The sequence below is a fragment of the Geotrypetes seraphini genome, chromosome 1, assembly GCF_902459505.1.
Source record: "Geotrypetes seraphini chromosome 1, aGeoSer1.1, whole genome shotgun sequence".
Classification (NCBI taxonomy): domain Eukaryota; kingdom Metazoa; phylum Chordata; class Amphibia; order Gymnophiona; family Dermophiidae; genus Geotrypetes; species Geotrypetes seraphini.
The window spans coordinates 113,993,037-114,246,229 of NC_047084.1; the positions used below are offsets into that span (position 1 = coordinate 113,993,037).

Here is a 253,193-nt window from a genome sequence, read left to right on the forward strand (position 1 = left end):
GAGCAGTTACTGCCGCTGCAGGCACTAAAACCCGCGCTATGCGTTCGTAAAAGAGGGGTTTAGTTAGGGATCGCTAAGCATCCTCAATAAGGGCACCTATTGGCGTCTAACTTAGACACTATTTATAGAATTACATTACATAGTAACATAGTAACATAGTAGATGACGGCAGATAAAGACCCGAATGGTCCATCCAGTCTGCCCAACCTGATTCAATTTAATTTTTTTTTTTTAATTTTAATTTTTTCTTCTTAGCTATTTCTGGGCAAGAATCCAAAGCTTTACCCGGTACTGTGCTTGGGTTCCAACTGCCAAAATCTCTGTTAAGACTTACTCCAGCCCATCTACACCCTCCCAGCCATTGAAGCCCTCCCCTGCCCATCCTCCACCAAACGGCCATACACAGACACACACCGTGCAAGTCTGCCCAGTAACTGGCCTAGTTCAATATTTAATATTATTTTCTGATTCTAAATCTTCTGTGTTCATCCCACGCTTCTTTGAACTCAGTCACAGTTTTACTCTCCACCACCTCTCTCGGGAGCACATTCCAGGCATCCACCACCCTCTCCGTAAAGTAGAATTTCCTAACATTGCCCCTGAATCTACCACCCCTCAACCTCAAATTATGTCCTCTGGTTTTACCATTTTCCTTTCTCTGGAAAAGATTTTGTTCTACGTTAATACCCTTCAAGTATTTGAACGTCTGAATCATATCTCCCCTGTCTCTCCTTTCCTCTAGGGTATACATATTCAGGGCTTCCAGTCTCTCCTCATACGTCTTCTGGCGCAAGCCTCCTATCATTTTCGTCGCCCTCCTCTGGACCGCCTCAAGTCTTCTTACGTCTTTCGCCAGATAAGGTCTCCAAAACTGAACACAATACTCCAAGTGGGGCCTCACCAATGACCTGTACAGGGGCATCAACACCTTCTTCCTTCTACTGACTACGCCTCTCTTTATACAGCCCAGAATCCTTCTGGCAGCAGCCACTGCCTTGTCACACTGTTTTTTCGCCTTTAGATCTTCGGACACTATCACCCCAAGGTCCCTCTCCCCGTCCGTGCATATCAGCTTCTCTCCTCCCAGCATATACGCTTCCTTCCTATTATTAATCCCCAAATGCATTACTCTGCATTTCTTTGCATTTAATTTTAGTTGCCAGGCATTAGACCATTCCTCTAACTTTTGCAGATCCTTTTTCATATTTTCCACTCCCTCTTCGGTGTCTACTCTGTTACAAATCATGATATCATCTGCAAAAAGGCACACTTTTCCTTCTAACCCTTCAGCAATGTCACTCACATACATATTGAACAGGATTGGCCCCAGCACCGAACCCTGAGGGACTTCACTAGTCACCTTTCCTTCCTTCGAGCGACTTCCATTAACCACCACCCTCTGGCGTCTGTCCGACAGCCAGTTTCTGACCCAGTTCACCACTTTGGGTCCTAACTTCAGCCCTTCAAGTTTGTTCAACAGCCTCCTATGAGGAACTGTATCAAAGGCTTTGCTGAAATCCAAGTAAATTACATCTAGCATATATCCTCGATCCAGCTCTCTGGTCACCCAATCAAAAAATTCAATCAGGTTCGTTTGGCACGATTTACCTTTTGTAAAGCCATGTTGCCTCGGATCCTGTAACCCATTAGATTCAAGGAAGTACACTATCCTTTCTTTTAGCAACACTTCCATTATTTTTCCAACAACTGAAGTGAGGCTCACCGGCCTGTAGTTTCCTGCTTCATCCCTGTGACCACTTTTATGAATAGGGACCACATCCGCTCTCCTCCAATCCCCAGGAATCACTCCCGTCTCCAGAGATTTGTTGAACAAGTCTTTAATAGGACTCGCCAGAACCTCTCTGAGCTCCCTTAGTATCCTGGGATGGATCCCGTCTGGTCCCATCGCTTTGTCCACCTTCAGTTTTTCAAGTTGCTCATAAACACCCTCCTCCGTGAACGGCACAGAATCTACTCCATTTTCCCGTGTAACTTTGCCAGACAATCTCGGTCCTTCTCCAGGATTTTCTTCTGTGAACACAGAACAGAAGTATTTGTTTAGCACATTTGCTTTCTCCTCATCACTCTCCACATATTTGTTCCCAGCATCTTTTAGCCTAGCAATTCCATTTTTTATCTTCCTCCTTTCACTAATATATCTGAAAAAATTTTTATCTCCCTTTTTTACATTTTTAGCCATTTGTTCTTCCGCCTGTGCCTTCGCCAAATGTATTACATTACATTAGTGATTTCTATTCCGCCAATACCTTGTAGTTCAAGGCGGATTACAAAAGAAGTTATCTGGTCATTTCCAAAGGAATTGAATAGTAGAGCAGTTTGTTACAGAGAATTGGGATGAGTCTTGCGGTGTTAGTTTGTCTTAAAGGATGTCTTGAATAGAATGGTTTTTATTTCTTTTCTGAATGATTTGTAGTCTGGGGTCGTTATCAGTAAATTGGAGAGTTGGTAGTCTAGTTTTGCTGCTTGAGTGGCTAGAAGGCCGTCGTACAGTTTTTTTCGCTTGACGTCTCTGAATGGGGGATGAGTGAACGGTTTGTGCGTTCTCCTATGTCTGGTTGAGGTAGTTTGGATTAGGCGGTTGTTTAGATAGACTGGGCTGTCTCCGTTTATGGTTTTAAATAGTAGAATCAGGCCTTTTTATTGAAAGGATTTTTTAAGACTAGAATTTGGGTTTAGGAGGAGATATGCAAAAATGGTTAGAAACATAGAAACATAGAAATTGACGGCAGAAAAGGGCCATAGCCCATCGAGTCTGCCCATACCAATGACCCACTCCCTGATTCTTACTCCCCTATAGATCCCACATGAATATCCCATTTTCTCTTAAAATCTGACACGCTGTTGGCCTCAATCACCTGCCGAGGCAGCTCGTTCCAATGATCGACCACCCTTTCGGTGAAGAAGTACTTCCTAGCATCACCTTGAAATTTCCCTCCCCTGATTTTCAGCGAGTGCCTTCTGGTTACCGTGGGCCCTGTAAGACTGAAGATATCATCTTTCACCTCTATACGCCCCATGATATATTTAAAGGTCTCAATCATGTCCCCCCTCTCTCTTCGCTGTTCCAGTGAGTACATCCGCAGTTTTTTTAACCTTTCTTCATACGTGAGATTCCTGAGCCCCAAGACCATCCTGGTAGCCATTCGCTGAACCGACTCAATTCTCAACACATCTTTCCGGTAGTGTGGTCTCCAGAATTGAACACAATACTCGAGATGAGGTCTCACCATGGATCTGTACAGTGGCATTATAACTTCAGGTTTTCTGCTGACAAAACCCCTACGGATGATTTGTTGTGTTGTTGAGATCTTTTCCTTCATAAGCTTCTGAATGACAGGTCCTTTCGGAAACATGGGTGAAAATAAGTCTCATACACTTTCTGATTTCTCTTTTGACTTAGCATAATGAACCTCAAATATTATTTACAGAATGTGAACAATGCTAGGGATTAGGTGATTATCACTTGGCATTTGATGATTACACGCCTGCTGTGGAGGAGCCTGCCTAGCAACATTTCCGTACGCATCGGTGCAACTATTACGAGTTATTTTTGGGCTTGCTTCATTTATACTGAATTTGAAGGTTCATTTCTCATGCTTAGCTTCTACTGTGATATTGTGTTAGCCACTAAGAATTAGAAAATTGATGGTATAAAAAGATTTAATAAAATAATTGTTAGTCTAATGAAAGCTGCTGTGGGAACAATTCTATAACCAAGGGCTATACAGCGTTGGCATGTGCTAAATGCTAAAAATGCCTATTATATTCCTAAAGGTGTCTTTAGCTAATTGTTAGCATGCACTAACATGGTAGCACCCTTTGATGAATTCCTCCCCCCCTTTTCTGTTTAGGCCCCTGAGCCTGTGCAGTAAGGGGGAAATTCTGTATGGGACGCCAGTCTCCGCTGCTGCCTAAGTCAGTTGACATTCCATTGTCCCAGGTACAAAAATTGTAGCTTGTGATCCCACTAGTTTACAGAGATCGCATTGGAAATTGTTTTTGAAGATATTACCCCTGTTGGCTATTCATGTTATAATAAACATTTCACAATTTCAAGCAGCCTAACTGTGTGAACTTCTTTATTGACAGATAGAAGCGTGGAGAATGAGTGATTTCTATGCCAGCTGGCCTTCCAGTGTTGCTAGGCCCAGCTCCGCCCTTAAGCAATCCAAATAAAAATATATTTGTGTAGTCCAACTGATGCTGATAACCTGCCTCGAGGGCTCCACTGAGAAAATGAGAGGGTTTAACATTTTTAAAAGCACCTTGAATTGAGCCACGTTTGTTGTTACAAATCTGGGTGAATTGTGGTGCTTCTCTGCTGATTCATGGCAAAAGTTCCAAACAGGGTGTTGTATGCCAATATTCAGGACCCCAGTTCAATACTGGGCTATGGTGACTTTCCCCAAATCAACAGAAGAGTGTAATTCTTGATAATAGCAACACTCTCCTGCTTCATTTCATTCATCTAGCACAGTGGTTCCCAAAGAGGAAATACGGGATAGGGGAGATATGATAGAAACATTTAAATACCTACGTGGCGTAAATGCGTATATATAACTTTATAACTTTATTCTTATATACCGCCAACAATCTTGCGACTTCTAGGCGGTTTACAGCAAAGAATATTGCAATGTACATCTGATAGTAACAGCATTAATGATAATAACAACAGTTATGTATTGTAGGGTCGTGAAGTACCTTGCGGTTTGCACAGGGTTGGAAGTTAGTGATTGGGGTTATCAGTTTACAAGAACAGATTTGGGGAGTGATTACGAGGGGGGTTATTGTCCTTGTTCGTTGCCTAGGTATTTTGTGAACAGGTATGTTTTCAGGTGTTTCCTGAATTCTCTTTTGAAAGAAAGCTCTGGAATGAGAGGGCATAGGATGAAGTTAAGAGGTGATAGGCTCTGGAGTAATCTAAGGATTTACAGAAAGGCTGGTAGATGCGTAGAAAAGTCTCCCAGAAGAAGTGGTGGCGACTGAGACTGTGTCTGAATTCAAGAGGGCCTGGGATAGGCACGTGGGATCTCTTAGAGTGGGATCTCTTATCTGCCATCATGTTTCTATGTTTCTAAACTAAATCTGTCCTTGGGGCCCTCAGCCATTCAGGTTTTCAGGGCATCCACAATGAATATTCATGCAAGAGATTTGCATGCCCCAGGACAGGTTTGGGAACCACTGGTCTAGCACATACCTCTCTTGAGTCCATTCTGCGCAGGAGACTTCAGGGGCCTTTGAGTGAACATAAGAACATAAGAATTGACGCTGCTGGGTCAGACCAGTGGTCCATCGTGCCCAGCAGTCCGCTCACAGGACGGCCCTCTGGTCAAAGACCAGCGCCCTAACTGAGACTAGCCCTACCTGCATACGTTCTGGTTCAGCAGGAACTTGTCTAACTTTGTCTTGAATCCCTGGAGGGTGTTTTCCCCTATAACAGCCTCCAGAAGAGCGTTCCAGTTTTCCCCCACTCTCTGGGTGAAGAAAAATTTCCTTATGTTTGCACGGAATCTATCCCCTTTCAACTTTAGAGAATGCCCTCTCGTTCTCCCTACCTTGAAAAGAGTGAACAACCTGTCCTTATCTACTAAGTCTATCCCCTTCAGTACCTTGAATGTTTCAATCATGTCCCCTCTCAGTCTCCTTTGTTTGAGGGAGAAAAGGCCCAGTTTCTCTAATCTCTCACTGTACGGCAACTCCTCCAGCCCCTTAACCATTTTAGTTGCTCTTCTCTGGACCCTTTCGAGTAGTACCGTGTCCTTCTTCATGTACGGCGACCAGTGCTGGATGCAGTATTCCAGGTGAGGGCGCACCATGGCCCAGTACAGCGGCATGATAACCTTCTACGATCTATTCGTGATCCCTTTATCATTCTTAGCATTCTGTTCGCCTTTTTTGCCGCCGCCGCACATTGTGTGCACGGCTTCTTCGACTTGTCGATCATAATTCCCAAGTGGATCTCAAATCACAGGATAAAATGTCTACTCAAAACCTATTCCTTTCATATACCCTACAAGTCTAACTAGGTCTGCTCAGATGTTTTTACTAAACCAGCTGAACCTCTTTTCCACAGTTCACTGGCATCAGCTCTCGAAGCTCATCCAAATCAATTACATATGGTTGCATTGCAGTATTTTGTCTATTGCATTACCCAATCATATTTGAATAAACATTGGTGCTAGTGAAGAAAACATATAAGAATACTCCGGACTTGTCATTTGTAACTGACGCAGACATCCTTTCACACCGATCAACCTAAGGAGCTTAATTGTGGCTGACATATCAGGTTTCCATCTGCCATTCTTTATTCTTCAGCTGACAGCTTTTTCCTTTGAAAGGCTGGACAGGAATGTACATCTTTCATAGGAATGCCTTAGAAACCTTTTCTCAAGCTTGCTAGTTAAGGCTAGTATGCTTTCTGACAAAGTGAGTCCATGTCTCTTTTCCCATTTTTACTCTCCATGCTGGGATCATAATTCAAAGTTCAAATGTACGCAGTTGAGCCTCGCTGTGTGGTGAAAGCAGCCTCGAACCGCACAACAAAGTCATCTGTATTAGCAAAGCCATATAACTACAGAAACTGGTTTAGCACTGGGATTCAGCCCAAAACAACAGTGACATGATTCACCCTGCTCCCCAAAACGCCTGGGGAAGATCCTGCATGGACCAAAAGTTACGGCTGTAAACAGAATGGAACAGGGGGTGGGAGATCACCTGCGCAAAGAGGCAGGTACAAACCGAAACAGGTGACCTGCATGGAGTGCCAGCTACAACCATATACAGACTAGCAGAGGTAGGCACACGAGAGTAAATAAGCTGAATCCCACCCACTGGCACTTCATTTTTGCTCTTCTCCTTACTGCCAATTTTTAATTGCCTCCGGCCTGCAGTCACCTAATCCCCAGTCGCTCTGCCAATGTCATCGTTTGGAGCCTGGAATGTTCACCTTTAATGTCATGTGAATTGAAGGTGTTTGTTGAGGGCTTACGATGATGATGCCAACAGAGCATCATGAGGAACGCTGGTTTGCTCCTGCCTCGTCTCTCCTGTCAGCAATGGGGAACCACCGGCAATGAGTGTACAGTAGTTTAGGCAAGCTTTATGAAAGCCCCTGAACCAAAAGCTTCCACTAGTATTGAGGGTTCAGCACTCATTGTAATTCTGCAGCACACCTTCTGCATTTCGGTGATGATTTCATGGTGAAAACATATTTAAAATACAGGCATATAAAAGTCACTCTTCAAGAAAGTGACGGTTGAGCTGCAGGCACAGTGGGAACAGGCTCAGACGGAGTCAATCGGGGTCTGCGAAGTCTCCTCGATGTAGGCGGCCAGGAGCTCAGGATTGGAGAAGTCCTTCATTTGATTGAGGTACGTGACCCGCATCCGCGCAGGGTAGAAAAGGCCGAAGCGGGCACCCATCTTTTTCAATTGAGGCCGGAAGGTAAGTAGTTGCTGTCGGGCTTTTACAGTGTTTTTGTGAAGATCAGGAAGGAAAAGGATCTTGTTTCCTTCGTGGGTCACAGGCGTGATGGATCTTGCTTTTTGTTGTATTTCAATTACTTGAGGGTAACGAAGGATCCGAAGCACCATGGGTAGTGGTCGGCGATCACGTGGCAGTCAGGAAGATGGCAAACGGTGAGCATGCTCAATCTCAAAGTCGTGTTTAAAGTGCAGGTCCAGTAGAAACGCCACCATATTATTCCCTTCTTGACCCTCCGGGACCCCCAGCAGACGCAGGTTGTTCCTCCATCTCCCTCTCCAGGGCCAACATGCGTTTCACGTGGCCCTGAAGTGCCTTAATATTAGCATCTGCGGTCGCCATTTTTATCTCCAAATCAGCAATTTTAAATTTGAAAGTGACCAAGTCAGTATGGATGGTAGCCAGGTCCTCTTTGAGTTCAGAGATGGCACTTTTGGTATCAGTCATCAGATTCTGAACCTCTTTGATTGCATTCCAAAGATCAGACATGGAGGGAGCCTCAGGTTTATCAGATGACTCCAATGTTGAGGTTTTCGCTGGAGAAGGAGGGTCTGGCTTGTGTCTTTTGCCCTTTGTGGCTGTAGCCATTGTTAATCTTGCAGATGGAGCTGGATTGAAAGATGTACTTCCAGAGTAGTGCAGCCAGAGAGAAAAAAGATGGTAAGGGTTGCTGGAGCTGATTGTTCAACAGCGCCCTCTCTCGGTGATGATTTCAAGTACATGACAGAAAATGCTGTGGCCAGGTTAACTTTCAGTGTCGATAGGATGACACGTATGACACCAATTTCAAAGAAATTACACTGGTTACCAGTTTTCTTTTGAGTACAACACAAGGTTATTTCTGTGATCATCAAACACCGTGGTGTTTTCAACAAGTCACTGCGAACATTAAACCAGACAGATCTGTACTATCTGAAAATAAAAATCTATTAACCTCAAGGAAGCAAGGTTGCTACACAGACACTAGAGCAATGACATTCTGCATAGCTGGTGTTAAGATGTGGAATGCATTGGTAGGTCAGTTGTGAAAATGTATCGATCGGTTTCAATTCAAGAAGCAGCTAAAAATCGCCTTCTTATGATGTAATAGTTCTTTGGAAAAGAAAAGATAGTTCTCCCCTGTTGATTTTAAGATTTTACTTTGTCAGAATTATTATGTTTGTTTTAACTCATGTGAACCATTTAGTTCTTAAAAAGTATAGAAAAATTTTAAATAAATGATATTTGAACTCTTGTCTCCCTGAATCTCAAACCACCAATCTAAACGTAGACCAGTAAAATATTGTATGTAACCCCACCTCCTATCTTCTTCGATGTATGCAGTTCAGTCTTTTTTTTATAAATCTTTATTCATTTTCAAACTTACAATAAGTGTGTCAACATGTTAAAACAGATTAACAATAAATATATCACTTAATAATCATCAATAATACAAATGATATGCTCCTATCTCCCACCCTTCCCATCCTTTCCTATTACATTACATTACAGATTTCTATTCCGCCATTACCTTTCGGTTCAAAGCGGATTACAAAAAGAGTTATGGATGAGGGTTACAACGTTAGCTCAGAGAAGGTTTCCACGAGAGGGAAAAGTAGGATCTAGGGTTAGGGAGGGGATGGTAAGAGGGGGGTTAAGCTTTATCATGGTATTAAGCTTTATCCTGGTATTCATGGTATTTAGCTTTATTAAGGGATTTCTTGAAGAGTATAGTTTTTATTTCCTTTCTGAACATCTTGTAGTCTGGGGTTGCTGTCAATAGGTTGGAGACTTGGTTGTCTTTCTTCGCTGCCTGAGTGGCCAGTAGGCCATCATATAGTTTTTTCCGTTTTACTTCTTTGATTGGAGGGTAAGTGAATGGGGGGTGTGTTTTTCTATGCCTGGTAGAGGTGGTTTGGATGAGGCGGTCGTTTAGGTAGATTGGGCTGTCTCCATTTATAGTTTTAAATAGTATACAGTAGAATTTAAATTGTATTCTTTTCTGGATTGGAAGCCAATGAGAATTAATGAATGCCTCAGTAATGTGATCATGTTTTTTCAATGAGTAGACGAGTCTCAGAGCTGTATTCTGAATTGTCTGTAGTTGTTTAATCATTATTGCAGGGCAGGGGAGGTAGAGGATGTTGCAATAGTCTAGGATACTTAGGACTAGAGATTGTACTAGGAGCTGAAATTGTGTTTTTTCGAAGAATTTTCGGACTTGTCTAAGGTTTCTCATAACTGCGAAAGATTTCTGTATTGTTTTGTTAATTTGTGGTTGCATGGTGCAGCCTTTGTCAATAGTCATACCTAGAAGTTTTAAGGTGGTTTGCAAAGGGTAGTTGATAGAGTTGATTTCTAAGTTGGTTATGGTTGGGATTTTGTTATTTTCTAGAAGGATGAATTTAGTTATGTCTGGGTTGAGTTTCAGTTTGTGGTCTTCCATCCAAGTCGTAACTGTAGCTAAAGTTCTGTGTAGTGTGTCTGTCATTAAGAGCATTGGTTGGTTTAAAGGAATGAGGATGGTGATGTCATCAGCATAGCTATAAGAGGTTAGGCCTTGTTTGTTCAGGTAAACGCCGAGAGAGGCCGAATATAGGTTGAAGAGAGTAGGGGACAGAGGGGACCCTTGTGGAACGCCGCAGGGGTTGGACCAAGGTTTGGATTTTTCTTTGTCTGATTTTACTTTGTATGTTCTGGATTTTAAGAAACCTTCAAACCATGAGTATACTTTGTCTGAGATGCCTATTGAGTCCAAGATTTGCAGTAGAATGTTATGGTCTACCAGGTCAAATGCCGCCGTCAGGTCCAACTGAATGAGCAGCATTTTTTTTCCAATGCTGAGGTGTTGTCTTGCTATGTCGATAAGGGAGCCTAGTAGTGTCTTTGTGCTGAAGTTAGTTCTGAAGCCGGATTGCGTGGAATGGAGTAAGTTATGGTCCTCGAGATAGTTGGTGAGGAATTTGGCTACTAATCCTTCTGTTAGTTTGATATATAGAGGTATTGAAGCTATTGGTCTGTAGTTGGATGAGAGGTCTGTTGGTCCTTTTGGGTCTTTTAAGATTGGGGTGATGATGATTTGCATATACAATGGTAATAATAAAATTACCCCCCTCCCCCCTCATAATTGAACCTGTAAATTTAAGGGAAAAAATGTCATCTAATCAGTACAATATTTTGATAATGGCTCTCACACAATTTGAAATTTCCTAAAACATCCTAGCTGTATTGCAATAAATTTTTCCATTTTATAAATATGACATAAGGAATTTCACCAGAAATTATAATTTAATCTTCTCCAGTTTTTCCAATTATAGGTAATTTGTTGAATGGCAACCCCAGTCATTATAAGTAGTAATTTGTTATTATTTGTAGAGATCTGACTTTTTGCTCTCATTGCCATACCAAACAGTACAGTATCATATGATAATGCCACTGGATTGTCTAATAAACAATTAATTTGGTCCCAAATTGATTTCCAAAAAGTCATAATAAATGGACAATAGAATAATAAATGATCCAAAGTTCCAGCTTCGAGATTACAGTGCCAACATCTATCAGACTTAGAGCTATCTAATTTATGTAAATGAACAGGGGTCCAAAATGCTCTATGTAACAGAAAAAACCAAGTTTGTCTCATAGATGTAGACATTGTACATCTCATCCTCCAAGACCAAATTTGTGGCCATTGAGACGCTGTAATTTGATGCTTGATCTCAATGCTCCAAATGTCCCAAAGACCATTATTTGGTTTTTTATTTATAAATCCAGATATTAATTTGTACCACTGTGCGGCTTGATGTCCCAGGAAGTCTACCTGAAAGCATAAGAACTCTAAACTATATTGATTAGTGAGATTTTTCCATTCAGGAAACCCTACCTGAATAGCCTGCTTCAGTTGCAACCATCTATACCTTTGTGAATTATTAAGACCATATTTATGTTGCAACTGTGAAAACTCAAGCAGTGTACCATTAGAAATAACTTCTTCTAATACACGTATTCCTGCCATCATTCAATGCTTCCAGATGACTTTATATCTTCCAATTTGAATCTTGGAGTCCATCCCAGGGCTGTGGAGTCGGTAGATAAATGTTCCGACTCCGACTCTGACTCTGACTCTGACTCCTCAGTTTTTTGTACTTCAGACTCCGACTCCGACTCCAGTACCCGAAATTTCCTCCGACTCCAACTCCACAGCACTGGTTAATTTTCAGATCGTTAAAATGGAATGTCAAGTTAAGAGAAATGAGCATTTTCGACACCACCTTCTTTTTGCTTTTAATCAAGGTACTAAGGCCGCAGAAGCTGCTCGCAACATTTGTGCTGTGTATATAGTGGGTACTATAGCTGAAAGAATCGCTCGTGATTGGTATGCCAAGTTCTAAAATGGAGTCGGTAGATAAATGTTCCGACTCCGACTCCTCAGTTTTTTGTACTTCTGACTCCAACTCCGACTCCAGGTACCCGAATTTTCCTCCGACTCTGACTCCTCGACTCCGACTTCACAGCCCTGGTTCAGCCATATAGTTTGATTTGTTGATTTATTAATTGGAATAGGTGTTAGATTGCTCACATATCTTATTGTTTTCCATGTGTCAATAAGTAATCTATTTCCTTTATATAGTCTAGGCATTTTGATACTAAGTACATGGCATAATCGCAAAGAAAACATGAGGCGCTATTCCAATCAAAACCAATCGGGGATATTATCAACAGGCTCTGGGAGGATCCAATACATACCTTGGTGCATAATATAGGATTGATGATACCTATAGAAGTTGGGAAAATTTACCCCTCCCTCTGTAATCGGTTTTTGTAGAGATACTAAAGCAATTCTAGCCTTTTTACCCAGCCAAATAAATTTTGTTAGAATACAATTTAACTTTTTATAAAAAGACCCCTGAAAAAAAAAACAGTATCATACCCATTTGATAACAAACCACAGGTAAAATCATCATTTATTAGTTTGGACTCTCACCCACCAAGATAGATATAAAGGATTCCATTGCTCACACATTTCTGTTACTTTCTGTAATAAAAAATTTTCATTCACTTTCACTGTTTCTTCCAACGTGTTTTTTATCCAAATGCCTAAATATTTTATTCCGTCCTCTTTCCATAGAAAGGGGAATGTTTCAAATAATCCTTTTGTACAATGGACATTAAGTGGAAGAACTTCTGATTTACTCCAATTTATCTTGTACCCTGAAAATTTTCCAAATTTCTCTATCAATTCTAATAAGCTTGGAATGGTTGTTTCCGGATTTCTCAAATGAAGCAATATATCATCCGCATAAGCGGAAACTTTATATTCCCGATCTGAATAAGGAATACCTTGTATCTCCTTCGCTTGTTGAATAGCTAATAACAAGGGTTCTAATACAATATAAAAAAGCAAAGGAGACAAAGAACAGCCTTGTTGAGGACCAGTTTTCCAACGTAAGCAGATCCTGCGTCATACTATCCAGCAGATTGCTTTCACTTATTATATTACATAGTTTGGCGTCATCAGCGAATAGTGTTACTTTACCCTGAAGCCCTCGGGTCAAGTCCCTTATGAATATGTTAAAAAGGAGTGGACCCAGGACTGAGCCCTGTGGCACTCCGCTGGTCACCTCTGATGTTTCAGAGAGGGTGCCGTTGACCACCATCCTCTGACGTCTTCCACTCAGCCAATCATTGACCCATGCAATTGGTGTCTCACCTACTTGTTGAACTAATTTATTTGAAACAAATATATAATCTATTCTTGAAAAAGATTTATGAACATGGGAGCAAAATGAAAATTCCTGATCATTAAAATGAAATATTCGCCATATATCTTTCAAATCACAATTTTGTACCAAATTATCTAATCCCAATGATTTCATAATTTTGCTAGGTTTTTTGTCCATTATAGGATCTATAACAGCATTAAAATCCCCTGCCACAACTAAATTAGAAGCAGCCAGTGGTAATAACAATTGTTGTAGAGTTTTAAAAAATTCAATTTGGTTCAAATTAGGTGCATATACATTGAAAAGTGCCATTGTAGTATTTCCCAGATTCATGTCCACATGTATCCACCTTCCTGAAGGATGGACAGCAATTAACTCGAACGTAGCATTACCTCTTTTATTCACCAATATTGCAACACCTGCTTTTTTCTTTACAGCTGGGGCATAAAAACAATGTTTTACCCAATTTCCTTCTAGTTTTTGAGACTTTAGGGTTGATAAATGAGTCTCTTGGATATAGCATATATCTATATTCTGTTGTTTTAAAAACAAAAGTGTTTTCTTCCTTTTTATTGGATGGTTTAGGCCATTAACATTTAGCAAAAGTATTTTAAGCTCCATTAATATATTTATTCCTAGCACATATGAACTTCAGCAAATACTTCAACCTATTATAATTTTCCTATGCATAACTCATTTCCCTTAATTTACTATAAGTTACATCCCTCCCTTCCCTTAATTTCTTAAATATTATATTTCTAATATCTCAAAAACCCTTCCCTATTCCCTCCTATAACCCTCCCCTTCTTATATTACGATAACTTGAAGACATTAAGCTCAGACCAGCAACCCTACCCCTCTCCCAAGCATTTTCACTATTTCTTCTATATTATAGAAATTGATCCATCCATATGTTTAAAATCCCTTAATTTCCTCTTTAAATATATCCCAAGCATATTACTTAAACATCTACAGTACCTAAATTCATTTCAATAAAGAACTGTATAATTTAATATTTCATTATGTTAATTATTTCAATCTAAATGTCAAAAATACATTAGAGTTTTCTTTACCATTCCCCTTAACAGTATTAAATTGGTTTTAAACTATAAGTGCTTTATAATATTTCAATACATCAACTCCAATTGAAATAAGAAATCAATTTAAATTATTTATAAAATACTCAATTTTAAAACTTTCTAAATTAAAATATCTGCATGTCTAAACATCCGTTACTTTTTATTCATAAATTAGAATTAATCATTCCAAAATATTGCTTATTTCACAATATTTAGCTTCAACAATTTATCTAATAAAAATATGTTTATGGTAAAGTATAGTATCCTCCTGAAATGTTAAATAAGTTACATAAACAAGTTTATTTAGTTAATAAAGCTTTCTTTATAACTTAACTAATGTATTGTTAAACATCCATTGCTGCATAACAAGAACCAAGCATCCTTCCCTTTTTTTAATCTTATTCTACTTCTCTCTATTCTATTATTGTATCCAGATAACTTCAGTTAGCTTTCCCATCCATCCAATCAACACACTTTAGAACCCATGACTATTAATCATTATTCTTCCCTTTATGCAAGGCCTTTAATTAAACAATCTCAAAGACACATCTTTTAGTACAAATAAACCATCCTCTACTGTGCCCATAATGTTTAAAAATATCATGCTGTATTTTGTTTAAAGCACCAATTCAGGAGGTACTTCCTACATACTGAAAGCCTGCAGTTTCTGTACTAATCTTTCCTATATTGGGCTTCAATTGTGTCCATTGCTATCACTCTTAAATACGGCTGAAATTAGCTGCTTCTCCGTCCATAAGTCCCAGGGCTCTCCCAGTATAGCTAATGATAAAAAGCTTCGGTCGGCCCCAGCTAAAAGGCACTCGTATTGCTAATTGAGCTCTGAGAAGGAGTCTGACCTGCTTCTGTATTATATATCAGTCATTCCAAAGTCACCTCCATCTCCACATTCTGTGCAACCAAGCTCAGCAACCCACATAATCTTCACCCTCTCAGGCTCATCCATTTCATCTTGTACCGTCATGAAGATTGTGTGTAAGAGCGCAGCCGCTTAGCCCTTGCTGGCTCACACAATCGCTGTTAATCCCTTGAAGAGGAAAACAGCTGAGCACAGCCGCTTGGTCCCTTCCGGCTTCCACAGTTGCCGTTGATCTCCGGAAGAGGAAGACATCTGAGCGGAAACGCTTGTACTCTCCCGGCTCCCACAGTCACCAATGATCTCCGGAAGAGGAAAATAGCTGAGCACGTCGTTGCAGCCTCCTATACTTCGAGGCGCCTCAGGAGTAACCAAAGTACACGCAGTCGTCTCACCCCTCGGCACCCGAGATGAACCTTCCATGCCTCCATCGGAAACACCAGGGAGTAGGCGAACCGCGGCCCCTTGAGGGGTGCATTTCATCCCATGCAGCAGCTCACCTGGGATCCGTCCATCTCTTGCATTTAATAACATGCAGGTTTGTCTCTCAGTGGCAACCCTTCTCACTTTTACTTTCCAGGGGATTACCACCAGGAAACTTCCTGGCTGTGTATCAGAAGGAAATCTTCTCAAGGCCTCATTCGATACTCCTCCCCTTTTTTCTTTACATTCCTTTTGATGTCAGGTAAGTATGAATATATGAATATTTATCTTCTTATTTGCTTTCTCCATTCTCTTGTACAATCTTCTTCATTTTAATTTGAAACTACTGTATTCTAATCATTCCAATACAGTTAATAAATCAGTTGCAGCAGCCATCTTTGTATCCATTAAAGTATATGGAAAAATATTAAAATTCCTCTATTTTCCTTCGAATTCAAACTTTCTCATTCAATTAAAACATATGAAAACAAAATTTCAAACACACTTTCCATCCATCCAAAGTTTTGATTCCACAAATAAATTAAACACTAATTCATAGGTGTTTCTTGAGACGACAAAAATTCCTTAAGTTTTTCTGGATCATCAAACTGATGAAATTTTTCTTTGTATGTAATTCTCATTAGTGCAGGGTAATATAATCCATACTTAGCTCCTATCTCTTTCAGAGGTTGTCTAAGTTGTAAAAACTTCTTTCTGATTTGGACAGTCTCTTTTGCAAAATCCTGGAGAAAAATCAACTTGGAATCTTTGTATGTTAGATTTTTGTCTCTTTTGCGGCTTTTAAAATATCCAGTACCTGTTGGAATCTTAGTAATCTGAATATTACAGTTCTTGGTTTTTCTTTGTTTTGAACTTTTCTCATTCCAATCCTATGTGCTTTTTCAATTTCTAGTGGACCTATTTTAATTGGAAGAATTTTTGGTATTACATTTTCTAAAAAAGAGATCATATTTTTCCCCTCAACTCCTTCCTTTAATCCAATTATTCTTATATTCTGACTTCTAGACCTAATTTCCAATTCTTTTATTAGCTTCCATTAACATATTATGATCTTCTTTGTAATTTTGTTGTATGTGTTCCATTTTTTCCATTCTATTTTCTATCTTGTCCATTCTGTTATTTAATATATCGAATGTGCTGTTCATAAGATTCATCTCTTGTTTCATTTCCATTAGATTTAAATTGATTTTCCTTAATTCTTCCATTACCTCAATTATATCTAAGGCATCCATAGGCAAAGCAACCTTGCTGGAAGTCTGTGGATCTTCTTTTAATCTTTTGGTCTTTCCTGTTGATTTAGTAGGAGCTTCTTGTAACTTTTGTTTAGTTGAGGTCATTTCCACGGATTTTAAATTGAATCAGAAGAAAAATTGTTATTTTAATTCAAATAAATAATGCACATAGGAGGGAGCTCAGCCGTTAGCCAGCCATCACATCTACCAAATGTCCTCGATCCAGCTCTCTGGTCACCCAATCAAAAAATTCAAATTTTTTGAATTTAATTTTTTGATTGGGTGACCAGAGAGCTGGACTGAGGACATATGCTAGATGTAATTTACTTGGATTTCAGCAAAGCCTTTGATACAGTTCATCTTAGGAGGCTGTTGAACAAACTTGAAGGGCTGAAGTTAGGACCCAAAATGGTGAACTGGGTCAGAAACTGGCTGTCGGACAGACGCCAGAGGGTGGTGGTTAATGGAAGTCGCTCGAAGGAAGGAAAGGTAACTAGTGGAGTCCCTCAGGGTTCGGTGCTGGGGCCAATCCTGTTAAATATGTTTGTGAGTGACATTGCTGAAGGGTTAGAAGGAAAAGTGCCTTTATGCAGATGATACCAAGATTTGTAACAGAGTAGACACCGAAGAGGGAGTGGAAAATATGAAAAAGGATCTGCAAAAGTTACAGGAATGGTCTAATGCCTGGCAACTAAAATTCAATGCAAAGAAATGCAGAGTAATGCATTTGGGATTAATAATAGGAAGGAATCGTATATGCTGGGAGGAGAGAAGCTGATATGCACGGATGGGGAGAGGGACCTTGGGGTAATAGTGTCTGAAGATCTAAAGGCGAAAAAACAGTGTGACAAGGCAGTGGCTGCTGCCAGAAGGATGCTGGGCTGTATAAAGAGAGGCGTAGTCAGTAGAAGGAAGAAGGTGTTGATGCCCCTGTACAGGTCATTGGTAAGGCCCCACTTGGAGTATTGTGTTCAGTTTTGGAGACCGTATTTGGCGAAGGACATAAGAAGACTTGAGGAAAGGAGAGACAGGGGAGATATGATTCAGATGTTCAAATACTTGAAGAGTATTAACATAGAACAAAATATTTTCCAGAGAAAGGAAAATGGTAAAACCAGAGGACATAATTTGAGGTTGAGGGGTGGTAGATTCAGGGGCAATGTTAGGAAATTCTACTTTACGGAGAGGGTGGTGGATGCCTGGAATGTGCTCCCGAGAGAGGTGGTGGAGAGTAAAACTGTGACTGAGTTCAAAGAAGCGTGGGATGAACACAGAGGATTTAGAATCAGAAAATAATATTAAATATTGAACTAAGGCCAGTACTGGGCAGACTTGCACGGTCTGTGTCTGTATATGGCTGTTTGGTGGAGGATGAGCTGGGGAGAGCTTCAATGGCTGGGAGAGTGAAGATGGGCTGGAGTAAGTCTGAACAGAGATTTCGGCAGTTGGAACCCAAGCACAGTACCGGTTAAAGCTTTGGATTCTTGCCCAGAAATAGCTAAGAAGAAAAAATTTAAAAAAATTTAAATTAAATCAGGTTGGGCAGACTGGATGGACCATTCGGGACTTTATCTGTCGTCATCTACTATGTTACTATGTATCCACCCAGGCTCCAAGTTCCGGAATCATGCAGTTCAGTCTAAGGGAGGAAATGAAATTCAAATGCACAAATTGGATAGGCTTATCAACAAAGCATTGGAAACTTAGGTATTTTAAAGTAGGAGAGAAAATACAGAATTTTCACCAACTTCCTGTTTATCCCAAACATGCTTTCCGGCTTCCCAAAATCCCTCTTTTTAAGTTCAACATAAAGGCAATGGACACAAAAAATCCCACTAAATATTTTACTAGAAATGTTAGAAACATGATGGCAGATAAAGGCCAAATGGCCCATCAACTCTGTCCATCCGCAGTAACCATTATCCCTTCCTCTCTCTGAGAGATCCTACGTGTCTATCCCAGGCCCTTTTGAATTCAGACACAGTCTCTGTCTCCACCACTTCTTCCGGGAGACCTTTCTATGCATCTGCTACCCTTTCTGTAAAAAGTATTTCCTTAGATTACTCCTGAGCCTATCACCTCTTAACTTCATCCTATGCCCTCTCATTCCAGAACTTCCTTTCAAATAAAAGATGCTAGACTCATGTACATTTACATCACGTAGGTATTTTTTTGTTTGTTTAAAATATATTTTTATTGAAAGTTTTCAATAAAAAATGCAAAAATCCAATATTAAGCAAATTCTAAACCCTAATTGGGCTATTTGAACCAACATGATACATCAACAAATTCTTTCTCAAAATAATAATCTCATATTATGCCCTCATTCCCTCCCCCCTTCCTAAACCCCAGGTTCCTACCCCTAACTCAGTTGGTCTCTAAATCGTCTTTCTAATAGAACCATATCATTAAGACATCTCTTAAGTTATCATTTTCTTATCTTTACACATAGATAAAGATTTCAATAATTTTGATTGGAAACATGTAAAATCAGACCCAGTTGTATCCATAAATCATTTGTGGGATCATAATGACCATGATGTCTATCTGTTAATTGTTCCAATACTTTCAATGCAATCAGTTTCATACGCCAATCTTGTATATTAGGGCCTATTGACTGTTTCCGCATAGGCTTTTAATTCGTCTCTGCCATTGCGATCAAATTGTTCTAGACCAAATTTCTCAACCAATTCTCCTCCTGTCCTAAGCCTGTTGATCCAGAAATCAACTGGTACCCTCTCTGAGACTACCTACCACTCCTTCGCCCCACTAACTACTAAAACTGTCTCCTACTCCTGTAAGGCCCCTTGGTATCTTCCATATCACAGAGCACTGAAGTAGAAATGTCGAGTACTGGAGCGTAAATGGAAAAAAAATCTAAATCCCCTGCGGATACAGTCCTGGAGGGTCAATATTAAGTTCTACAATACAGTACTAAAAAAAGCAAGGAAGAACTTCTACGGTGATAAAATCTCCAGATCCAACAACCAGAGTAGTGCATTGTTTAACATCTGGCGTTCCTTAACCTCTAAAAATGACTCCACCATTCTCCCCTCCTCTCCATCAGCCAACGATCTAGCAAAATTCTTCAATGAAAAGGTCACTACTTAAGATGCTCTTCCCACCAGAAGTCTCTTACAACTCTCTGGTGCTCACTGACTCCAACCCTACCCTAGCTGACTCCAACCCTATCCCAGATGACAGATCCTGGACTGTCTTTGAGCACGTATCCGAATCCCAGGTCTCTAAACTCTGCCTCAAACTGAAATCCTGCAACTGTACCTTGGGCCCATTCCCCTCTTACCTATACGAGAAAATTCCTGCACAGGCCATCTCATCACCAAACTTATAAACTCTGCCTTACTATCGGGCCTATTTTCTGCAGAAATGGGACATATTGCCTTGACCCCTCTACTGAAAAAAGCTGATCTAGACCCTTCCACACCATCCAGCTATCGCCCAATAGCAAATATTCCTCTCCTGACCAAGATGCTACCCAACTCTCATTCTATTTAGAGAGATTCTCCATTCTCCTACCTTATCAATAAGGCTTTAGACCCAACTTCAGCATCGAATCCCTATTGGCCTCATTAATCTCAAAGGTTCAACAACTACATTCTCGTAATAAGTTCACTGTTCTACTACAATTCGACCTTTCTGCAGCTTTTGATGTTGTCCATCATGATATTCTAATTTTCCAACTTTCTGAGATAGGCATTAACTCCACAGTCTTAGACTGGTTCTCGAAATTCTTACGTTCCCACTCTTACACTGTTAACGTAAATGACACCATGTCCTCTCCTTGGAAATCGATATGTGGAGTCCCACAGGGTTCACCTCTATCCCCTATTCTTTTCAACATCTATATGTCCTCCCTGAAACTCTTCCACCTATCCCCCCTGGAAACACTTTACACTTATGCTGATGACTTCCTTGGCCTCCTCATGACCGACTCGAACCTCACTAACCTCTCTGAAAACATAACAGCATGTATAACAAACCTCCAATCCTGGGCCCTCACTGTACAAATGAAATTGAACGAGTCCTAAACAAAACTACTTTGGCTCAGCTCAAAATTAGATCAGCTACCCACCCTCATCTCATTGTCCTCTGGCACCACACTGCAGCTTGAGTTCTCAAGCAAAGTTCTGGGCATCATCATTGACTCTACACTGTCCTTCAACAACCACCTCAACTCCTTGGTAAAAAAAAATGCTTTTTTAGCCTTCACATGCTGAGGAAAATGAGATCCTGTTTCCACCAACATTTTGCTGTCCTTGTACAATCCATCATTCTTTTCAGATTGGACTACTGTAACTCCATCTACTTAAGTCTAACCAAGAAAAGCCTTCAAAGACTTCAGCGGATTCAGAATTCCGCAGCTAAGCTAATCTTTGCAAAAAGTAAATTTGACCATGTCTCCCAGCTTCTGTCCAAACTTCACTGGCTTCCAGTAATCTCCAGGGTTCACTTTAAATGCACCTGCCTAACTTGTAAGATTCTACACGGCATCCTTCCTCCCCTTATTCCACTATCTTGGAATTCCTTGAATCCTGATACCACCAGATCCATCCAAAAATTCAAACTATCCTTCCCCTCGTTAAAAGGCATATTCCATGCAGGAAAACTAGGGACATCCCTCTCCTTCAGAATCACAGAGCTCTGGAATAGTTTAGTTAGTTGCTATAGAGACCTAGTAAACAAGCTTTTGGATCTCAATGTATAGAAAAGCCCAAGCTCTTAGACATATATTTGATAACAGAAAACCAAAAACATGGTATAAGATTACAAGACCACCAAATATGATAATATGTTCCCTTAGCAGCCATTCATCTCCAACAGACATCTGTTGCAACCTAAGGGTACATGGCATAGATTCGATCAGCCCATATTATCGTTTGTTGCACTGGTTAGCGTTGGAAGCAAGAGTTCTATTTAAATTTTCTTGCATTTGCTTTAAGTTGATATCAGGAGAGTCTCCAATTTACTTGTCTCCTCATTTTGAGTTATATAGACCATCAAGGAGTACAAGAAGTTCTTATTTGCCTATCCTAAGCTAAATGGTGTCAGATATAAGATCTTTTTTGATAAGACCTTAGCATTTCAGGCAGGTAAATTACAATTCTGGCTTGGTGAATGTATTCATCAAGCTATATCTTATGTTCTTTTCAAAAATTAGTTTAAGTCTTCTTTGTTTGACAAATTTATTACTTAGTTGGGCATTTTTAAGATTGCAATTCATTTTTAACTTTTCATAATGATTTTATTTTTATGGTATGAATATATTTCGCTGATTGCTCAGTTTCTTATGGTGTAAACTGCCTAGAACTTTTGGTAATGGTATGAAAGAATAAATTTATTATTATAATTATTATTACCACTAGCGAGTAAGAACTTTATATGCATTTTCCTTAATCAGCACACATCCAGAAGATTTAGATACCTCTATAAATATTCTTCTCCATTCAGATTTGGTTAATTGAAGCCCTATATCAGCTTCCCAAGATATCATAAATTTGTGTCTACTAAATTTGCTATTATTAAAAAACTCTATAGAACACTGTAATTGATCTCCGTGTTATTTGGAACTCCAAGTACAGTTTTCTAAGTTCTTAGATTCCATTTGACTGTTCCCCAACCACTCTTGATTTTGAATGAAATGTTTTACCTGTAAATATGGGAATATATCTCCTGAAAATAATTGATCAATATTCTGTAATTCTGCAAAGGGTATTATTTCCCCGTTATCAATAAACTGCCCAAACCTTATTAACCCCTGACACTCCCATCTTATAAACCCTCCCCCTTCTTTACCTGCTAAAAAAGCTGGTTCAAATCTAATGCCTGAAGAAGAAAAGGTTACATTATTTCCACAAAAAGATCTTCGTATCTTATACCAAAGCTCCAACAAATGGGTGACAAATCGGTTTTTAATACATCTCGTTTGTAATAAGGTTTTCAAATGGGATGCCCAAATTAAATAACATAAAGGGAAAGTATTCCCAATCAAATATTTGTTTAATTTGAGCTGCCCAATAGTACCAGGTTATATTAGGCATTCCTCTTCCCCCCCCCCCCCATTCAGGTCCCTGCCACAGTAAGGATCTAGGCAATCTTGGAGATCCGTTGCCCCACACAAATCTAGATAACTCTTGTTGAAATAGCTGAAGAATCTTTTTTGGAATCAATAAAGGTAAAGCTTGAAAAAGAAAAAGCATGGAGCTGCAGTAGGTTTTGACGGAGATTTTGGCAGTTGGAACCCAAGCACAGTACCGGGTAGAGCTTTGGATTCTTGCCCAGAAATAGCTAAGAAGAAAAAATTTAAAACATTTAAATTGGATCAGGTTGGGCAGACTGGATGGACCATTTGGGTCTTTATCTGCCGTCATCTACTATGTTACTATGTTACATGCGGGGTAATAGATTCATTTTAAGTACTGCGATCTTGCCCCACAATGATAGCCATAGTGTGCTCCATTTACTTAAATCATGTCTAATATTATTCCATAAAACTTCATAGTTACTTGAATATAACAATGACAAATCTCTAGTAACAGCAAGATATCTTATTTGGGTGGGGACATCACGTCGGTATTTAAACGTCTCTGTCATATCTCCCCTCTCCTGCCTTTCCTCCAAAGTATACAGGTTGAGATCTTTAAGTCTATCCCCATACGCCTTAAGACGAAGACCACATACCATTTTAGTAGCCTTCCTCTGGACTGACTCCATCCTTTTTATATCTTTTTGAAGTTATGGCCTCCAGAATTGTAAAAATTGGAATTTATACATCCAAGTAGGAACCAGTAATATATTATTAAGTATATTTATTGTTTATTATAATTTAAAAGTCTTTCCTCGGGAAATAACAAAGCAGTGAACAATAAATCTAAATCTGAGAGGAAAGCATGCTAATTATCGAAGGAAAAGGTATGAAACTTATTTTACCAGTAATACATTACTTTTAAATGTAACAAGTGTCCAGTGTTGTGTAAGTTACTTTCCATAAGAACATAAGAATAGCCTTACTGAGTCAAACCAATGGTTCATCAAGCCCAGTAGCCATTTCTCATGGTGGCCAATCCAGGTCCCCGGTACCTGGCCAAAACCCAAGGACTAGCAACATTCCATTCAGAATCCTAAAGAATAGCAAGATTCTGGAATTCTAAAGAGTAACAAAAGATTCCGGAATCCCAAAAAATAGCAACATTCCATACAGAATCTCAAAGAATAGCAAGATTCCAGAATCCCAGAGATTAACAAGATTCTAGAATCCCAAAGAGTAGCAACATTCCATGCTACCGATCCAGGGCAAGCAGTGGTTTCCCACATGTCTTTCTCAATAACATACCATGGACTTTTCCTCCAGAATCATTAATTCTGGGAGGTGAATGATCTGCTCACCAGTGTAGTCACTGGGATTTGTAGAAAGGAAAGAGAACAAATGCCTCCCACAGTTTCTGGGGTTAGAGACTTCTGCCAAACTACTGAATTGCTGACGGTGTGCTAAGGTTACCATTAGCACGCAGCAATTTTAAAAAATGAATGGGGAACCACTTACCTAGTTTGGTAAAACTCCAATGTTATTCAGTCCAACTGTTAGCTGAATAGTGCTTCCATACATGTTCTTCATCCCTGACATGCCTTCTTCCCAGTGGCATAGTAAGGGGGGATGGAGAACGCCATCTCGGTGGGGGTGCCGGCACCTCTCTGTCCCCCATGCCATGCTCACGTCCTCCCTTCCCTCCGTACTTCTTTAAATCTTTGTCAGCGTGAACAACTCTGGCCTGGCTTCCCTCTGAAATCACTTCCTGGTCGTGGGGCCAGGAAGTGATGTCAAAGGGAAAGTCAGTGCTGGCATGAGCAGCAGGCCGGAGTTGTTCACCCTGGCAAAGATTTAAAGAGGTACCGGGGGGAAGGGAGGACACGGGGGATGGTAAAGGAGTGGGGGGTGGGGGGAAAGGCGCAGGGGGTGCCACCACCCTAGTCACCTCCTACCTTTGCTACACTACTGCTTCTCCTCCCAAAATTTTAAAAATAGCAACACTAATATGGAGCACATTAGCATGCCCTGCATTAGGCCACTTTTGCTGCGTTAGGTATGTGTTAGCACTTAACACAGCTTAGTAAATGCCACTCCCCTCCCCTAGATTGTAAGCCCTCCAGGGACAGGGAAATCCCCAGTGTACCCAAATGCAACTCACCTTGAGAATGCAGCTGGAAAAAAGCATCTGCTAAATCTAATGAAGATAAAACGCATGCTCTGTGAAATAGCTGTTAAGTGCAAGAGGACAGATGTGCAGATTCATTGCAAGAAGGATGCAGAATCAACTCCGCAGAAAGAGAGAAAATGACAGCCGGTGAGGACGTTCCTGATGCAATGCAAATAAATCAATACGACCTCAGACTTTGCCCTCACTTCCTCGTATTCAAGGATCTGCTACAGTTACCACTTATTAGTATTTGTAAAACAGGCGTACACAGTGCTGTACAAACACGAAAAAGCCAGTCCTTGCTCCACAGAGCTTACGATCTAGTCAAGACAAATATACATTACAAACAAGAGAGTGGAGGAGGATACGGAATTGTCAAGATGGTAACAGCAAGCAAAAAAAACATAGAAACATGATGGCAGATAAAGGCCAAATGGCCCATCTAGTCGGCCCATCTCTCCGAGAGATCCCAGGTGAGTGTTTAGTCTGGCTTTGGATATGATCAGAGAGGGTGCATGATGGACCAGCTCAGGAAGGCTGATCTAGGCAAACGGTAGCTTTTAACCACTGCGCCACTCTAGAAATGAAAGGGTAACAAAAGTGAGCCAAGTATAGGACAATGAAGCCATTGTGACATCATTGATGAGGTTGGCTCTTATTGGTGGAATGAGGCATTATGATATCAGGAGTTAGCAATGGAGCACGGGGACAGAAGAGTGATTGGCAAGTTCACAGGGAAGAGTGTGGTACAATAGTTAAAGCTCCAGCCTCAGCACCCTGAGGTTGTGGGTTCTTCAAACCCATGCTGCTCCTTGTGACCCTGGGCAAGTCTCTTAATTCCCCCATTGCCCCAGGTACATTAGATAGATTGTGAGCCCATCAGGACAGATAGGGAAAATGCTTGATGTACTTGTATGTAAACCACTTTCAGTGTGGTTGTAAAACTACAAAAATGTGGTATACAAGTCCTTTTTCCTGATATCATAATGCCTCATTCCACCAATAAGAGCCAACCTCATCAGTGATGTCACAATGGCTTCATTGTCCTATACTTGGCTCACTTTTGTTACCCTTTCATTTCTAGAGTGGCGCAGTGGTTAAAAGCTACAGCCTCAGCACCCTGAGGTTGTGGGTTCAAATCCACGCTGCTCCTTGTGACACCGGGCAAGTCACTTAATCCCATTGCCCCAGGTACATTAGATAGATTGGGAGCCCACCAGGACAGACAAGGAAAAATGCTTGAGTACCTGAATAAATTCATGTAAACCGTTCTGATCTTCCCTGAGAGAACAGTATTGAATAAATAAATAAACAGAGAAGAGTAAGGAGGAGCTGCTGAGTGAGCAATACAGTAGATGTTTGAGCTTTGTGTGCAAGAGAGGTTACTTGTCTGCTTGCTGGCAGAAGGATCCATGCATGAGTTCTTAACAGACATCACAACATCCCTTAGCTGCAGCTGTAGAGTCTACGAGAAGTGCCGTCGATATACCAATGAATGTGGAGAGAAGGGGACATCAGAGCTGGGTTATGAACTAGAGCTCTTTCAAAGTTGTCTCTTCTTAGCAATTCAATACATTTCATTCAGCTGACCTTTCAAAAGCAATCCACCTGATGGCCCCACCTATCTTTGGCTGACCAGCTAAGTTCATGGCGGATGCGGCACTGACATTGAATATCCTGGATCGCTGCTGAGCGCAGGAGATAGCCGGTCTGAATATGGGGCCAAATGTGTACATTAGTGCCTGCCAGTCTATTAACCTTTACAAGAATATGATTAGAGTGTGAAGCAATGGCGTAACCAAGCAGCCAATTTGGGCAGACCCGTTTCCAGCCTGTGCAGCAGGCTCTCCTTCCCTCCCTTCCCCCCAGTCCATGCAATAGATTCTCTCTCTCTCTCGCTTTCCCCCTCCCTTCCCACCCCCCAGCCTGTGTACCATTTCTTTGGTTCCTACTCGCTGCCAGTGGCTGACCCAAAAACCTTCCCTCTGACACAAAATGCAAACACTATGTGAATATATCTTAAGAATGTGATTGGGTGGGGAGAGAGAAAGCAGGGGAAAGGTAGAGTATTTGTCGGTTCTCTTCTCCTTATTTGTCTAGGAGACCTTCTGACATTGTGGAGGATTGGTAATAAGAACATAACATAGTAACATAGTAGATGACAGCAGATAAAGACCCGAATGGTCCAACCAGTCTGCCCAACCTGATTGAATTTAAATTTTTAAATTTTTTTCTTCTTAGCTATTTCTGGGCAAGAATCCAAAGCTTTACCCGGTACTGTGCTTGGGTTTCTACTGCTGAAATCTCCATTAAAACCTACTCCAGCCCATCTACACCCTCCCAGCCATTGAAGCCCTCCCCAGCCCATCCTCCACCAAACGGCCATATACAGACACAGACCGTGCAAGTCTGCCCAGTAACTGGCCTAGTTCAATCTTTAATATTATTTTCTGATTCTAAATCTTTTGTGTTCATCCCACGCTTCTTTGAACTCAGTCACAGTTTTACTCTCCACCACCTCTCTCGGGAGCGCATTCCAGACATCTACTACCCTCTCCGTAAAGTAGAAATTCCTAACATTGCCCCTGAATCTACCACCCCTCAACCTCAAATTATGTCCTCTGGTTTTACCATTTTCCTTTCTCTGGAAAAGATTTTGTTCTACGTTAATACCCTTCAAGTATTTGAACGTCTGAATCAAATCTCCCCTGTCTCTCCTTTCCTCTAGGGTATACATATTCAGGGCTTCCAGTCTCTCCTCTTACGTCTTCTGGCGCAAGCCTCCTATCATTTTCGTCGCCCTCCTTTGGACCGCCTCAAGTCTTCTTACGTCTTTCGCCAGATACGGTCTCCAAAACTGAACACAATACTCCAAGTTTCCAAGTTTATTATACAGTTTGATTAATCGCCTAATCTATATTCTAGGCGATATACAAAATAGTACGAATATTTAAAAACATAGGTAAATTATTACATAGACAAACAATATTTCAAAAACAAACAACTATGAGAAACAACAGGAAAATTCTTTAAAGGTTACAATCTGTATCAAGTTAAATATATAAAGGTAACAACATTAGGAGGGAAGACGAACATAAAAAGAAGGAAATATAAGCTAAAGAGGGATTATAGAATCGTTTATTCACTAAAAGCATCATTAAAAAGGAAACTTTTAAGCTTAGTCTTGAATTTGTCTAAGTTCTTTTCTTCTCTAATATAAAGTGGGAGATCATTCCAAGACTGGGGGTCAGTCACTGAAAAAATAGTAAGACGTCTCGTATTAATGACTCTCAATGAGGGAATGGCCAATAAATGTTGATCCTGAGATCTTAGTGTTCTAGAAGTAGTGTAAGGAATTAAAACTCTGAAAATGAAAGCGGGGGTTTGAAATGTTAATGATTTAAAAGTAAGCAAACATATTTTATATAAAATGCGGTGTGATTCCTTAAGTAAGGGTGTGACGTGGTCGAATTTTTTTGCTTTATGTATTATTTTAATAGAGGCGTTCTGTATAATTTGAAGACGTCTGATTTCTTTTTGTGTCATGCCCTTAAATAAGGCATTACAATAATCAAGTTTGGAGATAACTAAAGAATGTATTAGAATATTCAGAGATTTTGCACATAAGAACTTGGCGACGGAACGAATTTGACGCAGTCTGAAGAAAGTAGATTTAACCACATTGCTTATGTGATCGTGGTATGATAATTTATTGTCAAATATAATTCCTAAGATCTTAATATTTTGGTGTATCTGCAATGGAGTGCCTTTAATGGAAATTGGAATAAGCGGTGTGCTACAGTCCTTCCATGGAAAGAGCATCACATTGGTTTTATGAATATTTAAGGATTTAAGTGGGGGCCTTACCAATACCTGTACAGGGGCATCAACACCTTCTTCCTTCTACTGACTACGCCTCTCTTTATACAGCCCAGAATCCTTCTGGCAGCAGCCACTGCCTTGTCACACTGTTTTTTCGCCTTTAGATCTTCGGACACTATCACCCCGAGGTCCCTCTCCCCGTCCGTGCATATCAGCTTCTCTCCTCCCAGCATATACGGTTCCTTCCTATTATTAATCCCCAAATGCATTACTCTGCATTTCTTTGCATTGAATTTTAGTTGCCAGGCATTAGACCATTCCTCTAACTTTTGCAGATCCTTTTTCATATTTTCCACTCCCTCTTCGGTGTCTACTCTGTTACAAATCTTGGTATCATCTGCAAAAAGGCACACTTTTCCTTCTAACCCTTCAGCAATGTCACTTACATACATATTGAACAGGATTAAGAATAGCCTTATTAGATCAGACAGTGTCAGGTCAAAACCGCAGAAGACAAAGGTGCGCGCCAACAACTGAGCGCAGCGCGGAGGCGCATGCAGAAGAAAATAACTGTTTTTAGGGGCTCTGACGGGGGTGTGTGGGGGGGAACCCCCCACTTTACTTTATAGAGATTGCGCCATGTTGTGGGGGCGTTGTGGGGGGTTTGGGGGGTTGTAACCCCCCACAATTTACTGAAAACTTCACTTTTTCCCTAAAAACAGGGAAAAAGTTAAGTTTACAGTATAATGAGGGGGGTTACAACCCCCCCAAACCACCCACAACGCCGCCGCAATCTGTATTAAGTAAAGTGGGGGGCTCCCCAATAAAAACCCCCGTCGGAGCCCCTAAAAACTGTCATTTTCTTCGGCGCGCACCTCCATCTTGCGCTCAGTTGTCGTCGCGCACCTTTGTCTTCCGCGGTTTTGTCTATGAACCAGATCAGACCAATGGTCCATCCAGCCCAGAATCCTGTCTTCACGGAGTCCAATCCAAGTCACCCAAATAGAGCTGAGATTGTGATGTCATAATGCCTCATTCCACCAATGCCTAAGAGCCAGTCTCATCAGTGATGTCACAATGGTTTGATTAACATAAGAACATAAGAAAAGCTTTACAGGGTCCATCCAGCCCATTATCCCGTCTTCATGGAGACCAATCCAAGCCACAAGTACCTGGCAAAACCCCCAAATAGAAGCAGCATTCCATGCCACCGATCCAGGGCAATAAATTGCTCCAACTGTCCTGTGGAAGAAAGACTCAAGAGCGGAGAGAGGAAGAGAATTGGTTAATATGCAACTTGAATGATTTGTTTTCTGAACTTCATTGGTTCCCCTGTTTTCTTGCCTCTGTCTTATCTATCTGTTTGGCCTATCTTTGCTTACCCATATGCTGCCTATTCAAATGTTTTATTGCACATTGTGTTGACATTGTAATGCCATAGCTTGAATTGCTAATTGGATATTTTTACTGCACCAATTGTCTATTGCCCATGTTTGACTTATTCTTGCTGTAAACCTCCTTGAGTGAATTTCTTCAAAAAGGCATTAACTAATAGTAAATAAAACCTAATAACGAAATATATCAAAATAAATATGGATCATTTGAGAAACAGCCTTTGGTGTTATTTTGTAAATAGGTTCTCTGAGGATTACCGCATTGTTTGTTTGTCTAATTATGGGTTTTTTTAATAATTCTATGTATGTAAATTATATAAACCCTTTAGTTTTAAACAATATAGAAATTTTAAAAAGAAATAAATACGTTTGGAAATGGGATATTCCACAGCAAAAGCCATTTCACCAACAAACATGTTCAAACAGTAGCTTTTCACATGTCTACATGTCAATCCCACATGTGCACATGCTAAATTTCTCAAAATCACACAAAGGAAAGGAATCCATTAAGGAGCCGAGTGAGGCGTTGTTAAATAGTACTGAGTGAAGCCCAAGTCTCTTAAGCAATAATCCCTCCCCAGTTCAATAAAAAACTTCTACAAAAAAAGATGTTTTTAAAAGGTTTTAAAATCTCTTTATATCAGTAACTGTTCTCAGCTGACCAATCAAATTATTCCACAACGTCACCCCTGCTATTGAATCGCCATAGTTCTCATACTTATATCCCATCAGGAGATATCTCAAGGAATGATGTGGATGATATAGTGTCACAACATGCGATAAATACCATGGTATTCCCTCATGAATTGCACACAAAAAAATCAATGTTAACACTTTGAAAATTCTGCGTGATTTGAGAAGTAACCAATGAAGTTTTCGCAGCAATGGTGTTACATGTTCAAATCTGCGACTCCCGCAGGGTATTCTGAATCACCTGCAATGATTTACATCTGGAGGATAACATCCCCAAATATAAAGTATTAAAATAATCCAATCTTTGTAAGACTAATTTCTGTGAAAAAAGCAGATACAGTTTAAGCAGCACATCCCAATCTAAAAGATTATGAATAGAAGATAATTGGCACAAGTTAGCGAAACATGAGCGAAGAACTTAGAAACATAGTAAATGACAGCCGATAAAGACTTGAATGGTCCATTCAGTCTGCTCATTAGTTACACACATTATAAATTCATAGTTAGATTAAATTGTCTTTTTTCTTTGATATTTAAGAACATAAGATGAAGTTACAGAGTAATACTTTTTAAACCAATAGGAGGACATCTTTCTTCACTAGTTAAGCTCTGGAATTCATTGCCAGAGTATGTGGTGGGAGCAGTTAATGTAGCTGGTTTAAAAAAAGGTTTGGACAAATTCCTGGAGGAAAAGTCTACTATTGAGACAGACATGGGGGAAGCCACTTCTTGCCCTGGATCGGTGGCATGGAATGCTGCTATTATTTGGGTTTTGGCCAGGAACTTGTGACTTGGATTGGCCTACTGGGCTAACTGAACCATTGGTCTGACCCAGTAAGGCTATTCTTATGTTCTTATGTTCATTTTGGGACAGACTGAAGGTCCATCAGGCACAGTATCCTTTTTCCAACATTGGCCCACCCTAGTTATAAAACAAAATGTCAAGAATGATTTTCAACAATTTCAATATTTCTACACTTGAACTGATATGTATGCAGTTAACCCAAAAGCATTAGTCTGTGTTTCAGATATCCCAAACTATTAGCTCATAGTCTTTTGAACCTTTACACCTCTTTCAGTTCTTTTTCAGTCTTTTGAATTCAATTGTAAGCTCTTCTGAACAGGAACCATCTATTACATGTTAAATCTACATATACAGTACTGTGTACGTCTGTCAGTGCTATAGAAATAATATATAGCAGTAATAGTTTACACCTCTTTCGGTTCTGCCAGCTGCTCCCAAATTTCTCAGTTTAGTCATCAGATAGTCTTGGCTGGGTGCTGAAATCCCTCCTCTCCTTTCCAATCCACCTTCACTCAGTCCCCAAAATCTCATCCATCTATTGAAGCTCTAAGGGGATAGGTGGCCGCTGTTCTTCCAGGCCGGCGGGCTTGCTCCTACTGTAGTCTCCTGGTGGTTCTACTGCTCTCCCCCTCTGCTGACTGTTTCTAGGGAGCCTTCTCCCTCACTGAACGCTCAACGGTAGCCTGGTTCCTCTATTGGGCTACTAGTGCCAATCGCACCCAGTAACCTGGTTCCTTCATGGGGTTACAAGTGCTGACTGCACCCTCGTAGCATTGAACCCCTTCAAGAGGAGCCTCTGGGTTAGTTCCGACTACCATTCCTAAACAGGGCTCCTTCTGATCTTCCTGGCCTTTAAGCACCGATAGTGCCTCCTTGGTCCCTTTTCTTCTTCTCTGAGCTGCTCCCAAGGGCTGCTTGCCTTGAGCTTAGCTCCCAAGAATGCTGGTCTTCTTTCTTCAGCCTTCAGCTTCTACCTCCTGAGGGCCACTGGCTTTTCTTCTTCTATAACACCTCTACTGGTGCACTTCTGCTACTACTCAGAATATCAGCTCTTATAAAAGCTCTATAGTAACCAGTAACAGGGTCTTCCCCCTAGAGAGCTATCTCCCAAATTAATAATATGCACAGACGTTACTCTGCACGGGGCAAACCTCATGGATTCTAAACTCTCACGCTAACACAGCTGGTAGTTAGTATGCCTCTCCCAAAATTTTCTCCCTACTTTGAACTCATGGAGAGTAGATTTCCACTTTACCTATTATACAAACAAAGAAACATGACAGCAAATAAAGGCCAAATGGCCCATCCAGTCTGCCTATCCACAATAACCATTATCTCTTTCTCTCTCCGAGAGATCCCACATGCCTATCCCAGGCCCTTTTGAATTCAGACACAGTCTCTGTCTCCACCACCTCCTCTGGGAGACTGTTCCACGTATCTACCACCCTTTCTATAAAAAAGTATTTCCTTAGATTACTCCGGAGCCTATCACCTCTTAACTTCATCCTATGCCCTCTCATTGCAGAGTTTCCTTTCAATTAAAAGAGACTAATCATGTGCATTTACACCACGTAGGTATTTAAACGTCTCTCTCATATCGCCCCTCTCTTGCCTTTCCTCCAAAGTATACAGATTGAGATCTTTAAGTCTGTCCCCATAGAATGAAAGAATGGAGGGAGTCAGGGAAAGAGATGCTGAGTTGAGGAGGAAATAGAAAGGGAGAATTGTTGGGCTTGGGAGTCTGAGTGAGAGGGAAAGAGAAATGGTGCACATGGGGAAATGAAGAAAGAGAAGAATTGTTGGACTTAGGGAGGGAGAGGTGGGCATTGTGGTGGGAGAGGTGTGGGGATGAGAGGGAGAAATATTGAATGTGGTGGTGGAGGGGGAACAGAGGGACGGATGAAGAATGAAAGTGTAATCCTATCTTTTCTTTCTCTTTAAACTACAATACTTTATTTTGAGGATTGTTTCTTTCATGTTTACTGTTCTTTAATGTTTTTATAGACTGTGTACTGTAACATAGAAACATAGAAACATAGAAACATAGAAATAGACGGCAGATAAGGGCCCACGGCCCATCTAGTCTGCCCACCTTAATGTCCCTCCCCTACCTTTGCTCTGTGAATAGATCCCATGTGCCTATCCCATTTGGCCTTAAAATCAGGCACGCTGCTGGCCTCAATCACCTGTAGTGGAAGACTATTCCAGCGATCAACCACTCTTTCAGTGAAAAAGAATTTCCTGGTGTCACCTCGTAGTTTCCCGCCCCTGATTTTCAACGGATGCCCTCTTGTTGTCGTGGGACCCTTGAAAAAGAAGATATCTTCCTCCGCCTCAATGCGGCCCGTAAGATACTTGAACGTCTCGATCATGTCCCCCCTCTCTCTGCGCTCCTCGAGCGAGTATAGCTGTAATTTGTCAAGCCGTTTTTCGTATGGTAGATCCTTGAGTCCCGAGATCATCCGGGTGGCCATTCTTTGCACCGACTCCAGTCTCAGCACATCCTTGCGATAATGCGGCCTCCAGAATTGCACACAGTATTCCAGGTGGGGCCTCACCATGGATCTATACAATGGCATAATGACTTCCGCCTTACGACTGACGAAACCCCTTCGTATGCAGCCCATGATTTGTCTTGCCTTGGACGAAGCCTGCTCCACTTGATTGGCAGACTTCATGTCCTCACTGACGATTACCCCCAAGTCTCGTTCTGCTACCGTTTTTGCTAGGATCTCGCCATTAAGGGTATAAGACTTGCATGGATTCTGGCTGCCCAGGTGCATAACTTTGCATTTTTTGGCATTGAAGTTGAGTTGCCATGTCCTAGACCATCGCTCCAGTAGGAGTAGGTCGTGCATCATGTTGTCGGGCACTGAATCTTCGTCTGTTGTGCATTTGCCCACTACATTACTCAGTTTGGCGTCATCGGCGAATAATGTTATTTTACCTCGAAGCCCTTCTGCCAAGTCTCTTATAAAGATGTTGAATAGGATTGGGCCCAAGACTGAGCCCTGTGGTACTCCACTAATCACCTCCGTCATTTCGGAGGGGGTGCCATTCACCACCACCCTTTGGAGCCTACCTCCAAGCCAGCTCCCAACCCATTTCGTCAATGTGTCACCTAATCCTATAGAACTCATCTTGCTCAGTAACCTGCGGTGTGGTACGCTATCGAATGCTTTGCTAAAGTCCAGGTACACGATGTCCAGGGACTCCCCAATATCCAGCTTCCCCGTTACCCAGTCAAAGAAGCTGATCAGGTTGGATTGGCAGGATCTCCCTTTAGTAAATCCATGTTGTCGGGGATCCCGTAGATTCTCCTCATCCAGGATCTTATCTAATTGGTGTTTGATTAGAGTTTCCATTAGTTTGCTCACTATCGATGTTAGACTCACTGGTCTGTAGTTTGCTGTCTCCATCTTTGAGCCTTTCTTGTGGAGTGGAATGACGTTAGCCGTCCTCCAGTCCAACGGGACGCTGCCTGTACTAAGGGAGAGGTTGAAGAGCGTGGACAGTGGCTCCGCCAAGACATCACTCAGCTCCCTAAGCACCCTGGGGTGCAGGTTGTCCGGCCCCATTGCTTTGATAACCTTGAGCTTTGACAGCTCACCGTAGACACTGCTGGGCGTAAACTCAAAGTTACTAAACGGGTCAACTGAGCCAACCCTTGTCTGTAGCTGAGGGCCGAGCCCTGGCGCTTCTCGGGTGAAGACTGAGCAGAAGTATTCATTTAATAGTTGGGCTTTTTCTGAATCCTTTTCCACATAGTCTCCGTCTGGTTTCCTAAGACGTACAATCCCGCCTGAGTTTTTTCTTCTATCACTGATATACCTGAAGAAGGATTTATCTCCCTTCTGGATGTTCTTTGCTAGAGACTCCTCCATGAGGAATTTAGCCTCCCTGACTTCTGTTTTGACGGCTTTTGATTTGGCCAGGTAGTCTGCTCTAGAGTCCTGCTTCCCTGATTGTTTGTAAGAGATGAATGCTTTTTTCTTCTCCTTGATCAGGTCTGAGATCTCCGCAGTAAACCACTGTGGCTTATTGTTCCTTCGCCGTTTACTTACTGATTTTACATAGCGGTTTGTTGCTTCTTGTATGGTTGCTTTCAAAGTCGACCACATGTCTTCCACGTTATCGGTTTCTTCTTGGCTTTGTAGCGCCTGGTGAACGAAGTCTCCCATTTCTTTGAAATTTGTGTCCTTGAATTTGAGGACTTTGGTTAGTGTAGTAGATTTAGAGAAACCTTTCCTGATATTGAACCATACCATGTTGTGGTCACTGGAGGCCAATGTGTCGCCCACCGAGACCTCTGTGACACTTTCTCCATTGGTAAGTATCAGGTCCAGTATTGCCTGATCCCTTGTCGGTTCCAACACCAGTTGCCTGAGGCTTGCTCCTTTCATAGAGTTTAATAGCCTCCTGCTGCTGCCGGAAGCAGAGGTAAGTGTACCCCAATCCACATCAGGCATGTTGAAGTCACCTAGCAATACTGTGTCCCCACGCAAGGTGATATTTTCTATATCTTCGATTATTTCCATATCCAGGTCATCCTGTTGTCTTGGGGGTCTGTAAATTACGCCAAGATACAAGCATTTGTCCTTTCCTCTGGCCAAATTAACCCAAAGGGATTCCCCAGTATACTGGACATCTGAGATTCTCGTGACCTTAATGTCATCTTTAGTATATAATGCTACACCCCCTCCCTTCCTACCCTCTCTGTCCCGGCGAAGCAAGTTGTAACCCGGTATGACCATGTCCCACCCGTGGGAGTCTGTGAGCCAGGTTTCGGATATCGCCACCACATCCAGGTCGGCATTCCTTATTTCTGTTTCCAATTCCAGGATCTTGTTTCCTAAACTGTGTGCGTTGATGTACATAGCCCTCCATGTTATATTTTTGTTATGTCTCAATGGGGATATTCCTGTTTGAGCTATTTGAACACCTTTAGCATTGTTTGTGTTATTTGTGCTTTCCTGAGGCTCAAAACCACAATGTGTACTCCCCATATACCCAGAACTACAGTGTGTACTCCCCCTAGACCCGGAATTACAATGTGACCCATAAATATGATGTGACCCTACTCCCGACTCAAAAGTGTGTGCACTCACCCCTGACCCAGAATTTCGGTGTCTACTTTCCTCAGCCTCATAAATGTATTGGCATTTTAGTTCGCCTGGTATGTTGTTTGTGCCTGTACCCTCCCCCGACTTACCTAGTTTAAAGCCCTGTGGAGTAGGCGGGCTAGGCGGTGTCCAAGGACATTCTTCCCTCTTCTGGTTAGGTGTAGCCCGTCGTGTCCCTGTAGTCCTTGCAATGCTTCTCCATGGTGCAGAAACCCGAAGTTCATCTCCTTGCACCATCCTCGCAGCCAGTCGTTCGCCCTTTGTATTCGATCCTCTCTGGCTCTGCCCTTGCCCCTAACTGTCTCAGTTAGGGCGCTGGTCTTTGACCAGAGGGCCGCCGTGTGAGCGGACTGCTGGGCAAGATGGACCACTGGTCCGACCCAGCAGCGGCAGTTCTTATGTTCTTAGGATCCGAGTTACATACAAATTCAGCTTAAGAATGGTTTAAAAAACGGAGCCCGTTCTTAACCCATTAACTTCCTTTACATAGTGTAAATAATTCAGTTTATTAGCCAATCTTGTTCACAGAAGCTTTTTGGATTTTTCCTGGGGGGAAAAGAGGGCGAAGCCACCCACTAATACTTCTTTTCCCCAAGTGGAGGCACCAAGCACTAATCGAGTGAGGGACTGACAGAGACTGCCTTTGGAGGGACTTCAGCCAGGTTGGACCCCAGACCCAGAGCCACCCTGAAGGGGGTGCAACAAGCAGTTTTTAAGAAAAGGTTTAGACAAGTTCCTGGAGGAAAAGTCCATAGTCTATTATTGAGAAAGACATGGTGGAAGCCACTGCTTGCCCTGGATCGGTAGCATGGAATGTTGCTACTTTTTGGGATTCTGCCAGATACTTGAGAGCTTGAGTGGCCACATTGTTGGAAGCAGGATATTGGGCTAAATGGACCGTGGGCCTGACCCACTATGGCAATTCTTATGTTCTTATCCAGCAACGTGACTTATTGTGCTTACATTGGGAATTATAGGACACTCTGCAAGGAGAAGATAATAATAATTATTATTATTATTATTTATTTATGCCATCATATGGGGGAGGTTCTAAGCGGCTCACAGCATGAAAAAGCAATACATACATTTCAATAAAATTGACCAAAATAGAAGTGCAAACCATGCAGGTAAGAAACGTAGGAATAAAATGCAACATGGTTGAAATGAAAAGAAAAAGACAAAAACATTACGATATCAGATATAAGATGCCCGTGTTCACTGATTTAGAGCCCAGGGTCTAGACAATATGAAAGAGGGACACGCATGTGGTTTAGGGAAAGGGATGATGGGGTGTATGGGTGACTGCTTCCAATGCTGTTGCCTTCGGACACATGTGAACGCCTGCGATGAGAGATCCTTTTCTAACATGTCACTGGAATCGTGTAACACAGATAAAGACCCAAATGGTCCATCCAGTCCACCCAAACATAATTTAATGGATCAGTAGCATGGAATGTTGTTACTCTTTGGGTTTTGGCCAGGGACTAGTGACTTGGATTGGCCACGGTGAGAACGGGCAACTAGGCTTGATGGACCATTGGTCTGACCCTGTACAGCTGTTCTTATATTTTTATTTTAAATATTTCTGGGCCAGAAACCCAGAGCTCTGCCCAGTACCGTGCTTAGAACATAAGAATTGCCGCTGCTGGGTCAGACCAGTGGTCCATCGTGCCCAGCAGTCCGCTCCCGCGGCAGCCCTCTAGTGAAAGACCAGTGCCCTGAGACCAGCCCTACCTGCGTACGTTCCAACTTTGTCCTGAATCCCTGGAGGGTGTTTTCCCCTATAACAGACTCCGGAAGGGCGTTCCAGCTTTCTACCACTCTCTGGGTGAAGAAGAACTTCCTTACATTCGTATGGAATGTATCCCCTTTCAACTTTAGAGAATGTCCTCTCATTCTCCTTACCTCGGAGAGGGTGAACAACCTGTCCTTATCTACCAAGTCTATTACCTTCAGGTTCCATCTACTGGAGTCTTCATCAAAGCTCACTCCGGCCCATCTAAACCATCCCAGCCATTGAAGTCCTCCCCAGCACGTACATCCTGCCCTGGACTTCCTCAATTCTGATCACTATGCTCTATGTAAAATTGGGCTCCATATGTAAAAGAGGGGGGTGGGGAAGATTGTCTTGGCAATTATTTGTAAAAATATTATAAATGTTAAAAAAAATTGACCTAGAGAACTGTTCTGCCCCCACTTTATGTGGGCATTTGCTCAGTTTCTTGTATAAGTGTTTATGCTAAGATGTATGAGTAAAGTGTGCTCTTTGGACTTCAATCCCCAGAGGGCTTTGCTTCTCCCAGAGATCTAGGCTGCAACCACAGAGCTTAAGCCCGCCTCCCCCCCCCCCTCCTTGTTCAGTCTGAGAGCACAGTTGCCATATTTGTAAGACCACATGGCTGTATGAGAGCCTGAGTTTAGCATTGTTCTCCCTAGTGGAATAACAGGAGTAAGCGGCACCCGGGGCAGTGGCACCCCACCCCCCCCCTGCCATGAAGTTGCTGCTCATGTCGGCTTCAGCGCTCTCTCTGATGTCACTTCATAGGTGTGGGTCCTGGAAGTGATGTCAGAGAGAGTGCCGAAGTCGACGTGAGCAACAACTTAGTAGCTGCTCATGCCAAAGTTTAAAAGGTATGGGGGAAGGGAATGGGCGCATGCATGGCAGAGGGAGGAATGGGAACGGGGGGTGGAGAGCAAGAGGAGTGCCAGAGCCCCCCTGTGCCCCCCTTACTATGCCACTGGTTCTCCCACCAGGTTTTCACCCTTTGGGCTACATTCACTAACCTGCCCGAATCGGAACAATCCGTTTCCGATTCGGGCAGGTCCGACTGATTCACAAATCAGTCGTATTCAAATGGAGGCGATTGGAGGAATGCCCCCATTTGCAAGCAGGGATCGTAAATGTGCGATCCCTGCTCATGCGCAGACCCTCCTTTCACTGCTGTCAGGGCTCTGCCCAGATCTCTCCTGCCTGCCCTGCTCTGCCCCGATCTCTCCTGCCTACTCACCCCGACTCTCTTTCTCTTTGCCGCCCTTCCCCCAGTGCAAGCCCGTGGTTTTAAAGTGGGCCTGCACTTCGGGGAACGGCAGCAGAGAGCAGGAGAGTCTACAGTAGCCCACCCACTGGCCCGACACCCCCCGATCAACCCTGACCAGCCCACCGACTCCTCCACCTCACCCACAACCGGCCCACCCTTGGTCGAGCAAGGTGACTGGGCCCGGCCCACCCCCTCAGTATACCTGACAAATTGTTGGGAGCAGGAGGGGTGTCCGGACCCTCCTGCTCCTTAGGCCTCCCTGATCCACATCTTCGGCAGTAGGAGGAAGCGCAAAGTCCTCCTGCTCCTGCTACTGCACTGGCCGCTGCACTATAGCGGCTTTAGGCCATGCTCCAGCACATCATCTGATGCAAGGGGAGGGGCCTAAGGCCCTGATTGACTGAGGTGCCTCGGGGTCCTCCCTTGGGAGGGGCCTGGGATGCCTCAGCCAATCAGGGACTTCCTTAGGGAGGAGTCTAGGGAAGATTCGGGGCAGCAAAGAACAGGGCCGGCAGAGAGCAGGGCTGTGAGCTGGGCTTCTATGGAGCAGGAGAGTAGGAAAGATGTTTGCGACTGGTCCCCAGCAGTCGCTTTTTCCAAGCCCAGTCGGATTTGAAAAAATGGTTAGTGAATTGTGTCCATGCCTATTTTGCATGTGGTTCCCCTTTTACATGTGCGGATTGGAAGTGGGTCGCTACACAGGTTAGTGAATCGTGTTGGGGGGAAATTGGGTTGCAAAAGGCTCACAAACCGATCGGTATACAATTGGTTTGCTTAGTGAATCTAGGCCTTTATTTCTAACAATCTAACACAGCTTAGTTTTATATCTCAAACTAGAGAACAGTGTTATTTCCACAAGGTATGGACACATTCCCAGCTCCCTCTTTGAATAGGAGGGGCTGGTATAGTGAGAATATCCTGTGACAGAGTTGAACTGCCTTGAAGTCATCAGTTGTGAGTGTTTATTCTTTATTTCATGTTATTAAAGAAAATTGCTCAAGAACTATACTGAGATTACAGAAGTAAGTGTTAACTGAATAGGAGCCTCTTAAAGCTTCCAGAAGAACTCAGAGGAGTCTTTGCTTTCAGTACAAAACCTAAGAAAATCCATGGTAAAGACCGTACAGTGAGGCTGTAGCTGGATAGTCAGATGAACAGTGCAAAGACAAAAGAAGCGTAACCATGCATTAGTTTCGTGTTTCTTTTCCTACATGGATTTTACTGTTCATACTTCACAAGAGGTTGTAGGTCCTCGATCACCGAAGGCATAATCTCTTCCTGTGCTTGTGGACTGACTGGCCCCCAGAGTGGAGAAGAATTTTCTAGATCTGTTCGCATCCACCAGAAGCATCAGGGCTCACTGTGACGTTACTAGGCAAGCATTAGTAATCACTTGATATAAGATGAAAAGCTTTCTATATTTAGTATTCTTTTGTACAGCACGCAGCTTCTGAAGGCAGAGTCCATGGAGCCAGCTTCACTCTGGTGGGTTTTTTCCCCACTAACAAAATACTGTACAGTGAGATTTTTTATGCTGTGTGTTTATGAAAAGCTGTATCTTTCCCCAGTGGGCAAGCTGTTCAAGCTTTGCTCTGAGACGGAGGTTTCATTCCAGCTTTGGCTCCGTTTCTGATTTGATAACCTAGCTTTCTAGTGTCAGATGATCCCTGATTACAATCCTTTAATGGCTGATACAAGGCAAAAGCTCTGCCCCACCCTTTTAATGGCCTGCTTCAGCTGAGGAGCAGAATTTGACTCTGATGTGGTATCCCAAACAAGACACAGGGGTCTGAGCTTAGGGCCTTATCACAGCCTGAATTGTCTTTTATGGAGGCAATTTAACCACTGGGCGCCTCTGCTTAAGAGTCTCAAAGACGCAGGGTTGGAGCCAGTGCCGTACAGTCAAGGCTTTCAGGGGATTCACCCCACTTCCTGAGGGCACTACTACTATTTATTATTTTTATAGCATTGAAAGGCGTACACAGCGCTGTACATTTTAACATACAATAGACAGTCCCTGCTCAGAAGAGCTTACAATCAAATTTAGACAGGACATTTCAGGACTGGGTCTAAGTATCTGACAGCAGTGAGGGGGAGTTAAGAGCTGAAGGCAGTTTCAAAAAAGTGGGCTTTTACCTTGGATTTGAAGACTGCCAGGGACGGAGCACGACGCATATATTCAGGCAACCTGTTCCAGGCGAATGGCGCCGCAAGAAAGAAGGGAGGGATTCTGGAGTTGACAGTGGAAGAGAAGGGTACAGATAAGAGGGGCTTCCCGATGAGCGGAGATCACGGGGGGGGGGGGGAAAGCATAGGGGGAGATGAGCAAGGAGAGATATCAGGGGGCTTCAGAGCGAGTGTACTTGTAGGTCAGCAAGAGGAGTTTAAACTGTATTTGGAAACGGACGGGGAGCCAATGAAGCGACTTGAGGAGGGGGTAATGTGAGAATAGCGGTTCTCACGGAATATGAGTCGCGCAACAGCATTTTGAACAGATTGAAGAGATGAGAGACAGACGCGCGGGAGGCCCGAGAGAAGTACGTTACAGTAGTCTAAGGGCAAGGTGAAGAGAGCATGGACAAGGGCTTTGGTCATGTGTTCAGAGAGACGAGGACAGATTTTGGTAATGTTATAGAGGAGGAAGCAACAGGATTTGGCGGTCTGTTGGAACTGAGAAGAGAAGGAGAGACAGGAGTCAAAGATCACCCCAAGGTTTGGAGCCGACGAGACAGGGAGGACGATAGTATTATCCACAGAGATAGAGAATGGCGAGAGGGGGGAGGTGGATTTAGGGGGAAAGATAAGGAGTTCAGATTTAACCATATTCAGTTTGAGATGGTGGTGAGACATCCAAGCAGCAATGGTTGGCTGAGCTCAGCTAATTAAATTCAGATCAATACTGTCAGGGCCTCAAGGGGGTTCAGAGAATTCCCAGCCCAAGAGCCCTGCTTTTTTTAGAACATAAGAATTGCCGCTGCTGGGTCAGACCAGTGGTCCATCGTGCCCAGCAGTCCGCTCACGCGGCAGCCCTTAGGTCAGGGGTGTCCAATGTCGGTCCTCGAGGGCCGCAATCCAGTCGGGTTTTCAGGATTTCCCCAATGAATATGCATGAGATCTATGTGCATGCACTGCTTTCAATGCATATTCATTGGGGAAATCCTGAAAACCCGACTGGATTGCGGCCCTCGAGGACCGACATTGGACACCCCTGCCTTAGGTCAAAGACCAGTGCCCTAACCGGGACTAGCCTTACCTGCGTATGTTCTGGTTCCGCAGGAACTTGTCTAACTTTGTCTTGAATCCCTGGAGGGTGTTTTCCCCTATAACAGCTTCCAGAAGAGCGTTCCAGTGTTTCACCACTCTCTGGGTGAAGAAGAAGTTCCTTACGTTTGTACGGAATCTATCCCCTTTTAACTTTAGAGAGTGCCCTATCGTTCTCTCTACCTTGGAGAGGGTGAACAACCTGTCTTTATCTACTAAGTCTATTCCCTTCAGTATCTTGAATGTTTCGATCATGCCCCTCTCAATCTCCTCTGTTCGAGGGAGAAGAGGCCCAGTTTCTCTAATCTTTTGCTGTATGGCAACTCCTCCAACCCCTTAACCATCTTAGTCGCTCTTCTCTGGACCCTTTCGAGTAGTACCGTGTCCTTCATTTATGGCGAACAGTGCTGGATTCAGTATTATTTGTTTACTTTTTGTTTGACTAGTTGAGCAGGCTGCCTACTCAACAAATCAAACTGTATCAAGCAAAAAGTACACAAAAAAACTTTTTAAAAAAGCATGGCTGTGGAGCTGGGGATTCACTGAATCCCCTGAAAGTCCTCACCGCACATCACTGCTTGGAGCTCAGTGGCGTAGCAAGAGCGGGAGGTGCCTCTCCTCATGCCCTCCTCTCCACCCTCCCACACTCCCGTACCTTTAAATGTCTGCCAGCATAAGCAGCTTCTCCACCTGTTGTTCGTGCTGGCTTTCCCTCTGATGTCACTTCCTGGTCCCATGACCCAGAAGTGATTTCAGAGGGAGCCAGGCCTGCGCAAGCAACAGGTTAGAGTAGTTGCTCCTGCTGGTGAAGATTTTAAAGAGGTACGGGGGGGGGGGGGGGGAGAAAGGAGGGCAAGAGCGTGGCATGGGGGTGGGGGTGGAGAGGTGCTGGTGCCCCTACCGAGATGGCACCCGGAACGGTTCTCCCTCCCCTTACTATGTCATTGTTGGAATCTATTATTTGATGGCATCTGGGTGCCAGAAGGATGCATGGGTACATAGGAAGAGGAATGGCCGTCAGGAAAAGGAGGTGATGATGCCTCTCTTTAAGTCTCTAATAAGGCCTCATTTAGAATATTGTGTACTGTTCTGGAAAGATCACCTTCAAAAAGACATAAGTAGGATAGAGTCGATCCAGTGGGCGGCTACTAAAATGGTCAGTGGTCTTTATCATGTAGCAAATGGGAATAGACATAAAGATCTCATAAGAACATAAGAATAGCCTTACTGGGTCAGACCAATGGTCCATCAAGCCCAGTAGCCCGTTCTCACTGTGGCCATTCCAGGTCCCTAATACCTGGCCAAAACCCAAAGAGTAGCAACATTCCATTCAGAATCCTAAAGAATAGCAAGATTCCGGAATTCCAAAGAGTAACAAAAATTCTGGAACCCCAAAGAGTAGCAACATTTTCATTCAGAATCCTAAAGAATAGCAAGATTCCGGAATCCCAAAGAGTAACAAAAATTCTGGAGGGCTTGGAGCATGTGCGGATGTGTGTGACATCATCTGCACATGCTCAGAGGCCTTCCAGATGCGGCAGGAGCTCGTCAGGGCTTTCCAAAACCTAGACAAACTTCTTTCAATGGAAGTAAAACCCGAATGTCTCAATCTGTCCTCCTTTTTCTGGAGCCATATGGTAATCCTACCAGCATTTCACCCTCTGTCATCTGACCCCCACATGATCTCTCCCCCTCTTTTTCCTCCCATTGGTTCGGTGTCTCTCTTTTTTTTTTCTCTACCCACCCCTACCTTGCAGATATGGAAGGTCTTCCTCCCTCCCTCTCCCCTTCTCCCTGCCCACTCTTGTTCCAACAAACTTGCTATCTTTGCCAGCAGTAATAAAACAGTCTTCCTGGAATTTGTCTTCTGCTATATCCCACCCAGGTGGCAATAGGAAATTACAACTGACTCTTGGGGCTGGCCAGGAGGAAGCTTGGCTTTGTAGCTGTCTTTGAAGACAAGTTTGTATAACCATGGGTCAAGGGGTGGGGAAGGAGGGAAGAAGGAAGAGTAGCTTTTAGATCAGTGGTTCCCAAACCTGTCCTGGAGGACCCCCAGCCAGTCAGGTTTTCAAGATATCCCTAATGAATATGCATGAGAGAGATTTGCATATAATGGAAGTGACAGGTATGCAAATCTCTCTCATGCATATTCATTAGGGATATCTTGAAAACCTGACTGGCTGGGGATCCCCCAGGACAGGTTTGGGAACCACTGGTATAGATCCACAAGGGTAGGGTTACCATATGGCTCCAGGAAAAGGAGAATGGATTGAGACATCCGGGTTTTACTTCCATTGCTTTCAATGTCTCTATCTGTCTCTAAGATAGCTCTATCTGTCCTCCTTAATTCCATTGCTTTCAGTAGAAGTAAAACCCGGATGTCTCAATCCATCTTCCTTTTTCTAGAGCCATATGGTAGCCCTACACAAGGGGCATATGGGATCTGGGGTGGGGTGGCCAGAGAGTGACCAGACTAGGCTGGGAGGGGAGACACTGGACCCAGGTAAAGTTCTTCAATGCAAGGCCCACAGCCTGCATTCAGCCTTCATAAATGTCAGTGAGGGCTGCCAGTGGCCTATGGGCCTTGCATTGAAATACCCTTACCTAGGGGGTCAAAAACCCTTGACCTGGCCCTGGATAGTTAAAAAAAATAGTAGTTGCTATGGATGGGCAGATTGGATAGACCATAAGGTGTTTCTGTTCCATCATTTTCTCTCTTCCTGTGTATTGGCTGGGATCTGAGGCTGGTGGGTTGAAGCCAATGCGATCAGATAGCATTTCTCATAGTCCTCACAGTGATTGCCCCATAATTCAACAGGGCAGATTGTGTAACATCTGGAAAAGGTCACAAAAGCTTATGCTGGTCCAATAAAAGTTACCACAGCCTGCAAAGAATTCATTTATCTTGATCAAACCTTAAGAGTTTGCTGAATTTCACGTCACCTCACAAGATGGAAGGCTGACTGGTATATTTGTGAGCTGTTAGCCTCTAGCACCTCAGTTTAATTTGGTAAAGTACTGACAGATGGTGAGGCCAGTTGGGTTTCTAGGAGATCAGTGGCTTGATTAATGAGATGTCTGGAAGCTAATTTAATTTACTTGTCTGAGTATGTGCGGCCTCATGTTACTTTGCAGCTCTGAACATCATTTGAAAAGACAGGTTATAATTCCAAATTATTGCAATTGCTTTTTTCACCCTCGAGAAGAGTTGGGGGGTTTTGACCCAGCTGCTCCTGGTTTGTGCTAATTTTCTCAGATCTGTTTCCAGGAGATGTTTTGTGTGTTGCACCTTGCCAGGGAAGCCATCTCGTGCTCCTCGATATTTGTATTTCAGGACAAACATGCCAGGGCTGCCGTACGTTTTGGGATGGAGTTTTTAGTTTAGCAAATCGATTTTATATGCATCTTCCTAGAATGTAATGGGGATACTATTAATGATTCTATAGCCTTTCGCTGTAATTCAGGGCTTCTCAAATGGTGGAACACAACCCCAGAACTCGTCAAGGACCAGTCCCGCCTCTTTTGTGGCACTCTGTTTCAGGAGACAGCATGGGTCAGACTGGCAGCCCCTGACTTGTTCAGTCTTTCTTGGGTACAAGCACTCACTCAGCTGCCCCTATGATCCCCCCTCCCCCCCAGTGAGCTCCGCTCAGCTGGTAAGTCCCTCCTATCTGTGCCCTTCTCTTCAACTGCCAACTCCAGACTCCATCCCTTCTGCCTTGCTGCACTATATGCTTGAAACAAGCTGCCCAAATCCCTACGGCAGGTTCCGTTTCTGGCAGAGTTCAAGGCCCATTTAAAAGCCCCACCTCTTTGAGAGTGCTTTCCACTCCTAACTGCATCCCCAACAATGTCATGTCTGTCTCTCCAAGTTAGATTATAAGCTTTTCTGAGCAGGGTCTGTCTATAAATGTCAGCCCACCTCTTTGAGATTGCTTTCACCTCATCTTGGGTTCTGCATCTCCAACCCTATATGTCATGTCTGTCCAAGTTAGATTGTAAGCTCTTCTGAGCAGGGACCGTCTATAAATGTAAAAATGTACAGCGCTGCATACACCTTTCAGCGCTATATAAGTGATAAGTAGCAGTAGTTTCCATCCAATATGCACCAGGGACAGCTGTGGACGCTTGTGTCTTCTTCTCCTTAGCCCCTAGAGCAGGAAGCCAAGACTCCTCTGGCCCCAAAGTGGGGTTGTATGCTCCTTTCTGTGTATAATGTACTTTCTGGGTATATCAACCCATCTTGGGATCTCCCCTGTACTCTCTGAAGAGCAGTGGCCTAGTGGTTACAGCTGCTGCCTCGGCACCCTGAGGTTGTGAGTTCGTTCCCAGCCTGCTCCTTGTGACTCTGGGCAAATCACTTAACTCTCCATTGTCCCAGGCACCACAGTCAAGATTGTGAGCCTGCCAGGACGGATAGGGAAAATATTTAAAGAGTGCCTGATTACTATTCAATGTATTGTAAACCACTTTGGGTGAGTCTCTTCATGAAAAACCAATCAAAGAATCCCAAATAATAGTACTAGGGAGTACTATGGCTGCCCAGTGCTATGAGGTAGGGAGAGTGAGTGAAGAAAAGGAGAAGGGGGCAGTCTATAAAACAGAAACCAAATCATTTTCAAGCAAAAGCAGAAATATGGAAACAGCGGTTAACGTAGATGGATTTATAAAAGGTTTAGAGAAGTTCCTGAAGGAAAAATCCATAGTCTGCTATTGAGATAGGCATGGGGAAGCCACTGCTTGCCCTGGATCGGTAGCATGGAATGTTGCTACTCTTTGGGATTCTAGAATGTTGCTACTGTTTGGGATTCCGGAACCTTGCTACTCTTTGGGGATTCCTCGTGGAATGCTGCTACTATTTGGGTTTTTGCCAGATACATGTGACCTGGATTGACCACTGCTGGAAACAGGAAACTGGGCTAGATGGACCATGGCTAGTCTTATGTTCTTATTGACAACTTTCTATAAGTCCTGGAATGAGGAGCAATTAAGATGAAGCTGGCGTAGAACAGTGACAGAAGGACCAAACTGTATCTCAATGCCAGAAAGGTCAGATCCTGCAGTGCCTCTTGTCATATTCCACGTCTGTATTATGTAGTCTTTCTGGTTAGAGTCTGTGCAGGAATCCAAAGCAGAGCAATCACTGCGGAGTAGATGTTTTGACTCATCCGGCATCATGAACACCCACTCCGTAGGACTTCTCTTCCTTGGTTTCCTGCCTGCATTATCTTACTGCGGATGGGTTGGCTGTCTGTTTTTGTTTGCCGACTACGGCAATCCATGGTACATCCTGCTGTTTCATTATAGAGTCAAGAACAGGTTCAATTTGGAATACTAATTCTAAGGAAGAACCCAAACAGAAATGTTTTGCTCTCTTCCATCTTTAACTGGTGATGGCTCAAAATCAGTCTTGCTGTTTTGCTGACTTTCTTCATGCCTTGGCACAAAGCTCTGATCACTGGCATCGTAAGAGGGGCAAGGGGGGGAGGGGCGGTCCACCCGGGGTGCAGTCTTTTAAAGGTGCCCATCCTGCTCTCCGCCCCTCCTTCCCGATCCCCCTTGCTGCGCAAGTGCTATGCTACCCTTCCCTACCCTCAGTGGCGTACCTAGGGGGGGGTGGGGGGGGGCGGGCCGCCCCGGGTACCAGCCCTGAGGGGGTGTTCCCGGCCTTGCCGCTCAGTCCCCCCCCCACGCCCGAAGGACCGCTCGCCCCACTGACCTTCCAGCACACCTATGAAGCAGCCCGCAGCAGGATCGCGACGTCAGCAATCCCTCAGCTGCTTGGGCGCTGCTTCCTGCGCCGCGGTCCCGTCCCTCCTCTGACGTCAGAGGAGGGGGCGGGACCGCGGCGCAGGAAGCAGCGCCCAAGCAGCTGAGGGATTGCTGACGTCGCGATCCTGCTGCGGGCTGCTTCATAGGTGTGCTGGAAGGTCAGTGGGGCGAGCGGTCCTTCGGGCGTGGGGGGGGCAGTAGCTTAAGGTAGCCCGGCGCAGGAAGCAGCTCCTAAGCAGCGCAAAGATAGCTGACGTCGCGATCCTGCTGCGGCTGCTTCATAGGTAGTGCGGGGAGGCCAGGGGGGCGAATGGTCCTTCGGGGTGGGTCGGGGCATCAGGCCTTCAGGGTGGGGCGGGCGGGCGGGCAGGCAGACTTTCAAGGGGGAGGGGGGTGACAGGCAGGCAGGCAGGCCTTCAAGGGGGGGTGCAGGTCTTCGGGGGGGGGGGGTGCAGACCTTCAAGGGGGGACAGGCCTTCAGGGGGGGTGCATGCCTTCAGGGGGGGTGCCGACCTTCAAGGGGGTGCAGGCCTTCAAGGGGGGGACAGGCAGGCATGCCTTCAAGTGAGGGGACAGGCCTTCGGGGGGGTGCAGGCCTTCGGGGGGGGGGGGCAGACCTTCAAGGGGGTGCAGGCCTTCAAGGGGGGGACAGGCAGGCAGGCCTTCAAGGGGGGGACAGGCCTACAAGGGGGTGGGACAGGCCTTCAAGGGGGTGCAGGCCTTTGGGGGGGTGCCAACCTTCAAGGGGGGGTGCAGGCCTTCGGGGGGGGGGTGCAGACCTTCAAGGGGGTGCAGGCCTTCAAGGGGGGGACAGGCAGGCAGGCCTTCAAGGGGGGGACAGGCCTACAAGGGGGTGGGACAGGCCTTCAAGGGGGTGCAGGCCTTTGGGGGGGTGCCAACCTTCAAGGGGGGGTGCAGGCCTTCAAGGGGGGGGGACAGGCCTTCAAGGGGGGACAAGCAGGCAGGCCTTCAAGGGGGGGACAGGCCTACAAGGGGGTGGGACAGGCCTTCAAGGGGGTGCAGGCCTTCAAGGGGGGACAAGCAGGCAGGCCTTCAAGGGGGGGACAGGCCTACAAGGGGGTGGGACAGGCCTTCAAGGGGGTGCAGGCCTTTGGGGGGGTGCCAACCTTCAAGGGGGGGACAGGCCTTCAAGGGGGGACAAGCAGGCAGGCCTTCAAGGGGGGGGCAGGCCTACAAGGGGGTGGGACAGGCCTTCAAGGGGGTGCAGGCCTTTGGGGGGGTGCCAACCTTCAAGGGGGGGGACAGGCCTTCAAGGGGGGACAAGCAGGCAGGCCTTCAAGGGGGGATCAGGCCTTCAAGGGGGGACAGGCCTACAAGGGGGTGGGACAGGCAGACCTTTAAGGGGGGACAGGCCTACAAGGGGGTGGGACAGGCAGACCTTTAAGGGGGGATAGGCCTTCAAGGGGGGACAAGCAGGCAGGCCTTCAAGGGGGGGTCAGGCCTTCAAGGGGGGGGGACAGGCCTTCGGGGGTGCAGGCCTTCGGGGTGGGTGCAGGCCTTCGGGGTGGGTGCAGGCATTCGGGGTGGGTGCAGGCCTTCGGGATGGGTGCAGGCCTTCAGGGGGGGACAGACCTTCGGGTGGGGGGTACAATCCTTCGGGGAGGGTGCAGGCCTTCAGGGGTGGGGTTTAGGCGTTCAGAGGGGGACAGACCTTCGGGTGGGAGGTAAAGTCCTTCGGGGGGTGCAGGTCTTCAGGGGTGGGGTGTAGCCCTTCTGAGGGGGGACAGACCTTCGGGGGAGGGGGGTCCTGGTGTAAAAGTACACAGAGGGAGAGAGGGAAGGGGGGGTTCAAAGATACGTGCATATGCCAGACTTTGGGGGTTAGAAATAATGGGTCTAAAAACAGAGGAGTGGGAGAGAGATGGTGCATAATGGGATTTAGGGAGGGAAGGAACAGAAAGGGAGAGAACTTGGAAACAGGGGATGGTGTGGAGGGGGGATAGAGATACTGGATAGGAGGATAGTTGGGAACAGAAAGGGAGAGATGGTGGATCCTGGGGTGGTGGGGAGTTGAGAAAAGGTGAATCTGTGGATGGAGACAAAAAAAAGGAAAGATGCCAGATCTCCGGGAGAGGGAAGGGAAACGGAAGGGGAGAACAGAGATGGCAGACGGATGGTTAGCACGGAGAAAGGAGACCCTGGCAAGCAAGACAACAAGAGCCTGGGACCAACAAGATTTGAATATTGATCAGAGAACAAAAGGTAGAAAAAATAATTTTATTTTCTGTTTTGTGATTACAATATGTTAGATTTGAAAAGTGTACATGAGACAGCTTGAAATGGGAACTTTTCTATTTTTGTGAATGGCAAGGCTGAGTTCAGTTAAAATATATGCTTTATAAGAAAATATAATAATGTGTTTTATAAAGTTTATAAGCATTGCTGGCATACTCGGTGAGGTGTTCCTAGTGTTGGTGGTGGTGGTAGCATGTCAGTGTGTTGAGAGGAAGAGGTAGTCTGGGAAATTCTGCTGAACAAACTCTGGGCCCATTTCCACCCCCAGTTAGTCCACTCCACTCAACTGGTTCACACACTGAGTGGGTCTTTGGGTGTTATTTCTGGGTAGTTGTTTTAGAATCTCTTCCAGTGGTTTGTCAGTATCTCCTTCTGGTCCAAGGAAGGAAACTTTGTCAACCTTAGCATTGACCTTCAGAATATGTTTGTAACAGCGCTGCTTGTGTGGCATTAGGCTATGTAGTGATCGAAAGAAAAAAACAGACCTTTGCACATTTTTGCACTATATGGTGGGTGTATGAGGAGATTCATTTCCTGCACAGTTAAGTCCATGTGAAGTTACCTTGTGCTGTATTTGACATCTAGCAAGGTCTCTGTTTGGAAGGAAAGATCTAAGCTTAAAAATGAAGTGGCCAGAAGTTATGTTAAAAGTAGATAGCGTAGCTGGTTTTAAGAAAGGTTTGGACAAATTCCTGGAGGAAAAGTCCATTGTCTGTTATTAAGACATGGGGGAAGCGTCTGCTTGCCCTGGATTGGTGCACTCAGCAGCAACAAATACTAGTTTTGGCTGGCTCTTTCCCCGCATTTCTCCTCTCTTCCCCACGATTTAATATCCAGTTCAGGCAGTAAGTAAATGCATCGGCAGGGGGGGTCTGGTAAGTCTTGGGGGCTGGGGATGGAAGGTGAGAATCAGTTCTGTAGGCTATCAGAAATTTGCTTAATTATCTACTCACACAGAAAAGCAGTAAAGTCAATAGGTTCTCTGAGTGGGAACAACCTGTTTGATCTTGCACTCTTGTGATTGACCAATTGTTTATCACTGTTTAATTTATCACATTGATTAATTTGAGCACACCTGAGGTGTCCTATGATGGTGTGCACTGCAGGCAGAGGAGCCTTATTGTGTAAAGCACTGGAGAATTCTCTCCTCTCGCTTACCTCTCACGCTGAGGACACCCTGCTTCAGTATAATCATTTATATGATTTATCTTATAAACATTATTACGTGGTCTTTTCCTCAAGTGCTGAGACATCAGGTTGTTCCCACTTGGAGAACCTATTGACTTTTACTGCTTTTCTGTGTGGCTTTAACATTTTTGCTATTCAGTATACCTAAACTATTATTCAGTAGAAAAAATATGGTTTGTTCAATCAAATCCTGTGTGGACATTGGACTTCTATGAGTGAATGTTCTGCTTGATTGAACAAACTAAATTTTTTCTACTGAATAATAGTCTAGGTACAATGAAAGTAAATAGCAAAAATGTTTGAGTAGATAATTAAGGAAATCTTTTTCATATTGCTTGCTTATGGACTGGGAAAAAAGACTGTTCAAGCAAATGTCTCCAGAACTGCTTTAATGGAAAAATGTGATTTTTTTTTTTTTTAAGTACTTTGTGAAATTTATTGTTGTTGTGAAATTTATTGTTATACTTTGTTTAAACTTAAAAAGCGGTGTCATTAACAGTGAATCTAATCGAAAAATCGATTCAACAGGGTGAATCAAATCAAATGAAATATTTTTCTCTGAATCGGGCAGCACTATTGGCTACCATGAGAATGGGCTACTGGGCATGATGGACCATTGGTGTGACCCAGTTAGGCTATTCTTATGTTATGTTCTCATCTGTAGGGGCCTTTGTTTTCACTTCTTATTTTAATGTATTTTTTTCCTGGGAACTTATCAGTGTTTTTTTATAATGGGAACAAAAATGGAAGAGAATTAATGTGTGTGGAATGGGGGGTAACTAATTTCTTCAGCTAAATAATTCAATCCACTTCAAACAGACATAGGAGAACTCACGCACCATTCACACACCCTCCAACCAAAAACGTCAAAAGAAAAAAACTGTTCGACAACCTCCTAGCCATTCGAGCTGCAACACTTGACCCCCAACTCTACAACCTATTGACCTCGACCACAAACTACAAAACCTTAAAAAAAGAAATAAAAACCCTTCTATTAAAAAAACACATAAAACCAAACTAACATAATCAGAACTGTCCCAAGCATCACCTGCAACTACTCCATATGTACTTCTGATGTCATGACAATTCAGACATAATTTATGTTATGTTATGTTTGGAATAATGGTTACATAAATGAGGTTCAATAAAAGAAAATTTTCTGTGGGAGCATTTGTTGGAACTTCTGTTATCCTGATTTCTTCTATCTGTGGGCTTTCTTTAGCTAACCTACTTATCTGGGGCTTTCCACTTCTGCAGCTGCCCTTTTCACGGTCCACTTTGCGCTTGCACTCTCTGGGGAGGGGGGGTTGGGTCTGGGCTTGGTGGGGTAGGTGTGTCTGGTAGTTTTGTCTGGGTGGTGGCTGGGTGTTTCTTGGGTGCTTGTTGTGCGGATTGGTGTGTCTGGTGAGCGGTCTGGGTGTTGTTGCTTGTGGGGGTTTTTTTCATTATAAAATATGGCTGAGGGTCTAGTCCGGCTTATTATTCTTGTGGGTTCTGGGGTGGGATTTGTTTGCTTGCCCCAAGTTTTGGCCTTTTGTTGTGTATTGCTATGCCTCTCATTGGCAATTTTCTCTTGGGAGAGGCTTGTTCATGCTTGTTGTTGCTGTTACTCTCATTCTGTGTTCTTTTTGATAATGTATAAGTTTCTGTACAGACCATGGTTGCTTGTCTGGACCTTTTGCCATTCTCAATAAAAATACTTTGAAAAAAAAAAAAAAAAGAAAATTTTCACTGCCTGTTTCTATTCTGACCATTTATTCCATTTCATGGTTATTGCAAAAAAAAAAAAAAAAAAATTTTACATGAGGGGGGGGGGGGGGGTGTCAAAAAATGATGGGCCCCGGGTGCCACATACCCTAGGTACGCCACTGCCTACCCTCTCTTTAATTTTTCCTGCATGAGCAACATTATAAACTTGCTGTCGGCGTCGCCTCTCTCTGACGTTACTTCCGGGCTCCACGCCTCAGGAATGGCGTCAGAGTGGGCAGCAAGTTCATACTGTTTGCTCTCGCCTGGAAAATTTAAAAGGTACGGGGGAAGGGAAGGGGGAAGGAGCAGAGGGTGGTGTGAAGAGGACAGGGGAGGGGCACCACTTACCCGCGCTACACCACCGGCTATAATCTCTCATTGTTCTGAAACAGTAGAACTTGGAAGCCACTGACGAAGCAAATGACTCACCCTCTCAGCATGACAAAACCTGATGAGAGCAAGCCAAGAAGAGCCAGAAATAGAAGCCACTTCCCTGTCTTTTCTGGCAGTGAATGTACAGCACGGTTCACGTTTCTTGAGCAACACGTAAACCTGGCTGTGGCACCACGGAAAAGAAAGGCCAGCTGTGGTTTTTCCCGGTTTTCTGTTTTGATTTCAAATATACTCTGGCACCGACAGATTCTGAGAACTTTAATGACGCTGTGCAAGTGCTGGTCGATATTAAAAAGGATTTGCAAAGCGCCAGATTCAACTCTGGACACGTCGATGAGCAGACTGGATAGGCCGTCATTTACATCGTGTTTAACCAGCCAGAAATGGCTGCTGACCAGTTAAATTGCTTGTTTGGAGCTCTTTGCTCATTTTCAGCAGCACTTATCTAGTTACAGATGCTGAAAATGAGCTGTTAGCACCAAAGTGAAAATCAGCGGTTCGGAGGTGGAGCAACTGCATAATACACAGTCCTATCCAGTGGCATAGTAAGGGGGAGGGGGGAGCGGACCGCTCCAAGTGCCGTCTTGGTAGGGGTGCCGGCACCTCTCCCCTTACACTGGACAACAAAGTTTTTGCTTCTTCAACACTTTCGGGTGTATCTTATAGACTTTTGGCTGCTGATCACAAAAATCACGTTTAAAATTACGCATCGCGTACCGTTTTAACAAAAATGAACATTTTTACTATTTCTTGTTATACTTTCAGGTTAATGCAATTAATAACAGATGCCAAGAATAAGGAAGGCATTTTTGTCGGTCCACAAATGATGAGAGATCTGATGATCTGTTAGTCGGGCCAGAGAAAATCGCCTGGAAAGCATTCAAGGATGCCATTGAGAATTTTCTTGGCAGTTACAGAGCGCCAAACTACATTCAACTCTTTTTAGAGGGTATGTCCAGGCGTCCAGAAGGCTTTTCAAAACCCGACGCTTTGGGTTGTGAAACGCTTCTTCTTTGGGACCGCAGTGGGAGAGCATGCGCGGATGCCCTCCCGACTGATGAGAACAGGTTGAGGGGGAGGGGCGGGGGTGTGATGGTGTGGGCCTGGGGGCGGAGCTATAGGTCTGGATTTTATTTCACTAAAATCTGGTAACCCTATGTTAGGCTCATATTCAGTGCTAACTGGTTAAGTGCTTAGCAGTTGAAATTAGGTCTGCTAATTACGCGGCCTATTTCAACTGCTGAACATGGCCAGTTTGGCGCTGAATACCCAAAAAGTAGCATAAAGGGGCAAATGGACGCTTTTCTTGCCAAATCCTTCCAGTTTGCTATTTTCTTGACGGATTCTATGCTGTTCATCCGCAGTTTGGGGCATGTTAGAGGTGTGGTGTGGGCCGGCTAGGGTAGGTTTTTCTGTCATAATCAAACATTTAAGACTACATCCAGGGCACAGTTTAGACATTTGGGGCTAGATCTGGTTTAATAACAAGTGCCAAAAAGGCGGCCAAGCTGAACAGATGACCACTGGAGGTAAGTCAACAAAATCCCTTCACACTCCCCCTATGATCACTGAAACAGTACATATCTGCCTGTATGACAGCAGCCGATATTATGGCCAGTCCCGAAGTGCCGCCTCTCCCCCTTGCAATCTGTGCACAATTCTGCTGCACGACTCTTCTATCAACCTCGCTACACTCATGTCACCCCTCTCCTTAAATCACTGGCTCCCTATCTGCCTTTGCATACATTTCAAGCTCCTATTGCTGACCTACAAGTTGTTCATTCTGCTGCCCCTCAATATCTCTCCTCGCATCTCTCTCCTTATACACCTCCCAGAAAATTCCGTTCCTCACATCAGCCGCTCTTAGTGTTACTCTTCTCCTCCACTGCCAATTCCAGACTTCGTTCCTTTCATCTAGCTGCCTCTATGCCTGGAATAAATTACCTAAGTTTGTCCGCCAAGTCCCTTCCCTTCCATAAGAACATAAGAAGCGCCATCTCCGGATCAGACCTTCAGTCCATCATCTCACTGGATGTTCCTTCTTCCAGGTCATTGATATAAATATTAAATAGGATCGGCCCAAGTACCGAGCCCTGGGATACACCACTAGTCACTTTCTTCCAGTCGGAGAACTTCCCACTTATGCTCACTCTCTGCTTTCTGTTCTCCAGCCATTTGCCTATCCATCTTAGTATATCTCCCTCTATTCCATGGCTTTGTAGTTTCCTGAGAAGTCTTTTGTTGAACGCTTTCTGGAAGTCTAAGTATATTATGTCCACCGATTCTCCACTATCAATTTGTTCGTTCACGGTCTCAAAAAATTGAAGTAAATTCGTTAAACATGATTTCCCTTTCCTGAAGCCATGTTGACTGCATTTCATCAGGTCGTGTATATCCAAGTGCTGGACTATGCTATCCTTGATCAGTACTTCAACCATCTTTCCATGGACAGACGTAAGGCTCACAGGTCTGTAGTTGACCGGTTCTCCTCTAGAACCTTTTTTGAAAATTGGCATGACGTTTGCTATCTTCCAGTCGTCCGGTATCTGTCCAGTTCTAATTGTCAGGTTGGCAAGTTTTTGCAATAACTCTCCGATTCCAACCTTCAGTTCTTTTAAGATTCTCGGGTGAATTCCATCCGGTCCAGGGGATTTGTCACTTTTAAGTTTGTCGATCTGGTAGTATATCTGGTCCAAGTCCACTTCTACTGTGGTGAGGATGTCTTCTATTACTCCTTTAAACACTTCCACTGCTTCTGGTATTCTTGCCGTGTCCTCCTTTGTAAAGACGGACACAAATAATTTAGCCTATCTGCAATTTGTTTGTCTTCCTTGATGTCCCCTTTTCTTCCCTGGTTGTCCAGGAGTCCCACCACCTCTTTTGCGGGTTTTTTCCCTTTTACGTATCTAAAGAAGGACTTGAAGTTTTTGGCCTCTTGCGCTATTTTCTCCTCATAGTCCTTTTTGGCATCCCTTACCGCCTTGTGACATTTCTTCTGATCATCTTTGTTTGTTCAAGCTTCGGTTGTTTTCATGCGTTTCCATTTTTTTTGAAAGAGTCCTTCTTTTCTTTTATGGCTTCCTTTACCTGTCTGGTAAGCCATGCCGGTTCTCCTTTGCCTTTAGTTCTCCTTTCTTTGGAAATCCGTGGAATGTAGCCTTCAATCCATCACCCTACTCCCTACTGTCCACCAACCCAGCCAGCAGATTAGCCATTTCCCTTAATTGTATCCATGACATCCTGTTTGTCTATCTTGTCTGTTTAGATTGTAATCTCTTTGGAGCAGGGACTGTCTTCTTCTTTGTGACTCTGTACAGCACTGTGTATGTCTGGTAGTGCTATAGAAATAATTCATAGTAATTCGGCTGCAAGCAGGTCTCTGGAGTAGCCTGGTCAGTGCAGTGGACTCCAGAGAAGGGGACACAGGCCTATATCCCATTGTGGTGGAAAGTGTGAACCCATTGAAACCCACCAGAACCCTACTCTATTGATATATATTTGGCATCTGCAGGCATAAGGGCTATTAGAACATAAGAACATAAGAAAAGCCTTACTGGGTTAAACCAATGGTCCATCAAGTCCAGTAGCCTGTTCTCATGGTGGCCAATCCAGGTCACTATCCCTGGCCAAAATACCAAGGAGTATTCCAAGGAGGTTCACTTCAATTCATACTACTGCAAAACAAACTAGAACAATGTGTGTAACTAGAGCAGCACTTAGCTTATAAATCCCAGTTACACATATACTGTATATACACAAGTTGTGCACACATTGTTCTATTTTGTTTTGCAGTACTATGAATTGAAGTGAACCAATAAATGTTATGATTTCTATGGAGGTGTTTTTGCCAATGAAAGAGAACTAGGTGCTTTTTTTCCAAGTGAACAACTGAAATTTAACTGTTTGCACACATATGGACTTCTGAGGCTTTTTCCTCCATTTTTTTGTATGGTGGTTTTGATTACAGAATGACACAGGGACAAATTTTTCTCCTTCTCCACAGGAACTCAATTTCCCTGTCCCGTCCCCATGAGTTTTGTCACTGTTTCTGTCCCTGCCCCATTTCTGTAAGCTCTGCCTTAACCGCACAAACCTTGAACACTTATGATTTTAAAGTGTTTGAGGCTTGCGCAGATGAGGACGGAGCTCAAGCATTGGTGGAATGAGGCATTATGACATCACAATCTGAGCTCTAGAATGTTGCTACTTAGGATTTTAAAGCGTTTGAGGCTTGCGCAGATGAGGACGGAGCTTAGGCATTGGTGGAATAAGGCATTATGACATCACAATCTGAGCTCTAGAATGTTGCTACTTAGGATTTTAAAGCGTTTGAGGCTTGTGCAGATGAGGACGGAGCTTAGGCATTGGTGGAATGAGGCATTATGACATCACAATTGGAGCTCTAGAATGTCGCTTAGGATTTTAAAGTGTTTGAGGCTTGTGCAGATGAGGACAGAGCTTGCAGTAATGGGTCAGGGACAGGAGAAGAACTCATCGGAACGGGAAAATGAGTTCCCGCGGGGACGGAGAAAAATTTGTCCCCATGTCATTCTCTAATTGTGATCTCATCTCTTGTGATTTCATTTTGTGACTTAGTGAGATCTTTGTTTTTTTGTTTTTGTTTATTTTTTTTTGCATTTTAGCTGATGCTTACAGCATGAAATATCTGTGCTGCCTCAGAATGACAGTTGATATGGAAGATTTTTCATTGGCTGTCCAGACCAGCTCAATTGCATTTCAGCACAGATGGACAACTGCAGAAAATTATTATATACTGAAGGATTACACGGGCCAACAACAAAAATTCTTGGTGCCGTGGGGGTTTTGGCCTATTCCTGGGCTTATTTGGGGCACTGATTCAGAAAATTGCATTGGATAGACCACATCAGCTCTAGTTTCTTAGATATGGTTGAATTTATTACATTTTTTCCACTATTTAAAAGATCTCTTCTGCAGAATCGGGATGTCATAACAAGCTTTCTTTAGTCTTGGAAAAGATAAATTTCCAAGAACATCAATGGGTGATTTGTGTAGACTTGAAGATGGTTAATTTTCTTCTTGGTCAACAAAGTGGCTACACAAAGTATCCTTGCTTTTTATGCCTTTGGGGTAGTAGAGCCAAACATGAACATTGGGGGGAGTGGAGGATCACTGGCTGGGAGGGGGGTTGCTGTTTAAGGGGGTTCAGAAGTTCTGCAGGGGTTCCAGCAGGGGGGGAGTGGGCAGCCCTCCTGCCGGGAGAATTCTTGGGGAGGTTGGGGGTTCTGGCAGGAAGGAGTAGGCATCCCTCCTGCCGGGGATCTTCGTGGGGAGGGGGGTCTCTGCCACAGACGCTCAGCTGATTGCGACAGGGGGATTCCTTTGCCGTGATCAGTTGATGGCAATGATATTCTCTAACTCACGTCTGTGACATGGGCGTTGGTTACAGAATCAGAGCGGTTAGGAGGGGTTAGGCGTCTGTCCGCTAGGGCAGAAGCGATTCTGTATAGGACACCAGTCTGTGATTCTCAGCCGCTTCTGAAGCAGATGCTGAGACTGGCATCCTAGACAGTATTTCCCCCCTAATGTTTCAGATGTCTCCACTGGCTCTTCCTCCAACTCCTTCTCTTGGTTAGGCTAAGTGAACCATTTTTTCTCTTACATAAGAACATAAGAATTGCTGCTGCTGGGTCAGACCAGTGGTCCATCGTGCCCAGCAGTCCGCTCTCGCGGCGGCCCTTAGGTCAAAGACAAGTGCCCTGAGTCCAGCCTCACCTGCATACGTTCCAGTTTAGCAGGAACTTGTCCAACTTTGTCTTAAATCCCTGGAGGGTGTTTTCCCCTATAACAGCCTCCGGAAGAGCGTTCCAGTTTTCCCCCACTCTCTGGGTGAAGAAGAATTTCCTTACGTTTGTATGGAATCTATCCCCTTTCAACTTTAGAGAATGCCCTCTTGTTCTCCCTACCTTGGAGAGGGTGAACAACCTGTCTTTATCTACTAAGTCTATTCCCTTCAGTACCTTGAATGTTTCGATCATGTCCCCTCTCAATATCCTCTGTTCAATGGAGAAAAGGCCCAGTATCTCTAGTCTTTCACTTTACAGCAACTCCTCCAGCCCCTTAACCATCTTAGTCGCTCTTCTCTGGACCCTTTTGAGTAGTACCGTGTCCTTCTTCATGTACGGTGACCAGTGCTGTATGCAGTACTCCAGGTGAGGAGGCATGATAACCCTCTCCAATCTGTTCGTGATCCCCTTCTTTTCATTCCTAGCATTCTGTTCGCCCTTTTCGCCGCCACCACACATTGCGCAGACGGCTTCATCGACTTGTCAATCAGAACTCCCAAGTCTCTTTCCTGGGAGGACTCTTCAAGTACCGCCCCAGACATCCTGTATTTGTGCAGACTTGAATCCTTCCTTGACCCCTTCAGCACTCTCCCTGTGCTGGCAGAACATTTCTTCCTCTGTACACCAGGGCATCAACTAGTTCCCTCCCATATTTAATCAGGGGCACATCTTACATTAGGCACACACATTATTACCTAGTATTGATATGAGCAAGACTTTCATATTTTGACCCCTTGATGTCCTAATTCATAAAGGAAGTAGGTTCTCTCCTTATGCTCGGGAAACTAGCTTCTTCCTAGCTGTCTGTGGAAATGCAGCTTTATTACTGGATATGCAGGCCAGAAACTGAAAGTCATTGATGTCCACAAGGCATGGCTACGTGCAAATAGCTGGCTGTGTTTCCCAAAATGATCCCTGAGGTCATGGAAGATCATCAGCCATTGACTCATAACAACTTCTCTTTTCTAAAGAAGAACCGACTTCACTGTGACCAACTAGATCAGGGGTGGGCAACTCCAGTCCTCGAGGGCCAGAATCCAGTCAGGTTTTCAGGATTTCCCCAATGAATATGCATGAGATCTATTTGCATGCACTGCTTTCAATGCATATTCATTGGGGAAATCCTGAAAACCCGACTGGATTCCGGCCCTCGAGGACCAGAGTTGCCCACCCCTGAGCTAGATTGAACAGTGGCGTAGAATTAATGGATTTTTTTTGGGGGGTGAAAAGATTTCAGTTCTGATTCCTGCAAAGTTAAAACATTTAATTATGCAATTTGTACACATATCTTTTGAAGAATAGTACCGTATTTTCACGTAGATAACGCGCACCCGTGTAAAACGTGCACACGGGTATAGTGTGCGAAAAACACAAATCTATGTAAAGAAATTTTTATATACCGCGCACACCCGTATACCGCGCATGCTGCCCGACTCTCCTGTCGCTGCCCGACTCTCCTTTCGCCCGCCCCGACTCTCCTTTGGCCACCCCGACTCTCCTTTCGCCCGCCCCGACTCTCCTCTCCCCCTTGAAGTCCTGTCCCCACCCTGAAAGCCTGATGCCCCCCCCGACGTCCGATTCACCCTCCCCCCGCAAGACCGCTCGAACCCCCACCGCGAAGGACCGCTCGCACGCACCCGCACCCCGAAGGACTGCTCGCACGCACTCCCACCCGCACCCCCACCCTGAAGGACCGCTCGCACCCCCACAGGCTCCCGACTCCCCCCCCCATCATGTAGAAGCTCCTACCGGTGTTCTGCTGCTTCCTCTTGGCGGTCCCGACTCCCCGACACAATCGGGGCAAGAGGGAGCTCAAGCCCTCTTGCCTCAGCCAACCACGGCACCCCCGACATGATCGGGGTAAGAGGGAGCTCAAGCCCTCTTGCCCCAGCCAACCGCGGCACACCCGACACGATTGGGGCAAGAGGGAGCTCAAGCCCTCTTGCCCCCCGACTCCCCGACACGATCGGGGCAAAAGGGAGCCCAAGCCCTCTTGCCCCGCCGACTCCCCGACACGATCGGGACAAGAAGGAGCTCAAGCCCTCTTGCCCCAGCCAACCACGGCACACCCGACACGATCGGGGCAAGAGGGAGCTCAAGCCCTCTTGCCCCCCCGACTCCCCAACACGATCGGGGCAAAAGGGAGCCCAAGCCCTCTTGCCCCGCCGACTCCCCAACTCCCCGACAATATCGGGCCAGGAGGGAGCCCAAGTCTTCCTGGCCCTGGCGACCCCCCCCCCCGCTAGTTGTTCGGGCCAGGAGGGAGCCCAAACCCTCCTGGCCACGCGACCCCCTACCCCCACCCCGCACTACATTACGGGCAGGAGGGATCCCAGGCCTTCCTGCCCTCGACGCAAACCCCCCTCCCAACGACCGCCCCCCCAAGAACCTCCGACCGCCCCCCCAGCCGACCCGCGACCCCCCTGGCCGACCCCCACGACATCCCCACCCCCCTTCCCCGTACCTTTGTGTAGTTGGCCGGACAGACGGGAGCCAAACCCGCCTGTCCGGCAGGCAGCCAACGACGGAATGAGGCCTGGCCCATCCGTCCCAAAGCTCCGCCTACTGGTGGGGCCTAAGGCGCCTGGGCCAATCAGAATAGGCCCGGGAGCCTTAGGTCCCTCCTGGGGGCGGGGCCTTGGGCACATGATCGGGTTGGGCCCATGTGCCTCAGGCCCCGCCCCCAGGTGGGACCTAAGGCTCCCGGGCCTATTCTGATTGGCCCAGGCGCCTTAGGCCCCACCAGTAGGCGGAGCTTTGGGACGGATGGGCCAATCCGGCCTCATTCCGTCGTTGCCTGCCTGCCGGACAGGCAATTTGACTCCCGTCTGTCCGGCCAACTAAACAGAGGTACGGGGAAGGGGGGTGGGGGTGTAGTGGGGGTCGGCCAGGGGGGTCGCGGGTCGGCTGGGGGGGGCGGTCGGAGGTTCTTCGGGGGGCGGTCGTTGGGGGGAGGGGGGTTTGCGTCGAGGGCAGGAGGGCCTGGGATCCCTCCTGCCCGTAATGTAGTGCGGGGTGGGGTAGGGGGTCGCCGTGGCCAGGAGGGTTTGGGCTCCCTCCTGGCCCGAACAACTAGCGGGGGGGGGGTCGCCAGGGCCAGGAGGACTTGGGCTCCCTCCTGGCCCGATATTGTCGGTGAGTTGGGGAGTCGGCGGGGCAAGAGGGCTTGAGCTCCCTTTTGCCCCGATCATGTCAGGGAGTCGGGGGGGCAAGAGGGCTTGAGCTCCCTCTTGCCCTGATCGTGTCGGGTGTCGGGACCGCCAAGAGGAAGCAGCAGGACACCGGTAGGAGCTTCTACATGATGGGGGGGGGTCGGGAGGCTGTGGGGGTGCGGGTGCAGGTGGGAGTGCGTGCGAGCGGTCCTTCGGGGTGGGGGTGCGTGCGAGCGGTCCTTCGGGGTGGGGGTGCGAGCGGTCCTGTGGGGGGTGAATCGGGCATCGGGGGGGGGAACTATGTAAAAAAATTTTGTACAACGCGCTCACGCGTATAACGTGCGAGGGTATGCGCGGTACGTAAAAACCATGTATAACGCGCGCGTTATATGCGAGAAAATACGGTATCTGCAAATCTTTTGGACTCAATGAATCTGACAAGATGGATCATTCAGTGAAACCTTTATTGCTTGGACTGTGTTGCTTTTGCACTGGGTGACCCAGTATTATTCTTTCAAATGTGCTTTTGACACTGTCCCTGTAATGTCTCTCTCTGCTTTTAATATGTGGTAAATGTCAGCTATATGTAGGAGAAGGTGTCTTGTTGCTGGCTTGCTCATGTTCGGTTAGTCACATATTTTCATCCTCCCAGCCTTTGCAGGTGTCCCAGCTATTCTTGATCCTAAGAAGACAAGGTTTAGAGGGTCACCTCTTGGAACAGTTTATGATTGAGTAAGAAAAAAGGGCCCCATCGAGTCAATTTCTGATCCAAAGAGAATAGTTAGTATCTGTCTCAACTCTCTGGCGCAGACGTGGGCAACTCCAGTCCTCGAGGATCAGAATCTAATCGGGTTTTCAGGATTGCCCCAATGAATATGCATGAGATCTATTTGCATGCACTGCTTTCAAAGCATATTCATTGAGGAAATCCTGAAAACCCAATTGGATTCTGGCCTTCGAGGACCGGAGTTGCCCATGTCTGATCTAGCGGGTGATTTGGATTTTTCGACATAACAATTACTGCAAGGATCAGGCTTTTGCGACTGAGAGTGCCTGGGTGGATTAAGGCCACAGTTGGGCCATATTTGGATTTCAGACCACCCTTATCCTGATGCATTATGCGACTTGCAGCATGGATTTCAATGAGCAGGATCTGGCACCCCAAATCCCACACTGATTTGGGATGTAAGTTCAAAACCAGAACTGGTCAAAAAGTCTCCAGCCTGGAACTGGACAACTTGGCAGCTGTGGAACTGAGCATTAAGGATGCAATTCATGTTAACATTTATACGCTATGGGGATCATAATCAAAACTTTAAAACGTCCAAAATTCAACCTAAGTCGGCACTTGGACATCAAAACTGCAGCACTTCTAAGCTGCAGTGAGTCCAGAGATCAAAGGGTCGTGTTGGGAGGTGTGTTATGGGCAGGAATTGGGCAGGCTTCAACCTGGACATACTGCAGCCATTATCAAAGCTTTCCTAGAGGGAATTTAGATGCCGGCAGTTAGACCTGTTTGAGTTGTGCCTAAGTTCCACAAAGATACCAAAACTGACAAGACCACATCTGAAGGTGGTCACAACCCCCTCCCACCACCCAAAGAGTGACCCCCCCCCAAAAAAAAACCCCAACCCCAAAGGCTTCCCATCAGCTGATCATGGCAGAAGGAATCCCAATCAGCTGAGCCAGTTTCGGGGATTCCTCAGCTGATGAGCCAGGATCAGCTGAGCTGCAGCGCCCTACACCCCTCCCCCTGACATCCCCCACATCATCCCGACATCCTGGACTTCCCCTGACATGCCCTGACATCTACGCCCCCCCCCCCCACATTCACCCAACATTCCTGGGTCCCCCTCCCACATCCCCAATCCCCCATACCTTCCGAAGAGCAAACGGCAGGAGGGAAGCTCACTCCCTCCTGCCTACAGGAGCCGATTTTGAGTCAATCAGGGTCTTCAGCCCCTCCCACTGTATTCTAAGATGCATTGGGAGGGGGAAGCACCACTATTTGCTGCACGCGGCCTTGAAGGCAGGAGGAAGTGAGCTTCCCTCCTGCCATTTGTTCTTTTGAAGGTACAGGGGGTTTCCGGGAATTGGGGGTTTGGTAGAGTGGGCTGGGGAAAGTGGTTTGGTTGAAAACTCAAAGTTAATTTTGTGATCCTTGTCTTGGATGTACTCAGCCCTAGTCTGGGGGGGAGAGTGATAGAGGAGTTGGCCTTGTGCATAGTAACAAGAAACATGGTAATAGCTAAACATACAACTTACCTCTTTCACATACATGTTTTGCATTGTGTTGCTGGTGAGATGGAATGGCGTGAGTCTCCTGGTGAGGGAGAGGGGATGAGAGGTGTGTCGAATGTTCTTCATATGGCTTTGATTTGGGGGTTTTTCTCTCTTTTTTTCTCTTTTTTATTATTTTTTTAAATTATTTTTTTTTTTTACTGAGGTCATCGTCGTCGTCGTCATCGTAGGGGTTAAGCAGATAGTCGGTTGTGTTTCTGTAAAATATAACAAAGTGATACTGACAAGTGGGAGGTGGAAATTTTATAAAGTACGTAGCAACATTTATGCACATAAATGTTTAGAATATTAGCATATATACGCATTTGAGTGTCAATTGCATTTAGTTGGTGGTCAAATGGAAGATTAGGTTCTTATCTTTGGTAATCTTCTTTCTATTAATCTGTACGACAGGTTTTCAATCTGTACCTGCGAACCAGAACTTGCAGAAGACCACATTCATTGCTTTCGCCTCCTCCCACAATAGCAGAGGAACACTGCCCCCTTCAGTTTAGACCCCAAACAATCACTGGAACAAACAGTGGTGTAGTAAGGGGGGGTGGTCCTTCCCGGGCGCTGACTTGTTGGGGACCCTGCCCCGTCCTCCTCTTCACCCCCACTCCTTTCCCGCCCCTGTCCTCTACTCCACCCTCCACTCCTTCCCCGCCCCCATCCTCCTCTCTGCCCCCACTCCTTCCTCGCCCCGTCCTCCTCTCTGCCTCCACTCCTTCCCCACCCCTGTCCTCTACTCTGCCCCCCACTCCTTCCCCGCCCTCCTCTCTGCCCCCCCATTCCTTCCCTGCCCCCATCCTCCACTCTGCCCCCACTCCTTCTCTGGCCCCATCCTCCACTCTGCCCCCACTCCTTCCCCGCCCCTGTCCTCTACTCCGCCCTCCACTCCTTCTCCTCCCCTGTCCTCTACTCCGCCCTCTACTCATTCCCCACCCCCGTCCTCCTCTCTGCTCCCACTCCTTCCCCACCCCCATCCTCCACTCCGCCCTCCACTCCTTCCCCGCCCCCTTCCTCCACTCCGCCCCCCACTCCTTCCCCACCCCCATCTTCCACTCTGCCCCCACTCCTTCCCCGCCCCTGTCCTCCACTCCTTCCCCGCCCCCATCTTCCACTCTGCCACCCACTCCTTCCCCGCCCTGTCCTCTCTGCCCCCATCTTCCAATCTGCCCCCACTCCTTCCCCGCCCTGTCCTCCACTTTGCCCCCCCACTCCTTCCCTGCCCCATCCTCCTCTCTGCCCCCCACTTATTCCCCACCTTCCCACTACCGCATGCGCCCCTTCCCTTCTAACATACCTCTTAACGTTCACAGTGTGAGCAGCAACTTCACTTCCTGGACCCACACCTAGGAAATGACATCAGAGGTTGAGGTTGCTGCTCGCAAAAGGAATGTTAAAGAGGTGCAGAGGAAGAGGGGCACGTGGCAGGAAGAGGCGGGGAAGGAGCAGATGGAGGTGGGGGGTGGAGAAGAGGGCGGCGGAGGGGTGCCACCGCCTTGGGCGCCTCTCACCCTTGCTATGCCACTAGGAACAAAGCATACACAGAAGAAGGGGATACAAGGAATTTCCCTGCAGACATAACAGTAGAAAATGGTTACTGCGGATAGGCATACTAGATGGGCCATTTGGCCTTTATCTGCCATCATGTTTCTATGTTTCTAATTAATAAATAGGAAAAAAAAAAACATGCACAAACTTAGAAGCAATAAGAACCAACCTGCTGTGCGTAACAAGCACAAACATGAAACGGCCAAAGGCCAAGATATGTTCTCACTTATATAGGATTAGTCCCTTCAGGGCCTGTCTGCTGGTCGGAAGATACTCACGCCTGAAAGGAGAAACATTAGAGGCAGAAAATATAGGCAATATAGAAACAGAGTAGACAGAGGGTGGGCCATACAGACTCTTTTGTGGATTAACAGAAAGAAGATTACCAAAGGTAAGAACCTAATCTTCCATTCTGTTACATCCACTCTGGAGTCTGTATGACATGTGATGTACTAAAGCAGTGTTCTTCAACCGCCAGTCCGTGGACCGGTGCTGGTCCACAGAAATTTTCTGCCGGTTCACAGAGCCAGCACGTCCATCGGGCAAAAGACAGTGTTCTTCAGCCGCCGGTCCACAGTGCGATCAACGCGGCTTCTTCGGGTCGGCTCCCTGTGTGCTGCAGTGCACAAAGCTGAGGGAAAAGACTCCTACACGCATCCTATGCCTGAACCGGAAGCCTCTCTGACGTTGCAACATCAGAGGGAAGGCTTCCAGATGAGGCGTGGGATGCGCGCTGCCCACAACTTTGTGCACTGCAGCACTCAGGGAGCCGACCCAAAGATAACAACGGGGGGAGGGGGGGGCAGACCAGAAGGCAAGGCACAGCATGGAGGGAGAGAGACAACAACAGTAGGGGGAATGCTTTTATTTTTTTTATTTAGTGATTGATTTGTCTGTTCAGGATTTTATTTAGTGATTGATTTGTCTGTTTTTTTTAATTTAGTGATTGATTTGTCTGTTCAGGAAGAAATGCATTTGTTTCTTTTCCTCTGGGCTTGTACTGCTTGCAGAGTCTTGCATCTTAGGGTTTGTTTGTGAATATTAGTACTGTAATTTTAGTTTTTGGTCCCGCATTTGCATGGGGTTATCTGTTTTCTGGTAGGAATGAATGTTGAAAAGCATACAGTGTGCTTTGTGTATTTTAATTGTGTGGTTAACCATTATGTGTTGTTAATACGATTATATTGTGTGTGTGTGTGTACAGTGTATATGAAAAATGAATGGAAAAAATGGTGTTACAATTGGTACTATTATGGGGGCGTGGTCTTGGGGTGGAGATGGGTACAACTTAGCCCAGTGTTCTTTAACTGCCGGTCTGCGGACCGGTGCCAGTCCACAAAATAATTATTTTATTTTTGCCGGTCCATAGGTGTCTAAAGGTTGAAGAACACTGTACTAAAGCAATGGCAACGTCTAGTGATTTAGCAGTTTAGCGAAAGGGAGAGAAGAGCCTGCCCGCAATACCGAGGCTCCAAAGGTGGCATCAGATCGAGCCGCCACATCTACAATCTCATGAAGGTATGAAAGGAAGACCAAGTAGCTGCCCTACAAATTTCAACCGGATGAACTGCTTGAGACTCCGCCCACGAGGCTGCGACACTCCTGGCTGAGTGAGTCTTGAGACAAACTGGTGGTTACTTTTCACAGGCGATATAAGTCGATGAAATGGCCATGCAAATCCATCTGGCAATAGAGGCCTTGGAGGCAGGCCGACCATGCCTGGATTGATTAGTCAGGACAAACAGATGGTCAGAAAGACAGAATTCATTGGTTCTATCTAAGTAACAAAGTAAGACTCTTCACACATCCAGTTTCTACAATATCCTAGCCTTCTTCTCCGACCCCAAAAAGCAGACAGACAAATTGCCTGGTTGACATGGAAATTTGAAACCATTTTCAGAAGAAAGGAAGGAACTTTACGGAGGGATACCCCTGCCTCCATGATCAGAGAAAGGACTCTCTACAAGAGAAAGCCCGCAGCTCAAAAATACGCCTTGCTGAGACAATCGCCACGAGGAACACTATCTTGACCGTAAGGTCCAGAAGGGACGCTTCCATAAGAGACTCAAACGAAGCTTCAGCTAGCCCCTTCAGCACATTAAGATTCCACATAGGAAAAGCCTGACATAGGCCTCAAGCAGAAACCCCCCCGGAGAAATTTAGTCACATCTGGATGAGCTGTAAGCCAAACTGAACCACTGTCAGCACTGAGGCATGAGAGGCCTGTCACTGTACCTTGAGGGAAGCCACTGCAAAGCCTTTCTCTAAACCAACTTATGGGAAGGCTAAGACCACTGGAATGGGAGCACACAACAGCTCCTTCTGGGAGGATAAGGCCATAGCGGAGAGACTGAATGAATCTTGGCTTCGGTCTTTACGGAAGAAGATATAAGAGATTTACCTGAACCGGAAATGGTTTTCAAGGGTGATGAGGCAGAGGAATTGAAAGAAATATTAGTGAACCTAGAAGACATACTAAGCCAAACTGACAAGTTAAAGAGAGATAAATCACCTGGACCAGATGGTATACATTCCAGGGTACAGAAAGAACTCAAACATTAAATTGCTGATCTGCTGTTAGTGATCTGCAACCTGTCGCTAAAATCGTCTGTAGTACCTGAAAATTGGAGGGTTGCCAATGTTATGCCGATTTTTAAAAAGGGTTCCAGGGAAGATCCGGTGAATTAAAGATCAAAAAGCCTGACAGTGGGGGCAAAATAGTGAAATCAATTATAAAAAATAAAATAGTGGGACATGTAGACAAACATGATTTAATGAGACAGAGTCAGCTTGGGTTCAGCTGAGGAAGGTCTTGCCTCACCAATTTGCTTGACTTCTTTGAAGGTGTGAATAAACATGTGGATAAAGGTGAGCCACTTGATGTAGTGTATCTAGATTTTTAGAAAGCTTTTGATAAAGTTCCTCATGAGAGGCTCCTGAGAAAATTAGAGTCATGGCATAGGAGGCAATATTCAGGGCTCCTTTTACTAAGGTGTGCTAGCATTTTTAGCGCGCAAAATGGGAGGAGGTGTAGCATTATATACTAAAGATGACATTAAGGTCACCAGAATCACAGATGTCCACTACACTGGGGAATCCCTTTGGGTAAATTTGGACAGAGGGAAGGACAAATGCCTGTATCTTGGCATAATATACAGACCCCCAAGACAACAGGATGACCTAGATATGGAATTAATCGGAGATATAGAGAATATCATCTTGCGTGGGGACACAGTATTGTTAGGTGACTTCAACATGCCTGATGTGGAATGGGACACGCTTTCCTCTGCTTCCGGCAGCAGCAGGAGGCTATTAAACTCTATGAAGGGAGCAAGACTTAGGCAAATGGTGTTGAAACCAACAAGGGATCAGGCAATACTGGACCTGATACTTACCAATGGAGAAAGTGTCACTGAGGTCTCGGTGGGCGACACATTGGCCTCCAGTGACCACAACATGGTATGGTTCAATCTCAGGAAAGGTTTCACTAAAACTACCACACTGACCAAGGTCCTCAAATTCAAGGACACAAACTTTAAAGAAATGGGAGACTTCGTTCACCAGGCGCTACAAAGCCAAGCAGAAACCGATAACGTGGAAGAAATGTGGTCGACTTTGAAAGCCACCATACAAGAAGCAACAAACTGCTATGTTAAATCAGTAAGTAAATGGCGAAGGAACAATAAGCCATGGTGGTTCTCTGCGGAGATTTTGGACCTCATCAAGGAGAAGAAAAAAGCATTCATCTCTTACAAACAATCAGGGAAACAGGACTCTAGGGAAGTCTATCTGGCCAAGTCAAAAGCTGTCAAAACAGCAGTTAGGGAGGCCAAATTCCGCATGGAGGAGTCTCTAGCGAAGAACATCCAGAAAGGAGATAAATCCTTCTTCAGGTATATCAGTGACAGAAATAAGAACTCAGGCGGGATAGTACGTCTTAGGAAACCAGACGGAGACTATGTAGAAACGGACTCGGAAAAAGCCCAACTGTTAAATGAATACTTCTGCTCAGTCTTCACCCGCGAGGCGCTAGGACTCGGCCCTCAGCTACAGACAAGGGTTGACGCAGTTGACCCGTTTAGTAATTTCGAGTCTACACCCAGCGGTATCTACTGTGAGCTGTCAAAGCTTAAGGTTAACAAGGCAATGGGGCCTGACAACCTACACCCCAGGGTGCTCAGAGAATTGTGTGATGTCTTGGCGGAACCGCTATCCGCGCTCTTCAATCTCTCCCTTAGTACGGGTAACATCCCGTTGGACTGGAAGATGGCTAACTTCATTCCACTCCACAAGAAAGGCTCCAAGATGGAGACAGCAAACTACAGACCGGTGAGTCTCATATCAACAGTGTGCAAACTAATGGAAACTTTAATCAGACGCCAATTGGATATGATCCTGAATGAGGAGAATCTACGGGATCCCCGTCAACATGGATTTATTAAGGGAAGATCCTGCCAATCCAACCTGATCAGCTTCTTTGACTGGGTGACGAGGAAGCTGGATGTTGGGGAGTCCCTGAACATCGTATACCTGGACTTCAGTAAAGCATTCGATAGCGTACCACACCGCAGGTTGCTGAGCAAGATGAGTTCTATAGGATTGGGCGACACATTGACGAAATGGGTTGGGAACTGGCTTGGAGGTAGGCTTCAGAGGGTAGTGGTGAACGGCACCCCCTCCGAAATGACGGAGGTGATCAGTGGAGTGCTGCAGGGCTCGGTCCTGGGCCCAATCCTATTCAACATCTTTATAAGAGACTTGGCAGAAGGGCTGCGAGACAAAATAACATTATTCGCCGATGACGCCAAACTAAGCAATGTAGTGGGCAAAAGCACAACAGACATAAATTCAATGCCCGACAACATGATGCATGACCTACTCCTACTGGAGCGCTGGTCTAGGTCCTGGCAACTCAGCTTCAATGCCAAAAAATGCAAAGTCATGCACCTGGGCAGCCAAAATCCATGCAAGACTTACACCCTTAATGGTGAGATCCTAACAAGAACTGAAGCAGAACGAGACTTAGGGGTGATCGTCAGTGAGAACATGAAGACTGCCAATCAAGTGGAGCAAGCTTCATCCAAGGCAAGGCAAATCATAGGTTGCATACGCAGGAGTTTCGTCAGCCGTAAGCCTGAAGTCATTATGCCATTGTATAGATCCATGATGAGGCCCCACCTGGAATACTGTGTGCAATTCTGGAGGCCGCATTACCGTAAGGATGTGCTGAGACTGGAGTCGGTCCACAGAATGGCCACCCGGATGGTCTCGGGACTCAAGGATCTCCCGTACGAGGAACGGCTGTATAAGTTGCAGCTTTACTCACTCGAGGAACGCAGAGAGAGGGGAGACATGATCGAGACGTTCAAGGGCCGCATTGAGGTGGAAGAAGATATCTTCTTTTTCAAGGATCCCACGGCAACAAGGGGGCATCTGTGGAAAATCAGGGGTGGTGACACCAGGAAATTCTTTTTCACTGAAAGGGTGGTTGATCGCTGGAATAATCTTCCACTTCAGGTCATTGAGGCCAGCAGCGTGCCTGATTTTAAGGCCAAATGGGATAGACACGTGGGATCTATTCACAGAGAAAGGTAGGGGAGGGTCATTGGGGTGGGCAGACTAGATGGGCCGTGGCCCTTATCTGCCATCTATTTCTATGTTTCTATATTGCGCGCTACGTGGCTAGAACTAACACCAGCTCAATGCTGGCATTAGCATCTAGCATGCGCAGCAATGTAGCGCGTGCTATTCCACGCGTTAATGCCTTAACGCAGCTTCGTAAAAGGAGCCCTCAATTGTGGGTTAAAAATTGGTTATCAGACAGAAAACAAAGGGTAGGTTAATGACCATTTTTCTCAATGGAGGAGAGTAAATAGTGGTGTGCCACAGGGATCTGTACTGGGACCGGTGCTATGTAAATTATTTATAAATGATCTGAAAATTGAAACGAGTGAAGTGATTAAATTTGAAGATGACACTTAACTGTTCAAAGTTGTTAAAACGCATATGGATTGTGAAAAGTTTCAGGCAGACCTTAGGAAATTGGAAGACTGGACATCCAAGTGGCAGATGAAATTTAATGTGGACAAATGCAAAGTGATGCACATTGGTAAGAATAACCCAAATCAGTTACCAGATGCTAGCGTCCACCTTAGGGGTGAGCGCCCAAGAAAAGGATCTGGGTGCCATTGTACACAATACGATGAAACCTTCTGCCCAAGGTGTGACAGCGGCCAAAAAAGCAAAGAAGATGCTAGGAATTATTAAGAAAGGGATGGTTAACAAGACTAAGAATGTTATAATGGCTCTGTATCGCTCCATGGTGTGACCTCACCTGGAGTATTGCATTCATTTCTGGTCTCCTTATCGCAAGAAATGAATGCAATACTCCAGGTGAGGTCACACCATGGAGCGATACAGAGCCATTATAACATTCTTAGTCTTGTTAACCATCCCTTTCTTAATAAAGAAAGATATAGCAAGAAAGATATAGCGGCACTAGAAAAGGTTCAAAGAAGAGCAACTAAGCAACCAGCTTGGAAAAGAGGTGACTGAGGGGAGATATGATTGAAATCTACAAAATCCTTAGTAGAATAGAACGGGTACAAGTGGATCGATTTTACACTCAGTCAAAAATTATAAAGACTAGGGGACACTCGATGGAGTTCCAGGGAAATAATTTTAAAACCAGAGGTTGTGGTAAGAGTGGATAGCGTAGCTGGCTTTAAGAAAGGTTTGGACAATTTCCTGGAGGAAAAGTCAACTAATCCAGCTCCTTAATGACCGACGCTACTCACGAGCTCTTTGATGACTGGTGCTTCACGAGCTGCTTGATGACTGATGCTACTCACGAGCTCCTTAATGACCGACGCTACTCACAAGCTCCTTGATGACCGAAGCTACTCACGGGACCTTAACTGCCAATCACCAATCATGTACTCGCTTACTAAAGCTTTAGCACTACGCAACAATGGCCTAAATTCCATATCATACAAAACAGCCTGAAATGCTAGAGTATGTTCCAAGGATTTCTTGCTTTTACATCCCTGAACAGATGGAAAATTGAACAAAACATGTGATTCTCTCCTATGTTTATGGGATGTTAAGAGGAATCTATCGGTCATATAATTAGAGCAATACCGTACGCAACTTTGTAACAAAAGCAACCCAACTTAAACAAAATGCATGCCTCCACTGGAAGTCAATGCAACTCAAGGTAGAAGGGAGTCACATGATCGTATTTCTTTAGACCATAAATCAATTTAATCCCCGTATTCTGAATTAGTATAAGCCTAGCCATCTCTTTCTTGGTACTTGTCAAATAAGACAATGTTACAATAATCGAGAAGACACAGATGTAACGACTGAACTAAAAGTTTAAAGGCCGAAAACTCAAAATATGATTTTATAGTGCGCAATTTCCACAGTGTATAGTAACCCTTTTATACCATAGCATCTACTTGCTTTTTCATGATCATGTGTTGATCTATAACAACCCCCAATATTTTAATCGTTGGATTGATCGTATAGAGTGTTGTGTCTATAGTAATTGATGGTTCATGTAGAATTCTATGTGGAGATTTAACAAAAAATTTGGTCTTATCATGATTTAATTTGAATTTAAATTCTTGCATCCATGATTCCATCAATTTCAATATAGACTCAATTATCTGAGTAATTTAGGATAGGGCTGTGTTACAAGGAATGATGATCATAATGTCATCAGCATAGCTAAACAGTCTAGAACCCAATTTGTTCAAATGAGACCCCAGAGAAGATAAATATACATTAAATAATGTGGGAGAAAGTGGGGAACCCTGAGGGACCCCACAAGGGTTTTTCCAAGCTACAGAAAGCTGGTTGTTAGCTTTAACCTGATAGAGTCTCGATCCAAGGAATCCTTTGAACCACGAGAGAACATTACCTTGCAACCCTAGAGCATCCAGGCAGGCCAGTAACTTGGTGTGATCCACCAAGTTAATGGCACTACTCAGATCAAACTGAAGAACCAATGCACTGCTACCCTTGCTCAATAGACCATTTAGACCAGGGGTGTCAAAGTCCCTCCTTGAGGGCCGCAATTCAGTCGGGTTTTTAGGATTTCCCCAATGAATATGCATTGAAAGCAGTGCATGCAAACAGATCTCATGCATATTCATTGGGGAAATCCTGAAAACCCGACTAGATTACGGCCCTCGAAGAGGGACTTTGACACCCCTTATTTGGATGATCTAACATTGTAGCTATCACTGTTTCTGTACTATAATAAGTTCTAAAGCCAGATTGAGAATCGTGAAGTAAAGAGTGTTGCTCAAGGTATTTCATCAGCTGAATTTTGGACCAAACCCTCCATGTAATATCTTCTACGAATGCTACAATTTCTTCTAAGCCAGGGGTGGGCAACTCCGGTCCTCAAGGGCCGGAATCCAGTCAGGTTTTCAGGACTTCCCCAATGAATATGCATTGAGAGCAGTGTATGCAAATAGATCTCATGTATATTCATTGGGGAAATCCTGAAAACCCGACTGGATTCTAGCCCTCGAGAACCGGAGTTGACCACTCCTGTTCTAAGCTATGTCTGCCAAAAGTGCCCTTCACTAATTTTGTCCTATCTTTACTATGAGTGTACTTTTGTAACCCATTCTGGGCTCTTTTGGGAGGATGGGTTAAATAAATCAATCTCTGTTCTCATAGGCTGTCACTGAGTCCCATGTCTGCTTACACTCATGGAGCACCTATGTCTGAAATATTTAGTTGAGCAACTCAATAATAGTCTTACCTTCCTTTAGTCTTGTCCCTTGTATGAGAAACATAGGATGCTCCGGCATCTAAAAGTTAACATGATACGTTAGTCATTCTGCCTTCACAGGTCCATTTATGTGATCTGAGTTAAATTTCTGCGATCTTGTTGCATATTTATTTAGAGGTGGTGCATAATCCCTCTATAAAGATGTGGGAAGACATCACCTCATGCAGACTCTGATCAGTTAAAGGCTGCATGAAGACATAGTTCAGCCTTCCTTCTTCCAATGTACTTACTACACCTCAAGCCCCGATACTATTTAAAAATTTCTTATATACCGGAAATCTAAGCGATTTACAACATACATACATAGAACAGACATAACATTAGAACATACTACTCTTCAAGACATACAGTATTTCAAAACCTGAGCAGTGTCTAAAATTTCTGTTTTAATTTCTTCAAATTAGGAATTACACAAGAGGGTCACTTGAGGGTATGGTGCTGAAAATATGGGACCCCTATATTCAAAATCTTTCCTCTAGAGCACGAAGTATGATTCTTAATGATTTGCATTGAAGCTTTGGAAACATTCATTGGATCCCAATACCTGACAATTTGTGTCACCTTCCATCCGGGGGAGGGGGAGAGAACGGGGGGGGGGGGAGGGGCAGGATGGAATAGGTCAAATGGAAATATATTTTGGAGGGATGATAGAAATATGTATGGAAATATCACAATTTTGAATCTACTTGTAATGAATATCTCTTTGTATTATATTATTGTATATTTATTTGATTCCTTCAATAAAATGTCATAACTAAAAATTAAACACACGGCAATATTTTGTACGATACGTAGTCTTTGAACATTTTTACAATAATCTGCCCCATGTGCTATATTACAATGTGATGTGATGTTATGCAATTGTAATGGTTTCTGATATCGCAATAACTTACATTAACATCATCGTTTTAAACATGTTCCTTTCTTTAACAGGTAAACTAATAGAGCTGCCTTAGCAGAGACCATGTTATGCTTGTTTCACACCTTAGCACTTCAGGAATGCCCAGATAAAGGAAGGGGAGGATGGAAGGATAGGATAGGATGGGAGAACCGCCTGACTCTAGCTGCAAACCGTCTTGGCATCACCAATTCATATAGGCCCAAAGTGAGGAAGGCATGCCGTGCTAAGCCCATGAGTCCTCTCTCATATGAGGGGGGGACCTCGTTTCAAAATGTGTAGGAACATATGACAGCATGGGGGGATGGGCAGTGCAGAGGGGAAAATACGAGGGACATTGAAAACATGGAGAACGGCCGCACAATACTTAAAGTCCTAGATTTCAAACGTACGGACTTTAATAAAATAGGATGGGAGGACATAAGAGAAGTGGAAAAACCATGGTCTAAGCTGAAAGGAGCGATAAAAATGGCTATGGACCTTTATGTGGAGAAAATAAATAAAAACAAGAGAAAAAGGAAACCGATATGGCTCTCCAAACTAGTTGTGGAGAAAATAAAGGCAAAAGAGTTGGCATTTCTGAAATATAAAAAACAAGAAGAGGAGTGCAAAAAAGACTAAAGGGTGAAACTGAAAGAAGCAAAGAGAGAGATACGTCTGGCGGAAGAACAAATGGCTAAAAATGTAAAAAAGGGAGACAAAAATTTTTTCAGATATATTAGTGAAAGGAGGAAGATGAAAAATGGAATTGGTAAACTAAAAGATGCTGAGAACCGATATGTGGAGAGTGATGAGGAAAAAGCAAATGTGCTAAACAAATACTTCTGTTCTGTGTTCACAGAAGAAAATCCTGGAGATTTTCCGGCAAAGTTACACAAGAAAATGGAGTAGATTCTGCACCATTCACAGAAGGTGAACAAAGCGATGGGACCAGATGGGATCCATCCCAGGATACTGAGGGAACTCAGAGAGGTTCTGGCGGGTCCTATTAAAGACTTGTTCAACAAATCTCTGGAGACGTGAGTGGTTCCTGGGGAGTGGAGAAGAATGGATGTGGTCCCTATTCACAAAAGTGGTCACAGGGATGAAGCAGGAAACTACAGGCCGGTGAGCCTCACTTTGGTTGTTGGAAAAATAATGGAAGTGTTGCTGAAAGAAAGGATAGTGTACTTCCTTGAATCTAATGGGTTACAGGATCCGAGGCAACATGGCTATACTAAAAGTTGAATCAGGGGTGCCCACACTTTTTGGGCTTACAAGCTACTTTTAAAATGACCAAGTCAAAATGATCTACCAACAATAAAATTTTACAAAAACACAAAGCACACTGTATGCACAGAAAATGTTAATTATCATTTATATTCCGGGGTTTTTTCAAAGAGGTCAAGGCAGATGACTCTATACAATGTCACCTCAGTAACAACCATACAAAAATAGACAAATATACCCCCTCCCTTTTTACTAAACCACAATAGCAGTTTTTAAGCTCAGGGAGCTGCGCTGAATGCTCAGCGCTGCTCACAATGCTCATAGGCTCCCTGTGCTAACAACCGCTATTGCAGTTTAGTAAAAGGGAGCCATAGTGCAAAATATAGACAGCAGATATAAATACTCAAAATGGACACATTTTGATCACTAAATTGAAAATAAAATCATTTTTCCTACCTTTGTTTTCTGGTGATTTCATGAGTCTCTGGTTGCACTTTCTTCTTCTGACTGTGCATCCAATATTTCTTTCCTTCTTTCAGCCTCCTGTATGCTTCCTCTCCTCCAGGCCTCATTCTCTCCCCCAATTTTTCTTTCTTTCTCCCTGTTCCCCCTTTCTTTCTGATTCCCTTCTTTCTTTGTCTCCCTGCCCCCTTTCTTTCTTTCTCCCTGCCCTCCTCCAAGCCACTAGGTTTGCTGCCGCCATTGGGGAACAGGCCCCCAAGCCACCGCCGCCCCAAGCTCTCCCTGCAGAAGCGTCAGACTTACCAGCATTCCGTTCCCCGACGTCAATTTTGACATTGGAGAGGAAGTTCCAGGCCATACAGGCAGCGATTGGCTGGCCCAGAACTTCCTCTCTGACGTCAGAATTGACATCAGGGAGCAGAATGCTGGTCGGTCCAACGCTTCTGCAGGGAGAGCTTGGGGCGGCAGTGGGGGGCATCGAGGAGAGGAAGGCTGATTGTCCCGGTAGATCAGGACGGCAACACGAGTCTATCACGGAGCCCGGGATGGGCTCTCCGATCGACTAGCATTGCCTTCCCGATCTACCAGTCGATTGCGATCGACATATTTGGCACCCCTGATCTATCACCACTTACTTAATTATTTAGTACATGATATATTGCTCACATCCTCTTTTTAGCAGAGAGACGGCATCAGCTTCTCTACTGGATGATAACTATCAGTTGTTTAGTAGAGGATTGGGGGCTTTTGTTACAATTTGATATCACCAACGCTTTTGACTTGGTGGATCCAGGATCCTGCTATTCTCCTTTACATAGTAACATAGTAGATGACGGCAGATAAATACCCGAATAGCCCATCCAGTCTGCCCAACCTGATTCAATTTAAAAAAAAATTTTTTTTTTTTTCTTCTTAGCTATTTCTGGGCAAGAATCCAAAGCTTTACCCGGTACTATGCTTGGGTTCCAACTGCCGAAATCTCTGTTAAGACTTACTCAAGCCCATCTACACCCTCCCAGCCATTGAAGCCCTCCCCTGCCCATCCTCCACCAAACGGCCATACACAGACACAGACCGTGCAAGTCTGCCCAGTAACTGGCCTTAGTTCAATATTTAATATTATTTTCTGATTCTAAATCTTCTGTGTTCATCCCACGCTTCTTTGAACTCAGTCACAGTTTTACTCTCCACCACCTCTCTCGGGAGCGCATTCCAGGCATCCACCACCCTCTCCGTAAAATAGAATTTCCTAACATTGCCCCTGAATCTACCACCCCTCAACCTCAAATTATGTCCTCTGGTTTTACCATTTTCCTTTCTCTGGAAAAGATTTTGTTCTACATTAATACCCTTTAAGTATTTGAACGTCTGAATCATATCTCCCCTGTCTCTCCTTTCCTCTAGGGTATACGTATTCAGGGCTTCCAGTCTCTCCTCATACGTCTTCTGGCGCAAGCCTCCTATCATTTTCGTCGCCCTCCTCTGGACCGCCTCAAGTCTTCTTACGTCTTTCGCCAGATACGGTCTCCAAAACTGAACACAATACTCCAAGTGGGGCCTCACCAATGACCTGTACAGGGGCATCAACACCTTCTTCCTTCTACTGACTACGCCTCTCTTTATACAGCCCAGAATCCTTCTGGCAGCAGCCACTGCTTTGTCACACTGTTTTTTCGCCTTTAGATCTTCGGACACTATCACCCCAAGGTCCCTCTCCCCGTCCGTGCATATCAGCTTCTCTCCTCCCAGCATATACGGTTCCTTCCTATTATTAATCCCCAAATGCATTACTCTGCATTTCTTTGCATTGAATTTTAGTTGCCAGGCATTAGACCATTCCTCTAACTTTTGCAGATCCTTTTTCATATTCTCCACTCCCTCTTCAGTGTCTACTCTGTTACAAATCTTGGTATCATCTGCAAAAAGGCACACTTTTCCTTCTAACCCTTCAGCAATGTCACTTACATACATATTGAACAGGATTGGCCCCAGCACCGAACCCTGAGGGACTCCACTAGTCACCTTTCCTTCCTTCGAGCGACTTCCATTAATCACCACCCTCTGGCGTCTGTCCGACAGCCAGTTTCTGACCCAGTTCACCACTTTGGGTCCTAACTTCAGCCCTTCAAGTTTGTTCAACAGCCTCCTATGAGGAACTGTATCAAAGGCTTTGCTGAAATCCAAGTAAATTACATCTAGCATATGTCCTCGATCCAGCTCTCTGGTTACCCAATCAAAAAATTCAATCAGGTTCGTTTGGCACGATTTACCTTTTGTAAAGCCATGTTGCCTCGGATCCTATAACCCATTAGATTCAAGGAAATACACTATCCTTTCTTTCAGCAACACTTCCATTATTTTTCCAACAACTGAAGTGAGGCTCACCGGCCTGTAGTTTCCTGCTTCATCCCTGTGACCACTTTTATGAATAGGGACCACATCCGCTCTCCTCCAATCCCCAGGAATCACTCCTGTCTCCAGAGATTTGTTGAACAAGTCTTTAATAGGACTCGCCAGAACCTCTCTGAGCTCCCTTAGTATCCTGGGATGGATCCCGTCTGGTCCCATCGCTTTGTCCACCTTCAGTTTTTCAAGTTGCTCATAAACACCCTCCTCCGTGAACGGCGCAGAATCTACTCCATTTTCTCGTGTAACTTTGCCAGACAATCTCGGTCCTTCTCCAGGATTTTCTTCTGTGAACACAGAACAGAAGTATTTGTTTAGCACATTTGCTTTCTCCTCATCACTCTCCACATATTTGTTCCCAGCATCTTTTAGCCTAGCAATTCCATTTTTTATCTTCCTCCTTTCACTAATATATCTGAAAAAATTTTTATCTCCCTTTTTTACATTTTTAGCCATTTGTTCTTCCGCCTGTGCCTTCGCCAAACGTATCTCTCTCTTTGCTTCTTTCAGTTTCACCCTGTAGTCCTTTCTGCTCTCCTCTTCTTGGGTTTTTTTATATTTCATGAACGCCAACTCTTTCGCCTTTATTTTCTCAGCCACTAGGTTGGAGAACCATATCGGCTTCCTTTTTCTCTTGTTTTTATTGATTTTCTTCACATAAAGGTCCGTAGCCATTTTTATCGCTCCTTTCAGCTTAGACCACTGTCTTTCCACTTCTCTTATGTCCTCCCATCCTAACAGCTCTTTCTTCAGGTACTTTCCCATTGCATTAAAGTCCGTACGTTTGAAATCTAGGACTTTAAGTATCGTGCGGCCGCTCTCCACTTTAGCCGTTATATCAAACCAAACCGTTTGATGATCGCTACTACCCAGGTGAGCACCCACTCGAACATTAGAGATACTCTCTCCATTTGTGAGGACCAGATCCAATATCGCTTTTTCCCTTGTGGGTTCCGTCACCATTTGTCTGAGCAGAGCCTCTTGAAAGGCATCCACAATCTCACTACTTCTTTCCGATTCCGCAGACGGAACATTCCAGTCCGCATCCGGCAGGTTGAAATCTCCCAACAGCAGAACCTCCTCTTTCCTTCCAAACTTTTGGATATCCACAATCAGATCCTTATCAATTTGCTGTAGACTACACCCACGTAGATAGAAGTTCCATCTTCTCTTTTCAGAGCAATCCATATCGCTTCTTCCTCTCCCCAGGTCCCTTGCATTTCGGTCGCATGGATATTGATCTTTACATAGAGAGCTACTCCTCCACCTTTATGACCATCTCTGTCCTTCCTAAAAAGATTATATCCCGGTATGTTTGCATCCCATCCATGTGATTCACTGAACCATGTCTCTGTGATAGCAACAATATCTAGATCTGCCTCTAATATCAGGGCTTGCAGATCATGAACTTTGTTGCTTAGACTGCGAGCATTTGTGGTCATCGCTTTCCAGCTATTTTTCAGCGATAATCTCCTTTTTTGTATGGATTTTTGTGTCGTTTCACTTTCCGTTGCAATACTAAGAAATGAGTTGCTGATATTGCTTATGTTGCAGCCTTTACTACTATCACATCTTTTCTTTTGCCGGGGGTGATCTCTATAATTGTCCTTCGTACATACACCACCCCCACCTTCTAGTTTAAATGCCTAGAAAAATATTGTCTAAATTTCTCTGCAAGGTTTCTTTTTCCTGCTGTAGTAATATGTAGCCCATCAGTGCAATATAGCTTCTTGTCCTTCCATGTATTTCCCCATCCTCCTATGTACCTGAAGCCTTCTTGATGACACCAGGCTCTGAGCCATCTATTAAAGTCCTCTGTGTTTTTCACTCTTTGCTCTCCTTTTCCATATGCAGGCAGTATTTCAGAAAAAGCTAAAGTCTTTACAAAAGGTTTCACGCCCTCACCAAGCTCCCGAAAAGCTTTCTGTGCTGCAAGTGTGGAGTTGTTGGCCAGGTCATTTGTTCCCAGATGGATAACAACATCAGTGTTAAAATCCTTAGTTTCTTCCTTAATTATAGTCAGTATTTGCCTGGAACTCCTGGTAGCTGAGGATCCTGGAAGAAATTTCACTATTTTGGTCTTCTCGCCCTGTGTTCCAAGGTTAATGCCTCTGATGATGGAATCCCCCAATAGTAATAGTTTTCTGTTTTTGGCTTTTTTATTTGTACTTAGGGTGCGCTTGTTCTCTTGAGTTACCTTCATTGGTTCCAGTCCCACCTCCCTTCTGTTTTCCTGAATATCGCAGTGCACTAGTGGAGCGAAGGAATTCTGTAGAGGTAATATTAGTGAAGGTGGATGTTTCTGTGTTACATGTCGCAGTCTTCCTGAGCCTACTATGACCCATTTATTCCTGGGCTGTTTTATTCTTTGAGGTAGAGGTGGTAAGTTGGTATGATTTTGTGGAGTGATGGAAGCTGCTTTAATTGTACTCAATTCTTGTTTAAGTTTGCAGAGCTCCTCCTTAATACTGGCAAGTTGAAGACAGATGGGGCAAGCCTTAAGCCTCCAAATAGTATGTCTTGGAATTAAAGCACCACAGTGATTGCATAGAATAAAGGTCATCTTGATTGGTTGTGAAGTGACTTGATTTGAGTAGTCCTGATTATATGGGTCTCTATATATGAATAGTGGTCCCTGGGGTTGGTGGGACTATAAGTAAGACTACTAGTAAGGCAGAAATATAGGCTCTATACCACCTAAAACACAGTATTTTAAACAAAACTGCAGGTTCTATCAGTGCTACCCTAAAACACAGGATTTATTACAGGATTTTCCCTACTTTAGTCACCCTGAGCCACAGGCACCAGAAATATAGGCTCTATACCACCTAAAACACAGTATTTTAAACAAAAATGCAGGAAGAGGAAATAAGATTTAACAGAGGAAAGAGAAGGATTTTTTTGTGCTTTTTTATATTTTTTTTAGTAAGAAACAGGGAGGAGAAGAGAAATTAAGCAGATATAATGCTGAAAACCAGTCAAAAGAGCAGAATATGAAATGCTGAGTAACTTAGCTTTTAGATGTTTACAGGGCAGCCTTGTTCACAGCAATGTCCCAAAGATAATGCAATTAACCTTAGAAGTAAAACAGAGCCCCTCCCTTCTCCACCTAATTAGACACAATGGCTAAAAACTAGTGAGTCAGAAATATAGGCTCTATACCACCTAAAACACAGTATTTTAAAGGTCCCCTTTCCCTTACTGTTTGGGGTTCCAGAATCTTGCTTACTCGTTCAGATTCTACATGGAATCTTGCTACTCTTTGGGGATTCCAAATGGAATGTTGGTACTATTTGGGGTTTTGGAATCTTGCTTACTATTTCAGATTCTACATGGAATATTGCTACTCTTTGGAGATTCCAAATGGAATGTTGGTACTTTTTGGGGTTCTGGAATCTTGCTTACTCTTTGAGGATTCCATATAGAATGCTGTGGCTCATTGGTTGAGCTGCTGCCTCCACACCCAGAGGTGGTGAGATCAAATCCCAGTACTGCTCCTTCTGACCCTGGGCAAGTCACTTAATCCTCCAGTGCCCACTGCTTTGAATGTCCGCTTTGAAATGCCAAAACAACAAAAAGGTGATATACAGGTCCCCTTTCCCTTACTGTTTGGGGTTCCAGAATCTTGCTTACTCTTTGACATTCTACATGGAATCTTGCTACTCTTTGGGGATTCCAAATGGAATGTTGGTACTGGTTTTCAGCATTATATCTGCTTAATTTCTCTTCTCCTCCCTGTTTCTTACTAAAAAAAAATATAAAAAAGCACAAAAAAATCCTTCTCTTTCCTCTGTTAAATCTTATTTCCTCTTCCTGCATTTTTGTTTAAAATACTGTGTTTTAGGTGGTATAGAGCCTATATTTCTGGTGCCTGTGGCTCAGGGTGAGTAAAGTAGGGAAAATCCTGTTATAAATCCTTTGTTTTAGGGTAGCACTGATAGAACCTGCAGTTTTGTTTAAAATACTGTGTTTTAGGTGGTATAGAGCCTATATTTCTGGTGCCTGTGGCTCAGGGTGACTAAAGTAGGGAAAATCCTGTTGTAAATCCTGTGTTTTAGGGTAGCACTGATAGAACCTGCATTTTTGTTTAAAATACTGTGTTTTAGGTGGTATAGAGCCTATATTTCTGCCTTACTAGTAGTCTTACTTATAGTCCCACCAACCCCAGGGACCACTATTCATATATAGAGACCCATATAATCAGGACTACTCAAATCAAGTCACTTCACAACCAATCAAGATGACCTTTGTTGGAAGCTGCTTTAATTGTACTCAATTCTTGTTTAAGTTTGCAGAGCTCCTCCTTAATACTGGCAAGTTGAAGACAGAATATGAAATGCTGAGTAACTTAGCTTTTAGATGTTTACAGGGCAGCCTTGTTCACAGCAATGTCCCAAAGATAATGCCATTAACCTTAGAAGTAAAACAGAGCCCCTCCCTTCTCCACCTAATCAGACACAATGGCTAAAAACTAGTGAGTCAGAAATATAGGCTCTATACTACCTAAAACACAGTATTTTAAACAAAAATGCAGGTTCTATCAGTGCTACCCTAAAACACAGGATTTATAACAGGATTTTCCCTACTTTAGTCCCCTTTCCCTTACTGTTTGGGGTTCCAGAATCCTGCTTACTCTTTCAGATTCTACATGGAATCTTGCTACTCTTTGGGGATTCCAAATGGAATGTTGGTACTATTTGGGGTTCTGGAATCTTGCTTACTCTTTGAGGATTCCATATAGAATGCTGTGGCTCATTGATTGAGCTGCTGCCTCCACACCCAGAGGTGGTGAGATCAAATCCCAGTACTGCTCCTTCTGACCCTGGGCAAGTCACTTAATCCTCCAGTGCCCACTGCTTTGAATGTCCGCTTTGAAATGCCAAAACAACAAAAAGGTGATATACAGGTCCCCTTTCCCTTACTGTTTGGGGTTCCAGAATCTTGCTTACTCTTTGACATTCTACATGGAATCTTGCTACTCTTTGGGGATTCCAAATGGAATGTTGGTACTGGTTTTCAGCATTATATCTGCTTAATTTCTCTTCTCCTCCCTGTTTCTTACTAAAAAAAATATAAAAAAGCACAAAAAAATCCTTCTCTTTCCTCTGTTAAATCTTATTTCCTCTTCCTGCATTTTTGTTTAAAATACTGTGTTTTAGGTGGTATAGAGCCTATTTTTCTGGTGCCTGTGGCTCAGGGTGAGTAAAGTAGGGAAAATCCTGTTATAAATCCTTTGTTTTAGGGTAGCACTGATAGAACCTGCAGTTTTGTTTAAAATACTGTGTTTTAGGTGGTATAGAGCCTATATTTCTGGTGCCTGTGGCTCAGGGTGACTGAAGTAGGGAAAATCTGTTATAAATCCTGTGTTTTAGGATAGCACTGATAGAACCTGCAGTTTTGTTTAAAATACTGTGTTTTAGGTGGTATAGAGCCTATATTTCTGCCTTACTAGTAGTCTTACTTATAGTCCCACCAACCCCAGGGACCACTATTCATATATAGAGACCCATATAATCAGGACTACTCAAATCAAGTCACTTCACAACCAATCAAGATGACCTTTGTTGGAAGCTGCTTTAATTGTACTCAATTCTTGTTTAAGTTTGCAGAGCTCCTCCTTAATACTGGCAAGTTGAAGACAGAATATGAAATGCTGAGTAACTTAGCTTTTAGATGTTTACAGGGCAGCCTTGTTCACAGCAATGTCCCAAAGATAATGCCATTAACCTTAGAAGTAAAACAGAGCCCCTCCCTTCTCCACCTAATCAGACACAATGGCTAAAAACTAGTGAGTCAGAAATATAGGCTCTATACTACCTAAAACACAGTATTTTAAACAAAAATGCAGGTTCTATCAGTGCTACCCTAAAACACAGGATTTATAACAGGATTTTCCCTACTTTAGTCCTCTTTCCCTTACTGTTTGGGGTTCCAGAATCTTGCTTACTCTTTCAGATTCTACATGGAATCTTGCTACTCTTTGGGGATTCCAAATGGAATGTTGGTACTATTTGGGGTTCTGGAATCTTGCTTACTATTTCAGATTCTACATGGAATATTGCTACTCTTTGGAGATTCCAAATGGAATGTTGGTACTATTTGGGGTTCCGAAATCTTGCTTACTCTTTGAGGATTCCACATAGAATGCTGTGGCTCATTGTTTGAGCTGCTGCCTCCACAACCAGAGGTGGTGAGATCAAATCCCGGTACTACTCCTTTTGACCCTGGGCAAGTCACTTAATCCTCCAGTGCCCACTGCTTTGAATGTCCACTTTAAAATGGCAAAGCCACAAAAAAGGCAGTATATAAGTCCTCATTCCCTTTCCCTTTTATCAAGCCCAGTATCCTGTTTCCAACAGTGGCCCTCCCAGGTAACAAGTACCTGGCAGAAACCCAAAGAGTAGCAACATTCCAGAGCTAAGACTGTGATGTCATAATGCCTCATTCCACCAATGCCTAAGAGCCAACCTCAACAGTGATGTCACAATGGCCTGATTGTCCTATACTCAGCTCATATAAGAATTGCCATACTAGGTCAGACTGAAGGTGTGGATTGCTGGTAGAGCTGTTGCCTCTGCACCCAGAGGTTGCGAGATTAAATCTCAGTACTGCTCCTTGTGCCATCAGCTTTTAAATGCCAAAGTCACCAAAAGGCAGCATACAAACCCTTTCCCCTCTCTGGGGTTTTGATTGGCGTTCTTAGGCCTTACGAGTTATAGCTACACTGACAATAACACTTTCCTCCTTCCAATTCTCACTATGCCTTCTAGAGAGGTATGATGGGTTGATGAGGTTATACACGTAGTAGAAAGTTGGGTGAAAAAATTAAAAGTGAATTCAGAAAAAAACTATTTTTTTTTTTTTGCTCATACTTTAAATTTGAAGGATGATATTAGGACCATAGGAGTTTGCTCTGTTCCTTTAGTCACTACCATTAAAATCTTAGGAGTGGCATTAGATAGGAAGCTGACTACAGATGCAGAGGTGGACACAATTGTCCAGAAGGGATTTGCTGCCCTCTGGTGGCTGAAGTCTGTTAACTCTTATTTTGATGTTCCCTCTTTCAGGATTCTTAGTATTTTAGATTATTGCAACATTGTGTCTCTAACGAGTATTCGGGAGCCTTTTAATTAGCTTTGTTTAATCCAGCATTCTGTTGTTTGTCTTATTTTCAGCTTGAAGAAATCGGACCATATTTCACCTTATTATAGGCAGCTTCTTTGTCTTTGTGTTGAGGCCTGGACATTGTTTCAATTTGGTTGCCTTGGTCTGTTACCAAACTACGTGATGGAATTGTTTGAGTTTGCTGTCCCTTCTTGTGCTTTGCGTAATAATACTGGTTTTGATTTTCCTTCTTTGAAAGGTAGATCTCGGAAGTTAGCTACCAGTCTATTATCACATATAATTTAAAATTCTTACTCGACTTAGAAGACATCGCACACGGGTGTCCCAGACTATTTGGCAACTTTCATTATTCCCTATTCACTAACTCAGACTCTTCATTCATTAACGGACAAAAACAAAATGGGAAAGAGCGAGAAATACAGCAATTTTTCGCAATTGCTCCATTATTGTGGGATTCATTATCCTTAAATTTACGTTTAGAGTCTTCATACACTAACCCCCTGTTTTACGAAGCTGTGCTAGCGGCTGCCGCGCAGCAACGGCCCCAAAGCCCTTTAAATCTCTTTGGGCTTTGGGGCCGTTACCGCAGTGCAGCCGCTAGCGCGGCTTCGTAAAACAGGCCCTAAATTTCAAACACACGTACTTTTACAGTATCTTGATTTTAAAACTTATATTCCTCGGTATGAGTGAGTAATTCTATCCTGTTATTAATGGCGTTCCATTTCTATTTCTATAAATTCTTTTTATTGTTCACCGTTTTGAACTGTACTGCAACTAATGTGGTATATCAAGCTTAATACAGGATGTCTGGGGCGGTACTTGGAGAAACCTCCCAGGAAAGGGACTTGGGAGTTTTGATTGAGAAGTCGATGAAGCCATCTGCACAATGTGCTATGGCGGTGAAAAGGGTGAACAGAATGCTAGAAATGATCAAGAAGGGGATCATGAACAGATCAGAAAAGGTTATCATGCCACTGTACCAGGACATAGTACACCCCCCACCTGGAATACTGCGTCCAGCACTGGTCGCCGTACATGAAGAAGGACACGGTACTACTTGAAAGGGTCCAGAGAAGAGTGACTAAAATGGTTAAGGGGATGGAGGAGTTGTCGTACAGTGAGAGATTGGAGAAACTGGGTCTCTTCTCCCTTGAACAGAGGAGATTGAGAGGAGACATGATCAAAACATTTAAGATACTGAAGGGAATAGACTTAGTAGATAAGGACAGGTTGTTCACCCTCTCCAAGGTAGGGAGAACGAGAGGGCACTCTCTAAAGTTAAAAGGGGATAGATTCCAGACAAACGTAAAGCACAGTTACTTACCGTAACAGGTGTTATCCAGGGACAGCAGGCAGATATTCTTGACTGATGGGTGACGGCACCGACGGAGCCCCGGTACGGACAATTTTAGAGTGATTGCACTCTAAGAACTTGGAAAGTTCTGGCATGCCGCACCGCGCACGCGCGAGTGCCTTTCCGCCCGACAGAGGCGCGCGGTCCCCAGTTATGATAAGCCAGCTAAGAAGCCAACCCGGGGAGGTGGGTGGGACGCAAGAATATCTGCCTGCTGTCCCTGGATAACACCTGTTACGGTAAGTAACTGTGCTTTATCCCAGGACAAGCAGGCAGCATATTCTTGACTGATGGGTGACCTCCAAGCTAACAAAAAGAGGGATGGAGGGAAGGTTGGCCATTAGGAAAACAAATTTTGCAAAACAGATTGGCCGAAGTGTCCATCCCGTCTGGAGAATGCATCCAGACAATAATGAGATGTAAAAGTATGAACTGAGGACCAAGTAGCAGCCTTGCAGATTTCCTCAATAGGAGTGGAACGGAGGAAAGCTACAGATGCTGCCATTGCTCGGACTCTATGGGCCGTGACAGAACCTTCCAGTGTCAGTCCGGTCTGAGCATAACAGAATGAAATGCACGCTGCCAGCCAATTAGACAACGTACGTTTAGAAACAGGACGTCCCAATTTATTCGGATCAAAGGACAGAAAGAGTTGGGGAACTGATCTGTGGGGTTTCGTACGCTCTAGATAGTAAGCTAGAGCCCTTTTACAATCCAAAGTATGCAGAGCTTGTTCCCCAGAATGAGAATGAGGTTTTGGAAAGAAAACAGGCAGAACAATGGATTGGTTGAGATGGAATTCAGAGATAACCTTAGGGAGAAACTTTGGATGTGTACGCAGAACTACCTTGTCATGGTGAAAAACCGTAAAAGGTGGATCTGCAACCAGTGCATGAAGCTCACTGGCTCTCCTGGCAGAGGTAAGAGCAATAAGGAAAAGTACCTTCCAAGTGAGAAACTTGAAAGGAGAGGTAGCCAAAGGTTCAAATGGAGGCTTCATTAAGGCCGAAAGAACCACATTGAGATCCCAGATAACAGGAGGGGCTTTAAGAGGTGGTTTCACATTGAAAAGACCCCGCATGAACCTGGACACCAGGGGATGAGCTGAGAGAAGTTTTCCATGGACCGGCTCATGAAAAGCAGCAATGGCACTGAGGTGGACTCTGATGGAAGAAGACTTAAGGCCAGAGTCAGACAAGGAAAGCAAATAATCCAACAACGTCTCCACTGCCAGGGAAGTGGGATCAAGATGATGAAGAAGACACCAGGAAGAAAATCTTGTCCACTTCTGATGGTAACATTGCAGAGTGGCTGGTTTCCTGGAGGCATCCAGAATGGAACGAACAGGCTGAGACAAAAGAGTATCATGAGATGTCAGCCCGAGAGATACCAAGCTGTCAGGTGCAGAGACTGGAGGTTGGGATGTAGAAGGGTCTCCTGATGCTGTGTAAGCAGAGAAGGAAACAGAGGAAGAAGAAAAGGTTCCCTGGAACTGAGTTGAAGTAGAAGAGAGAACCAATGTTGCCTGGGCCACCTCGGAGCAATCAGAATCATGGTGGCTCGTTCCCTCTTGAGCTTGAACAAGGTTCTCAACATGAGAGGCAGAGGAGGTAAAGTGTACAGGAACAGATTGGACCAGTCGAGGAGAAATGCATCCGCTGCCAGACGGTGAGGAGAGGAGAGTCTGGAGCAGAATAGGGGCAGCTGGTGATTGTGAGGAGCTGCAAAGAGGTCTATCTGAGGAGTGCCCCATTGAGCGAAGATAGACTGTAGAGTTACAGGATCGAGTGTCCACTCGTGAGGCTGGAGAATTCTGCTGAGCTTGTCCGCTAAGGAATTCTGTTCTCCCTGAATGTAGATAGCTTTCAGGAAGAGATGGTGATCTATGGCCCAAGTCCAGATCTTCTGGGCTTCTTGGCATAAGAGGCGAGAGCCTGTCCCACCTTGTTTGTTGATGTAGTACATGGCCACTTGATTGTCTGTGCACAGCAGAAGGACCTGAGGAAAGAGAAGATGTTGGAAGGCCTTGAGGGCATAAAACATCGCTCTGAGTTCCAGGAAATTGATGTGATGCTTCTTTTCCTGGGCTGTCCAAAGGCCTTGAGTTTGGAATTCGTTCAAATGAGCTCCCCATGCATAAGGAGAGGCGTCGGTGGTGATGACTAGTTGATGAGGAGGTTGATGGAACAGAAGACCTCTGGATAGATTTGAGGATACCAACCACCATCGTAGAGACTGACGAAGAGATGATGTCACAGATATGTGTCGTGAGCAAGGATCTGTCGCTTGAGACCACTGAGTAGCAAGGGTCCATTGAGGAGTGCGCAGGTGAAGACGTGCGAGAGGTGTGACATGGACTGTGGATGCCATGTGACCCAAGAGTATCATCATTTGTCTGACTGAGATGGAATGTTGTGGAAGCACCTGCTGACATAGAGACTGAAGGGTCTGAAGACGATTGGATGGTAGGAATGCTCTCATGAGGAGTGTGTCCAGCATCGCTCCAATGAATTGAAGTCTCTGAGTGGGGATGAGATGAGATTTGGGTAAATTGATCTCGAATCCCAGTATTCGTAGAAACAGGATGGTTTGGTTGGTGGCCAGGAGAACTGCTTGAGCGGATGTGGCCTTGATTAACCAGTCGTCCAGGTAAGGGAATACCTGAAGGTGGTGAGAGCGTAGAAATGCAGCTACCACAATAAGACATTTGGTGAACACCCTTGGAGAGGAGGCAAGACCTAAGGGCAGCACCTTGTATTGGTAATGACAATGATTGATCATGAATCGGAGATACCGTCTGGAGGTTATATTGATCGGTATGTGAGTGTATGCCTCTTTGAGATCGAGAGAGCATAGCCAGTCGTCTTGATTGAGAAGAGGATAAAGAATGGCTAAGGAAAGCATCTTGAATTTTTCCTTTACCAGATGTTTGTTGAGATCGCGAAGATCCAGAATTGGTCTGAGATCTCCTGTTTTTTTGGGAACTAGAAAATAACGGGAGTAGAATCCCTGCCCCTTTTGATCTAAAGGAACTTCTTCTATAGCGTTCAGAAGGAGGAGGGATTGGACTTCCTGAATAAGGAGGGTAGATTGAGGACTGTTCAAAGCAGACTCTTTTGGCAGGTTTTGGGGCGGAAGAGTCTGAAAGTTGAGAGAGTAGCCGTGGCGGATGATGTTGAGGACCCATTGGTCCGAAGTGATAACTTCCCACCGGCTAAGGAACAGAGAAAGACGACCTCCTATAGGTTGAGGCAGGAGAGCAGATATAGGAGTACTGGCTATACTTTGGAGAAGTAAGTCAAAAGGGCTGTGTCTTCTGCTGTGGAGGTGGCTTCACAGGCTGCTGTTGCTGCTGTTGTCTGGGAGGCTGACGTTGTTGCTGCCGCTGACGCCTGGGTTGCTGAGCTGTTGTTGGCAATGGGCGAGCTGTGAAGCGGCGTTGATAGGCTGACTGTTGTCTAAAAGGCCTTGTTGGGGGAGGCTTTTTCTTATTTTTAAGTAGGGTATCCCAACGTGTCTCATGAGCAGAGAGCTTTTGAGTAGTCGAGTCCATGGATTCCCCAAAAAGCTCATCCCCTAGGCACGGGGCGTTGGCTAACCGATCTTGATGATTAACATCAAGTTCAGATACCCGAAGCCAGGCCAGGCGACGCATTGCCACAGACATTGCTGTCGCTCTGGATGTAAGTTCGAAGGTGTCGTAAATGGACCTAACCATGAACTTACGCAGCTGAAACAGAGATGACAAGCAATGGTGAAAAGATTGTTGTTTCCGTTGAGGAAGGTACTTTTCAAATGAAGCCATGGTGGTAAGGAGATGTTTAAGGTAGAAAGAAAAATGAAAAGCATAATTACCAGCTCTATTTGCCAACATTGCATTTTGGTAGAGCCTCTTACCAAATTTGTCCATGGCTTTACCCTCTCTGCCAGGAGGTACAGAAGCATATACACTGGCTCCTGAAGATTTTTTAAGGGTGGATTCGACAAGTAAAGATTCGTGTGGAAGTTGAGGTTTGTCGAACCCAGGAATGGGAATTACTTTGTATAAAGAGTCTAATTTACGTGGGGCCCCTGGAACCGTTAAGGGAGTCTCCAAATTCTTGTAGAAAGTCTCCCTCAAGATGTCGTGAAGAGGGAGCTTCAAAAATTCCTTTGGAGGTTGGTCAAAGTCAAGGGCATCCAAAAAAGCTTTAGACTTTTTGGACTCAGCCTCCAAAGGAATAGACAACGAGTTACACATATCTTTCAAAAAAACTAGAGAAAGATGAAGTGTCATGCTTAGAGGATGGGTCATTTACAGCTGAATCCTCCTCATCTGAGGAACATTCCCCTTCAGAAAGAAAGGGTTCCTCCGAATCTCCCCACAGATCAGGATCTCTAACATGAGAAGAACGGTCCCGAGACTCTGGAGTAGATGGTTCTACATGTCTGGTTTTGCGCACCGACTTACCCGACCTCATCGATACCGAGCCAGGCGATGTAATCGGTGGCACCGGTGCCGAAGTCTGCACCGACTGATGCTGAGCTCTCGGCTCCGGTGCGAGGACTGGCATCGATACCGATGAAGTCGAGTGAAGCGGTACCGAAGGAGTGGATACAGACAGCACAGGTTGTTCCACTATCGGCACCGGCTCAGTGCGGACCGGCACCGGAAGGTTCGGTGCCAGGATAGCTGGAAGGAGCTGTTGTAATTGCTCCTTGAGCTGTACCTGGAGAATGGCCGCAATGCGGTCATCAAGGAATGGCACCGGTACCGCCTTTTTCTTCTGCGGTACCTGCGGTGCCGCTCGACGCCCCGGAGATGAGGAGCCCGATGTCGAGGGACTCACCTCGATAGGGGCGGAGCGCTTCCGCTGGCGTCTCACAGTCGGCAGGATTGGACTCACTGCACTCGAGACCGGAGGACGTTCCAGCGGGGAAGGCTTCTTAGCCGGCTTACCTGAATGCTGGGACGCCGGTGCGGTGTCGTGCGGCGTCGAAGAAGAGGGTGCCGACTGAACTGGTGCCGAAGTCGGAGTCGATGGAACGGGATCGGACATTTCGGCACCGAACAGTAATCGCTGTTGTATTTGGCGATTTTTTAATGTTCGTTTTTTAAGTGTGGCACAGCGGGTGCAGGTGGAGGCCTGATGCTCAGGACCCAAACACTGTAAGCACCAGTTGTGTGGGTCCGTGAGAGATATGGGCCGAGCACACCGCTGGCACTTTTTAAAACCTGGCTGAGGGGGCATGAACGTGAAGACGGCTTCAGCCAAATCGAAGGCCGAGGCCTCGATGGTGGCAGAAGGCCCCGCAGGGGAAAAGTCAAATTTGAATAAAAAAAGAAATTTTTTTTTTTTTTTTTTTTTTACAAAAATCAAAGAAAAAAGAAACAGGCAAAAAGCCAAAAAGGTTTACGCGAGCGGGAAGGCAAGTCAAAAAAAATTTTCAACAGCCGTTGAAAAAACGCGTCTTCTTAGCTCCGCGGAAACTAAGAAACTGGGGACCGCGCGCCTCTGTCGGGCGGGAAGGCACTCGCGCGTGCGCGGTGCGGCATGCCAGAACTTTCCAAGTTCTTAGAGTGCAATCACTCTAAAATTGTCCGTACCGGGGCTCCGTCGGTGCCGTCACCCATCAGTCAAGAATATGCTGCCTGCTTGTCCTGGGATAAGGAAGTGCTTCACCCAGAGAGTGATAGAAGACTGGAACGCTCGTCCGGAGTCTGTCATAGGGGAAAACACCCTCCAGGGTTTCAAGACAAAGTTGGACAAGTTCCTGCTAAACTGGTGAGACTGGACACATTTGGAGCACTGGTCTTGACCCAGCAGCTGCAAGGCAATTCTTATGTTATGTTAAATGGTATATACCAAAATTACTATCTTTTCAAGCAGCTCATTTGGGCCCAGTCATTTACATCTTATATTTTAAACTGTTTGTCTATTAATTCATTTGTGTGTATTGTAACCCGCATAGATTTTTGTAATATGCAGGATATAAATGTTTTAAATAAATAAATTTCAGCTGTAGTTTAAAAAGTTACCTGTATTGTAAATTTATGGCAGAGTGATGAATATTAAAATTGGTTATATCGCCTAATCAGGTCCTCAATAGGACAGGACACATGTAGGGTTCCTTTTGCTAAGGTGCGCTAGGGCTTTAATGCGCAGAATAGCGCGAGCTACATTGCTGTGCACGCTAGACCTTAACGCCAGCATTGAGCTGGCGTCAGTTCTAGAAGCGTAGCATGCGGTAATTGCCTGCGTGCGCTAAAAACGCTAGCGCACCGGGGGAGACGCGAGTATTTTGATGTGATTACCTGTTGGACTTTAATATCTGCTCAGGACTGCAGTGCTTTTAATAACAACTAAGCTGGAACCGGGTAACTGAATCCCTACAGGCACCTGCGGAGACAGGCGCCCGACGTCACGCGGGTCCTTTCTCCGTGGCTGAAAAGGACGCCGCGACTGCGGCGCGCGGCCGCAGGGCGTGGCCAAAGGGGCGTGCCCTAAGGGGCACGTTTTGCCCCTTGGGAGCCCCTTGGAGACACTGGGAGGAACGGGAGAAACGTATGTATGTTTAATTATAATATGGGGAAAAGAAAAGGTAAAGCAAAGGTGTCTACGCCTATTTTGTCAGGTCCCATAGACAGACATTTAGTTCCTTCCAGTGTTCTCAGCCATAGCCAAGGAGCGAATTCACTCTCAGGAGCATCTCTTAGTCCTCCAGGTAGAACTCCACCACCTCCACCAGGTATTCCTGGTGGTTTGGAGCCCAATCCGAGCTCCATTTTTCAGCCAGAGGGAGTCTCCGAGCAACAGACATCACCCTCATTGGTTTATGGGGGGATGCCGAAAGCCTTATCTTTTCAAGATGAGACTTTGGCTCCTAGAGATCCCAAAGCTGAACCTCAGGAAATTTCTTTGAAAGATTTATGGATAATCAATACTCGAATGGAGGGGTTATTAAAATCTGTGGTGACACAGAACGTTAAATTTTCACAGGAAGTGATTGATAAGTTTGTGAATGTTGATTCAAATTTAAAGATTATAGAAAAATCAATTAGGTCAGCTGAATCCCAAATGCTTACCTTACAAGCAGTCTCCTCAACAGCTGTTAAGGATTTTCATATCACTCATTTGAAATTTGAAAAAATGGAGAACTTGCAGAGAGCAAAAAATCTGCGTTTAGTCAATTTTCCCAAAACTCATTTGATATCTCCTGAAATATTGGCTAAAAAATACTTTAAGGAAGTTTTGGGAATGACTGACATAGAAAGTTTGCCTCTAACAAATTTATATTATGTTCCCCAGAAGAAAAAAGTTTCCATAGAACCGGGTATAGATCAGTTGGAACAGATTGATTTCGATTTAACTGGTTTCTTAGAAGATTCACAGGATATAATCCAAACTAGATCTACACTCTTAATAACATGTGCGAGAGAAATGGATAAATCCTTAATAATGAAAGCTTACTTTCAAAATAAACAAACGAAATTTTGTGGAGACAATGTATTAATATTTCCAGATGTGGCCCAAGCAACACAATTAAGAAGAAAATCTTTTCTGGCTTTGAAATCTAGGGTATTAGCTTTGGGAGCCACATTTTATTTGAAGTTTCCTTGTAAATGTTTGATTAAATTTCAGGAAAATGATTATGTTTATTGGGATTCAATGCAGTTAGAACAATTTTTACAACGTCATGAAACGAGTTCATCTTCTTCTCTCACCACGTAATTAATATTTGGAGTCTATTAGTATTTACACATTAGAAAGTTTGATCTTATTGATCATGATTATGTTTAAATATATCTGTATTATTTGCTTGTTTGTTCTCTCTCAGTTAATGTGGACTAGAGGAAATTATATAGAGGACCCTTAAGGGGCTATACTTGTTGTTTTTCTTTTTTTTTTTTGGTAAAATTCCTTTCTTATTATTATTATTTGTATAAATGGTAATGTATAAAAACTTGATAAAAAAAAACAAAAAAACGCTAGCGCACCATAGTAAAGGAGCCCATTGGAGAATTGGGCAGATAAATGGCAGATGAAGTTTAATGTGGAAAAATGCAAAGTGATGCACTCAGGCAGAAAAAATAAGGAACACAAGTATAGTATGTCAGGTGCAACTCTGGGAAAATCTGAACAGGAAAAGGACCTGGGGGTATTAATCGATAGAACACTGAAGCCGTCGGTGCATTGTGCGGCGGCAGCAAAGAACGCGAATAGAATGCTAGGCATGATAAAGAAGGGAATCACGAGTAGATCGGAGAAAGTCATAATGCCGCTTTATAGAGCGATGGTCAGACCACACTTGGAATACTGCGTCCATCATTGGTCTCCATACCTAAAGAAGGATATCAAACTGCTAGAGAGGGTGCAGAGACGAGCAACAAAGCTGGTGAAAGGTATGGAGAACCTGGATTACAAGGAAAGACTTAAGAGACTGGGGTTGTTTTCCCTTGAGAAAAGGAGACTTCGAGGGGATATGATCGAGACATTCAAAATACTGAAAGGAATCGACAAAATAGAGCAGGAAAAAAATGTTATTTACAATGTCCAATGTGGCACGGACAAGAGGACATGGGCTGAAGCTAAGGGGGGATAAGTTCAGGACAAATATCCGGAAGTTCTGCTTCACGCAACGAGTGCTAGACACCTGGAATGCTCTCCCAAAAGAGGTAATTGCGGAATCCACCATTCTAGGATTTAAGGGTAAGTTGGATGTACATCTCCTTATGAGTGGCATGAAGTGACATGGGTAAGGGTAAGCTAGATGCACTTCTCTTTACGAGAAGCTTAGAGCGATATGGGGACCAAAACTATGCCAGGGTACACCTGGCGGGGCCTCCGTGTGCGCGGATCGCCGGACTTGATGGACCTAGGGGCTGTTCTAGAGATGGTGCTTCTTATGTTCTTCAGCAGGAACACACATCACAATAAGCCTGCACAAGTGTGTCTTTATGGGTGAGACCCACACTGAGGAAGCAGCTCTGAATTGGTGCATGGGCATAAGAGATCTAAACTAGACTAAAACTTGAATTTATAGACCAGGTCATCTTCATATAATAAAGCTCGACTTGGTTTACAATAAATTAAAAAGTTAAAGAAATAAACATAAACTTACAATTTTGAGAATATCCAAATTTTTAAGTTTTTGAAAAAGGATTGAAGTGAGCCTAATTCTCTTAAACTTAGAGGAATATTGTTCCATATTTCTTAGTTTAAATGAATAGGATTCCCTAATATACCAATAGAAACAATACCTTTAAGGGAAGGAAAAGACAATTTAAGGTTTTGCATAGTTTTGACTTGACCCAGTCTTTGAGAGTTCCAGGAAAGAGGTACAATTAGGGAGCATATGCCAAATAGAATCATAAAAGTTAAACAGGCACATTTAAAGTGTATCCTGGAAAATATCAGAAGCCAATGAAGTTTAGCCAGCAACGAAGATACATGCTCAAATTTGCCCTTGTTGAAAATCAACCTAACCACTGTTTTCTGAATTAACTGGAGCCTCTGCAGGCTATTCTTGGTTAAACTTAGATAAATTGAGTTACAATAATCTAACTGAGAACAGAAAAATGCTGTTGATGAAAACAGGACCTGACTCTGTAGAAGGCAGAGAGGAGGCAGAGAAGCGAGAGGAGAAGAACAGGGGAGGAAAACAAACAAAACCGGAGGAGAAAGCAGGAGCAGAGGAGGAAGGATCGACTGGGGCAGCGGCGAGAGTTAGCTCCGCCCACCCCCGACGTCATCCGAGTAGCGTCCCCTTAAAAGGGGCGGAGCCAACGGCGCCCAGCCGTTCGGCTCTGTAGAAGGCAGAGAGGAGGCAGAGAAGCGAGAGGAGAAGAACAGGGGAGGAAAACAAACAAAACCGGAGGAGAAAGCAGGAGCAGAGGAGGAAGGATCGACTGGGGCAGCGGCGAGAGTTAGCTCCGCCCACCCCCGACGTCATCCGAGTAGCGTCCCCTTAAAAGGGGCGGAGCCAACGGCGCCCAGCCGTTCGGCGCGCGGCGAAGGCGAGCGGTAAAGGCGCTCGCCTTAGCAAGAGCGCCTTTGCGAAGGGACTTGCAAGGGACGAGTATCTACTATCAAGAACACCGAGGAGGACTGAACGGTAAGGAAGCGACAAACACAGAAGGTAAGGAAGAGACAGACGCCAAAGGAACAAACCCACACATACAATCAAGGTGAAGTAGAGCGGAGACAGCACACACAAAAGAGACAACAAGGCAAGCAACATAAGGAAGCAGCAGGCAAGGGACACAAGCACACACGAGGGAAGCAAGAAATGGAAGCCCAAGGAAGTCAGAAGGTGAGCTTTCCAGTCTTCTGTATCGGCTGCAATATGTATGACTACCTCCCTTCGGGGATCCAGGCATACATTTGCAATCGATGCATGGAGATGGATAACTTGAAATACCAGGTAAGACTACTGGAAGGAACAGTGATGGAACTCGAAGACAGAATCCGAGCACAGGAGAAGATTCTAGTGGAGTACAGCCCAAACGACGAGGTCAAGGAACTAGAAATGTTCATAGAGGAAGCTCATCAGCACCACGTAGAGATCCCAGGGCTGGAAAACTGTACTCAGGAAACCGATGTGAGGAGAGAAGACACCCATGCAAACACAGAAGAAACTGAAGACGAGGTAGGAGACAACCGCACACCAGGAGGAATAGTGAGAGCACAGGAAGACATCGCCCCACCCAAAGAACAGGAAACAATTTCAAGAGTATCATTGGAGGAAGAAGACTGGCCCTACTCCAAGGACGTGGACCTACGCCCCCCAAGGAACTCCCGAATAAAGAAGATGGGGATCATCGTTGGCGACTCCATCATACGACATGTGGACAGCCACACCGCAGGAGGAAGAGAGGACAGAGTTGTCACCTGTCTGCCTGGAGCAAGAGTGAAGGATGTGACCAACAGGATCTCCAGGATCATAGATGGAGCAGGGGGAGAGGACACCGCTGTACTTATCCACGTGGGAACAAATGATGTGAGCGGGCGGAAGTATGATAGGGAAGAGCTGAAGGGCCAGCTCCGCTCACTCGGAAGACAACTGAAGATCAGGGAGGTGAAGGTGGCCTTCTCTGAGATCCTCCCAGTACCAAGAGCGGATGGAAAGAGACAAGGGGAATTGCAAGTAATCAACGCCTGGATGAGACGATGGTGCGAAGAAGAAGGCTTCGACTTCGTGCGCAACTGGACGGCGTTCTGGGGAAAAAGCAAGTACTACAGAAGGGACGGACTACACCTCAACAAGGAAGGAGCAAGAGTTTTGGCAGGCAACATGAAGAAGGCAATCGAGAAGGCTTTAAACTGAAAGATAGGGGAAAGCCGACAGTCGACCACCGGTCGATGGTACGGATAGCAGGATGCCCCGACGAAGAAGCCAAGGACAACAACACCTACACAAGAGAAGACGACCTCACAGCCAATAAGGGAGAAAAAGCAGGAAGGGACAACTCAGACACAGGAGGGGACGACCACACAGCAAACAAGGGTGATAACACAGGAGCAGTAAATGATACCGTAATTGAAACTACAGGGACAGCCAAGAGTAGAAGGTCCGAAAAGGTAACACGAAGGGAACTTAGATGTATGTATACGAATGCTAGAAGTCTGGGTAACAAAATGGGGGAACTAGAGACAATAGCAAGACATGACATATTGGATATCATTGGCATAACAGAAACATGGTGGAATGAAGAAAACAAATGGGACACAGTACTACAGGGATACAAACTGTATAGAAGAGATCGAGTAGGGCAGAAAGGTGGAGGTATTGCTCTATATGTTAAGGAGGGAATAGATTCTGTTGAAATGGTTACAACAGAAATGAAAGAGAAGCTTGAGTCACTCTGGATCAAAATTCCTGGTCAATATGGCGCAGATACGAAAATTGGCCTTTATTATCGTCCACCAGGACAGGCGGAGGAAACTGACTCAGAAATGATGGAGGAAATCAAACAAGAATGCAAGACAGGCAATGTAATTATATTGGGAAACTTCAATTTCCCAGGGATAGACTGGAAACTAGCAACCTCCGACTGCGGCAAGGAAGCCAAGTTCCTGGAGGTGCTAGGGGATTGCTTCCTGGAACAAATGGTAAAAGAGCCGACAAGAGGCAACGCCACCTTGGACTTGGTCCTAAATGGCCTCACGGGACCGATAACAGAAGTGGAAGTCATGGTTCCACTGGGAACGAGTGATCACAATGTAATCAACTTTAAACTTGACATCGGGAAAGGGAAACATGCCAAAACCTTAACCACCACCTTGAACTTTAAAAAGGGTAAATACGATAGCATGAGAGCCATGGTAGAAAAACGACTCGAGAAGATGGTGGACAAACTTGAAACGGTTGATCAGGCATGGACCCTACTGAAAAATACTATCACAGAAGCACAAGATCTCTACATTCCGAGGATTTCCAAAGATCAGAGAACAAAGAGCAAAAGAGAACCGGCATGGCTTACCATACAGGTGAAGGAAGCCATAAAAGAAAAGAAGGACTCTTTCAAAAAATGGAAATGCATAAAGACAACCGAAGCCTGGAACAAACATAAAGATGATCAGAAGAAATGTCACAAGGCGGTGAGGGATGCAAAACAGGAATATGAGGAAAAAATAGCCCAGGAGGCCAAAAACTTCAAGCCCTTCTTTAGATACGTGAAAGGGAAAAAACCTGCAAAAGAGGCAGTGGGACCCCTGGACGACCAGGGAAGAAAAGGGTACATCAAGGAAGATAAACAAATCGCAGACAAACTAAATTCCTTCTTTGCGTCCGTCTTTACGAAGGAGGACACCTCAACAATATCTGAAGCGGAGAAAGTGTTTGCAGGAGAAATAGAAGACAGCCTCACCACAGTTGAAGTGGACTTAGACCAGATATACTATCAGATCGACAAACTTAAAAGTGACAAATCCCCTGGACCGGATGGGATTCATCCGAGAGTCTTAAAGGAATTGAAGGTTGAAATCGGAGAGTTATTGCAAAAACTTGCAAACCTGACAATCAGAACTGGACAGATACCGGACGACTGGAGGATAGCGAACGTCACCCCAATTTTCAAAAAAGGATCGAGAGGGGAACCGGGCAACTATAGACCTGTGAGTCTTACGTCTGTCCCTGGCAAGATGGTTGAAGCACTGATCAAGGATAGCATAGTCCGGCACTTGGACGCACATGACTTGATGAAACCCAGTCAACATGGATTCAGGAAAGGGAAATCATGTTTGACGAATTTACTCCAATTTTTTGAGACCGTGAACGAGCAAATTGATAGTGGGAAGCCGGTGGACATAATATACTTGGACTTCCAGAAAGCGTTCGACAAAGTTCCACACGAAAGACTTCTCAGGAAACTACAAAGCCATGGCATAGAGGGGGATATACAAAGGTGGATAGGCAAATGGCTGGAAAACCGAAAGCAGAGAGTGGGCATAAATGGGAAGTTCTCCGACTGGGAGAAAGTGACTAGTGGTGTACCCCAGGGCTCGGTACTTGGGCCGATCCTTTTTAATATTTATATCAATGACCTGGAGGAAGGAACATCCAGTGAGATCATCAAGTTTGCAGACGATACAAAACTATGCCGGGCGATCAGATCGCAGGATGATAGAGAGAAACTCCAGAGCGACTTGTGTCGGTTAGAAACATGGGCGGAGAAATGGCAGATGAAGTTCAATGTGGAGAAATGCAAGGTAATGCATTTAGGCAATAAAAATAAGGAATACGAGTATACAATGTCAGGTGCAACTCTGGGGAAGAGTGAACAAGAAAAGGACCTGGGTGTACTGATAGATAGGACGCTGAAGCCGTCGGCACAATGCGCAGCAGCGGCAAAGAAGGCAAATAGAATGTTGGGCATGATAAAGAAAGGAATCTCGAGTAGATCGGAGAAAGTTATAATGCCGCTTTATAGGGCAATGGTCAGACCACACTTGGAATACTGCGTCCAACATTGGTCTCCCTACCTAAAGAAGGATATAAAACTGCTGGAGAGGGTGCAGAGACGAGCAACAAAACTGGTGAAGGGTATGGAGAAACTGGAATACGAGGACAGACTTATAACACTAGGATTGTTCTCCCTTGAGAAAAGGAGACTGCGTGGGGATATGATCGAGACCTTCAAAATACTGAAAGGAATCGACAAAATAGAGCAGAGAAGATTATTTACATTGTCCAATTTGACACGGACTAGAGGACATGTAATGAAGCTAAGGGGGGACAGGTTCAGGACTAATGTCAGGAAGTTCTGCTTCACTCAGAGAGTGGTTGACACCTGGAATGCCCTCCCAGAGGAGATTATGACGGAATCGACCGTCCTAGGCTTCAAGAGCAAACTAGATGCATATCTCCTTAAGAGAGGCATATAAGGATATGGTGGACTATAAATTAAGCCAGGTGTACACCTGGCAGGGCCTCCGCGTGTGCGGATCGCCGGACTTGATGGACCGAAGGTCTGATCCGGAGAAGGCAGTTCTTATGTTCTTATGTGAAGGCTGAAGAAGGCTGGGGAGGGCTTCAATGGCTGGGAGGGTGTAGATGGGCTGGAGTGAGCTTTGACGGAGACCTCAGTAGTTGGAACCTAAGAACAGTACTGGGCAGAGCTTTAAATTCTTGCCCAGAAATAGCTAAGGAGAAGAAGAACCCCCCCCCTCCAACAAATTTTTAGATTGAATCAGATTGGGCAGACTGGATGGACCATTTGGGTCTTTATCTGCCGTCATCTACTATGTTACTATGAAGAAACATTTTTTTTACTACAGAGCTAATTTGTACATTAAATGAGAGGGATGAGTCTACGATACACCCAAGATCATAGAGGAAAGCTCAATCTCCTGACGGCAAGGAAACAGTAGAAGGGAGATGATCCAGTTTTGGACCGAGCCATAAGAGTTTAGCTTTGGCTTCATTTAATTTCATTTGAACAGAGAATGCCCAAGCTTGTAATTTAATTTTTAATTTGATGATCATGTTACACCTTATTATAAAGAACTTTATTGGTTGCCAGTGGAGGCTAGGGTGTTTTTCAAGTTTGGAACCATGTGTTATAAGGCCTTGCATGGTTACCCATCCAATTATCCACATCCAATTATCCAGTTGATCAGTTTAAATTCATCCACTCCAGTCATTCATTGCGAGCCCCGTTTGTTTGTTTCCCCTTCTGCTCGTGGTTATTCATATAACAGATTTTTTTTAACAAAGATTGCTGTCTTACCAAGCAGCTAGTTGGGATACAGAGTTTTGCAGACTATTATTTCTTTCTTCATCTCATATGCATTTTAGAAAATTGTTAAAATCTAGTTTATTTGCAAAATTTCTGGAGAATTGACTTGTTAATCACTTCTTAGTTTGTTAAACCGCATAGAGATTTGAAAGATTCGAGTCTACCTCAAGGAGGATGAAAATATTGTCTGCGTAAGTGTAAAGGGATTCAAAGATTGATGTTTCAAGATATTTCAAAGTAGTCATATAAATATGGAAAAGGACGGGAGACAAAATCGATCACTGAGGTACCCCACAGAACGGCTTCCAAACAAAGGTTTCTGTCTGCTAATCAAACAGTCACCCTCTGGTGAGTCTGTCCTCATGTTTGTCCCACATACATACTGTCTTGACAACATAATGATTCTCAACTCATTATACACCTAAGGGATGTATCACTACCAGGGCAATATTAAGACGTAGAGAAATTTAGTAAGCGCCTAGTTATTAGGGGAGTGCCTCTTGGATGTGTTAACTCCATGGGAAGTATGGCAGAAATTGACCATGGTAAGGCAACAGACTAAGAATGTTATAATGCCCTGTATCGCTCCATGGTGCGACCTCATCTGGAGTATTGTGTTCAATTCTGGTCTCCTTATCTCAAGAAAGATATAGCGGCACTAGAAAAGGTTCAAAGACGAGCAACCAAATGATAAAGGAACTCCACTCGTATGAGGAAAGTCTAAAATGGTTAGGGCTCTTCAGCTTGGAAAAGAGACGGCTGAGGGGAGATATGATTGAAGTCTACAAAATCTTGAGTGGAGTAGAACAGGTACAAGTGGATCGATTTTTCGCTCCGTCAAAAATTACAAAGACTAGGGGGCACTCGAAGTTACAGGGAAATACTTTTTAAACCAATAAGAGGAAATTTTTTTTCACTCAGAGAATAGTTAAGCTCTGGAACGCATTGCCAGAGGTTGTGGTAAGAGCAGATAACGTAGTTGGTTTTAAGAAAGGTTTGGAAAATTTCCTGGAGGAAAAGTCCATAGTCTGTTATTGAGAAAGACATGGGGGAAACAACTGCTTGCCCTGGATCGGTAGCATGGAATGTTGCTACATCTTGGGTTTTGGCCAGGTACTAGTGACCTGGATTGGCCACAGTGAGAAAGGGCTACTGGCCTTGATAAACCATTGGTCTGACCCAGTATGGCTGTTCTTATGCTCTTACGTGTGCCAAGTATAGGACAATGAAGCCATTGTAACTTCACTGCTGAGGTTGGCTCTGAGGCACTGTGGAATGAGGCATTATGACATCACAATCTCAGCTCTGGAATGTTGCTCTCATTGGGGTTCCGGAATGTTGCTATTCTTTGAGATGCTGGAATGTTGCGACTCATTGGGTTTTGGCCAGATACTTGGGACCTGGATTGGCCACTGTGAGAACGGGCTACTGGGCTTGATGGACCATTGGTCTGACCCAGTAAGGCTATTCTTATGTTCTTATGGAAGAAAGGAGAATAGACAAGAGCCATCACTCCTCCTCATATAGGTCTGTCCTTCTTCCCAAAGCCCAGAGCTTTGTCCCCTACATGCACTGCTGCAAACATACTCAAATCCAGGAAGAAGACTCTAGGCTAGTCCAGGATTTCTGGCCACTCTATCCTGATGCACTCTGGGATAGGCAGAACTGACTTTAATTGGCAGCATCATGGACTACAAATACCAGACTGTTTATGCATGTTTTTAAAACCAAGAATAGCGAAAAAGTTTCCCTCCTGGAACTGGATTACTTGGTAGCTTTGCAGTAACCAAGAGGTGAGCAGTGGTCCGTACCTGCTTCATCCCCATTGTTGTTTCTCCTCAGAATCACTGGTGTAAGGGGTTTATATGTTGGGTTAATGTATGAAAGGGGGGCTTCATCTAAATCCTTGTGTTGTTGCCACCAGTTGGTGAAATATCTTCCAGGACCCTCAGCTACCAGGAGTACCAGGCAAATACTGACTATAATTAGAGAAGAAACTTAGGATTCAAATATTGAAGTTGTTATCTGCCTAGGAACAAATGGCCTGGCCAACAATACCCCACTTAGAATACAGAAAGCTTTATGGGAGCTGGGGGAGGAGTTAAAACCTTTGGTAAGGACTGTATCTTTTTTTGGAAGCACTGCCTACTTATGGAAAAGGAGAGGAAAGATTATAAAATACTCAGAACTCCAATAAGTGGCTTAAAGCCTGATGCCATCAAGAAGGCTTTAGGTACATAGGAGGATGGGGCAATATGAAAAAACAAAAGACTATATTGTAATGATGGGCACTGACATGGTGGAATGCCCTAGCGAAGGAATTAAAGTTAGAAAAGAACACTGGAAAATTCAAGAAAGGAAGAAAGACCAATTGCAATTATTTCGGAAAACCTTAAAAACCCTGCTATTCTCACAATATCTAATTAGCTGACCTGCAGAAACTACTAATTGTTAACATTGCAAGACTTCCTTCTATGATAGACTAAACTAATTTTTATTATCTTTTATTTCTTCTTATTTTATGTATATTCTACCTCTTGACTTCTTGTAAACTGGGTCGAGCTCCAACAAGAGATGACCTGGTATATAAACTGAACACTAGATTAGATTAGATTTACTTGAAATGGCCAACCTCCTTAAGAGGTAGTTCTTGTAGTTGAAATGGCCAACCTCCTTAAGAAGTAGTTCTTATAGTTTTCAAGGCCAACCTCCTTAAGAGATAGTTCATGTAGTTGAAATGGCCAACCTCCTTAATAAGTAGTTTTTGTAGTTGAAAAGGCCAACCTCCTTAACCCTTTCAGGACCAAGGGACATATTTGTCCCATAATTTTAAAATCCTATAAATTTTGATTGGGATAGTCTACAGTTCTAAATTTGATATGTACGGATTCCATATGATACTGCCTTTATGTAAACAAACTGGTTCCGACATTCATTCATTAGCGTCGTTGCTAGATTGACGAGAAGATTCACTTGCCACACTGTCCATAAGCCAGAAGTGTGATTTTTTTAAATAAAAATAATGATATTTCACAAAAAAAATCAATTTTTTGGCATCTGCAAGCCCTTTTTACCATAAAAATGTCGTCAAAACCACAAAAATTGGCCTACGATCCTTATGGTCCTGAAAGGGTTAAGAGGTAGTTCATATAGTTGAAATGGACAACTTCCTTAAGAGGTAGTTCTTGTAGTTGAAATGGCCAACCTCCTTAAGAGGTAGTTCATGTAGTTGAAATGGCCAACTTCCTTAAGAAGTAGTTCTTGTAGTTGAAAAGGCCAACTTCCTTAAGAGGTAGTTCTTGTAGTTCAAAAGGCCTTAAGAGATAGTTCATGTAGTTGAAATGGCCAACCTCCTTAAGAGGTAGTTCTTGTAGTTGAAATGGGCAACCTCCTTAAGGGGTAGTTCATGTAGTTGAAATGGCCAACCTCCTCATGAGGTAGTTCTTGTAGTTGAAATGGCCAACCTCCTTAAGAGGTAGTTCATGTAGTTGAAATGGCCAATCTCTTAAGAGGTATGTAAAAGTGTATAGTGTATTTAGTGGCAATAGTAAACCTAGTCTTACATGTGTACATACATAGGACAACTGATTTGGTATAAACATGTGCATATAAGTAGGAGGATGAATTATTGGCATAACCAGGCCAGTATTAATAACTTTGTAACTCCACCACAGAGCTCTGTGTATTTCAGTATAGAGCCCATGGCATTGTAATGCCTCACAACTCCTTATGGTAACATCTTTACAGAAGCTCATGTAGTGTGGTGTAGTGAATGGACTCCCCACTCATTAGTAGTGGTATAGAAACTCTCAATAAATCATAAATCTTACTGTGCAGGAAAAGGAATCCTTGCTGAGAGATTCAGGCATTATGTTTCTAGGCATTGAAAGTAAAAGGTGGGGGTGGCATATGGATGCTGGCAATGGCGCAGTAAGGGGGGAGGGATGGGGGTGGTCTGTCCTGGGTACCATGTTGGTGGGGCACCAGCACCCCTCCTCCTCTCTTCTCCACTCTGCCTCTTTCCACTCCTCCCCTAACCATGCACGTGCCCCCCTTCCCCCCATACCTCTAGGTATTTACCACTGTGAGCAATAACTTTACTGGGTGCCACGCTTAGGAAGTTTTGTTGCTCTTGGTGGTAAACAACTAGGGGGGGTGTGCATGTGGCGAGGGGGATCAGGGAAGGATGCAGGGGGGGGGAAGGATGCCACTGAGCCAGACGCCTCTCACCCTCGCTACAACACCAGATGCTGATCACTTCCCAGGAAAAACCAAGACGTGACAGTAGTAAAGATAGCAACGTAAACAGCAATTCACTTCTTAGCAAAGCACTAGGAAGTGAGATTAAACAAAAACTAAACATAAAATGAGATTGTAGCTGGAAAGTTAATGACCACAAATGGCCGCAGTCTAAGCAACAAAGTTCATGATCTGCAGGCCCTAATGTTAGATGTTGTTGCTATCATAGAGATATGGATCTCTGTTTCCCATGGATGGGGATGCCAACGTACCAGACTAAGTTCCTTTTAGGAAGCACAGAGATGGTTGAAAAGGTGGAGGAGGAGCTCTCTAGGTAAAGACCAATATTCAAGTGACTGAAACGCAGGGGGCCTGAGGAAAGGAAGAAGTGATATGGATCACTTTGCAACTTGTCTACAGACCTCTGACACAATCAGAACTTGATAAAGATCTGGTTACAAATATCCAAAATCTGGGAAAGAAAGAGGAGGTGCTGCTGGATACGAATGGAAAAGTTTTTTTCATCTGCAGAATCAGAAAGAAGTACAGAGATCGTAGATGCCTTTCAAACTGCTCTGCTCAGGCAAATGGCAATGGATCCCAGGAGGGAAAAAAGTGATGCTGGATCTGCTGTTCGAAATTGGGGAAAGTGTCTAAGTTGGTGCCCACCTGGGCGGCAGTGATCATCAAACAGTTTGGTTTGAAGTAACAGCTAAAGCAGAAAACAGGAACACAAAACTCAGTCTTGGATTTCAAACAAGCAGACTTTAGTAAAGGGGGGGAGTACCTGAAGAAAGAGCTGATAGGATGAGAGGACATAAGAGAAGTGGAAAAACAGTGGTTCAAGATGAATTGAACATATCCTTCAAGAATTGAGCTAGCTCTTCCTGAAGGAACGTGTAGAATTCTGCTTGAAACCCATCTGACCCAGGAGCTTTGCTGAGAGGGCTATGCTTGAATGAAAAAAACATTTGTTAAAAAGAAGATATTTTGGGAAGGTTATGATTTTATGGAAATAAATGAAATACTGATAACTCACATAACTTGGTGCTCCGTCCAACCACACAGAATTAATATGTACGTATGTTTCCCTGCAGATAAATGTACTGTGCACAGGTTTATCTGCATTCTGAGAGGGAAAGTTTATAACAGCCCATTTCTGTATGTAAAAGACTATTTTATCCAGGGGCAGCGGATAAAATAGTTCCACCCCCCAGCCCTACCACCCAGCCCTACCTCCCAGTTCCACCCCCCAGTTCCACCCCCCAGCCCTACCTCCTTCCTTGCCATCCCATAGTCCCACCCCCACAGCATCCAATATGTGCCTCCTGGTCTCCCTCCCTTTGAACTCTCTTGCATTGTGTCCAGCAGTTCTCTTATTCCCTACTCTCTTTCCTGCCCCCGTTGTCTCCAGCATTTCTCTCCAATCTGATGACGCCAAACTATGCAATATAGTACGCAAGAGCACAACAGGGCCTGACATTAAATCAATGATCGACAGTATGACGCACGACCTTCTCCTACTGGAGCATTGGTCCAGGACCTGGCAACTAAGTTTCAATGCCAAAAAATGCAAGGTCATGCATCTTGGCAACAAAAATCCATGCAAGACTTACACTCTTAATGGTGAGATCCTAGAGAGAACTGTAGCGGAACAAGACTTAGGGGTGATCATCAGTGAGGACATGAAGACTGCTAATCAAGTGAAGAAAGCTTCATCTAAGGCCAGACAAATCATAGGTTGCATACGCAGGAGTTTTGTTAGCCGTAAGCCCGAAGTCATAATGCCATTATATAGGTCCATGGTGAGACTACATCTGGAATACTGTGTACAATTCTGGAGGCCACATTACTGCAAAGATGTGCTGAGACTTGAGTCGGTCCAGCGAATGGCCACCCGGATGGTCTCAGGACTCAGGGATCTCCCGTATGAGGAACGGCTGAATAAATTGCAGCTCTACACTAGAGGAATGCAGGGAGAGGGGAGACATGATCGAGACGTTCAAATACCTCACGCGCCGTATCGAGGTGGGGGAGGATATCTTCTTTTTCAAGGAACCCACGACAACACGAGGGCATCCGTGGAAAATCAGGGGAGGGAAATTGCATAGCGACACCAGGAAATACTTCTTCACTGAGAGGGTGGTGAATCGATGGAACGGTCTTCCGATACAGGTAATTGAGGCCAGCAGCGTGCCTGATTTTAAGACTAAATGGGATCAATACGTGGGATCTCTTCACAGACAGAGGTAAGGGAGGGTCATTGGTGTGGGCAGACTGGATGGGCCTTGGCCCTTATCTGTCGTCACTTTCTATGTTTCTATGTTTCCTCCCTCCCCTATTCAGCATTTCTCTCCTTCCCTCCCCCTTTTCCCTCTTCAGCATTTCTCTCCTTCCCCACATGATCTTCAACATGTTTCTCCTTCTCTCCCCCTTTCGTCAGTGTTTTGTTCCCTGCTGCAGTGAAGTGTTTATTTTTTTTATCTTGCTCCCCCCAGGTCAGCAACTTTACCATCTGCATAACAAGCGTAATATGGCTGTCCGAAGCAAATCTTAAGCATTTGTGCATGCTCAAAGCTGGCTGGCTCCCACCCCCTCCAAACTTCTTGTTTTAGAGGGGATAGAAACTGGCCAGCGCTGAGCAAGCACAGATGCTCAAAGCCCTGCGCTGAACGGTTGCGTGATGCCTATTATGCAGATGGCAGAGTCGCTGTCCGGGACAATCAAGGTACAAAAAAAAACCAAACTTTCAAGGAGAGAGTCAGGAAAATAAAATTTTGGAGGTGCCAAGGCACCTGTGGCTCCCCCCTGATCCGATGCCTATGGTTTTACCCATGGAAATGGTTGCCCTCCCACCAGGGTGCAGCTTTGCAGTTGGGCTCATGTTATTGAAAATGGAGCACAGTAGGTTCCTGGTGTTTGAAACATTACTGATACAAGCTGGTTTAGAAGTGTTGCTGTTACTCACCTACTGCCACTGCCGCTTTTCCGTAGGTGAATACTAGACTCGTCTTCCTTGGGGCTGAGGCTGCGGCTAAATGTGAAGAAAGAGGTTACCTGTTTTTAAGTCAAATCTAACAGTAGAGCATGCCTCCCTCTCCCTCCTTTGCAGTTATTAATGGCTCTCTTTTTGTGCTGGGAAGTGTAGGGCTGGCTGCAGGAGTTGTTGTGAGCTACGCCAAATTTTACTTTCGTATCCCTGAATTTGGGCCAGTCTAATAGTATGAGCCACAGAAATAGGCTAAATCACTGTTTCTCAGCTTCTAAAAGTCAAGTTCCCACCCAAGTCAGAAAAATATCAACTGAGTATCCCTAAGTTCCATTCAACAGAGACTTTGAAAATGGAAATTCCAAAACTTGCCTCCTTGTGACCTGTGTGAGTGTACTAATGCTATCTGCACCAGGCATAGAGAATGACATGGGGACAGAATTTGTCCCTGTCCCCATGGTTAACAACGGGAAACCATTCCCATGGTATCTGGACAGTTTCCAACAGTAGCTGTAGATATGCAGGCATCTCTGGGATTGTTGGAGACCCATCCTTTTGGGTTCCAGCAGATTCTGGAAGCCTTAAGGTAATGTGAGAACTCAGGCCAGACTTGGGACTGCCTGGAGGGTGTTTTCAAAAAAAATGGTGACCTCACTCCAGAGGAGACTTAAGCCCTGGCTTGGGGCGGGAACTTTGTCTTTTGGGAGAACAAACCATTTGATCACACTAAGAACTAAAGTTAAGTTTGAGTCTATCACCCGCTAGTTAGACCACAACTTTAGACCGTATGATATTAGGTTATGTTATATGTGGTCTTATATCCTGCCAGATCCTCTGATGCGGAAATCAAGGCGGGTTAGAACAGCATTATCGAAATTAGATTGCTCTAAGTCTAATAAGTGCTGGCACTGTAAAATTGAAATTGGAACTTTAGATCATGTTTTATTTTATTGTCCATATATTCAGGCATTTTGGTTATCAATCTGGGATCAAGTTAATCTTTTAATGGAAAATCATGTGGCATTGTTATATGATACAGTTCTATTTGGAATGTGTATGAGAACTAAAAGCCAAATATCTGCAGCAAATAATAAGCTTCTGATGATCCTTACAGGTGTGGGGATACAACAAATAACACTTAATTGGAAGAATTGTTCTAGACTAAATTACAGCTTCTGGTGGAACTCAGTGTGTCATCTGTACAAAATGGAAAGGTTAATTGCAGTACAAAATGGTCATTTTACTAGATTTCAGGATTTCCTTATGTGATAATTGAAGAAAGGGGGGGTAAGTTATGGAGATTTGCATTTATATATTTGCATATTTTAAATGATTAATATACATAAGAATTTTATTATTTGTGTATGGTTATGGGAGGGGGGTGGGAAATAAATCTTTTAGATACATATTGTGATGGAATTTTCAAGTGATAATGTATTATGATAATTTATATTTAATGTACACTTGATGTATTTGTTAAAATGAATAAAGATTTGAAAAAAAAAAAAAAAAGAACAGCATTATCGCTACATAAGAATAAACATACAATGTAAAGTTAAACTCAGATTAAACTCCTAACATAGACTTCGGACACATCGGTTACAAACAGCATGTTCTTTATAGATCTTTTTCTTTGGCTATTTTCTGTGTTTTTGTAGAAGCAACACATATGTTTAGCTGTAATTTAGGATGGTACATTTTAGTCAGAAAACAAAACAAAGTGGTACAGCAGTTTCTGGGTATCCCAGGAACCGTTGCTCAATAAAGATTTTATTTAAATCAAATATCCAAATATGAAAACATTATCACTAAATATATCTGAATTATAGAAAATGCCAATTGCCTATGAGAGTAGCAACTTATACCATGAGAATGGAAATCTAATCTAATGCTTGGCTTTGTATACCGAGACATCAGTCCAAGAAAGCTCAACTCGGTTTACAATAATTAACTTCACAAATAAAAACCATAAAGAATAAGACTAAGTTTCGGAAGATTAATTTTCAAAGTGTTTAGCAAATAAAATATTTTCAAGATTTATGAAAACGTTGAGATGAACCAGAACTCTTTAAAAGGAAAGGAAGATCATTCCAAAGTTGAGAGAGCTTAAAAATCAGAGATTGACTAAAAATCTTGATTCCTTTTATCCCTCTGAAAATAAACACTGCCCTCTTAAAGGGCTCTCACAAGCAAACCAATGAAAGCTTTCATGGCCACTAAGGTTAGGGTTAGCAGATGTCCAAGAAAAGCCAGACATGTCCGAGAAAACCAGATGTCCGAGAATGTCCAGACATGGCTGCTAAGGTTAGGGTTATCAGATGTCTGAGAAAAGCCAGACATGTCCGAGAAAAACTGATGTCCGAGAATGTCCAGACATGGCTGCTAAGCTTAGGGTTACCAGATGTCCGAGAAAAGCTAGACATGGCCGAGAAAACCAGATGTCCGAGAATGTCCAGACATGGCTGCTAAGGTTAAGGTTAGCAGATGTCCAAGAAAAGCCAGACATGTCCTCTTTTTAGAGGACTGTCTGGGTGCCCGGATGGATTTTCAGTCTGGCAGTTTGTCCAAGTTTCCTGAGCTCAGGGCTGCATCTGGAGAGCCTCCAAACATGTGCGGATGCGATGCGATGACACGTGACGAAATGGGGCAGGGCTGGAGTTGGAATGGGGTGGGGTGGGGACACGGATCCTCTTTTCTTGGAGAAATCTGGTAACCCTAGCTAAGGATCCTGACTAAGGCATTTGTTATACCTCTAAGGGCAGTGGTATAGTAATGGCGGGGAGCTGTCTGCCATGGGTGCTGTCTTGGTGGAGGCACCAGCACCACTCTTCCTTTCTTTCCCTGCCCCCCCCACTACCACACTTGTGCATCCTTTCCCCCGTATCTCTTTAACGTTCCCAGCGCGAGCAGCAACCGCAACCTGCTGCTCGCACCAGCATCAGCTCTGACTTCACTTACTTGAGCCGCACCTAAGAAGAGCCGATGCTGGTGTGATTAGCAGGTTGGGGTATGCACCGGAAACGCAATAATATTTTCTCTGTTACAGCCTCCACACTCTGGAATTCTACACCAGCTTATTTATGAGAAATCCATACGTTAGATAATTTTAAGGCCAGCTTAAAAACAATGCTTTTCAAAGATGCTTTTAGTAAGGACAATTTAATTTGATCATTAGCGTAGGAAAATAAAGGAAAAATCTATAGTAATCATTTCCTCTTGCATTCTCCTTAAATGTCCTATTCTTTCAATATAATGTAGTTCTACCCTTTTCCCTTTCGTGTAAATTAGTTTGTGTGTTATTAAAGGTAATGGCGGAATAGAAATCCCTAATGTAATGTAATTATACCTGTTTTTATGGGATATTAATTAGCTTTTAATTTAAGTTGTCTGTATTACCATGTTTTTACTTTTTATTGTAAAGACGCTTTGTAATTTTGAAAAGGCGGGATAACAAACTTTTAATAAACTTGGAAACTTGGAAGAGGTCTGGGGGAAGGGAAAGGACGCAAGCGGGAAGGGGTGCCTCTTACCCTCCCTACGCCACTAAGGGTCTGAGTCGCTAAGGCTTCTCTTCCATTCTGTCTATGGGGGTATACTTCCAGTGAATCAAGGCCCAAAGGAGATTTATCACTCACCCGATGTTGCTGGTACTGCTACAGCTTTTCCTTATGGGAATCATCTGACCGTCCTCTTTGTTGCTAAGGTTTCTGGTTCATTGGAAGAAAAAAAGGCAATTTTCAGCTGCCTAAAATAATGTGCATAACATTTTGCCACACAGAGAGGAGGAGTGTTATGAATGTATGTACTTAATCTGACTTTGCAAACATTATTCACTTAAATGACATGCTGACACTTCAAGTAAAGTTCCACTTTGTAATTTATTCATGCAGCAGCCCAATATTCAAACCCAAATTACATAGCTAGTTTGCATTTAAATACTAGCTTATTCTATATGGCTTAAAAGTTAGCCTATAACTTTCCAGTTTAGTGCATGTTACTTAACATATAGGTTTAGCACAGCTTATTACTCCTGGTTAATGGCTTACTATTATTTACTTAACTGCCTTTACTCACAGCCAAGAGAGGCTTTGAAGGAGTATACTTAGAAACTTATAGATATAAGTAGAATGGTGTCGGTTCAGAGGACCACAACAAAATAGATTAGTGGTATTCATCATGAAGCGTATGGGGGACAGACTTATACACCTCTGGAAGAAAGGCAGGAGAGAGGGGATATGAGAGAGACATTTAAATACCTCTGAGGCATTAATGTACAGGAGGTGTGTCTTTTTCAAATGAAGGAAAATTCCAGAATGAGAGGGCATAGGATGAAGTTAAGAGGTGACAGGCTCAGGAGTAATCTAAGGAAATACTTTTTTACAGAAAGGGTGGCATGGAATAGTCTCCCAGTAGAGGTGGTGGAGACAGAGACTGTGTCTGATGTCAAGAAAGCCTGAGATAGGCACGTGGGATCTCTTAGAGAGAGGAAGAGATAATGGTTACTGTGGATGGGCAGACTGGATGGGCCATTTGGCCTTTATCTGCCATCATGTTTCTATAACCATAAAGCTCTATGACCTCACAATGCAGGTGTAAAGAGCCTTAGCCAATAGGGAGAGGAGGAGATAGTGGATGCTGCAGATGGGCCAACTGGATGGGCCATTTGGCCTTTATCAGCCATCATGTTTCTATAACCATAAAGCTCTATGACCTCACAATGCAGGTGTAAAGTGCCTTAGCCAATAGGGAGAGGAGGAGATAGTGGATGCTGCAGATGGGCCAACTGGATGGGCCATTTGGCCTTTATCAGCCATCATGTTTCTATAACCATAAAGCTCTATGACCTCACAATGCAGGTGTAAAGAGCCTTAGCCTATAGGGAGAGGAGGAGATAGTGAATGCTGCAGATGAGAAGACCTGTTGGGCCATTTGGCCTTTATCTGCCATCATATTTCTATGTTGGAAACATGATTGCAGCATCCACTATCTGCTCCTCCTCCCAATAGAGCAGCGCTGTGCAGACAGCTGGAAAAGAAAATGGACCCTCTCCCCATTCAGCCAATGTTTTGAAAAGTTGTGGAGTTCCCCAGGGCTCTCCTCTATCTCGTTCACTCTTTAACGTCTACTTGGCATTGCTGGGGAAAAAAATCGAAGTAATCAGGGAATAAAAGCTAAGCAGATGACATAACTATTGTAATTCCTTTTAATTCTCAGAATTTGAATGTTTTATTCCAAATATCGCTTATAATTTCTATGGTTGAGGAGTGGATGATAGATTTCAAACTAAAATGAAATACAGTGCTCCCCCGCGAATTCGCGGCCGGCGGTTTGCAGTCCTGGTCATTCGTGGTATTTTCCGACCTTGAACCGCCGGGCAGGGGAAGCAGGAGAGGGCAGCCGGAGCACCAGCGAGTGAAGGAAATCACTCGCTGTATGCTCCCGATTGGTGAGGTCCAACTTTAGTACAGGAAAAGGCGGTCAAAGCATACAGCGAGTGATTTCCTTCACTCACTGGCGCTCCGGCTGTCCCCTCCTGCCTCTCCGGCTGCCCCCTTCTGTCTCCCCTAAAAACCGTATTTGCTGTTTTTCAAAATTGCCTGAAACGGAACCCCCTTGAATTTCGAGGGAGAACTGTATAGACAAGACCAATTTTTTTTTTAGCAACCCCATCATAATGTAGTGAGGACAAATTGATTTTAAATGGAATTACTTTCCCTATCGTATCAACTATTAGAATATTAGGCGTCCACTTGGATAGAAACTGATCTATGATCTGTAATGTTGCTGTTCAGGTTCGGAAATGTTATTTTACACTTTGGAAGCTTCATACAATCAGACCTTATTTTAATGATAATGCATTTCGATTATTAGTTCAGTCACTCATACTAGGAATACTGGACTACTGCAATATTGTATATTTGGGAGGTCTCCAAAATAATTTTTATCAACTTAGACTGATACAAAACACTGCAGTTCATCTACAGATTGCATAACCTTTTATTATAGAGAGAGTTACACTGGTTACCTTTCGAGGCGAGGGTGCTGTTTAAATTTGGATGCCTATGTTATACGGCAGTGTATGGCATGGCTCCAGGGTATTTAGTTAAGCATTTTAATTTCTCTAGTTCTTGACGTTCTTTACAAATATCAACAATATTTGATTTTTCATCAGTTAGGGGATGCCGTTACAAAAGATAGCTTTCATATCAGGCAGCCATTTGGGATTCTGTTTTTCGCCAATTATTTTCCACTTCTACTTCTTATGCAAATTTTAGAAAACTGCTCAAGGCTTATCTATCTGATAAATTTTTATAATTGGAAATTTTTGATTTGTTTAATTATAACTCGCTGTTTGATGTTTGTAATTTGGAAAAGCGTTCAATCAAATAATATGAATAAACTTGAAACTTGAAACTCCTCTTGCTTACTGTAAACCGCAAGGATCCACATAGTTTTGCGGTAAACAAGTGACATATTATGCTATGCTATGTTACAAATACAATCTGAAACGTAAACTCTGCATTGCAATACCTTTAGAGAAGCTCATGTATTGTAACACCATTACAAAGCTCATATAAACCGTTCTGAATTGACTCCCCCAGTCATTAGCAGTAGTATAGAAGCTTTCAATAAACAATAAAGTCAAAGAATAGCTGGGAAAATTTCTAAGAGGCAGAGACTCTTTTACAAAGCTATATTTGCGATTCCTGTGCGGCAAATGCAACGCAACCTGTTCAATTCCTATGGGCTACTTTACATTTGAGATCCCAACAATTGGTAGGAAGTCAATTCATAGAACAATAATTGGTAGGATGCAGGAAGTTCCTACTAAGTATTGTGTGTCTCAAAGTATTGACTTTCTCAAAAACTGCCAAGGGATCCCCATAACCCCCCCCCCCATTCACCCTTCAAAGATAACTCCTCCTGCCAACCCCTCCACACAAACCCTCTGCATCTGCCCACATCTGGGCTTGCCATCAGCTGATTGCAGCAGATGAATCCCCATTTGGGGATTCCCCTGCCAGATCAGCTGAACCAACAGGGAGAGCCCCAATTTTCTCCACATCCCCCAACACCCCTCCATAACCCCCCAACATCTCCCCAGTGATCCCCTGTGATACCCCCAGTCCCCTCCAAATATAGCACTACTCCTGCTGAGCCTGACACCCTCCCACATACCCTGACATCCCCCATCCCCTGACACCCTCCCACATACCCCCATCCCCCATCCTCTGCATGAAAAAACTGGAAGGATGAATGCCCACTCACTCCTGCCGATAAGGCTGCCTCTTCAAATGGCAACCCTTCCCCCTTCTGGTGCAACCTGGGATGCACTGAGAGGGGCCTTAGGCACCAGAGCCAACCAGGGTCTTAGGCCCTTCCCAGTGTATCCCAAGATGCACTTAGAGGAAGAAGGGCCATCATTTTGAAAAGGCGGCCCTATCAGCAGGAGTGGCCATTCCTCCTACCAATTTTTCATGCTTCAGCTAATAGCCAATCTGTCAATCAAATTGGGAAAGATTCCGGAGGCCTAGAAAGTGCCGAATGTTACGCCGATCTTCAAAAAAGGTTTGAGGGGAGACCCAGGAAACTACAGACCGGTGTCTGACCTCGGTACCGGGAAAGATGGTGAAGATGCTGATAAAGGTCCACATCATAGTAACATAGTAGATGACGGCAGATAAAGACCCGAATGGTCCATCCAGTCTGCCCAACCTGATTCAATTTAAATTTTTTTTTTTTTTTTCTTCTTAGCTATTTCTGGGCGAGAATCCAAAGCTTTACCCAGTACTGTGCTTGGGTTCCAACTGCCAAAATCTCTGTTAAGACTTACTCCAGCCCATCTACACCCTCCCAGCCATTGAAGCCCTCCCCTGCCCATCCTCCTCCAAACGGCCATACACAGACACAGACCGTACAAGTCTGCCCAGTAACTGGCCTAGTTCAATCTTTAATATTATTTTCTGATTCTAAATCTTCTGTGTTCATCTCACGCTTCTTTGAACTCAGTCACAGTTTTACTCTCCACCACCTCTCTCGGGAGCGCATTCCAGGCATCCACCACCCTCTCCGTAAAGTAGAATTTCCTAACATTGCCCCTGAATCTACCACCCCTCAACCTCAATCATTGATCACCTTGATGGACACGGTCTGATGAGGACCAGCCAGCACAGTTTCAGCAAAGGCAGATCTTGTTTAACAAACTTGCTGCATTTTTTTGAGGGAGTAAACAGACAGACAAGGGTGACCCGGTCGACATTGTATATCTGGATTTTCAGAAGGTGTTTGACAAGGTTCTGCATGAACGACTACTTCGGCAAATTCAAAACTAATGCTAGGAAATTCTTCTTTACACAACGGGTGGTGGACACCTGGAATACAATTCCAGAGGAAGTTATAGGGCAGAGTACAGTACTGGGGTTTAAGAAAGGTTTGGACAAATTCCTGCTGGAAAAGGGGATAGAGGGGTATAGATAGAAATTTACTGCACAGGTCCTGAACCTGTTGGGCCGCCGCGTGAGCGGACTGCTGGGCGCGATGGACCTCGGGTCTGACCCAGCGGAGGCATTTCTTATGTTCTTATGTTCTTATGTAAAATTGCGAGCCATGGAATCGAGGGTGAAATACTCACGTGGATTAAAAACTGGCTGGAGCATAGGAAACAGAGAGTGGGGGTAAATGGACAATACTCGGACTAGAAGAGCGTCACCAGTGGGGTTCTGCAGGGCTTGGTGCTTGGACCCGTGTTCTTCAACATCTTTATAAATGATCTGGACATAGGTACAACGAGTGAGGTGATTAAATTTGTGGACGATACAAAGTTGTTCAGAGTAGTGAAGACGCAGGGGGATTGTGAAGATCTGCAACGTGACATAATCAGGCTCAAGGAATGGGCATCGACATGGCAGATGAGTTTCAACGTGGATAAGTGCAAAGTGATGCATGTTGGTAACAAAAATCTCATGCCCGAATACAGTATGTCCGGGGCGGTACTTGGAAAAACCTCCCTGGAAAGAGACTTAGTTCTAATCGACAAGTCGATGAAGCTGTCTGCGCAATGTGTGGTGGCTGCAAAAAAAGCAAACAGAATACTAGGAATGATAAAGAAGGGGATCACGAACAGATAGTAAAAGGTTATCATGCCGCTGTACTGGGCCATGGTGCGCCCTCACCTGGAGTACTGCATCCAGCCCTGGACGCCGTACATGAAGAAGGACACGGTACTACTCGAAAGGGTCCAGAGAACCCCCAAAAGGACTGTCAGAGGTGAGATTCTCCAAGAAATGGCAATGAGAATATTATTTCACCAGGGACTCTTCCTCAGTCCAATTTTCAAGTTTATACCACTTAGGTCTTCTTTTACTAAGTTGTGCTAACTGAGTAGCGTGCGCTCATTGATTTAGTGTGCACTACACGCTAACGCGTGCATGTTAGTCTATGGACGCGTCAGCGTTTAATCGTTTAGCGCACCTTAGTAAAAAAAGGGGGTTAGTTTCACAATCACTGTCACTTTGCAGCTTAAAACTCTCTTAAATGCAGTTTTAATGATTAAGATTAAGACTAAGATTAAGACTAAGATTAATGATTAAGACTAAGATGATTAAGGGCCTGGAGGAGTTGCCGTACAGCGAAAGATTAGAGAAACTCGGCCTCTTCTCCCTCGAACAGAGGAGATTGAGAAGGGACATGATCAAAACATTCAAGGTATGAAGGGAATAGACTTAGTGGATAAGGATAGGTTGTTCACTCTCTCCAAGGTAGGGAGAATGAGAGGACACTCTCTAAAATTGAAAGGGGATAGATTCCGTACGAATGTAAGGAAGTTCTTCTTCACCCAGAGAGTGGTGGAAAACTGGAACGCTCTTCTGGAGTCTGTCATAGGGGAAAACACCCTCCAGGGATTCAAGACAAAGTTAAACAAGTTCCTGGTGAACAAGAGCTGGTAGGGCTAGTCTCAGGGCGCTGGTCTTTGACCAGAGGGCCGCCGCATGAGCGGACTGCTGGGCACGATGGACCACTGGTCTGACCCAGCAGTAGCAATTCTTATGTTCTTAGTCAGTAGCTTCTTATGGGTGACTAGACCGAGTCCCAGAACCCATAAGAACATAAGAATAGCCTTACTGGGTCAGACCAATGGTCCATCAAGCCCAGTAGCCCGTTCTTACAGTGGCCAATCCAGGTTCCTAGTACCTGGCCAAAACCCAAGGAGTAGCACCATACCATTCAGAATAGCAAGATTCCAGAAACCCAAAAAGTAACAAAAGATTCTGGAACCCCAAAAAGTAGCAACATTCCATGCTACCGATCCAGGGCAAGCAATGGCTTCCACCATGTCTTTCTAAATAACAGGATCCGGAGTGCTCAGCAGGAAGCACCTCCAAGAGCCTGATGGTATAGGTATCCTGTGTCTTTCACTGGGGGGTGCTCCTAGTGGGAGGAGAGGACCCCTGCTACAGAAATTTAAAATAAAAACGGCATTAAAAATATCAGGCAGATGGTCAATGCAATTTCATAACTATTTGGATTTAAACCATTTATGAGGCATTTACCTGCTCCCACTGATGCTTTTCTGGATAAGAAGTCCTGGTTCATCGTCCTTGTTGGTGAAGCTTCTGGTTAATGCAAAGAAAGAAAATGTTTTACCTCTTTGGGCCCAGACCTAATACAGATAAGAATTTCAATTACCTAATTAAGTCAGTTGACTCTTATCAACAATTTCAACGTGCTTTAAAAATGTCTTTTCATAGAATCTTTTGGAAATTAGGCATGTTTCATTTCCCATTTTCTTCTTTTGCGAAGTGCTTAGAACTTAGTGGTAACTGCGGTATAGAAGCGAGTTTTTATGTTATGTTAAGTTAAAGAGCCTCTGTTCCCCTCTTCCCTTTTGTCCCTCCCCTCCCTTGCAGTTATTAACATGGCATTATCTATGCTGTGTAGTCTCTGAAATGCCGCAGTACGAGCAGGATCTAATGGAACAGAACTATCACAAGGCTGATCATGATAGTTTTTCAGTACTGGCAAATCCCATCCACTAATACTACCATCTACTCAGTCCCTTCACACAGTCCTTATAGTCTGCTCAGTACAAACAGAGACCTGGAGACCCCACCTTCAATAAGATATAAAAGGGATGGAATCAGTCCAGAGGAAGGCTACTAAAATGGTTCATGGTCGTCGTCATAAAGTGTATGGGGACAGACTTAAAGATCTCAATCTGTATACTTTGGAAGAAAGGCGGGAGAGGGGAAATATGATAGAGACGTTTAAATATCTATGTGATATAAATGCGCATGAGTCGAGTCTCTTTCATTTGAAAGGAAACTCTGCAATGAGAGGGTATAGGATGAAGTTAAGAAGTGACAGGCTCAGGAGTAATCTAAGGAAATACTTTTTTACAGAAAGGGTGGTAGATGCATGGAACAGTCTCCTGGAAGACGAGTTGTAGACGGAGACTGTCTGATTTCAAGAAAGCCTGGGATAGGCATGTGGGATCTCTTAGAGAAAGAAAGAGATAATGGTTACTGCGGATGGGCAGACTGGATGGGCTATTTGGCCTTTATCTGCCATCATGTTTCTATGTAAAGAGGAGGCTTCAAAAAAATGAGCTGTAGTTAGGATAGACAATGGTTTGATGAGGAAGAGCCAAGATTTAAAATTTCAAAAATGCCTCAAAGAAATTTTTTTTTCGGAGAGACTTGCATGCTATAATTACTGTTTTATAGTGCTTCCAAGTGTTCACAGCACTTAAACAAATAATAGACAGTCACTGATTATTTATTTTATCTATTGAAACTTATAGTCTCATGGAGACTGCCAAACTGATAAGTAACAGGAAAAACATAATGGGGGAAGGGCAGATAAAAATTAAAATAATATTGCAAACAGCAAAACTACCAATACTACCGTGTTTCTCTGAAAATAACCCTAGCATATAAGCCCTACCCCAAAAAATAAGCCCTAGTCGTAGGCCAGGGGTCTCAAAGTTCCTCCTTGAGGGCCACAATCCAGTCGGGTTTTCAGGATTTCCCCAATGAATATGCCTGAGATCTATGTGCATGCACTACTTTCAATGCATATTCATTGGGGAAATCCTGAAAACCCGACTGGATTGCGGCCCTCAAGGAGGAACTTTGAGACCCCTGTCGTAGGCAGCCGCGCTTCCCCCCACCCCGCCGCCCTACCCCTGCTGACCCTCCATCCTTCCCTCCCAACCAATCCCCGATGACCGCGACCATAAATTCCTTGCTGCACAGGAGCATCGGGCCAGCAGCACTCACAGGCTGATTTGCGGCCTTCTCGCTGGTACCTTCTGTGTACTGATGATGTCATCAGTACATAGACGGCCCCAGTGAGAAGGCCACGAAGCAGCCTTTGAGTGCTGCTGGCCCAGCGCTCCTCTGTAGCAAGGTATTTATGGTCAAGGTTGGCGGGAATCGGTTGGGACGGAAGAATGGAGGGTTAGGAGGGGTTCGGCGGTTTGGCTGCACGGCAGGGGCAGCGGGTGCTCAAGGATTCTGCTGCACGAGGGATGGGAGGGAGTGAAGGATGGAAGCTGGGCAAAGGGTTCTGCTGCATGAGTGATGGGATGGAGGGATGGAAGCAGTGCAAGGGTTCTGCTGCACAGGGGGATGGGAGGGAGGGAAAGATGGAAGCTGGGCATGGGTTCTGCTGCACAGGGGATTACATTACATTAGAGATTTCTATTCCGCCATTGTCTTGCGGTTTAAGGCGGATTACAAAAGAATTACAAAAAACGTATTACAAGAGGAAGATATCTGGTGATTTCTAGAGGAGATAAAGAGTAGATGAGATTGCTTTGGGGAATCGGGAAGGTATTGGGAAGTGGGAAAGAGCTAGTGATATTAAGTTGTTTGTAGGAATTTCTTGAAAAGTAGCGTCTTTACTTCTTTTCTGAATGTTTTGTAGTCTGGGATCATAAATAGTAGATTGGAGGTTTGGTTGTCGAGTTTTGCTGCTTGTGTGGCTAGGAGGCCATCATATAGTTTTTTCCATTTGACTTCTTTGATTGGAGGGTGGGTGAATGGAGTGTGGGGTTTCCTATGTCTAGTTGATGTAGTTTGGATGAAGCGGTTGTTCAGGTAGGTTAGGCTGTCGCTGTTTATGGGATGGGAAGGAGGGATCGATGGAAGCTGGGCAAAGGGTACTGCTACACAGGGGGATGGGAGGGAGGGAAGGATGGAAGCTGGGCAAAGGGTTCTGCTGCACAGGAGGATGGGAGGGAGTAAAGGATGGAAGCTGGGCAAAGGGTTCTGCTGCATGAGCGATGGGAGGAAGGGAAGGATGGAAGCTGGGCAAAAGGTTCTGCTGCATGAGCGATGGGAGGGTGCGAAGGATGGAAGCTGGGCATAGGGTTCTGCTGCACAGGGGGATGGGAGGGAAGGATGGAAGCTGGGCAAAGGGTTCTGCTGCACAGGGAGATGGGAGGGATAGAGGAATAGAAAGATGCTGCAGAGGGAAAACACAAGGGGATGGGTGAGAGGGGCAAAAAGATGTTGCACATGTGGGGGAAAGCAAAGAGGAAGAATTGGGGTGAAGGAGAGGAAGGGAGAGATGATCATGTACATGAAAAAAATATGCCTTTCCCAAAAATAAGACCTAGTGCTTATTTTGGGCCCCAAATGAATATAAGACATTCTCTTATTTTCGGGGAAACACGGTATAACCAAGTGGTCCAATAGCTAAATATTCACTATTATATTAAACCCACTGGAATTAGACTAATGTTAGTCAACTCCTATAGCCAATTTTCTCTCTAAAGAGGTGGAAAATGCCTCATAAATGGAACATAGCGCCAACTGGTGTCAAAGTGTGGTATAACCATCACGCTCCTAATCAAATCCTTGGCATAAAAACCACCTTCCACTGCTCTCGTCGAAAGAGCAGAGACTTTGTTTGAACTTGGTCTTCTTATTTGGACAGTTTGTCTCCGAGAAGTCGTGGTCAAATTTTGAACAGACTGCAGTTGTATCCTATCCCACCTGTCTGACCTAGGTTTCCTTTTGCTTTGGGGTCTTTGGGGAGGGGGAGGGGGATGGGGGGTTGGAGTTGAGGTCCTTTGGGGGGGATTAGGTCTCTTTGTAACCCGAGAGGACATCAGAGTCCAGTCCTCTTGACCCCTCTTTTTGTATATTGTTGGAAAAGTTCCAATTCTTAGCTGTTACATGTGGTTATGGGTTGTTATTCTCTTTACCAATAAAAAAAAAGATTTCAAACTAAAAACCACCTTTCTCACCCTCAACTTAGCAGTGTAATGGCTGGCAAGTGAAAACAGCAGATGAGAATACTTATATGACTTTACAATGCCACGCTAAAGCTCTGAGCAAATGATAAAGAGAAGAAATTTAAGATAAGTGAGCTGAGCCGAGCTTTGCTGTCTCACGGGACTAAATGTTACTGAACTCTATGCAGGAAATTGACTAAGGCATGAACTAAAACTATTTGCACGATAGAATTAAAAGAAGAAGAAAATACTGTATATACTCAAATATAAACTGAGATTTTGGGGCCAAAGAAATGGCCCAAAAATGGAGGTCTTGGTTTACATTCAGGTCAGTGCTGCCCTGCCCCCCACCCGCCTCCTCCACGTACCTTTAGTATCCCTGGTGGTCCAGCGATGAATCGCAGCAGGAGTGTTCTTCCTTTGCTCCTGCCCGTGCACGGCTGCTAGCTGACTGGCTGCCACGAGCTCAAGGCAGCCAATAAGCTAGCGCTCTGCACAAGCAGGAGCGACCTTCCTTCCTTCCTGCCCATGCAGATCCGCTTAATGATTGGCTGCCTTGAATTCTCATGATCCTGCAAGAACTTGCAGCAGTCAGTCAGTTAGCGTCTCTGCATGGGCAGGAGAGAACATAAGAATTGCCATCTCCGGATCAGACCCTGGGTCCATCAAGTCCGGTGATCCGCACACACGGAGGCCCCACCAGATGTACCCTGGCCTAGTTTTAGTCCCCATATCACCGTATGCTCCTCAAGGGAGATGTGCATCTAATTTACCCTTACCTGTATCACTCTATGTCACTCTTAAGGAGATGTGCATCTAGTTTACCCTTAAATCCTAGAACGGTGGATTCTGCAATTACTTCCTCTGGGAGAGCATTCCAGGTGTCCACCACTCGCTGCGTGAAACAGAACTTCCTGATATTGGTCCTGGACCTGTCCCCCCTCAGCTTCAGTTTATGTCCTCTTGTCCGTGTCACATCGGACAGTGTAAATAACTGCTTCCCCTGCTCTATTTTGTCGAATCCTTTCAGTATTTTGAAAGTCTCGATCAGATCTCCTCGCAATCTCCTCTTCTCAAGGGAGAACAAGCCCCAGTCTCCTAAGTCGTTCCTCGTAGTCCAGGTTCTCCGTACCTTTCACTAGCTTTGTTGCTCATCTCTGCACCCTCTCTAGCAGTTTTATATCCTTCTTTAGGTATAGAGACCGATGCTGGATGCAGTATTGGTCATTCCTGCCCGATTCACTGCTGGACCACCAGGGATACTTGAGGTATGCGGGGGAGGTAGAAATTCTTAGAATCCCTCCTGTCCTAGGCACCGCTGGACCACTAGGTCACACAGCAGGCCTGGTGGAGGCCCCCAAATCATTGGGAGGGAAGGGGGATTGGATGCAAAGCCTAGCAGAGCAGTGAGGGAGGGGGAACAGGGTGCAGAGCCTGGCAGGACAAAGCAAGGCACTGCACTTAAATATTAAACCCTCGGTTTATATTTGAGGCAACATTTTTTCCTCCTTTTGGAGGGAAAAATATTACTTCGGTTTATATTCAGGTCAGTTTATATTCGAGTATATACAATAACAAAAAAAAAGTTTTAAGTTTAATACTGAGGATGAGGAAGGTGGTTTTTTAATGCCAAGGATTTGATTAGGAGCATGGTGGTTATATCACACTTTGACACCCGCTGGTGCTATGCCTCCATTTATGAGGCATTTTCCACCTCTTTAGAGAGAAAATTGGCTATAGGAGTTGAGTAACATTAGTCTAATTCCAGTGCGTTTAATATACAGTAAACCCCTGCCAATTCACAGTTCTCAAATCACGGACTCAGTAATTTGCGGTATTTTCCAACCGCCTCTTCCTGGTACTAAAGTCATAGTTAAACCAATCAGGAGCTGCTTTGACACACTATCTAGTCGGAAAATCTGCGCTGCTTCGTAAGTACAATTTAAGCACCCGCTGGCACCCCAGCTGCCCTCTCCTGCCTTCGATCAGCTGAAAAACCGTATTCGTGGTTTTTCAAAATTCAATGGGGTTCCTGGAATGGAACCCCCGCGAATTTCGGGGGAGTACTGTAATAGTGAATATTTAGATTAAAAAATTCAGCCAGCTTCAAAGAGCAAGGGCTTTGGAGAGTCTTGAGTTAGGCTAGTAGGCGAAATGCGAGTATTTTGTACAGCAAGGTGTAAATCAGGAAGCTGAACACTGACAATGGAGAAGGGGGAAAGATAGGAGCAACTTTCCAGTGAAATGGGAAAGCAGTGAGGAGCTGCAAAGCAGATACACTTCTTCGAGGGGATAAATAAACAATTGGACAAGGGTGACCCCATAGACATCATATATCTGGACTTCCAAAAAGCCTTCGACAAGGTACCCCATGAGCGCCTGCTAAGGAAACTGTGGAACCATGGGGTGCACAGATGGATCTGTAATTGACTGGCGGACAGGAAGCAGAGGGTAGGAGTAAAAGGACACTACTCTGACTGGGAAGCAGTCACAAGCGGTGTCCTGCAAAGGTCAGTACTGGGACCGCTGCTGTTCAATATATTCATAAATGACCTGGAAGTAGGGACAAAGTGTGAAGTTATAAAATTTGCGGACGACACAAAACTCTCCAGTAGGGTTAGAAATGTTGAGGAATGTAAAGAACTACAAAGGGACCTGAACAAACTGAGTGAATGGGCAAATAAATGGCAAATGAGCTTCAATGTAGAGAAATGCAAAGTCTTGCATATAGGGAAAGGAAACCCGATGTACAACTACACGATGGGAGGGATGGTATTGGGGGGGGGGGTAAGCAACCTAGAAAAGGACTTGGGGGTTTTGGTGGGCAAAATAATTAAGCCGGAGGTACAACGCACAGCGGCCTCAAAGAAGGGGAACAGAATGTTGGGCATTATCAAAAAGGGAATCACTAACAGAACCAAAGAGGTTATCCTGCCGCTATATCGGGCGATGGTGCGCCCACATCTGGAATACTGCATTCAGTACTGGTCGCCGTACCTTAAGAAGGATATGGCGATACTCGAGAGGGTCCAGAGAAGAGCAACAAAAATGATAAAGGGCATGGAAAACCTTTCATATGCTGAGAGGCTGGAGAAACTGGGGCTCTTTTCCCTGGAAAAACGGAGACTTAGAGGGGACATGATAGAAACTTATATGATCATAAAGGGTATAGAGAAGGTCGAGAGGGACAGATTCTTCAGACTGGTGGGGGAAACAAGAACAAGAGGGCATGCAAGAAAATTGAAAGGAGACAGATTCAGAACAAATGCTAGGCAGTTCTTCTTCACTCAGAGGGTGGTGGATACCTGGAATGCGCTTCCAGAGGAGGTGGTAGAGCAGAGTACAATTTTGGGTTTCAAAAAGGGGTTGGACAAGTTCCTGAAGGAAAAGGGGATTGAAAGGTATAGTTAGAGGGGTACTATACAGGACAAAATATCTTAAGTAAAGGATCACTTACAGGTCATGGACCTGGGGGGCTGCCGCGGGAGCGGACTGCTGGGCACGATGGACCTGTGGTCTGACTCGGCAGAGGTGATGCTTATGTTCTTATGTTAGGTGTTTCCCTCTCGTTACTCCCCATCCCTCTACCCTTCCTTTTATTTTCCTTTATCATTGTAATTAAAACTTCCCTATCCCCCAAAACCTCTCATTTCTAATCAGTCTTAATTCGTTATAGTTATAGGTTTACCCTTTTTTTTTTTTTTTTACCCCATCCAAATCACAAATAATATTAGACCTTTTTAATTTTTAACATTGTAAACCGCCCAGATACTTGTGATGGTTGGTATATCAAGCCATGAATAAACTTGAAACTTGAAGTGACCGAGGCGTCAATGTAGGGTTGATGGAATGAATTAGAAGCAGGGCCAGGTGTCCCAGGGGAACTAACAGAGCCCAGAAAGTTAAGTTTTGATAATTAAACTCAATAATCACAGACATCACCCCTCCCAAAACAATCCTGTAAAATGCATAATTGAATAGCATACAAGTACTTTTAATAAATATTACATTTTGTTTTCAGTGTGTGTATTTGTATGTATTTCAAACACCGTCTTCAGTGAACTTCTTCAAAAAGGTGCTAAATAAACCCTAATAGATAAACAAGACAGCTAAGCGGTATCAAAAAAGCACCTGTTTTTAAAAGGCAACGCAGATGACTATGCAATTGTGTCTTTTCAAAACGGGCTTCCAGAATTAGCACGAACGGTTCAAATACTTCCTCCAAGGCAGGTGTAAATATGCCTATGCACACACGTTTTATAAAGTACACGCTATGTACATCACAACTCTGCCCCAGATGCTCCCAACTGTGGCCCTGCATAAAGGCAGTTGCTATTTTTCTGTGCATATGCGTTTTAAGTGTGTATTTATTTATTTATTTATTTTTTATTTATAATTTTGAATACATTACAATATCCAACAGTTCAAGAGAAAAAAGGACATCATCAAAAATAATACATAATCAAATCATACATACAAAGCTCCTTTCAAGCCCACATCAATGGGGAGCATATCTTACTATTTCTAATAAAAATTCAGGAAATATAAAGGATAATGAATCTTGGTTCAAATTTTATGAACCCTGAGTCATTCCTTAATCTAGGATACTATTTATATTAAATCTCTTATATTTCTCAGTAAAGTGAAACAAATTCTCATTCTCATTCCTATTTCTTTTCTCTTGCAATTAAGAATTGTTGTAATTGTATTGGATCCCAAAAAGAATATTCAATATCTTGTAGTTTAATCATACATTTACAGGGGAATTTCAGGTAAAAGGATGCATCCAGTGCCAGAACTCTATCCTTTAACTTCAAAAATTCTTTCCTCCTCAACTGTGTAGTTCTGGATACATCCGGAAAAATCCTGACCAAATCCCCACAAAATTTTGTTAACCTATTTTTAAAATAAAGTCTCATTATCAACATTTTATCCATCTCGCTCATGCATGTTATTACCAGGGTGGACCGAGTCTGAATCACATCCTGTGTATCTTCTAGAAATTCAGTCAAATTTACCTCTGGAGTGGTCAGATGGTCCTCCCCCTGGGCAGATTCAAGTTTTTTAAAGGGAATGTAATAGTAGTTATTTATTGGAAAATTCTCAGCATTGGTCAATCCCAGTATCTCTTTAAAAAACTTCCTTAATAAAATCTCAGATGACAATTATTTATTTATTTAAGGTGCTTCTATACCACCTATCAAAGTTATCTAAGCGGTTTACAATCAGGTACTCAAGTATCTCTATCTATCCTGGCGGGCTCACAATCCATCTACAGTACCTGGGGCAATAGAGGTCCTTGCACACAAGGACCAGCACAGGAGATGGACCCACAACCTCAGGGTGCTGAGGCTGTAGCTCTAACCACTACTCCACTCTGTTTAACAGCTATTTCCATATCTAATATCTAATATATTCTATAAAATTGGCCTCAATGAGAGCAATTTCCAGAAGTGATGAACTGGTTCTTTAAGTTTGTGCCACTGTCAGGATTGTTTTGCTTTGATGACATCACTCTGAAGCTGCCACCCTAAGCTAATGGTTAAGTCATCCCGCTGCATTCATGTACCCTTTAAAATAAGTATTTCCTGCAGGATTTACTGAGCTTTATTGACTGGAACCAGGCGATGCTTTTCCCCAACCAAATAAGTGTGCCCCCTAAAAAGAAAAGGAGAGCTACAGCCTCTTGGGCATATCCCCCCAGTGGCAATCCAGTCTTTCCTCCCCAATAGGGGCTATTTCTACAGCTCTGAACCAGGCAAAAAAAGACCCTTAAATTCCTCAATGACCCCTTTCCTAAGGATCCTAGTGCTAGCTAAAGTTTTCTGGAGGTGAGTGATGGCCGATTGCTCTTCTACGGCTGGTGCTGAAATTCATTCATCCTATCTAAAAGACTTGTGGGCTGTTCTAGGAAAAGGGAGGTTTATTTGGGAGGACAGCTTTGGGGGTCCAGGGTGGTTTCTTTTGCTGTGTTTGGGTGGGGAAGCAATACAGAGCTGGTAGTAGCTGGTCCACAGTTGCAACCTCTGTTGGGGAGGAGGAGAAGAGGGGGTTATCCTCAGGGGCCATATGGGTTGTTTATATGAGGAGACTCCAGTTGTTGGGATATAGTTCTATGATTGGCGCCCCAAAACTGGCAGGGAGAAACTGTGGCATGATATACACATACAGTGAAACACCGATTATCTGAATGCTGATTATCCGGATGTCCAATTATCCAGATTGCTTCAGGGGGTCTCAGTTTATATTTGAGTCCCCCACCACCACCCAGATTGACAACATAAGAACATAAGAATTGCCACTGCTTGGTCAGACCAGTGGTCTATCATGCCCAGCAGTCTGCTCACATGGCGGCCCTCTGGTCAAAGACCAGCACCCTAACTGAGACTAGCCCAACCTGCGTATGTTCTGGTTCACCAGGAACTTGTCTAACCTTGTCTTGAATCCCTGGAGGGTGGTTTTTCCTATGACAGACTCCAGAAGAGCATTCCAGTTTTCTAACACTCTCTGGGTGAATAAGAACTTCCTTATGTTTGTACAGAATCTATCCCCTTTCAATTTTAGAGAGTGCCCTCTCGTTCTCCCTACCTTGGAGAGGGTGAATAACTTGTCTTTATCTACTAAGTCTATTCCCTTCAGTACCTTGAATGTTTCGATTATGTCCCCACTCAATCTCCTCTGTTCGAGGGAGAAGAGGCCGAGTTTCTCTAATCTTTCGCTGTACGGCAACTCCTCCAGCCCCTTAACCACCTTAGTCACTCTTCTCTGGACCCTTTCGAGTAGTACCGTGTCCTTCTTCATGTACAGCGACCAGTGCTGGATGCATTACTCCAGGTAAGAGTGCACCATGGCCCGGTACAGCGGCATGATAACCTTCTCCAATCTGTTCATGATCCCCTTCTTTATCATTCCTAGCATTCTGCTCGCCCTTTTTGTCACCGCCGCACATTGCGTGGATGGCTTCATCGACTTGTCGATCAGAACTCCCAAGTCTCTTTCCTGGGAGGTCTCTCCAAGTAACATCCCAGACATCCTGTATTCGTGCATAAGATTTTTGTTACCTACATGCATCACTTTACACTTATCCATGTTGAACCTCATCTGCCATGTTGATGCCCATTCTTCAAGCCTGATTATGTCACGTTGCAGATCTTCGCAATCCCCCTGTGTCCTCACTACTCTGAATAACTTTGAATCATCTGCAAATTTAATCACCTCACTTGTTGTACCAATGTCCAGATCATTTATAAAGATGTTGAAGAGCACGGGTCCAAGCACCAAGCCCTGCGGCACCCCACTGGTGACGCTCTTCCAGCCCGAGTATTGTCCATTTACCTCCACTCTCTGTTTCCTATGCTCCAGCCAGTTTTTAATCCACGTGAGTATTTCACCCTCAATTCCATGGCTTGCAATTTTCCGAAGTAGTCGTTCATGTGGAACCTTGTCAAACGCCTTCTGAAAATCAAGCTATACAATGTCGACCGGGTCGCCCTTGTCTATCTGTCTGTTTACTCCCTCAAAGAAGTGCAGCAAGTTCATCAAACATGATCTACCTTTGCTAAAACCTTGCTGACTGGTCCTCATCAGCCCATGTCCGTCAAGGTGATCAATGATGCGGTCCTTTATCAGCAACTCTACCATCTTTCCCGGTACCAAGGTCAGACTCACCAGTCTGTAGTTTCCCGGATCTCCCCTCGAACCTTTCTTCTGGAATCTTTCCTGATTTGATTGACAATTTGGCTATTAGTTGAAGCAGTTCAACTAAGATTCCTTTCAGTTCCTTGATGACCCTCAGATGGATGCCATCCGGTCCCGGCGATTTATCGCTCTTAAGCTTATCTATCTATCTACACACCTCCTCTAGACTGACCGTCAATCCTGTCAGCTTTCTGTCTTTGTTTCCAGCATATAGCCTGATGGGTTCCGGTATGCTGTGTACATCTTCTTCGGTAAATACAGATGCAAAAAATGTGTTCAGTTTGTCGGTGATTGCTTTGTCCTCCTATAGCGCTCCCTTTATTCCATGGTCATCCAACTGTCCCACCGCTTCCTTCGCGAGTCGTTAAGTTGTCCAATAAATATGCTAAGTCAAGCTGTTTATTAGATACAGGTTCTCGGACAATTATGAAGAAGGCCCCAATTACTTTTAAGGTAGAATTGTTCAAATGGATTAGTTATTCTTTGATTAATGGGCTATTTCTGAATGAGTTGGGTCATATTTTGGTTACTCCAATCATAAAGAATCATAAAGAAACTATATCTATCAAAACAAATTATAGACCCATTGCAAGTATACCCTTGTTCTGTAAAATAATGGAAGGTCTGATCAGCATAGAATTAGTTAAACATCTAGAACAATTTCACATTCTTCATGTTCACCCATCTGGTTTTAGACATGGTTTCAGTACAGAAACAGTTGTAGCCTCTCTGATTGATCATATTCATTCTTTATTCAGCCAAGGCACTAGCACACTAATACTTCAATTTGATCTTAGGAGCGCTTTTGACTTGGTGGATCATTGTTTGGATGCCATGGGAATTTCTGGGAAAGTTTGAGATTGGTTTCAGGGTTTTTTTTAGGAAAAAGATCATATCAAGTTTTTAGCAATGGTCCAAACTTATTATTATTATTATTCCTATCACTTTCCCTCCCACTAGTGTTCCTTCTCTGCTTCTGCCACTGCTGCCATCAGCCCTCCCCCTGAACCAAGAAACTTTCCCCCACCATCAGCATGCCCCCAAGAAGAAAAGGTAGCATTTCCTCTCCCTCACGACCCAGAGGAAGGACCCCCAGACCTACCTTGTTTCCCTGGTGATTTAGCGGTGCACAGGGTCTGGAGCGATCCTACTCTTTCAGCATCAAAAATAGCAGCCAAAACTTCCAGTGGCAGTCTCGTGAGGCTACTCATAGATCTTGTGAGGCTACTCATAGAAGCTGAGACTTCCAGTGGCAGTCTCGTGAGGGTACTCATAGGTCTCGTGAGGCTACTCATAGTAGCTGAAACTTCCAGCAGCAGTCTCGTGAGGCTACTAATAGGTCTCATGAGGCTACTCATAGGTCTTGTGAGGCTACTTAAAGTAGCTGAGACTTCCAGCAGCTGTCTTGTGAAGCTACTCATAGGTCTCGTGAGGCTACTCATAGTAGCCGAGACTTCCAGCGGCAGTCTCGTGAGGCTACTCATAGTAGCTGAGACTTCCAGCAGCAGTCTCGTGAGGCTATTCATAGGTCTCGTGAGGCTACTCATAGTAGCCGAGACTTCCAGCAGCAGTCTCGTGAGGCTATTCATAGGTCTCGTGAGGCTACTCATAGTAGCCGAGACTTCCAGCAGCAGTCTAATGAGGCATTTCTTATGTTCTTATAAATGTCAGGAGGTTCTGCTTCACACAGCAAGTGGTGGACGTTTGGAATGCTCTCCCGGAGGAGGTTGTGATGGAGACCAGCATTCTAGATTTCAAGGGCAAGTTGGATGCGCACCTTCTTGCGAATCATATTGAGGGATACGGGTAAACATGGTAATCATCAGGGAACACCTAGCTTAACCTCTGCGTGTGCGGGTCGCCGGACTAGATGGACCTATGGTCTGATCGGGTGAAGGCATTTCTTATGTTCTTATTCATAGCCTCGCAAGACTGCCCCTGGAAGCAGCTATTTTCTGTTATGGATATAAATCAAAATAAATAAATGTAATTACTTTACAACTATGAATGTCAATTTGTAACCCATTCTGAGCTCTCTGGGGAGGATGGGATATAAAACCAAATAAATATTGATTTGCTCTCTAGGAATTTATTTGGCAGTTAATGTGTGCTGTTAATGCATTGTGTTAATTAGTTTTTTGGGGGGGTTTAATCACATGTTAACACTTAGTAAAAAAAGGTCCTTAAATCTGAGGCACTGAGGCCATTAAAATGATGCTTATGGCAGGAGCTCTGGACATTCAAGACACCCAACCAGCCTATTCCTCCCATGGATGTTTTGAAAGAAACCTAGTACTTCACTGCAAGGTTCAAGAAAAAACAGTCACATTTTTCTCTCTGAAGAAATTTGCCAAATCCCACTTTGAATATATGTGCCTGCAGCTCACTTCCTGCCCTCCTATGTCTCCTCAGTTAGTGAAAATGGAGTCAGCCTACCAGTTGCACCACCTGACTTCTGATCACTGATGAAAATTATAAACAGAGCTGCAAGCACTGATTTCTGCAAACTTTCCTACTCACCTGGTTGCTTTCCACCACCATTTGTTCTGCTTAACGGTGACAGCAATGGAGACTGGAAGGGAAGAGTGGAGAGATGGGTCTAACCGAGGAGGGCTTGGTGGACGTTCATCAGGAAGGTTAGCTGGAGTGGATTCAGGAGACAATGAGGGAGCGGTTGATGAAGGTGCATTTGGAAGGAAAGTTGGTGTCAATTTAGGAGAAGCAGCAGGAGGGGTTGGAGGAGGAAGGGGACTACGTGTAGGTGTAATTGGAGATCCAGAAACAGGAGGTGGTGTTGGTATAGGTGTGATTGGAGTTGCAGGAAGGGGTGGGGCAAATGAGGGAGAAGGGGTTTTTGGGAAAGGTATGTCTGCAGATTCAGGAAAGGGTTGGGGAGATGAGGCAGGAATGAGAGTAGGTGTAGGTGTAGGAGGTGATGAAGGAAGGGATGTGGGCGATAAGGTAGGAAGGAGAGTTGGTGTAGGTGTGGGAGGAGATGAAGGAGGGATCGGAGATGATGTGGTAGGAAGGAGAGCTGCAGTAGGTATAAGAGGAGAGGCAGGAGGAGATGAAGGAGATGAAGCAGGAGGACATGAAGGAGATGAAGCAGGAGGACACGAAGGAGATGAAGCAGGGGGACACGAAGGAGATGAGGCAGGAGGATATGGAGGAGACAAGGAAGAAAGACATAGAGGAGATGAGGGAGGAAGACATAGAGGAGATGAGGTAGGAAGAAGAGTTGGACTGGGTGTAGGAGGGGATACAGGGGAGGGTGGAGAAGGAGGAGGTGTCAAAGGGGGTGTGAAAAATGAGATAGAAGGAGTTCCTAGAGTACGTAGAGGAGGTGAAGGAACAGGTAGAAGAAATGTGGCAGATGAGGGTGATGGAGGTGGTGGAGGAGGTAAGCCAGGAAGTGAAGAAAGTGAAGGAAGAGATAATGTATTAGAGGTGTTGGACATAATATGAGAAGTGAGGCAAGGAAAGATGGGAGAAATTAGGTGAGAGGTGGCATTGGGAACAGCAGGACTGGTAAGATAGGAACTAGTGGTGCACTTCAAGCATGAAGGGCAGCTGTTGCAGCAATATCCGGGGATGCCAAAGTACGAAGAAGTGTTAGATGGAGTGGATGGGGTGATGTAGGACTGGATATTGGGGGGAGTAGATGAAGTGAGGTGAAGGGGGGTATTGCAGGAAGTGGGGGAACTAAGAAAAGAGGGTGATTTTGGAGAAGAGGGGGACATGAAGCTGAAAGGACTGCTAGGGGGACTAGGGGAGAAGCATGATATTGTATTAGAGGGAGTGGGAGAATTCAGACAGGTGGTAGTATTGGAAGAAGCAGGCTGCATAAAGCTACTTCGGATAATGGGTGGACTGAGGGACCTCTGGCAGGAGGTGACATTTGTAGGAGTGTGAGAGGTCCTGGAGAGAGTGGGTGAGCTCAGACATGAAGACTTATTGGTGACAACGGGGTAGGTGACACAGGGGGGCACAGTCGAGGTGAGGCAAGACGGTGTGGTGGAGGTATTACAGGTGCCACCATTGGTTAAGGAAGACAATGCAAACGAGAAAGATTTGTTGTAGGGAGTGGGAGAGAAGAAACCAGGAGGTGTATGAGATGTGAAGCAGGAAGGGGTGTTGGGGAGAACAGGGGTGGTAAAACAGGAATAGATGGGGGTGGTCAAACATAAGGGACAATTTCGGCAACAGTAGGAGGGAGTGGTGTGAAAACTGGGAGATTTGAGGCAGGAGAAGGTGGGAATATTGAATGCGGGGGTGGGAGAGGGGGAGGGGGAAGGGGAAGGGGAAGAGATGGGATGGAAGCAGGAGGATTTATGAATGGGAGAGTAATTGTAAAGAAAATGGTCATGGGGATGCATCAAACTCTCACTCATGCCCTTGCTGTGTGTTTCATTCTACAAAAAACAGATGTGAAAATTATAAAACGAAGCCCATGAAATCCCAAGAATCACATTACAAAACAATGAAGTATGTAAATCATTACTGGGGATCAGCAGTACAAAATCACTTATCTTAGTATTTATGGTGGAAAGACCAATATACGAAGATCAACTCATAAGAGCACGAGATCCTAAGTATTGTTGGGAGTTTCCATGATCCCGATTCATGCTTTACAAATAACTTAAAACTCAATAATTTGAGTTCTGTTTGGGATTGGGAAATTTGATCATGTATCTGACTACTATGTTACGCTGTATTGGTTAAAACTAGAATTCAGGATAAGGTATAAACTGTTGTTGTTAACGTATCTTTGTGTACGTGGGATGGCATCAAAATACTTGATTGATCGCATGGCCTTATTCGCACCGTCTCGAAGTATACGTTCAGTTCCTTCTGGGGGTTTGAAGCAAGTGAGATTACATACAACCAGAGTCGGTACATTTTCTTGTGCTGGTCCTGATACTTGGAACAATATCCCACTTTACATTAGACAACAGGGAGATTTGAATATTTTTAAGAAGCTCTTAAAACGATATCTTTTTTGTTAAATGAAATATGAGTGGAGGAGATTTTTGTAATTGTTTGTTATTTATGGATGCTTGCAATGATTATTATGTGTGCACTTCTATGACCCACCTTGTTAAAGATGGTCTATAAATAAATCAACTGTGGAGGTCACCTGACGCCATGAGCGAGTGAGGACGTGTTCCTGCTCAGCTCCGGGATCCCGCTCCTCCCCTCGCACTTTTTGCCGGTTTTCGGCTCACACGCCGCCGCGGATCACTTTGTAGCGGACCCGGGATCTTATGGATAGGTATTTAACCCGGTCCCAGGAGGCGGCGCGCATGAAACCAGCGCGCAAAGATAAGGAGCGTGCGAGCCCGGGGGCGGGCAAGATGGCGGCCGCTTCCGGAACGGCGGTCACGGAGTTTTCGGCCGCGGCACTGCTAGAACTGAAAGCGGCGGTAGCACAGGTCCTGGGCCCACAGATGGATGCTTTGGCGACTCAGATGACCCGGTTGGAGCAGCTTATGTCTGACACAACGGCCCAAACCACCGAACTGGAGCAACGCGTTTCTGCAGCAGAGGACTCCCTAAATTCACATGAATTAGACCTCTCGGCCTTACAGGAATCGGTTCAACTCCAAGCTGCTAAACTGGATGATTTGGAGAACCGTTCTCGCCGAGGGAATCTTTGTTTTATGGGAGTGCCTGAAAACATACCGGATACTCACCTGATTGCTGAGATGGAGGGCTGGCTGGAGCTAGAATTTCCAGATACAGCGTCCTTGGGCTCGCTCTGCTTGGAACGAGCGCATCGTCTTGGGCCGCGCCCGGCCAGAGATTCCAGGCCCCAGGTGGTGATTGTAAAATTCCTCACAAAATAGACACAAAATGGAGATCTTGCGGCAGTATCGTGCTAAACGCGATACCTTGAAGTTTCGGGGCTCTGCTGTCCGGATAAGCCAGGACTATTCAGCAGCTCTCGCAGAACGCAGGAAAGCCTTTTATCCATTGTGTTCTAAATTGGAGGAGAATAAACATCGTTTTCAATTCATTTACCCAGCGGTCTTGAAGATCCACCATGGGGGCTCCTGGTATGTGTTCACCGAGGCCTCTGCAGCTGCTGATTACATAAATAAAACTCTGCAACCATCATCAGATCCTCCATGAGAATAGTCAGAGGGGCAGCGCTGTTTCTACCTGTCGGTGGATCCTGCAACCATTTAGTTGGAAACCACAGAAGTGTTTTTATAGTTTTATGCGGGAGATGCACTGTTGATTTACTGTTTATAGTGGGAGGGGTGGGGTCCTGTGAGGCGCCATTTTTGGACCTCTTGCATATTCCTTCCGGGATATGATTTTTGGGTTTTCTTGGGGTGTGGGTGGGGGGGGGGAGACGAGTAGGGAACAGCTTACTGACATGATATTTGGGATATTGTTTACTCATCTTTGCCTGTTTATTATTTGCTATAGGAGACAGTATAAAGGTGTTTGGTTTTCTACTATTAACTCGGGTGGGGCTGGGCGCCCGGGTGTCAGTTACTTGCGGCATGATACTTCATGTTGTTGGTGTTTTGACCCTGGGTGATCACTCCCTCCCTATCCTGTCATGGAATGTGTCGGGGATCTCATCTCCAGTGAAACGCACTAAACTCTTGAGACAGATAAAACATCATAGGGCAGATTTGGCATGCCTACAGGAGACTAAATTGTCCCGGGAAGAACACCAAAAGTTGCAGAGGGGCTGGGTGGGCTCAGTTTATTCGGCTTCCTCCTCCGGGAAAAGAGCCAGGGTATGTATATTGATACGCAAAGGGCTACAATGTTCTGTAACGTTACTTTCTGAAGACCCTTTAAGCAGATATTTGCTCTTAAAAATTTCCTTGCAGGGCACAGACTTCCGGCTGCTGATTGTATATGGGCCGAACACCTATTCCCAGGATTTCTTTGATACTTTGGTGTCATTAGGTCTTCGGGACACCTCACTGCCCTTGGTTATAGCGGGCGATCTCAACCAAGTGATGGACAATTCTCTAGATCGCTCTGGCTCTTCAGTATTGTCCACGCAAAATTCGAACAAAGGTATCCCCTTTCTCTGTCAATCATTGGGATTGGTAGATCCATGGAGACTTCTCCACCCAATGGAACGAGACTATACACACCAATCGCGTGCCCACGGGTCCTTCTCCCGTTTAGATTATTTGCTGATTTCGGAATCTCTGTTTGTCCGAGTCTCTGAGGCTACCATCTGTCCCCTGGAGGTGTCGGATCACTGTCCTATTTGGGTGGACCTGGCCTGGGGGTTGCCTCCTCTGGGAGCTCGTCGGTGGAGATTTCCATCTTATCTTCACGAGGACCCTGGATTTGGGGATTACCTCCGGGCTTGTTGGGAGGATTTTCTGACGAATAATGCACAACACCGTAACGACCCGTGCTTGTTCTGGGAAACTGCTAAATCTGTCCTTAGGGGGGCGATCATCGCCTTTATTGCGGCGCAGAATAAGCGCATATCAGCGGGCATTGTTAGCTTGGAGAGAAAATGTTCTTCCTTGAAGGCGGACTATTTACGTACCCCTAATGCCGCATTGTGGGAAGAACTTCACTCAGCTCAGGTATCTCTTAATACATTAATACACGATCGTACCAAACGCTCTCTTATTTACCGTAAATACAAATTCCACCGGTACGGAAATAAACCGGGCCGGATGCTAGCTTCTTTAACCAAGAATTGGCATGACTCTAGATATATTTTGAAAATTAGGCATGGCCCCTCTACTTTTCATACCACACCGAAGGACATCGCGGACGCGTTCTACCGACATTTCTCTACCTTTTATTCGGATCCTGGACCATATTCTGGCCCGGACGTTTTAGATTATTTGGCATCGCTGGCCTGCCTAGTTTCATTGAACGACAGCGGGAGACTTTGAACAGACCCCTACAGGGCTTAGAGATACAAAAAGCCATTAAGACTTTGCGTTCATGTACAGCCCCGGGCCCGGATGGGTTTTCGGCGGAATTCTATAAGATGATGTCGCCCCAGCTCTGTGAGTCCTTGATGTCCTACTATGAGGAGGTGATGGAGACTGGTGCTTTTCCAGATTATGCGAACTCTGCCACTATCACATTGCTTCCTAAACCGAACAAACCTAGGGAGGAGGTCGACTCCTATAGACCCATATCTTTGCTCAATGTAGATATAAAGATCCTATCTCACTTGTTGGCCAATCGGTTGACACCTCTTTTACCGCACATTATTTCTCCAGCGCAGGTTGGCTTTGTTCAGGGCCGCCACTCTGTTCTTAACGTTCGTCGGGCACTTCTGGCTATGGTCAGAGCGCAAACATCTGACACTAAGGGCATATTGGTGAGCCTGGATGCGGCCAAGGCATTCGATCAGGTTCTCTGGCCCTATTTGTTCTCGGTTCTTGATTATGTGGGTATTGGAGGGCACTTTTTGGCCGCATTGCGAGCATTATATTCTTCCCCTAAGGCATCAATCTTGGTAAATGGGATTTTTACATCGTCCTTTGAGGTTGGCAGGGGGACGCGTCAGGGTTGCCCGCTGTCGCCTTTACTGTTCTTGGTATACTTGGAACCCCTCCTTCGAACATTTCAGAGGGATGACATCTTAGTTGGACTATCGGAGGGCTCATCTCAACTATGGGTATTAGCTTTTGCTGATGACATTTTGTTGACTCTGGCTCATCCTCAGCAGTCCTTGGCTAGAGCCCTTGAGATACTGGACGAGTTCCATCTTTTCTCTGGTCTTATCTTAAACAAGCAGAAATCCTTAGTCCTACCCCTACAGGAGGAGATTTGGACCTCTTGGCAGGGTCCCTTCCCATTGGAATGGGCTTCTACGTCCTTACGTTATCTGGGGATTTGGATTCCGCAGGATTTAACTCAACTGTACACGATTAATGTTCTTCCCCTACTTCAGCAAACGGGACAGAGGCTTCGAGCTTGGCGCTCTTATCCTTTAACCCTCTTAGGCAGGATAGCCCTATACAACATGATGGTCATTCCCCAATGGTTATATCTATTGCAGACATTGCCCTTGTTGCTACAATATCATCATCTTTGTGTTCTTCATAAATCATTATCTGGGTATTTGTGGGGTGGTAAACGCTCTCGGATTCCCCTTCGTACACTTTCCTTACCCGTGTCTCAGGGAGGCCTAGGACTGTTACATTTGGGGAGACTGAATATAGCATGCCAACTTAGACACATGAATGACTGGTTCTGTGGGACCTCCCATTTCTCGGCGGCCAGGGTCGAGTGCCTTGCATTTGCTCCCTTTCACTTTAGCTATTTGCTACACGTTTCGACATTGCCTTTGCGTACTCAACATTATGGGGATTTCTTACTAGTCCCTGTACGAAAAATTTGGAAAAGATTATGCAAGCAACTACATATTAGGTCGGATGTGACACCATGTTTGCCTATTCATGGTAATGTTGACTTTGCTCCCGGTTTTGACCTGGGGGCCCCTTCTCAGTGGGCTCAGGGGGGGGGGGTGTTTTACCTGTCTCGAGTACTTCAAACTGATGGCACACTCCAATCATTTCGGATGTTGTTAGATGCTCATATATTAACTGCTAATGATTGGTTGAGTTATGGTCAATTACTGCATTATGTTCAATCTCTCCCCCGACAGGCCTTATTAGAAACTGTACAAGAAACATTATCAGAAGCTTTCTGTTTAACAGCGCAAGTTCCCACACCGCTTCGTATTTACCATCGTTTTCTGCAAGAGTTGGCTGGGGAATTGGACTATACAACTTTGGCTGGTTCCTGGTCCTTGGATCTACAAATAACAGTATCAGAATCCATGTTAAAGCGGAGTTTTCAATTGGGATCGACTATCCCGGTGGCAGCGATTGAAAGGGAGCGATACTATAAATTCTTGGTTCGCGCTTATTTTGCACCTGCACGAGCCTATAAAGCCCATATTAGTCCTTCTGCAGGCTGCCCTAGATGCGCTGCTACCAGGGCAACCCTCGGACACATGTTTTGGTTATGTCCTGGTATTCAAGCCTACTGGCGGCGCATAGGACTTCTAATTCAGTCCCTGTGGAAATGCTCCTGGACACAGACATCGACTTTTCTCTTCACTTTGAAATTTTCACTGGACCCAGTTAAGCCAGGGATGAATGCTTTTGTTCAAAGGGCTATCTTGGTGGGTATAAAGACTATTTTACAATGTTGGTTGTCTCCGCAGACACCTACTGTCTCGCACTGGCGGACTCAAATGATTTATTGGGCTGGTTATGAACGACAGGCTATTCTCGATTTGCATTCCAAAAAAGGTATTTTATTTCTCCGTTGTTGGAGACCTTTTTGTTCTACCCTGTCTCCTGTAGCGAAAGCTCGTTTGCTTGATTGATTATTTACTGGCATGTTTAACAGTGGCTGTTCCGGGGGGGGGGGTTGGAAGGGGAGGGGGGCTTTCTTGTGTGTTGTACATTGTTTGGTTGGTATTTTTGCATATTGCCATTTATTGACCTTTAATAAAAAACAAATTTAAACATAAATAAATCAACTGTAAATTATGAAACATGACTCTGAAACAGACAGCATGAAACTCTATAAGGCACCAGGCCGCTCAATGGTATAAATTAATATCTGCATTTTTAAATAAGAAACCAAAGACTGGTCTACGGGACATTTGGAGCATTGAGATTAAGCATCAAATTTCTGCATCTCAATGGCCACGAATTTGGGCTTGGAGGATGAGATGTACAGTGTCGGCATCTATGAGACAAACTTGTTATTTTTTTTACATAGAGCATTTTGGACCCCGGTTCGTTTACAGAAGTTAGACAGCTCTAAATCTAATAGATGCTGGCACTGTCACCTCAAAACAGGGACATTAGATCATCTTCTATTCTATTGTCTTTAATATTAATTTTTTGGAAATCTATATGGAACCAAGTGAATAATCTATTGGAAAATCCAGTGGCATTGACCTATGATACTATTTTATTTGGTACTTCTATGAGAGTTAAGAGTCAAATTTCATCTAATAATAATAACTTTTACTCATTATGACAGGAGCTGTCATACAGCATATTGCGAACAATTGGAAAAATTGGGATCGACTAAGCTATAGTTTTTGGTGGAATTCTTTGTGTCACATTTTCAAAATGGAACATGTTCTAGCCATACAGCAGGGGCATTTAAAGAAATTTAGGGATGTTTGGGAAGGGGGTGGTATTTTGTTCTGAAGGAATACTGTAAGAATATTAAGTGATGTTAAAGATAAAATGAATGTATATTGTATCACACTTATTAAAAGTCTTAAAATGAATAAAGATTACAAAAAAAAAAAAGGACAGCAGAGATATTTACCTATAGCAGGTGTTCTCCGAGGATAGCAGGCATTCTCACATGGGTGAGGTCATCCACGGAGCCCGGTACAGACACTACCAAGTGCACTGTCAGGTTGTGAGAACATATGCCTGCTGTCCTCGGAGAACACCTGCTACAGGTAAGTAGAGAATATAACTCTACGGGGCGACACTGTACTGCTAGGGGACTTCAACATACCTGATGCAGACTGGAACACATTTTCAGCAACAACCAGCAGCAGCAGGAGGCTTTTGACCTCCATAAAAGGAGTACATCTCAGACAGATGGTAACGGAACCCACTAGAGCCCAGGCGATCCTAGACCTGGTACTCACCAACGGGGAAAGCGTCTCAGAGGTCTCGGTAGAAGATACGCTAGCCTCCAGCGACCATAACATGGTATGGTTCAACCTTGGGAAAGGATCCCCTAAATCAATTACAAAAACAAAGGTGCTCCAATTCCGGGGCACCGACTTCGCACGCATGGGGGATTTCGTTCATCAGACGCTGCAGGACCATGCAGGGACCAGCAATGTGGAAACTATGTGGTCGTACCTGAAATCATCCATACACGAAGCAACTAATCGCTACATAAAATCAGTAGATAAACGACAAAGAAACAACAAACCCCAATGGTTCACTGAAGAGATCTCGCACCTCATTAAGGAAAAGAAAAAAGCATTTCTTTCCTACAAACGTACACAGAGAAGAGAAACTAAAGTAGAATATAAGACCAGATCTGCAACGGTCAAAACAGCAGTTAGGGAGGCCAAACTTCGAGTGGAAGAAACTCTGGCAAAGAACATTAAAAAAGGGGACAAATCCTTCTTTAGGTATATCAGTGATAGGAAAAGGAACACAGACGGTATAGTACGCCTTAGACAACCGGACGGGAACTACACGGTGGAGGATTCAGAAAAAGCAGAACTACTAAATGAATATTTCTGCTCAGTCTTCACCTGCGAAGCACCGGGACACGGACCACAGTTGATGATAAAACAAGACGTGGATGACCCGTTTCAGAATTTTGAGTTCACACCTGGGAACGTTTACAACGAACTGGCAAGGCTAAAGGTAAACAAGGCCATGGGACCGGACAATTTACACCCAAGAGTGCTCAGAGAATTGAGAGACGTTCTGGCGGAACCGTTGGCAGTGCTCTTCAATCTCTCACTAAGTACAGGGAAAGTTCCGTTAGATTGGAAAACAGCCAACGTCGTTCCTCTACATAAAAAGGGTTGCAAGGCTGAGGCTGCAAACTATAGACCGGTAAGCCTCACCTCAATAGTGTGTAAACTCATGGAAACACTAATTAAGTATAAATTAGATACGATCCTGAACGAGGGAAATCTCTGGGATCCCAGCCAACATGGATTCACCAAGGGTAGGTCATGCCAGTCAAACCTAATCAACTTCTTTGACTGGGTAACAAGAAGACTGGACTCAGGAGAGTCCTTGGACGTCGTGTACCTGGACTTCAGCAAAGCGTTCGACAGCGTCCCACACCGCAGGCTGCTGAACAAGATGAAATCGATGGGATTAGGAGAGACTCTAACTGCATGGGTTAAAGATTGGCTTAATGGCAGACTTCAGAGGGTGGTAGTTAACGGTACCCTCTCTAAAATGTCGGAGGTGACTAGCGGAGTGCCACAGGGTTCGGTCCTGGGCCCACTCCTCTTCAACATATTCATTGGGGATCTGACTCAAGGGCTTCAAGGCAAAGTAACCTTATTCGCTGATGACGCCAAACTATGCAATATAGTAAACGGCCATAATCTACAAGATGCTATGGAGCAAGACCTGCGTACTTTAGAAAGTTGGTCCTTGATGTGGCAGCTGGGCTTTAACGCCAAGAAATGTAAGGTCATGCATCTCGGTAACGGAAATCCTTGCAGAACTTACACCCTGAATGGAGAAACTTTAACCAGGACTACGGCAGAACGAGACTTAGGAGTAATCATCAGTGCTGACATGAAAGCAGCCACTCAAGTGGAGAATGCTTCATCTAAAGCACGGCAGATGATAGGTTGTATCAAGAGAAGCTTCGTCAACAGGAAACCTGAAGTCATGATGCCATTGTACAGAGCCATGGTGAGACCTCATCTGGAGTACTGTGTGCAATTCTGGAGGCCACATTACCGTAAGGATGTGCTCAGAATTGAGTCGGTTCAGCGGATGGCCACCAGGATGGTCTCGGGGCTAAAGGGTCTCCCGTATGAGGAAAGACTGAGCAAATTGCAGCTCTACACTCTTGAAGAGCGTAGGGAGAGGGGAGACATGATTGAGACATTTAAGTACATCACGGGACGGGTCGAGGTGGAAGAGGATATCTTTCTTCTCAGGGGACCCTCGACCACAAGAGGACATCCGCTCAAACTCAGGGGAGGGAAGTTTCGTGGAGACGCCAGGAAGTACTTCTTCACGGAGAGAGTGATTGAGCATTGGAACAAGCTTCCAGTGCAGGTGGTCGAGGCACGCAGCATCCCAGACTTCAAGAACAAATGGGATACACATGTGGGATCCCTACGAGGTCATGCCAAGGGATAGGGTCACTAGGACTTGAATGAGCGGGTCAGTAGAGTGACAGTATAATTACAATTATACTTAAGGGGTCAGAAGACTTAAGAGGGTGGGTAAATAGTGTGGGCAGACTTGATGGGCTATATGGCCCTTATCTGCCGTCATCTTTCTATGTTTCTATGTTTCTATCTTTGCTTTCTCCAAGGACAAGCAGGCATTATATTCTCACGTGGGACTCTCAGGCTGCCTGGATCATGACTCTGGATGAGGATAATGGATATATCAATATATCCTGGTGACGCCCAAGAGGATTGGAGGGAAAGTTGGCACTCGAGAAATACAGTAATAAGATTTGCTTGTCCATACGAACTCTCTCTTCTGGAGTTTTGCTCTCAGCAGTAGTGAGAGATGAAGGTACGGATCGAGGATCAAGCAGCCACTTTGCAGATGTCCTCAACAGAAGTGGAATGGAAATGAGCTTCCGAGGCAGACACAGCTCAGGGTGTTACATGGCCCTGTAGAATCAGCCTAGCCTGAGTAAATGCGAAGGAGATGATAATCCACCAGCCAAACGGAGATGGTTCACTTGCAATGTTCCCTCTAAGCCAGGGAAGCATGTTCTGAGCACTAGTTGGTTTGGGCTGGGCTGGCGCATGGTGGTGGTGGGTGCACAGACAAGCAATTTTGAAAACTATGTCAAATTATATTTATAAAAATGAGAAGTTAAATTACAGTATTCCTATTGAACTGTACAAAAAATAGATGTTTACTCAAATACATTTTAAACATTATTAAATAGGAATACGGTGGTGTGGAAAAGTTTCAACCCCCCTCCATTCTGATTTCCCCTATTACTGACTGCACTGCACTACAACCATAAAATAATTGACTTAGCAATGTTTTTGGTAGGTTGCAAAAGGACCTCCAGGCTCCAGCTCCACTAGCCTTTAGTTTGAAATGACCAAACATGGTTAGAGCTGCCGGCTGAGAACTTGAGAAGCCAAGGCTCAAATTAGAGAATGACACGGGGACAAATTTTTCCTCCGTCCCCACGGGAACTCATTTTCCCGTCCCGTCAAGTTTTTTTTCTGTTCCTGCTCCATTCCTTCACACTATGTCCTCCTCTGCACAAGCCTCAAACACTTTAAAGTCAAAAGTGTTCAAGGCTTGTGTGGTTAAGGCAGAGCTTACAAGAATGGGGGAGGGATAGGGACAGCGACAAAACTCACGGGGACGGAACGGGGAAATTGAGTTCCTGCGGGGATGGGGGCAAATTTGTCCCTGTGTCATTCTCTAGCTCAAATCCCACCGATGTTACTTGAGATCTTGCCTCAGATACAAAACTAAAAAATGATAAGTCCTCCAGGGACATGAAAAATACCTACTTGCCTTGAGCCATTACTGAGAAAGATATGATCAAAATCGAAATCCACAATCCAATACCAGGTATACTGTGAACTTAAGAAATTCAAAATGCTGCAAATGGTACTCAGGACCTACAGAGCACTTCCAATATACCATAACAGTATTCAAGTCACAAAAGACTGTGCCAAAAACACTGCAGTGACCACCAGAACATCCATAAACCTACTGGAAAACAAATCAGATTAATGTTAATAGAAAACAAGGTCTCTTTCAAACATGTAGAACACAGATTGTCACCCAGTTTAGAATAAGTAGCCACAATAGAAAAATAGAAATAAAATTAAACTGAACTCCCAAGAAGCTAGATTCTTCATACAGTGCAACACCAGAGAAAGCAATGTGCAAAATCTAATGATAGCAGATGGACATATTCCAACCACTACATTACATGTTAACAAATGCAGATAAAACAAAAAAAGGAAAATGATACCATTTTATTGGACTAAATTAATTTTTCAATTAGCTTTTAGAGGCCAAAACCTCCTTCTGCAGGTCAGAACAGTATACTGCTATTATGGTATCCTGTTCTGACCTGAGGAAGAATGTTTTGGTCTCTAAAGTTAGTCAAAAAGGTATTAAGATCAATCCAATAAAAATATACCACCTTATTTCTATGTTCTACACATTGTTTATTAACACAGCTACTCCAGGACTTTAAACTAGAAACAAAATTATTTTTTCTACCTTTGTTGTCTGGCTATTTATTTTTTCAATTGTGTTGATACCAGTCTCGAGTTTCCAGCATTTCCCCTTTCACTTCCCCCTTCCATCATCTCTTTCCTCCCCCCCCCCTCAACATCTGTCCTCTGTCTCCCCTGTTTTATCAAGAATCTGTCCTCCCCACTTCTATACATCTCTTCCATTCCATCCATATCTTCTTCTTGTCTGTCAGCAACCTCTCGTCTCTCCCTCACTTCCATACAGCATCTGCTGTGCCTCCTCTCTCCATCCAGCATCTCCCCTTCCCCCTTCCATTATCTCCCACCTATGTCTCTTAACCCACACCATATGCCCTCTTTCTCTCCCCTTCCATCCAGTATCTGCCCTCTGTCTCACTCAACCCCTTCTAAAAAGCATCTGCCCCCCTCTCTCCCTTTCCATCAGTTATCTCCTAATGTCTCCCCCCTTCCATAAAGCATCAGCCCCCCTCTCTCTTTCCATTCAGTGTCTTCCTCTCTCTCACCTCATCCCCCTTCCTCAGATCTCCCTCATGTTTCTTCCCCACCTGCATCTTCTTGTGCTGTGTACCAAGAGCAGCATTTCCCCTCCTACCTGCCATGGCCACCCCAGCCACTGCTTCTCTAAACAAGTAACAACAGTGGCAAAACAGCCTACCTTACTGTCCTGTGTGGCTCCAATCGCAGCCTCAGTCCACACAGCTGTCGATCGATCATGCTCCTCTGTCGTCTTCTTCTGGTTCAGAGCCAGCAGCTGATCTCATTGAGGATGTGAGTGCGGCCGGATGGAGAGTGAGAAGCAGCTGGGGGGGGGAAGGAGAGGAAGGAGGTAGGGAAGCACTGCTCCTGCTGCGTGGCAGTTCTAAATTGCTGCGTGGGGTCTTTGAAAGAGTTGCGTGGCCGCACAGCTCATAGGGAACATTGTTATCTTGATAACAGGAACCCTGAGTCTGTTAGGGTCAAAAGCAACAAAGAGCTGGAAGGATCCTCTATGAGATTTAGTCCAGTTGAGGTGGTATGCCAGAGCACTTTGCTGTCCAAAGTGTGAAGAGCTACTTCTCCAGGATGTGAATGTGGCTTTGGAGCGAATACAGGCAAAATGCTAAAGCTAGTTAGTTAAATGCCATCGACTCATGCTCGAGTCCTAGCGACTTGATGAATTACAAATCTTTAAAGAGATCAGTTTTGTGCTAGTCCGGTAAGGTCCTCCGGCATCATCCTCATGGTTGTTTTCAACATGACCAGCCAATTACAGGTCACCCTCTTTGCCTGGTTTCTTCAAGCTTCCCAAACATAATGTCCTCCTCTAATGATCTTTCTCTTCTGACAGTGTGACCAAAATAGGACAGTTCTAACTTCATCATTTGGGCTTCAAGTGACATAGCCGGTTTGATCTCTTCCAGAATCGATTTGTTAGTTCTTCTGGCGGTCCACAGCACGCATAAAATAGTAATGCTAATGGTGTCTTATATACTTCTACATCTCCAACTAGATTCAAAGCAGTTTACAAAAAATTATAAAAAGCTTACAAAGAGTAAATTAAGAACAGTGAATAAGGATAAAAAACTAGAAATTAAAGACAGCATTACATGTCTCCCTCCATATTCGCTGTGATAGGGGATTAACAGAACTGCAAATACAGAAAAACCACAAATAACATTTTCATATGTTATTCACTGTTTTCTATTAAAAACCATCGTGAATATGGTGAAACCACGAATAACATGATGGGAGACCTGGCCTGTTCCTGAAGGAGAGGCAAAATACGGTGAAGAAAGTGCTGGGAATCGGCAATTTTCTCTGTAAATGCTTGGAATCAGCTATTTCTCTATGCAAGCTGATGTAATTTGGGGGAAGGAGCCAGCAAGTTAAAACCGTGAATAATCGAAACTGTGAATGTTGAAACCGCGAATACGGAGGGAGAAGTGTATAAGGCATCTTGTGTTAAGCATGGCCAATTTCTCAAAGAAGTAGGTTTTGAAGGTGTGAATAAACACAAGAGATAAAGGTGAGCTGGTTGTTGTAGTGTATCTAGATTTTCAGAAAGCTTTTGACAAAGTTCCTCCTGAGAGGCTCCTGAGAAAATTAAAGAGAGACACTGGTTATATTGAATTATAATCAATATTCTTCTTCTGTATATTAACTGTGATATGTACAAGTAGATGGTTTCATGTTTTAGTTAATTTCTGTATATTTGTATATTTCTAATTATTATTTGTATATTTTATTTAATTATCTTGAAAAATTAATAAAATATTTGAACAGGTGAAAAGGTTCAAAGAAGAGCGACCAAGATGGTAAAGTCGTATGAGGAAAGACTAAAATGGTTAGGGCTCTTCATCTTGGAAGAGACAGCTGAGGGGGAGATATGATTGAAGTCTACAAAATCCTGAGTGGAGTAGAATGGATACAAGTGGATCAATTTTTCATGCCGTCAAACATTACAAAGACTAGGGGACACTCGATGAAGTTACAGGGAAATATTTTTAAAACCAGTAAGAGAAAATATTTTTTCACTCAGAGAATAGTTAAGCTCTGGAACACATTGCTAGATTTGGTAAGAGCAGATAGAATAGCTGGTTTTAAGAAAGGTTTGGACAATTTCCTAGAGGAAAAGTCCGTAGTCTGTTATTGAGAAAGACATGGGGGAAGCCACTGTTTGCCCTTGATCAAAAGCATGGAATATTGCTACTCTTTGGATTTTGGCCAGGTACTAGTGACCTGGATTGGCCACCATAAGAACGGGCTACTGGGCTTGATGGACCATTGGTTTGACCCAGTAAGGCTATTCTTATGTTCTTATGTACACCTTTCCATCTCCCTCGCATTATTTCCCCCCACATTTTTCAGTCCTGCATCTCTTCAGCCCTTCATAGCATCTGGCCTTCCATCTCTCTACTTCAGACTCCTATGGCATTGAACCTTCCTTTTCTCTACTCCCCCCCCCACCCCCAATATAAATCCATCTCTCTTTCTCCTTACCAGTTCCCTCCAAACCTTCCAGGTTTTCATATTCTATTCTTCCTATATATTAATCTTTCATCTTCCTCCATTTATTCTCTCCCCAAACCAATTTATATCCTTTTTCTTGCTCTCCCTCCCCAATACTCCACAATCCTTATCTCCCTAATCTTGCTCTCTCTTTCCCCACCTTTCAGCCCTCATCTCCCTAGTCTTGCTGTCTCTCCCACAGCAAATGGAAAGCAGCGACAGCAGAGCACCCATGACAGGTATGGAAGTAGCAGGATTCAAGGTAGGCAGCCAGATGGAGAACTAACATAGATGCAGCAAACAAGATGATGGGCAGTACAGGTCTAGATGTCTCCTCTTCCCTTCCTTGTGCAGAGAGAAGACAGTGCTTTCATTGTCCCCAAGTGGTGCCTGATGCTTCTGCTACAGTTCCATACTGGGCAGCCTCTCCAGCTTCTTCTCTACTGGTGGTTTGCATATTTGAATTTCCTTCTCTTGCCTGGTGCCATGATGCTGCATGTTTTCATTTCACTTCTCCAGGAGAAAATGTAGCAAGAATTGCCATACTGGGACAGACCGAAGGTCCATCAAGCCCAGTATTATCCTGTTTCCAACAGTGGCCAACCCAGGTCCCAAGAACCTAGCTAGATCCCAAGTAGCAAAACAGATTTTATGCTGCTAATCTTAGAAATAAGCAGTGGATTTCCCCACATCGATCTCAATAATGGCCTACAGACTTCTCTTTTAGGAAATCAGCCAAGCCTTTTTTTTAACAGATTTCACCACATTCTCTGGCAACTAATTCCAGAGTTTAATTATAGGTTGAGTGAAGAAATATTTTCTCCGGTTTGTTTTAAATCTACTACTTAGTAGCTTCATCACACATCCCCTAATCCTAGTATTTTTGGAAAGACTGAACAAGCGATTCACATCTACCCTTTCCACTCCACTCATTATTTGATAGACGGAGCCGCTTTAGCCTTTCCTCATAGGGAAGTCGTCCCATCCCTTTGATCATTTTTGTCGCCCTTCTCTGTACTTTTTCTAATTCCGCTATATCTTTTTTGAGATATGGCGACCAGAACTCCACACAGTATTCGAGGTGCCCATTTGAGCCTGCTGCTCTGTGTGATGAGAATGAGTGGCCGCTCTCCAATTTGTTTTCCCCTCTCCCATAGCTGCTGACAGGCATCCTCACGGTCCAGCTTGAAAACCACTGGTATAATGCATCAACAAGGGATAAAATGTAAAATGTGACAAGCAAAGTCAGGCTGATGGTCCACTGAGCTTGGCATCCTAGCTTTGACAGTGGCCGTTTGAGTAACTTGGAAGTACTCTGCAGGTCCTAATGGAGAGATCCAGCTCATACTGTTTACGCCTAGAAGCAAAGGATGACAATCCACAAGCCATTCTAACTAGTGACTATTAATGGACCCCAGAAATTTGTCCTTTTTAAAAATCTACTGCTAGGAGCAGCACTTCAAGTTTATTTTGCGGCTGCATGTCTCCCCATTCCGGGCTTATGTTTCTGGATATGCCTCTCATGCTCGGTGTCCTCGGTGCCAGTCCATCCCTGCAGGCTTGCTTCATATGTTTTGGTCGTGTGACCGTATTCAAACCTTCTGATCTTTTGTAGCGCTCTACCTGCAGTCTGCTCTGCGCAAGCAGATTCCCTTGAGGGCAAACGTTAGAAACATAGAATATGATGGCAGAAAAGGGCCATCTGCCCAAGTCTGCCCACTCAAGAACCCTCCCACTTAAGCACTTCCTCGAATTGAATCCACATGTTTATCCCATCTTTTCTTGTAATCTAGCACGTTGTTGGCCTCAACTACTTGAAATGGAAGATCATTCCAATGATCAACCACCCTTTCAATGAAGAAATACTTCCTAATATCACTATGAAATCTCCCACCCTTGATTTTTAACATATGCCCTCTTGTTACTGTAGGTCCTTCCACCTCAATACGGCCAGTAACATATTTGAACGTCTCTAACATGTCTCCCCTCTCTCTGCATTCCTCGAGAGTATAGTTGCAACTTACCTAGATGTTCTTCATAGGAGAGATCCTTGAGCCCTGAGACCATCCTAGTGGCCATTCGCTGAACTGACTCCATTCTCAGCTTATCCTTTTGATAATGTGGCCTCCAAAATTGAACACAATATTCCAGATGAGGTCTCACCATGGACCTGTATAACGGCATCACAACTTTAGGCTTTCGGCTGACAAAACTTCTTCAGATGCAACCCAGCATTTGTCTAGCCTTGGATGAAGCTTTCTCCACCTGATTGGCAGTCTTCATATCCTCACTAATGATTACTCCTAGGTCTCGTTCTGCCACAGTTCTTGTTAAGGTCTCACCATTTAGGGTGTAAGTTTTGCATGGGTTTCCACTGCCAAGGTGCATAATCTTACACCTTTTGGCATTAAAACTCATTTGCCAAATTGTGGACTATTGTTCCAGTAAAAGTAGGTCCTGCGTCATAGCATCGGGCATGGTGCCTTTGCCCACTACGTTGCACAGTTTAGCGTCATCGGCAAATAAAGCAGTTTTACCTTGAAGTCCCTGAGTCAGGTCCCGTACAAAGATATTAAATAGGATTGGACCCAAGACCGAGCCCTGCGGCACTCCACTGATCACTTCCGACGTTTCGGAGGGAGTATCATTTACCACCACCCTTTGTAGTCTGCCGCTGAGCCAGTCTTTAACCCATGCAGTCAATGTTTCTCCTAGTCCCAACGAACTCATCTTGTTCAATAACCTACGGTGTGGGACACTATCAAAAGCCTTACTGAAGTCCAAATACATGATATCCAGGGACTCTCCCTTATCCAGTCTTTTCGTTACCCAGTCAAAGAAGCTGATTAGATTGGATTGGCAGGACCTTCCCTTTGTAAATCCATGTGCTCTTTTCTCAGGGGGTTCATTTGGGATTGTCTAGAGGGGGCAACATGTTATTGCAAAAGGCCTCTTTGTTGGCCCGGAAGTGTCTCCTTTTGTTGTGGTGCCAAGCTGATGTGCCTACCTTAACTATGTGGAGAAATTAATTGTTTACTTTGTTAAAATTTGAATATCTGGATGTTTGGAGGGGAGGTCCTGGGCCATGGAGGAAATTCAGGAAAATGTGGGCTCCCGTTTGGGAGGGATTGTCCCCTAGAGCTCGCAGTTCTTCATTGAACTTTTGACACTGGAGTGTGTGGGGTGGAGGGGGATCCGGGTAGGTAGGGGGGGTAGGTTTTTGTGGGTCTTCGTGAAGGAAGACGCGAATGGCCTGACTATTCCTGCTCTTTGTCTTGTTAATTGTGATTAGTATATTGTTGTACTGCTTGATTTTGTAAATCTTAAAAAATTAATAAAAATGATTTGAAAGAGAAAAAAAAAAAATCTACTGTTACTATTAATTATTTCTATAGCGCTACCAGACGCACGCAGCACTGCATAGAGTCACAAAGAAGAAGAACACAGTCCCTGCTCTAAAGAGCTTACAATCTAAACAGACATGACATATAAATAGGATGTCATGGATACAGTTAAGGGAAATGGTTAATCTGCTGGCTGGGTTGGTGGGCAGTGGGGAGTAGGGTGATGGATTGAAGGCTATATCAAAAAGGTGGGTTTTCAGTTTGCTTTTAAACAAGGGAAGGGAAGGGGCTTAATGGACAAACTCGGGCAATTTATTCCAGGCAGTTAGATGAAAGGAACGAAGTCTGAAATTGCCAGTGGAGGAGAAGGGTACAGCTAAGAGTGAGTTATCTGAGGAACGGAGCTCTCTAGGAGGTATATAAGGAGAGAGAAGCGAGGAGAGATATTGAGCGGCAGCAGAATGAACACACTTGTAAGTCAGCAAAAAGATCTGTACTGCCTGCTTTGACCACATCCTCTGGCAACCAATTTACCCCTTACGTGTGAACTGATTGAAAGATAAAATAACTTCCCTAAATTAGTTTTAAATCTGCCACCAGTTATTCCATGGAGTGTCCCTCTAGAATCTTTTTTTTTTTTTTTACAAAAACAGATACAAACAAAGTAAGGGACATGTGCTAAGGCTAAGAAGTCATATATTTTAGCACCTCCACAGGAAAGGTCTTTTTTGATCTAAAAGCAGTATAATCATGACATGTGAAGCAAAGTAACATTTAGTCACACATTAAAGATAATTTATTTCACTAAAGCGGAAGTTGTGAGTAGTTAAGTGGAAATTGCTCTGCAGGGCAGATATGAGTCTGGGGCAGCACACATGGGGCATCAGCCCTTTTCTGTTCTGACAAGTTTAGGCAGAAAGTCCTTATCATACCTGAGAAGGAACGCTACTTTTCTCGTTCTATTCAAGATTTAAACGTTCTTAGGACTTGGATTAAATACAGGAAGATCTCCCATGGCTGAACTGTGCAGCCACTTGGGCTGATGCCCCCAGAACTGTGGAGTTGGTGGAAGAGAGGTTTGTTGGTGGAGGTAACAGGGCTCTTGGCAGAGCAAAGCTGGTATGAGATGGTGTAGTGACCCAGCTGATTAGGGAGAAAACCAGAGTACCATTGCGTGCTGCTTTCTGCTGAAGGCCTGACAATAGAGAATTGTCACACCCACCCACCTACCATGATGGCTTTAGGGTGCACAGTATGGATTCGATCTCCTTCCATGGCGATGCGGTTCCTTCGCTCATGCGCTCTCAAGATTTTATTTCACTCTCCTCTTCCAAGCCCGGGAAAGCTAAGACGTGTCATCTCCAGGGAGACAGAAATCCTCTTTCCGTGATGTCACCATTATGACATCATTAGCCTTCATTCTGCTTCCATTTAATGGTGAAAATATGCTGAAGCCACACTCATTCTTTCATATCGCCGCAGTCAGAAGAATTAAAGTATTTGTAATCAAATGTTCAAACCACAATGGCATGTTTTTATTACCTATGAAAACCATACATCTTTTTTTTCCTGTATGCCCCTGTTTTCCATTGGCGGATATCTTAAATACCAGTAGTTAGCTCATCAGATTTACCTAGAATCCCTGGATAAAATGTATGTGATGTTCCAGGCCAAGAAGCAGGCCAATGTTAAACATACTGGGGTCCAGGGCACAAATTTGGAACGGGGCCCCATAGCCCTCCAGCAGGCTAAATCATAGGGACCTTCTGTAACACGGAGGCCCAGAGCAACTGCCCTGTTTTCAGCTTAACAAGGAGAGTTAAAGGTAAACGGATTTTATAAAGGCCAGAATTGTCACCCATCCCTGAAAATCTACTTTGTGTCATCTCAGGAAATGCAGTACAGATTTATAATTGCAGGAATAAGTGGGGCAAGGTTGGAGTGGACTTGGGGAAACACATTGAGTTCAAAAAGGTACTAAGTTGTACGGGAAGGTTCGAGGAAGGATGGAGAGTTGGGGTTGTGAGAAGGGAACATGTTGCTCACTTTTTGGGGAATGTTTGTTCTTGAACTTGTGGAGGTTTATGAGATGTTTTATTATATGGGACTGCAGGGAGGGAATAGGGGCGGGAGAAAGGTTAGTTACTCGACTATAAATTGCCTTAATAATAATAACAGTTTATATACTGCAGGACCGTGAAGTTCTATGCGGTTTACAATGATTAGAAAGATGCTACAAATTGAGTAGAAATTACATAATTGAAGAATAGTGGCTAACTATTTAAGGGCTATTATAAAAAGTGTATACTGGATAAGAATCTTAACCTTGCAGACTCATGAGTGGATAAATGAAAAAGCCTCAGCCCCACCACTCCACCGCTGTAATATTACAGCAGTGGAGTGGTGGGACTGAGGCTTTTTCATTTATCCACTCATGAGTATGCAAGGTTAAGATTCTTATCCAGTATACACTTTTTATAATAGTGCTGGACTTATACTGGAATAAGAACTACTGAAACTATTGCCATAGTTCTAGGTAACTATTTAAGGGAACAGTTGTAATGGGGGGGGGGGGATTGAGATGGGAGATTGTGATGAGAGAGATTGTGCAGATCCGCTACCTAGGTATTTCAAGAACAGGTATGTCTTTAGGTGTTTCCTAAATTCACCATAGTTATTTGTGTTTATAATTAGTTTTTCCAGGTCTTTGCCGCATAATGCTGCCTGGTAAGAGAGAAGATGTTGATGGTGTCTTTTAAATTTACATCCTCTAACAGGTGGGGAGATGAACTTCAGGTGTGTACTTCTCTTATGTCTATTGGTTGAGAAGGAGAAGAGATCAATTATATATTTAGGGGCTAAACCGGCTAGTACCTTAAAGCAAAAACATCCAAGCTTGAACTTCGCACGTGCCTCCATCGGCAGCCAGTGCAGGAGCTGGTAGGAAGGGGTTATGTGATCGGACTTCTTCAACCCAAGGATCAACCTGACCGCCGCATTCTGTACCAGTTGCAGTCTCTGCATGTTTTTCTGGGAGATTGCCAGATGGGCGATGTTACAATAATCGAGATGGCTTAGTATTAGGGATTGTACCAGAATTCTGAATGATGAAGCGTCAAAGTATGCTCTAATAGACCTAAGCTTCTAGACAGTAAAAAAACCCCTTTCTGACTAGGGAGCTCACTTGGTCTTTCATGGTTAGGCCTTGATCCAGTATTATCCCCAGAACCTTCATTGTAGGTTGAATAGGGTAGCTGAGCTTGTTGATGCATAGTGGTGTTGTGGTGACAAGTGGGTGTGGTGAGGCCACGAAGAGTTTAGTTTTTTCTGGATTAAGCTTCAGTCTGAATTCTGTTGTCCATTGCTCCATCAAGTTTAGTACTTCTGTTGCCATCGGGGTAGCTTCAGAGAGAGAAGTAGCGAACGGGATAATGATTGTAAAGTCGTCTGCGTAACTGGATAATTTTATGCCTTGCTGGGCCAGCTATGCACCTAGTGATGACATGTAAACATTGAAGAGCAGTGGGGATAATGGTGATCCTTGTGGAACGCCAGATGGGTTTCTCCAGGTATTAGAAAGGTTGTAATTGAAACATACTTGATAGGTGCGGGACATAAGGAAACCTTGGAACCAGTCTAATACCTCATCTTTGATGCCAATTGCGTCTAAGCATTGTAACAATTTCTCATGATCGACTAAGTCAAAGGCTGAACTCATGTCAAATTTCATGATCAAGGCGTTATGGCCCTTGCTGAATAAGGAGCATAAGTAATCCAGGATCGCCGCAATCACTGTCTCGATGCTAAACAGAGGTCTAAAGCCAGATTGGGTTTCATGTAAAAGAGAGAACTGATCAAAGTATTCCATCAATTGGGTATGTACCAGACCTTCCATGATTTTTACGAAGAGTGGGATGGAAGCTACTGGTCTATAGTTGGTTACCGATGCTAAGGATTGTTTACGATTTTTTGGAATTGGGGTAATTATAATGTGACCATGATTAGTTAGGAATTTTCCATTTTTAAAATTATCGGTCAGATAGTTCCACAATGTTAGTTTAAAGTTTAATGGGGCTGCTTTCATAATGTCAGGGTTACAGGGATCCAGAATGCAATGTGATTTAGTGTACTTGTTATATAGTTTGATGTAATTATTCTTATTCTTAAGAGAGGCAATTGCTTTAACACTAGTTTTCATAGGTGATGCAACTTAGATAGCCACTTTTTTTTTGCTGCCTAAGTAGATTGTCTAAATATGTTAGCATGTGAAGTGGGAAGAATTTCAGAAAGAGACAAAATATCACCCAAAGTTCTCTCTCTTACAATTCCTCTTTACCGGCAATTCTGGTGGCATCTCTTCCTCCCCTAACCCATCCTTATCCACTATTTATTTATTATAATTTATACACTGTACAACTGATTAAAACTACTTTACACAATGAACAATTCCACTCGTACAGAATGACAGGGTTGATACTGAAATCAATTTAAACAGCCAGATATGCATTTAACCAGATAATGCTGTTGAAAATGCATGGTTAGCACCCAAGCTGAAATGGAATATTTTGTGGGTATCGTGGGGCGAAGCCAGCACTTATCTATTCTGTTTTCCCCAAAGAGCTCAGAAGGGGTTACAGGTTAACATACATAATATAGAATTAACAGGTTATGATTTGCCATAATTGCAGGTTTTACGATACAACTTTTTATCATAACTCGATACAAATGCCATTATTCTGAACATCCTAATTCTACATATGATGCTTTGAGTTGCAAATGCAAATTGGGCATGTACACAATTTGCGCATGCTTAACTGAATAATTACTCAATTAGTGCCGATAATCGGTTTCTTAACAAGCAATATTTAGGGTTAATTTGATTTAAATTTAGGCATGTAAATTTGGGTGTGGAACCTGTACCTAAAATTTATGTGTTCCTAATTTACATTCCTAATGTGCCTTCAATATCTTCAGAAACTGCTACAAATCATACCAGTAACCACAACCTAGCAGGATATAAATGTCACAATTTTGAGTGAAAAATTTTTTTTTTGCAGATTCTTCAGAAATGCCACTACCAGCCCGTTATTGTTTGTAACCGTAGCTGTGTGATATTTTCTTCAGCATTTGTATCATCATTAAATCTGCCTTTAAAAATATTTTTTTTTTTTTTTACTATAAAGTGCTTTTTGTATCACTCTCTCTTTAATCAAGTTTCAAGTTTATTCATTATTTGATTAATCGCCTATCATAATTACTAAGCGATTTACATTTACAGAAAATACATGATAAAATATTAACAATAATATAATAAAAATATAAAAATCATATTAAAAAAACTAGACAAATTTGAACAGGAAACATTGGGATAGAGGGGGAAGAAATACAATTTATAATAGGAAAGGAGGGACCGATAAGGGTAAAAACACAAAAGGACAGGGAAAACAAAATAATTATAGGAAATAGTATATATGTATATATAGCTGACTAAAATGAAAGGGAGTTGTGAAGAGCAATTGGCATTTCAATTAAATATTGAAAGCATCTTTAAAAAGAAAACTCTTGAGTTGGCTTTTGAATTTATCAAGATTTTTCTCCTCCCTCAAATAAAGTGGGAGAGAATTCCATGTTTGTGGTGCTGTGACAGAGAAGATATATTGTCTTCGGGTATTTATGATTTTAAGAGTGGGAATGACCAATAAAAGTTGTTGATTGGATCGTAAAGTTTTTTGAGAGGAGTATGGAATTAAGACTTTATAAATAAAAGATGGAGTTTTGGATAATAACGATTTAAAGGTGAGTAAAGATAACTTATATAATATTCGGTGTGCAACTGGGAGCCAATGTGCTTTTTGTAGTAAAGGGGTTACATGATCAAACTTTTTGGCCCCCATAATTAATTTGATAGATGTATTTTGTATGATCTGTAATTTTCTGATTTCTTTTTGGGCCATTCCTTTGAATAAAGCATTACAATAGTCGATTTTTGAAATGATCAATGAATGAATTAGTATGTTTAAAGATTTGGGACAGAGGAATTTTGAAATAGAGCGGATTTGACGAAGCCTGTAAAAAGAAGTTTTGACCACATAGCTAATGTGGTCGTGATAAGTTAAGTTTTCATCTAGGATGACACCTAAAATCCGGATTTTGTTTATTTGTTTGAGCGTAATTCCCTGAATATTAATCGGAACAGCTAATTTATGGTTTAATAATAATAATCTTAAAAACTTTGATCTAAACTTTACTTAGCTTTAGTGCCGCTGTGCTGTGCGTTTTGATCTAAAGACTGAGTTGGGATGGGGCAAGGTGATAACGAAGATGAGGCTGTTCTTGAAAAAGCTTATGGCGAAACATGTTGACCAGTCCCTTCCCGGCACAGATGAATAATTAAAACGAAGGATGTCATTTAACTTCCCCACTTAGTTGTCCCATTCTGTCACCTCTGCATACTCTCCTTATACTGTCTCCCCTTCTCTAAGCTCTCTCCAGCTGACTTTTCTAATAGCTCCATATTTTTCATGTCAGATTGTTCGTCTCTTTTCTTGTGTGTATTCTTTACCTCGCATTTTGCTTTGTCTTTCTCCTCACTTCCACCCTCACCTCCTGATGGCGCCACTGTACTGTAGGGATATTGTCTAAAGAGAATTAAATATCTTGGGCACGAAACCCTTATCTAGGCTCTTTGGGGTTGAACAAATAGGGAATAGTAGATGCAGGATGAGTAATTCTTATGTCCTATCATTACTTGTTATTTAGATGGGATATAAGTCTGTTAAATAAATAAATAAATACCCAAATTATTTGTTACAGGTTAACTGGCTTGTCTAGACTCTGTGTAACCCTGGTAATAAATGCAGACCTCTCCTGACTAACAGACAGCCTGGAAATCCTGAGCCCTTCACCTTTTAAAGCCTCACAAGACCTCCTTTCTGATTCCTACAAATCTGCCCTACATCCAGCTGTTACCTGCAACCCTTCATTAATTCCAAGTGACCTTCCTGGACATCCTGATTTCTTCGCCTTTTCAAAGTCTGGAAATTCTCTATTTCTGTGGATAACACTCTCATTCTCCTTCTCTTGACAGCTTGCAACTTTGTGGAGAACCTCTCTCTTCTTCTCCACTCAAATCCAACAAACCACTAAAACCTGTTGCTACCTCTTCTATACCGTATTTCCTCAACAACAGGCCGTGGCTTATACATTAATTGTATAAACCTGCATATTGGGTGCAGCTTGCTTAAATGGGGCGGCCTATCTAAAAACATGAAAACTCATTTGTTAAAAGTATAATTCAGTGCACAAAAGGACGACATACCCAAATGATTCATTGAATTTAAATGTACTATTTACTTCAAAAAATCATAGACAGTGACGATGTTCATAGATACAGTTAAATTAAGTTAAAATAAGTAAGTTTGCAATTTGAAAAGCATATGAATTATGAAAATTAGGTCAATTAAGAATGACGCCATCATTGGTTCAGTGATAATGTTCATTCACTTGGCGCTGCTGCATCCAGCCTCTTCACATTCATCTCTTTCAGGTTCGTTGCTGCAATGTAAAAATTGAACTTTTTCAGACCTTTGCTACATTACATCTTAGTTTATTGTTGGCTGGAACGACTGGGGGGAGGGGGGTATGGTAGTACAGCAATGTCAATCATCTGTCTACACGTAAATTCATCAGAATAAAATTAACAACACTGAAAGGCAAAAATTATTAGGCTTACCTTTCTTCAAATCCTTCAAAATCAGATCCATAATTGTCATCGCTGATTGCGACCTCTGCTGCTTTCCTGTCGCTGATGTCGGACACGCTTTTGTCACCAGTATCGCTCTCAGATATTGCAGACGTTGCTTGTGCTGCTGGTAGGCTTGTAGGTGGAAGAAGGATTCCGGTTTTACGAAAACCGTTCTGCATGCTTTCTGGTTTCATGTTGTTCCACGCCAAAATAACCCATTCGCACACTTGACTGTATGTCGCACGTTGCTGCTGGCCAGTTGTTCTACGCCAAAATAACCTATTCGCACATTTGACTGTACGTCGCACGTTGCTGCTGGCCAGACAGAGTGACTGTATGCTCACCATCCGTCATCCATTTTTCCTACTCGATCCTCACAAGGCACTTAAATGCATGCTTGACAGCAATATCAAGTGGCTGCAGTTTACATGGAAGTCCACCAACCTTGTTCACTGCCTTTTGAACACTATCCATCAGATGAGCAGACATAGAGTTGAAAATCAGCAAGACCTTCTTGTTAAAAAAAATCCAGCTCCAGGCCACCTTCTGTAGTAATTGTCCACCCATTCCACCATAACATCTTCATTTATCCAGCCTTTCTTGTTCACTGAGACCTCGATACCCTTGGATAGTTTTTCCTGTGGAATTGTCACCCTCTTAAAAATCACAATTGGCTTCAGCTTTTTGCCACTTACCGTGCATGCTCGAAGAACTGCAAAACTTGTCTGCTCGTGACCTGTGGTAGTTACTGATGTGGTCTTTTTACCAACTTTATCGATAGTGCGTGTTGACGGAATGTCCATCTGCATTAGAACCTCATCCATGTTGATGATGTCATCCGTTGTTAGTTTTAGTGTCTCGATTTCCTTGCCGATGAACTCTCTAAAACTGTCAAGTTTCTTCTCCCAGTCATCTGGCAGTCTCTGTCCCATAGTCGTTCTGGCTCAGATAAATAGATCATTTTGTTTCATGAAGCGAGAAACCCAATTATGACCCCCTTTGAAATCATCAACTGCCATTTCAGTAACCATTCCTCGTGCCTTCATTTTGATACCTATTATTGAAACTATCTGATTGCTCTTACACTGCACGAGAATCCATTCTTTAAGTCGCTTACTCCAAGTTTGGTCATTTTGCTTCCCTTGTACACCTTGCACACTTACTTGGTGGAAGCGCATGCAAAGCTTCCTCATCTTTCCGCCAATTTCTCACTTGTTTTTCATCAACTTCAAAATGGCGTCCAGCTGCACAATTGCCGTTTTCTTTCACGAAAGCAATGACCTGGAGTTTAAATTCTGCAGCTTAGGACTTGCGTTGCGGCATGATATTGGTAAGTACAAAATTTTATCAATTTAATTGTTCACGCTCAACTATAATGTCATTAAAGAGTTGCAAAGGCCTACCAAGTGCACTGTCACTTTAAATCTTTTAAGTAAGAGCACAAACCATGTGCATTCCAGTGCCTTCCCGCCCAATGTTGGCTTGTCGAACCTGCAGTTCAGTAACAAAGTTAAGAAGCCAACTAGGGGAGGAAGGCGGAACGTGAAAATATATACCTGCAATCCTCGAACATCAATATGTATACTTTGGAGGAAAGGGGAGATATGAGAGAGATGTTTAAATATCTACGTGGCGTAAATGTGCATGAGTCGAGTCTCTTTCATTTGAAAGGAAGCTCTGGAATGAGAGGGCATAGGATGAAATTAAGAGGTGATAGGCTCAGGAGTAATCTAAGGAAATACTTTTTGTACAGAAAGGGTGGTAGATGTATGGAATAGTCTCCCAGTAGAGGTGGTGGAGATAGAGACTGTGTCTGAATTCAAGAAAGCTTGGGATAGGCATGTGAGATCTCTCAGAGATAATAGTTACTGCAGATGGGCAAAGTGGATGGGCCATTTGGCTTTTAGCTGCCATCATGCTTCTATGTTTCCATAACCAAAAACGTAATTGGCAACAACTTTTTTCCCCTAGTGAAAATATGCCACACGTAGGTTCAGATAAATTCTAAGAAAAATGTAATAGGACATCAGTATGGGCACAGCTGCTTGTCTGGAGTATAATTATGCCCCGGGCAGGATCTCATAGGTGACAAGCACCAAACTCAAGGTCTAAATAAGACCTTCCCCATACATCATAAAGTCCAATATAAAAATATATTAATTCAAAATCCACAAGCCCTTGGCATAAATTCAAACCAGATGAAAAAAGAAAATGTTTCTTATGCAGATTTTGAATGGATTTTGATATTTTGAAATTGGGAGTTTAAAACGTTTTCTTTTTTCACCTGGTTTGACTAAAACCCTAAGCGCACATGTGCACTTCAATCTCCGTGTGGCCATGATCCCTGATCCGTGGCGTGGTGCTCACGCAGTGCCTGCCTCAGCTGATTTCCTACCCTGATTTGATGCCGGCTTTCTCCTACACTGCTGGGATGCCAAGACTTTCTCCTACGCTGCCGGACAACAGCCTCGGGGCATTTGCTAAGCCAGCCGGCTGACTTTCTCCTACACTGCCGGAACGCCAGCCGCGGGGCATTTGCTAAGCTGGCCCACTTCGATAATGCGAGGAGGGCCGACCTAGCAAAAGCCCTGAGGCTGCCCGCCAAGGCTGCTGCTGCAGGAGAGGCTCAGCGGACCAGAGGGGAGGTAGGAGAAGCCGCCAAAGGAGTCGGGCAGAGGCAGGCAGGCAGAAATTCAGCTGGGGTAGCGGCGAGAGGAAGCTCCGCCCACCCCCCCGCGTCAGAGGCAGAGTCAGCGCCCGGGCTCCCCCTTAAAAGGAGTCGAGCCGAGCGCGACCTGCACTCTGACCGCGTGCTGCAGGAGAGGCTCAGCGGACCAGAGGGGAGGTAGGAGAAGCCGCCAAAGGAGTCGGGCAGAGGCAGGCAGGCAGAAATTCAGCTGGGGTAGCGGCGAGAGGAAGCTCCGCCCACCCCCCCGCGTCAGAGGCAGAGTCAGCGCCCGGGCTCCCCCTTAAAAGGAGTCGAGCCGAGCGCGACCTGCACTCTGACCGCGTGCTGCAGGAGAGGCTCAGCGGACCAGAGGGGAGGTAGGAGAAGCCGCCAAAGGAGTCGGGCAGAGGCAGGCAGGCAGAAATTCAGCTGGGGTAGCGGCGAGAGGAAGCTCCGCCCACCCCCCCGCGTCAGAGGCAGAGTCAGCGCCCGGGCTCCCCCTTAAAAGGAGTCGAGCCGAGCGCGACCTGCACTCTGACCGCGTGCTGCAGGAGAGGCTCAGCGGACCAGAGGGGAGGTAGGAGAAGCCGCCAAAGGAGTCGGGCAGAGGCAGGCAGGCAGAAATTCAGCTGGGGTAGCGGCGAGAGGAAGCTCCGCCCACCCCCCCGCGTCAGAGGCAGAGTCAGCGCCCGGGCTCCCCCTTAAAAGGGGGCGAGCCAACGGCGCGCGGCCGTTCGGCGCGCGGCGAAGGCGAGCGGCAAAGGCGCTCGCCTTAGCGAGAGCGCCTTTGCGAAGAGCCTTAAGAAGAGCCAAACAGAACACCGTAGGGCATATCCTTCGTTCTAAACACCCTATTGCTCAGATCTCTCTAACACCTAACTCCTAACACCTAACACCTAACTCTTCAACTTTACTCCTCAGAGGCCCTAACCTCACATACTCTCATACCATCTCTCATACTCTCATATTATCTCTCATACTCCCATACTATCTCTCATACCATCTCTCTCTCTCACATTTACTGTCTCATACTATCTCTCATACTCTCATACTATCTCTTATACTCTCACATTTACTCTCTCCCTTTTTGTTGTTATGGCAGGGCGGACAAGGAGTGTGAAACCTACAAGCAAGGTCGGCATCCCCTGCACTGAGGTCATCCGGGAGATGACCTCAACCTACGTACAGACGGAGGAGAACACAGCACCAGGAAAGGACGTCTCCGTGCAGACCGAGACCATCCCACAGCAGTACATTACGACCTCCACACAGACAGAGGAGGTCAGCCAGCAGGATGACGACATCATGCAGGAACTCAAGAGCCTCAGGGAGGAGGTAAAACGTCTAAGAGGCATTAGAGAGGACGAGGCCTATATCGATGGGATAGTGCAGGAACTGTCCCAAATCACAGAACGGGCCCGTGACGGATCTCCCATGGTGACGCCAGGGCCGTCACCACAGAAACCAACTGTTGGAGTTCAGGAGATGGATGGAGACACTGACTCCTGGCAGTTGGTGACCTCATCCACAGGTAAATGTAGGAGACCCCGCCCCCAATTTACAAACTCTTCACCTTCTTACTCTTTCTCTCACCAGGACAGCTTCACATCGACTCCACATCTGAACCTGAAGAACAGATTCCAGGTCTTGCAGGAGGAGACTACCGACGTGGAGCAAGACCAGGATCAACACATAGCTCCTTCTCCGGGGACAATGGATCGACACACCCAAAAGAAGCGTAGAGTCATAGCCATTGGGGACTCCATGTTGAGGGGCACCGAGGGACCAATATGCAGACCAGATATGCAGTCGAGGGAAGTCTGCTGTCTTCCTGGAGCCAGAATACGAGATGTGACCACCTGTCTTGATAGACTTCTCAAGCCCCAGGACTACTTCCCCATGCTGCTCATCCACGTCGGAACGAATGACACTGCCAAGAACACCCTGGAGGACATAGCCAGAGACTTCGGAGCTCTGGGAAAGAGGCTGAAGCAGACAGGAGCACAGGTAGTATTCTCTTCAATTCTTCCTGTTAGGGGCAGAGGAAGGGACAGGGACGAACGTATCGTGAAGACGAATGAGTGGCTACAACGATGGTGCCGGGAGATGAACTTCGGATTCCTGAATCACGGAGAGACACTACAGGGACTACAGGGACCAGACGGACTCCACTTGACCAACAGAGGTAAGAACGTCTTCGGACACCGACTAGCCCACCTACTTCGAAAGGCTTTAAACTAGGTAAGTCGGGGGTGGGTACCCACTTTTACACCAGAGCAGTAAGTAACAATCCTGATGTGGTGAACCAAAACTCCGCTTCTAAGTCTAAGGTAAGTACCCTTACTGCAAAAGAATTGCTAGGAGACACTTTAACTCAAATGGGTGGTTCTCTGCATGAGCTTAGTAAACAAAAAGAGTGGAGAGCTATGTATGTTAACGCACACAGCCTAGGGAATAAATTTCTAGAACTGGAAACAGAAATAGTTAATGCAGACCTAGACGTAGTAGCAATTTCAGAAACATGGTTCACAGACTCTCATGGGTGGGATATAACTATACCAGGATACAACCTGCTTCGCCAAGACAGAGAGGGTAAGTTAGGAGGAGGGGTAGCACTTTATATCAAAGAAAACATCAAGACAACCAGAATCACAGATATCAAGTATACTGGGGAATCCATCTGGGTAAACCTGGCCAGAGGCGGAGAAAAATGCCTGTATCTGGGTGTCGTGTACAGACCTCCAAGACAATCGGAGCACAAGGACATTGAATTAATTGAAGACATTGAGAATATCACCTTACGGGGAGACGTTGTTCTGTTGGGAGACTTTAACATGCCTGATGTAGATTGGAACACACTCTCAGCGACTACTTATGATAGCAGGAGGATATTAACGTCCATGAAGGGAGTACGACTCAAACAATTGGTATTAGAGCCCACTAGGTCCCAGGCCATCCTGGACCTGGTACTTACGAACGGGGAAAGCGTCTCAGAGATCTCGGTGGGAGAACCGCTAGCCACCAGTGACCATAACATGGTATGGTTCAACCTTAGGAAAGGCTTCCCTAGATCACAAACAAAAACAAGGGTACTCAATTTCCGGGGCACTGACTTCACACGCATGGGAGACTTCGTCCATCAGACGCTTCAGGTTCAAGAAGTAACGGAGAATGTAGAGGTTATGTGGTCAACCTTGAAATCGACCCTTCATGAGGCAACTATCCGCTACATAAAATCAGTAACTAAACAACAAAGAAAAAAGAAACCACAATGGTTCACTGATGAGGTCTCGTACCTCGTCAAGGATAAGAAAAGAGCGTTTCTCTTGTACAAACGCACGGGGGAAAAAGAAGCAAACATTGAATACAGGACAAAGTCTGCAGCGGTCAAAACAGCAGTCAGGGAGGCCAAACTTCGAATGGAAGAAACTCTAGCGAAGAACATTAAAAAAGGGGACAAATCCTTCTTCAGGTACATTAGCGACAGGAAAAAGAATGCAGACGGGATAGTACGCCTTAGAACGCCAGACGGGAATTATGTGGAAACAGATTCTGAAAAAGCCAAACTACTGAACGATTACTTCTGTTCAGTCTTTACCTGCGAGGCGCCAGGGCACGGGCCACGGCTGGAAGCAAAGGAAAGCAAGGAAGACCCATTTCTGAATTTTGAGTTCACACCAGCTGATGTTTACAGAGAACTTTCAAGACTCAAGGTGAACAAAGCCATGGGACCGGACAATTTACACCCAAGAGTGCTCAGAGAGCTGTGCGATGTTCTGGCGGAACCGTTAGCCATGCTCTTCAATCTCTCCCTAAGTACGGGGAGAGTCCCCCTGGACTGGAAAACAGCTAACGTCGTTCCTCTGCACAAAAAGGGTTGCAGAGCAGAGGCTGCGAATTACAGACCGGTGAGTCTCACATCAATAGTGTGCAAACTCATGGAAACTCTACTTAAAGGTAAATTAGACACGATAATGGATGAAGGGAATCTAAGGGATCCCTGTCAACATGGATTCACCAGAGGCAGGTCATGCCAATCCAATCTTATAAGCTTCTTCGATTGGGTGACAGGAAAGCTAGACTTGGGAGAGTCTCTGGACATAGTGTACTTGGATTTCAGTAAAGCTTTCGACAGTGTCCCACACCGTAGACTACTAAACAAGATGAAATCAATGGGTTTGGGTGAGAAACTAACTGCATGGGTCAGTGATTGGCTGAGTGGAAGACTTCAGAGGGTGGTGGTCAACGGCACCCTCTCTGAGACATCGGAGGTGACTAGTGGAGTGCCGCAGGGCTCAGTCCTGGGACCATCCCTTTTCAACATATTCATAGGGGACTTGACCCGGGGGCTTCAGGGTAAAGTAGCACTGTTCGCCGATGATGCCAAACTGTGTAACATAGTATGTGAAAGCAACCTACAGGATAGTATGACACAAGATCTGATCACGTTAGAAAACTGGTCCTCGACATGGCAGCTAGGCTTCAACGCTAAAAAATGTAAGGTCATGCATCTCGGCAGAGGAAATCCATGCAGAACATACTCCTTGAATGGAGAAACGCTAGCTAGGACCTCAGAGGAACGGGACTTGGGGGTAATCATCAGTGCAGACATGAAGGCTGCCAAACAAGTAGAGAAGGCCTCATCAAAGGCAAGGCAAATGATGGGATGTATCAATAGAAGCTTCGTCAGCCGTAAACCTGAAGTCATAATGCCACTCTATAGAACCATGGTGAGACCCCATCTGGAATACTGTGTGCAATTCTGGAGGCCACATTACCGGAAAGATGTGCTTCGAGCTGAGTCGGTCCAGAGGATGGCCACTAGGATGGTTTTGGGGCTCAAGGGTCTCTCATACGAAGAAAGACTGGGCAAACTGCAGCTCTATACCCTAGAGGAGCGCAGGGAAAGGGGTGACATGATTGAGACATTTAAGTACGTCACGGGTCGTGTCGAGGTGGAAAACGATATATTCTTTCCCAAAGGACCCTCGGTCACAAGGGGGCACCCGCTCAAACTCAGAGGAGGGAAATTTAGTGGCGACACCAGGAAGTATTTCTTCACAGAAAGGGTGGTAGATCACTGGAACAGACTTCCGGTGCAGGTGATCAAGGCCACCAGCGTGCTCAACTTTAAGAATAAATGGGACATCCACGTGGGATCCCTACGAGGGTCGAGTTAAGGAACCAGGTCATTAGCATTCAGACTTAATGGGGTGGGTCAATAGAGTGGGCAGACTTGATGGGCTATGGCCCTTTTCTGCCGTCATCTTTCTATGTTTCTATGTTCTATGTTTCTATAGTGAGTTCCACCTATTTTTCCAGAGTTAGCAATTTCCCTTCATGCCTGCATTCAGAATTGCTTAACTCTTGAGCAGGGCCACTACATACAGAAGTGATTAGCAGGGAAGGGAAAAGGGGTACAACTGGACAGGGGGAAGGTAAATGTAAGGGAGAAGGGCTACTACTGGACAGGGGGGAGCATGAAAGGGGTGCTGCTGGACGGGGGAGGTAAAAGGAAGGGAGAAGGGCTACTGCTGGACAGGGGGAGCAGGAAAGGGGTACTGCTGGACAGGGGGGAGGTAAAGGAAGGGAAAAGGGTTACTGCTGGACAGGGGAGCAGGGAAGGGGTGCTGCTGGACAGGGGGAAGGTAAAAGGGAGAAGGGCTACTGCTGGACAGGGGGAACAGGAATGGGGTGCTGCTGGACAGGGGGGAGGTAAAAGGGTGAAGGGCTACTGGACAGGGGGAGCATGAAAGGAGTGTTGTTGGACAGGAGGGAGGTAAAGGGAGAAGGGTTACTGCTGGACAGGGGGAGCAGGGAAGGGGTGCTGCTGGACAGGGGGAGGTAAAGGAAGGGAGAAGGGTTACTGCTGGACAGGGGGAGAAGGGAAGGGGTGCTGCTGGACGGGGGGTGGTAAAAGGGAGAAGGGGTGCTGCTGGACAGGGGGAACAGGGAAGGGGTGCTGCGGGACAGGGGGGAGGTAAAGGAAGGGAGAAGGGTTACTGCTGGACAGGGGGAGAAGGGAAGGGGTGCTGCTGGACGGGGGGTGGTAAAAGGGAGAAGGGGTGCTGCTGGACAGGGGGGAGGTAAAGGAAGGGAGAAGGGCTACTGCTGGACAGGGAGAGCAGGGAAGGAGTGCTGCCGGACAGAGGGGAGGTAAAAGGAAGGGAGAAGGGCTACTGCTGGACAGGGGGGAGAAACAGAAAGACAGTGTGAGAGAGACAGAAAGAAAGAAAGTCAGACAGGGGGCCAGGGAGAGAGAGAGAGAAAGAAAGACAAAACATACAGAAAGAAATAAAGAAAGAAACATCTATTCTAGCACCCGTTAACGTAACGGGCTAAAAAACTAGTATGTGATAAATGCTTGGGCTTTGAAAATACTTTGCATTATTCCTTTTGGGCTTCCCCCCAAATAAAACAACTCTGAAATTTGATATTTGCCAGAGCATTTAATACTGGCTAGAATGAGAACCTAGAGGGAAAGATAAAGGAGGTACACTTCTGCTTCATAAAATGTGTCTTGGAGTGAGGAAATGTATTTTATAATTGTGGACTGCTTCTGAGCATATGAGGAATTAATTGCACCAATTCCTCATATGGGAAGCATGGGAGGCTCAAAGTTCTCTGACGGTCTGTGTCCCATATGTGGTGATTTAGAATCATAGAAAAATGATGGCAGATAATGGCCAAATGGCCCATCTAGTCTGCCCATCCGCAGTAACCATTATCTCTTTCTCTTTCCGAGAGATCCCAGGTGCCTATCCCAGGCCCTCTTGAATTCAAGCACAGTCTCTGATTCCACTACCTCTTCTGGGAGTCTGTTCCACGCATCTAACACCCTTTCTGTAAAAAAGTATTTCCTTAGATTACTCCAGAACCTATCACCTCTTAGGGGCTGGTGAGGCCATCAATGGGAACTTCACTAACTTGGAACATGAGGATGTTACTGGCCAGACTTTACGGTAGGGAGAACGAGAGGGCACTCTCTAAAATTGAAAGTGGATAGATTCCATACGAACATAAGGAAGTTCTTCTTCACCCAGAGTGGTAGAAAACTGGAATGCTCTTCCGGAGTCTGTCATAGGGGAGAACACCCTCCAGGGATTCAAGACAAAGTTAGACAAGTTTGTGCTGAATCAGAATGTACACAGGTAAGGCTTGTCTCAGTTAGGGTGCTGGTCTTTGACCAGAGGGCCGCCGTGTGAGCGGAATGCTGGGCATGATGGACCATCGGTCTGATCCAGCAGCGGCAATTCTTAGATATCCTGCAAACAGGATAGTTGGATAGGCTGGAGTGAGCTTGGACGGCAACTTCAGCATTTGGAACCTAGGACAATACCAGGTGGACTTTACAGTTTATGACCCAGAAATATCAAAGAACATAAGAAACGCCTTCACCGGATCAGACCGAGGTCCATCTAGTCCGGTGATCCGTACACACGGAGACCCATTTAGGTGCTCCTTTTTGGAGACCCGGATTTCCCGTATCCCTCAATATGATCTGCAAGAAGGTGTGCATCCAACTTGCGTTTGAAACCCAGCACAGTATTTTCTGCCACCACCTCCTCCTCCTCCAAGTTAATCTAATCATGTATTTTTTTAATGGGTATAGCTAATGGGCAGACTGGATTTACAAATGGGATAAGTCTTATATTAAATAAGCTATAATATGATTGGATTAACAACCTAATATGCTTGCTACCTATTAACTGATCCCTTCATTGTGGGACAGTTGGTATTGGGGGGTGGGAATGGGGGAGGGAAATTTGACTTTTTTTTTCTGGATCTTGACTGGTAGTCACTGATGGCCACAAGAGCTCTTACCCGACATCCGAGAAAACCCAGACTTGTCCTCTTTTTAGAGGCCTGTCCAATTACCTGGACGGACTTTCCAAAACCCAGCAATTTGTCCAGGTTTTGGAAAGCCCTGATTGCATCTGGAGGGCCTCTGAGCATGCTCGTATGATGTCATACACATCTACGCATGCTCCAGACACAGCTGGAGCTCGTCAGGGAAGAAGACAGGAGGCTTTGTGGGGGCTGGAGGCAGAATAGGGCAGAGATGGGGCTGAATGGAACGGGGCTGGAGGCAAAACAGGGCGGGGCCATGTATACAGAGCTTTACAGCCCAAAATATGGTAACCCCTAATCCTAATAGCAAGGAAAAGGCTATTGTAGTGCTCCCCACCTCTTTTTTTTATTCTATCCTATTCTCTTCCTTCCACCCATAGGAGCCAACTTTTCAAAATGACTGGGGGTACTAAATCCAATGGAAATTAGCCCTTTCTGGACAGTTAAAGAATTTGCACAATATTAGAGGTGCTCGAGGCAGTGGCGTAGTAAGGGGGGGTGGATCGCCCCAGGTGCTAACACCTCTCTTTCTCTCCACCCCCCACCCCCCCAGGGACCGTCTATAAATGTCAGCCCACCTCTAAGAGAGTGCTTTCGACTCCTAACTCTTCTCACCTTGGGGTCTGCATCCCTAACCCTATATGTCATGTCTGTCTGTCCAAGTTAGATTGTAAGCTCTTCCGAGCAGGGACCGTCTATAAATGTCAGCCCATCTCTTTGAGAGTGCTTTCGACTCCTAACTCCTCTCACCTTGGGTTCTGCATCCCCAACCCTATATGTCCATGTCTGTCTGTCCAAGTTAGATTGTAAGTTCTTTGGAGCAGGGACCGTCTATAAATGTCAGCCCACCTCTTTGAGAGTGCTTTTGACTCCTAACTCCCCTCACCTTGGGTTCTGCAGCCCCAACCCTCTATGTCACGTCTATCTTTCCAAGTTAGATTGTAAGCTCTTCTGAGCAGGGACCATCTACAAATGTAAAAATGCACAGTGCTGCCTACGCCTTTCAACACTATAGAAGTGATAAGTACATGTTGGGGTGGGGAGGAGATAGTGTACTCCAGGCCCATTCACGGTCCCGTCGTCATTTCCTTGTCCCAGGGGGATCCGCGTTTCACCCCCTCGCCCGCCTAAGGGCTCAAGGCTTCCCGGGTCTCTGCTGCTGCCGCTCTCAGCATTTCGCAACGGGCTTGGGTTTCCAAAGTGGCAGCAGAGCGCCCGACACTTCCGTCCGGGACGGGGGAATCCAGTCAGCGTCCCATTCCCGCGCTCCAGCGACCGGAAGCCGAGCTTGGAGACTCTCTGGCTGCCTCCCTGACTCTCTATGGTAGCAGCAACGCCCTAGTGAGGAAGAGCGCAGATTGCTACCATAGAGAGCCGGGAGGCGGCCAGAGAGTCCCCTGTCTCGACCAGGGCGCGGTAGGTTGAATTGCAGCTCCGGGGAAAGCTGGTGGGGAACAATTGCATTGGGAGGTGGGGAGGGAAGGTTGTGGGCATGAGAGAAAGCAGTGGGAGACGGAATGAGCTGAAGTGGCTCAGACTGCCTCCAATAATGGCCTATGGACTTCTCTTTTAGGAAATGATACGAACTTTTTTTAAACCCTGCTAAGCTAAATGATTTCACCAGAATCTATCACAGGGGTAGGGAACTCTGGCCCTCAAGGGCCGTATTCCAGTCGGGTTTTCAGGATTTCCCCAATGAATATGCATGAGATCTATTTGCATGCACTGCTTTCAATGCATATTCATTGGGGAAATCCTGAAAACCCGACTGGAATACAGCTCTCGAGGACCGGAGTTCCTTACCCCTGATCTATCATAATGCTTAAATTATGCACTGGAATGATTATTGAGGTCTTCTGAGATCATCTTATGTTAGCTTGTATAGGCACTAGAGAATGACAGGGGGAAAAATCTGTTCCCGTCCACTTCACCGCAGCATCCACCCTTCCCTCTCGCCACCTCACTGCCCTTCAGCGGGCTGAGAATCTCCCCCTCTCCTACTTACCTTCACGGTGCGTTAGTAAAGAAACTTACTGAATCCGGCGGAGACTGCCTGCCTCTGCCTGCGCCTGTAGTCGCATGTGTGTGCGGGCGGAAGTTGCATCAGAGGAGAAGCTTCTCCACACACACATACACGACTGCAGGAAGGCTTTGCCGGCTTCAGTAAGTTTCTTTACTAAAGCGCCGCAAATGGAAGGTGTGGGGCGGGAGGGAGATAGATTTGGCCGTAGGGAGGGAGGGGGCCATGTGCCATCAGTGACCGCACGCCTTAACTGCAGGGACAAGGCCATTCATCGCTCCACAGGGCAGTGGATGGCCTTGTCCCCGTGCCCGCAGTGTGCACTTTTTCCCCCCCACCGTTTCGGCAGAATACCCACGGGTAACTGCCATGGTGTCATTATTAGGCACATAAGTCATCCGTGTCCCTCCTATTATAGTAACAACACTAACTTAGATTCTGAGTGAGCCAAGAAACAGTTTCCATTATTACTCTATTAGGGCACTCAATGACTTCTGATATTGTCATTTCTTTTTGTTTTTTTAATCTCTTTATTGGAGCAACGAGAATGCACAATAAACAGAGTAAGCCAAAAAAACAGAGCGAACAGCAGAAATAGGAGCATAAATAAAGCACAAAACAAAGTATTAGAAGCTACTGAATGCCCTTTCTACCTCCCATGCCAAATGTTCATCCTGATTTTTTATATTTTTAGAGAGTGGTTATTCCCGCTAGACCAGGGGTAGGCAGTTCCAGTCCTCGAGAGCCGGAGCCAGGTCAGGTTTTCAGGATATCCACAGTAAATATGCATGAGATAGATTTGCATTTCAAGGAGGCAGTGCATGCAAATCCATCTCATTCATTGTGGATATCCTGAAAACCTGACCTGGCTCCGGCTCTCGAGGACTGGAATTGCCTACCCCTGCCCTAGACAGGTAGACATTCTGAGTCTTTCCTGTTTGATTCATTCTAACATCTTTTAGTTTGGAATGAATAAAAAAGGCTTGTGCCACATCCTTCTCTTGACCTTTAAAAGATAGCTTAATTGTCACCATAGTACCCAAGTGTTTCACTTTGGTGTAGCAGGAAAACCTTTTTAGCCATCCAGATTCTCACCACAGTCAAGCAATGTACTGTAGGAAGCATAGATCCAGTATGGGACACATAAAAATCTAATATAATAAAGCCCTAAGAGCGCATGCGCACTCCCACCTGCATGCGCCCGTTTTCTGTGAGCTGTAGGGCACCGCAGGTAGGAGTGCGCATGCGAGAGAATCCCCCCCGAGGTGATGTAGGCCGCTGTGGCTGTCGGTAGCTGCAGGCTACAGCAGCGGATGTCGGCAGCTGCGGAGTCCTTTACCGCCCCCACCCCTTCCCTTCTCTTCCCGTGGTCCCGACTAGAACCTGGTGATTCCAGCAACGTGTGCAGCAGTCTTCACACGCTGCTTCGGGCCCTTCTACTGCCCTGATTTGCTCTGCTGCGTCTCTGATGATGTTATCAGGGGCATGCCAGAGTAAATCAGGCCAGTAGAAGGGCCCGAAGCAGCGTGTGAAGACTGCTGCACACGCTGCTGGAATCACCAGGTTCGTAGTCGGGACCACGGGAAGGGGGGGGGTGGCAGTGTCAGTCTTGAAACTGTATGAAGGCCAAAAGCATAGCTTAGATGAAAAGTAAGCTTCTGGTTATCTGGGCTAATGAAATTTTGATAAGAAACTATCTTAGAATTTATTACCAAATCAGTTACTATTGAACACTTTTTCCACCGTTGTCTTTTGGAATTTATTTTTGTTGTTGTGCAAAGATCTGCAGTGAATTTTGCCATTAATAGTGAATAACTCACTCAGCAAAAACATATTTTGCTGCTCATGTCACATTGCCTGATTCATTTTTTTTTTTTTTTTTGCTCACAGTTCAGCGCAGGCAGCATTCTAATTTTGAAACTGACTCAAGATGAATGGATTGTGGTCCCATTTTGTTTTAGTAGATGGGGGAGTGTGCAGAAATTTAGGTGGATATCTTTTGGTGACTTTTTGGGAATTAAATCACTGTTTCCCTATGGCTGCGTGGGGAGCAGGCAAAGGGTGGTGGTGGACAGCCGAAGAAAAAGAAAGACAGAAAGAAAGAAAGACAGAAATACAGAAACAGGCTAAGGAGAGAGAGAGAAAGAAATAAAGACAGACACATACACATATATTCTAGCACCCATTAATATAACGGGCTATAAGACTAGTATGATAATATTACCCTTTAACAAACCCTATTTGATGATCAGAAATCATGAATGGTATGATTGTTTCTTGACTAACTTATTGGATTAGACCAGGGGTCCCCAAATTCCCTCCTTGAGGGCCGAATCCAGTCGGGTTTTCAGGATTTCCCCAATGAATATGCATTGAAAGCAGTGCATGCACATAGATCTCATGCATATTCATTGGGGAAATCCTGAAAACCCGACTGGATTCGGCCCTCAAGGAGGGTCTTTGGGGACCCCTGGATTAAATCAATGTAACGTCTTTAGTGTCAGCATCAGACCAGTCCAAGAACTTTGGGCAATGTGGCTATCGACCAGCAAATGGAGATGGGAAGCTCAAACAATTCATTATTCTTCCTATATCCAGCAAGTGGTAGATATTGGGATGAGCAACTCTGGTGTGATATACTTTACAGCTCCTGGTTTGGATGGTGACTAGCACCAGAGTAGCTGAAGAAAAGTATTTACATCTGCTTGTATGATCCTCTGGGGAAATACCTGGTGGTGCCAGGTCCCTCTCTCACCCCCCCTTCCTGTAGCTCTCCACCTTTTTCCGCTTTTTAAAATGGCTGCTGCTCGAGGAGAGCTGGGGCTTTTGAGTAGAAAGACAGCTGGGGTAAGTGTTCTGCCTTTTTTTTTTCTCCCAACAGTCACCCTGGTGAAAAAAGACTGTTCTTTAGTGGAGTTCTTTCTCAGTCTGTTAAATGCTGCTCAAGTCACCTCAGTGAGGGTCCTCTGGGAATCAATTTTTCAGTCTTTTCTTCTCAGCCTGAAGTTTCTCATACTTCTGAAGTGCCTCACAGTTCTCTTACTCAAACTGCAGGAGTGGTGGCCAGTTTGAATGTGCGCCATATGATGGTTTCGCTTTCTCGTGGCTCAGATTTGTACTCTGGCTGCAGTTTCTTCAACAGAGGATCAAACGGGTGGTGGACACCTGGAATGCCCTTCCAGAGGGCATGATAGGACAGAGTACGGTATTAGGGTTTAAGAAGGGATTGGACAATTTTCTGAAGGAAAAGGGGATAGAGGGGTATAAATAGAGGACTACTACACAGGTCCTGGACCTGCTGGGCCGCCGCGCGAGCGGACTGCTGGGCACGATGAACCTCTGGTCTGACCCAGCAGAGGCACTTCTTATGGTCTTAAACCTTCACTTTGTACGTTTCTATTAGGAATTGCTTCAGTTTTCCGGCCAGATTTTATTCTCTATGTATTAAAACGGAGTCAAACTCAGGATCCTTCTAATTCTGTTCCTTTTATTTTTTGCCCTAGATCCTTATAAAAAGTACAGTTAGAACAGCAAGAACCTCTTGATTCAGAAGGTTCCTTTTACTAGGGTGCACTAATGGGTTTAGTGTGTACTAAAAGCTAAGAAGCCCATAGGAAAAGAATAGGCCACTTAGCATTTCTAAATCCATTAAATGGCACTTGGTTGCTCTTCAAAGAAGGATCTTGACAAAGTATTCAAAAGCAAGGAAATAACACACCAAATGAAGATCAGACTTGTCCACACACTCATTTTTTCAGTGGTCAATTACGGATGCGAAAGCTGGACACTAGGAGATCATAATCGAAACAGAAATACGTTTAAAAACCCGCCCAAGTCGGCACTTGGACAATCTAAAAAACAGATCGTCCAAGTGCCGATAATCGAAATGGCTTTTTAGACGTATCCACAGACTTTTTAGGCTTCAGAATCCCACTGTGCGCCCAGATCTAAAAGGGGCATTTTTGGAAGAGTGGTTAGGGCGGAATGTGGGCCGACCTAGAATTAGTCCTGCAGCGATAATCAAAGGTTTGATGAGTTGGACGATGGAAAGACACGTATAAATGCCCAAAAAGTATCCAAAGTGACCAGAAAACCACTGCAGGGACAAATTAAAGACCCACACACACTCCCCTTCATGCACTGACCCCATCGCACCCCCACAAAGCGCAGAATAAAAACGCACATACTTGCATCTGAAACATCAGCACTTGTCATAGGAAAGGCCCCATTTGGAGTATTGTGTACAGTTTTGGAGACTGTATCTGGCGAAGGACGTAAGAAGACTTGAAGCGGTCCAGAGGAGGGCGACAAAAATGATAGGAGGCTTGTGCCAGAAGACGTATGAGGAGAGACTGGAAGCCCTGAATAGGTATTCCCTAGAGCAGGGGTAGGCAATTCCGGTCCTCGAGAGCCGGAGCCAGGTTAGGTTTTCAGGATATCCACAATGAATATGTATGAGATGGATTTGCATACACTGCTTCCTTGAGATACAAATCTATCTCATGCATATTTATTGTGGATATCCTGAAAACCTGACCTGGCTCCGGCTTCGAGGACCGGAATTGCCTACCCCTGCCCTAGAGGAAAGGAGGGACAGGGGAGATATGATTCAGACATTCAAATACTTGAAGGGTATTAACGTACAACAAAATCTTTTCCAGAGAAAGGAAAATGGTAAAACCAGAGGACATAATTTGAGGTTGAGGGGTGGTAGATTCAGGGGCAATGTTAGGAAATTCTATTTTACGGAAAGGGTAGTGGATGCCTGGAATGCGCTCCCGAGAGAGGTGGTGGAGAGGAAAATGGTGACTGAGTTCAAAGAAGCGTTGGGTGAACACACAGGATCTAGAATCAAAAAATAATAGTAAATATTGAAGAACTAAGGCCAGTACTGGGCAGACTTGCACGGTCTGTGTCTGTATATGGCCGTTTGGGGGAGGATAAGGGTGTAGATGGGGCTGGAGTAGGTTTTGATAGAGATTTTGGCAGTTGGAACCCAAGCACAGTACCAGGTAGAGCTTTGGAAATAGCTAAGAAGAAAAAATTTAAATTGAATCAGGTTGGGCAGACTGGATGGACCATTCGGGTCTTTATCTGCCGTCATCAGAGCTGAGAAAATACCTACTGTCTAAAGTGGTGGCTTAAGTAGTCTGGGGGGTGGGTTTGGCAGGCTCAACATTACTTATATGGGACATTTTCATGTGTCACCCTTTTTGTGAAGTTCACAGCAGTGCCTGTAAGGTGCCTCACTGCTCTGTTGCCATGTCTGGGTGGCCAGTCCATCTCATTGCTGGCTCCTCCCACGTCCAAAAGGTCTTGTTCTGGATGTTTCTGACTTGGACAAATTTTTGGTCAAGAATGTGGTATAAAGATAGACGTAGTGGCAGTCTGGACGATCAAATGCCTGGACGTACAGATGGACGATTCTTGAAAAAACGTACACTTTAGACATATTTTTTGGGAATGGACATTTGTAACCCGCCAACTTTGGTCGACTAGCACCCACTCTTCTCTCTCTCCACAATAAAGGTCCTCCCAACCTCTTACCCATTCCCTCTCTCCCCTCATAAGTCCGTATAGAACTTTACGGTTCGGCGATATATATAAACTGTTATTATTATCATATTGTAATTTTCGCTGTATGTTTTGAAATGCGTGACCTTTTCCTATCGGGTCCTCTCGGAAATTTCTTAGCAAACTGTATATCTTATATTCTCGCTCAGCAAACTGTATATTTATATTTTTGCTTTCTTAAAATTTCTGCACTCTGTATTTCCTCCGATCATCTGCATATTGTAACTCGCTGAATATCCAGCTCCCTTGATTGTAAACCGCCTAGAAGTCGCAAGATTGTGGCGGTATAGAAGAATAAAGTTATTATTATTATTATTATGTCCAAATCAGACTTAGACGTATTTTTTGATTATTCCCCTCCACGGAAACAAGACAGAAAGAAGTTTGGCTCATTTGAGCTTTGGTGCTGGAGAAGGATTTTGTGCATGCTGTGGACCACCAGAAGACCTAACAAATCAATTCAGGAACACATCAAACCAGCTACGTCACTTGAAGCCAAAATGATGACGTTACGACTCTTATTTTGATCACCCTGTCGGAAGAGAAAGATCATTGGAGAAGGAACCAGACGAAGAGGGTGACCTGCAACCAGATGGATGGACACATTGGAAACAACCATGAGGATGATAACATAACATAGAAATTTACTTCTATACCGCCATCACCATTAAGTTCTAAGTGGTTTACAAAAGAAAAATAATACAGACGCACAAAACCGATTCTTTTTAGATCTATAATTCATCACGTTGCTAGAACTCGAACACGATTCAATGGCACCTAACAACAAATCTATTAGTGAATCTTAGTAAAAGGAGCCCAGTCTATTAATTCCTCTTTGTTTTCTTACCCTGTATCCAGGTCTTCTATTTTCAGGGACTTGCTTGAAAAAAAGTTTTCAGGTTATTTCAAAATGAAAAGCTTTCATTTAATCACAAAATCTCTCAAAGCTATTAATACTCATATTTTTTATTTATTTATTCAAGGGAGCTCAGAACAGTTTACATTAATTTATTCAGGTACTCAAAGCATTTTTTCCTGTCTGTCCCAGCGGGCTCACAATCTACCTAATGTATTTCTGCCTATCAACCTTCCATTCCTCAAGGGGACTCAATTACACATGATTACAAAGGTCCTTCGTCATTAGGGTAGGAACAAAGAATTCCCGCCTACTGCTTTGTTACATTCCACATCTTCATTGGCTGGTCTGGTGCCGACGCTAAAAAAGGAGAAATTGCATATAAGTCTTTACCTGCTAATTTCCTTTTTTTGAGCTGCACCAGACCAATCCAGATTTCCGCCCATAATGATCTCCTTTCAAATGATCTTTTCATACCTAAAGCAACAGGTTGTTATTGTTCTTGTTTTGGCAAAAGAAGGATAGTTAGATTTTCTTGTTAATTATTTTGTTGTACTGCTTTAATATTTGGATACTGAGCTGTTTGAGCTGCACTTGCTTTATTGAGGTACAACACATTTCTGTACTCTTTATCTCCACCTGCTGGTAGACAGGCATAGTACCCACAAGTTCTGAACTGGTCTGGAATAGAGAGCTGCACGGGAACGGGGATGACGGGAATCCTGCGGGACCCGCGGGGATCCTGCGGGTTCCCCCTTTGGGTCACGGGGATCCCGTGGGGACGCCCCCTAGGGTCGCGGGGATCCCATGGGGACGCCCCCTAGGGTCGCGGGGATCCCGTGGGGACGCCTCCGAGGGTCGCGGGGTTCCTGCGGGGTTGGATCGCAGTGCATTTGAGCCGCGAGGGTAGTCTCCTCCTCCTTACCTGCACTGTCGCAGCACACAGCCGAACGGAAGTCTTCCCGATGTCAGCGCTGACGTCGGAGGGAGAGCTTAAGCAAAGCCCTCCCTTCCTCCAACGTCAGCGCTGACATCAGGAAGACTTCCGGTCGGCTGTGTGCGGCAGGGCAGGTAGGAAGAAGGCAATGGCGAACGAAAGAGGGGGGAGGGGGCGGTCCGCCCCGAAGAATGTGCACAGCCAGTCAGGTCCCCCGATCGACCGACAACAGGCCCGGCCGACAAACCTCCCTGCCCTGTAGCCGCGAATCTAAATTACCTCTTACAGCAGCTTCAATACCCCAGCTGCTGTAAGAAGGTAATTTAGATTCGCGGCTACAGGACAGGGAGATTTGTCCGACCGGGCCTGTTCTGTTGTCGGTCGGGTGCGGAAACGCCACAAAGGTAAGGGGCAGGGAGGGAGGAAAGGTGGAGTGGAAAAGGAAAGACGCTTAAGGGGGGAGAAGGCCGCTGAAAGCACTGGGGAAGACAAAGGGGTGGAGAAGGACGCTGAAAGGACATGGGGTAAACGGGAGGAGGGGGGGAAGGATGCTGAAAGCACATGTGGAAGACAGAGGGGGGTGAAGGACCCTGAAAGCACTGGGGAAGACAAAGGGGTGGAGAATGCCACTGAAAGGACATGGGGAAAACAGGGGTGGAGAAGGCCACTGAAAGGAAATGGGGAAAACAGGGGGGGAGAAGGCCGCTGAAAGGACATGGGGAAGACAGAGGGGGGAGAAGGCCGCTGAAAGGACATGGGGAAGACAGAGGGGGGAGAAGGACGCTGAAAGGACATGGGGAAGGCAGAGGGGGGAGAAGGATGCTGCCTGACAGGACATGGGGAAGATGGTGGGGGAGAAGGACACTGGAAGGAAATGGGGAAGAGGGAATGGGGAGAAGACCCTGGCAGGGAAGAAGACAGAGGTGCCAGACTATGGGGGGAGTGGAGGGAAAAAGATGGGTGCCAGACCAATTTGGGAGGGGGGAGAAAGGGAGAGGCACAGTAACAGAGCAAATGGAAGACACAGAGAGAAGAGAGGCAGTGGATGGAAGGAATTGAATGAGAATATGAAGAAAGCAGAAACCAGGCAACAAAGGTAGGAAAAGAATTCTATTTTTTTTTTCTTTTTTTTTTTTTTTGCTTCAGGATAAAGTAGTATATTAGTTGTGTTGATAAAAATTTATAAACATTAGAGGCTCTGGTAGAAACCCGTTCACAAAGTATGTATTCTTCCCAATTAATATTTCCAAATTAATAAAGTCTTTTTGCTTATTTTTAAATGGGTTTCTACCAGAGCCTTTAATTCAGTAGCATAATTAAATGAAATAACTATTTCTGTAGTTTATAGGGACGGGCGGGGACGTAGGGGATTCCTCGCGGGGACGTAGGGGATTCCTCGCGGGGACGGGCGGGGACGGAGGGATTCCTCACGGGGACGGGTGGGGACGGAGGGATTCCTCGTGGAGACGGGTGGGAGTCCGCATGGGGACGGGTGGGACTTTGGCGGGGACGGAGGGATTCCTCGCGGGGACGGGTGGGAGTCCTCACGGGGACGGGTGGGACTTTGGCGGGGATGGGTGGGATTTCTGTCCCCGCGCAACTCTAGTCTGGAATGGCTGAACAAGTGAAATGAACGGGTAAGGACCTAATTTCTCCATTCTTACCAAACACTTTGTCATTTTGCATTTTAAGTATGAATAATAAGATACATTTGTTAACTTCTCACTTTATTCAGCAGTTGGCGACCCACAGAACCAAGGAGGAGGAGCGGTGTCATCCACAGCTTCTCTTGAACCATAACATTGCAGGAGGACATCGTTCTGTGTTCTAGCAAGAGCAAATCCATCTCAAGACAAAGAGGTATCGAAGAAGTCCAGCAGGGAAAAGATTACATAAATCCAGAGACCCTTAAAAGGGTTTCAGTGATCCAAGGAATATCATGGTCCAAACCAGAGCTCAGACACGAAAAAGACCAAACTCAAGTGCTGAATGTGAAACCAGCGTCACACAAAAAACACATAAGGACACCCATGTAGAAGGAGTCCCAAAGAAAAGCTTCCACAGCAAAACACATTTGATGCATATGAAGACTCTGGCAGGAGAGCAAACAAACAAATGCCCTGAATGCGGGAGAAGCTTTGGCTACAGATGTCTTTTGGAATCTCATATGAGAATTCACACTGGAGAAAAGCCATACATGTGTACAGAATGTGGAAAGTGCTTCCGAGTGAACGGGGCTCTGAAAATGCATCTCAGAATCCATACAGGAGAGAGGCCTTTTAAATGCACTGAATGTGAGAAGAGCTTCAGAATAAGTGGGCATCTCATAACCCATAAAAGATCTCACACAGGAGAGAAACCGTTCAAGTGTACACATTGTGATGAAAACTTCAGCTCTAGCAGCAAATTTTCATTGCATAAAAGATCTCACTTCTTGGAACAGTGTACATGTACAGAATGTGGAAAAGGTTTTAGTAAGTACACACATTTAATAAACCATATGAGTACCCACAATATTAATTGTGAAGAAAAACCCTATAAGTGTACAGAATGTGAAAAGTGCTTTACTCAAAGTTTTGCACTTATTGCCCATGTAAGAACGCATACCGGAGAGAAACCATACAAGTGCACCGAATGTGATAAAAGCTTCCACCTGAAGAAATATCTTACAGTCCATACCAGAATTCATACAGGGGAGAGGCCTTATAAGTGTACTGAATGTGATAAAAGTTGCCGTGACAAATCCTCTTTACGTATCCATATGAAATCTCATTCAGGACAGAAGTCACATAGTTGTACTGAATGTGAGAAAAGCTTTGCTTCAGTGACATGCCTTAAAATTCATATGAGAACACACACCGGTGAGCGCCCATACAAGTGCAGTGAGTGTCATAAAAGCTTCAAAGACATTTCAGCCTTGAAGAAGCATCAGTTTGTGCACACGGGTGAGAGACCTTACTCGTGTCCTACATGTGGTAAAAGCTATAGAGACAATTCAGATTTGTTAAAACACAGGAGAGATCACACGAATGGGAAACCACATTCATGTAGTAGGTGTGAAGAAAGCTTCACTTACAAGTCAGATCTAAGAAAACATTTTAAAATCCACATCACAGCAGGTCAGTAGTAGAAAGACAGTCAGCTTCTGATTCTTCTCTCTTTCAACTTCAAATTCATACCATCTTCTTCATAAATATTAACTCCATCCTTTCCACTAAACTATTTTCACCTAATTCTTTTTTTTCTGCTCTTAAAATCTGAGATCGTTAATCTGCTTCTTACTTTTAAATTTTCTGTTTCTAATGAACTTCTCCCCTATCCCTTTCCATTACCAACATTGATTTCTCTCTTCCTTCTGCACTCGCTGACTTTAATCTGACTCTCTTTTACAGGTATTTTCCCCTCTTTCAAATTGGCATCTGTTAGATTTATATACCCTCATGTTTGTCAGTCATTGCTGTGGTTTATGTCTTTTGTTTATGTAAAAAAATAACTGCCAAACTGGGTTAGACCAAAGGTCCATTATCCTGTTTCCAACAGTAGCAGTCCAGGTCAGAAGTAGAGAATGAGACGGGGACAAATTTTTTCCTGTCCCCTAAGGAACTCAATTTCCTTGTCCCTTTCCCATGAGTTTCGTCATTGTCCCTGCCCCATTCCTGTAAGCTCTGCCTTAACCACACAGGCCTCAAACACTTATAATTTTAAAGTGTTTGAGGCTTGTGCAGATGAGGACAAAGCTTGCAGGATTGGGGCAGGGACAGGAAAAGAACTCGCAGGGAGGGAAAATGAGTTCCTGCAGGGACAGGGGAAAAATTGTCAATACCAGAGACCCTTAGAGAGGATGTCTGTTTTAGAAAATGACACGGGAACAAATTTGTCCCAATGAGATCTATCTCCATCCTCTTCCCATCCCATCCCTACAAGCTCTGTCCTCATCTGCATAAGCCTCAAAGCACTTTAAAATCTGTTTTGGGACTTGGGTTGACCACTGTTGGAAGCAGGATACTGGGCTAGATGGACCTAAGGTCTGTCCCAGTAAAGCAACTCTTATGTGAGTCAAGTATAGGGATAATCAAAGCCATTATGACATCACTGATGAGTTTGGCTCTTAGGCATTGGTGGAACGAGGCATTATGACATCACAATCTCACCAGGAAATTCTTTTTCACTGAAAGGGTGGTTGATTGCTGGAATAGTCTTCCACTTCAGGTTATTGAAGCCAGCAGCGTGCCTGATTTTAAGACCAAATGGGATAGACACGTGGGATCTATTCACAAAGAAAGGTAGGGGAGGGTCATTGGGGTGGGCAGACTAGATGGGCCGTGGCCCTTATCTGCCGTCTATTTCTATGTTTCTAATCTCAGCTCTGGAATGCTGCTACTGTTTGGGATCTTGCTAGGTGTTTGGGACCTGGGTTGGCCACTGTTGGAAACAGGATACTGGGCTTGATGGACCTTTTGTCTGTCCCAGTATGGCAAATCTTTGTGAGTCAAGTATAGGGATAATCAAAGCCATTATGACATCACTGATGAGTTTGGCTCTTAGGCATTGGTGGAACGAGGCATTATGACAGCACAATCTCAGCTCTGGAATGTTGCTACTCTTTGGGATCTTGCCAGGTACTTGGGACCTGGGTTGGCCACTGTTGGAAACAGGATACTGGGCTTGAGGAACCTTCCATACTGGGACAGACTGGAATTCTTTTTTTTCTTTTCTTTTTTTTCTTTATAATTTTCAAACATTTGACAACAACATCAGTCAAAAAGAAAAAATACAATGAACTGAAATCATTTTTCATCGTAAAGGGTCAAGAACACATGATCCCTATTTTGGGGTAATAACAACTTATCAAAGTATGGTTAGTCCACAATTACAGAGAACGGAGGTAGAAAATTGACTGAGAAACATCATAAGGAACTAAAGAGAGAGAGGAAAATAAAGACTCGGCTTGATAGTCCCAGAACCATTTATCATTGAGCAGAACGATTGGATCTAATCCTCAGGGTGATGATGTTGTCTGACCTTTAGTAACAATAAACTTAGATAATTGCTGTGGCTCATAAAAAACATATCTATTCTGCTGATATACTAATACACATTTGCAAGGGTAGCGCAGAACGAAAGTCGCTCCTAACTGCAAGGCCTGCGGTCTTATGTTTAAATGATTTTTATTATTCCAGCAGTAAGAAGCAAATACAAACAGTAGTACCAGTCAGGAAATAACATTTTCAACAATATAATCAGTTCCCCTCCCCAAGAATCCCTGGCCAGTCCAACAGCTGAGAGTGGGAATAAAATCTTAAAGATTTAAAAGTCTACTGCGAGCACGCGGTGTGAGGTCCTGCCAGAAGTGTTCCTACACCTGACAAAATTTGCGACCCGGGCCAAGAGTCAAGTCTCCCACCATGCGTCTCTCCAGTGTTGCATGCACTATCGGCCTGCGGTCTTAAAAGCAAAAACTTTTTCTCCTTTTCTGGGTAGGCCTAGATACATCTGGGTACATTCTCACTTTATAAGTCATAAAGGAAACCTCTCTATATCGAAAAGGAGTTTTAGCAATCATTCCCTGTCCGAATCAATAGAAAGAGAAACAAGTAATGTTGCTGGTACGTGGACATCCATTTCCGACCTCTCCAGGAAATTAGCCAAGTCCAAACTATCAGCAGAAAGATTCTGCTGATTAGGACTCTGAAGTTTTACCTTGTTAGGTACAGATTGGAATTCTTATGTTCTTAAGTCTGTAACAATCCAGTACAAATTGCTGAGACTGAAAAGTACTTTAACGCCACAAAATAAGATAAAAACTATATAATCAGTTTGTAGTCCCAGTGATAGTAACAGGCTTTGCTGGTCTCTATCTATCATCACTAAGGTGGCAGGTTTGCCTCTGCTGCTTTGTGCAGGTAATCTGTGCCTTTGGTTTGATGGTTGTAACCCCTGCTCAATGCAGATTACCAACCTCTCCCACTTGAGAAAAGGCATGATCGTTCAAGTATTGCTTTTAGCGGAAATGCGCTCTGCTTTGATTGCATCCTCTTGCTATGCAAAGATCTTTTTTGAATTCTGTTACCTGCTTTTGTCCAATCACCTGCACCAGAAGGTATTCCCATGAAAAAGTATTTCCTGATACAGCTGTAAGGAGATAAACTTAAAAGTAACATTTCATATGGCTTTGGATTTATAGATGGTTCCTTGAGTCATTGGGGGAGGGGGGAAACGCATGGGCAGGTCAAACAGTTGCTTGCGTAGGTTATAGAATGTTGTCATCTACATTTTTGTCTGCTATTGACACACTGAAAGTGGGTACACCCAGATGTCAGCACATGCTGTTACATGTTCTATATGCCCCCATATGTTAACGTATGCCAACTTACGCTAGCATTCTGGAACATGATAGAGGCACTCAGATGCTGTCTTGGCTTTTGCGCTTGGTGTGCTGCATTTTGGCAGCTATATTTCCAAGTTTCAAGATGCAATCCATCAGGAATAGCCCCCTAGGAACCAAAGAGTGGGGGTAGTGGTTCCCAACCCTGTCCTGGAGGACCGCCAGGCCAGTCGGGGTTTCAGGATAGCCCTAATAAATATGCATGAGAGAGATCGGCATATAATGGAGGTGCCAGGCATGCAAATCTGCTCCATGCATATTCATTAGGGCTATCCTGAAAACCCGACTGGCCTGGTGGTCCTCCAGGACAGGGTTGGGAACCACTGGTTTAGAGAATTTCTCAAGTGGTGAAAGATGGCATTCTTATTTTTTGAATGTAATATGCAGAAATAAAACAAAAACATAAATGGAAAAAAAATGTAGTTTATGATTAGCTTTCGATGGTAACCCATTCCCCTTCTTTTGAAGAGACTGGTATGAAGGGCCTGGTTCTTTTTACTAGGGCTGTGGAGTCAGTACATCAATCCTTCGACTCCGATTCCACAGCCCTGCTTTTTACATGTCTGACAGCATCTCTGGACCAGTCAGATTCTTTCAGGGTGAAAATTAATAATGCCTCTTCGCTGAGTAATGCAGCTTGTGAAGTTTTGCATGAGAAAAATTTGTATGTACTGTACAGCTACTCATTACATACCGCCCTACTCGATTAACGAGCACCTGAACTTATGGCCAGTTCTCAGATCAGTCGGTGGAAATGGCAGCTTGGCGTCCTAGTGGTGAAGTGGGGGCAGGAGTGATCTTCCTACGCTCCTGCCTTGTGGAAAACTGTGATCAAAAATGGCTGCCGTGAGTTCCCATGGCGGACAATTAAATGTTCAGGAGTACTGTGTCCAGTACTGGTCGCCGTACCTCAAAAAGAACATGGCAGTACTTGAGGGAGTCCAGAAAAGAGCAACTAAACTGATAAACGGTATGGAAAACCTCTCATACACTGACAGACTGAAAAAGCTGGGGCTGTTCTCCCTGGAAAAGCGGAGACTTAGAGGAGACATGATAGAAACCTTCAAGATCCTGAAGGGTATAGAAAAGGTAGACAGGGACAGATTTTTCAGATTATGGGGAACTACAAGTACAAGGGGGCACTCGGAGAAATTAAAAGGGGACAGGTTTAGAACAAACGCCAGGAAGTTCTTTTTCACCCAGAGGGTGGTGGATACATGGAACGCGCTTCCGGAGGTTGTGATAGGCCGGAGCACGTTACAGGGCTTCAAAGAAGGTTTGGATAGGTTCCTAGAGGATAAAGGAATTGAGGGGTACAGATAGGAGTAGAGGTAGGCCATAGGGATAATCAGGGACCACTGCTCAGGCAACAGGCCTGATGGGCCACCGTGGGAGCGGACCGCTGGGCGAGATGGACCTCTGGTCTGCCTCAGCGGAGGCAACTTTTTATCTTATCAGCCTCCTTCAAAAGAAAAGGAACTCAGGAATAATCTAAGGAAATAACTTCTTAAAGGAAAGTGTTGGATGCACGGAATGGCCTCCCAGTGGTGTTGGAGATGAGGATTCTTATCTGAGTTCAAGAAAGCATGACACAAGTACAGGGATAGTAGATGGTATTGGTGGTAGGCTGGATAAGCCATATGGTCCTTATCTGCCATCTATTTTTTATGTTTGTATAGAATGGATCTTTTTGCTGTATGATATTCAAAAATCATGGGCTCATGGAGCTAGTAGAATCACAAATCTGTAATGCTTTGTGAATCAACACTTAGTGTGCTTCATTAATATCTTCTAACAAACATAATGTTGTAGATACTGGTAAATAAATGCTATAGTGGTTATATATTAACACTTCTAATACACAATTTGATTTGATTGCATGTCCAGTCATTAGGTAGATCCAGCATTACCACTTGGCATTTGTTATAGATGTCATCCTGAATTAATTTTGTTTGTTACCATTTACAATGTATGAATAATCTTTGAATAAAACTGAAATGGAGCTCACACAATAAGACATTCTCTTTACTAGAATTCTCTCTTCTGGTGGCCCTTGAACAATTGGAATCAGGGAGGCACATGTGCCAACATTTTTATTTATTTATTTATTCCATTTTTTAGCCCGTCCTCCCAAAAGAGCCCAGAACGGGTTACAATGAATATATTGGTGCATTAAAATTATAAGTAAGATAGGTACTTAGAAATTCTCTTACTGTCCCAAAGGCTCACAATCTAACTAAAGTAGCAGGAAAAATGACAATTAGAAGAGTAATAAAGAAAGAAAATAGAGATAGAGGAGAAAAATAAGAAAATAAACATACTAATAAGATTACAATGATCTAAAGGAATTTGAAAGGTTAAAAAGAGGGGAGATAAGAATAGATGCAGAGGGAGAACCGTTGAAGCAATAGAATTCTGGGGAAATTTAAATGAAATTTGAATGATAAAATAAAACAAAATAAGTGGTAAAACAATAAGTGAGATTAAAAAATATATCATAAACTAAAAAGAAGTGAAAATAAAATCAAAACAGTCAAAACTGAAGTCCAGCTTGAACGGGCCCCCGAGCCAACCGTTGGTCCGATGGCTGGACTGCAGCCCTTCTCCGTCGGCTCTCCCCTGCTGGAATGGGGGAGGAGCGAAGACAGTGTCGGGTGCCCTAAACAATGAAAATGACTCATATTGTGCTTCTGTCTTTTACTAAGCCATGGTAGAGACTTGTACTGTGGCCCCAGGTGCTAAATGCTCCAGCGCTCCGGGCTGAGGGGGATTAGGGGTTGTTTGAAATTCTAGACACAATCAGGTGCAATAGAATGCTTTTTTTGGATTGGAGGCCAAGCAACAAACCAACTCCCTCGCCTCCTTGCTCTTACCCTGATTTCTCACTTTACAGTCACATGATATTGTTATTCTTGAATACGTGTTTTATGTAAATCCGTATAGCTACAATGAGTCACATGCGATGTCCTCCAGCAACTCATGCAACAGTAAGATGATTCCCTTTACAGATATTCTGTTCAAATTCTGTGTCACATCAGTAACGACAATGCAAACTCCCTCCACTGCAGACACTCAGAAATTTTCTATACCACACCAGCACCAACTCCGTGAAATCAAACTGCACTAGACCTATCTATGAAAGTCTGCACTGTAAATATTCTAGGACAGTAATTCCCAACCACCAGCCAGTCAGGTTTTCAGGATAGCCCTAATGAAAATGCATGGAGCAGATTTGCATGCCAGTCTCTGGGTGAAAAAGAACTTCCTTATTTTTCTACGGAATCTATCCCCTTTTAACTTTAGAGAACTTTATATGCAGATCTCTTTCATGCATATTCATTAGGGTTATTATAAAAACCCGATTTGCTAATGGTCCTCCAGAACAGGGTTGGGAAACACACACCACCTCCATCTGGGAAAAGAGAACAAGGCAGGCTGATGCAAATACCTATGTGGAACCACAGACACCACACTTAGCTGGTCTAACGACTTCCTAGAAAAGAAGAGAATACCTTGTCCGGAAAGATGGAGTCTTCAACGACAGCTGGAAAATCTGTGGAGTACTTGTGGTGAATATTTGGATAAACTTCAGTACCCCAGAGTTCCCCCTTCTCCCCAATACTGTTCAACCTATTCATGAGCTCTCAGTAACATTATATTTGTCGACAATGGCTGTTATCATACGTGGATGACATTCTCCTCCTCATTCCCATTACAATTAACTAGATGTGTCAGAAAAAAATCGCTGATGACATAGACAAGATACAATCATGGGCCAAAATCAACAAACTCAAACGGAATGCAATCAAAACCAAAATCCTCTGGTTCCATGCCCCCCAACCAACAGCTCCCAATTGCATTGGCCTGTCATCCGGAGCTAAAATAGATTTAGAAGAATCCTCCAAGATACTGGGTGTTATACCGAACTCCACACTATCCTTTGAACCACAAATCTCTGGAAGAAAACCTTTTCCGTGAGACAGCTGAGACTCATAAGACCCTGCTTCCACAAACAGCACTTTGCCATACTTGTAGAAATGCTAATTTTGTTGCAGCTTGATTACTGCAACTCCCTCTACACAAGCATCAACACAATACTAACCCGCAAATTACAACTAATCCAAAACACAGAAATCAGACTTATTTTCAAGCTAAAAAAAATATGACCCAATCTCCACCTGCCTCAAACAGTTACACGAGCTACCCATCACTACTCAAATAACCTTCACAATCTCCTATATAATTTTCCATATCATACATAAGAACATAAGAATAGCCTTACTGGGTCAGACCAATGGTCCATCAAGCCCAGTAGCCTATTCTCATGGTGGCCAATCCAGGTCTCTAGTACCTGGTCAAAACCCAAGGAGTAGCAACATTCCATACAGAATCTCAAAGAATAGCAATATTCCGGAATCTTAGAGAGTAACAAGATTCTAGAATCCCAAAAAGTAGCAACATTCCATGCTACCGATCCAGGGCAAGAGGAGGACGTGTCTTTCTCAGTAACAGACTATGGACCTATGCCATGCCACTCATCTACTTATTCACTTCCTCATTTGTTAAATCCACTTCCTCGTTTGTTAAATCCACTCAATTTGTAGAATCTTTCAATCAATGTTAACCGGCAGAACATTGTTAAATCCACTCAATCTGTAATATCTTTTAATTATTGTAAACCGCATAGAACTTCACGGTCCTACGGTATATAAACTGTTATATTATTATTATTCCTCATGGTCCACCTCGACCAGGTATCTTAGTAAGCTTCTGATGAGCTACCCCTCAACAAAAGGCCTCAGATACAAATGTATTCCCAACTATCTCATGTTCCAAAAGAAATGAAAGACTTATTTCTTCGACACCATATCCGCCATAGAAAACTGACCCATGAGCCTACAAAACCTTGCAATCTCTACGACAGTGTGCATACCGTCATCCACATGGCTTTGGACAATACATTACCTCCACCTTCTACCTCACAGCACCACTCTTTAAACAGGACTAGTTTATCTCTTCTTGTATTGTACCATCTCTAAAACCGTTTTGTCATGTATTTCCTGTAGCATCCTGGTAATGTACTACATAAGTTGTATCTCTTGTACTGTAAGTCGCCTTGAGACTGTTTAGTCATAGTGCGACGCATAAATCCCAGATTAGATTATTTAGATTTATGAGCCACTTCTTTCATGAAAAGATTCACCCAAAGCGGTCATCAGAATCTCTCACCTTGGTTACATATGGAAAACAGACCATCACGTAATAATGAAAATAGACACAATGAAATGGAAACCCCCAAGAAACCAGATTTTGTGAGCAGCGGAGTACCAAAGAACAAGAAATACATTTCCTCATGTACTAAACAAATGACAAAGGCATAAGAAATGCATATTTTCAAATTAATAGATTTGTGACCTCCTCCCCCCTCAAAGAATGCCCTTCGCTGTAGAGCAGGAGGTGGGAGATTCCTGGGGGAGTCACTGAGTTGATATTACACTTCTCCCTCCGTTTTCGCGGGGGTTAAGGGCAGAGCCGGCCCGCGAATATGGAAAATCACAAATAACTTTTAGGGCCGAATCTGACCCACCCCTGCCTACCTCCTGCATCCCAGACCTCCCCAGACCTTACCTGGTGGTCTAGTGGTGATGCGGGGCAGGAGCAATCTTCCTACGCTCCTGCCCCATGCAGAGCCGTCAACAAAAATGGCTGCCGTGAGTTCCCTTGGTCTCACGAGACTACAATGAGAACTCACAGCAGCCACTTTTGTTGACGGCTATGCATGGAGAGGAGCGTAGGAAGATCGCTCCTGCCCTGCGTCACCACTAGATCACCAGGTAAGGTCTGGAGAGGTCTGGGACGCAGGAAGGAGGCAGGGATGGATCAGAGGCAGCCTTTAAAAACAACTGCTGTTTGGGAGGCAAAAACTCACGAATAACCAAAGTCACGAGTTTTAAACCCACGAATTAGAAGGGGGAAGTATATTTATTATTTTAAAATTTTCTATACCGTTTAATTCCTAGGCAGTTTACAATATATCCATTTACATAATACTTAAAAACAGTACAAAAGAGGAAAAAACATAAGAATTCAAATTCATATTAATCTTCGATCAGGACAAGTCAGACCCTATAAAAAAGCATTAACGAACATTTCCTTAGCTGCCCTACCAGCAAACTGGTATGTGGATAGAAGAACTATGTGGGATGAGTTGGAGGATCCTGACCTGATTGGGAGGGAAAAGTGCACATAAAAGGGAGGTGAGGAGAAGAAGCAGGGCTTCTGGTTATCCTAATCTCCCACCAGATCCCGCGGTACTGAGGGAGACTCCTAGAAGTGTGGTCAGCTCATGTGGTGAAAGTCCAAGTGAGGTTTGCTGGTGAGCAGAAGACTGTTTCAGCTTGGCGAGGAAAAAAAAGAGTGGCCCCGGGCTAAGGACAGTGAGTGAGACCCAGAGTGGCCCACTGAGCATTACTTTAGAGCAGTGGTCTCAAACACGCGGCCCGGGGGCCACATGCGGCCCGCCAGTTACTATTTTGAGGCCCTCAGTATGTCTATCCTAATCACAAAAGTAAAATAAAACAGTTTTTTGATCCTTTGTCTCTTTAGCTATAAATGACAATATTATTATTAAGACTTAGCCAAAAGGAAAGATTTATAAACTATAAAGAGTTTTACCTCATGCAAAATTGTCATTTCTTAAATAATACATTAACTATTTTTTCTGAGGCCCTCCAAGTACCTACAAATCCAAAATGTGGCCCTGCAAAGGGTTGGAGTTTGAGACCACTAATTTAGAGGGACCCTTCACCCGAGGGTTGATACCAGGAGGGGACAGAGACTGTTAGTGTAGATACCCACCTCTGTGGGGTAAAGAACTTTGCTTCTGGTGGAGCCCCAGTGGAGTGTTACAGCTTGGTGGGAAGATGGTGAGACCCAGAGCATTGGTATGAAGACACTGGGAAACACAATGCATGCAACAGTTGTCTACAAGTAAACTTAAAACGCCTTAACATGGGGTGTGCTCAGGTGTCCTGCAGTAATTTTGGCATCAGTACACTTTGCATGTGCTAAAAATTTTATTTTTTAGTGTTGGGAGCAGGTCGGGGTGAAAGTAGTTACCCAGTTGTGCATTAAGGACCGGATTCTGCAACCAGTGTCAGTATTGGCTGGGTCTTCCAAAACCGGTGCTGGTCATGTGTCAGTTGCGGCCATATGTAAACTAGAGGCATGGACTTTCACACCAACAGTAGCAAGAGCCTCTGATGACATTGTAGGGTTTTTGGAGACTCTTATAACATCTTGCTGTCTGCTCTGGGGGTCAACTTGCTTGGATGGCCAGACCCGGGCATGTTGGCAGTTGTTTGGAAAGTCCTCCACTTGTACACTATTTTCCGGACCGTGGAATAGCGAAGGTCAAATTCTTTCAAGATCTTTTTTAAATCCCTTACCAGACTTATAAGCTGCTACAATCTTCTTTCTGAAGGCCTTAAACGGCTCTTTTGGTCTCACCATGGTGTTCACTCTCACCGCAGCAGTCATGTACACACCAAACTAAATGTCTGAGGTTTTTGTTTTTGTTTTTAGAAATTCTTTATTCATTTTTAAAACATATATAATAAGTGAAATGCAGAGTAAACTAATCATTTTACAATATAGACATCACTTAACATTTTTCAAATATTCATGCTTATTAATACCCTCCCCCCATCAAAACTTCTCCAACAATTTCTTAATCATATTTACCTCCCACCCCTCCCCCCATCCTGGATGTTCATATTATCTAATAACTAAACCATAACTATAGAGATTCTACAAAGGACGTCAATGGGCCCCAAATTAATTTAAAGTTTTCATTATTCCCTAATATAGCAGCATTAATTTTCTCATATTTATATATTAGACATAAACTTGCCCACCAAAATGTAAAGTTTTTTTGTTTTGTGAGTGAGGACTGAAGGGGTTAAACCTTTTTGTGCCTGATATTCAGACTGCAGGAGTTAGCCAGGCTGACTCCTGCGGTTGGCACAGCAAACCTGGAAATTCAGTGCCAGGCCATGTGCGGTGACTGGCATTTCCGGTCTATTTTTAGCTTCCTTTAATATAGCCGGTGAAGCTGATTTTCATCAGCTGACCTGTGGCCAAAGGTACTCGTGGACCTACTATTTAGGTGGGTCTGGCTGGCTGCTAAACCTAGTCGGTCAGCCGGAGAATATTGGAGCTGACCAACTATGTCGTTTAACAAAGCCGCTGACCAGGATATTCCACAAGAGATAGCCAGCTATCCCCCACTGAATATTAGCTTAGCTGGTCAGGAGTGTAGGAAGATTGCCCTTGCCCTGCAGGGCTTTAAGGTAAGGTGTGGAGGGGACCGGAAGGTGAGACATCTTTTTGCCTAACCAAAGATCACTGATTGCAAATACAGGTCCTTTCTGGACAGAACCTTTAAGTTTCAAGCTAGCAAACAGCAGACCTGGCTAGGCAATTACATCAACAGAGCCGGGTCGACCTATGGCGCATTTCGGAAAGAAATTAAGACAGTTCTGTTTGATAGATTTATCTCCTAGTCAGATACCCCTTCTAAAATTATTAACAACATGTCGATATTGTGTATTTTCACTAATTGTATTCTGTTCCCACTGACTGTTCACTGACATCTTCGCCATTTGTATTCTGGAATTCGCTGATTGTCCAGCTCTCTTCACTGTAAATCTCCTAGAAGTCGCAAAATTGTGGCGGTATAGAAAAAATAAAGTTATTATTATCACTCAAATCAGTCCATTTGATTGAAATCAAATTGTCTTTTTTATATGTGTTTTATAACTGACTAGCTGATGCCCCGGCGTTGCACGGGTATTTAATTATAGCAATAACACTGTAAATGGATTGAAATAAAGATACTTTATAGTGGTGAATGAAATTATTTTTTTACAGCTTTATAAAAAGTACAATATTCAAATTATAATGTGAAATATTTGACAAAATGAATACAATACAACTAACACAAAACTTGATTATAAACAACATTTTTAGTTTCACCTCCAGGAGCAAGAACATATAAATTCATGGGTGAACCCACCCTTGAGCAAGCAACATAGAGTTGTCCATGGGAAAAACAGGGGGATCTTAAATCCACTCCACAGTATGTAATAGTCAGTCCCTGTGATTTGTTGATTGTGATAGAGAATGCAAGTCTCACTGGAATTTGCAATCTCTTAAACTGAAAAGGAAGATGTGTTGCAAGTTTCGTTCAAATTGGGCAAGCCGTTTTTGCGTTGGCAACTTTTTACATTTTTTCCATTGACATGAATGGGTGCAATCTGATTTTCTGTTTGTAGCTCCGCCCACGTGTGCAGGTGGGCCGCGAGACCCCCAGAACATATCACCCCAGGTTTTGAGGGATCTGCATACCAAGTTTCGTTCAAATTGGTCAAGCCGTTTTTGCGTGATCGCGGCACATACACACATACATACCTCCGATTTTATATATATAGATACAGCCTGTGTATAATTAGCATTGTGCAAAGCATGATTTTATAAAAGTGAAGCGCAAAGTATATAATCACGCTTGCTAACATTAGGAACACAAACCCTGATTCTCGTAGCGATCCTGAAAGTTAGGTAGCAGTGGGTGTCCTATTGCCATCTAATTTAATTGGTTTAATTGGCAATAAACGATGCGGTAATTGACTGCGTTGTTTAAAACTAATTCAACTATAATGTTTTTTTTAAAATGTAGACGCTTGCAGAACAGGCCGCTGATGTCCCATCCGCAGAGGCGCCTACGGTCAAAGTGGGCATGGCTTGTGCCGGAAGTGACCGTAGGTGCTGGTAGGTGGATACAGTTCTCATGTAAAATAGTTGCCGGAAATGTAGGCCAGTAAAATCCTGGCCTACAATTCCTGGGTCTACTGCAATTCTGCAACCAGCAGCGGTATATGACTGACACGCGACCGGTGCCAGTTTTAGAAACATCGGCCAGTTGCAGAATCCAGCCCAGTATTTATAAGAACATAAGTATTGCCGCTGCTTGTTCAGACCAGTGGTCCATCAAGCCCAGCAGTCCGCTCAGGCGGCGGCATTGTCCTGAGTCTAGCCCTACCTGAGTACGTTCTGGTTCAGCAGGAACTTGTCTAACCTTGTCTTGAATCCCTGGAGAGTGTTTTCCCCTATAACAGCCTCCGGAAGAGCGTTCCAGTTTTCCACCACTCTCTGGGTGAAGAAGAACTTCCTTACGTTTGTACGGAATCTATCCCCTTTCAACATTAGAGAGTGCCCTCTCGTTCTCTCTACCTTGGAGAGGGTAAACAATCTGTCCTTATCTACTAAGTCTATCCCCTTCAGTACCTTGAATGTTTCGATCATGTCCCCTCTCAATCTCCTCTTTCCAAGGGAAAAGAGGCCCAGTTTCTCTAATCTCTCATTGTACGGCAACTCCTCCAGCCCCTTAACCATTTTAGTCACTCTTCTCTGGACTCTTTCGAGTAGTACCGTGTCCTTCTTCGTGTACGGCAACCAGTGCTGGACGCAGTATTCCAGGTGAGGGCGCACCATGGCCCAGTACAGCGGCATGATAACCTTCTCCGATCTGTTTGTGATCCCCTTCTTAATCATTCCTATCATTCTGTTTGCCTTTTTCACCACCCACCCTCTCTCTCACTAAAATGTTTTATTTACTTAAACTGCCAATTGATGAACTTTTTGATTATTAAAATTGATTGTAGGCAATCTGGCCAAGCTTTAATTTATTTCTCCATGGAGTAACAGCTCCATTGTTTAAAAAATCCCAGCTCAATTCAGCACGCAGAACCGGCAGACTAGTGCAAGCATATAACCATATTATAATTTTTTGTGCTTTTTCTTTGGACTTATCTTGGGCGTTGTATTTCTTGCCAAGTAACAATGGAGTACAGAGCCTTGCTTGTAAAACTAGCCTCTCTGGTGGCAGCTCGCTGGACCACGGATTTGCAGGTCTCTATCTCAGTGGATGTTATAAAACGAAGTCTGAAACTGGGCCCTCGAGCACTGCAATCTGCAGCAGAATCAGAGTGTTACTTCAAGTTTGTGTTGTGGGCCTTCTTTGCACCGACTCGAGCGTATGCTCTACGACCTGTTGTCCTCGATGTGGGGCGCCCCGAGCTACTTGGGACACATGTTTTGGTCCTGTCCGGGCATAAAGGCCTACTGGCGTAGATGGGGCAATCAAATCGCCTTGATGTGGAACTGTTCCTGGAGGCCCGTTGATACCTTTCTCTTTACTTTGAAACTGTCCTTGTTCCCGGTGCGAAGGGGTAGCGCGAATTTTGTGCAAAAATCAATACTTATGGGCATTAAAGCCATATTACAATGCTGGTTGTCGCCCCAGACCCCGACCCTAATGCACTGGCGGACTTTGATGATACAGTTAGCTGGATTTGAACGCCAAGCTCTTCCCACTTTGTTTCTCCAGTGATGGGTACCGTTCACTGCTATATTGAACCCGCGAGCCAGAAGTAGAGTGTTGAACTGATACACATCACTCCATTTTTTCGACTTGGTAGGGTGGCTGTTCCCAGGATGGGTGGGTGGGAGGGAGGATTCTTGAGGCTGTTTTGGTGGTGTGTTGAGTTTGTATTATTGAAATTGTAATAAAAATGATTTAAACATAAGAAAAAACCTAGCCTCTCTGCATACATCCGACGCGGCCTGCGTTTCGCGGGGCAAAATAGCACCCCCGCTGCGTCAGAGAAATTAATCACAGCGAGGTCTACAAATACAAGAAATAGCTATTAGCTGGCTCAAGATAACATAGTATTTTCAATATTTTAACCAATCCTCAAAAGCGCTTACCATTCATAAGCAGTGGAACAGCTCCTGCCGATTCTGAGTAACAAACTGAACATGGCCGATAATGAGGAAAAATCCAGCGCTGCTCTTTTTGAGCCAAAGTTTTGTTTGAAATCCCCACCTCTCCTCCCACCAAGGAAAAAAAGTCATGAGTCTTGTTTTTACGACGTCTAGCAAGCGGGGCCGTTAGCACCTCCCTAGTAATAATCCAGCGCTGCTCTTTTTGAGGTCTTTTAACATTCGATTAAATAAGAACATAAGAAACGCCTTCACCGGATCAGACCGAGGTCCATCTAGTCCAGTGCTCCGCACACGCGGTGGCCCATTTAGGTACTCCTTTTTGGAGACTCAACTTTACCGTATCCCTCAATATGATATGCAAGAAGGTGTGCATCCAACCTGCGCTTGAATCCCAGTACAGGTTGGATGCACACCTTCTTACATATCATATTGAGGGATACGGTAAAGTCGGGTCTCCAAAAAGGAGTACCTAAATGGGCCGCCGCATGTGCGGAGCACCGGACTAGATGGACCTCGGTCTGATCCGGTGAAGGCGTTTCTTATGTTCTTATTTAATCGAATGTTAAAAGACCTCAAAAAGAGCAGCGCTGGATTTTTAGGCTTAAATCATTGGAACCAGTAGGTCTTAACAAAGCAATGGACTGGCAGCATTTCTCCTGAATTGGACTGTGAATTCTCCATAGTGCTATGTTGGTCTGTATCTTGTTTCTTTTCAGTTAAAAGTAAAAAAATAAAGAACTGGTTGGTTATCAGTAATAAGGATTTAAAAAAAAACAACAAGTAAAAAGATAAAAAGATTTAGGTAAAGTGACAATTTTAATACCATGGTCTCTGTCTTCCGATTGGGTTATAGAAAAGCGGTGTGTTGACATCATTACGTCTTTAAACATGTGCTGCCAGTCCAAGAAGCCGCTGAGCGCCGAGCAGGAACGCCAAAGCTTGCTCCCACTCATTGTCGCTCAGCGGCAGAAGAAACCAGCTGCGAAGACCGGGTTAGTGGCGGGGAAGGGGCCAGGAAAGCTTGCTTTTGCCCGCTGTGCCGCTAGACCACCAGGGATAAAAGTAAGTGGCAATTTTGGGGAAGGCCACAGCTCCTGTGCCCCCCCCCCACACCATTCCAGCGCCTATGAAGTAGGTAACCAGGTACTGCCTCTGAATATCAGGTAAATCTTGGTGACTGTCTCAAACCCAGATGTTAAGTGCTGGTACCCAGAAAGGGGCCGGCACTGAGTATTGATGTCTAATTCAACTAGTGTTTAAAGAAACATTGACTGCCACTGGCCGAATATTGAGAAGTCAAAATAGAGAGGGAAGGAGTCAAAGTACAAAACAACCGAGAAGCACAAGGGGCCTTTGAGTTCTGAGCAGTCAAACTTCCATTTATCGAAGGACCTGACACGGTCTAGGTTTTGGCATATCCAAAATCCATGCAAAGAACAATGGAAAGATAGCCAAACAGATAACACCAAATACTGACTCACGCAACAATCAGTATCCAAGAAATAGCAAGAGTGAAGTTACACCTGCATATTAACAGCTAATTACATTGGATGACCTCTGATGAAGACAGATACACCGAAACATGGACCGTGTCAGGCCCGTCAATAAATGGAAGTTTGACTGCTCAGGAGTTGAAGGCCTCTTGTGCTTCAGATTTTCATAGTATGAAACAAGATGTTGTGTCAAACCAGTTATAGTGCTTTGCCAACAGCACTCCCTATACTTTCTAACATTCATAACAAATGTGTTTTTGCATCTTAAATATTAAAATTCACCCATTAACTTCTCACTTGAATTCAGCAGTTGGTGGGTCGCAGGACAGAAAGGTGCCATTGTTGAAGGAAAGCATTCTTTATGCTAGCCAGGGGAACACCAGCCAAAGCCAGACCAAAAAAAGAGAGGAACCCTGTGCGAAAATGATTCCATAAATCCAAAGAGCTGAAAACAAGTTTCCGTGATCCCAGGAATACCATAGTCAAAACCAGAACTTGGGCACGAAAAACACCAAATTCATGTGTTAAACATAAGACAAGCTTCACAGAAAAGGCACAACCTACAGTGCATAAGGATGACCATGTAGAAGAAGAACAAGACGACGTTCCTGAAAGCAAGAAAAGCATCCCTCCAAATACACACCTGAAACAACATTCGATGCCTCTTGCAGGTAAAAAGCACCATCAATGTCCTGAATGTGCACTAGGCTTCTCCTATAGATGCCGTTTGGAAGCTCATAAGAGAATTCACGGAAAACTAACCCATTTGGAGAAATTGCCCTGGGAAAAACCATACAAGTGTACAGAATGTGAGAAATGTTTCGGTTTCAAACAGTCTCTCAAACGGCACAAAAGATTTCACACAGGAGAGAAACTTTTTAAATGCACCGGATGTGAGAAAAGTTACTATCTGAGGGAATCTCTTATATCATATCAAAAATCACACAAGTAGCCCCAGTCTACATTTCAGAGAGAGCCCCTTTAGGTGTACTGAATGTGAGAAGTATTTTACTAACGCATCCAGGTTACAGGCTCATTTAGGAATTTGTACAGGAAAGCAATCATATAATTGTTCCAAATGTGAAAAGTGCTTTGCTACAAAATACAAGCTCCAAACTCATCTCAGAACCCATGCTGGGGAGAAACCATATAAATGCACTGAATGTGACAAGTTATAGCACCCCAGCTTTGGAACAATCTACCAATTTATATTCGTAATGAATCTTCTTTAGAAAAATTCAAGCGTTCCTTAAAAAGTTTTTTTTCAAGGACGCTTTTGAAAAATAGACAACACAATTTTACCAAACACCAAACTTCTTAGATCTAAATTAGATTTCTGTATAGATTATAGATTCATCTTTTTTCTCCTTTCTTTTTTCTTCCTTTTTGTATTACCTACCAAATGTGTTCCCCGCTAAATGTTTTCTTTCTCTCTTTAAAGATTGTAGATCACCCCTCTCACTTTCTGTATCAGTTATGTATTAGAATGGATAGAATTTTATTGTAATTATGTAAAAGAGTTTTGTTCTATCCCCCATTGAAGTTTTTGATATTGCCTACATAACAAAAATTTAATAAACTTGAACTTGAAACTTGAACTTGCTTTCCTAAAAATTACAGGCTCCAAATTCATCTAAGAACTCATACATGGGAGAGACCGTATAAATGTACTGAATGCAAAAAGTGCTTCCCTACAAATTACGAGCTCCAAACTCATCTAAGATGCCACACTGGGGAGAGATTGTATAAATGTACCGAGTGTGAAAAGTGCTTTCCTACAAATTACAGGCTCCAAGCTCATCTAAGAGATCATACTGGGGAGAGACCGTATAAATGTACCGAATGTGAAAAGTGCTTTCCAGCAAATTACAGGCTCCAAGATCATCTAAGAGATCATACTGGGGAGCAGTGGCGTACCTAGGGTATGTGGCACCCGGGGCCCATCATTTTTTTACACCCCCCCCCCATGTAAAAAAATATTTTTTGTAATGACCATGAAACGGAATAAATGGTCAGAATAGAAACAGGCAGTGAAAATTTTCTTATATTCCAAACATAACATAACATAAATTATGTCTGAATTGTCATGACATCAGAAGTACATATGGAGTAGTTGCAGGTGATGCTTGGGACAGTTCTGATTGTGTTAGTTCGGTTTTATGTGTTTTTTGAATAGAAGGGTTTTTATTTCTTTTTGAAGGTTTTGCAGTCTGTGGTCGATGTCAATTGGTTGTAGGGTTGGGGGTCGAGTGTTGCAGCTCGAATGGCTAGGAGGTTGTCGAACAGTTTTTTTCTTTTGACGTTTTTGATTGGAGGGTGTGTGAATGGTGCGTGAGTTCTCCTATGTCTGTTTGAAGTGGATTGAATTATTTAGCTGAAGAAATTAGTTACCCCCTCATCCTACACACATTAATTCTCTTCCATTTTTGTTCCCATTATAAAAAACACTGATAAGTTCCCAGAAAAAAAATACATTAAAATAAGAAGTGAAACCAAAGGCCCCTACAGATGAGAACATAACATAAGAATAACCTAACTGGGTCAGACCAATGGTCCATCATGCCCAGTAGCCCATTCTCATGGTAGCCAATCCAGGACACTAATACCTGGTCAAAACCCAAAGAGTAGCAACATTCCATGCTACCGATCCAGGGCAAGCAGACACTTCCCCCATGTCTTAATAACAGATTATGGACTTTTCCTCCAGGAATTTGTCCAAATCTTTCTTAAAACCAGCTACACTATCTGCTTTTACCATAACTTCTGGCCATTTCATTTTTAAGTTTAGATCTTTCCTTTCAAACAGAGACCTTGCTAGATGTCAAATACAGCACATAGGTAACTTCACATGGACTTAGCTGTGCAGGAAATGTGAATCTCCTCATACACCCACCATATAGTGCAAAAATGTGCAAAGGTCTGTTTTTTTCTTTCGATCACTACATAGCCTAATGCCACACAAGCAGCGCTGTTACAAACATATTCTGTAGGTCAATGCTAAGGATAACAAAGTTTCCTTCCTTGGACCAGAAGGAGATACTGATAAACCACTGGAAGAGATCCCAAAACAACACCCAAAGACCCACTCAGTGTGTGAACCAGTTGAGTGGAGTGGACTAAATGGGGGATGGAAATGGGCCCGGAGTTTGCTCAGCAGATTTTCCCAGACCACCTCTTCCTCTCAACACATTGACACGCTGCCACCACCACCACTAGGAACACCTCACTGGGTAGGCCAGCTATGCTATAAACTTTATAAAACACATTATTATATTTTCTTATAAAGCACATATTTTAACTGAACTCTCTGACATCCTCAGCCTTTCCATTCACAAAAATAGAAGGAAGATGAGTTCCCATTTCCTGCTGTCTCATGTCCCCGGCCTATACAATATTTTTTTTCTGCAGACCCTTCAAAAGTCTGACCAAATCCTCGTTTCACTTGCATTATAAAGTACTGAGGATGCCATCTATCCCCAATCCCAGATCCTAAAGTCTAAGACAGTAGCATACATAGTAACATAGTAACATAGTAGATGACGGCAGATAAAGACCCGAATGGTCCATCCAGTCTGTCCAACCCGATTCAATTTAAATTTTTTTTTTTTTTTCTTCTTAGCTATTTCTGGGCGAGAATCCAAAGCTTTACCCGGTACTGTGCTTGGGTTCCAACTGCCAAAATCTCTGTTAAGACTTACTCCAGCCCATCTACACCCTCCCAGCCATTGAAGCCCTCCCCTGCCCATCCTCCTCCAAACGGCCATACATAGACGCAGACCGTACAAGTCTGCCCAGTAACTGGCCTAGTTCAATCTTTAATATTATTTTCTGATTCTAAATCTTCTGTGTTCATCCCACGCTTCTTTGAACTCAGTCACAGTTTTACTCTCCACCACCTCTCTCGGGAGCGCATTCCAGGCATCCACCACCCTCTCCGTAAAGTAGAATTTCCTAACATTGCCCCTGAATCTACCACCCCTCAACCTCAAATTATGTCGCAAGGAAGTTTTTTTTCACCCAAAGGGTCGTGGACACTTGGAATGCGCTACCGGAGGAAGTGATCAGGCAGAGTACGGTACAGGGATTCAAACAGGGATTGGACGGATTCCTGAAGGATAAAGGGATCATAGGATACTGAGGGAGGAACTGGGATGTAACACAAGTATAGAAAGCTAACCAGGTAATGAGTATAGAAACCAGGTCGTGCATGTGCAAGATCGGAGGATTAGGACTTCGATAGGAAGACAGGACTTAAATGAGAAACCAAGGTGGCAAGGGAGCCCCCTCTGGTGATACAGACAGGTCGTGACCTGTTTGGGCCGCCGCGGGAGCGGACTGCTGGGCGGGATGGACCTGTGGTCTGACCCGGCAGAGGCACTGCTTATGTTCTTATGTTATGTCCTCTGGTTTTACCATTTTCCTTTCTCTGGAAAAGATTTTGTTCTACGTTAATACCCTTTAAGTATTTGAACATCTGAATCATATCTCCCCTGTCTCTCCTTTCCTCTAGGGTATACATATTCAGGGCTTCCCAGTCTCTCCTCATTACGTCTTCTGGCGCAAGCCTCCTATCATTTTTCGTCGCCCTCCTCTGGACCGCCTCAAGTCTTCTTACGTCTTTCGCCAGATACGGTCTCCAAAACTGAACACAATACTCCAAGTGGGGCCTCACCAATGACTGTACAGGGCATCAACACCTTCTTCCTTCTACTGACTACGCCTCTCTTTATACAGCCCAGAATCCTTCTGGCAGCAGGCACTGCCTTGTCACACTGTTTTTTCGCCTTTAGATCTTCGGACACTATCACCCCAAGGTCCCTCTCCCCGTCCGTGCATATCAGCTTCTCTCCTCCCAGCATATACGGTTCCTTCCTATTATTAATCCCCAAATGCATTACTCTGCATTTCTTTGCATTGAATTTTAGTTGCCAGGCATTAGACCATTCCTCTAACTTTTGCAGATCCTTTTTCATATTTTCCACTCCCTCTTCGGTGTCTACTCTGTTACAAATCTTGGTATCATCTGCAAAAAGGCACACTTTTCCTTCTAACCCTTCAGCAATGTCACTTACATACATATTGAACAGGATTGGCCCCAGCACCGAACCCTGAGGGACTCCACTAGTCACCTTTCCTTCCTTCGAGCGACTTCCATTAACCACCACCCTCTGGCGTCTGTCCTCTGTAGCGCAAACTAATGCTGCCAGATTCAGGAAAAAAAATTTCGATTCAATTCAGCCTATTGAATTGGTTTTTCAATTCGATTTTCCTGCCCAGTTGGGTGATTATTTTCAAAACTCCTGGTGGGTTTTATAGCTTTTTCACCCCCTTTGGCTTCTCCTAACCACACTGGCGCTGTAGTGTAAATAAAATAAAGAAACAAAAAGGACTTTCTCTCTGTTAAATCCTAGCTCACGTTTGCAGTCCAACACCAGCTCTGGCAGGATACACATTTCAAATCTGACATATTATAATCACAAAACAGAAAATAAAATTAATTTTTCTACCTTTTGTTGTCTGGTTATATTTCAAATCTTGTTGGTCCAAGGCTCTGGTTTTCTTCTGATAACTTGCTTGCCAGGGTCTCCTTCTTTCTGCGTGCTAACCATCCATCTGCCAACTCTGTCCTCCCTTTCCATTTCCCTCCCCTCCCCAGGAAGTCTGGTATCTTTCCTTTTTTTCATCTCCCTCCACAGATCCACCTTTTCTTAACTACCCTTTCATCCGGCATCTCTTCCTCCTTCCCCACCACCCCTGAGTCCACCATCTCTCCCCTTTCTTTTCCAATTACCCTCCTATCCAGTATCTCTATCCCTCCTCCACACCATCCCTTGTGTCCAGTTTCTCTCCCTTTCTGTTCCTTCCCTCCCTAAATCCCATGGTCCATCATCTCTCTCCCTCTCCTCTATTTTCAGGACGCATTATTTCTTCCTCCCCCCCCAAAAAAGTTTGGCATATGCACGTCTCTTTGAACACCCCTTCCCTCCGTGTACTTTCTAAACCAGGGTCCCCCCCCAAAGGCCTGTCCCCCCCTTTAACAGGTCTGCTGTCCCCCCTTGAAGGCCTGTCCCCACCCCCTTTGTAGGCCATGTCCCCCCTTGAAGGCCTGTCCCTCCCCCTTGTTACGCCTGTCCCCCCTTGAAGGCCTGCCTGCCTGTCCCACCCCTTGAAGGCTGTGTCCCCCCTTGAAGGTCTGCACCCCCCCGAAGGCCTGCACCCCCTTGAAGGTCTGCACCCCCCCCCGAAGGCCTGCACCCCCTGAAGGCCTGTCCACCCCCCTTGTAGGCCTGTCCCCCCCTTGAAGGCCTGCCTGCCTGTCCCCCCCTTGAAGGCCTTGTCCACCCTCTTGAAGGCTTGTCCTCCCCTTGAAGGCCTGTCCCCCCCCTTGAAGGCCTGCACCCCCTTGAAGGTCTGCACCCCCCGAAGGCCTGCACCCCCCCCGAAGGCCTGCACCCCCCTGAAGGCCTGCACCCCCCTTGAAGGCCTGTCCCACCCCCTTGTAGGCCTGTCCCCTCCCCTTGTAGGCCTGTCCCCCCTTGAAGGCCTGCCTGCCTGTCCCCCCCCTTGAAGGCCTGTCCCCCCCCTTGAAGGCCTGTCCCCCCCTTGAAGGTCTGCACCCCCCCCGAAGTCCTGCACACCCCCCGAAGGCCTGCACCCCCCCTGAAGGCCTGCAGCCCCCAAAGGCCTGTCCCCCCCTTGAAGGCCTGTCCCACCCCCTTGTAGACCTGTCCCCCCTTGAAGGCCTGCCTGCCCCCCCCCTTGAAGGCCTGTCCCTCCCCCTTGAAGGTCTGCACACCCCCCCGAAGGCCTGTCCCTCCTCTTGAAGGCCTGTCCCCCCTTGAAGGCCTGCCTGCCTGCCTGTCACCTCCCTCCCCCTTGAAAGCCTGCCTGCCTGCCCGCTCGTCCCCCTGGCCTCCCCGCACCACCTATGAAGCAGCACTACCTATGCTTCCGGCCTTGCCGTTCAGTCCCCCCCCCCACCGCTGCTTCCTGCGCCGCGGTCCCGCCCCTCCTCTGACGTCAGAAGGTCAGTGGGGCGAGCGGTCCTTCGGGGGTGTGGGGGGGGACTGAACGGCGAGGCCGGGAGCACCCCCTCAGGGCTGGCACCTGGGGCAGACCGCCCTCACGCCCCCCCCCTTGGTATGCCACTGCTGGGGAGAGACCGTATAAATGTACCGAATGTGAAAAATGCTTTACTACAACTAATCAGCTCCAATCTCATCTAAGAACCCACAGTGGAGACGGTCAATATAAATGTGTCGGACAGTATAAATGTGCTGAATGTGGAAAGTGCTATACCACAAATTTCAATGTCCAAGCACACCTAAGATCCCATATTGGAGAGAGACCATATATATATGTACTGAATGTGAAAAAAGCTTCCCCTTGAAAAAAACTCTTAAATATCATAGCAGAATCCACACAGGAGAGAAGCCCTATAAATGTAGTGTATGTGAGAAATATTTCAGTGACAAATCATATTTCAGAATGCATATGAGAACACACTCTGAAGAGAAACCGTATATTTGTACAGAATGTGAGAAAAGATTCTTTATGAAGTCATGCCTTAAAGTTCATATGAGAACCCTTAAGGGCGAACGCCCGTATAAGTGTAACAAGTGTCAGAAAAGCTATGAAGACTTGACAGCTCTGAAATACCATTTTTTAAGACACTAACCCTGAGAAAAACCATTTGAATTTTTCATGCAATAAGTTTGTGAGACTAGCTCTCTGCAACAGCTTGAAAGGATTCACATAGGAGAGAAGTCACGACTCACCATTAGAAACTCTGTAATTACAACATCACCATACCAGAAAAGCACTGAAATCACGACCCTAAGAGACCTGTGGAAAATGAAGAGCTTAGGATCACCTTGGACAAGCCCATTCCTGAATGAAAAAAGCACTAGAACACTGTTAATCCCAGTCCCAAGTGGAGAGAAAAGATTCCCAAGTACCAAGAAATATGACAGGAGGATAAAGAAATATTTCCCATTGTTTGGGGTGTAACAAGTTCTACAGCAGCGTATGAGAGAGATCACACTCCACATGCCCTGCTTAGGAGTGAGGTTCAGTCCTTTCCTAGTATGTGTAAATTGAACCTATTTGTAGAAACACCCCCCCCCCTCCCGAGAAACAATTTAAATGAGCTCTGGAATGAGTTACCGCTTTCACGTAGAAGTTTAGGTCCCTTCGTTCTATTCCGAAAAGCTTCTAGTTTACATTCGTTCTCTGTCTTACATTATTGTTAACCAAGTTGAGCTCCTTTTGGTTGAAGGCTCAGTTTAGTTTAAAATGCAGTAAACGTCTCTATTGAAACGACAAAAACACAAAACAATTCTATTGGAGACGGGGGAAAAACATTAGCACAATGAATACAACACCAACCAAAGCTGAAACAGAAAAGGTCTGAAGAAATTTGTAGAGCACAAGTGAGAAGCAGAATGGCTACCGAGAAGAAGGCAGACCGCAAAATTATGGAAAGACCTGAAGAAACCTGAGTTGAAATCATGTTTCCCCGCTTCTGTCAAAACTTCTAGGGTTCACTTTAAGGGTGCCTGCCTAACATTCAAGATCCTGCATGGAATTCTCACCCCCCTAATTCCACTATCTTGGAATTCTACCAGACCTGACACTACCAGATCCACCCAAAAACTTAAACTATCTTTCCCCTCGTTAAAAAGCATCATCTTTGCGGGACAATTAGGGAAATCTCTTTTCTTCAAAATCACCGAGCTTTGGAATAACTTTCCTGCCCTGCTGAAAACTTGGCTATTCTCAAAAATGTAAATCTCGCTATCCTCTTTACAATCACTAATTGGTATTATGTTTTTCCTTCCTTTTATTAACGTTCCTGTAAACCATGCCGAGCTCTATCTTTATGGAGAGGATGCAGTATATAAACTTAAAGTTTAGTTTAGTGAAAACCTGGTTCAAAAGAGCCAAAACAGAGCTGGAGAGAATGCGCAGGCTGAGGCGCGTGACCTCTCCTTTGAGACTGCCACTTTTTCTCCGGATGAGTGATCTCCACTTAGCTGCGACGGAGGAGTCGTTTTTCGACATGCCGGTGCAGGATGCCCTCTTGCCGGCCTCTCCAAGTGGGAGGACTGACCCTGGAAAGGGAAAGGAGGAGCTGTCAAGATCGCAGCAGTCGGAGGGAAGATTTCAGCAAGCCCAAGAAGTTTCTCCGACCACTAAGGGGGCTACAGGTATTTTGGTAGCCCAAGAATTCGTCTTGCCAAATGAGGTGGTCAAAGGTACTTTGGGAGCTACAGGGAATCCCTTACAAAGGCCATATCAAATATGCAAACTTCACTGGGGAATCAACTTTCTATGCGCTGGACGACTGCCCTTTCAGAAAATTTGGAACTTAAAACTGATAGTATCAAGTTTGGAGAATAAAACGGGTGATTTTTGAGACTAAGATTAAAAACTTTGGAAGTTCAAGCTCTGGCTTGGGCTAAGGACAGTGCTAGTTTGCACTTTAAACAAGAAATGATGGAAAATTCCATTAGGAGATATAATCTCCGGTGTCAGGTCAAAAGCGCGCCGGGACAAAGGCGCGCCCAGACAATTGAGCGCAGCGCGCGCTGCCACGCCACTCTAAATTACTGTTTTTAGTGCTCCGACGGGGGGGCGTGGGGGGGAACCCCCCCAGTTTACTTAATAGACATCGCGCCGCGTTGTGGGGGGTTGTAACCCCCCACATTTTACTGAAAACTTCACTTTTTCCCTGTTTTTAGGGGAAAAGTTCAGTTTACAGTAAAATCTGGAGAGTTACAATCCCCCAAACCCCCCATAACGCCGGCACGATCTCTATTAAGTAAACTGGGGGGGTTCCCCAACAAAAAACCCCGTCGGAGCTACTAAAAACTGTAATTTAGAGCGGCGTGGCAGCGCGCGCTGCGCTTAATTGTCGGCGCGCGCTTTTGTCTTTCGTGCCGTTGTCTATTAACCATTATCTCCGGATTATGAACTTTCCGAAAGTTCAACCTATAACTGCCTTGGCCATGCTTAAAAGATATTTGAATTAAATTCTGAAAGTATCAGAAACCGCGTAAAAATATATTACCTTCCAACGAGAGTCAAAGCTCAAAATCCTAATCCGCAGAATGTATCTGCTGATAGTTAAAATTTGACACAGTTCCTTGAGAGGTCCCATGCTGAGGTTCTGGTTCCTGCTAACATTAATAGTGACTCAGACTGGGATTGGATGCTTAAGATGGTTTTTACTCTCGGTTACAGCCATTCTACTTTCTTCCAGCTACAGAAGCAACCTTATTAACCTGATCAGACCCTCAGCGGCACCACTCAGGACTCAAACTTCTCATAGTCCTGAGCTTTACGTGTCAGCTCGTCACTGGGTCTACTTTCTCTTAATAGAGCTTAATTTTATAACTTCCCCTCTATTATTTATAAATGAGTACTTAGCTTAAGTTTGTGGCTAAGTCTTCTTGGCTAAAGATGTCAGCGTTAGTTAGGGATGTCAAAGTCGACATGTTTCGCCTAGATTGCTTTTTCAAGGCTCCATCCCTATTTCCCACCGACGACCATTGTAACCGTCAATTCTTTACAATGGTCATCGGTGGGTCGTCAGTGACGAGCTGACACGTAAAGCTCAGGGCTATGAGAAGTTTGAGTCCTGAGTGGTGCCGCTGAGGGTCTGATCAGGTTAATAAGGTTGCTTCTGTAGCTGGAAGAAAGTAGAATTCTGGCTGTAACCGAGAGTTGAATGTAAAAGCACCTTGATTCCAAAGCAGTGCATTCACTTGATTAAGATGGTTTTTAAGCATAAAGATGTTCCCTTTTTGACAAATAATATAAGAATGTATCCCGATTAACCCAGAGGAGAAGGAAGACCTCGGGCTGTACAGTTAGGGGCAATCTTTGTTCTAAGAGACCCTCGTACGTGGATTATGACCTATGGGGCTCCTTTTTCTAAGCTGCGTTAGGGCATTAACGGACGGCATAGCGCACGCCAATTTGCCACGTGCGCTAGACCTTAACACCAGCATTGAGCTGGCGTTAGCTCGAGCTGCATAGCACACGGTAATAATCTGCATGCGTTAAAAACGGTAACGTACCTTAGTAAAAGGAGCCCATAGAGGTAACAGATATGTTTTCTATGAACCACAGCAGCCGTCTAAGTTTATTTCAGACAGAGAGACTGCATGAGTTTTGCTGCTCTCAAGATAGCTCAGGAAAGAAATGTTCAGGAGCAAAAGGGTCGTCTCTTTGGTTTGCTTGCGAATCGTTTTGCTTGGTAACTTATTTCAGGTTTTTTCTTCAGCTACGTCTCCGATTATTGGAATAAGCTGACGTTCTTTAAATCATTTGGAATGGTAGTTTTATTTCCAGCTTACGTTGTATTTTTTCTTAATTGACTTGTAATGATTGTCAGTTGTTAAAATTTATAAATAAAGAATTTAAAAAAAATAAAAAAAAGTAACTGTCTTTAAGATTCAGAGAGGCAAGAAGAGGCCTGTAACTGTTAAAAAGGACAGATGTTTGTTGCTAGTTACAATACCGGCTTTCAAAAACTGCGCAATCAAAGCAGTTTATAAAATAATTCCCTCTCCCAATAAGAGGCGTATAAAGAGGTGTCGTCATTGCATAGGTACAAATTTTAAGATGTTTCACCTTAGTGCCGTTTCTATCATGCCGTGTGTAGTAGAGAGCGTAAACCCCCAGAGGGCAGATGCTAAGGAGTGAGCAAAGCTGGTGCCAGGTGCCCTAAATCTCTACCTCAGGGGTACTATTTAGCTTAGCAAAGGGGTCCGCTCCGAACTGGGGGACCAAGCCATTATCCAGCCGGCCTCTCACGTACAAGACTCGGGCAGTCTTTTTGTGCATCGTACTGTGTCTTACATCTTCGCACATTGAACAGTGCATTAGACCAGTGTTCTTCAACCACCGGTCCATGGACCAGTGCCGGTCCACAGAAATTTCCTGCCGGTCCACAGGGCCAGCACGTGCATCTGGCTCAAAACAGTGTTCTTCAACCGCCAGTCCACGGTGTGATCAATGCGGCGTTATCTTCGAGCCAGCTCCCTCTTCCTCACTGATTCAGTGCACAAAGCCCCGGGCAGTGGCTCCTATAGGCATCCTGCGCCTGAACCGGAAGCCTTCTCTCTGACGTTGCAATGTCAGAGGGAAGGCTTCCAGATGAGGCACGGGACGTGGGGTGGAGATTGGGTAGAGATGGGCGGGGTCTGGCCCCGACTTAGCCCAGTGTTCTTCAACCGCCGGTCCACGGACCGATGCCGGTCCACAGAATAATTATTTTATTTCTGCCGGTCCATAGGTGTAAAAAGGTTGAAAAACACTGCATTAGACGACGTAGCGATTCCCTGTCCTATAGCACACACTGGAATTCATGACCCACCTCTTTCCCCCTCCCCCTGCCCCCGAATGTCGGAAGGACGTGAAGCAGCAGTCTGGTTTTGGGGGTTTTTAGTGGAACTTTGTCAACAACATATGCTGTAGATTTCAACAGGAATCCCTCCGAGTTAAACTTGAAGTCTCTCTGCATGAATTTTTCAGATTTTTTTTTGGGGGGGAGGTGGTTGTTGTTACTTATGTGATTGTTTTTTGGTATTTTGTTTCTGGTTACTTATTGCCTTCTTTAAATATTAACTAAGGAAAGAGAGATGAAAGGTTATGTTTGTTGTTCCTGCTGGTATCCTTGCGGCTGGTGGGGTTTGCAGTCAGCGGCGGGTCCTTGTACCGTAAACCGTTTAGATAACCCTGACAGACGGTCTATCAAGTGCTCAGTCAACGTGAAACTTCGGTGCCTCTAACAGTCCGGACACAGCTTTCAGGTGAGCCCCATCGACCCTGCAGCCGATAACATCAGGTCTCTGCTTCTAGCTCTAAGGGACTGTGCCGAATACTAGAAGCAGGCTGTGATTCTTTTTATCAATCCCACAAAAAGACGGTGGTGTCACCAGCCTCTTCACATAAGCTCACGACCAGAACATCCCTTTTGTTGTTTCTACCGTGTTTCCCTGAAAATAAGACAATGTCTTATATTAATTTTGGGCCAAGAAAAGGCACTAGTTCTTATTTTTTTCATGTGATAATAATAATAATAACTTTATTTTTGTATACCGCAATACCACAAGCAGTTCAGAGCGGTTTACAGAGGAAGAGACAGTACACAGACAGCGATGTTACAGAAAAGGACTTTCAAATTACATTAATAAGCCGAGAGTAGTCAGGTATATCCGGAAACATTTCAGAGATACAACAAGGCAGGGAAGGAGTCAGAGAAATTTGTCAAAGAGATAGGTTTTAATTGATTTCCTGAAGGATTGGTACAATGATCGTCTCTCCCTTCCTCTTTCCTTTCTCTCCCCCACATGTGCAGCATCTTTCCTCCCCTCTCACCCATCCCCTTGTGCTTTCCCTCTGACATCTTTTTATCCCTCCCTCCCATCCCTTGTGCAGCAGAACCCTTGAGCAGCTCCACCCCTGCCACGCAGCAGAACCCCCCACTGACCCTCCCATCCTTCCATCTCTCCCTTCCATCCGAACCCCGCTGACCGCGAGACCTACATGCCTCCCTCCAAAAAGCACTATCAATAAATGTTCAAAAAGTATGTCTGGATCAATATAAGATTTTAATAACTTATGATAAGTTCAAAAAGGACACCTCAGCCCCACCACTCCACCGCATGTAATGTTTTCTATAGCGGGAAGCAAATTGTGGTGCTTCATCATTGGCTGTCACTTTTTGTTTTTGCACTGTTGTTTTTTATATATATACTAGCTGATTACCCGGCGTTGCCCGGATATTTATTTATCCCAAAATGTCCAACCCCCTACATGTCCCACCCCCCTATGTCCCACATGTCCCACCCCCACGTTACCCCCCCCCACATGTCCCATATGCCCCACCCCCATGTCCCAACCCCCTACCCTCCACATGTCCCAAAGGAATGTCCCTCTCTATGGGGCTGAACTTAGACTTAAACGGCATCGGGAGTGTTGGTATTTATCTATGCAAGCCCGAAAACTATGGGTTGGACATAAATATCTGTCGCTTTTGATAATTTTAACATATCACCCCCTTCCCACCCCCACAGTATTTTACCCCGTCCCACCTGCACAATATTTTTTCCCAGATAGTAAGTCTTATGTGTACCAAGTTTGGTTGAAATCTCTCCATGCGTTTCAGAGTTATGCTGAGTATTCATCTGTGAGCCCGAAAACACTATGGGGTAGATACTAAAATCTGTCATTTTCAATCATTTTTACATATCCCCCCTTCCCACCCCCACTGTGTTTGTCCTCAGATAGTAAGTAATGTGTATGTCAAGTTTGGTTGAAATCTGTCCATGCATTGAAGAGTTATGCTGGAACATACATACATACACACACACACATATATTCAAATTATAATGTGAAATATTTGACAAAATGAATACAATACAACTAACGCAAAACTTGATTATAAACAACATTTTTAGTTTCACCTCCAGGAGCAAGAACATATAAAATCTTGGGTGAACCCACCCTTGAGCAAGCAACATAGAGTTGTGGGCCGCGAGACCCCCAGAACATATCACCCCAGGTAGTGAGGGATCTGCATACCAAGTTTCGTTCAAATCGGGCAAGCCGTTTTTGCGTTGGCAGCTGTTTTACATTTTTTCCATTGACATGAATGGGTGAAATCTGATTTTATGTTTGTAGCTCCGCCCAGGTGTGCAGGTTGGCCGCGAGACCCCCAGAACATATCATCCCGGGTAGTGAGGGATCTGCATACCAAGTTTCGTTCAAATCGGTCAAGCCGTTTTTGCGTGATCGCGGCACATACACACATACATCCGATTTTATATATATAGATATATGTGTATTTTCTTTTAAATTTTTATATCTCAATAATTTAAAGAAATAAATATTTCCTTAACACCAAACATTCTCAGTGTCATAGTGTATAGTTTAAAAGTAAGTAGTACTTATCTCAGCCAACACCTAGGGAGTCTGACCCGACATGTTTCACACAACCAAGTGTTTTATCAAGGGTCTCCCAAAGCTGCCGCTGTCATCCGACTCCATATCTAAGTGAGTCGGATGACAGCGGCAGCTTTGGGAGACCCTTGATAAAACACTTGGTTGTGTGAAACATGTCGGGTCAGACTCCCTAGGTGTTGGCTGAGATAAGTACTACTTACTTTTAAACTATACACTATGACACTGAGAATGTTTGGTGTTAAGGAAATATTTATTTCTTTAAATTATTGAGATATAAAAATTTAAAAGAAAATACACATATATATATATAAAAAACAACAGTGCAAAAACAAAAAGTGACAGCCAATGATGAAGCACCACAATTTGCTTCCCGCTATAGAAAACATTACATGCGGTGGAGTGGTGGGGCTGAGGTGTCCTTTTTGAACTTTTCATAAGTTATTAAAATCTTATATTGATCCAGACATACTTTTTGAACATTTATTGATAGTGCTTTTGGACTGGATAAAGCATTTACTTAAACCACATTGCCATTGTTTAAGTGTCCCTCCAAAAAGCAGCATCGACAACACTCTAAACAGGCTGCTTCATGGCCTTCTCCTGCCGGGGCCTTCTGTGAGCCGCTTTGCTGATGACATCATCAGTGATGCAGCAGAGGGAATGCCCCGGCGGGAGAAGGCCATGAAGCAGCCTGTTTAGAGTGCTGCCGACTCTACTCTGTGGAGGGAGGTAGTAGGTCTCACAGTCAGAGGGTCGGCGGGGTTCAGACGTAAGGGAAAGATGGAAATATGGGAGAGTCAGTGGGGGTTCGGCTGTGCAGCGGAGGGGGGGAAGCGCTGCTGCCAGTGAATCCAGGGACTAGGGCTTATTTTCAAGGAAACACGGGTACTAATTTTCTCTTTCTTAGACTGAGATGTGTTTTATGTTGCCTGTTTAGAAATGCTTTGCTTTCCCCTCTGTCTACGATGCATATGTTTTTATGATCTACAATTTGAAATCATCCATTTCCTTCTCTCAGGGCTTCTTTCAGCTGCAGGACCAATGCTCCACTTTGGGAGGGGACTCCAAAACATGCTAGCAGGTTGTGTCTTAAGCTTTCAGCCGCTTAGGGGTCCCCTAGTTCCTGCTGAAGGCTGTGATGTCTTAAGCTTTGGGCTCGCATGGGGGTCTCCGTCCCCAATGCCAGCCCTGGTCAGCTGCCCTCCACATCAGCACTTCTCAAACCTGTCCTAGGGATCCACCAGCCAGTCGAGTTTTAAGGATATCCACAATTAATATGCATGTGATAAATTTGAATATAAAGAATATGAATTAAACACATTTGATAGACTCATTGGGGTAATTCTATAAGGAAGAAAGAACTTTAATGGGGTAAAGTATGAGGGTGTTTTGAAAAGTTTGGTTAAAAACAAAAGCAACTAGACAACGTAATCTCCATCGAGGACTATGAGGACTATACGCAGTCCAGCGAGTTTCCAGGTTTTTTTGTAAGCTGATTTTCCTATGGTACAAAAAAAACGGAAACTTAAGTGTATGAAGGGGTGCTGAAAAGTTCTCATCCCAACCAAGAAGAGAATGATGTGGATATGGGTCAATCAATGGTAATTTCTGCAAATTGGCACTTAACCAAATAAGATAAGACTCTTTTCAGCTCCAGAGGCAAAATAACGCTCAGAATTTAGGAAGTTGGTTGGTGGGGATGAGAACTTTTCAACACCCCCTGGTATGTAATAAAAGTGAGCCAAGTATAGGACAATCGAGCCATTGTGACATCACTGATGAGGTTGGCTCCTATTGGTGGAATGAGGCATTATGACATCATAGTCTCAGTTCTGGTTACCAACACTGAAACTCTTCACATTATGAGGGGGTGCTAAAAGGTTCTCAGCCCAACCAAGAAGAGAATGACGTGGATATGGTTCAATCAATGATCTGAAACAAGGTCAAAACATAGACGTTCATTTCTACAAACTGGCATTAACGAAATAAGAACTCTCTTTTCAGCTACAGTGGCAAAATAATGCTCAGAATTTAGGAAGGTGGTTGAGAACTTTTCAGCACCCCCTCGTATAGCCCTCGATGGTGACTATATTGTTTAACTTGCTTTTTTTTTTTTTTTACCAAATATTTCAAGCCACCCTTGTACATGCCTACTTTATATAAGAACATAAGAATAGCCTTACTGGGTCAGACCAATGGTCCATCAAGCCCAGTAGCCCGTTCTCAAGGTGGCCAATCCAGGTTACTAGTACCTGGCCAAAACCCAAAGAGTAGCAACATTCCATTCAGAATCTTAAAGACTAGCCAGATTCTGGAACCCCAAAGAGTAGCAACATTCCATTCAGAATCCTAAAGACTAGCCAGATTCTGGAACCCCAAAGAGTAGCAACATTCCATTCAGAATCCTAAAGACTAGCCAGATTCTGGAACCCCAAAAAGTAGCAACATTCCATTCAGAATCTTAAAGACTAGCCAGATTCTGGAACCCCAAAAAGTAGCAACATTCCATTCAGAATCTTAAAGACTAGCCAGATTCTGGAACCCCAAAGAGTAGCAACATTCCATTCAGAATCCTAAAGACTAGCCAGATTCTGGAACCCCAAAGAGTAGCAACATTCCATTCAGAATCCTAAAGACTAGCCAGATTCTGGAACCCCAAAGAGTAGCAACATTCCATTCAGAATCCTAAAGACTAGCCAGATTCTGGAACCCCAAAGAGTAGCAACATTCCATTCAGAATCCTAAAGACTAGCCAGATTCTGGAACCCCAAAAAGTAGCAACATTCCATTCAGAATCTTAAAGACTAGCCAGATTCTGGAACCCCAAAGAGTAGCAACATTCCATTCAAAATCCTAAAGACTAGCCAGATTCTGGAACCCCAAAGAGTAGCAACATTCCATTCAGAATCCTAAAGACTAGCCAGATTCTGGAACCCCAAAAAGTAGCAACATTCCATTCAGAATCCTAAAGACTAGCCAGATTCTGGAACCCCAAAGAGTAGCAACATTCCATTCAGAATCCTAAAGACTAGCCAGATTCTGGAACCCCAAAGAGTAGCAACATTCCATTCAGAATCCTAAAGACTAGCCAGATTCTGGAACCCCAAAGAGTAGCAACATTCCATTCAGAATCCTAAAGACTAGCCAGATTCTGGAACCCCAAAGAGTAGCAACATTCCATACAGAATCTTAAAGAATAGCAAGATTCTGGAATCCCAGAGAATAACAAGATTCTAGAATCTCAAAGAGTAGCAACATTTCATTCAGAATCCTAAAGAATAGCAAATTCCAGAATCCCAAAGAATAACAAAAGATTCCAACTCAAAAAGTAGCAACATTCCATACAGAATCTTAAAGAATAGCAAGATTCCGGAATCCCAAAGAGTACCAAGATTCTAGAATCTCAAAGAGTAGCAACATTCCATGCTACCAATCCAGGGCAAGCAGAAGCTTTCACCATTTCTGTGTCAATAACAGACTATGGACTTTTCCTCCAGGGTAGCAACAGTGAAAATGTGGCAATACATACATGTAAATGACCCCTTACAGAATACCAATTAGTTAAAAGTACACACCATTTCATGATGTGGATGTGTCCAGGGGAAGCATCATGCATGGACAGAACAAGTACTCACATATATAATAAAATATTATAATTTGTGTGCATACATGATAAATCTAACCCCCAAATTCTATAAAGTCAGCCTAAAATTAGGCATCTACTTTTTTAAAATGAGTTTTTAATTGGTTTTAAACATCTAACTTGTGCCCTGGATTATTCTTAAATGCTTGATTATGGCAGAAAACTGTCCAAGTCCTAAATCCACCCTCGTCTCATCCACACCATGCGTCTAACAGGCCCCCTTGAGATGTAGACTAGAGAATGACAAGGTGACAAAATTCATCACCGTTCCCATCCCCGTAGATAACTTTGGGAAGCCATCTCGATGTCATTATTCAAGGAGAGAGGGAAGAATCAAAAGTATGAATGGGCCCAACCACAAACCCTCAAGTCTTGCATTGAAGAATGTTGGTATAGAAGGACTAAAGTTGAGATAGACATGTTAGAATGGCACAGGATTGTTTTCCGCGAGGACGGGGACGGTGATGACTACTGATCAACAGCTTGGATATCCATCTAGAATATAGATTTCCAAAATAGAAAATTGGAAGGGTTTTGAGAGAAAGGTGTCTAACTGCTCCTTTATGTCATTTTATGGGCGTTTATCTTTTTTGAAAATTAGTCCCTAAATGTCCCAGAACAGCTCTGCTTTCAGCTGTGCCCTTCCTAAATTCTGCTGGCTCTCATCTCGGTTTTCTGTGTATTTCACAGCAGCCACTGCAAGAGGACAGGTCTCAGTGCATGGAGATTCCCGAAATCCCCAACCCCAGATTCCTGCAAAGATTTGCATGATCCCTGTGTGGTGAGACCTTAACTGGAGCCTGTATTAGACCCCGTGAACTCCTGGCACCCCAGTATGTTATGAGCAAACGAAGGATGAGCACCTGCCAATTGTACAACCGCTGGTAGAGCTGTGAGTCACCTCAGTGGTCAAGGTGGATTGAGGTGAGGATTGCCGAATCGTACAACATCCATGAGATTCCTGGTGGGGTGACTAAGGATAAGCTGGGTTTGCCAGGCATCTCTCATCCAGACAGGATCACTGGAGTCTTGGACGCACTGGGAACAAACATGCAGTCCTTTCTGCAAAACCACACCATGTCACACTTTCTGAGAGGGGAGAGAGGAAAAAGAATGATGCCCTCATGAGTTGGGGAAGCTTTTAAAGCTCAGATCTAAGGAGTTATTCAGTGCAATTCCTCAATAATAATCGCTAGGCCTTATCTGATGAAGAGTTTTTTCCTCTCTCTCCACCCATCCTGTGTTAGAGAGAAAGCAATCAAAGCTGCTGCTTATCATAATAATGAAATCTCTGCTCGTCCCTAATGCATTTTCACTTGAAAGGGGTTCTCTCTAGTGTCCTGCTTTTATTGATCCTCTTCTGGTATATATTTGTCGGGATCAAGGACAAACAGGAGCCAAGGGGTGTGAAAAAGTCCTTCTCTGTCTTTAAGGCCAAGCATCCCATCAGACCTTCCAAGGGAGATCTCATATTTACCTCTCTCGGAGTGGATTTTCCTTCCTTGTTTGCGGCCTCTTTCCCAGAGCCCCGGTGTGATACCAAGCAGGTCCTTATGGTTCTTGTGACTTCAGCGCCAAGGAACGTGGGAGCTAGAGAGGTGATTCGAAAAACCTGGGCAGCCAAGGAGAAGTGGGCACCGTTTGCCTGGCAAACTGTGTTTCTGATTGGCCAGACACTAGCTGATGGGATCACTCAAAGAATTCAGAAAGAACAACAGAACTTCGGAGACATCCTGGTTGGCGACTACCTGGACACTTACCGCAACTTAACACTGAAGGTCATGCATGGACTCAAGTGGGCAACAGAGCGATGCCAGCCTGACTACATTCTCAAAACGGATGATGACTGCTTTGTCAACAGTGACCGCTTGCCAATGTTTCTGGCTGTACACAATACCATAAAGACCGGACTATATGTAGGCGCTTTGTTCTCTCAGGAAAAGCGGAAGGTCATCAGAGAGCCTTCTAGCCTGTGGTATGTGGCCAGGGAGGACTACTGGCCAGATGAATATCCTCCCTATGTCAGTGGCATTGGCTACATTTTGTCTCTGGATGTGGCCAGCAAACTTTTGCTGATGGCTGAGTACATTCACCCCATTCCAGTGGAAGATGCTTATATTGGAATTCTGGCCACGGAAGCTGGCATCCAAGTAAAGGCTAGTAGGCGCTTTGCCAAGTACAACATGAAGTGGAGAGTATGTAATTACCGCTATCTGATGGTAATTCACCACGTGAGCACCCAGGGACAGGAGCTGGCCAACGTAAACATGGTGAAAGCAAGGACTGCCTGTAGGAACAACACAGAGGTGATACACTGGAAGTAACATGACAGAAAAAGATGGCCATGCTTTTCACCATGACTTTACAGCCATTTTGGTTGAATTAGAAAACTATTCACAAAATGGATGATGTCTTTAGCTCTCTTGAAAGAAACAGACTGTTTAGCATAGCTCACTGCAAACAGCCCTCCCCTCTACTATACATATAGACCAGTGGTCTCAAACTCGTGGCCTGGGAGCCACATGCGGCCCGCCAGGTACTATTTTGAGGCCCTTGGTATGTTTATCATAATCACAAAAGTAAAATAAAACAGTTTCTTGATCATACGTCTCTTTAGCTATTATTATTAAGACTTAGCCAAAGGGTTTTCGTTTGAGACCACTGATATATAGGGTACCATATTTTTGAAATGAAAAAAAGAGGACACTTGACTCCACTCTCACCCCACCATCACCCTGCCCTTAGCCCCTTCCTCACCGCTCCCCCTCCAGAAGCTAATTTTGAGAATTAAAGATCAGCACCTCGCATGCAGTTTGGCTTACTCCGAATCCGATGGCTCTCCCCCTTATGTCCTCAGAAATGTTGAAGCAAGAGTTAAGGTCAGAAGATGCAATGAGATTGACCGAAGGAAAATCCAGACTCATGGCCACGCCCCCAGGTCCACCCAGTTCTGCCCCGTTCCGCCCCCAGACAGCATCCGCATTGCATCCACACATGCTTGGATGCCCCTTTCCGATGTGATTTTGACGGGAAGCTTTTAAAAACCCGGACAAAGTGCCGGGATTTGAAAAGCTGTCCGGAACCCCAGACATGTCCTGGGAAATCCAGATGTCTGCTAACCCTACATAGGGTTATCAATGTTCTCAGTCATGGGTGTTAAGCTTTGGAATGGTCTGTGAAGACATATGTATACGTGTCAGCTTTTATACGAAGATTGGGGTGTTCTAAGCATTATGTTTTGGAAGAGTTGATTACCTGATGTATGTCGATTGTACCCTGCTTTGGTTTAAAGTGGTATATGAAGTTTTAAATAAATTTCTTTGAGCCGCCAGCAGCTCAGTGAGGTGAGTCTGCTGCCGCTGGCCTGCCCCGGAAGCCATTTCTCTGCAGGTCCCGCCTATGTGGGAACAGAAAATCGCTTCCAGGGCAGGACAACGGCAGCAGCTCACCTTGCTGAGCTGCTGGTGGTCTGAAGAAAATTGAATTACAGCCCCGAGGAGGTAAGAGGGGAAGAGCCACCAGACTCCTTGTAAGTCGGCCCTGCCAAACCTGACCAGACTGACACAATGTAAAAAAAAAAAAAACGGTCCAGACACCCAGATAGTCCTATTAAAAAGAGGACATGTCCAAGTTATCTCAGATGTATGGTAACCCTATATCTATACATCTCAAACATCCAGTGCCATCTAAATCTGTCTCGATGCCCCAAGGCTGAAGGACTTTGAGAAGCCCCCTCTGTAGGGTTACCAGACGTACAGCTTCCTTTTCGAGGACATGGTTGGGGGTCCGGATGGCTTTTCAAAACCCGGCACTTTGTCCGGATTTTGAAAAGCTTCCAACAAATCCCGGCGGATGCCACGCATGCATGCGTGCGTATGACATCATCGCATCTGCGCATGAACGGATGCCCTCCTGCTCGATGAGAGCAGGCAGCGGGGGGGGGGGGGTGTGGGCTAGGGCGGGGATGGGGCGTAACGGGACAGGGATGGGCGGAGCTGAGCAGGCCTGGGGGGCAGGTCTAGGGGTCCGGTAACCCCTCTGATACTGATGAGAAGAAAGGATAAGAGCAGACCATCTGAAGCGTAGAAGGGGAGGTTTCCAGACTAGGTGAGGAACGGGGCGACAGTGTGATCAAGGGCACCAAAATCTCCTTGGAAAATGTAGCATTGGTAGCAGTATGAGCAAACAAACAGCACCATCTGACTTGTATTTGGTTTTTTAAAAAAATAATTCTTTATTCAATTTTAAAACATATACAATAAGTGAAATTAATCTTTTTACATTCATCTTTTTACAATAAAGACATCACTTAAAATTTTTCAAATATTCATGCTTATTAATACTCTCCCCTCCCCCCACCAAAACTTTTCCAACAATTTTCCCAACCTTATTTACCTCCCACCCCTCCCCCCTCCCTGGATGTGCATATTATCTAATAACAAACCATAACTATAGAAATTCTACAAAGGACGTCAATGGGCCCCAAATGAATTAAAAGTTTCCATCAGACTTGTATTTGGAGGCCCTGCTGGTGGAGACTCGGGCAGATTGCAGCAAAGAGGACTTTTGAACATTCCAGTCCAGCCCACCTTTCTTATGTCTCCTCAACCGACCCAACATTAAGGGAAAAAATAGGTGCGGGGTCCCTAAGCTGCTGCAGCGTTCCAAGTGCCCTGTTCCTGTCATCAGAACATAAGAATCGGCACTGCTGGGTCAGACCAGTGGTCCATCGTGCCCAGCAGTCCGCTCCCGCAGCGGCCCTTAGGTCAAAGACCAGTGCCCTGAGTCTACCCCTACCTGCGTACGTTCCGGTTCAGCAGGAACTTGTCCAACTTTGTCTTGAATCCCTGGAGGGTGTTTTCCCGTATAACAGCCTCCGGAAGAGCGTTCCAGTTTTCCACCACTCTCTGGGTGAAGAAGAACTTTCGTACGTTTGTATGGAATCTATTCCCTTTCAATTTTAGACAGTTCCCTCTCGTTCTCCCTACCTTGGAGATGGCGAACAACCTGTCTTTATCCACTAAGTCTATTGAATGTCCCCCTCTTTCAGTTGGTCTAACTTTCTGAATTCTGTGCTGAAGGGATGGGAATGCTTCGGTTCAAACTAGGCCCCTGGCTTATTTTCTGGCTCCCAGAAGCCCTCAGCCTTCTTGACTTGGTGGTTCACCCAAACATTTTGCTGCTGCCGTTTACATCAAAAGCAGCCATTTAGCGATTCTCTTTTTTGAGTAAAGCAGGTGCCACCTCGTAGGCCTAGTTTTGGTTATGATGATGTTCAGAGCTCCAAGATGGGGGGAATTTTGTGCCCCCTGGTCTGCCCGTTTACACTTTCTATTCTTTCAGCCTTTCCTCTCCACCCTTTAGTCATCTTCCTTTTGCTTATGTCATTCCTCGGTCCTATTTGATCTGGATGGGCCCATTGCTGGCATTTTCTCTGTCTCTAGAGGGTTTTCTTCTCCTTTTTTCTCGTGTTCCTCTTCATCCTACCCGTGCTCTCACGTTACACTGCTTTCTTCTCTCCCTTCCTCCCCTCTCACACAGACTCCTTCCTCTTCTCTCCCTTCCTCCCCTCTCACACAGACTCCTTCCTCTTCTCTCCTCCGCTCCCAACCATTCACTCTTTCTCCTCTCTCACGTTGCACTGCTTTCTTCTCTCCCTTCCTCCCCTCTCACACAGACTCCTTCCTCTTCTCTCCTCCGCTCCCAACCATTCACCCTTTCTCCTCTCTCACGTTGCACTGCTTTCTTCTCTCCCTTCCTCCCCTCTCACACAGACTCCTTCCTCTTCTCTCCTCCGCTCCCAACCATTCACCCTTTCTCCTCTCTCACGTTGCACTGCTTTCTTCTCTCCCTTCCTCCCCTCTCACACAGACTCCTTCCTCTTCTCTCCTCCGCTCCCAACCATTCACCCTTTCTCCTCTCTCACGTTGCGTTCCTCCTGCTCTTTTCACACATCTTCACACCTTTTCCTTCTCCCTTTACCTCTCTCCACTTCTCCTCTTCCTACTTATCTGTCTTCACCACCTTCACACATATTCGTCCTCCACTCACACCCTTCTTTCTCATCTCTTTGCTTCCTCCTTTTATTTTCTGTCTCTTATTTCTTTAGAAGTTTTTTTTTTTATATCTTTATTAATTTTAAGGCCAAAAATAAATGCAACATATTTAATAGACATTTTACACTTTAACAGCACTTAAAATCAGTCAAAATTATATTAACATAAGAACATATGAACATAAGCATTGCCCCTGCCAGGTCAGACCAGGGGGTCCATCGTGCCCAGCAGTCCCCTCCCGCGTCCATGACCTGTAAGCGCTCCTTACCTAGGATGTTTATATCCCATTTACTTAATGTCCCGTAAGTAACCCTCTATCTGTACCCTGCTATCCTCTTCTCTTTCAGGAAGTCATCCAGTCCCTTTTTGAACCCCAATAATGTACTCTGTCCTATCACCTCTCCTGGAAGTGCATTCCAGAAGTCCACCACACTCTGAGTGAAGAAGAACTTCCTATCATTTGTTCTGAATCTGTCTCCTCTCAATTTTTCTGAATGACCTCGTGTTTTTGTTGTCCCCGCTAGTCTGAAGAATCTGTCCCTCTCCACCTTCTCTATGCCTTTCATGATTTTATAGGTCTCTATCATGTCCCCTCTAAGTCTCCACTTTTCGAGGGTAAAAAGCCCCAGCTTGTCCAACCTTTCGGCATATGAAAGGTTCTCCATGCCCTTAATCATCCTTGTTCCTCCTTTGGACCCTCTCGAGTATCGCCATATCCTTTTTAAGGTACGGCGACCAGTATTGGACACAGTACTCCAGATGCGGGCGCACCATTGCTCGATACAGCGGCAGGATAATTTCCTTCGTTCTGGTAGTGATACCTTTTTTGATAATGCCCAACATTCTGTTCGCCTTCTTTGAGGCCACTGCGCATTGTGCCGCCGGCTTCATTGATTTATCCACCAATACCCCCATGTCTTTTTCTAGGTTGCCTTCCCCCAGTACCCTCCCTCCCATCGTATAGCTATACATGGGGTTCCCTTTCCCTATGTGCAAGACATTACATTTCTCTACATTGAAGCTCATCTGCCATCTATTTGCCCACTCACTCAGTTTGTTCAGGTCTCTCTGTAGTTCATTGCATTCCTCAACAGTTCTGACTCTGCTGGAGAGTTTTGTGTCATCCGCAAATTTAATAACTTCGCACTTTGTCCCTGTTTCCAGGTCATTGATGAATATATTGAACAGTAGCGGTCCCAGCACTGACCCCTGTGGGACACCACTCGTGACCCCTTTCCAGTCAGAGTAGTGTCCCTTTACACCCACTCTCTGCTTCCTGTCCGCCAGCCAATTTTCGATCCATCTGTGCACATCCCCTTCCACCCCGTGGCTCCATAGTTTCCTCAGTAGGCGCTCATGGGGTACCTTGTCGAAGGCTTTTTGGAAATCAAGATATATGAAGTCTATGGGGTCACCTTTGTGCAATTGCTATGATAAAATACATATATCACCCCCCTCCCCCATCTACATATCCTAAAATTGCATTCTAAATTTTAAAAAAAAATCTTCCCACCCACCCTGGACGTGTATTATCAAAGGGAAAATCAACAATCACTCCTTACAGAATTTTGTCAATGGTTCCCAAATATCCATAAGTTTCCTATAATGTCCCTGTAGTATGGCCATCATACGTTCCATTTTAAAAGTGTAACACAGAGATTCCCACCAAAACGTATAATTTAACTGATCCCAGTTCTTCCAGTTCCTCAAAATAAGTTGTATGGCAACCCCTGTCATTATAAAGAGAAGTTTGTTATTCCGAGCAGATATTTGGCTTTTAGCCCTCATTAACCTACCAAATAGGATGGTATCGTACGTCAATGCTACTGGGTTTTCCAATATTTTGTTCACTTGATCCCAGATGGATCTCCAAAATGTAAGTATCAAGAGACAATAGTACAATAGATGATCCAACGTCCCAACTTTGAGATGACAGCATCAATTAGACTCGGAACTATTTAATTTCTGTAATCGAACAGGGGTCCAAAATGCTTTATTTAAAAAAAAATAAAATAATAATAATAATAATTTCTATTAGTAAGGGTTCAACAAGGGAACGAGAACAACCCAAACACCGAAATACAGATATAAATACATAGAACCAATGGAGGTATATAGGATAAAAGTACAGTCTCCACTAACAGCTACAAAATGAGATAAGAAATACAGAACAGGTGGAGAAGTCCAGCATCGCCATGAGATAACTGGTACACCAAAGCAAGAAACGGGAAATGCAGAAATGCGTAATGCCCCAAATACCTGCAGAGATGGAGAATGGGCAAGAGGATCATCCCAATTCACCCAGTCGACACCTCCCATTTTCAGTTAAAAAAAAAAAAGAAGTATTTTTGTTAGAAGGTTAAATGTTAATTATGTTAGTTCCAATCCAATCCAAACCTTAGGACTCCTTTTACTAAGCCGCGTTAGGGCTTTAATGCGTGGAATAGCGTGCGGTACATTGCCGCACACGCTAGACCTTAATGCCAGCATTGAGCTGGCGATAGTTCTAGAAGCGTAGCGCGCGGTAATTTCCTGCGTGCGCTGAAAACGCTAGCGCACCTTAGAAAAAGGAGCCCTTAGTCTTGTATACTGAGGCATCCCAACTATGGGGCTCGATCCGGTTCACACAAAGTTATTGAAAGGACATGGAAAGCCTATAATTGGACAAGGAAGTCGTCAATTGCAATCCCTTATTTATCATTTCACGTCTTTAAAGTTTTCCGAATGCTAAATAAATCAGTCTTTTGTCTTTTTCCTCTTAATCACTCTACTTCCCCCTTCCTCAGTTCCTTCCCTCCCCATATTCTTTTATTCAATTTTATTAAGCCACAAACTAAAGAAATCCAGCAGTGATGTAGTACCAGAACCTCCCCCCCCCCCCGATTCCTAAAAAGTTGGTGCTGACCGGTATAGCGCTTAGCGAGATTCTATAAAAGGTATGTACACCTTATGGAAGCTCGCTTAGTGCCAGTGCGCGTCACCCATATAAACCAGCCATGTTATTCACCGACCTCGTGGTTGGCGCATAACTTTTGGGAATGCCCGTGATCTGCCCTGGCCAGATTCACACACTGGATATGGCGCCTACCAGGTAGTGCTGTGTAACTTCTAATTGATACCAATTAGAGCCAATTGGCAATTTTAAGTCATGCCCTCGCCACATTGGCTGCACACGCTGATGGACGCACTCAACCTTAGGTGTGGGAGTGTGTGGCACAGTTGGTTAGAGCTGCAGCCTAACCACATGCTGCTCCTTGTGACCTTGAGCAAGTCACTTAATCCCCCATTGCCCCAGGTACATTAGATAAGAATGACAGAGGGGAAAATGCTTGAGTACCTGAATGTAAACCACTTAGGCTATAAGTGGTATAGAAATACTAAAAATACATAAATAATAAAAATACAGAATCTGGGGGACAGTGAACATAAGAACATAAGAATAGCCTTACTGGGTCAGACCAATGGTCCATCAAACCCAGTAGCCTCTGGGTGGCCAATCCGGGTCACTAGTACCCCATTCAGAATCCTAAAGTTAGCAAGATTCTGGAATCCCAAAGAGTAACAAAAGATTCCGGAACCCCAAAGAGTAGCAATATTCCATTCAGAATCCTAAAGTTAGCAAGATTCTGGGATCCCTAAGAGTAACAAAAGATTCCGTAACACCAAAGAATATCAAGATTCTATGCTACCAATCCAGGGCAATCAGAGGCTTCCCCCATGTCTTTCTCAATAACAGACTATGGACTTTTTCTCCAGGAACTTGTCCAATATAAACACTATTGCTGGCTTTTACAAAGTGGTAGAGGTTTCTACTGCAGGCCAGCAAACTAAATATTCCAGCGCTCATATAAAATAACATAACAATCCACTTATATCCCACTATGCCTTTCAGTTCTAAACTGTCTACAAGGGTCATGAAACTGTACGTACACAGTGAATAAGCGCACCTATTAAAATCAAATAGATAGTAACATAGTAAATGACGGCAGATAAAGACCCAAGTGGTCCATCCAGTCTGCCCAACCATACATGCTCCATAAATTAATTAATTTAGTTTACTTTAAATGGTCCTTTGGTGGGTCTTCAACATCTTTGTAAAAGCTGATAAGAACTAGAACCTGATTCCAATGAGCATTGGAGCCAGTGGTGTAGCAAGAGTGAGATGCACACCTCCCCTGCCTTCATCTTCCCCCCACCCCCACTCCTTCTCCCATCCCCCCTGCCATGCACCTCCTTTCCCTTCCTCCTACATCTAGCTGTTTACAGCTGCGAGAAACAACATGCTCCTTATGACCCCAGCGGCTCTCCCACTGATGTCACTTCCTAAGCGCGGTACTCGGAACTGACATCATTGAGAGAGATGATGCGGTCACGAGGAACACGTTGAAGTTGTTGAACAGCTAGAGGCATGGGGGAAGGGGGCACATGGCGAGGGGTGCCAGTGCCCCCGCCAACATGACGCCCAGTGGTGGACCACCCACCCCTTATTAGGCCACTGATTGGAGCATTTTCCTCGCCATCCCATGGTAGAAACCTCTACTGCCCTAAATGATTACAATATCCCATATTTTTCACTCCATAAGACGCACCTGACCATAAGACGCACCTTAGATGTAGAGGCGGAAAACAAGAAAAAAAGCATTCTGAACCTAATTCACCCTGCCAGGATCTGAAAGGGCCGGGTTTTGAAAAGCCATCCGGATGCCAGGACACCCCACCCTCACAGTTTGCAGCCTTTCTTCTCAATGGTATAGCCAGATTCTGGAGCGCAATATAGGGGGATACACATTCAGTCAGATATTGTGGGCCATGTGATTACTATGTAACAACTGATTTAGGGTAAATGACCATAAATAAACACAACAGACACTCCGTGAAAGCAGCTGCCAAAGCATTATTTTTTCTTGTCTTTTTAGTAACTTCTGTCCATCTCACATTTCTTCTCTCTCCATATCCACCATCTTCTTCCTGCAGCCTTATCTGTCCTGTGTAACAAACATCTCCCTTCTATATCCTGTTCCTTTCCTTCCTCCTGTTTCTACATCTGCCCTCTCATATTCAGCATTTTCCTTCTGTATGTGTGTCTTATTCTGTCCTGCATTTCGTTCTCTTTCTCCCTGTCCCTCCCTCTCCCCCACTGATCAGCATTGCCCCTCTGTGTCTCTATCCCTTCTTCTTCCATGCCCACCATCTCTTATGTCTCCCTGTCCTCCCCCCCTTCCCGGGAGTGGCGGAGGCCACTGGGAAGAGAAAGGCCTGGTGCAAAGAACCGAGACTCATGGCAGGCAGATGAGGAGCTTGAGGTGGAAATGGCTCCGCCAGGCGGGTGGGCTGGTGGAGCTGGCAGCCGAGACAGGGGCTGTTCTGAACTGAGATCTAGCTCAATCGCGGTTCTACTGACCTCTGAGCAACTAATCAGAATGGGGGGTGGTCCTCCTACACGCTCAGCACTGTGGGAGTGTGGAAGGCTGCTGGTGGAAGCACTGTACCACTGTGATTACAAAAGGGAGGCAATATTTGCTCCATAAGACACACCCTTATTTCCACCCACTTTTTGGGGGAATAAAGTGCGTCTTATGGAGCGAAAAATACGGTATGTGACATTTTAAAAGAAAAATCCCTTCCCTTCTCCCTCCCCCTCCCTCTATTCTTCCGTCACAACCCATGACCACTACTGTGGTTTCTTCCTCCCCATTATTGTTCCCCTATTTCTCTCCATTTCTCCCCTCCTCTTTTTCGTCACTCTCCTCCGTCCCCTCCAATGTGGGCTGGCTGGACAGTAGGCAACGCCAGAAACAGTAGCGGTTCTCGCTTACTGCTTTTTGGGCCAGGTGATCATCAGCATAAACAATCCCATCGATGCAGTGTATATGGTTTGTGCCACCAACCGTCTGCCCCAGGAGCAGTGAGCAGAGCGCCAGCCGCTGCTACTCACGCTGGCCCTGAAACGTATACACTTTGGTTTCATTTCGCTTCTCATTTTAACGTGGCTACAAATGTTAGTGTCCATTAAATGAAAGATTGCAGCTAACATGATACAAAACAATGAAAAATCCAACGGGGTCTGCAGTAAAAGACGAATACCAAACACAAGAAAAAAAAACCTGCAGATTGGAATGTACAAGGACAGGAATCTTGATTAAAAAACCATTTAAGTTTGCAATCCTTTAAAAATGACTCTCATATACATGGAATACAGACTAGAGAGTTGCGCGGGGACAGAAATCCCACCCATCCAAACTCGTCCCCGCCAGGATCCTCTCCGTCCCTACCCATCCCCGCCAGGATCCTCTCTGTCCCCACCCGTCCCCGACAGGATCCTCTCCGTTCCCACCCATCCCCGCAAGGAATTACCTCCATCCCCGCCCGTCCCCATAAAAAGCAGCAATTACTTCTGACAGGATCATCAATTCCACAGTTTCTTTTGTGTTTGCGCTGCTGTTTTCCTTGTGGAATCTCTTTGGTGGAACCCTTTTTTTGTTTTCTGTTCAGGTAATTAACTTATAAACCCCCTCTTTTACTAAGGCTGACGTGTCCATTATATTATATGGACAAACCCTGCTTCCAAAGCCTTCCATCCCCGTGGGAGTCCCGTGGGCCAGGGGGGGGGTCCCCGTGAGAGTCCCGTGGGTTAGGGGGGATTCCCGCGATCCCCGTTCCCGTGCAGATCTCTAATACGGACCCTACACAGTCCGTGTTTCGGAGAAACACTCCTTCCTCAGGGGTCCGAGATGTCCAATGTATCACATGGAGAGAATGATGCGGAAAACAACGTAGTAATATGGTCATCAAAATGTTCGAATTTGATGCAAAGAATTCTCCTTCTGTGCTGACGCACAGGGTGAATGAGCTGACATGACTAATGCGTTTAACACATGGGGTTTTGTTTAGTGAGCACCAGAATTAGCACCCAACAAATGGAACTAGTGTGTGTTTAAAATGCAATAAAATGACAATGAAATGAGATAAAGTGAACAAAACATCAATGATTTTCTTCCTTCACTCCCTTACTGAGAATCGGTGACAGAGCTGAAAACAGAACGGCATTTTATTTGCAATAGAGTTACCATGCATCTTCTTTTAAAAGGACACATCTTCCTTTTGGACTTCCTCAGATATATCCTCCAGGGTTTCTAATTTTTAGGAGAATATCCTCTTTTTCGTTTATGTGCTATGACCAAAACACCTATCCACATAAAGAGAACAAAAGAATTGGCATATTGGGACAGACCAAAAGTTCATCAAGTCCAGTATCTTGTTTCCAACAGTGGCCAACCCAGGTCCCAAGTATCTGGCAAGATCCCAAAGAGTAAAGCAGATTTTATGCTGTTTATCCTAGGAATAAGCAGTGGATTTCTCCAAGCCACCATCTCCAAGAGAAACCGTCTCTGGCCTATTAGTCAGTCTGGACACACGGGGGCGCTAAAGAGAAAGAAAGAAAGATGTTGCCATCTGTTTCCTTACTGGTTGAATCTGTCAAAGGAATTTTGTTCGTGCAGCACCACTTCAAGCGTATGTCATGCAAAGACTTTCACACGGTTCACAGTCATTCGCCGTGCCAACATTTGAGCACAGACAATTGGGCGCGAGACTCCAGAACACCGCCGAAAAAGTTAATTTTAAAGAGCTCCGAAGGGGGAGGTATGAGGGAGGAACCCCCCAGTTTACTTAATAGTGTTTGTGCTACCGTTGGGAGGGGTTGGAACCCCCCATTATAGAGGAGCGCGAACAGTATTAAGTAAAATGGGGGGTTCCCCCCCACACACACACACACCCTATCGGAGCTCTTTAAAATTAACTTTTACAGCGGCGTGCTGGAGTCTTGCACGCAATTGTCTGGGCCGAAATGTCTGCGCGGCTTTGTCACACACATCCCAGAAGTTGCAATAATAATAATAATATCTTTATTTTTATATACCACAAACAGTTTAGAGCGGTTTACAGAGGAAGAGACAGCAATATTACAGAAGGCTTTCGAAATTACATTAGCATGTTAAGGTTAATCAAATTTGGAAGTGGGTTTCTTTTTTAAATTCTTTATTCATTTTTGATATCAAATACAAAGTGCAAACACATGAACATTCCAGTAACGTACCATATTTCTCTCTTTTCCAACAATAAAATATAAAACTGTTTTATTCCCCCCCCCCCCACCTGGATATGTATCATGTTCATTCATGAAACAAAGGGAAATAGTAGTAATAATAATAATAGTTCATATTCATATCTTAAATTTACTATGATGTCCCAACTGAGACATTTGAAGCATTGAGATTAAGCAGCAAATTTCTGCATCTCAATGGCCACGAATTTGGTCTTGGAGAATGAGATGTACAGTGTCATGTACAGTGAGACAAACTTGGTTCTTTCTGTTGCATAGAGCTTTTTGGACCCCTGTTCGTTTACAAAAGTTAGAAAACTCTAAATCTAATAGATGCTGGCACTGTAATCTGGAAGCTGGGACACTTGATCATTTACTTTTTTATTGTCTTTGTATTCTGATGTTCTGGAATTCAATTTGGTCTCAAGTAAATTCTCTATTGGAAAACCATGTTGCTTTATCGTATGATACGGTTCTGTTTGGATTGATTATGAGAAAAAAAAGTCAAATATCTTCAAATAACAACAAACTTTTATTGATCATGACAGGGGTCGCCATTCAGCATATTACCAACAATTGGAAGAATTACACCAATCTTAATTATACATTCTGGTGGAATTCATTATGCCATATCTATAAGATGGAAAGAGCAATTGCTTTGCAGAAAGGTTCTTATAATAAATTTTTGAAGATCTGGGGGCCATTGGAAAATTATAGTAATGAATAGACATCATTTTCTTTAGATAATATGTGTACAATTAGGAGGGGTCGGTTGCTTGTTTTGGAATTTTTACTAATTGATTAGTTAAGTAAATTCTTTTTGATTTGATTAAGTGAATTATTGGAGGTAGGGTGGGCGGGAATGGGTGTAATTTCAAATATCTTTGATGTTATTAGTAAGATTTTCAAGTGTTTATAAACATATATAATGATATATTACTGTACACTTGTTATATGATTTAAAATGAATAAAGAATTAAAAAAGAAAGAAAAAAAGAATTAATATTTTCAAGCTTATAAATCTGGCCTAGGGATTCCCACCAGAAACTATAATTTAAGTTATCCCAACTTTTCCAGTTTTTCATGATCAATCGCTTGGCTACTCCTGTCCTGATGAGGAGCAATTTGTTTTGATTTGCATTAATTGTTTTTTTTGGGTAATAAAATCGTTCCAAATAATACTATATCATATGATAATGCTAGTGGAACGTCCAATATTGTGATAATTTGACCCCAAATGGATTTCCAGAATTTGAGTATCAAGGGACAATGATAGAGCAAATGATCCAATGTCCCTACATCGAGATGACAGTGCCAGTGTTTTAGAAATAGACCAAGGCAGAAGTGGAGTCAGAGAAATTTATCAAAGAGATATTGACTTCCTAAAAGAGAGTGCGTTTGAAATAAAGTTGGTAAAACATTATTCCATTTGCCTGCTTGGAAAGATAATGTTCTATCAAGGAATCTTTTGTAGATACAACCCTTCAGGGATGGAAAAGCGAACAAGTACAAATTGTGCCTGGAAATTCAAAGTGATGAGACAGACTCAGGCCTGGACGCTCTAAACTCACCGTCCCATTAATGACTGATGCGAAACCTGATCGTACAAGTTTAGGGTCAAAGTATTTTACCAACTGATGCACATAAAGGCTCACCAGGGACAGCCTCCAACTTTTCTAGGTAAATATGGTAAAGTAAGGTCATTGATATTAAAATTAGAGCTCCAAGCAATGCTCTGACATCACCTGTTGATGCACAAAATGAAGCGCCAACTTTTAACGCTGCAAAATGACTTGCTCAGGCACTTGTCCGAGCTGCGAGCGTCAAAGCTTAGGTTGCCCATTGCGTTCATCATATTTGGAAGGGCCTGCCGATTGCACTTGTCCCTCGAAGCAGAAAATGTTTTCACGTTTTGCCCCTTCGCCTATGATACATTCCTATAAGGCACGCCTACGATTGGCATTCCTGCCTCTTTCTGTGGACTGTTCTACGCATGTATCGGTTGCTTTCTCCAATGATTGATTGGATGGGATTTCTGTGGGCCTCCGTAAACCTTATTTGCATGCAAAGTTATTTGAGCTTCGATCGTCGGTTTCTAATTGGACAACTTATCGGCACCACAGCAACCCACAGGATTTTATTTTTTTTTATTCTTTATTTATAAGTTTCAACATTTGACAATCTTGATAAGTCAAAAAAAAGAAAAAATACAATGTAAAATTAAAATAGAAATCCAAATTATTTAAACCTCCTCCACCTCCCCCCCCCCCCCACACACAGGATTTTAACAGCAATTTTACATTACATTGCATTACATTACACTGGTGTTTTCTATCCCTCTGATATCTTTCAGTTCTAGGCGGTTTACAAATTTTTTAGAGCATCTGGGCGTCAGTCAAAGTCAAATCTAGAAGTTTTTGAAAAATGGATTATCTTCTTTTTTTCACTCAGAGAATAGTTAAGCTCTGGAACGCATTGCCAGAGGTTGTGGTAAGAGCAGATAGCGTAGCTGGTTTTAAGAAAGGTTTGGATAAGTTCCTGGAGGAAAAGTCCATAGTCCGTTCTTGAGAAAGACATGGGGGAAGCCACTGCTTGCCCTGGATCGGTGGCATGGAATGTTGCTACTCTTTGGGGTTCCGGAATCTTTTATTACTCTTTGGGATTCTGGAACGTTGCTACTCTTTGGGGTTCCGGAATCTTTTATTACTCTTTGGGATTCTGGAATGTTGCTACTCTTTGGGGTTCCGGAATCTTTTATTACTCTTTGGGATTCTGGAACGTTGCTACTCTTTGGGGTTCCAGAATCTTTTATTACTCTTTGGGATTCTGGAATGTTGCTACTCTTTGGGGTTCCGGAATCTTTTATTACTCTTTGGGATTCTGGAATGTTGCTACTCTTTAGGATTCTGAATGGAATGTTGCTACTCTTTGGGATTCCAAATGGAATGTTGCTACTCCTTGGGTTTTGGCCAGGTACTAGTGACCTGGAATGGCCACCATGAGAACGGGCTACTGGGCTTGATGGACCATTGGTTTGACCCAGTGAGTCTATTCTTAGGTTCTTATTGTAAGTCGGTCACTGTTTGATGTTTATTTAGGGTTTCCAGACCCATAGCCCTGCCCAGCCCCACCCCATTCCCATCCCTCAACCTGTTCTCATCTTCAGGACCGCATCAGGAGGGCATCTGCGCATTCGTGGAGGCAAAGTGATGATGTCAGGCATGCCCAAGTGCGCGTGATGTTACCGCGTTGCATGCTCAGAAGCCCTCCCGACGCGGTGCCAAGGTGGAAGCTTTTCATAACCCGGACCTGTCTGGGTAAATCTGGACATCTAGTAACTCTGTGTTTATTCCTTAACTCGATGCCATTTACACATTTGCTGCAATAACATATCTCTGTAGCAAACATAGCCACCATTTTTTTTCTGCTTCCCCTTTTCTCTCCGCAATTATGGTCACCTTAACCATCAATAAATGATAACTTTCCCTGAATCACGGATCAGTGTTTTAGCTATTAAAATCCCACCAGTCATCACTGGAAGCCAGAGGAAGTGGGATCACATATAAGGCCATGTTTTCAGATACTTTCATTTGGCAGAATCTTAGAATCCACTGCAGATCCAGTTCATCTCAATCCTTTCATTTGACAGCTTTTATGATGTCCCATCGCGCAACTTTTGGAAGGGCGACAGAGGTCAGACCTGAGCATTTGAGTTTCTGAAAGACCCCGTTGCCTTCAGTTTCCTCGCCAGGTTTTATCTTATGACTGTGTCCCGGCTGAAGGCTGACGGGGCATGTGGAGCTGTCAGATAAGGGTCCCGTGTATTAACTAACCAGTGTTCTGAAAGCTGAAAGGCCTTGTGCTAAATATTACAAGGGCAAAGTCCTAGGGAAAGGCAGCCATCACTCTGAAAGACTTCGGCGTAAGGGCATTTATTGCACAAGGCCCTGGGAAAAAAAATGTTCCTCTGGACTCCAGTTAATGAGTGGCTAAAATACAACAATGCGTTCATGTAGAAGGGCAGAGGGGATGTTGTTAACTGAAGAGGGAAATAACCATATATTAACTTAAAGACCAAATTGTATGCTAAACTTGACAGTGACCATTCCAATGCTTTTCTGTAGTTGGGAGGACTAGGTTTACCAGATTTTATGTATGTAAAATCCGGACCCTCCCTAGACTCGCTCCCCCCCCCCAGTTCCACTCATCCCTGCCCCATGATGCCCACACCATGCCCCAGCCTCACCCAGCAGTGCCCCTAACCCCTCTCCCTCAAGCTGCTCGTCTCGGTCGTGGTGGAGACAGAGACTGTGTCTGAATTTAAGAAGGCATGGGATAGGCACGTGAGATCTCTTAGACAGAGGAAGAGATCATGGTTACTGTGGATGGGCAGACTGGATGGGCCATTTGGCCTTTATCTGCCTTCATGTTTCTATAACCATAAAGCTCTATGACCTCACAATGCAGGTGAAAAGAGCCTTAGCCTATAGGAAGAGGAGATGCAAATGTTAAGAGCCTTAGCCAATAGGGAGAGGAGGAGATAGTAGATGCTCTGGATGGGCCATTTGGCCTTTATCTGCCATGATGTTTCTCTGTTTCTATAACCATAAAGCTCTATGATCTCACAATGCAGGTGTAAAGAGCATTAGCCAATAGGGAGAGGAGGAGATAGTGGATGCTGAAGATGGGCCATTTGGCCTTTATCTGCCATCAGGTTTCTATGTTTCTATAAGCATAAAGCTCTATGACCTCACAATACAGGTTAAAAAGCCTTAACCTATAGGAAGAGGAGATGCAAATGTTAAGAGCCTTAGCCAATAGGGAGAGGAGGAGATAGTGGATGCTCTGGATGGGCCATTTGGCCTTTATCTGCCATCATGTTTCTATAACCATAAAGCTCTATGACCTCACAATACAGGTTAAAGAGCCTTAGCCTATAGGAAGAGGAGATGCAAATGTTAAGAGCCTTAGCCAATAGGGAGAGGAGGAGATAGTGGATGCTGCGGATGGGTCATTTGATCTTTATAGAAACATAGAAACATGACGGCAGATAAAGGCCAAATGGCCCATCCAGTCTGCCCATCCACAGCATCCACTATCTACTCCTCTCCCTAAAAGATCCCAAATGCCGTCGCATTTTCAACCTATTTGTTTTCATCGGTGGATTGTTTTCACTGTGGATCATTGGGTCTCCCCATTTTTCTTTGTTGTGCAACCTATTTGACCACCATGTTTCTCTTTTTCTTTGAATAAGCTCAAAATCAACAACCGGGAAGGTGAGAGACCTTCTCACAAAAATGTGATGTGGTGATTAGAGCCCCAGTAAGCAGCTCACTGGTATGTACAATCTAAACAGTGGTAGGTAGGAAGCAGTGCAAGTCTCTCCGGATAATGGAGATCAGCCAGATGTCTATAAATACACACAGACAGACTAGTCTAGCAGCGAGCAGACAGAGGCTGTGTGCAACTGGTAGTGACAGCATTGGGATATTATACGGACAGCACCTGGAATGTTGCCAACATTCATATCAGGTACTGGGGAGGGCAGGATGGGGAGGGAGATACGAGGGCAGGGAAAGTTGCAAATGTATGACAGGAGAAGCTGAAATGGGAGCGCTTCAGCCCAAACCAAAGCAGATAAGAGAAGCTGGGGGAGGAGGTTCCTAGGAGCGAGGAAAATACGTATGGTATGCATGGGGAATGTGGGAATGAAAGAGATGGGTGGGTTGAGGTCCAGGACCAGAGAATGAACACAATACAATTCCATTCTGCAGAATCAAAAGTCGGCTGTTAGAACTGGATGGTTGTTGCCTAGGAATGGATTCCAGCACTGTGGCCAGGCACCCCTCCTTGCAGGTTTGGGGTCCACGCATGTTGATGTTTTTCCTAGCTCACTGTAAACTTAGGCCGCTGCCTAGGGCTTACGGCTCAGCCTGCTAGACTCAGAAGGGGGTCATCCTTTGCAGTGGCTGCTGGCAGCTTCCTGCTTCATGTTTTGACTGCTTTGCTGTGAGGTTTTAAGAACTTTGAGGCCCTTATTTTTGCTTGGTTACAAATGTTTTTTGTGATTCTTGAAAACATCTGTGGTAGTTGTTAACAACTAAGGCCTTCTATGTACATGTGAATCGCAGGTTTGAGCCCATGGGAAGATCGGCGCAGAAAACCTGATCCAGCTTTAATTCTGTGTTCTGCTTCTTAAAGGTTTTGGAAGTCAGGATTAAACAAGAACCGAAACAACCTGAGTATTATTAGCAGTTCCCCCTTGTTCTGGATGCCAACCAGTTTAATTGAACATTTTTTGGCTAGTTTTTCTGCTTTAAGTTTTGACTTGCTTTTGTTATTGCCAAGACAAAACTCGATTCCAGTCCCAAGAGAGAAAATCCAGAGATATACACGCAACAACAATTTTCTCTGTGCACTTTTAATTATTTTTTTTAAAAATGATTATATGTGTGTGTGTGTGTGTGTGTGTGTGTGTGTGTAATGGTTCTAAATCTATCACACAGAATGCAGAATGAAAAATACAACCAATTAAAATTCTGAGAAACGGGGGACCATGAAAACCAAAAATAGATCTTATAAATGGTCTTAAACATGAGGTTGTAGGTTCAAACCCACATTGCTCCTCGTGACCCTGGGAAAGTCACTTAATTCCTCCATTGCCCCAGGTACGTTAGATAGAAAAATGAATAAATTCATGTAAACCATTCTGAGCTCCCCTGGGAGAACAGGAGAGAAAATTGAATGAATAAATAAATATAATGTGGAGCCATGAAACAATCGTCAAACGACAACAAAAGCACAGATAATTTACATACATCTAAACCAGGGGTGCCCACACTTTTTGGGCTTGCGAGCTACTTTTAAAATGACCAAGTCAAAATGATCTTCACCGAGAGGGTGGTTGATCATTGGAATAGTCTTCCACTGCAGGTAATTCAGGCCAGCAGCACGCTGGACTTTAAGAGAAAATGGGATAAGCATGTGGGATCACTTCAGGGAAGAATTTGGGGGTGGGTCATTAGAGTGGGCAGACTTGTTGGGCCGTGGCCCTTTTCTGCCGTCATCTTCTATGTTTCTATGTTAACAACAATAAAAATTTTTTTTAAAAACCACAAAGCACACTGAAAGGCAGAGAAAATGTTAATTGTCATTCATATTCTGTGTTTTTTTCAAAGAGGTTAAAGCAGATGACTTTATTCAATGTCACCTCAGTAACAACTATGCAAAATCATTTTCCTAGCTTTTTGTCTGGTGATTTCATGAGTCTCTGGTTGCACTTCCTTCTTCTGTAAAGCCAATATTTCTTTCTTTCTGCCTTTCTTTCTCTCTCCCCCTGGCCCCCCCCCTCTTTCTTTCTGCCTTTCTTTCTCTCTCCCCCTGCCCCCCCCCAGCCATCGTGCCAATTTCTCCACTTCCCCGATTCTTCCCCTACCCCCACCCCCAAGCCACCAACGCGATTTCTCCATGCTGCTTTCCCGAGCCAGGCCTGGCGCGTACAAGCGCCAGGCCCACAAGACTTCACCTCCGACGTCAATTCTAACGTTGGGGAGGAAGTTCCAGGCCAGCCAGGCAGCGATTGGCTGGCCCAGAACTTCCTCTCCGACGTCAGAATTGACGTCGGAGGTGAAGTCTTGTGAGTCCGGTGCTTGTACGCGCCAGGCGTGGCTTGGGGAAGCAGCATGGAGAAAAAGATTGTAAAGGCGAAGCGATCGACTCACCTTGCCTTTGCGATCGACCATTTGGGCACCCCTGATCTAAACAATTGTTTAAGAAAAAGCCTCTACAAATAAAGTTGTCTTTAACAGCTTCTTAAATTTCTTAATATCAGAAAGTAATCTAAGTGGTCCCGTCAGGTTGTTCCATAAAAGCACTCCCACCACTGAGATTCTTGAAGCTCTTATTTTTGCATAATGCATGCTTACCAACTCTTCACTGACTAACCGCGACATGCCCTCTGACCTCAGAGATCTAGACAGCTGATACACTTGGGTCAAATACCAGGGGATCCCATGGTGAATCACTTTGAAGATCAGCAAAAGATCTTTATAACGCAAGATTTTACTGGTAACCAGTGAAGCTGTTTCAGCAATGGGGTAGCGTGGTCAAATCTGCTTCCTCCACAAATTAACCGTGCTGCGGCATTTTGAATAACCTGTAACGCTCTACATCTCACAGATGCTATCTAATATAATAAAACGCTCAGCGCGCATGCGCACTCTTAGCCCGTGTTTCCCTGATCCCTGATCTGTCACGTTGTGCTGGCAAGAGTGCGCATGCGCGCTTACTACGTCACCAGGACTCCAGCCGGGACCGCAGCCAGCCGCCGATCGCCTCCACAAGCGAAGTACGAGAAAGCGAGGGTCCGTCCGTCCGTCAGAGCTGCTAAGAAGATCACACGCCACAACCCCAACCCCCTCCCCCGTTCCACTCTTTTGCACGCGCTCGGTGCTGCCACAGCTCCAGCTCTTGCCTGCCCTCCAGACTTGCCATGGGGGCCGCAACGATGAACACCTTCGGCCAGCCCTGGGGCTTCCTTCAGCTCCGCCAGGGCCTGCCTTCGCTGACGCAACTTCCTATTTCCGAGTGGACTGGGCGCCACCGACTCGCACCCAGCATGGGTGGACGGACACAATGTAAGCGATGCGGGAGCGGGAGGGAAGAGGAAGCTGGCGAGATAACGGGCCCGTGGGGGATGGGCTAGAGAGGAAGGGAAGGGAGACTTTGCCATTTGGAAGGAGGATAACGGGCCTGAAGGGAAGGGGCTAGATAAATACAGGACCCATGAACGGGAAGAGAGATAATGGGCGACAGTGGACAGAAGTGACCAGACTGACCAGGCTGGATCATAACTGGCAACCATATTCTATCAAATGTTGCTTGGCTACTGCACAGGCAAGTGGGGGGGATAGAAATGCTACTGCATAGGGGGCAGGGAGAGACACAGATAGAAAGACAGACAGCGGGAGGGAGAGAGACAGAAAGAAAGAAAGAAAGAAAGAAAGACAGACAGACAGACATATTCTAGAACCCGTTAATGTAACGGGCTTAAAGACTAGTCCCTAAATATAACGCATTACAGTAATCTAATCTCTGTCTAATAACTGTTTTAACCACTATTTGAAAATCATAATTTGACAACATTGGTTTGAGTCTGCTAAGCACTCGCAGAGCCCCTGTTCTTTCATACTCCACATGGAATCCAACCAACCCCCCCCCCCCCCAATTTGAAAATGTTTATGTATTGACATCTGTATATTATTAATTTCAATACACTAAGACCACTTTGGATCCTCATCTTTCCCATTCAACCTCACATTAGTCTTGTTAAGATTTCATGCCAATTTATGGCTCATCATATAACTTTCAACAGTCGGTAGACATGTTTCTAATTCCCCTCGAAATTCCGTTTTCCAATCAACCGAGGAAAGAAAAACTGACTATCATCCACATAAAAGCGATAGCTCACATTCAGATCTCGAAAGACATTAAGAGGTTAAATGTCAATGCTGACAGCGCAGAACTCTGTGGTACCCCTTGGTGGAAATTCACAGTAGAGAATGACAAGGGGAAAAAATTTCCCGCCCCGTCCCTGCGAGCTCAGTCCCCGTCCCTGCCCTGCAAACTGTCAGATCCCACCCGCACAAACCTCGAATAGATACTGAAGTTATTGTATAAAAAAGAGACTCTATTCTGTACAATTGTCATTTTATAAACACAAATAATACAAAGCAAAGATCAACCAAACCCCTGTCTCCCCCTCCCCTTCACAAATATCCCCTCCACTATTGTGAAAACTGAACAAACCAAATTACTACAGAATGCTAAATAGAAAAATCAGTCACACATGGCAGGAACAGTGTTAGGGGAGAGCAACTAGGGCAACTGCCCCCTGGTCAGAGAGAGAGACCTAAGCCAGCTGGAAGCTACAGAAGCACAGCCTGGACTTTGTAGTCCCCAGTTATGTCTAATACCAGCTCTAGCAGGATACATATTTCAAATCTGAAATATTCTAATTACAAAATATAAAATAAATTATTTTTTTTTCTTTTTGTTGTCTGGTAATTTTATTCTTCAAACCACATTGGTCTCAGGCTTTGGTTTTGGGTTCCTTCTGTCTTCATCATGGCATGGCTGGCTCCTGAAGGTAAAATAGGCCCAAGAGGAGCTGGGGAGGAGCAAGACTTTTCACCGCTTCCACGGGGCGGTGAAAGATCTTGTCCCCATTCCTGCGGGGCGGTGAAAAGTTTTGTCCCTGTTCCTGCGGTAAACCAGTGCAAATGTCTCAATTTTTGCTGTTTTACTGCGGTGATCACGGTTTACCATGGTAAATGGTCCCTGTGCCATTCTCTAAGTCACAGCTTCAGACACTTGACCATTACTCTGTACACGAATTGTAAACCAATTGTATACAATGCCGCCTCTACCCATTGCCCTCAGTTTACCCGACAAAATATCAGCGTCCAGTGTATCAGGTAATAAAACCATAAAGGAATACAGTACTCCCCCAATATTCATGGGGGTTCTGTTCCAGGAACCCCCGCGAATGCTGAAAAACCGTGAATACGTTTTTTAGTGGAGGGAGACAGGAGAGGGCAGTCAGAGAAGCAGGAGAGAGCAGCCGGAGCGCCAGCGAGTGAAGGAAATCACTCGCGGTATGCTCCGACCGCCTCTTCCTGCACTACAGTCGGGCCTCTCCAATCAGGAGCTGATGCTCCAGCTGCACTCTCCTGCCCGGTCAGAAAATACCGCGAATGACTGGGATCGCAAATTGCCGACCACGAATGACTGGGATCGCGAATCGCCGACCACGGGAGCACTGTACTCTCAATGCCCTGTTAGGGGCCTGCTGATTGACGTGGTTCCAAATAATAACAACGCTGCGAGCTGAATGGCGTCAAGCAACAGGCTCTTAACAGGGCATTGAGAGTATTCCTTTTTGGTTTTATTACATGTATTCTGGCGCCATCTACTGGGCTTCATTCATATACCCATGAGGAAGGCTTTTATAGCCGAAACACAGACCATGTTGGAGTCTAGCACAAAAAGGATTGAAAGGCTCTTCGTTAAGCCTGCATAATTTTGTGTATATGTTAAATATGTATCAGTTATTTATCTATTTTCAATAAATTGATTGTCCCTGAAGTTGGTTGACCGAGTCCCTTCCCCACTTCTTTTCTAGGGCAGGGGACCAACAGAGCAGCCCACACACACATGTGGCCACAACTTCTTTAAGCTGCTTTCAGTCAGCCCTGGGTCTTTCCTCTGTTGGGTCATGTCTGCAATTTCCTGTCAGCGGAACATGATAGAGGAAAGATCCATTATAATCATTTATACTATAGGCATTTTTAAACTTATTTTTGGTCAGTTCAAAATTTTTATTAAATTTTAGAATTATTAACATCAGCATCAATATATAATATATAACAAAATCCCTCTACCCAATATGACATCCTGAAAGCCAGGTACCCAAATAATTCATAGGAGTGGCCTTAGGTATCTGAGCAAATCAGTCTTTGGCCCCTCCTAGTGCATCCCAGAATGCACCAGGAAGGGGGCCTAAGGTCCAGGACGAGCCTTAGATACCTGGGCCAATCAGGGTCTTAGGCCCCTCCCTGGTACATCCCAGGATGCACTGGAAAGGGGAAGGCCTGCCATTTTAAAGGGGCAGTGGGCATTACTCTAGTCGGCTTTCTTCTACAAGGTACAAGGGAGGGTTGGGGGGTAGCTTGAGTTGGGGGGGGGGTTCTGACCTTCCACCCCACCAGATCAATAGGGCCTTCTTAGGGACTTGTTGGTGAGTTGTAGGAGGGGTTGTTGTGGGGGATGCCTTGTCGGGGGTTGTCAGGAGAGGTTTTAGTCAGTCAGGGGGGGGTGTGGTCTGCATGGCTGAGGCAGGAGGAAGTGTTTTTTTTCAGATCGTTATTAGCCATCGCTAAATTTAGTGCATGCCTTAGTGATATTAGGCCATCGATCGGATGGCTGGTCTTAATATTGATGACCTAATTTTAATACTAATGAGGTCATTTTCATAGATCCCTAAGAATAGCAACATTCTAGAGCTGATATTGTGATGTCATAATGCCTCATTCCACCAATAAAAGCCAACCTCATTAGTGATGTCACAATGGCTCGATTGTCCTATACTTGGCTCACTTTTACTACATTTTGATTTCTAGAGTGGTACAGCCTCAGCACCCTGAGGTTGTGGGTTCAAATCGTGCACTGCTCCTTGTGACCCTGGACAAGTCACTCAACCCCTCCAATGCCCCATCTACCTTAGATAGATTGTGAGCCCACCAGGACAGACAGGGAAAAATGCTTCAGTACCTGAATAAATTCATATAAACCATTCTGAGTTCCCCTGTGAGAAAAGTATAGCAAATTAATTAAATCAATCAATCAATATAATGAGATTAAAGTAGCAAATGTGGAGAAAGACCATGCTGGCATTTTATGGGCCAAGCTTGAAGAAGCAAAGTAAGGAACAGTAATGTAATGTAATGTCATTTATTTCTTATATACCGCTAAACTCCGTTAGGATTCTAAGCGGTTTACAGAAAAATAGGCAATAGGGTGTATTAAAATTATAAGTAAAATAAGTACTTAGAAATTCCCTTACTGTCCCGAAGGCTCACAATCTAACTAAAGTACCTGGAAAAATAACAATTAGTAGAGTAATGAAGAAATAAAATAGAGAATAGATGAGAAAAATAAGAAAATAAACATTCTAATAAGATTACAATGATCTAAAGGAATTTGAAAGGTTAAAAAGAGGGGAGATAGGAAATAGAAGCAGAAGGGAGAACCGTTGAAGCAATAGAATTCTGGGGAAATTTAAATGAAATTTGAATGATAAAATAAAACAAAATAAGTGGTAAAACAATAAGTGAGATTAAAAAATATATCATAAACTAAAAAGAAGTGAAAATAAAATCAAAAAGGTCAAAACTGATGGCCGGACTGCAGCCCTCCTCCGTCGGCTCTCCCCTGCTGGAATGGGGGAGGAGCGAAGACAGTGTCGGGTGCCCCGCTGGAACGGGCCCCCGAGCTGACCGTTGGACCGATGGCTGGACTGCAGCCCTCCTCCATCGGCTCTCCCCTGCTGGAATGGAGGAGGAGCGAAGACAATGTCGGGTGCCCCGCTGGAACGGGCCCCCGAGCTGACCGTTGGTCCAATGGCCGGACTGCAGCCCTCCTCCATCACAGAGTTTTGAAAATATGGCTGGAACACTAGCTTTATCCCATCATTTCAAAGGGGGGTAAGAATATGACAGGCTCACAGACCTCATTTGAAGCTACACACCCTGTCACCAAGAACACAGTGGTATAATTACCTTACAGACCTCTCCTCACAGAATACAGTATGTTCACACAGACGCATTCCCATGTGAAAATGCTTTGGTAAACCTGGCCCGTAATCATCAGAATCTGAAGGGTGTGATTATCCCACGAGTTCTAGCTCATATCACAAAAAGCAGGAGGGGAACGCGGAATGTAATTCCCTAACATTAAGCCATAAGTATAATTAGGATGGGGGGGAGATGATGGTCTCCTAAAGCAAGATGGATATGTTTGCCTGTGACGAGATAAAAAGCCACGTGTAATGACTTTACAAACGTCAGCTGCATACAATTAAAGAGAGAAGCCATGCAGGAGACAGAGAAACAAGAAGAAAAGCAAGATGGCGGAGGCAATCCAGAAAATGACGACCCAAATCAATGTGGGTTGAGGTTTTAAGGCCTAAATATGTATGCCCTAGAACAGGGTAGGCAATTCCGGTCCTTGAGAGCCACAGGTAGGTCAGGTTTTCAGGATATCCATGGACTTGCATGCACTGCCTCCTTGAGATACACATTTATCTCAAGCACATTTATTGTGGATATCCTGAAAACCTGACCTGCCCGTGGCTCTTGAGAACTGGAATGGCCTACCCTTGCCCTAGAACACAGGTGTCAAAGTTGGTCCTCTAGATCTCATGCATATTCATTGGGGAAATCCTGAAAACCCAACTGGATTACGGCCCTGAAGGAGGGACTGAGACCCCTGGTCCAGGGCAACTGAAGGCACGTCAGATAGAGAAGACAAGGGATTCCTCAACACAACCCTTATGAGGAGTCTGCTAGGCTACAGCAGAAACCCCAGAAAATACCTTCTATCCGACATAGGGTCAGGAAGGGGCAGTGGCAAAGTAAAGGGGAGATGGGGGAGGGTCTGGCCTGGGCCCCCCCTGCTTCTTCCCGACCCCCCCATGATGCACAGGTGCGCCCCTTCCCTTCCCTCCTACCTCTTTCATTTTCCCAGCGTGAGGCGTATCACGAACTTGCTGCCCGCATCGGTGTCGGCTCTCTCTGACATCACTTCCGGGTCCCGAGCCTAGGAAGTGACGTCAGAGAGAGAGTCGACACAACATGGGCTGCAAGTTCATGATGCTACTCGCGCCAGGAAAATTAAAGAGGGAAGGGGGTGTGCGTGCGGCAGGGGCGGTTGGAGAAGTGGGTGGGGAGGGGCACCACCACCCCGGGAACCACTCACCTTGGCTATGCCGCTGGGAAGAGGGGTGGAGCAGGAAGAATGCCTCAGCACACAGTGCAGCAGGCCACTTCTGAGAGCATTCAGCCAAGGTGAATCCCGACCAATTAGGAGTTTAGCTGCAGCTGATTAAGTAGGAGGGACACAAGATGCATTGGGGAAGGGAAGGAGAGCAGATGGCCAGAGCCACTTCCTAGAGGAAGCCAAGCTAGCCAGAAGGGCTGTGTTAACAAAGCCAGAGCCGGCTCAGGCAGAGGCCAAGCTAGAGAAGCCAGGGAGCCTGAACAAGTATGGACGGCTAAAAAGGACAGAAGGTCCCCTACCCAGGTTAAAAACATAAGAACAGCCATACTGGGTCAGACCAAAGGTCCATCAAGCCCAGTAGCCCGTTCTCACGGTGGCCAATCCAAGTCCCTAGTACCGGGCCAAAACCCAAAGAGTATCAACATTGTATTCAGAATACTAAAGAATAACAAGATTCCGGAACCCCAAAGAGAGCAACATTCCTGAGCTGAGATTGTGATGTCATAATGCCTCATTCCACAGTGCCTCAGAGCTAACCTCATCAGTGATGTTACAATGGCTTCATTGTCCTATAGCTGGCACACATAAGAGCATGAGAACAGCTATACTGGATCAGACCAATGGTCCATCAAGGCCAGTAGCCCGTTCTCACGATGGCCAATCCAGGTCACTAGTACCCAGATGAGACCAACATTCCAGAACTGAGATTGTGATGTCATAATGCCTCATTCCACAGTGCTTCAGAGCCAACCTCAGCAGTGATGTTACAATGGCTTGATTGGCCTATACTTGGCTCAGGTAAGAGCAGCCTTATTGGGTCAGTCCAATGATCCATCAAGCCCAGTAGCCCATTCTCATGGTGGCTAATCCAGGTCCCTAGTACCGGGCCAAAACCCAAAGAGAGCAACATTCCTGAGCTGAGATTGTGATTAGAGAATGGCACGGTGACAAAATTCATCACCGTCCCCGTCCCCGCGGATAACCGCGGGAAATAATCCCATGTCATTTTCTAGTGTCTATTTCAACCTCAGTCCTTCTACACCAGCATTCTTGAAAGCAAAGCTTGCGGGTCAGTGGTTGTGGCCATTCATACTCTGATTCTTATGTGAGCCAAGGATAATGAAGCCATTGTGACATCACTGATGTGATTGGCTCTTAGGCACTGGTGGAATGAGGCATTATGACATCACAATATCTGCTCTGGATACCAGAGACTGTCATTCTGTAGTGTCTGTTTCAACCTCAGTCCTTCTACACCAGCATTCTTCAAAGCAAAGCTTGCGGGTCAGTGGTTGTGGCCATTCATACTCTGATTCTTATGTGAGCCAAGGATAATGAAGCCATTGTGACATCACTGATGTGATTGGCTCTTAGGCACTGGTGGAATGAGGCATTATGACATCACAATATCTGCTCTGGATACCAGAAACTGTCATTCTGTAGTGTCTGTTTCAGCCTCAGTCCTTCTACACCAGCATTCTTCAAAGCAAAGCTTGCGGGTCAGTGGTTGTGGCCATTCATACTCTGATTCTTATGGGAGCCAAGGATAATGAAGCCATTGTGACATCACTGATGTGATTGGCTCTTAGGCACTGGTGGAATGAGGCATTATGACATCACAATATCTGCTCTGGATACCAGAGACTGTCATTCTGTAGTGTCTGTTTCAGCCTCAGTCCTTCTACACCAGCATTCTTCAAAGCAAAGCTTGCGGGTCAGTGGTTGTGGCCATTCATACTCTGATTCTTATGGGAGCCAAGGATAATGAAGCCATTGTGACATCACTGATGTGATTGGCTCTTAGGCACTGGTGGAATGAGGCATTATGACATCACAATATCTGCTCTGGATACCAGAGACTGTCATTCTGTAGTGTCTATTTCAACCTCAGTCCTTCTACACCAGCATTCTTCAATGAAAGCTTGCGGGTCAGTGGTTGTGGCCATTCATACTCTGATTCTTATGGGAGCCAAGGATAATGAAGCCATTGTGACATCACTGATGTGATTGGCTCTTAGGCACTGGTGGAATGAGGCATTATGACATCACAATATCTGCTCTGGATACCAGAGACTGTCATTCTGTAGTGTCTGTTTCAGCCTCAGTCCTTCTACACCAGCATTCTTCAAAGCAAAGCTTGCGGGTCAGTGGTTGTGGCCATTCATACTCTGATTCTTATGGGAGCCAAGGATAATGAAGCCATTGTGACAT

The 253,193-nt window shown here is 44.4% G+C and overlaps 3 protein-coding genes across 12 annotated transcripts; 2 read left to right on the top strand and 1 right to left on the bottom strand.

The window, feature by feature from the left end:
- Positions 1-63,964: 63,964 nt before the first annotated feature.
- Positions 63,965-175,833, bottom strand: LOC117356608 (mucin-5AC-like). 2 transcript variants are annotated; one of them, XM_033936065.1, is made up of 8 exons: positions 175,570-175,833; positions 136,527-138,418; positions 122,617-122,679; positions 115,702-115,773; positions 112,046-112,111; positions 76,135-76,183; positions 65,784-66,016; positions 63,965-64,200 (listed from the first exon to the last, which is right to left on the bottom strand). In XM_033936065.1, exons 1-6 carry the CDS (start codon positions 175,606-175,608, stop codon positions 76,141-76,143), a joined length of 2,175 nt encoding a protein of 724 aa, XP_033791956.1. In that variant the 5' UTR covers positions 175,609-175,833; the 3' UTR covers positions 63,965-64,200; positions 65,784-66,016; positions 76,135-76,140. The 2 variants fall into 2 exon arrangements, with proteins under 2 accessions (XP_033791956.1, XP_033791963.1); XM_033936072.1 differs by lacking the exon at positions 175,570-175,833 and adding an exon at positions 164,011-165,691.
- A 65-nt stretch (positions 175,834-175,898) lies between these two features.
- Positions 175,899-205,106, top strand: LOC117356615 (zinc finger protein 501-like). 4 transcript variants are annotated; one of them, XM_033936085.1, is made up of 3 exons: positions 175,899-175,957; positions 185,667-187,047; positions 203,958-205,106. In XM_033936085.1, exons 2-3 carry the CDS (start codon positions 185,868-185,870, stop codon positions 204,083-204,085), a joined length of 1,308 nt encoding a protein of 435 aa, XP_033791976.1. In that variant the 5' UTR covers positions 175,899-175,957; positions 185,667-185,867; the 3' UTR covers positions 204,086-205,106. The 4 variants fall into 4 exon arrangements, with proteins under 4 accessions (XP_033791976.1, XP_033791985.1, XP_033791993.1 ...); XM_033936094.1 differs by having other exon boundaries at positions 175,924-175,957; positions 185,664-187,047; XM_033936102.1 differs by lacking the exon at positions 175,899-175,957 and adding an exon at positions 176,655-176,704 and having other exon boundaries at positions 185,664-187,047.
- A 7,616-nt stretch (positions 205,107-212,722) lies between these two features.
- LOC117356633 (beta-1,3-galactosyltransferase 5-like) lies at positions 212,723-224,875 on the top strand. Of its 6 annotated transcripts, none has more exons than XM_033936143.1 (3): positions 212,723-212,859; positions 216,292-216,471; positions 222,960-224,875. In XM_033936143.1, exon 3 carries the CDS (start codon positions 223,574-223,576, stop codon positions 224,591-224,593), a length of 1,020 nt encoding a protein of 339 aa, XP_033792034.1. In that variant the 5' UTR covers positions 212,723-212,859; positions 216,292-216,471; positions 222,960-223,573; the 3' UTR covers positions 224,594-224,875. The 6 variants fall into 6 exon arrangements, with proteins under 6 accessions (XP_033792034.1, XP_033792050.1, XP_033792016.1 ...); XM_033936134.1 differs by having other exon boundaries at positions 212,798-212,907; XM_033936151.1 differs by having other exon boundaries at positions 212,798-212,907; positions 222,963-224,875.
- Positions 224,876-253,193: the final 28,318 nt, after the last annotated feature.

Coding starts and splice junctions, on each gene's coding strand:
- LOC117356608 (XM_033936065.1), bottom strand. CDS start 175,608: ATGGGCCTGGAGTACACTATCTCCTCCCCACCCCAACAT. Junction 138,419..175,569: donor TCTCCTCCCCACCCCAACAT/GTACTTATCACT, acceptor TGTTTTTTGTAG/AATGAAACACACAGCAAGGG. Junction 112,112..115,701: donor AGCAGTACCAGCAACATCGG/GTGAGTGATAAA, acceptor CTTCACATTTAG/CCGCAGCCTCAGCCCCAAGG.
- LOC117356615 (XM_033936085.1), top strand. CDS start 185,868: ATGGTCCAAACCAGAGCTCAGACACGAAAAAGACCAAACTCAAGTGCT. Junction 187,048..203,957: donor TAAAATCCACATCACAGCAG/GTCAGTAGTAGA, acceptor ACTTGAATTCAG/CAGTTGGTGGGTCGCAGGAC.
- LOC117356633 (XM_033936143.1), top strand. CDS start 223,574: ATGCATTTTCACTTGAAAGGGGTTCTCTCTAGTGTCCTGCTTTTATTG.